At 46.4% G+C, this 277,170-nt stretch overlaps 3 protein-coding genes and 1 pseudogene across 3 annotated transcripts; 3 read left to right on the plus strand and 1 right to left on the minus strand.

Annotated features, from left to right (window-relative positions):
* Window positions 1–1,054: 1,054 nt before the first annotated feature.
* spel1 (DNA mismatch repair protein spel1) lies at window positions 1,055–123,476 on the minus strand. Its single transcript, XM_084598698.1, has 26 exons — window positions 123,261–123,476; window positions 118,469–118,518; window positions 117,185–117,220; window positions 109,688–109,775; window positions 105,291–105,430; window positions 91,118–91,231; window positions 80,000–80,086; window positions 75,618–75,738; window positions 69,166–69,252; window positions 68,593–68,651; window positions 68,245–68,365; window positions 61,209–61,328; window positions 59,635–59,771; window positions 56,046–56,165; window positions 44,824–44,938; window positions 40,727–40,782; window positions 39,425–39,514; window positions 26,903–27,074; window positions 25,632–25,760; window positions 22,439–22,534; window positions 19,385–19,449; window positions 15,355–15,522; window positions 10,974–11,065; window positions 10,355–10,509; window positions 9,080–9,147; window positions 1,055–1,306 (listed from the first exon to the last, which is right to left on the minus strand). The coding sequence occupies exons 1-26, from the start codon at window positions 123,292–123,294 to the stop codon at window positions 1,235–1,237; spliced, it is 2,592 nt and encodes an 863-aa protein (XP_084454824.1). The 5' UTR covers window positions 123,295–123,476; the 3' UTR covers window positions 1,055–1,234.
* On the plus strand, window positions 95,679–100,755 carry LOC146209269 (uncharacterized; annotated as a pseudogene).
* Window positions 123,477–123,588: 112 nt separating the features above from the next.
* On the plus strand, window positions 123,589–141,941 carry mRpS31 (mitochondrial ribosomal protein S31). The gene is made up of 8 exons (XM_084598710.1): window positions 123,589–123,743; window positions 123,882–124,113; window positions 128,820–128,917; window positions 130,308–130,484; window positions 134,640–134,843; window positions 137,965–138,038; window positions 140,656–140,802; window positions 141,276–141,941. The coding sequence occupies exons 1-8, from the start codon at window positions 123,601–123,603 to the stop codon at window positions 141,563–141,565; spliced, it is 1,365 nt and encodes a 454-aa protein (XP_084454836.1). The 5' UTR covers window positions 123,589–123,600; the 3' UTR covers window positions 141,566–141,941.
* A 26,764-nt stretch (window positions 141,942–168,705) lies between these two features.
* On the plus strand, window positions 168,706–181,959 carry LOC146209271 (palmitoyltransferase ZDHHC2-like). The gene is made up of 4 exons (XM_084587379.1): window positions 168,706–168,915; window positions 170,395–170,621; window positions 177,248–177,608; window positions 181,413–181,959. Exons 1-4 carry the CDS (start codon window positions 168,709–168,711, stop codon window positions 181,917–181,919), a joined length of 1,302 nt encoding a protein of 433 aa, XP_084443505.1. The 5' UTR covers window positions 168,706–168,708; the 3' UTR covers window positions 181,920–181,959.
* The last annotated feature ends 95,211 nt before the right edge of the window (window positions 181,960–277,170 follow it).

Genomic DNA, 277,170 nt, shown 5'->3' on the forward strand with positions numbered 1-277,170 from the left:
GCTACAAGGACTCCGTAAAGTAGGCTTCTCCTGCCTGCTGCCTAGCCTGGTGGTAAAGCCACTTAAACGAACACTGTGTTATTTTTCTGTTTTCAAATTAAAAAAAATCTTTGCCTCAAGATTCTAGGTAGTGGTGGCGATATCATATCGTGGGATTCGTCGTTGCGGCCAGGCGCACTTTACTACAACTGATTTTTACCAAAAACGTCTTTACTATAAAGGGGGGAAAATGTACTGTTGTCTATGGAAGATGAACTGGGACTTCAGTTTAACTTTACTATATCAGTTTTTACTATATCGGAGTTTACTATAACGAGGTTGTATTGTACCCCTACACACTGGGCAACTGGCCACCAAGTAGCTTGGACTTATCCATGCTCAAGAAAATTGATATTGAGTGATGGTTAATGACAGCAGAACAGAAATTTGGGGTATCCCGAAAATGCAGCGTAACAGCCAAAAAGCTCCTTACCAGAGCGCAAAGTGGGACAACCAGATGGGCGAGAAGCATTATTATCAAATAAAGCTGAAGAGCCTCAGGAGATGAAGCCCTTACATTTATCCAGATGGCCTGGGTGATCAGGTCAAGCTAGGCATTGAGAATAGAGGCATTGGCAAGATGTGTGCCACCAAAGGCGACAAATTTCTGCAGTAAGAGACCGTCGATGCAGTACAAACAATATGGTGTCAGCAAAGAGTTCACATCCCCAAGCTCAGCTTTGGATTTCCGAGCTCATTTCTACGATTGCTACTGTTAAAACAGTATTTCAAACGAAAAACAGGAATTAAAAAATTACGTCTTTATCTTTAAAAGCGAATGGTCACTCTCAAAGTTGAAATTCATTTTCAGAGTCAAACAATGTCGAGAACGCACATTGACTTCAGCCCTTCTTTTAGTTCACCTACCTGTTGATTTGGAACATCATGACGCCCTCATCAGCTTCAATTTAATGAAAATAAATAACCTGGATGAAAAAACTGCAACCATTTATTCCTTAAGCTGATACCTCGATCAAACCCTTTGCAAGGCCGGCTGATATTACAACCGAAAAATATATTTTCTTCCAAAGCTTATGCAGACACATTTGGTACACGGAGTACCATGCAATTTTGCCTTCCTCATACAATATGCCTTAGCAGTACAGTTAACAACTTGTACACATGAATGACAGAACTGTTTTATTTTTACACTCACATAACGACCAACACTGAAGAGAAAAAACTAAAAAAGAAATCAGTGCTCCATAGGAACAGAGTCATTTTCTGTTCGATAGTCCTCATACTGTGCCAGGACTTTCCTTCCCTCCTGCATCAAATACATGAAACAATTCTTCAAAGGCAATTCAATAACACAGCAACAATTACAAATCATAAAGTAAATGTAATTGACAATATAGTACAGTAATTGATGAAGCTGCTATTTCAGTAATTCACATGTACCATGCTCCTGCATGTTTTTTTTGCTTTGTTTTTTTAGAACCAAAAACAAAGTTTTCGACAAGCAGTTTATATTCAAAATCAATATACAGTAGAACTCCGTTGTTACGTTCCTCACTGCTGCGTTTTCCCGGCTGTTAAATCGCTTTCATCCGGTCCCGGCATTGCTCTCGTAGGATCCAATGTATTGGGATCCTCGTTGTTATGTTGTAGCTGTGAAAACGTACCCGCATGATACGTCGCAACTGGTCACCGCGAACCCGCCTGAGGCAACGTGCGCCAACCACCATTTTGACTTTTGAAGTCTTGGCTAGGCTTGGCTATGGAACTAACTTCAAGAAGCCGCACGCGAGTTGGAGAGGCCGCCACTAGATGGCCATCTGCCTCGTGAACGTCGGCTAGGTGGCGTGCACCGCCACTGCCCGATTCAAAGGGTTCAGCTTCATCCATCCATCCATACGTCGAACCAGTCCACGACAAAGCCGGTCGTGAACCAGTCGAACTAACCCTTGTCCTTTGTATCCGACGTTCGTGATCTGACGTTCTTCGATGGCGTCGCGCAAGGGGAAGGCCCTCCAGGAAAAGCCGGACGCACTCAACGCTGTCGACAGGCAGCCAGCGCGGAAAAGAATTGATATTGCCAAAGACCTTGGCACCATCGACGCTTAACAGCATCGTCTCAAAGTGTGCCGAGATTGAAGGCAATGCAGCGCTTTTCGGTTCGAAAGCTAAACAGGCTCGTGGGGCCAAGTATGAAAATTTCGACGAGGCTCTTCTGACCTGGTTCAAGCAAGCTCGCGCTGCCGGCATCAACTTTGATGGCAGCGTTTTGCGCGAGAAGGCAGTGGACATCGCCGACAGACTGGGCATCACGGACTTTGCGGCGCCGAATGGCTGGATCGACCACTTTCAGAAGAGGCACGGCATCGCATACAAGACAGTAAGCGGTGAATCAGCAAATGTGAACTTGGCAACAGTCGACGATTGGAAGGCCACACTATCTGCTATACTAATTGAGGGCTATGCGCCTCGTGACATCTAGAACGCCGATGAAACAGGCCTTTTTTTTTTTTCGGGTGCAGCTGTCGAAGTGCCTAAGCCTGAAAGGAGAAGCGTATCACGGAGGCAAAAACAGCAAAGAGCGATTGACGGTGCTCCTTTGCTGCAACATGGATGGTTCCGATAAGTTAAAGCCATGGGTAATTGACAAATGGAACCCGCTATTAGGGCAATTGGGAACCTGCGGTGCTTGAAGAACACTTGCCTGCTGCCATGTCACTACAGAAGTAAGAGTCGTGCGTGGATGACGTGTTCGTTGTTCGAAGAATTTTTTCGCTACTTTGATAACAAGATGGGATCCCAGTGCAGGAGTGTTCTCCTTTTTCTAGACAATTGTGCTGCCCACCCAAGAGACCCGCAGTTTCTTCGGAACGTCAAGCTTGTGTTCTTCCCACCGAACACAACAAGCCATCTGCAGCCGCTGGATGCCGGCGTCATAAAGAACCTGAAGCATTCCTACCGGAAGTGTGTTGTGAAGCGCTATCTTGCACGTATTGATCGTGGACAGCAGCCTACGACCATTTCGGTGCTTGACGCTATGCACTATGTCGCTTCAGCGTGGGCTGCAGTGGCCGCATCAACTGCACAGCAGTGCTTCGCGCAGTGTGACTTTCACACGGACGGCAAACGGGAATTTCCTGGCACAGACGCCGGGGAGTCGGAAACAGCCTATTGCGATCAAGAGCTCACTGAGGCGATGGATGCGCCGGGTGCCACGGGACTCACATATGATGACTACGTCGCAGTGGATGCTGCCGTCGTGACATCAGAGTGCCAGAGTATCGGTGATATTGTTGCGAGCTCGGTCGCGAGTGAAGCCGCAGATTGTGATGACGAGCTCGAGCCACATGATTCCGAGGATTTGTCAGATCCGAGCTTTAGAGAAGCGGTCGTGGCTCTGGACCTCCTCCGTAGGTATGCCTCAAAGGACGCAGACAGCAGTGCGGCTTTCCAGGCTAAGCGACTGGTGTTTTCTAGTGAGCGAAAGAAACGGCAGTCCACTATTCTTGATTTTTTAAAGTCCTAATGTCATTTTGCGGAAATAAATTGTTTGAAGTGAAAGCTGCACCGTTCTCATTCCTTTTCGGAGCCTTCCTCACTGTTGTGTTTTTCCGGCTGTTACGCTTTTTTTTCTCGGACCGGTGAAAAACGTATGAACGGGGTTCTACTGTACAATTAAAATTTGGCATCTTGCTGATCCTAAAACCTTTCTTCATTTTATGACTTACAAGTTATTGAGGGTTGAGACTGCCAGCTATAGTCCAATAAAAGCAAGATCAGTACCCCATGATCACATTAATGAAATCAGAATGAGGGCAAAAGCCAGTTCTAATCAGTTCAAATGACTCTAGCCTCATGCCAGGCAAGGCTGCGTAATTTTGGCAAGCTTCCTTCGTTAAAATCCGCCTTTTGCGCGAGTTTTCTGCGCATGCGCGAAGCCCCAGCGGCGACTGATGAAAACACACTGAGCGGCGTCGACGGCGCTTCACGTCGCCGCACTCATAGCCAACGCACGGGGGCTGGAATCACAGCCTCGGTAAAACGATGCCAACCACCTGTGCCGCTTACGGCTGCCACTCTCGAGGCGGGATGCAAGACGCGTTTTGTTAGCTTTCCTTCGGCGACCTGCAACGGCGTCAAGCTTGGATTAGGGCAACCAAGACGTGAATGGGCGACCTTGGCAGCCGACTGCATGCTCTCGACTGTGCGAAAAACACTTCGTTACAGGTATGTATGCATCTAAAGGAAATGTGCATGATGAAAAGTATCTACCGGAGTTTGCACCAAGCCTGTAACCCACCAGTGATAGCCGCAATGAGCATTTGTTCGGGGCGTCTGATGGCGATGTATTTTGTCGTTTGTTTTATTTATGTGCGAAGGGGCCGGGTAGCGCAGATATCACAGGTGGCTGTGTGCGCTAGACCGTAATATTTAGCATGTTTTATCGCAACTGCCGCCTGACTAAAAAGAAGAAAAAAAGGGTGTTTGTTGTGATGCACCGCCGTTAGCGAGCAGAGTGGTTGAGCTGGTCATGAGGCTCGCGAACGGCAGTGCATTAAAACGCCGTATTTTTTCTTCTTGTTAGTAAGGTGGCAGTCACGATAAAACATGCTAAATATTACGGCCTAGCACACACAGCCGCCTGTGATATCTAAGCTACCTAGCCCTTTCGCATATAAAGATAAGAAGGGACAAAATACATCGCCTTCAGGCCCCGGTGCAACTGAAGCAATCACGCACCGAAGAAATCCTCATTGCAGCTATCACTGGTGCGCTACAGCCTGGGTGAAAACTCCAGTAGGTACTTTTCATCATGCCTATTTCGCTTAGATGCATACATACCTGTAGTATCTGTGTTTTTGCCGCTCGGAGCATATGACGCACTTGACACTTGCACGACGCACAGTATTTTTTTTTTAATTAAAGGCTCTCCTTCGTGCACGCCAAAGCATCCGGACTTTGTTCCTTTAATGTACGCAATCAGATGCACTTCGTTAGGGAGCTTGATAATCGTCGTCTTCGTCCGTTTGCAACGGCAAGGAAACCGTCCGGCATAATAAATGAGTCTCCTGGAGGGTTCGTGCTCGTTCACTTGCAGAGTGGATCGCTCTGGACGTAGAACAGGGTTGGTTCCTGACCGAGATGCGCATCCGATATGTAGGAGATTCACATGTGTCACCAAGTTGTTGATTCCGCAGAAATCGCGGCGGAGGCAGAAATGAACGTTGGAGATCCTTTCACAACAGAATGACCATTCTCTGCGCACCGAGAACCTTTTCACCACTGCGACCACATCCGTTCTGACTCCTGAGGCCAGAAACCGGCTACAGCTTTGAATCATCCATTGCCAGAAAAATGCAGCGCGTCTCCTGCAGGTGTGCATTCCGGCCGGGACAATGCCCTTTTCACGGGGTGTGTATATGTGACTCTCTGCCGATCTTCGTGGATGAAATCCTATAGCTGCACGGTTGTAGATGACGCGAGGAGGAAGCGACGCCCATTGCACCATGCCGGCGCCGCGGTGACCGCATTGTGCTCGGTAACTCAAGACACCCCGCGCATATGCGCCGCTCAAAGTCACAGGAGACGATTCCACCAAGCTCTGCAGCATCAACAAACCCCTGGCTGCTTTGCCCTTTGAGATCCCCCTCTCTCTCTCTCTCTCTGCCCCCACGATCTCCTGTCTGCCGAAAACCTGCACGCTGAGAGCGTCTCATTCTGTCACGTCGAACACGGCCCGCGCTACACGCTCTCACAATATGAAGATAGTTTATCCGTACGTGCGTTATGAGTGGATTGTGAAAACGCTCTACCTTCCCCCATACTGCGTGAAGATGATATGCTGCATTCACTGTCACTACTTTCCGCTCCGAGGCCAAAAAAGGGGGGAAGCTTTCGCTTTCTACCAGCGTTGGCGTGGCCATTTCGTATGGTGCGCTTTCGCGTCGTCTGCTACAGTGCCGCTCAATGTGTTTCCCGCCCGCTCCCGCATGACGGCGCCACATCCTCGCGCAAAAGGCGGATTCTCCAGCTCGAATGCATCGTGTACAATGTGCAGAATTTCGGATGTTCCAAATACTCTTACAGTCACCACAAACGATACGAACATGCGAAATGTGATCGCAGCCTTCAGCTCTAAGCGCTACACATACGTCATTAACTGCGTGATCATTTGTCGCGCTGTACACATAAGGACCAGTTTCCGTCAGTGCATGAACCACGAATTGCCGACATCGCGATCACCAGTCCGCCTGTGCACCTCGAATCTTCGAATTTGCGATCGCTAGTCACACTGCACACACAGTGAGCAGCTTGCGGCGGGGTATGTTGCAATTGACTGATGATTTGTATGTGCTGCGAGATGTTTGCAGTGGCTCGAAATACAGTCGAACCCGGATATATCGAATTCGAAGGAGATCGTGAAATAGTTTGATATATCGATAATTCGATATACAGAAATCGGCATGAGAAGCCACTTGCGATCGTGAAAGATGATACGGTATTTGTCGCGTAGTCAACCCACTTGCATAATGAACCCACTCCCCATTTTCGCCCCCGAGAATTTGAAAAAAAAAACAACAAAAACAAAAACAAAAAAACAAAAAAAGGTGGCGCGTCCTCCGTTTCGACCGTCGCATCCACAGTTCATTTATTGGCAGCGGGCCAGATGCTGCGCAGCGATAACGCCACGACGTGTTTATCGTTTAACTACACTTTTCGTAGATCCTGTGGTGGCAGGGAGCGAACTTAGCAGAGTGCCCGTGTGATGGCTTGATTGCACAAGCCATGGTTCGATTTATCGTGCCGCGCTTGGGGTGGTGCGGGCGTAGACCACTGCTACAAAATCATTGCCAAGCATGACAGCTGCAAATGCCGTTCGGAGCGAACAATGCTAAAAGCCGATGGCATGACCGCAGCCAACCGCGTGCTTTCGTTGATTCATAGATGCAAGAATAAACGACCCTCGGCAAAAAAAAAAAAAAAAAAAAAAAAAGAAAAAAAGAAAACTGCCGCTTCTTAATCTCCGCAGCCGCCATAGCATACGTTCAGCCCGACGGCAAAAATAAACGACTCTTGCGAAAAAAAAAAAAAAAAAGAAAGAAAGAAAAAAATCTGCCATTTTTTTAGCGTCCGTGGTCGCCGTAGCTTACGCATGTTCAGCACGATGACACGAGACGCTCATCGCACGCCAGCCACCGCACGCAGAGCGTTCACAACAGACACTGAAGAAGCGTCTGCCACGTGCTGAGCTGGCTTGTCCGTGCATGCGTAGTGCATGCTGCTGCGAACGAGACCGGGAAAGAGAGAGGAAGGGGAGAGATAAAGCTCAGTAGAAGAGTGGGCACACCCTTGCGCTTCGCTCTATTGCGTTTTTCCCCTCTCCTGAACACCAGGGCTGCATTGGTTCCCTCTCGTTCCTTCACACACGACTTGCAAACGTCACATGCTAGCGCAGCAGAGATCACGGCAGATACGCGCGCCATTGGGGGAAGAGCGCGGCGCTGCCCTAGACCAGCCGTCGACGAGCTGTATCCTCTCATTCCCTCCGCGCGTAGCTTGAAAACGTCACGCGGCAAACGGCCGAAGTGATGCGATCGTCTTTATGGGAGGCGCACCGTCTCGAACGACCGGTGAAATTGAGTTCTATATACGACGCAGCTTTCCTATACTGTTAGTACATGGGATTTTCAAGGGGATATTCCGCGAGTTCAATATAACCAAAATTCGAAATATCCGGGTTCGACTGTAAATTTCCTCAGCAGTATACAGTGAAACTTCATTTGAAGAAACTTCAAGAGGCCTTAGGAAAAAGTTTGTTAAAGTGAAAGTTCACTGAACCGAGATGAGTGCGTGGAAACTGGTTTCCATTAGCTGCAAGACATATCAGGTGTTAAAATTATATCGCAATCCATTTATTTGTCACTGGGCTCATTTGCAAGCGAAGAATACAGTAACCTTTTGCAGCACTTTTGAACGGAGGACTGCAGTGGTCTTGAACTCAGTCGCTGTGTGCAAGTTCTCGTGAATCTTGTCTGGCATAATGGTCTGCTGGGCAGCAAAGGCCTTCAAGTTTCTCCACGCAGATCATTGCTTCAGCCGATCATGGTTAACCAGCATGAATATGCTGGTTAACTCTTCTTGGAGCTAAAAGGTCTAGTGGGGCTTGCAGCTATGGCTGAGAAGCCAATTAAGTGTGCAAAGCCAGGTTTGTATTCAGCTAGCTAAGAGCTTCTTTAGATAGCCAATTCAGTTCAAAGCTAAATGGTGGCCACTTCTTGTCACTTGGTAACGAAGCGTGGTTGTCAGTGTAAAAATGTAAGAATATGCAAGAAAAAGTGCGGGTTGAGCCTGTTAAAGTGCTCAGTATAGCAGGGGAGGTCATGGTCCATGGTCCATGACCCCTTTGCATGGCGTTCAATGGAGTTTCGGTGGAGGATTTAAGAAAGTTCTTACAGCTGAATACTTCGTGTAAATGACTTTCGTTCAAGTGGTATTCTGCTGTACACATCTGTGTGGATGCTTTCCCCATGCTTTTCTGCATACTGATTTTTGTTCGTTTTAATTTTTTTTGCAACCCCGTAAGGTTCATACCACTGAGATTGTACAGTATTTGATTCAGCAATGGGGACCTGTACTAAGGGCACCAGCAATATGCCCTCATTGCATAAATAAAGTTTCTTCTCTTCCTTTTTGCATTTGATCTCTGACCCATGCTGCAAAATAGATTCTGCCAACCTCTAAATAGTGCTCTGTGGCTAAGGACTCCCCACATAAACAGGCTTAAAGCTAAGGAACTAGATATATGTTTGAAATGGCACAGCACGAGAGTAGCAGAGTGCTGAAAGGCTACAAAATTTAACAGTTACACTGAGTGGTTGCTTGAACAAACCAACTGGCCCATTAGGTCCACAACAAGCTATTTTCAAAGCTTCAAACTTATTTTAAATAAACATGCACAAGAACAGACATTCAAATACCCCCAGAGCATCAAAAGCTCTCCAAATTGATACATAAGAAACATCACTGAGAAATCAATTAATGACTGCAATCCAGCACCATGATGCTCGACAGGCACACGTACCTTAATAACGTAATCTGGAAAACGTGCCAGCTGGGCAACTTCCAAGCCAAAGCTCTGACTGCAGACACCTGTAAGGCAGAGTGGCCACACAGCCATGGCTTTTACCACAATCAAGCCTTACCACTTGTAAGGCTCAGTTACCAGCAAACTGACATTACAGTAACTGGTCTTAAATACCTCAGATTTGAAGAGGTTGCCCTATAGTTTGAGACAATACACTACATATGCACTAATTATGGTTTAATTCAATGTACATCTTACAGCTTCTATATATTTTAGCCGACGGTTTTTAAGCTGCAGATCGTGAGATGAACAAAAAATATCGGCACGGCTAAGAGATATAAAATTTTGGATCCTAACGATGCCTTCTGACACTGCCAATGCAATCCAATACAGGAAAAGCTCAATATTTAGACTCCCGTTAATTCAGACAAATAGATAAATTGAATAGCCTGAATGCCCATGTAAGTCTGCAGTGTCAGATGTTCCCCAATTCGGACACTACATATCTCACACCTGTTAATTCAGATGAGATCCTAAAGGCAGTCCACCTCCAAACATCACTGGTGCAACAAGATAATGTTGAAACAGACCTACTGAAAAAGCAAGGAGTTGCTTGCGCACTTCTGACATGTGCGCAACCACAGGCATGACACATTGAATCCACATCTGAGAACAGCCTGACTGCTTAGTTTATTTAGTTTTACTTATTTAAACTTGGTGACAGCCCACAGTGATGGCCGCTTGACCAGCCAGCTCCAGCCAACCAACTTAACATAGCTGAATAACTGTACTGTAATTTGGCTGGCATATCATTGGTGATTTCTCTTTGAAAACTTGAAGAAAAAATATATATATCTGCCACTCGATTCAAAGTTGTGCTTTCTGCGCCGAAAAAAACTGAGTGGTTCTAGTTTAGAAGCGAATGTGGGTGCAGCATGACTACCGCGATCTGCGCCAAAAAGTGGTATCAATGTATGCAGTTTAATTGTGAAATTGGCCGTTGATAGTTGCACCTGCATTTCTCTTTGTGGTCTTGTCTAGGTTATAAAGGCTCTGTTCTCAGTAAGAGCAGGCTCTCTATGGGTAAAACCGAGTATCCTATTAATACAGGCCCACTTAAACGTAAAAATTGCTGCCTTCCTCATTGAAAACATTTTTGTGTAACAATCACATGGTAGGCTAGCTTGATCTATGGTGATGCCACAGCTTTTAAAATGTCAGAAATTGCTTTTAACATAGTATTGCTGCTAAAATGAAAAAAAAGAGGGCTACCTGGCTTAATCTTGTAGAGGAGCGTAAAGCTGTCCTCGCGTACATCAGCCGTGACGTGGACATTGCGAACGCAAGGCACCTCGGTAGCCAGTTCGGTCAACTCGTGGAAGTGAGTGGCAAACAGGCAGAAGGCATCCACCTCCTTCACCAAACGCCTGCACAAACAACTCGCGCTTCAGCAGCTGACACTGACACAGACCAGGTATTTACTGCTGCAACATACAAAACAGGGCATGCAAGGGACAGGTCAGGAAATGGCGTAGCGTTTTACTTTACTCTTTAGGACATCCAGGCTCAAACGAAGATGCAGAGCTAAGCCCATTTGAAACAGCCCCAGTCATGCGAGCCCGTTTAGTAGGAACTGCTTAGTATGAGTACTTTACGCCAAGGGGTTTTAACTTGACCATCATGATGCACATCGGGGCAATGCATCAATTGCTGACCATTAGCAACAAACAGGAATACGAGTCTCAGTTACAATGGAGGATGTGCAATCAAGAAAGCTAGTGCTCATATTTCTCTCTTGCAGATAGAGCCAGCATGCGTGTGGATAAGTAAGCAAAACAACACTGGATGAGATGAAACAAAGAAGTGTGAAGATGATATGCCCTTAACTCACTCGGAGATAGCCCAGGCCAGCCCAAAGCCATCGTAGGTGGAGGTGCCACGGCCAAGCTCATCAATCACCACGAGGCTGTCGGCTGTTGCATTCTGCACAACACAAAAAATGTTCACTCTGCAAATGTGAAATAATCATCTCCTGCAGCATAACTGTAAGTTTACACAATTTGCCCCTCTTTTAAGAAACAACACAGCAGCAGATGTTTCTGAATACAAGCTTCTGCAATCCAGACTAGCAAAAGGAGGGCGGGAGAGACACAGAGAGAGGAGGGACGTTAAATAACTCAACCGTCGAAAAATTAATTTGCCAGCCCTTATGTTATGTTATTTCTACTTGGCCGTGATATATTAATGGTTTCTTTCCCATTTTGCATTTGTGTGCTATGCGATATCTGTGAATGTCAGTGCATGCTAAAGATCCTCAGGTGGCCGAAACAATTTCGTGGCTCTCCACTACGACACCTCTATTTTCAACCTATTTCTTATTTCTTCTTTTACTGCCACTGTCCTCCCTTCCATTCCTGCCTGGTTTAGGTGTCTACAGAGAAGTGTGGCATATGCCGTATTTACTCGAATGTAACGCAACCGTGATTGCAATGCCAGGGGTGACTTTGCATACAGTCGAACCCGGTTATATCGAACCCGGATATATCGAATTTTGGTTATATCGAACTCACGGAATATCCCCTTGAAAACCCCATGTAAAAGTATAAGTAAGCAGTGTCATATATCGAACTCAATTTCACCATCGAAATCCGCACCACGCACTGGACAGCGTACCTTCCCCAAAGACGATTGCATCACCCTTGGCCGTTTGCCGCGTGATGTTTTCAAGCCACGCGCGGTGGGAATGGGGGCAGTTCGGCGACAGCTGGTCTGGGCAGCGCCGCGCCCGTTCCCCCCAAAGGCGCGCGCACATCTGCAGTTATCCTTTCCCGCGCGCCAGCACACGACGTTTGCAAGACATGTGCGTGGGTGTGCCCATTCTTTTGCCGAGCTATCTCTTTCCTTCAGCACGATCTAATGCATGCATCAACTAGCTCAGTCTGTTTTCAGACAGACGACGGACGCTTTCTCCAGCGTGTGCTGCGGAAATTCTGTGCGCGGCGGCTGCGTAGCGTAAGATATGGCCGGCTGCGGACGTTAAAAAGCAGCAGGTTTTTCTTTTTTTCTTTTATTTGAGGGGGGAGTGTCGTTTATAGGGAACCAAAGCTGGAGTTTGCTCCGCGACGCCAGCGCTCAGTTTCCAGCGGAGCGGAGAGGAACTACAAAACCTACGCGCATTCGCGCCCGCACTGCGCGCGGCTGTCTGCAGAGTGTGCGCAGCCTGCTCGCTCGGGAGCGCGTGCTACGTTCAGCCGCGCGTGCAAGCGGAGCGGGAGAAGGAGAGTGAGGACAAGGAGGGTTGGTGGCGCACCTTCGCACGCAAAGCCGGTGCTCTTTGCCAGTGGGATTTCTTAATTTTGCTTTTTTCTGTGCCCCGGCTGACATAGAGGCTGGCTGGAGGCATGTTTTTTTATCGGTGCTTTCGAAAGTAAGAAATTATGATTAATTGATCGCCGGACATTGTTTTCAATGAGCGCTTGTTGGCAAGCTCAGACATAAAAAATATGAACGCGAATTCGCTACTTGAAGGCGGGAGGCAAACGACAGGTATCTTGAAGGACTTGAGGCGGCACCTCTTGATGCCTTTATCCATGTTCACAGAATGAAGGGTCCAGCCTTCTGGTTGAGAATAACCGATAGGCTTGTACACAGCGACGAGTGCTCCTTCCTTTCCCTTTGTGACTGGTCACTTGAAAGGGGCCTATTCAGCTCTTTGGGGACAAACGTTTTAGGCAGTGCTGCCGGCGCCGTAGGGCATGTTTTCGGCGTGTTTAGGATGCATTCCTTACAAAGGCACAAAGCATGCCGCCTTACCCTTTGGTTCCTGCCGACACCGGCCAGGGAAAGTTCGCTGCTGCAGCGCTGCCGTTCGAAATCAATGACCTATCTACCTTTAACGATGAGGGGTTCCTAACGACTTGGGTCATTCCCCAGAAGCCGAGGCATGCCATTTTTTGCGGCAGTTTCCTTTCCACGAGACGAACAGCGAGGAAATGTCTGACGACTCTCCATGCAGACGGGGACATCTCTCCACGGAAACCTTTGCCTTCTTAATTCCACAGCTACGCTGTGCAATCCCTAGTTCACTTATCTCCTCTAGCGAATGCGCAGTTTTGAGCTCCCGAAGCAGGATCGCGTATGAGGATAGGACGATTAACGTATGTGTTTTCCCTTTATAAGCGCCTAGTGATGGTATCTGTTTCTTGAGGCCGACTTGGTTCTGCGATGGCTGCTGCGGCACCGCCAGTTACAAACAGAGGTGCGAGATACGAGCGGTACGAGATACCTAAAAAAAAAAACCGACAACCATCGTTCCAACACGAAAGAGAGAAGAGAGAAAAACACTTTCACGAGTTTTGCGAAAAAGCGCGCCGTCACTTTTTCATTCCAGTTTTTTTTTTTTCTTGCCCCCTTTGTTGGAGCGCGCCGGCGGCCAGAATGTGGCCGGAGGAGGAGAGAAACAACCGAGCGCGCGCGCGCAGACACGTGCTGGAGAGCAGCGCGGAGCAAACGACAGCATGTTTTTCTATGCGGCGGGGAGCAGACGGCGCGGCCGCACTGCGCGTAGGTTTTGACGGGATCTCCATGGAAGGCGCTGACGCACAGAGCGGCGCAGCGCCCCCTGGCCCAGGTTTTCTCCCCTATTCTTGCACGTATGAATCAACGAAAGCACGGGTCAGCTGCGATCATGACGCCCGCCCCAAGCGCGACATGTTAAATGGAACCAGGCTTGTGCAATCAAGCCATCACGGGCACTCTGCCAAGTTCGCTCCCCGCCACTGCAGGAGGTATCAAAAGATAAACGCGCCGCCCCGTTATCGCTGCGCAGCATCTTGGCACGCTGCCAAGAAATGAACTGTGGATGAGAAGACCGAAACGAAGTGGCGCGCGCCATCGACATGCAGCGAAAACGCTCACGATTTTCTGCTACGGCGGCACAGAAACCTTGTTCCAAGCTGCCTCGATGGCTCCAGCGGCGATAGGGACACAGTTCCAACAAGTTGGAAATTTTTCACTCTGTCGCTGCCGCTCGTGGCTGAGATTGCCCAATCGCTTGCATGTGAGCGAGCTGGCCTTAACACTTTTTTTTTTCTTTTTCCAAATTCTCAAGTGCAAAAGTGATGGGTGGGTTCATTATGCGAGTGGGTTGATTACGCGACAAATACTGTATCGTTTTTTCGCATTTTAAGTGCCGTCACAAGGCGATTTCTGTATATCGAATTAGGGATATATCGAACTATTTCACAATCCCCTTCGAGTTCGATATATCCGGGTTGGACTGTATTGCCCAACGAGAAAAAACAAATCAACAAATGTAATGCGAGCTAAGCACTTGAAAATGTACCTTTATTAGACATTGTGACCCTTGTAGTCCCATTAAAAAACACTCACTCGTCATCGTAGTCGGAGGCCACGTTCTCGGAAACCGAGTCTTCCTTTTCACTCTCGTCCTCCCAGAGGATGTCCTCACAAGCCGTCGCAGTTAGGCTCACATTAAAAAATCGCCTGGTGCTGCATTCCCTATCCACGCATGGCAGATTCGTTAACGTGTAACTATCGGTTGCCGCAGAATTTTCGATTTCTTCTGTTATCAAATAGCTTTTCTCTAAGCGCTTCCATCGAGTGAAATGTGATAACAGAAGTAACACACTAACGAGTAAAGGTGGCAGCAGGATCCTGAGCCAAGCAAAAAGTGCAATGTTCTGACTTTGGATGGATTGGGATTTGGCTTCCTTGGTGGCACCTAACATTTCCAACATAACGTCGTAAAAGCGCAGAAACTGACACCGACTGGTGACAGATTCAATATGGCTGCACTTCAGCGCTGCTTTAGGCCGACCAAATCGCAGTATTCTATTAAAATGTGAGCACAGACTGAGAGCCGAAAATCTTTTAAAAAACACGCGTTACTTTCGAGTAAATACAGTACTGTAACCTTTTTTTTCCCTATAAACTGATTTACATATTAAGGCAACTGCTACAGAGATCCAAGTCCAATTTGACTACTACCAGGCTTCAAGGTCAACCCAGAATAAGCAGTCCATTTCCAACTTTTTACCCCCGTAGCAATACAGCTTACGCTCTAAAGCTTATATCATTAAAACTGTCACAGGGCACAACAAAAATAATAAATGAATGAATGAGCGGGAATAAAACATTCAAAAGAAAATTTTGAGAGAGGCTTGGGCAAAAAGAAAATCAAAAAGCTCGAAGTCCTGAACTCGATCCCTAAAAGAGCAAAAAGTCACAGGCCTTCAAAACCCGCATCTCACCCTGAGGATGTGGGCAGACTCAAGCATCTCAGCCATGAAAGTGGAGACTCCCTTGAGTTGCTGATCGCCGGCACCGATGCGCGTCAGCACTGCATCCATCACGGACACCTCAGCGGTGTCGCATGGCACAAAGCTACCCACCTGTGCCATCAGCACCGCCAGTGCCACCTGCAGAAACATGTGAAGGAGGGTGCCACCACCATGAGTGAGTTTGTGAGGAGAATGGCTGAAAACAAACCTTTCAAAAGGCTACTTTGATAATAATTTGAACAGATTGTATTTATAATTTTTGTATATACGATGACCGATTTTTCGGACACCCAATTTTTCGGACATGCTTGATTATTCGGACTTTTTCCCGGCCCCAGGACATACCTTATAAAGTCAATGTATTACGCTGCTCAAAATTTCAGACACTCTAAGGAGGGCTATTCGATTTTTCGGACATTCCAATAGTCAGTCAGCCGGGCCAACTGCCACACATTTTCAGCAGTGTTACCGCCGTCTTGTTCCTTTACTTTTTCCTTCAATAGCCTCGAAACCGGTGCCGGCCTTGCGTGCCGCTCCTTAGCTAAACTGACGCTGGATCGAGGCTATATTATTTGCCCAGTAGCTTCAGTTTCCGGGACAACGTCGCTGCCGTCGCTGCTCGCCGCCGGAGTGCTTTTTTTTTTTTTTAGCATGATCGCTTTAACTGCCTGTTCCTCTGCGTGTTTGACGTGCATTTCAAGTGCATTGCCGAGCATAGCGAGCAGGCCAAGCCGTGGTCATGCTGATGCGAGAACTATGTTCTATCGCTACTGTGACTCTCATTTAATTGAATCGGCTTCAGTTCCTCAAGAAGCTATTTCCAAATTTTATAAAAAGCTTTTTTTTTTTTTTTCCTGCGTGCAACGCGGCAGCGAGAAGGCACTCAAGGGAGTCTGTATTGTGATCCAGTGGTGGGTGGTTGTGGTGTGCCTCCACAGTGGGAAAACCTACTCTGTCGATTTTCTTGGAGCACTTAGTATGCTCGCCGATGCGTGGAAGTCTGTAGCACCCACAACGCTGCGCAATTGCTTCCGCCACGCGGGATTTGTGCTGAATGACGAGTCGGCTGCCTTGGAAAAGGAGAGCGTAGTCGAGCAGCTGTCAGGCAGTGAGCAGCTCATTCACGACCTTCGCACTGCTGGTGTCGAAATTCCATCAGACATCTCGTTTTCAGAGTTCACAGACGTGGACCACGAGTTGGAACTGTGCGCTGGGCTCACAGATGCAGAAATTATTCGCAAAGTGCTTGTGGAGTCTGAGAGCAACAACGACGATGCCTTACCTGCAGCAGCACAGCCGACGCAAGCTGAGCTGTTGCAAGCGAAATTCAGGCAGACCTGTTAGCACGGAAGCGGAGCATGGTGCAGAAAAGCATTCATGACTGTTTCCGGCTTCAAAGTGAATAATAGGCAGTAAATTGAGCTTTTTTGGTGCACATTTGTTTTTTCAGACTGCCCGATTTTTCGGACACCTTCGTGGTCCGTTGAGAGTCCGAAAAATCCGTCGTCGACTGTATATTACTGTATATAAGTCGCCACCGAATATTACATGTCAATACCCCAGCTAACAGCCTTTATTGAACAGAAATAAAATGGACCCCAAGCATATGTCAATGCATGCAACTCTCCACCGTCATGAAATGGTATCACAGTGGGCGCAGTTCAATGCAAAAAATTCATAACGATGCAGTTGTCAGGCCATTAGCTGGAGGCACATGGAGGTCAAATAAATAACTGTGCTCTGTCCTGCATTCTCTACATAAAGGGACTATGAAATGCCTAAAATGAGGTAAAGCGAAGCCATCAAGAGATAGGTACTCTCTCACTAGTCAATTCATTGCAAGAATTTTTCAGCTAGTTTCATTAACACCGAAGATATTGGCGATTAAAAATGGTGCTCCTTCTCTTCTCTCTCAACTCAACACTACGAGACAGCAGAAAAACATGAAGAAATCAGCTTGGGAACTCCTCCCTGTTCTTGAAAACATCATTGGGTGACGCTCGGTTCCCAGACTTCCGGTTGTCGCGCCAGTTTTCCCGAGCATCGACCATGCATTCATTGGTCTTTGCCTTTATTTCCCTTCCTGTCTACGCTTGCATAGCTTTCAACTTTGTCTCATGTCTTCCTTGGCAGCCGGCTTCTGCAGTTTCTTGACCTCTTGGAATCGTGTGCGATGGCCGCCCAAACGACCTGGATCGTTCGCGAGCTCATGTCTGCAGGTGGGCAAGCTGCTTTCGACTGCCGCGAAAAAGCCCTTCCCTTCATATCCCTCTCCCATTGAGTGCAAATTAGCGTGAACTCCAGCCGAGTATGGCTTTCTATAAGACCCCTTCTCACACACTGCTGGTCAGTCTCCGGTGTCAGCAGTTTTGGCACAGTCTTCTGTGGTTTGACCAATGGTGGTCGGTCTCCTCATGGAGTTGACGTGATAGCAACAACTCTGCATGTATGCTGGCAGACGAGTGTGCGAGTTGCACGCATGCAAAGATGCAGTTGTCATTTTTAGCCAGAACGAGCGCTTTCACGACGGTCGGCGAGAGGCATCTCTTGTGATGCACAACGAACAGAATGTGTACGTATCATCGGTGTGAGCACGGACTGATCATATCAAGAGATCGCTACAAAGTTTGGATATCGGATTACAGGCGAGCATGAATTACTCGTCCACGAATATTAAGAAGTGAGATTAATCAAAAGGAAGTGTAGTGTTTTTTTTTTAAATCCCTTAGCACATTGTTTAGGAAGTGCCAATACGTATTCTGGAAGGGTGTTTTATATCATGTGTATGCATCGTACGAGCCAGAATCGACAGTGTAAAACATCTGCAAAGCAGCCCGGCACATGCAAATCGACAGCGCAGGTTGTCGCCGATTTCCACGACTGCACGTGAGAATTGCGCACAGGAGCACGCGAGCAGCTATGCTAGAGAAGCGAAGTGGCCGATGCCATACAAGCAAGGTCTAGCGACAACCAGGAAGCAGCGCACGGCCAGGATGACGCAGGCCATAGCACTTGCGGATTGCATCTGTGTGGTAACCTGGTGGCATCCGATGCTGCACTTAATCGGTGCCAATTTGACTTTCGCGATGCAGCTGAGGGCAGACGTTTTTTGACGCACATTCCATTTAGTATCAACATGCCGCACGAATGGTCGACACTGCAAAAATGAGACGGGACTACAGTATGCTGTTGCTGCTTCGTCGGTCAGTACTCGAAGGTTGACGACGCCTATTTCATGTGCAGCTCCTGAAATATGATCTGAAGCAGAAGTATACGATCGGTATGATGTTGAATCGGAGCAGCTTGTGTGCTTTTCGCACTCAGGTGCCGACTCGCACTTTCAGTCAGAAGGCACCACCTTCTGCATTAACGTCGCGAACCAAAGTGCCAAGCTCATGGGTTCACACAAGCAGTGCATGCAGCACTTGGGCAGACAACTTCCACAGCTACTGGAAGTGTGTCTGTGACGTAGTGGCCGCCGAGGCTGGAGCCAATCGCAGCCTGTCACTCTCTGTAGTTGTGACGTACGATCTCACGGCAGAATACCAGTACCAAATCTCACAGCAGAATAGTACCAAATCTCACTGCCACACAAGGACCAAGCGGCTCGCAAATTTCAAAAAACACTTTTTTAAAATTAATAATAAATTGCTGCCCTTGTTCCAAGGGGTTGTATACTTTGGGCGAATGATCGAAAGCATTCGTTTTACCCACTCAAAACGCTTATCAGTAGCCTTTTTAGCCATTGCATGGTCCCTTTAACACTTGCACGCAGCTGACTAGCAGCAAACTGAATCACTGAACTACCACCAGCCATGTAGTTTCAAATTACTGTTTTGGTCCCGTAGGTATCGTTTATGCTGTTTTAATGTTCATCAGGGAAAGCAACCATCAGTGTGAACGAGCAAGGAAAATGGAACGCAATTAGAGTTTTCGTGCTGGAATTGCTGAAAAAATAAAAAAAAAGAGCACAGGGTCACTATGAAACAGGAGTACTCACTGATCGGATGTAAGTAGACTTGCCACCCATATTGGGGCCAGTGATGATGTAGCATGAACTAGAACCTAGAAAAAGAAAGAATAACATAGAGGAAGCATAACTGAGGCTTGATTCAGTCGAAGATTACGCTCAGAATACAAACCGATTTTGTTATTTTGTACTCCGCAAGTTTCGAAAAGTTCCAAAAAATTGAACATAACAAAATGAACCATGCTAAACACGCTTGAGCAGGTGGTGCCAATAAATCTTCTTTTGAAACAGGGAGGCTTCCCCGTATTTCTGACAACCAGTAGCAGCAGCTTGTGTTTACCGTACATGTTCGCGCCAAACAACACAGCAATCCTTTCCTTGGCTTGTTTTTTACCGTTTACTACGGTGTCCTTCACTGCAAATGTTTTTGTTGGTAGCATCTTATAAAAAGTGCAGCCTCATAAAGTTTGTAAACGTCACCTGCACCGTATTCGCTAAGCGTCAAAGTGTGCTTTTTCCAATTCTCGACAACACTCTCGTTAGCATTACCACTCTCACCACAGAAGGTCAGAAATGTCAGATTATTGCGTTCTTCAAAACAGGTAAACCATGCGTTACTAGACTTGAATTATTCGTGCCCAAGTTGCAGAACCAGGTCATTGACCTTCTCCTAGAGTAGCGTTCCACTGACTGGAAGGTGGGCAGCGTTTGCTTTCTGCAGCCAGTGAAGCAGACCAGATTCCACATCTCGATATGCAGGAGCCCGCACTCGTGACCGCTTCGAAGAATGTGTCTTGCCGCAGGCCTCTAGCATCTTCGACTTGTTGCTCAGTATTGTGGACAACGTCGAGAGGGGCACGCCGTGCCTTTTAGCCAACTCGGTCTTGGAAAAAGCGTTCATGCTTGCTTCTTGGATCAAGCAGGACTTCTGCTGCAGCGTTAAAGCTTTGTACTTCGGCATTTCGTTCACTGGTCACAAAGCTACACTTCTGCGCAGCCCAAAAGAACAACGGCGCAGTAGCTGACCCCCAACTTCCGCGCACAACACAAAGAAATGGCGCAGGCGAGAGCTGCGCAGAGTGTACTTGCAGTGTTGCGAGGCACGGGGGAAGAGTGGTTGCAGCATGGAACGCGTGCTGCCGCTTACACAGTGCAAAAACAGGGTGAAACATGCCATGGAATAAAGTGGGGATGAGATCAAGTGACAAAAACTGTATGCTCGCTTTTTCTCCTCTACAGGCGCGCGTTTTGAAATGTTCGCCGATTTTTGTGCCTAGAGTGCTCCAGCTCGGACGCGTCGCCTATAGATCATCAATATGCGACTTTGCGTCACGGCTCTGTAGGGTCGTCGTTTTGCAGGGTTTGTGGCGAAACATGGATCGGGCATTGCCGCATAGAACCCCAAATTTTCAAATCAACCGGGCTGGCGCAAGCTACCGGTTCGAATTATGCAATCAGATTTACATTGGAAAATACGGGACCACAGAAAACTTCAAATTATCCAGGATTTCGAATTAACCGAGTTCGAATTACAGTAAAACCTCGTTACGAGAGACACTCAAGGGACCCGAAAAAGTTGTCTCTTGTAAGCAAGGTCTCTTGTAACCAAAAATTCTAAAAGCAATGTGTTGATCAGTTTACTGCACATCAGCATATATATAAATGCATTCACACACATTAACAGGGTATTGTTCAAGAAAGCTTAAAGAAGTTATTCATACTAGTATGTATTTTTGCGAGTGCGGAGTATATTCCTTCCCAAATTCTGAAGGTAAAGCACTTCACTTTGAAAGCCTTTTTGTTGCTCTAAATAGCTTTGAAGCACTCTTACATGCTCGTCGTCCTCAGATGCTGACACTTTTCCTCTGAAAGGTCCTCATTGTCATCCTCTGTGGCACATGTGCAATTTACTTGTGCGAGAATTGCACAATCTGTAAGCTTTTCAGGAGCACACAAGATCCACCATCTGCAGAAACGAATTCCTCAAAAGACTCTAGTACTGCAGCCCTCTCTTGGATGCTCGCCCAAGCTTCATTTTCAAGGAAGCTTTCCACTGTATCCGTATATGGGCCCTCTTACATCATGTCACCATATTTAAAGCTTGCTTGTCTGAAACAGTTTTTCGCAGCTTCACTTCTCAGGCCACTCCAGACACCTGAAACCACCTGAACAGCAAACTTCGCATCAATTACTATTGTACAGTCTTGGCATTCTACCAACCTTGTTTTGTACAGCAACATGACAGAGTGCATAATGCCTTAGTATATTAGTTGAAGGTAGCGTGTGCAGTTTGATGGGAAAAAAATAACTTTGGTGGCTTTGAGCACGAGAATTTTGGTGCTGCTAGAAGCATTGCCCACAAAGAGAAAGACACCAAGAATTTGAGCTTTCATCTTGTGATGAAGTTTTAACAACGATGGCTGGATGTCATTCATGAATTTTGATCTTCATAGGTGACGGTAATGCGATGCCAATGGGGTCGTTTTGACTTTCCAATCATGGGGAAACCCTCCTTCTTAGTTCCTGACATATTGCAACAAAAAAGATGCTGATATGGAACAGAATTTAGCTAAGGGAATCTGAAGTGCATCATGTACTAGTTGGTATGCTTCAGCTGCATTGCATAGGCATACCTTGGTTGTGTCTCTTCTAAATAGTGAAGAATTTACTCTAGGGACCTGAAAAAGTTGTCCTTAGTAACCGAGCGTCTCTTGTAACCATGTCTCTTGTATGCAATGTCGTTAACATGGCAGACATAGGGAAACCAACCGAATCATTTTCGGATGTCTCTTGTAACCGAGTGTCTTTTGTAACAGTGACTCTTGTAATGAGATTTAACTGTACCAAGGTTTTACTGTATGCTTCGACACTAGGACTCTGCTCCATGTATCTTGCCCAGCATGAACGTCAACAGGAACTGACAATGTAGCCTTGTAAACAGTCGGGTCAGCTTTTTGCACAGGTGAACCCCCAACTTCAGTAGACCCATATGCATAAAAAAAAAAAAAAAAAAAAAAAAACTCACTTATAAGCAACAATATACAGTGATGTGCATGGTGCAGACATGGTGCAAACGGCTCTCACCTTTGCGCATTTCAACGTCATTCGGAATGAAGAGAACATCCTCCTGAGCCTCCACCAGGGGATGCCGTAGGGCTGTCATCTGTATCACACCTGAACCTGTACAAAATCACAACACTCAGTCACATCATATCGTTCCATGGTGGCGACAATGCCAAATACCCAACAAGCGAACAGACACAACAAACCGCATTTATATAAAAATAATATTATTTTCAGGTCGATTCCCGAGGCCAGGCTCCCCCACCAATCACGTCCACTCACTGATCAGAGTCCTTTTTGGCCCCGACGTTGTGAGTTTGAATTCAATGGACCGAATAAAAATGCTTCATTACCAAACCCAGACTTTCTAGGCGATAAATCTTTTTTTTTTTCTTTTTGCTGCTAATTAAACATATGCGTTGGCATATGTGCTACTGATTTTGTTTGGCAAAAAAAAATTGCATGGAGTTATTTGTGGAGTCTGTTAATGCTCTCCTGCTCATGGGAAAAGTAGTACCTTCTGTGCGGCACAGCTCATATGTTTTGCATTAACCAGAACATACTGGATACCAAAGCGGGTAGTACAGTCGAGCCTCATTATAACGAAGTGGTAAGTAGCGCGAAAATTCGGTTGTTATATCTGATATTCTTTTTAAACCCAAACTCCAGTAAATAAGTCTGCAAATAAAACAAAACAAAATGCACACTAATATGGAAAATACTCAAGGGATGTTGACTCCGCACACAATTCATGCGAAGGAGCCAATGGACTCGGGGAGTGCAGTGTGCGTGCACGGGTCGGTCACAGTGCCAGAGGCACACTAGGGGCTCACAGCATGATGAGGCAATGGTGATGACATGTCAGTCATATGCCTATCGGCCTTTGTATGGCCGAGCTCACGCGGCAGTGGCGGCGACACTAGAGTGCAGCCATGGCCGTTTATGACCTCCGAGATCACCATGCACTGAAGTGTGATCTTGGAAGCCACGGACCGTTGGCGCTAGTTTTTATCTACCTCACACCCCAGACTCCTGAGATGACACCCCTGCAAGCGGTGATCTCAGAGGCCAAAAGCCGTTGGCGGTAGTTTCCGTTGCCGCTGCTAGATGATGCGGCACACGAATGCGCAGGTGATTTAAACATACTTCTCTGCAACGGGCAATTCGATCGATTGAAAAATTGCATTTCTTGGTGTTTTTTCCGGTTTCTTTACACATTTTTTTGCCGTTTTAATGCACAAAAACTGTTCATTATAACCAACCGAACGTCAAATTTCGAATTTTTCATTCTTTAATACAGAAAGAACTCCTACAGAAATAAAGCATAGACCAACAAAACTTTGATTTTAGTTACTTTTATCTGATAATTCGTTCTATCCATGTTCGTTACAGCGAGGTTCGACTGTATAAAAATTTAGAGGAGGCCATTCGCTTTCTAATGGTATTAGTCTCAATCAACATGTTTGCCTAAAAGGCCACAGAAAATTTTTCCAACATATTTGCAACTATTAAAATCTCGTTCATTCAACCAATGTTAATTCAGGCATCAAGATAATTTGAACTAGGAGCATGGTGATGGCCGACGCGCAAGTAAGTCTGTTGCACTGAGTGCTTGTTAATTCAGACATGGGCAGGCTCCCATCAGTTAATTCAGACGTGAACTAGCGTCGAGGTACGGCTCTAGCCGCGCAGCCAGAGATCACAGATATACTACTGCTAAGAAAGCAAGAACTTGGCATAAATATGCACGCTGTTTTTGAAACTCTACATTCCTTACAATTTTGAAGAACCTGTACACACACAAGACACACGAAATATGTCAACCAGGACCAGAACTGCATGAAACAGTGATGCCAGGGCATCTCGCATGTACTATGGCAGGGAAGATGACGAGAACCGATGAAAAGTTCCCTATTTCTGAAATAAAGCTCAGTCGCACAGTTTTGGTTTCGCTTTAACTTCACGCCATCCCATGAGTGCGACTGGGCTCGCATATCAGCCACTCAAGCCACTTTTGAACTTCTTTTTGAGATGTCCCTGTTCTTTTAATCTTGGTGCGTGTACATGTTTGTGAAGGGGAAACTCTTCTAATGCCTACACATATATTCCTCGTGTGCATCCATATGCTGCTTGCAGTACGCTGTATGCTGAAACTATGCACTGCACATGAAGAATTCCATTGCACTACAAGCTTTCCTGCAATGCTTCAGAGCATAGATTGTGAGGTGAAGCGTCCTCAAAATACGATGTGGCTATTTTGTAAACGGGCACCAACGTTAGGGCAGTGGAGGTCTTAATAATAATAATCCCCCCCCCCTGAACAAAGCAACGCTTTATGAAACTGGGGAAAGCTGTCCTTCTCACTTGTTCCATCTCAAATGGAGACAACCATCATGCAAGCATTCATCAAATAAAGTTACGGTTTCATCTCAAATGGAGACATTTCCTCAAATAAAATTACTGTGCTGCAATGTTCTTCAGAAATTCTGAGCTGAAAAACAGCGCTGCTGTTTGCAAAGTTATCAGGTGACATTTTCCAGTTCAGCAAATTGTGATCAATTGCCAGTTAACCTTGAGTACTTGTTTACATTTCTGACTGTTGTCACATGTTGAAGATAGAGTAGTTGAACTTCTCATCTCATAAGGCAGGATATTTGTTCACATTTCTGACCAGGTCACTGCATGTCGATAGATCGAGTAATTAAACTGCTCGACTCAATAAGGGGGGGCATTTGTTTACATTTCAGAGTGCATCCTCGCATTCTGACAGATCCAGCACCCTTAAAACCAAGGAAAACCTAAACCAACTTTCACAAAGCTGAAAAGTTACAAACCTTTTTTATTTCCTGGTGAACACCTCAAACATACTGTCAGCATGATGGTGAACCAAAACAAACTTTTATAAAACTGAAAAGGCACATAAAACTATCTTAACTCTCAGAGGGCAAAACTCTTTTCTCAATGGACACCCCAGTGCGGGGTGTTCCGTGCCATTCGGTTTAAGCATGGACTATTATAAGCCAGCTTGAACCATGTGGCTGTTGCCAGCAGTACAGATGGCATGCTGCTGGCCTCCTGCTGTATAATGTAGTAAAAATATTATAACTATTGTCGTAAAAAAAAAAAAAAAAAGTTTCTGATGAGAAATGGCAGTTGGGGCGTGAAATGGTCAACACATTCCGGACATTTTTACCTGCCGGAGAGATCCACTTACCCTTTGGTCGCATTGTGGGTCGGACGTAGGGTTTGCCACTGGCCGACACAGCCACCATCGCGAAGCTGACCAGGACGTCTAGGTGTGAGATGACCTCAGACAGCTGCTGCAGGGGTTCCCAATAGCCAGCTGTGTGGCAGGTCAAATGGCTATCAGACAAGAGCATCAGGCTTGAGGACATGCTCATTCCAAAGCCTGCTCGATTCACAGCACCTCATCTGCCACCAGAGGGCCATAGTTGCTCTCTGTACACTGTACACTGCAGCAGTGTGCACAGATGTACAGTTCCCGTCAAAAGTGTAAAGCTCAAGGGGTTAAGGTGTCAAGTGGGGCACCACGGTATATCTGGTAGTCCAAAGTTTGGGGGGATAGAGGGCGCAAGCCCCTTCTGTTATCAAAAGATCATGATTGCTGAGGATCGAAAACAAAGCACGTTGCTGGACTCAGGAACACTCTCCTTGGGCTGTATGCTTTTAAAGGTAAGAGTAAGCTGCTCAAATTACTACAAAATGTGCAATGTGAGCCGTGAATAACTTGCCAGCTGCGATATAAACAGTGGAGCCTCGCTAACTCGAAATGGTAAAAGCAGAGTAGAATTTTTAGATAAACAATGCTTCAATACAAATAAATTTCATATTCAGAAGCATAGAAAATGCATTCCTCCAGATTTTGTGGCTAAAAGGGCGCATTTATGGTCGTGCCACCGCAAACTGCTCAATGAGGGTACTATCACGATTGGTGATATCGATGTCTGCAATGTATGGGCTACATGTCACCAGGCAACAGGTAATCATAGAGTCTAGTGATGTGCAGGTAGTGCTTAGTGATCACGGGTGCTGTCACAGCTTGTGAATTTGTACCATCTGTAATGGCAAGGGAGAGTGTCTGGGACATTTGAAATTCTGCACATTGTACTAGATACATTCTAGCCCGGGGAATTTCATAAATCGGTGCAAACCGTGATTGAATCGAGAGCTACAGTAAAATCACCCCGACTGTAAGATACCTGTGTAAAACCCTTTCTAGTTTCACATGTTCACGCTTGTTTCTGGATCCCCCAGTGCAAAAGCTGTTAAGCTTTCGCATAAACCACCTATACATTTGTGCCATACGAGCGGAGTTATTATAGACAATAGAAGTAAAAAAAGAAAGTCAAACAGAACCGGAAGCAGTAATTAGAAAAGAACATTAGTGAAATCAGATACACAATGTTGACCGCACTGAAGCACCTAATGAAAGGAGAAGCAGGCCATGAAGGCATGTGCACGCACCCGCAATCTCGACGATCATCTTGGCGATGCCTTCTTGGGCACGATCGTAGTCAGCCCGGGCATTCAGGAAGCGCTCATTGGCTGCTGCAAGTTCCCCATTCCGGAAGCGCACGCCATTCTGCTTTGTGTCGATGGTCGTATAGCCTTTACTTGACCGAAGCGCTGGCTCTTCCTGAATTCAGTATCAAAAGTTTGCATGTACGGCACAGGTCAGACTGTCGAATGGGAAGGAGGGCACATAGATTCATCTGCGAAATTGCAGGTGCAAGCTAATTTCGGGTTGCTTGTTCCACACAATGTCAACAAAGTGATAGACTGAAGACTATAACAAGTTGAAGTCAGTAACGCTGCAAATGGCACCAGAAAAAAAGCGGGAATTGATCAGAGGTGCACACAACTTTGAAACAGAAGTACTACAAGAACCTATTGTAGCAGGCAAACTTGAAACCCTCGGCCAACGTGTGCATGCATGAAAGAGCAATGCTATGGGCATGCACATTGTGACCTCCACAGAAAACAGGCTGTGTGCATAGAGCGACACACTGATGTCACATTGCTGCACACTATAAGGCCTATTGGCCTAGCACAGTTCTTGCCCTCTCCTACTCTAGAACCACGGATGCACAGGATACTGAGGCAGTTGTAAAACACTGGCTGTTAAGCTTATAGGCATCACAGCCTATGGCATAGAAAGATGAATGCTAGTGATGTTCAAGTGTTTTTCTTTTTTGGAGCAAAAGCTCTACTTCATGGCCAAAGCTGCAAAAGCTGAGTCAGGTGTGAAGCCTGACCATGAATTGACCTTGTTAGTTTGGCATAGCAACAGCATGTCTTAGAGTTAAACCAAAGCCAACATAGTGACCAGAGTAGCCATCATGGTGGACATGAACCCTTGACCTTCAATATGAAGTCAAGTTGCGAGCACTGGGCAGAAAAGAACCATAATGGTGACGTAAGTATTAGGAAATATGCTACTACAGTCGAACCCGGATATATCGAACCCAGATATTTAGAATTTTGGTTATATCGAACTCACGGAATATCCTGGTCTAGGGCAGCGCCGCGCGCATCTGCGGTGATCGCTGCCGCACTAGCACGTGATGTTTACAAGTTGTGTGTGTGAAGGAAAGGGAGGGAACCAATGCAACCGTGGTGTTCGGGAGAGGGAACGTGATAGAGTGAAGCGCAAGGGTGTGCCCACTCTTCTGCCAAGTTTTATCTCTCCCCTTCCTCTCTCTTTCCCGGTCTTCGTTTGCAGCAGCACACACTACGCATGCACGGACAAGCCAGCTCGGCCCACGGCAGACGCTTCTCCAGTGTGTGCTGTGAACACTTTGTGCGCGGCGGCGATGAGCGTCTCCTGTCATTGTACTGAACGCGCGTAAGCTACGGCGCCGTGGATGCTAAAAAACGGCAGATCTTTATTTTTTTTTCCTTTTGCGAGAGTCGTTTATTCTTGCCGTCGTGCTGAACGTATCCTATGGCGGCTGCGGAGGTTAAGAAGCAGCAATTTTTTTTTTCTTTTGCGACAGTTGTTCTTGTCGGGCTGAACGTGCGGCGCAGGTAAGCTATGGTGGCTGCGGATGTTAAGAAGCGGCAGATTTTTTTTTTTTTTTTTTTTCTGCGAGTGTCCTTCATTCTTTCATCTATGATTTAACGAAAGTAGACGGCCGACTGCGATCATGACACTGGCTTTTTGCATTGTTCGCTCCAAATGGCATTTGCAGCTATCATTCTTGCCAATGATTTTGTAGCAGTGGACTACGCCCGCCCCACCCCAAACGCGGTGTGATAAATCGAACTTAAATCTAACCAGACTTGTGCAATCAAGCCATCACACGGGCACACTGCCAAGTTCGCCCCCTGCGACCGCAAGGTCTACAAAAACTAGTCAAAAGATAAACACATCGTGATGTTATTGCTGCGCAGCATCTTGGCGCGCTGCCAATAAATCAGCTGTGGATGCGACAATGGGTGCGACAGAGGGACGCGCCACCAAACGCTTTTATTTATTTTTTTTTTCAAGTTCTTCGGGGGAAAAATGGGGAATGGGTTCATTATTCGAGTGGGTTGACTACGCGACAAATATAGAAAGTGGCGTTTCAAGCCAATTTCTGTATACCGAATTATAGATATATTGAACTATTTCGCGATCCCCTTCGAGTTCGATATATCCAGGTTCGACTGTATATATACAGCTACGACTTGTCTTGAATAGACAGGCGGGTTTGAGATCAAGAGCGAATTTGGCTCTTTGAATCAAGTGCCCGAAACCAAGTTACGTCTTGCTAGACAATGTGGACTGTTAACAGTGTGCTTCTACCGAACCTTACAGTGTGGATAGACTCATTTAGATCAGCTACAGCTTGAACTCAGTCGTAAGCGTTAGCAAAATCATCGACAGCCACTTCAGGTGGGACCACCGCACCCAGAAAATGGAACAAGTCAAGAAATTCCTCATGCAAACATCCGCATTCGTCCACAGCATCTGTCTACAGCCACTGCAAGGCCTGCCTCACAGAAACAGCTGGTCATTGCACCCTACTGCATGGTGTTCCAGGTGACTGTATGATTGGACCCAGCAGGTGAAGCTTGATATCAATTCCCATGTGAATGCAATTAGGAGCTGCTGAACAATCCCCTCCTGGCAAACTGGGAAGAGAAATGGCTTTAGTTTACAAAATCTATCTATATTTGTGCCCCGCTGTGGTGGTGCAATGGCTAGGGCACACGACTGCTGTGCCGAAGAATGCGGGATCGAATCCTGGCCACAGAGCCCGCTTTTCGGCAAGTGAAAAGCAAGGCACTCATATGCTGTGTGATCTCAGTGCACATTAAAGAACTCCAGCCGGTCGAAATTTCCAGAGCCCTCCGCTACGGTGTCTCCCATAGCATTTTGAGACGTTAAATGCCGTAGACCAAACCAAACCTATCCATATTTGTTGCAAGCAAAAGTGTCTAATGCACATTGTACATCTTCCCATCGTGACATGCACGCCCTCGAAATTTAAGTCTTGCTTGGCAACATTCATCAGAGAAGCGCAGTCTCAACCGCACTGACAATTTCTGCGGGATAAAAAATCCGCGCTTTTTCGGCCGCTCCTCAGAAAGCCAGTGTTGCACTTCCTGGTTGCTGACAGCTTCATTTTCACCTGAAATAACATTTCCCATAATGCTGTGGTTGGCTTTTGAACTTCTGTGGCCACCTAGTGCCACCATTGACGTTTTATTTGCCAAGAATAATGGCGAACCATTCCGCCTTTTCCATTAGCATGGGGCCATCAACGAGCACGTTTTTAGTTCGAACTTGCAGAAACCATGTCCACATGGCTTTCTCAGTTTTTCTCAAAAGATGCAGGGTGTGCACGACATGCTCCAGAGGAACCTTGCTCAGCTGCATTGAATTTGATGTCTTCCTTGCTTTTGAGCAGTGTACTTAAAAAGTGTTCCCTGAAATGCTACGTGTTTCTGCCACCAATGTTCAGCACCTGCTTGCTACTTCAAGGGAAGAAAAAGTAGGGGTGTGCGAATATTCGAAATTTTCAAATATAATTCGAATATTATATTTTTATTATTCATATTCGATTCGAAAATCATCGAATATTCAATATGAGACGAATATTCGCAATCAACTGAATATTCCACTGCGAGCCCTGGTTTCGATTTTGTCTGCAAGACCTATCAACATAGCAACATGGTGGCACCCAGATCCGTGATAGTGCTTGATGCCTAACAGTAGCTTAACGTTGGGCCATGCCGCAACGGACGCATGCGACCTACGACTGCGCATTCGACTCGGTAATTCGTGTCATGGTGGACGAAGATTGTGGCGGACTGCCCGCGAAGCGGGGGAACAATGCGGACACACCGCCGAAACGAAAAGGAAAGAGTTGCATTTGGAAGTACAGTCGAACCCGGATATATCGAACTCGAAGGGGATCGCGAAATAGTTTGATATATCGATAATTCGATATACAGAAATCGGCTTGTGACGGCACTTATGATGCGAAAAAATGATACCGTATTTGTCGTGTAATTAAGCCACTCGCATAATGAACCCACCCTCCACTTTTGCACCCGAGAATTTGAAGAAAAAAAAATAAAAAAATGCGTTAAGGCCAGCTCGCTTACATGCAAGCGACTGAGCGATCTCAGCGACGAGGGGCAGCGACAGAGCGAAAATTTTCAAAACTTGTTGGAACTGCGTCCCTCTCACCGCTCGAGCACCCCGGCAGCTCAAAACAAGGTTTCTGTGTCGCCGCGGCAGCAGAAATCGCGAGCATTTTCGCTTGCATGTCGATGGCGCGCGTCAGTCCGTTTCGGTCGTCTCATCCACAGCTTATTTCTTGGCAGCGTGCCAAGATGCTGCGCAGCGATAACGTCAGGGCGCGTTTATCTTCTGATAGTTCCTGCGGTGGCGGGGAGCGAACTTGGCAGAGTGCCCGTGATGGCTTGATTGCACAAGCCTGGTTCGATTTATAACGCTGCGCTTGGGGCGGGCGTCATGATAGCAGCAGCTGACCATGTGCTTTCGCCGATTCATACATGCTAGGGTAAACGATAAAAAAAAAATAAATAAAATAAACATCCCCACAAAAAAAAAAAAAAAAAAAAAAAACACACACACCCTGCCGCTTAACGTCCGCAGCCGCCATATCTTACGCTACGCCGCGCGTACAGCACGACGATAAGAAAGGATAACTCACAAAAAAAAAAATAATAATAATAATAATAATAAAGATAAAAAAAAAAACAAAGCTGCCGCTTCTTAACATCCGCAGGCGCCATAGCAACGTCTGTCCGCCGCCCCGTCGCCGCACGCAGAGGGTTCGCAACACATGCTGGAGAAAGCGTCCGACGTCTGTCTGAAAACAGGCTGAGCTGGCTTGGTGCATGCGTTGCGCATGCTGAAGGAAAGAGATAGCTCGGCAAAAGAATGGGCACACCCATGCACAAGGCTTGCAAACGTCATGTGTTGGCGCGCGGGAAAGGACAACTGCAGAAGCGCACGCCTTTGGGGAATGGGCGCGGCAAACGTCATGTGTTGGCGCGCGGGAAAGGACAACTGCAGAAGCGCACGCCTTTGGGGAATGGGCGCGGCGCTGCCCAGACCAGCCGTCGCCGAACTGTCCCCTCTCATTCCTTCCGCGCGTGGCTTGAAAACGTTACGCAGCAAACGGCCAAGGGTGATGCGATCGTCTTTGGGGAAGACACACTTTCCAGTGCGTGGTGTGGAGTTCGATATATCGAACGACCGGTGAAATTGAGTTCAATATATGACACGGCGTTCCTATACTTTTACATGTGATTTTCGAGGGGATATTTCGCGAGTTCGATATAACCAAAATTCGATATATCTGGGTTCGATATAACCGGGTTCGACTGTACTTTGTAAAGACAACGCCATCGACGGAGCAGTGCACGACGTGCAGCTTAGTGCTTCAAATTCCTACAGAAACAACAACGCCGCTTGTCAACCATTTGAAGCTGCATCCGACCTTGATGAAAGAGTATCGTAAGATCGCTGCAGGTGCACCAGAAAAAGATCAGCCTACCATGGCCGACTTTGTGCGCCCGATGAAGCCACTTTCAGAAAAGAGTACGCAAGCACCAAATAGTAAGGTGGCTGCTATGGTGGCGCTTGATTTGCAGCCCTACAGCATCGTTGAAGACCGCGAATTTAAAGAGCTTTTGGCAACAGCTGTTCCAAACTATAGCCTGCCATCGCACTCTACGCTTTCGCGCGTGCTTGTTCTGCGCATGTATGACGATACGCGAAAAAAGGTGAAACCGGAACTCCGCAATGCTTTTGAAGGGGGAACTGTAGCTGTTTGCTTTACCAGCGACATGAGGACATCGCGAGTGAACGAAAGCTATATGAGCTTCACTTGCCACCTTCTGTCTCCTAATTTTCAAATAAAGCAATTCACGCTTAACACACTTTACATGGCTGCCAGCCACTATGCTGAAAATATCGCAGCTATGCTGGGCGAGATGTGCAGCGAGTGGGAGATACCTGACAACTGTGAAAAATACATTGTGACCGATAATGAACGGAACATCCGTGCCGCTGTCAGAAGACTCCCATGGACTGAGCGCGATCGTGCTTCGCCCACACCTTGCAGCTCGCCCTTAACGATGCAAGATATCGTATCCGCCATCGATCGCCTGTGCAAGAAAGCTAGACAGATTGTTGGCTATTATAAGCACAGTTCATCGGCACAAAAGCGACTAAAGGAATACCAAAAAAAAACAGGCAAAGATCCTCTCCGTCTGGTGTAAGATGTTGAAACTAGGTGGAATAGCCAATACCTAATGCTGTCTCGTCTCTTGGAAATGAAGGAGGCAGTCACTGTGGACCTTCCACTTCGGACAGCAATATTGATGGGCTCAGTTCACAGCAGTGGAAAGAGGCTTCAAAATATGTAGAAGTGCTAAATCCATTCTTTGAAGCCACCATTATTGCCAGTACGGAAATATATCCGTCACTTTCGGCTCAAATACCCCTCATTTTTGGAATGCTGCACTATCTCGCCAACTTTACTGGCACAACTGGATTTAATACAGCACTGGCATGTTCTGTCAAAACAAGGTTTCCCCTGTATGCAGAGGACAAGGAGGCATGCCTGGCCATGTTTTTAGACCCGCGCTTCAAATCCACCATATTTAGAGCCGAGAAAGAAAAAATGATGTGACTAAAAGATTTAGTGCTTCATGAAATATTCCTATGTGCACCTGTGAAAGGAACAGATCCAGCAGCTAAAAAGCAGAGGCCAGAACTGCACCAACAGCCTTCATCTAATGTCTGGCATGCGTTTGACAATTTGGCAAAGAATGCTGAGGGAACTGAGGCAGTTCCTGCTGCAGAATGGGAGTTTGCTGCTTACTCAGAAGAGCAATGTTAAAGCGAGACAGTGACCCATGCGAGTGGTGGAGGGTTGTTGGTTCTTTCAGGTATCCCAGTCTATCAAAGCTCGGTATGAAGTACCTCACAATACCTGCCACTTCAGTGCCAAGTGAGAGGGCACTTTCTGTGGCCGGAGAAGTTGTTTCAACTAGAAGGGAACGGTTTCTACCTGACCATGTGGAGCAATTGGTTTTCCTTCACGACAATCTTTAATGCTCATCCCTTGTCACCCGTTAATAATTAGGGGGTATTATTAACGATGCGCCCTTAACGGTGCACACTCCCAGACACCCTTTGAGTGAGTGGGGGTAGCTGTTCCGGTCGCAAAGGAGATGCCCTCGACCTGCGTGGCAAGCTCTGCCGGAATTCAACTACCTTGTAGTGACAGAAGGGGGTGGTCGTTTGGTGCCCAGCGGTCGCCGGTTCAAACCAGAGTAAGGATCGGAGTCAGAAGTAAGAAACAAAACACAATTTATGTAGAGCAAGAGACGATACAATGAATACACAAGATCACGTGAAATACAACAGACGAGAGGTTCACAGAATACAAACGCTAAGCATGCAACTACAGAACGATTCAATAACCCAGGCTTTACAACAGAAACACCAAATTGTTCACCGGGCACTGTTGCAGTCCGACGCCTCAGGAGTCACGATGTGGCCGCCATACGAGACGAGCACCGCTCCCTTGAAAGTCCGTGGGCTTGCCAGCAGCGGGTGATCCTCGGGAGTCCAGCCGAAGCACAGGCGAGCACGTCGCAAAACACTGACGAACTGACTGACTGTCTGACTCACAAGCGGCTCGGTCTCTTTAAATAGGGCGCGCCGCGTCTGTCTGTCAGCACGCACCAAAGCTAGCGCGCGCGCACACTTAGCTTCGCTGGTTATAGCGCTCTCTTTTCCTCCCGTTGAGCCGCGCGTCGTCATTGGCCAGGTCCCATAGAAAGTTCTCGAAAGGCCTGGCACATTCCAGGCCTATGAACCACCGTCCTCCCCGGGCAATGGGAAAGAGGGTCACGGCAACGCGTACAAAGCTACGTGCTCTCCCGCGCGGGGAAGGGGGCTTTTCTCTCCATGCCTTCCACGCGACGCCGTGCGGGCCTCGCGCCGTACCGGCTTGATGAAAATGTGCGCCGATTTCGTGACATCCCTACAAGCCCCTTTTGTGCGGCAAGCTAGCCTTTTAATCAGTGCATTGTGCTAGCTGTTTTAGGTAATGTGGTGTGATGTGATGTGATGTGGTTTGTGCAGCCATACCTTTTGTGTTCACTTACTCTTTCAATGAGCTGTGATGTTCTTGGATTCTCAAATAAAAGTTTTGTAGCGGCTAAATGTGCCTGACTAATTATTCGATATTCGAACCTAAGTATTCGTATTTGATTCGTATTCGACAAATTTGATATTCGCACACCCCTAAGAAAACGCAAAGAAAGAGGGTAATGGTGGCATGTGCCATGGCCGCCAGTGCGCCTCTCGCACACTAGCATGCTTTGGTCTTTTGCATTGTCTCCCCCAAAGCAGCTGCAAAGGATGCGCCTAACCTATACCAGCTGTCGCCAAACAAGCTCTCCCATTCTTTTATGCGTGTGGTTGGCAAATATTCTTTCATTCCTTTGCACGCATGGCTTACAAACATCTCGCAGTGTCACACGCCAAATGACTGCAGGAGATGCGAGCCCCTTTGGGGAAAGCACAACTTCCAATGTGCAGTGTGATGTTCAGTACATCAAATGGCCAGCCAAAACTGGTGTTCGATGCACGATGTAACTTTCCTATGCTCCTGCTCAGGATTCTAAAAGGGGCAGTAAGTGTACTTGAAAATAATTGTAAGTATCTGGGTTTGAGATATCTGGGTTCGGCTATACTAACTAAAGAACTCCATATACTTCCAGGGTGGGTTTCTTAGTTGCACCTTGAAATCTACAATGGGCAAGTTTTATTTAAAATGCTATTGCCACTAAAAAATTTCACTGAAAACTCAGCACTTGGTAACTGCAAAGCCCAAAAAATGTGTGGCATTATTTTAATTTAAACAATGCCCCGTTAGGGTGGCGCTGTTGTTGGGGTGCTTGACTACTGTGCCCAAGTATGAGGAATCGAATTCCGGCCTCGGCGGCTGCTTTATGATGTAGGCGGAAAGTACGGCGCGCGTGTGCTATGCGATATCTGCATGTTGAACGAACCTCGCGTACAGTCAAACCTCGATATAACGAACACGCATATAACGAATTATTGAATATATCGAACTCTTCCTAAATATTTTTGTCAAACACATGTATTTTTAACTTCCAATAGCGAACGCAGTTCGGCATAAAACGGATATTACGAACTTCGCGATGCAGGAGGCAGGCTTCGCTGCACTACATGTGTGTTGTGCGGCGCAGCAAACTTTCAGGACTACCTCGCAGGCGCCAACAGCGCCACAGATGCCACGACGGCATTGGGAGTTGACAACCGAAAAAAATCTATGGCCTCCGAGATCAGGCAATCTCGGAGGCCATGAGAAATCGTTTGCATCTCACAATCGCTGACAGCGCCGCTTCAGCAGCGGCGGCAGCAGCGCGATCGAATGTTGCTTTTGCCTTTTTGGTTTTTGAGTTTTCCGCGTTTTTTGGTTTTAGTGTTAGCAACGTCGTGGCGTGGCCATCAAAGCGTTCGGCGGAGGCTGCGTCGGTCGTCGTGTTGAGCGTGGTGCGCCGGTGTTCGTAGTGCTGTGATGGCGGTGAAAATGAGAAAAAGAGCAGCACTGACGTTAAAGACCAAGCTCAAAATAAAATCAGGGCCTTCAAGGTAGTTTACAAGAGGAGACTTGATTGACACTCTTCTCGTGAAGCAGGACTTGATCGACTTGCTGGGAGCGTTAAAGCGGCATGGGACAGCTTGAAAGGCGAAACGATTGCCAACTGCTTTCGGCAAGCCGGTTTTGTTCCAGCAGAGGCCTGTGCATCAAATGACGATGAGGACGATCCGGACGAAGCAGAAGCAGAGCTCCGCGAGCTCGATGAGCTTGGAACGATTTTTCACATTTTGTTGGTGACATTCTCGCAACAATGACTGTAGAGGACTTTGTAGGCGGCGACCACGGCTGTACTGACGGACGCCGAAATCACTGTGGAAGTTTCTGAACATCTCGCAGACGAAGCTCAGGCTGACCCTGTAGACAATGAAAACATTCTGACTTCACAAGAAGCGCTTGCTGCATTGGATTTACTGTGCCGCCACTGCAGTGCTATTGAGAGCAGTGGGTTTGTCCTTGTTAAGTGTTTGCAAACTATGGAACAGGGCGTGATATGGAACGCGATCAACACAAAAAAGCAGGCCGCGATAACGCAGTTCTTTGCACGTAAATAAATGGACGTGACTCAAGTAGGCAGCCTCCAAGTTGCTGTGCCTTCTCTGGTTGAATTTTGCTGCTCTTGCATGTATTTTCGACGAAATTTTATATTACGAATTATGGATAGAGCGAACTATTTTCCGATTCTTTAACTGTTCGTTATAACGAGGTTTCACTGTACTGGTCAGAATTTCCGAAGCCCTCCACTACGGCTCTTTCATAGCTTAAGGCGCTTTGGGACGTCAAACCCTATAAACCAAACCAATTCAAACCATAAAATTAAACACATACAGCAAACCCATGGAGGAAGAAAAAACTGGGAGGGAGCGCCTCGGCGGAAAAGTGGAGCCTAGTCATAAAAAATATAATGAAAAGAATCATGGGAAATTAGCCGTCACGTGATACGGCAAGCGGTAGCCAGTAGCTGGTAGCTGGTTGCGGTTGCGGTTTCGCACGCTTCGCTCTGAAGAAATGCCGTCGCTACGCGACGCCTGCACTAGAAACCTGAGGCGCGCACTGCGAGCAGGCAATGGATAAAACTTTGGACTTTTAGACGGGCTGATCCCGTGGGAGCTGCCGCCGTCGCGCAGTGCACCCGTGTATTTCGCGGAGTATGGACGGGTCCTCTCAGCTGCGCCATATGAAATGCTTGCGGGGCGCGGCGATCAGACGAAGCACGCGAGAACAAGAAGAACGAGAGGACGAAGCGCTGATCAGCGCTTCTGTCGTCCGTTGTGTTCTTGTGCTCTGTCTTTGTGCGCTGAGTCCCGCAAGCTAGCCCAACAAAAAGTACTGCCATATGAAATGCTGCGTGGCGGCCGGGATACAAGAACTACACGGATATACCTCGGGGCTGTCGCTCCAAAGGTGAGTATCCTAGCTGTTATGCGCACTCCTCGAGAAACGAAACGTTTGCTTGTCAGGGCATGTGCATGTATTGTTCGAGACGAAAATCGTTTGATTCATTTAGGAAATGCAGACCTCAAATAAACATTGTTACGCTGAAGCCACTTCCCCAGGCATGCAATGTTATGTCGAATTCATAGTCTCCCTGACGATACCAAATATGAAAAAGCCACCTGTAGTTCCCACTAGTGTGCCTATAAACACGGAGTACAATGCAACAATTGTAAACAAGTAACTTATGTGTTACGACGAGACGCACAACTTTCGGCAGACCACTCAGATATGCTTTCCGCGGGGACATCCAAAGTCACTAAACAATACCATGTACCCTGCTGCTTTTGAGTCTGGCAACTATGTTGGCTAAATTCCCAAGAACCATTGCACGCAAGAGAGAGAAGGGAGCGGCGTCAGAGGAGGTTGCGCGTGCTCCCTCCTAGTTTTTTTTCTTCCTCCTTGAGCAAACCATACTTTATCATCCTGCCATTATCCTTCATTACCGTATACCAAAAATAATGGTGCACTTATTCCACCTGAACCTGGTGGGTGACACGTCATCGCTAGAATACACGCTACCTACCACAGTGGTGTACCATGTGCTCATGGCTTCAGGCAAAGTCTGGCACGAGAGACGACTGGTCTGTGATTGTAACTGGCCTGTCACATATCATTATCTACTAGCTCCTGGCGGAATTTACTATGCAGCCAAAATTACACACACATAAAACAATTCTTTTGGCTGACATTTTTAATAATCAACTGCTAAGTTCAGAGGTGCGGTCCTTACAGGAGTAGATATGGTACATAAAATTCAACTTGAGGGGAGCACTTTTATCAACTAAAAAAAGAAAAAACAAGGCTAAAAGGTGAAATATGGGTGTTGCCATCACTGGCCAATTTTACAAGCTCGGTAGGATGCATCGACATAGTTTTCTTCGCACGTATTACAGATTCTAAACGACACTGTCATCCAGTTCAAAACAGCAACCATCGAGTGGTAGGCACTTTTTTAAATGCTGTTTTCTTTGCAACAAAACCATTTTCTGCTAGTTGACAACCACGAACACACCCAAAAAGAGCTATGTCAGAGAGTCGATGGCTTTACTGAGAAGACAAAAAAAAAAAAAAAAAAAAAACTAAGTGGAGTTGTCCTCGCTAAGCTGCTTCCCACAGGAGGAACTGCTGTGGTGCATGCAAAGAAAAAGAAGACGCCCAACTCTACTGACTGGTCCCACACAATCTATACACTAGCTATTTGGCCCCACACTATCTATACACTATCTATTCTACTGGCAAACCAGGCAGGCAAGTGCCACACAACAAAGCAGGATTGCTGCAGTGTGCGCTGCGTCGCCTGCAACCAACAATCGTATCTGACCTTGCGTGTCACCCGGAAGTAGTAGCCCAATTCCTTGTTGGACTCCAGCTTGACGGTCTTGCCGGCTTCCAGACCAAGGTTTTTGGCAGCCTGCGAGAAATTTGAAGAAGGCAAGGAAAAATTCTTCAGTTTAATGCATTCAACAGAACGACAGAATGTGATATGCACAAAAAAACGGCCGACAAAAGTTGTGACCATTTACTAGTGAGACACCCCCAAGCGGACATACGTGGCTGAAAAATGGTAATTTTCATCAAAAATTTGAGTTTTGTTATTTCGACCATGTGGGTAGCCCTGGTGATCCTTCTTTCACATACAGAAAAAAGTCAGAGCCAGAAATAATCCGAATATTATTAAAAGCTTATTTAAAGCACTCGCGGCGCTTAGGAGAGATGCAGATCCAACACATTTTCAAGCGTGTGATGTGCCAAATCACGGCACTGCCCATGATCACAGTTATGCAAGCCAGTAGGCCTATGCTTTTACTCCCTTAGGCTGGTTTCTTTGAATCACCCTTTCAGGAAGCAAATAAGAAGAAGATATTTTCACTGTAGATATCAAGCTCTTTCACAGGGCCCTTTTATAACTTCCCAGTGTTTTTATCAGCTTCTCATTCTGGGTCAAACATGGCTTTTGTGCACAACGTCTGGGTACTTACGTCAGCCACATCAAGACCAAATTTGGCATGCATAATTTTTGATGTGTGTAGAGTGCAATTATACAGGTTTTATAGAAAGCAGCGATGGTTTCAAGATTCAAAGTGTTTTAAATATTCAAGTGCTGGCCACTGAAAATGATGCAACAGACAAAAAATCGCAACAAAAAAGAAAAAAGCTCTTGGCAGTACTCTGCTGTTCATACCATCATGTTCAAAAGTTGCACAAGCATGCATGTTTTTCACACACACATTGAATTTAGAACCTGAAAGCATAAAGCTCTGAAAACTAAGATGATCTAGAAAGAGATCAAACTCTATAAGTGGAACACTACTCATTGATCACCTAGCTTTATATTAGGCAAAGCAAGTTTTCGAGCAACGTGCCCCCTCAGAACACTGAGTGCTAACACATACAATTGGAGTGAAATCAATTAGGTCACTGGTAGGCCCCTTGGATTCTGCTCGGGAAGGCACAGTCCAGTGCGCCGCTACAGGGCATAAATACAGAATGCAATTAAAATGCAAGCAACAGGGCAAATACACAGTGACCGACACAAGGAGCAATGCCCCAGTCTGCTCAACCTGGTTAGCTTCTCAGCGCAAGATCACAAGCACAAGTGCACTGCTGCAGCCTAGCCACTGACCTGTTTGAGGTAGCCCTCGCATTCGCTCCTTAGTGTCTCCAACTGCTCGTGGAGTGCTGAAAATGATCACATCCAATGTCAGCCACCAGTGAACTGGGTGCCACCCTTTGCCCGACGAACTGGAATTAGTGCAAATTGAAACCTGCCAGTTGAGAAGCGATGAGAAACGAACAAGAAGGCACACGGTCAGCTCGGTGGCAACAAAATTATATCCCGCGATCACAGAGAGACCGCACCTATGTCAATGCGCCACCACAATTTAAAAACACCAGAGACTCTATTTTATGAGACCATCAGGAACCAAGAAAACTTTAGGCACCAATTTCAGGAATTGGGACGCGTAACAATGAGTCATATTCAAACAAAATTTCACCCCTTTACAAAAAGCTACCATCATCCTTACTGGGCAGCTGCTTCTCAAATGTGGTGCTATGCACGCCATATATTATTAGGGGGCCTTCAGTACGCACTACTTTCCTCCCTACCTATTTAACAACAGATGAGCAGGTCAAGACGAGGGGCAAGTGGGATAGGGTGCAAACACTTCCAAACACTGCCTCCCGAAAGCTAGCATCTTTTCAACCACAGAGCAGAGGGTGGCACCTACCAATTCAACGTTAGCATATGGCCTCCTTTGATGGTTATTTTTCTGAAACTGCCATACTGCTACAGAAGGCTTTTGTTACAGGTGTTCAGTATGCATAGCGTAGTCGTCATCATAAAGTGAAGGTCGATTTAAATCTGAACAAAAAAACAAAAAAAAAAAAACAAAAAAAAAAAACTTTTATGCAGTTTTCATTTGAAGATGCAAAAGGAGAATGCAGGAAAGAAACCAAAATTAAACCATGGGGTGGGGACAGTGGAAGAGGCGAGGAAGTTGAAACCGTCTCCTCCTCGGCCTGTCTTGCCTCTGCTTCCTTAGCAAACAGACTTTTGTTTGCATCAAAATTTGGCAATAGGTTCTCTTGGAAACGAAGGGAGGGCTACACTAATCGTAGCTATGGTGCAAGAAACATTCATGTTTGGAACATAAAACGCATGGAAATATGCAGTAACCATCCACCGGCTCATTTTACTGAAGTGCATTTCTCCTAAAGTAGGCCCGTCCTTTTGCACCACCCAAGTGTTTCCTTCCATCAATTCAATGATCACCAGTAGTAGTTACTTCACAACGTGCCATGCCAGATGCATCATCAAAAATGCAGTGTTTGTCTGTGTGCTGTGTGTTTCTCCGTAGTGTGAGCGTGCTTTTTGCCCCGCAGTGATTTTTCAAGAGCATGGCCAAAGACCAAACAGCCCAAAAGCTTGTTTCACAGATGGCTACAGGGGTGGAGCATCAAAGATTTGCTGGCCTGCCTAACAGTTTTGCCACAGAACAGCATGTCTGGAGAATTATCTCTCTGTTCCTACACGTTCACCTTTTCTTTGTTGTTGTTGCTAGAGCCACCATTAGATTTAAGGAAGTTTCTAGTAACTAGGCTTGTTTAGTAAACATGCTGTAATGAAGGAAACTTTCTTTTTTTCCCTTGACTTTCAATGCTGAGTCAGCACCTGTACAAGCAATAAGCCTTATATGATGAACACTAATATACAGTAGGGTAGTGCGAATATTCGAAATTTCGAATACAAGTTGAATATATTTGTTATTTGATTTGAATTTGTGTTCTATTCGAAAAACCGATAGTATTTGAAATTTCGCAATATTCGAAAATTACTGAATACATTGAAAATTTTCGCATTCCCTACAGCTTCTCTGCACTGCGCCCTTCACCGCAATGCCTGACCGCGTGAACTATGCAGTGAAGTATACTCAAAACGTGACAAGAACATTTTGAGCAGATTGAGCAGATTGAAGACTCCCTTCTCGAGAGTGTACACCAAATGAAGCACTTGACGAAACGAGCAAAAAAAGTCATTATTACTCTGGTTTCATCTCAAATGCAGACATCTATCAAACAGGGGTTGATCACATAGAATTGCTGCGATACAAACGGTTTTTCGCAGTTTTTTCGGGGCCATTTGATAATTTGAGTTTCAATTAATTTGGGCATTTCTTCCTAGCCCCTTAAAGGCTGAATCAACAAAAGCTTACTGTATTAAGCAGTAATATGACAGCTACACCCATTTTCATGCAAGTCCTTTCTGTACAATAAACTAGTACATGGAATCCTGTATAAAATTTATGAAAATTACAATATTTGTACAGCCCTAATATATGTAGTGAACCCTCAATAATTCCATTTTGATCAATTCAAAATCCCAAACAATTTGTAATAAGAACTAATTACTCATTGACATCTCCCCAAGTACAGCCACACTTTTTTTAGCAGCCACAGCAAGGCTGTTACAACGCTTTAGATTGATTACTTCTAAACAAAACGATCACTGATCATCAATTTCCCCATTGTGACCACCGCTCCAGCTTCACGCCAGAGTAGGAATTTCATCGCCGAAGACGTGCACACTAGGCGCGACACTCCTTACAAGTGACGTGTATTAAAGCTAAAGCCTTTGATGGCTCATACTGTCAGCATTCGTCTGGTCACACTAAAGCTGTCAATCAAATGACATAATGACGTCATCAAAAAACTAAAAATTCTGTCTCCACCGAGAATTAAACCTCCATCTCTCGGATCCCCCAGCTGAGCACTTTAGCCAACTACGCCACGCCCGAGATTGTGGAAAGCATATCATACTTCTGCTTGTCTAATGTCAGGATGACCGTAGCGATGACAATGAAACTGCAATTGGTGATGACAATGATAACAGTAGTGATGATAATGACGGTGCATGTAGTTGATAATGATGATAAGAACAAATGTGAAGCCCCCTGTACAGCAGCAGCACTCAGGCTTTCGCATTTCTGCACTGTAGATTAAACAGTACTTTCAGAATTTTTATTGGAGTATTATTTGACGCATAATACTGATCAATTCACTCTCGCCCTACCATCTGATCTGCTGACCATCCTGGTTAGCTCAGTCGATAGAGCGACTGCCCCGGAAAGGCTGTGGTGCCGGGTTCGATCCCTGGATCACAACGAATGTTTCTTTAAATACGAAGCTTCTGAGAAAGCTTTCCTTTGTAGCCGTATGGCTGCGCTTGGGTGGATGTCACTGAGTAATTACTCCCTTAATAGAGATCTACTCCACCTTGGGGGATTCCCTTAAATATTCGATCAATCCTAAGTAATTTGAAGAATTTAAGCAATATCTTGTTTTGTAACCTAAATCAGCCTAGTTATTTTGAACATCTGATGTGCTGCATGGGAGTGGCCCAATCTAGACTGAGCCACAAAACAGTGAAGCAACTGCCCCATGAAACCGCAAGGCACTGTCATCGCAGCACCTCCTCTCACCTCAGGCAGCGTTACCAATATATGTCCCATGACCTGACCACAACGACCATTACTCTTGCTTCGTACATGCAACAGGTTGGTGGTGCGCAACACTGACCTGTGCTGCTTCTTCCAGTTGTGTGCAGTGGATAGAGGGCTAGGGATTATATCACTACTAGTTCTACGGTAATCGCACATGAACAGACATAACAGGAATATCCATGATACTAGCAAGTGAACAATGTTCATCCAGCACACGAGACAACACCACTACTGTGTAGTAAACGCTGCTGCCTCTGCCACTTTTGTTTCTATAGTACGACACCATGTGTCTATATGTGCACAAATCCATTGTCTTTTGCTTTGTTTTTTATAGGCCTACTTCTAGTTGGTCAAGCACCAAACTTTACTCTTTAGTCATTTAACCCCTATGCACTTCAAAGCACTTCAGTGGGCATGGCCGCAAGGTGATATTCTCTCAACTGCCCATAAGATTCTCCTTCCATGACCGCTGCCTCCACGAAGTGCAATGCTTTCATTTCACGCCTGCCATCTTTATCTGTCTGCAACACTACATCCACAAGGATCTAGAGTTGGTTCAGAAAGAGATTTCCAGGTCACAATCTGCTCCTGAAAGCCCAAGGATATCAGTCACTGCAAGCAATAGCAGCAAGCATTACAAACCCTTGAAATACGATCTAAGCTGATCCTGACCACTGGGTTAGGCAAACCACTTACAATAGAAGACCCAAACACCCACCTCGCAGATCGTCATCAAACTCTGGCTTGACCAGGAAGTCACCCTGCTCTATGGCCTCAAAGTCCAGCGTGCTCTCCACCATTTCCAGGAATTTTTGGAAGTCCCCTTCCAGTCCCTGGAACAGAAATGTGTGAGAAAGAGTCCTAACGGTAGGTCTTCTTCTCACTATATACGTTAATCAGTGCATAATAATTAGGGGTGTGCAAATATTGAAATTTCTGTATATAGATCAGATATCAAATACAAGAGCCTGCTGATATTTTGGACTCGGAGCACTGATGCATTGGTACTCGTTTTCTTCAAAAAAAAAAAAAAAAAAACTGCCGTTTGCGTTCATGTGAGCCCTTTTTAAGCACAATAGTCTTGTGCAGCGGGCTAAAAGCTATATAAACCCACAGAAAATTCACTTTTTTCGAAAGGTGTTTCAGCTGCCCTTTAAATACTAGAAGGCCATTTTCAGTCTTTTTTAACAAAATCAATCTCCTTGCTCATCTTGCTGGCACTCAAGGCTGAAGCGGCGGCCTTGTGGTAGAGCATTCGTCTTGCATTCGGGAGGTACCAAGTTTGATCCCTGGTGCTGTGTCAAGTACCCACCAGTTTTCAATGAGCACAGGATTTGCCTGGCTTGGTGCTTGGCTTTTCTGGGGTGAGCTTCTTGGGAAAGGGGTCAATGACCAAAAAGTGAAAACGTCCAAAAACAGTAATGCTACATCACATTGGTCTATCATCTATAGATCTTTTGATGACTGGTGCATGTCTCATCTGTTAGTTTCCCTTATGCATTTTTGCCGTGCTATTTGTTTGGGTATAACAAAAGAAAGTATGCATTTTATATCCTTGGCCCAGTCTACTCTGTGTGAAATAGATACTCCGCTATTCATTTATCATTCACTTAGTTTTTGTGCATCTGCCCTACAAATCAGTAGCCAGTTCAAGCTCCAATAATTCACATTTCAGCAATATGCCGGACTACACTTAAGAACCGTCATGCACCTCAGAAAAACAGTCATGACATGTGCAGTTCAAAAGTTCAATTTTTCAGGCTAAATTATGCATGAGCAGTATTTTGCTGTCTTCTTTTTTTTTTTTCTTTTTTTCAACAGAAAGTGATTTCTAAACCCAAAACTGACACAACCGGGCATTGCAATCACAACTAACTGGTTCTTCAGTACCACGAAAGGCGCAATCTTGGATTTAAACCAGGTCATTTGGAAGCACTGGCTTGGATAGGCTTGGCTACAGTAGAATATCATTGATATGTTCTCAGTTCATACGCTTTCCCATTTCCTATGCTCAAAACCACCGTGGGCAGTAAAACATCTCCCATAGCGTTACATTATTTTTCTCCTGTCATTCCTGGATAAAACGATTTTCCGGTTATTATGTTTGAAATTTTGACAATTGTTGTCATGTAATACATTCTGCAATCAACCGGACATGTGCTACCAAGCGCTTGCAACATGAAAAATGAATCAGCAGCGCTCAATCACCACAGTTGCTTTCCTGCGGTGCCTAGGTACAAAAGAGCGAAGCATCAAAAAAAGCGAACCAGCCAACATACGAGAAGCTCATTCCCGCAGAAACATGACTTCATGAGGAAAAGTATGATGGCTTCTTTGCAGTGCCTTTAGAGCTTTTGTGAACCATTTGATAACTACAATTACTACCTTGCATACGAGGGGGTCGGGTCTGGGGGACGCGGAATGAGCAAAAATGAGGCGACTGTAAATCATTGCAATGGCTTCTCCACATATCACTGTTGTAAGGTGGCAAAGAATTCAGACACAACTAAGGAAGCGATCCGGGCTAATAATTGCCTTCTACGAAACAAATTTGTTACTAAATTTCTTCCGCGCTTTGGACAGTGCATATTCGGACTGAATTCTGTGAGAGCTAAAAAAGTAGCACTGGATGTCTATAAATCTACATCTTTATGTAATGAAAGTCTATATTCCAAATGCCTTTGTACCTTATTCAGCAGTTAAATTTTTCAAAATCAGGCATTTCGGATCATACAGTTTCCCAGAGTTAAACCTCGTTACAAGAGACACTCGGTTATAAGAGACATTTGAAAATGGTTTGGTTGGTTTTCCTATGTCTGCCATGTTAACAACATTGCATACAAGAGACATGGTTACAAGAGACACTCGGTTAGTACTAAGGACAACTATTTCAGGTTCGTGGAGTAAATTCTTCACTATTTAAAAGAGACACAACCCAGGTATGCTCATGCAATGCATCTGGAACGTACCAACTCGTACATGATGCACTTCAGATTCCCTTAGCTAAATACTGTTCCATATCAGTGTCCTCTTTGTTGTGTATGTCAGGAACTGAGGAGCGCTTCTCCATGATTGGAAAGTCAATACAGCATCGCATTACTGTTACCTACGAAGCAAATCAAAATGGATGAAAGACATTCAGCATTTTTAACTCCTCACTGTTAAAATTTGATCACAAGATGAAAGCTTAGACTCCTGATGTCTTTCTTTTTGTGAATCATCTGAGTGTGACGAGCATGTAAGAGTGCCTCAAAGGTATTAGAGCAATAGGAAGGCTTGCAAAGTGAAGTGCTTAACCTCCAGAATTTTGGATACACTCTGCACTCACAAAAGTACATACTAGTATGAATAATTTCTTTAAGCTCTCCTGAACAATTTCCTGTTAATGCGTGTGAATGCATTTACAGTAAAACCTCGATATAACGAACACGCATATATTGAATTATTGAATATACCGAACTCTTCTGCAATATTTTTGTCAAACACATGTGTTTTTAATTTCCCATAGCGAACGCAGTTCGGCATAAAACGGATATTACGAACTTCGCGATGCCAAGCACTGCCTCACTTTATTAGCAGGAGACAGGCTTCGTTACACTACAAATGTGTTGTGCGGCGCAGCAAGTGTTCAGGACTACCTCGCAGGCGCTGACAGCGCCACAGATGCCACGACGGCATTGAGAGTTGACAGCCAAAGAAATCCATGGTCTCCGAGATTACCTCCGCACGCGTTTGATTGTGTGGAGGTGATCTCGGAGGCCATGAGAAATCGTTCGCATCTCATAATCGCTGACAGCGCTGCTTCAGCAGCGGCGTGATCGAATGTTGCTTTTGCCTTTTTGGTTTTTACGTCTTTCGCGTTTTAGTGTTAGCAGCGGCGTTACGGCGTGGCCGTGGTAGCGTTCGATGGAGGCTGCGTCGGTCGTCGTGTGGAGTGTGGTGCGCGGGTGTGCGTAGTGCTGTGATGGCGGTGAACGTGAAAAAAAGAGCAGCATTGACGTTAACGACCAAGCTCGAGATAAAATCAGGGCCTTCAAGGCAGTTTACAAGAGGAGACTGATTGACACTCTTCTCGTGAAGCTTCGTATGAAGCAGAACTTGGAAGATCGACTTGCTAGGAGCAGCACAGGACAGCGTCAAAGACGAAACGATTGCCAACTGCTTTTGGCACGCAGGTTTTGTTCCAGCAGAAGCCCGTACATTAAGTGATGATGGGGACGGTCCCGACGAAGCAGAAGCAGAGCTCCGCAAGCTCGATGAGGCCTGGAAAGATTTTTCGCGTTTTGTTGGTGACATGCCCGCAACAATGACTGTAGAAGACTTTGTAGGCGACGACGATATCGCGGCAACCACGGCTGTACTGACGGACGTCAAAATCGCTGTGAAAGTTTCTGAACGTCCTGCACAGACGAAGCTCAGGCTCACCCTGCAAACGAGAACATTCCGACTTCACAAGAAGCGCTTGCTGCACTGGATTTACTGCGCTGCCACTGCAGTGCTACTGAGAGCAGTGGGTTTGCTCTTGTTGAGTGTTTGCAAACTGTGGAACAGGGCGTGATACAGAACGCGATCAACACAAAAAAGCAGGTCGCGATAACGCAGTTCTTTACGCGTAAAGAAAGAAAATGGATGTGACCCAAGTAGGCACCCTCCGAGTTGCTGTGCCTTCTCTGATTGAATTTTGCTGCTCTTGCATGTATTTTCTATGAAATTTTATATTACGAATTATGAATAAAGCAAACTATTTTCCAATTTATTAACTGTTCGTTATAACAAGAATTCACTGTATATGCTGATGCGCAGTAAACTGATCAACACAATGCTTTTAGAATATTTGGTTACAAGAGACACGTTTTTTGGGTCCCTTGAGTGTCTCTTGTAACGAGACTTTACTGTAATATGTTTTCTTCTGCATTTCTTAGAGAACATATCAACAAGCTTTTAAAGTATTTGTTCCTCATTGTTGCCAGGTAATTCATTATTACACTTTCCCTGCCAAGAAGGTGGCCAGCAACAGATGATCGTAGGAAGTCTTCCCCATCAATGTTGGACTCTACGAGAAAAGCATGCAACTGTGTGGAAAGCAGAGCAGAGGTAGTGTGGAGGCTGACATGCAGTCTGAAGCACCCTCTTCCTCCGGTGGCTTCTCCGTCTGTCTTTGCAACTGCTGTATGCAACCGGTATGTGTTCTTGCTTCACATAAAAGTAGGGCATGCACTGCAGCACTTTTGTGGCATGACTCACGTCGCACAATCTAGCATCGATGATGTGAGGCAGTGACGACATGACTTTGGCTCAAGCGCAATGTAGTATTCCTTGCGAGTAAAACACGGGGAACATCAGTTCGTGACTTTTGAAACCGCTTATCAGCAGAAAAGCGATTTTCTTTAACGATGAATTTTCGGACTATTGAAATTATTTAAATCGTTTTGCATATCCTGCCGAGTACTAGAAAAGAAAAAAGGTCAGTAAGTGCACCGATGATCGTGTTCCACAGATACTGTGATGCACTTTGAGGGCTGTCTCAAGAAAACAGGTTCACACTGACAAGTGTGCATTATCACTACCAAGTTGGAAGGCATAAATTAAAAAAGAAAAAAAGAGAAAAAAAAAATCCCAAGAGATCAAACAATGTGATGGAACCAGAAGTGTGCCAATATTCGAAATTTTGACTACGAATCGAATATGTTTGTTATTCAATTCGTATTTGTGTTCGAAAAACTGACCTTTGGATTTTTCAAATTCTCCGCAGCTCCACCGCATTGCACGCTTCACTGCAAAAGCTTGACCACGCGGCCTTAAAGGGCAGAAAAGGCTCTCGTAACAAAATGGCCCCGTCATGTTTTGGGGATGCTGCACTGCAATGCTTGACCACTTTTAATGCGCAGTGAAGCACCCCCAAAACACGACGGGGCCGCTTTGTAAAGGGAGACCATGCCTTTTGTGAGTAGGGCTTTCCCAGAGACCATGCCTTTTGTGAGTAGGGCTTTCCCACAGTGTGCACAAAGTGAAAGCACTACACTAAACCGGGAATAACCGTCATTCTCACTTCCGTTTAATCTCCAATGCAGTCAATCATCTTGCAGGTGTTCACAAAGTTACTGTGATGCAAATGAAAAAACTACGAGACATTTGGCGACTAAAGTGGTGAAAGGCGAAAGTCTGAGTGTCGCATTCTGCTATGCATTTGTTGCGAATGTGGCGGTGAATGATGCTTCGAGTAGAGAGGGTGACTACTGTTTCAAATTTCTCCCTTCCTTTACGGCATGGTACATGGTGTACGAGCAGAATCAGCCTTTTTCACAAAATGTGGCGCCCTCTGGGAGTGGTTGAAAATTCGTCAGCTACTGGTTGAAAATGTCCTTGGGAGACGAAGCCAGATGCGAAATTTTTAATGCTGCCATTACTGCCATTAATTTTTAATGCTGCCATTACTGAATGCCTTCTGAAATGCCATCACCAGCAGCATTGCGTGACCTCTACTTAAATCACTTCGATTTCATTACGGCGTATTTGATGCTGTGGCCAATTACTATTCTAGGTGCCAACAACCAAAATGTGGCAAGAGGTGATGGAAGGTTTCTGGCACAGATGGAATTTCCCAGCAAGGCTGTTTCTTAGGCTAGTTGGTGGATGAACTGAATGCAAGAATGCAGCTGTGTGCATCGAGACTTTGTCGATGAACTAGTCAGAAAAGGAAATCACGTTCCTTGATGGTCACGGCATGATTTTGCAATAAGTGATCTTTCTATTTTTTTTTTTTGAGTGGTTTCTTCTGTATACAGTCGAACCCGGATATATCGAACTCGAAGGGGATCGCGAAATAGTTCGATTAACGATAATTCGATATACAAAAATGGTTTGTGACGGCCCTTATGATGCGAAAAAACGTTACCGTATTTGTTGCGTAATCAACCCACTCGCATAATGAACCCAACCTCCACTTTTGCACCCGAGAATTTGAAAAAAAAAAAAAAAGCGTTAAGGCCAGCTCGCTCACAGGCAAGCGATCTCAGCGACGAGCGGCAGCGACAGAGCGAAAAATTTCAAACTTGTTGGAACTGCGTCCCTCTCGCTGCTCGAGCCACTGCGGCAGCTCAAAACAAGGTTTCTGTGTCGCCGCGGCAGAAATCGCGAGCGTTTTCGCTTGCATGTCGATGGTGCGCGTCACTCCGTTTCGGTCCTCTCATCCACAGCTCATTCCTTGGCAGTGTGCCAAGATGTTGCGCAGAGATAACGTCGGGGCGCGTTTATCTTTCGATAGCTTCTGCGGTGACGGGGAGCGAACTTGGCAGAGTGCCCGTGAAGGCTTGATTGCACAAGCCTGGTTTGATTTATCACGCCTCATGATCGCAGCAGCTGACGTGTGCTTTCGTTGATTCATGCATGCAAGGATAAACGACTCCCGCAAAAAAAAAAAAAAAAAAAAAAAAAAAAGAAAAAAAAAATCTGCTGCTTCTTAACGTCCAACAGCACAAGAATAAGAAAGGATGACTCGCAAAAAAAAAAAAAAAGAGAGAGAGAGAGAGCTGCCGCTTTTTAACGTCCGCAGACGCCATAGCCACGTCAGCCGCCGCGCGCAGAGGGTTCGCAACAAACGCTGCAGAAAACATCCGACGCCTGTCTGAAAACGGGCTGAGCTGGCTTGGCGCATGCGTAGCACGTGCTGAAGGAGAGAGATAGCTCGGCAAAAGGATGGGCACACCCACGCACATGGCTTGCAAACGTCATGTGTTGGCGCGCGAGAAACGATAATTGCAGATGCGCGCCTTTGGGGAATGGGCGCGGCGCTGCCCAGACCAGCCGTCGCCGAACTGTCCCCTCTCATTCCTTCCGCGCGTGGCTTGAAAACATCACGCGGCAAACGGCCCAGGGTGATGCGATCGTCTTTGGGGAAGGCATATTTTCCAGTGCGTGGTGCGGAGTTCGATATGTCGAACGACCGTTGAAATTAAGTTCTATATATGACGCGGCTTTCCTATAGACCTCCTTCATGTTTACAAACAAACAAGACAACCGAGGTGGCGCTGCTCTCGTCAGCGATCCCACGGTAGGCAAAAAGCTCGACCGCGGCACTATGGCCAAGCTTGTCAAGGCCGTGTTATTGTCACTTGAAGGCGCCTTCTTGGCTGACAAAATGACCGTGTGCTAGTATTTCGTAAGCCTCAGCGGTGAGGAAAGAAGCAATACATTGAAAAACTCTACGTACACGGCGAGAAGCGTATGGACCCACACGCCTTACCAATGGAGATTGGGTTCAAGGCGCACAAGAGAAGCGTCGCTGCCCGCCAGGGAAAATGAGCGACGTTGACATCTATTTGGTGTTTTTTCCCATAACATTTAGCGTGTAACGCATCGATAATTACAAAGCTTCGGATGCTTACAACTACTTGATGGTTATTTTTCTCGCTCATAAAAAGCGCGCGCAAATCGCGTACAAAGCAGTCCGCTCGAAGCATCAATGCGTTATCGGATGATTTTCCCACCGAGCGGCAAATGAGCGTTCTTGGTAAGCACGAAGCACCTCACTAGCGTCGAGCGGCTGTATGGCTAAGATGATTTAGGCCAGCATGGCAAAAATAGCCTTGACATCGTACGGATTCGCTTATCATTTCGTTATTCGTTCAAATCACAACGGTACGCGTCTGTTATATCTGCTCCATTCGTGGGCGGCTGTCATCATAGCTTGCATTACAATTACGAGTTGCAGCGGCCCCTGTGGTTCCGTGGGTTCCGGTAAAAAAACGTCCCGGGAGAAATGGTCTCGGAAAAAATAGCCCGGGATAAAACGTCCCCAATCAGATGAAACCAAACATACTTCGAAGTCGAGCTTCCGCCTTGCCTTGTGTTTGGCTTATCAGTGATGAATTGCGCTCATTGTAATCAACTTTTACGGGTTTTATCTTACATCTGTGTTTATGGTTTTCGCTCGAACATTATTTATATTTTTAAACCCTGCCGTTTTATTTTTATTTTTCACGTTCTGTAGTTTTGTTTAATAAAGGCGTAGACTGAGTTTCCTCGTGTATAGCAGCAGTAATGTATGCTACAGTGTTTCTTTATACCCGTCCCCTTAAAATTTGCAAAACATGGTACTGATGCTGTGCGTTCGCAAAAAAAAAAAAAAACATTATGGCGCTGAAATTTGTGCGGTCAAGCACAAGCACGTCTCTCGAATGTTTAATATTAGCCAGGTGAGTAGACCTCTATTAAAAAGCGATATTTCACAGCTTGAAAACTGGAAAATATATGCACTGCATACTACTCGCTGGATGTTATATAGTGGTGGGGTTCTTTTTCTTTTTTATTTTTCGCAATGTTTTTTCGCCAAGCCTTCTCCAGTTCCTGTAAGCGTGTAAAGCACCCAGAGAACCCAGTGACCAAACAATGATTACATCTGGTTGGTTGGTTTGTGGGGTTTACCGTCCCAAAGCAACTCAGGCTATAAGAGGCGCCGTAGTGGAGGACTCCGGAAATTTCGACCACCTGGGGTTCTTTACCGTGCACTGACATCGCACAGCACACATCTGTTCTAAAAAAAGGGCATCCTATAAGATGTTCAATTTTTCGTTCCGGGCAGATTTTCAGTCAGTTTCTTCGGTGACATTTTTTCCTAGGGGCCGCTTCCTGAGGGGAACTTTCTGGACGCTTTTTCCGAGGCCGTATATTCCAGGCACATGTTTTTCGGGGCTGCATTTTCTGGGGACCTCTTTTCTGGGGCCGTTTTTACATTCACCCGTGGTTCCGTAGTTAGGGCGGCCCAGTTCGGTCTCGGCCACTGTGGCCGCGTTAATGTCGGATAAACCCCACAACTCGCATTCACATTCAGCCGCTGTGAATACAAATAAAAGTGCTCAGCATAAATAAAAAAATACAGCTCCATTCAAAATCAGTAGCCGTCAACGTGAAGTGGGAATCTCCATCAGGAAGTAGATTAAAATAATTTGACGTGAACGCGGCGAAGGTAAGCCATGCAACATTTATTTCACAGATCGAGGAGTGCAACACATATCTCCCGCGTAGCAGCTCACTGCGCATACATACACTTACCAAAGTGAAAAAACGGGCTTGAGGAACTGTTTACATAGGTAAAACATCTATGCATGCTCTAACAAAGAAACAGGCCTACGCATTAAAACATATATATGACTGCCTCGTCTACATATGTTACCTGCGCACACGCGCCCGCACTGGCACTGAAACAGTACCAAGGTCCCATCACGCGTCGTAAAAAGGCCAAACTAGAGTTATTCGCGACCTTTGATCCGGTAGACCGCTGTGGCGTAAAGGTGAATAAGCTCCAACTTAGCCGTGACGAAGTGTTTGCCGCAAATTCTATGGGCAGGCGTCGGTATCCAGCCTTGGCGCTTCAGCGCGGCGGCCCACCACTGTTTACGGCGACCATTGTCGGCAAGAAACCTGTGCAGCTTACTAAACTTCCTCTTGAGTGCCTTTCAGCACATGTCATAGCGACACGATGAGTCGGCATGGTGTTCTGCATTTCCCGACCGCAGCAAGCCATCGAACAATCACGGTAGACAAAGCGACTGAAGCGTTGTTTTGCCTACCACGCGAAAGTCACTAATGACGACAGCGCCACCGCATTTTCGTGACGTAGCCGGAGTGAAGGAGGTCTATACTTTTACATGGGATTTCCAAGGGGATATTCCGTGAGTTCGATATAACCGGGTTCGACTGTATGTGTTCTTGACAGCTACCACCATCTGTTGCATACGACTGTATGAATATGAACTGAGCATTGCCCCCGAGATTAGCTCCGGCTGTGCCGATCACAAAGGCCAAGAACTGCGCATGTGCAGCGGGGCTGGTGGCTTGTTTTCAACCAGGCGGAGAGGCGAACATGCGCATAGCGGCCTTGTGAAAAAGGCGGATTGTGACAGATACTGTGCCTTTTCTATCCTGTAAATCAATTTCAAACGTCGCTGATGCTTGCTGTACTACCGCCTCCTAGACATCTGGATCTGTTTCTGTTTGCTGTGTGATGCGGCGTTCGAGGAAGCGGCAAATAGAAGGCGCAGCACGGATGCCTGGATCGGACGCCCGGCGGGTTCAGCTTCGTATATGCATGAATCGCCAAGTGACGTCATGACTTGTCATGACGGTACATCGCGCGCCCCTTGTCGAGCACATCCAGCATATCACTCAATGCATTAAATTTCACCGCTGCTCTATAATTCCTCTACAGGAAAGAAAGGGCGATCTGTCACTTGCGGAATCTCGCTATCATTCTCACTGTAGACAAGGGGAATTATGAAGAGCGTTTCACGAGCCGGGGCGTGACGCAGTGGTAAAGCACTGGGCTGGGGATCCAAGGAATGGAGGTTCGATTCCCCAGTGGGAAACAAGGTTTATTAATTTATATTTTAAGTATCAGAGCCACCGCAAAAGCGTGACACTTTTGCTGACGACAACAATGAGCCATTAAAGGCTTTCGTCTTAAAAAAAAAAAAAAAGTTTTTTTCAGTCCCAGTTCTGGTTTTTACTTTCTGGTTATTTGAAAGCCAAATTAATGGGAGTTTACTGTGTTCAGCAGTCTTATTACAGCCCCACTCCATTGCATGCAGGTTCTTCCTGTACAGAAAACCAGTTTACACAATTCTGCATGACATTTATAATGGATTTTTCAGTAAAGTACTAACTCTAACTTATTTTTATTTGCAAATACATATGAATTCTAAAAAAAACAAGACGGACAATGTTTGCTTTTTATTTTATTTTTCTCTTTTTCATTGATCAGATACTTGACATTCCATTTAATATTTGAAGGCATTTTTTTCCCTTATTGGTATAGAATTCGTATTTGAAAATTTCGATATTCGCACACCCCTAGATGCAACCAATCTAAGCTTTTAGTTGCACAGGGCACCTCCTGCAGATAGCATCAAATAGATGTGTGAGGACGACGAGAAAGATGCCTACCTCGAGAGGAGTTGCAAACAGGGAGCTCAGCAGCGTGGATTGACGTGACTCAGCTACGTTTGTCAGTGCCTCCCGTAACTTAGGCAGTGTTTGCAGGCACTGGTACATCTTGTACAATTCCTGAAAAGAAAGAAAGGAAACTGATGCAGTCGAACCCGGATAATTCGAATTTTGGTTATACAGTTGAACCCGGCAATAACAAAATTGCCGGGGGCAAGTAAACTTTTCGTTTTCGCGAGAATTTCGTTATCACGAAAAACCAGACTGTACAAATAAATAAGTATGAACTTGAGCCTGCGGAAGCACAATTTTATTTGAAAAAGTCTGTAATAGACATTTGCGTTTGTCTCTTCTTGCTTTGCAGCAAGGTCAAAATCCTGCTCTCGCAACTGAGCAGGCTTTCTATTGCAATATCGTCATCGTAAGCACTGATGAACGAACGTATGATGTCGAGAGCATCGAGCACATCCCGCAAACTTGTCGCCTTTTTCTCTAGCTGGTCGTCACCACCTGCGTCGTCGCTCTCCTCAGTTATGCTGCACACATTCTTGATGATGGTGTCATCTGTCAATTCCTCATGGACAATTACGTCTTCATCCACAAAGAGGAAGTCGTCCAACGCCTCCGGCACAGTATTGTCGACGCCGTGCAGCTCCTGCCATGTGCTACCTTTCTTCTGGCAGCTGGGACCCTGGCGATGCGGCCCTTGCGAGCTGCTAAATAGCGAACCCCGCGTGCTGGAACGAGTTTTGAACGAGTTGGTCTTGTTGCTGTCCACGCCGCGGCCACCATTTCCAGGGCCTGAACAAACACATGTAATGGGCGCTTCATCTCGATGTCCAAGAGCAGCCGTTGAAGAAGCCTCCCACGGTATGTACACTTCACACTTCGTATCGCACCTTGTCTAAGGGCTAAATCATGGAGGTACAGTTCGGGGGAAAAAATATCAGCCGGACGTTTGTCGGAGCTGTGTCGTCAACGTGATGTACACTGCAGTTATCTAAGAACAGGCACACAAGCCTTCCTTCCTTTCGCATGTCTCCATCGAAGGCAACCAGCCAACTCCCAAAGATGGCGCGGGTCATCCATGATTTATGGTTGGCTGTGTATTGCACGGGCAGCCTGCAACCCCCCTTAAAGCAACGTGGCTTTTTGCTTCGGCCGAAGACGACTTAGGGACGCTCGCATGCTCAGTGATGCACATGTGCGATTTAGCTCATTTCAGCGTGGCGTGACCAACCTCAAATGACTCACGTGTATCCTTCGCGTGGACAAAATGATTGCGCAAGGTGCTATAGGAGTACAGATGGCAGGGACCCACTGCGCTCACAGCAATACAAGCTGTGTAGCCCCCGCACAACAAGCAATACCAGCATGCCCTTATGTGCGCCGCGGCCGCGCCGCTCGGCTCCCAGAGCCCGTCGAACATTAGTCGACAAAAATAAAAAGAATCCTACCGCTTTCTTCCTAAAGCTCCCTTAAGGCTGACTACGCTCCCCATTGCACTGATGCACTTAAAACGGTTACCACTCAGAGAAGCCGGGCAGGCCACTGTGACCCCCAACCAGCGGTGCGAGAAGTCGCTACTGTGGCGGGTTCGAGCCAGAGAGGACAAACACCGAGTTACGTACTCGAACAGTTTATTGTGCTCAAGTAACGGCAAGGAAAATACACTCAAGAAACAACCGCCCTGTAGCGAGCAAACGGCGCGTACGGGGGTGAAATCAAACCACCTAAGGGGGAAGCACGCACAAGGAGTGAGAGGTAGTCTGCTCACCTGAAGCGGCTTCGTGCTCCCGGCCCGCGTGGTAAGTGCACGGTAAACCGGGAGCAGAGGGTGAAGGCGGCGGCCTCCCTGACGAAAAATGCTGTACCTTGCATGTGCACGCTCACCCGCCGAAAGACACCAAGGAAGTTGCGAGAGACGCGCTCGTCCCTCGGAACAGGAGAGGTCTTCGGGTTATGCCGGCAGGAAAGAGGGAAGCCCACGGCAGCATCGCCACAGGACCCAGGAGGTGGCGGGGAGTGGCCAGCGTGCCCTCTCCTCCGCCAACCTCTCTACCAGCGCGCGTAATCATGCGTGCTAGTTACGCGCGGGCGTTATAATGGAGGAAGGGGACTGTGAATCCCCACAGTCTTCACAGGAAGAGCACGTGTGTTATACCCCTATGACACTATGCCTGTCACTCCCACATGCGGACTTAACAATCTGACATGTTATGATGACATCATGCTTGATGGCAACTGCATTGTGGCCAATCTGTACTACGCCGCCAGCCCCACGGAACAGGGATACATGCTTAATGGTTGCTGATGTAAAAGCCCTCATGAAAAAAAAAAAATAAGCAGTAATGTCTAAGAGCAGAGAGTCACTTTAGAATTTGAAACGCAAGCATTATGCTAAGCAAATAACGAGACAAACGTGTACTTTCGCTTTCCAGGCAAAGGGCAGCCCTCTTCCTCCTTTAGTTATGCTAACACTTCAGTCCTGGCAGTATTCCAACAAAATTTTAAAGTGCCAATGCCCTTGTGCCTCACTGTACACATTGCACTGCTTCCTCCCTTCCACTCCACCCCTCCAAAACAGCAATGCAGTAACAAGCACGGATTCACGGTCATTCAATAAGCCTCTCCACACAAGCACATGAATGGATGCACAGGGTTCATAACCAAAAATAACGGTGGCAATGGCGTACACTAAGTCTTGCCTTTCTTCTGTAAGAAATTAAGCACCAGAAAGAACTAATGTTGCTGGGAAATGATAATGCAACTGGCACTGCATCGATGTCAGTATATCACTGTGCAACCTTGCTTGAGACGCCAGAGTTCCGATATTTTAGCCGTCTCCACCTGGCATCCCCTATGTTGTCTTTTATGCTGACCAAAGCAGGCAGATGCTGAAATCAAGTCTAGTATTATAGTCCGTCACTTAACTGGACTGATTAAGGGGTCTCGAACTGGGCTGGCATGGCACGGACTGTACAGCATTTGGGGTTTGACACCCTAAAGGGACGTGAGCTAGAAGGGACACCATTGTGGCTGGCTCTATGTTAATTTTGTACACCTGGGTACTTTACCATGCATTGACACTGCACAGCATACAGGTGTTTCCTCTTCCATCAAAACACGATCAGCATGACTAGGCTCACACTCGTGCCATCGAGCTCAGCAGTCGAGTGCTCTAACCACTGAACCACAGCAACGGAGCTTGAAATGCGTTGTGTAGAACCCCCAATTTCCGTGGAGTGCTTTTTGGACTCCGCAAGCACCTGAATCCATGTATGCCACAACCCCAACCTTACCGTTTATCGACTTTACATTGAGGCTACACATATGGTAATTACTTGCAGCAAACTGCTTTAGTGTACAGCCAGTCGTTACTACCTGAATTAGGACATTGTATGAGAAGCTGCGTATCTCCATGTAGTTTTTTTTTTTGCCATGAATGTTAGGCAGGATGTGACGGCAGCCAAAACATGCAGGGTTTTTAGCGCATTTTGAAAGCCATTTTTTGTTCCCACTGAGGATAAAAAATTGACATGCTCTGGACCAGTTGGTGGTTATTAAAAGCCGAGGACATGATACAAACCTGCAGGGAGACACGCTGCCGATGTAGTCTGCGTGACAGCCGCAGCAGGTCTGGGAACTGTCGCAGCAGCTGGTCGTGCAAGCCCTGCCGCAGCTCCCAATCATGTACCAGCAGGGACACCAGTTCCAACCGCTCCTCTGAGATGGCAACAATCCAGATCCACAAGGTCATCAGATGCAAGGTTGGCCACAGAGTACAGACACCAGCATTTACTACATATAGCAAGCATGCAGCAAGGCCATAAGTATCAAAAGCGTTCCTGCACCTGCCAGTCAGAAAAGTAGAGCTCTGTTTTGTCACCATTAAGCCTAGCTCATGTTTCAACATCACATTCCAGCTTCCAGCCAGAGATCTCACCCCTCTACTGTCCGACCGGCGTCCTGCTTTAGCTTAAATGTCCCCCTAGAATAACTGCAAATTTGTACAGCATCTGACTCAATCTTTTGAACCTAAATAAATCTGCAATATCTGCAATGAGATGCAATAAAACACAAACGAAATTCCAAAGTCATTTCTCATAACAAAGTTCTGTGATGTAGTATGGAATCTTCTTCCACTGGCATACTGCACTTTCCCTCCATGCACCTTGTGAATGTGCATGATAGACTGAGTTGCTTATGCACCATAATACCCAACACAACACGCACTTCCTCTCCATGCCTTAACTATGGCTATATCAGTTAAGTTGTGTCGTTCAGTCGTGTCCGACTCTTCGTGACCCTAGGAACCATATCACGCCACGCTTTCCGGTCTCTCACTATCTTGCTAACATCACATAACTTCATCTGCAGCGCCTCGAAGATGCCATCTAACCATCGCGTTTGCTGCCTACCCCTTCTCCGGTGACCCTCAATCTTTCCCAACATCAATTCTTTCTCCAGCGACTCCTCTCTTCTCATCAGATGACCAAAGTAGTTTATGGTCGACAATATCGACTGATTTGATCTTCTGGCAGTCCAAGGAACTATGGCTATATAGTATGAGAGAAAAGAAAGCAAACAATGGCCACATGTCGCAGCTTGTTGCTAGCTGACTTATTCCAGGCTAACCTTTCGGAATAAACTAACCTTATCCAAAAGGCAGGATGTGGGCAACAGTTTGCGGGTACCTCGCAGACTTTAGGTAGGCATGAATAGTCAGCCAGTTTCGGCATTCCTTGGCTTCCTAAGCAGTGAGTCTCAACTCACACCTGTCACTTAGGTGCAACCATGATACTATGTCCTAATACCCTTCCAGCTCTCTTCTGTCCTCACCGCCACTCACCACAACCACTTCCTTCCTCTCTTCCCCTGCCCCAGTGCCCAGTAGCGGATAATCATAGCCCCAGCCTTCCCTTCTGTCTTTCTTTGTACACAAGCATTCTCATTCTGCTTAAAAAATGAAAGTACTCACAGATGCCTTGGAGTAAGATTTGTTAAGACTTGTTAAGACTTACCGCAACCTGTTTTATACCATACACTAAGCTATAAATTTCTACCCAAGAATGAACAACACGTTACTCTTTCCACTGTACAAAGGAGTGACCAGAACATCATTAAACGCAGTGCACTCATGAGAGAGAGAGAGTGTCTCACCAATCTGATTGAGGTCGCAGAGTGGCTGCCGCAGCCACTGGCTCAACATCCGCTGGCCACCGACGGTGCGACAGCGGTTCAGCAGACGCAGTAGGCTGGGCTCAGATGCACTCTTGCTGCCTGCGTGCCACATGCCAACAGCGCACTTAGGCCTTGCATTATCGCTTTCAAAAGTGAAATGCACCTTCAGAATTCACTTTATTTCACTTCTTCAGTCTTTTTTCAATCGCTGACACTAAACAAGCATCAACTGTACATATGGTCTTAATTGTTACCTCCAATCTCGAGGCATGCAAATATGTACTACAGTCGAACCCAGATATATCGAACTCGAAGGGGATCGCAAAATAGTTCGATATATCGATAATTCGATATACAGAAATCGGCTTGTGACGGCACTTACGATGCAAAAAAACGATACCGTATTTGTCGCGTAATCAACCCACTCGCATAATGAACCCACCCTCCATTTTTGCTCCCGAGAATTTGAAAAAAAAAAAAATGCGTTAAGGCCAGCTCGCTCACATGCAAGCGACTGAGCGATCTCAGCGACGAGCGGCAGCGACAGAGCGAAAATTTTCAAACTTGTTGGAACTGCGTCCCTTTCGCCGCTCGAGCCAACGCGGCAGCTCAAAACAAGGTTTCTATGTCGCCGCGGCGGCAGAAATCGCGAGCATTTTCGCTTGCATGTCGATGGCGCGCGTCAGTCCGTTTTGGTCGTCGCATCCACAGCTCATTGGCAGCGTGCCAAGATGCTGCGCAGTGATAACGTCAGGGCGCGTTTATCTTTTGATAGCTCCTGCGGTGGCGGGGAGCGAACTTGGCAGAGTGCCCGTGATGGCTTGATTGCACAAGCCTGGTTCGATTTATCGCGCCGCGCTTGGGGCGGGCGTCATGATCGCAGCAGCTGACCGCGTGCTTTCGCTGATTCATACATGCAAGGATAAACGATAAAAAAAAAAAAAAAATACCCTGCCGCTTCTTAACGTTCGCAGCCGCCATATCTTACGCTACGCCACGCGTACAGCACTACGATAAGAAAGGATGACTCTCTCTCAAAAAAAAAAAAAAGAGAGAGAGAGAGAAAAAAAAAACAGAGAGCTGCCGCTTCTTAACATCCGCAGGCGCCATAGCCACGTACGTCAGCCGCCCGCCGCACGCAGAGGGTTCGCAGCACACGCTAGAGAAAGCGTCCGACATCTGTCTGAAAACGGGCTGAGCTGGCTTGGTGCATGCGTTGCGCGTGCTGAAGGAGAGAGATAGCTCGGCAAAAGAATGGGCACACCCACGCACATGGCTTGCAAACGTCATGTGTTGGCGCGCGGGAAACCACAACTGCAGATGCGCGCGCCTTTGCGGAATGGGCGCGGCGCTGCCCAGACCAGTCGTCGCCGAACTGTCCCCTCTCATTCCTTCCGCGCGTGGCTTGAAAACGTCACGCGGCAAACGGCCAAGGGTGATGCGATCGTCTTTGGGGAAGGCACACTTTGCAGTGCATGGTGCGGAGTTCGATATATGATGCGGCTTTCCTATACTTTTACATGGGATTTTCAAGGGGATATTTCGTGAGTTCGATATGACCAAAATTCGATATATCCGGGTTTGATATAACCGGGTTCGACTGTATACTCCTAAACAGCTTTTTGTGGCTCTGCAGCAAAGGCTATGCAGGAAAGGGAATGAGGTATGCCTTTCTCACCATGCAGTGGGAGTTATTAACTTTCAGTTTCAGGGTGCGCAGGGTGAAGGTGGGAGGTTGGAAAGACTATGCAGAGTCATTAGTGCTGGGGTAGGCACAGGGACAAATGCACGTCTTGTTGCATTTCCTGTGTAGCCTTTGCTACAGAGCCACAGAAAATTGTTTGGAAGTACTATTACAACACACATGACAGGGATAAAATATGTTGCAGGTTTGTGAGTACTTTGATGTACAGATTGATGATTTCTAGTTTCGCTTTTATGGACAGTATACTCCTCCAAAGAAGTCAGTTGGCACCAGTTCTTAGGTAAATGAATAATACGACCCTATTTGGCTAGTTTCTTGCAAGATTCAATGTGAAAAAAAAAAAAAAAAAAAGTGTTTGACATGAACTGTTTTGCGTGCTGTTTAGCTAAGATGAACTTTTCCAGCAACCACGAACCACACCAACCATGCGCAACGGCACTTTACAAAGAATTTGTGTGGCTCTGTCGAAGATAGCAATGCTACAAAACAAAGTACATCTCCACAAGACGGCTTCTGCACACCTTCGTGGAAGTATGGGGAAATTGTCTGGAACAACCATGCTTTCTTGCCAGTGCGGGAAAGGCAGGGAATGCTAGCACTTGCCTGTACTACATGCATGGATCTGACGTGGCCAGATTTCCCCATTGCAGGCAATATGTGCAACGTGTGGCCCCTGACATTCTAAAGGGCACACAGGTGCAAAATGAAGCTTCTCTTTCACTTGAGAATGAAAATTTAAATGCCGAATTTTCTATTAAGCAGCGTCACAATACATGTCATTAGAGGGCGACAACAACCACATTGGGGGCATGCAAGCTGCTTCTGGTCTCAATTTTGTGAGTGTGTGGCTAAAGTTACTGGCAGAGCATCTCCAGCTTGCAAAGAAAGGCATCAGTACTCGTCACTTTATCACAGTCTAGTATCATTGGCTGCTACTGCTTGAGGAGTACTTCCCCCTCAAGAAAAAAGCTGCTAGAAAGCTTGCTGAGCCTTAAATTATGACGGGTGCACCCAATCTGGGGGAATAGGAAGTTGGAATCAGAATTTTACACTGCGGCGTGCTGAACCGTTTTAAATTTTGTTTAGAGTGCTTGATCGGGTGTGGTCCTTGCTAGCCATGACCGAACTTTGCAGATGCCATTCCTGATGCTAAGAGACCGCCAAGTACTTCAGGATGACTCCAGAACAATTTGATCAACTGTCACACGAGAGCCGCTCCCTTCTTGAATGAAGTACGCCATTATCCTAGGGCGAACTGCTTAGCTGAATGAGGGTTTGCAGAACGTCTGTTAACCTGATGGCGTTTGCTGATAGAATTACCTACACATTAAATGACTGCATAGTGCCACAAATCCTGCAATAACATAAGCCTTTTAGACTTCCGCTTTTAGGTATGACTTGTAGATTGATATGAAAAGTTTTGCAACCTAGCTCCCTAAGGATAAGCTGTATGGCAATTCCACTTGAAAGCTGCAACTGCTTTACTAACCATGCATGTCTGTTGTTTTGACAATATGTGGCCCTGGCCTTCATCCTTATTGGCATGCACCCAACACAGACCTGGTTAAATGACTTAAGCTGCTGTACAAGTGTGGAGCCAGAGGATTTAGCATTATTAAAAAGAAACAAAACTGCACTGCCATTAGACAAGACACGAGCAGCCTTTGCACTTAGAAGATGTAGTTGAACAGACGGGCTTGTCCTCCATTACTCCACGATTTTCTTTTGTCTAATCTCCAGAGGCATTTTTTTTAATTGATTCCTCAGTGTCGTAATGCAGAGTGTCAGATGACAGCGCTGCCTAAACATGACATGTTTATGTTAAACCCTTATTCACACCTAATAAAGAGCAGCACGGACATCTAGATATGTCATAGCACTGACTGTCAGTTAGCCAGTAATCAATGAAGGGAATGATTCTACAAAGCATCGTAGTTGGGAATCAGCTGTGTGATGCCGATGAGTGATGCCTAATGCCGATGAGTGATGCCTAATGCCGATGAGTATAGACTGGTGGTCATAGACTGGGCTAGACTGGTGTCAACAAACAATATTTCTAATGCTGCCATTACTGAATGCCTTCTGAAATGCCGTCTTGGCACAGTATTTCCCACGCGAACACATCTCGCGGACACAAGCTCACAACAAGCGGCGTGCAAAACGAGGGCTCACGAAATGCAACACGAAACCGTGGTCGATAACACTAAAACGTCGTTCCTCGAAGGAGTCGCCGCAGGAAAGACTGTTTAGTACTTGTTCCAGCACCCTAGCGGCGCCCCGATGGTTGTGCCATCTATCGTTCTGCCGTGAAAGCTTCCAACGATGGTTTTTAACAGCGCCGCTTGGCGGCGCGCAGTTCGAATTATGGGTGGCGGCGCCAATTTTTGAGTGAATTAACGAGCTGTTACGCGCATAGACTTCTATGCACTGCGGACCGGACCACGATGACTATTTCGAATTATCCAAAATTTCGAATTAACGAGTTGTGAATTAACGAGCTTTCACTGTAGCAGCGGTGAAATGTTTTGTGATCGCATTGAGTGCGCAGTGAAATGTGGGCACAGCCTCCACCTCCGCCGCAGCTCCCGCGACGTGTTTACAAGGGAGCAGGAAAAGTGGTGGAGAAGAAATTAGTCGGAGAGAACATGTGTTCGCGCCATTCAAACATGTTCCCACTCGCTCACCACTGCTGCCCCGGGAAGCCGACACCTCAACCCACGTTGTCACTGTGCTCGGCTGTTCCCGCTTCCGACATTCGACGCGCAAGCATGCGCGTGAGAGCCCACAAGCAACTGTGTAGCAGCGATGGACGCACATTGCTCACCTCATGCTTTTTTTCTTTGCTGTGGTAATTTTCGCTTCTTTTAAAGAAGGACGCGGGTCTTTGGGACCGAAAAGTCGCCAAAAAATCGATTTTTCATTGTTGTCATAGTTGGATGCATCTCATCATTTTCCATCATTTTGACAAGTTTGGTGACCCAACACTGCATATTTATCGAAAAATCGAAGATTAAACATGCAATCTCGACAGAACTGCTCGCGAAAAAACATCGCGAAACGCCTATTTTGCGGCGCCTGTCGCGCCGTGAATATGCTTTGCAGCGCTGCGATCTTGGTCTCGTTTGAAAGAGCCGCGCCTCAACTTCCTTTCCCGCCAAAATGAAAGGCCAGTTATGATTCGCAGACGAGAAAAAGATAGAAAACAAGAAGTGAAATGCGGCCATGCTATTGGCTGTGGGCAGTCACGTGGCGAAATCTGCATCTGCAATTGGCCGGTGCCACTTTCTTAGGATGCTTGGTGCTAGCGTGGGCAACGCCATTTTGAAAAAAAAAAAAAAGCACCATGGGGAAACCGTATCAGATATTTCACAGCGTGCACAAATTCGAAAAAAAAAGCGCAAAAAATGCCGCAGAAAGAATGCCAACGACACGGGTTCGTCTCCAGCGATGTCGGCCAGCGACAGCGTTGTGCCAGAACGTCAACCGGTGGACGAAGCGACCTTGGCAAGTGTTCCGGTGTTCGTCGCGGGCGCGAAGCACTTCGAAACGACAGCGGAAAGCGGCGAACAGCTGGATGATAGACTGATAATACAAGAAGCGATTTCAGTGAACGATAGTGCAGTGCTGGAGCGTGAATCGACTGTCGTGACAAATGCTTCGACGCCGAGTACGACGTCTGCCTTCGACACGAACCAGCCCGCGGACTCGGACGAGATCGGTGGCAGCGCGTTAAAGTCGACACAAGGTTTTTGACCAGTGCTGACCAAAAGAAGCTGCAGAAGGACTTTGATGATAAACTCGCGAGCCTAACAGCAATTTTGACGAGCCAGAGGAAGATGGGGACGCTCGCATCAGAATGCACACTTGCCGGCCCGCCAGCGTCTGCAGCTACCTACGCGGTCATCGATTTGGCGGCGATAAACAGGCTGCTTCAAAATACTGTGTGTCGGGCTTGCGGTGGCGATGTTGTCATTGCAAAAAACGGCGCGGAGTACGGGACTGCAGTGAAATTGTGCATGGAGTGCCGCAATTGTGGAGCTATCACCAATGTATGGAGCTCTCGGCGGACAGAAGGTGGTGCAAAGTGCAGGCCATATGAGATAAATATTCTCGCAGCTCGCGCTATGTAGAGCACAGATAATGGCCAGACTGCCCTCAACGACATTTTTTCGGCAATGGGTGTGTCCTACAGGGGTCTACACCACAAGAGCTACCAGGGCCACCTGAAAACGAAGCTGAAGCCAGCAGCAACAATTGCTGCAGAAAAGGTGCTTTCCAGCTGTGCCTTGTCAGTGAAGGGCTTATACCAGGAGCTATGCTTTGACAACCCTGGAAATGTGGCTGTCTGTTTAGATGGCACATGGATGACTAGGGGTCACACATCCCATATTGGTGTGGGCACAGTGATAGAACTCTTTTCTGGGTATGTTCTATGTGGTTCTCTCAAACTTTTGTGCAGGCTGCACACGTGCACCACCAAAGGAAGACCCCGACTATCAAATCTGGCTGTCTAAGCATGACTGTCAGAGGAATACTGACAGAAAAAGTGGGGCAAATGGAAGTTGAGGCTTCCGTTACTCTTTTTGAGCCTTCACTTTCATGCCATGGCCTGCGCTACACAGTGATACTGTGTGATGGCGACAGCCGATCGTTCCGCTCTGTTGAAAATGGTGGTGTTTTGAAAACCGATTTTATCGCATTTCCTGACTGACTTCAGCGTTAATAATGTGAGTGCAGGTGCTCGACAGGTTAAACCTTCAGAAGATGGGTGTTTCTCAAAATCGATTTTTTGACCATTTTCGGCCGTTCTAAGACCCGCGTCTCCCCTTAAGTTTCATATAGTATCCGGTTTCGACTATAGCAGGTATTATGAGTTAGATTTGTTTTAATTTAAATTGTGACAAAAGAATAGATTCAGATGCCCCGCCATGATGGTTCAGTGTTTACAGTGCTCGACTGCTGATCCCATGGTAGCGAGCTTAGGGCTGTCAATAAACACGTGTTTCAATCAATCAATCCCGGCCGTGACAGTCATTTCAACAGAGGCAAAAGGCAAGGCACCCGTGTACTGTGCGATGCCAGTGCAATTAAAGAACCCTGGGAAGTCAAGCTGCACTGCAGCTCTCCGCTGCAGTGTTCCTCATAAGCAAAAGCCACTTTGGGACGTTAAACCCCATCAACCGAACCATTATAGGCAGGTGTACGAGGAGATAACATGTTTTGATACCACAGCTTTGGCAGTAGTGCCAGGACATGGTGCACCCAACTAGAGTAGAAAAGCATTAGGATGCACTAAAAAGCCCAACTCACCATCTCCGTCAGCTGGCAGCACACCCAGCGCCTTGATGGCTGCCGAGTTGAGACGCACAAATTGGCCAAAGTCGAACGTACACAGCCGAAGACATCCAAGGTGCTCAGGGCTAGACGTCAGCTGCAACGAAGTTGATAGCTTATTAGAGAACCCAAAAAGAACATACAGCAAAGACCCTTGGTATGAGACGACATGTGCGACTTCCCATGAGAATAAATTAGTTGCAATAGATACAACGCGCTTTACAAAACCACTGCCATAATGATACAAACACAAGCTGCATGCGCATATTCCCCCCCCCCCCCCCCTTCATAAAAGTACAACCAGAAGAAATAAGGAGTTCTCACATTTAAAAATTTGATGACCGCTGCCAGGGCGTCCATGGCCACTTTCAGGTCCAGCTCAGCTACAAGGCCAGCAAGAAGCAACAGGTCATCATATAAAGCCTTTCCCTTAATAGAATTCATCATAGTTATGCCCCTTAACACAATGAGTAGTGCCATCATGCAATTAAAAAAAAATCAGAATTGAAAGACATTCTCAGCACCACGTTTGTGCACTGTTAATCAGATGTTCTGCAGGTAACTGGTTGTGTGCACTCATCCTGTCAAACCACCCTTGTTGTGACAATGACAAAGACTGTAATGACCCTTCCCTAATTTTTGCTCACTTACACACTGCCCAGTTAACTGTTACATTTCAGCAGATGCACTAACATCACCAACCTAAGTGGCAGCTTGTAAAGGCCACTGCGCAATAGAACTCCAGGACAAGAATTTGCTTACATTTTTCAACCTCTCTCAAGCTACTTCTAACATTCAGCGAACGCTAAGTAGTCGAAGAAATCTAAAGTCGTCTCTCTGTGTGCACACCTATGTGTCATATAGATCTGGTAAGAGCAGTGTGATGACCGCACTCACCCAGCATGGACGCCTGTCCCTGTGGCAGCTGTGATGGCTGCAGCAAGCAGCTCAAGTCCTGGGCTATTTCCTTCGAGTTAAAGTCCCCTGCATAAAAGTGAGTGCAACCTCTTGGACCACACTGGCAATGGTGAACGGCCAAGCAAATAGCAAGACGCATCAGTCACAGTTTGCTTTAATAAAGGGAAGACGCGGGTCGAAAAGTGACGGTTTTCAGTAAAATATGCACTTTTATGTTTTTGACTGCTTTAGTAAGTTTAAACCTCCCTCTTTCATTTATAAAAAAAATCAGAGCCACAAATGATTGGGAAATTATTCCGGTTAAGGTGCATGTGGTGGCTTGAAAAAGGTGCAGATTTGACCCATTTTCAAGCGCACGAGGCATCAAATCGTGAAGTTGTACCATTTTGGAATTGTGTGTGATGCTAGGCCGACACCTTTTTTCCCACAGTGGCAAAGAAATAATATTAAAAACAGCATTTCTAACCACCGAAACCAAGCACTTCCACATCATGTTGTTCAATTGTGGCCACACCATGGGCTCCTAGGTCGCAAAGTGGATGCATTTCGTCTGCTGTTCCTGTAATGTGCACCTCTCGCCGCATGTTCCGCGAGCCACTGCAAATATTTCTGCTTGTTGCTGGAATGGCTGCTGAGGAGAAAGGTGACGTTCAACATCAAGTTTCAGAAGAAGCATAAATTCAAGAGAATTCGCTCCAAAGTAAAGCAGCGTGTGACGGAAATGTCCGCAAAAGCTAAGCCTAACCTTAAGCGGAGGCGACACTAATCATGTGTCTGTGATGGCTGGATGTTCAAACTTCATCAAAAGCTTTGACAGCTTCGTCAGTGCATCTGAAAGGAAGATCGGGATCTTCGAAAACCAAGAAAGGGATGATAAAGAGTCAGCGAATGCTTTTATCGAGATTGGCGCTGCGAACGTCCTTATAGTGAGCGGCGCAGCTCGCCAGGAGTGCAGACAATGCGAACTTTCGATCAACCAATTGCGGCAAAGCGGAGAGGACTCGAGTCATTTTTAGAGTTGCATTGCAAAAACGAAGCATGCCCCAAATCCACTGTTTCATGCACATATTCACTGCAATGTGCAACTCTGGCAGGCGGCATCAATGGTGAAGCACGTACATCTGTCAGCGCTAGAGAAAACTTCCCTGTCAATGTCAAGGTCGTGGTTGCAGCGCGCGCTGCTGGAGCGGGACACAACCAACTCGTACTATTTTGCTCAATTCCTGGCTTACCTAAACCGATGCATCACAAATCATTCAACGCCATCACGAAAAATCGCACCTACGAAGGCAGCGGCCAAGAACATGGAGTTTGCCGCAAGGTGACAGCTCAGGAAGTTGGATATGCCAACTAGCTGTCATATTTGATGGCACTTGGCAGAAAAGGGGACACAAAAGTCACACCACTGTAGGCACAGCCATTCCTCTAGAGACAGGGCTTTGCCTAGACTTTGAAGTTTTGTCTAATTATTGCCAGGGCTGCAGTACCAACACGAAATTTGCATACAAACAGGAGGAGGAAATACGGCAAGCTTTCCATGTGCCAGTTCATAAAAGAAAAGTTGACTGCTCAGCACCACGTCATGAAGACAACTGCAGCTCTGAAGATAAGAAATAGGACACAGCCCTAGAGTATACTCTACACCCCTGAAATTTACAACCTTTCTAAGTGATGGTGATAGCGAGGCCATTACAGCTGTGTCAGCACCAAGTGTGTACAGCGGTGTGCCCATAACAAGAGAGGATTGCACTAGCCATGTGCCCAAGTGGCTTGGGACTGAACTACGAAAACTCAGAGGTCGCAGCTTATAAGATGCAGTCATCCACAAGCTGGAGACATACTTTCAAATAGCCATCACAGGTATTAGAGGAAGTGTGCGTGGCATGTATTGTGCAAATTAGGCAACCTTTTTCCACTCATGTTCAACGGATGCAGCCAAGAGCTATAAATTTTGCCCGGATGAAAATGCCTTGTGGTGTAAATTCAAGAGGGCAGAAGCAATGGGTCAGGCAGCCAGAGCCTGACCTAATGCTCACCCCCATTCTTCTAACAGCCAAGGCAAGGCAATGCTGCCCGGAAACAAGAGGCTCACAGATGAACAGCTGCTCTTTCGCTGTGCGAAGGGGAAAACACAAAACGCAGCCAAATCACTACAAAACAAGGTTTGGCTGTTGTGCCTCGAGACAAGGTTTGCCTCACGCACAATTGCTGAGAAGGCAACATCACTTGCTGTCTTGCGGTTCAATAAGGGACACAATACCTTTGAGAATGTGTTGGAAGAACTGGGTGTCCTTCCCTCAAGAGAACGTGTCCCCCTGGGCAAGAATTGTGATACGTTCAGAATTTCAAGAAAGTCCAGAAAGCAGAGAGCTGAGGCAAGGGCTTGTCACTATCGTCTAGCTAAGAAGGTTTGTTTCGAGGATGCTGCTGACAAAAGCTCCGTGAGACCAACATATGGTGCAGAAAAATTCTGAAGTTGTACACTGCAAGAGGATGCCCTAGCCTGTATTGCCTCCAATTTTCATGAAGATAATCCAACTAGAACAGTAGTAAAAAGCATTTACAACTTTCATTTGCATTTTTTCAACTTATTTTCGGAGAAACATGGTTAATGAACACAACTTTCTGAGCACTTTTAGTACTCGGATCAAGACCAGATTTTGCATGCATAATCTTTAAGATGTGTATAATGCTGCAAATATATAGGTGTTAGTACAATTGCCAAAGTTCACAAGTACGAAATTCTTGAAAAAGACCAGTCAAAAGACAAAGGACAAAGAGGAAGACGAGGCACACACATCGACTGGTCTTCGTCTTCCTCTCTGTCCTTCGTCTTTTGTCTGTTCTTTTTCAAGAACATGTACCAACTGACCCAAATTTCAATTCTGTTACAAATACGAAATATTCAAAATACAGTCGAACCCGGATATATTGAAGCCGGATAAATTGAATTTTGGTTATATCGAAGTCACGAAATATTCCCTTGAAAATCTCATGTAAAAGTATAGGAAAGCTGTGTCATATATCGAACTCAATTTTACCGGACCTTCGATACCGTATTTACTCGCATAATGCTCGCACTCGTGTAATGCTCGCACCCCCAACATTGGGCGTCAAAAATTAGAATCGCACCACCAATATTACCACTGCGAGTCGTCTGCTAGTAGTAACAAGCGCCATCTTTGGAGCGCTACTAAACCTAGCTGGCCTCCTCGTGTGCACGCGCTGCCAGGCGGCGATAGCGTGCTCGGGTAGATCATCATCGGTTATGCTCGTCTTTTTTTTTTTTTTACCTCTATGATGCCCGCAGTCAGGCTAGTCGTCGCCATTTTGCGAGGTGTCCGCGTCTGATCATTTTTCCTTTGTTCCGTTCATGTTACTTGCTTTGTTCCACCATCTACTGTGTTCTTGGTGCCACATTGCGGTAGGGCGGTATGCAAGTTGTACAGCTGCTTTTAAGCTGAAAGCTTTCAAGTACGGGCTACAGCAAAGCAACCGCGCTGCCAGCAAGTACTTCGATGTCAACGAGTTCTGTGTAGTGCGCTACTGGAGACGGCGATTGAAGTGCCGATACGGACTCAGATCAAGTCTCTGATCAAGAGTACAACTGTATTGTCTGCTGTGAGCATTATACCATGGAACTCGGGCAGTGATGATGAGGCTGCGTGTGGTGAAAAAGTGCTTTAGCAATTTGTGCTTTTGGCAACCCTGTATTTTTATAACAAGGGTAAGTTCTGCTTGAAAGTAATGTTTTGATTATATTTACAATAGCTGGCCTAAGAATCCCGGTTCGCACCTATTTAAATTTGCTTTTAGCACTCCAAAGCATTTGCTCGAAAATTTTCCCCGCATAATTATCACGCCTCCAGCTTAGCATCAATTTTCCACGAAAAAAAGTGCGAGCATTATGCAAGTAAATGCGGTATTACAGTAATATCTCGTTACAAGAGACACTTGAAGATGGTTTGGCTGGTTTCCCTATGTTTGCCATGTTAGCAACATTGCATACAAGAGACATGGTTACAAGAGACACTCTGTTATTAAGGGCAACTTTTGCAGGTCCCTAAATTAAATTCTTCACTATTTATAAGAGACACAATTAACCCAGGAAGACTCATGCAATGCAACTAACTCGTACTAAATCATATGTGTGGCAGTTTAGATTCCCTTAACTAAATTCTGTTCCATATTATCAGTGTCCTTTGTTACAATATGTCAGGAACCGAGAAGCAGTGCCTCCTCTTGACTAGTAAGTCAAAATGTCCCTGTTGTTACAGTCACACAGGAATGTGATGCCAGTGGCTAAAACAATGGGGATATTTTGACTTCCCAGTCAAAAGAAGGCACTGCTTCTCAGTTCCTGGCATATTGTAACAAAAAAAGGACACTGACATGGAACATAATTTAGGTTAAGGGAATCTAAACTGTCGCGCATGCGAGTTGGTAAGAATTTTTGGTTGGTAAGATACCTGGATTACAAGAGACATCTTTTTCGAGTCTCTTCAGTGTCTCTTGTAACGAGGTTTACCTGTATCATGCACAGTTTCCCACTTGTTCATACAGTACTAAATAATGCGAAGGCTTCAAGCTATTTTGGAAATAAAAACAAATATGGAAAGAGGAGATTAATCTCTATAAATGGTGCAATTTCCATTTATCTGGAATTAATATTAAAAAAAAAATGGTTTCTGGGAAGTGTCTGCCCTTGAAGAGGGAGCAATGACGCTGAGCCAAAGTGTTGCACATTCGCATCCGCAATCCCTGTGGCAGCACTGCAGCTGGAATGAGTACCATAAATAAGAAAACAAGAACAGAAGTGTGCACAACTACAGAATAAACAGTCAGAAGTAGACTTGCAGGCAGTTCTCAGAGGGGGCAAGTGAAAAGGCGTAGGGGTGCTGGTCAGTGTTGTCTTTTTTTTCTAATACAAAAGGTTTGTTAAAACCTTTTGCATTAAAATAAAAAACAAACAACGAAGTTTTCACTTCAGCAGAATTTTTCATGGTTCCAAAAACCTTGCTGCAGCAGCATTTGACTTTATATTTTTGGTACAAATAAAAAAAAAGGTCTCACAATTTGCGTAATTACAGCACAAGCTTTACCAGTAGTGACCAGTGTAGGCAACATTGGCCAAGGCGAGTTATGCACTGTTTCAAATGCTGCTGATTGGTGATTGACGTTTTTGATGTTTTTTTTTGTTTTTCAGAAGGTACATCACCACTGCAGCATGACAGGTCTGTTTCCTTCACTTCCAACTGCATGTTTCCTTCATTCTTCCAGACCCCTAAAAGTGCGTGCTCGTAGTGCTTAGTTCACAGTCTATGCACCAAACTAAAGTGAAGACACTGCCCTTGTGGAGGCTACATCACTACTGTACCACAATGCAAAAGCAATTTTGCTTCAACATTACAGACAGCACATAAGCAGTAAAGCATTTTATGGAACTGCAAAGAAAGTAATTGCTGTTGCACAGTCTTCATCTCTAAAGTTATAGAATGCTCACTGACACAGTTCTTGCCAATGTTTTGGGGGCCATTTGTTAATTTGATAGTATTTGCACAATTTCAGATCGCTTTTATTCCAGCCCCAAGAGGTCTTCCTGCAGTCATTTCCAGTAGCAAGAGTGCAGGTGAGATCCTTCCGGCCAAGTCTTTCTAATGACAGACGGGTAAAGGGCTAAAGTGTTTATTACAAAGATGACTTAGGCCTTTCCAAGTTTTCAATTTTGTACAGCATTGCTTTTTGCATGCATTCTCTCCCTCTCTCTCACAAATCCAAAACCCCATATTTTGCAAATCCCTCCTTGTTGCAGAATCCATTATTGCAAGGTTGATATTGCTGCGAACCATTAGAAGCTTTATTTGTTGTTCTTTTCAACAGCTGCCAGAAAGCCGCATATCACTATAATTGTAGCGCATGAAACAACCTTGTTCATGCTTGCTGTTGCGACACACTGCTTTATCACTTTCCTTGTAACTCAAGATGCACTGAGTTTTTTCCCGAGTGATCGCAGCGAAGCATAACTGTTTACATATCGTTACAGAAGTTTCCAGACTCCTTTGGCCGGTTATCTAGATGGTTCTTCGTCGACTTTAAATTGAGCACTAACGAATGCAACGGGCATTCATAGTTTGACGACCAACGATAGCGATTGCGGCTTTCGACGCCATCGTGTTGCTTCATTTTTTAGCGAGCACAAATCAGCACAATCAAGAGTTTCTTTCAGTGCAACACTAGTCTTCTTGTTCCTCACCTACGGCCTTGTCACTAACAAGTGACAATATACATCCCAAACTTGATGTGCATCCCTTACAAATTTCACCGGGGGAACCAGCCGGATGGTGGCACCAGCATTGAAAGACAATGAACAGCAACCAGGAACAGGTACAATAAGTGTGCCAAATGGTAAGTGTGCAGATTGGTTGCCCCACCTGGCTTTGCCTCGGTGACCAGTGCGCCCGAGCGCTCCAGGAGGGCCTTCAGCTCGGGACAGCGGCGGGCATCGGTGGCAGACAGTAGGCACTCCTGGGGGCTCAGCTGGGCCAGCACAGCCTATGCATTCCACACACCACAACACCTCACTTGACAGTTGTAACCATGCAGGAACAAGTGACCACCTAATGCCATCACTGACATGAAGTGACAACACACTTCCATTCCAGCAAGGAGAAGACACTGATTTCAGCTTCCTCATTCTCTAAACCTTTAAAATCAGCAAGGTGTTAACCTCCTTTCTTTTCATCATCTAAGGCCATATTCCTAGTAATAAAGCACGCATTTATTTATGCTGTTTGTAATTTCACCCTTCTGCAAAACAGCTGAAGCAATATTTAATGTTACTTAACCCCTACTGCACAGTTACGCTGAATGAAAAAGTATAACTTCCTCTAAGTGTCACCGTACAATTTGTTTCTAGACAAAGAATTAGTACAACAGTTAAGCGTGCATATCTCGATGCAGGAACTTCAAGTACCCCACCATACTCCCGTTAACATTGATATCATGAGTGGTATGAAAGTGATAAGAACATGGCATGCAATGCAAATCAAAACTTGCAACATGTCTCAAATGATTTAACATTGCAAAGTAATTATTTTGCTTAAATAAACGTTTTTTGGCTGTCAGCCAGACGCGCTATCAATTAAAAAACACACTGTGTGCAATCCACTTATAACGATACCAGATATAACGGTACATTGCTTATAGTAGTAACGATGAAATTATTGACATGTGTAAATTTTTCCATTAGCCCAATGTAAAAATAAACCAGATATAAGGGTCGATTATCATCGGTACATCGGATATGATAGCTTTATTGCTGTCCAGATGTTTACCACAAAACTTTGTCTGAATGTTTAATAAATAAACTACTAAGGAGCGAATGACATGAAAACTCGACATATGTGGCGAAAACAGACTGTCGTGGAGACATCCGCGAGCGTGATTACGTGCGGTTAGAAAATTAGCACTATCATCATCGCAGTCGCTGCCTGTTGCCATGCAAAGGGTGCAGTCATATCGTCACCGCCATCGTCAATTGTGCGTCCGTGGAAGATCGCGACGACCGCATTTACGGAGCAATAACTCTCAACATGAAACAGCAGATTAATCAGGATTTCTGGCAGGGTTTCAAAGAAAAAATACGGGCATTTGCAATCTACGATTTTAGCGATCAACAAGGCTGGGGATGTCCTGCAGTACATCCAGTTGCTAATCGCTTTTGTGCATGCAAAATGTACAGCCCCCAGTGTAAGCGCTACTGGAAGCAATGATCACAGCGATTTTTAGGCTTCAGCTGCTGCTCAAGCGACCGTGCATTCCGAAGAATTTAAGTATGCTCAAGTTATTTTATGGCTATTGATGTATTCAGTGCTGAAGTGTTTAGTGCTCTTTACGAAGATTAGTGTTGTTCAACCCAATTTGCTCATCACTGGCAAGCAGGGAAGCCACATGCATGGCAAAATAAGTGGGTGTGGATTTTTTTTCTTCATTTTTCCTTTTTTTTTTTTCTGGCCTAGATATAACGATAATAGCTTATAACGATCAAATTTTCCGGTTTTCGCAATATCATTATAAGTGGACTGCACTGTATATGCTTGGCTTGGAAACAAGCGAGGGCTTATATGTATGTAATGTGGCCAACAATATATATACAGTTAAACCCGGTTATAACGAAATTGTAAAATGTCCGCGATTTTTCGTTACATGCAGTTTTCGCGTTAAGACCCAGAAGGACAATGTAGAACGAAAACCAGATGAAGAATTGATGTAAAGGAAAGTAACTTGAAACAGTTTACAGTAAATCAGAATTATTTGAAGTCATAGAAGGGGATATTTCGCGATCGCGCTGATAGAGTGGCGCGACTGTGACGGCAGCCTCCATCTCCGCCTCCGCAGCTCGCGCGACGCGTCAATGAGGGAGCGGGAAAAGGGGGTGAAGGAGGAGAGCACACGTCAGTGCCTCTCCGCCCCCCCCTCCCTTCCGGCATGCCATGGCGCGCACGCTCGCCCACCACTGTTGCCCAAGGAAACTCTCGCGTCGCCAGTGCGCTCCGCTGCTCCCGCTGCCGATGCGCGGGAGCCCGTGAGCAGCCGCGTGGCAGCAATGGACGTGCACTGCTCACCCCGTGCCTTTTTTCTGCTCTTTCTGGCAGCTTTTAACCATGAACTATTGTAGTGCCATGTTCCAGCGAAAGCAGCGGAGACTGCTGCGTCTGCCGCAGAGATGCGACATCGGCGTTGAAACACGGCGCATTTTATCTGCTGCGGTCACTTGTTGCTATAGCAGGCGTTCCTCTCACATCAGTTCGTGTTTTATCATCCTGAAACTTGCCGGGTTCTGACAAATTTCCCCTAACTCAGCACTAGCTAAGAGACAGTCGACGCCTCGAGTTCGTTATATCAAGGTCAACCGCCGTGACATGTTTGTTACATGGAGTTTTCAAATGAATTCACCTCAATGGGGGCAGTGTTAGGGAATTGAAAAACTTCGTAATATTGAGGAATTCGCTACATGAAGGTTCGTTACATAGAGGTTTAGCTGTATATACCACAAATCAATCATCTCAAATGTCCCGTGTAAAACTGTATGAAGGTCATGCCATGTATGACAAAAGGCACTCGATACATCGAACAGAGTGCAATGCCCCCACCTACAAATGGCACTTCACTTAGCAGTGCTCAGTAATCATTTTTCATAGACGGAGATGAGCTTTGGCACCTCCTGGTAGTGCTAGGCCTATGGACGAGGTGCACCTGGGGGTGACCTTTGACCTCTTGCTCTGAGTTTCCATGCATATCTGTACCATGGTGAAGCCACCCTCTCTGAAGCCTAGCTGCAGTCCTCACGTGGCAAGTTTCACTGCAGAGGGTGCTGCAAAAGCTGATTACACCTTACGTTTAACGAGTGCTTATTTGACTGATAGCTTACTGGCAACAGGAAATAGAAGCCTTATGAGAGGCAGCTGCTAGTACCAAGCGAAAGCTGTTGGAGCACTAAGCCCAATAGTACCTAGCGAACAGTGCAGAGCCAGCATGCCAGTGGGTGACACGTCGATGTAAGTGCCGTACCAACGTGGGCGAAACGTATTCTTGCTTCTAGTCTAGAAGTGAGCTCAGCTATTGTCTTTTTTTTTTTTACAAATAGAATTAACATGCAGGACTATTTTGCGATCCTTTTTGGGTGGGTACATCTAGTTTGGACTGCAGCGTTCACGAAGTGGTTGTTTAGGCATAGCAATGTAGATGCAGTGTCTCAGAGCAGACAGCATAAGATGGACATGGGAGGATGAAATCCACTAGAGATACTCTGAGCGAGCCGCTCAACTCAGATGGACTAATGACTCCTTAGAAGCATACAAATTTTCAAGAATACAAATTGAATATGTTTGTTACTCGATTCATATTTGATTAAAAAAGCTGGTATTACTCAAAAATTTTCAAATGTTTAAAAATTACCAAACACACCATTTTTAAATTCACTGCAGTTTCACCACACTGCACGTCTCATTCAAGTTTGACTGTGTGGTGAGGTAAACTCAAAACGCGGCGAGGCCATTTTGTGAAAAGAGACCACTGCTATCGCATCAAACAGCGAAAAAAGTTGGTTGGTTGGTTTGTGGGGTTTGACGTCCCAAAGCTACTCAGGCTATGAGAGACGCCGTAGTGGAGGACTCCGGAAATTTCGACTACCTGGGGTTCTTTAACGTGCACTGACATTGCACAGCACACGGACGCCTTGCTTTTCGCCTGTACCGAAAAGCGGCCGCCGAGGCCGGGATTCGATCCCGCGTCCCTGGGAACAGTAGCCGAGCGTCGTAACCACTGCGCCACCCCGGCGGAGTACAGCGAAAAAAGTAGCGAAGGCCTTCCTAACTCGGGTTTCATGCCCAATGCAGACAACCATGGTGCAGGTGTTCATCAGATAAAGTTACTATGAAGAAGTTTTTCCAGGCCCATTTGATAATTTAAATTTTCAGTTAGTATGAAATTTTTTCCTAGTTACAATAAATGGCATACAGAATTCCGCATATAATTTATACTAAATTTTTCACTGGGGGGCTACAATTCTGTGCACTTATAATTTAATTTTGTTTGCGAGTAGTGCATTTTGAAATAAACAAGCAAACAATGGTTGCTATATTTTAATGTTTCGTTTTCTTCACTCATCAGACATTAGGTATCTGATTTGATATTCAAAGGCATTTTTTTTCTCATATTCAAATTCGATTCATACTTGAGAATATCAATTTAGCACACCCATAATTCACATGCCAAAAAACAATCCGAAAATTCAGAATTATGAGCTACTTACGGAGAGATTTGAGAAGTGCTCATCGTTGACAAACTCGGCCACTGTCAGCTGCTGCAAAACCGAGTCTCCGTAGGCAATGCCCATGGTCTGTGCCATGTGATGGGAGAGGAGATGAGCGACACGTCAGCAAATGACTGTCCTGTACAAAACTGCATTACATATTGCCACAAATATTTGCATGCTAGCAGTGCTAATAATGCCATGAGTGTACAAAAGCACATAAACATGCATGCAGCAAGATATGGTACAATTTTTCCAGTTCAAGGCTGATCAAATGACCAAGAGGAAATATTCAGGTCAAGCAGGGTCTCTACTTATTCAAAGCAAAAGCGAAAGGAAGAAAAGCAAGTGAAAAAAGCATTCAACCATGCCAGGCGTTGCAGAGCTGCCACTACTTCAGATATGCGAGTTTTTGCGAGCACAGAAAGCAAATATTGGCCAACTCTATGAACCGGAAACAAAAACAAACAAAAAAATTACTTATCCCCAAACTGTGCACTGTGTTTGTGTACGACGCAGTTAAGGAAACGAGAAAATTTTCCCCCTCCGCAAAGCCCCGTCTACTCAAACGATCAAATAGAGCATTTGATGTTTTAACGCCTGCAAAGGAGGTCTGACAGAAGCAGCGCTATCTGGAGCATATATTTTATTCGCTGGCATGTAAAGGCATGTTGAGACAGTCATTTCGTTCTCTCGTAGTGGCTGCACTCATACTTATATGCTTGAGATAAGCCCATTTCACCTTGCCACAACGAACAAGGGTTAGAGCATTCAAGTGCTCCTCCCAAAGGCAGTGTTTCAATCCCGGCCACGGAGGATGTCTTTCGTTGGAAGCCAAACACAAGATGCCTTGTGTGCTGCAAGACACCAGTGCACGTTAAGAACCCCATGAGTCAAAATTTCTGCAGTCTCCCAGGTGAAGATGTGTTACTTGGAATCTAATGATTTCTACTGGTTTGTACTGGAACAACAAAGAAACGTACTGGTTTCTACTGGTTCTTACTGGAACCATTAGGAAGCCTGCTGGTTTTCTACTGGAACCATTAAGCCTACTGGTTTTCTATTGGTATTACTGGTTCCAGCACGATGCCTAACGGTTTTATTCTGGGACCAGCAGCTACTGGTCTCAGTGGCTAGTGGGACCATTAACTAAGGTATTGGTCCCAGCAGACAGCCTAATCGTTTTTTGTTGGCCTTTCTGGTTCCAGTAGAAAACCAGTAGTATCAACACATTATCTACTGGGACCAGTAGTCCCAATGGATAATGTGTTATAACTGGTTATAACCGAGACATGGTTGCACAGTGGTATTTTTGACGAAGAAATTGTGCCTCCGGGCTACATCATATACAGACGTGATCGCGGTTCACGTGGTGGAGGGGTTGCTGTGATTGCCAAGCGTGAAGTGAACGTAACGCTCCTTGATCAAATTGATTAGCATGAAAGCTTGCTTTTGTGCCTGATAACACATGGCTTCACCTTTACCTTTGTGCTGTGTACAGTGAAAGCTCGTTAATTCACAACTCGTTAATTCGAAATTTTGGATAATTCGAAATAGTCATCGTGGTCCGGTCCGCACTGCATAGAAGTCTATGCGCGTAACAGCTCGTTAATTCACTCAAAAATTGGCGCCACCACCCATAATTCGAACTGCGCGCCGCCAAGCGGCGCTGTTAAAAACCATCGTTGGAAGCTTTCACGGCAGAACGATAGATGGCACAACCATCGGGGCGCCGCTAGGGTGCTGGAACAAGTACTAAACAGTCTTTCCTGCCGCGACTCCTTCGAGGAACGACGTTTTAGTGTTATCGACCACGGTTTCGTGTTGCATTTCGTGAGCCCTCGTTTTGCACGCCGCTTGTTGTGAGCTTGTGTCCGCGAGATGTGTTCGCGTGGGAAATACTGTGCCAAGACGGTGAAGGAAAAAGTGGCTATTTTACGCGAGGTGGATGAACGGAAGGCCAGCAAAGTGGAAATCGCGAAAAAGCACGGGATTCCACCAAGCACGTTGTCGACGTACGTCCGAAATAGGAAGGCCATCGAGGATGCCTATGAAGCCGAAGATTTCGCCAGCAACAGAAAAAGGCTTCGGTTAGCCAAGTATCCGGAAATTGAGACCGCTGTGATCACGTGGGTGAAAGAAATGAGAAGCGCTGACATTCCACTGAGCGGCCCAATTATCATGGCGAAGGCGGCCGATTTCGCCCTGCGCTTGAATGTGGAAGATTTTGTCGCCTCCGAAGGATGGTTTCACCGCTTTAGAGACAGACATAATCTTGTCTTCTGGGTGTTGTCTGGAGAAGCCAAAGAAGTGGATGCAGAAACTTGTGCCACGTGGCGAAGCGGTGCTCTGCAGCAGTACTTAGAAAGCTACTCGGCACATGATATATTCAATGCTGATGAGACGGCTTTGTTTTATAAGCTCCAGCCCGACAGAACAGTAACATTTAAAGGGGACAGCTGCGCTGGCGGCAAGCGAAGCAAAGAGCGGATTACTGTTCTGGTCGCCGCTAATATGACCGGGACGGATAAGGTCCCTCTTTTTGTTGTCGGCAAGGCACATAAGCCTAGATGTTTCAAGAACATTAGGACGCTGCCGACGGAATACTCCGCCAACAGCAAGGCGTGGATGACGGGCGAATTGTTTAAAAAATGGCTCTTGAAATTCGATCGGAGGATGGAGCTAGGGAAGCGTCAAGTTCTCCTCATTGTGGATAACTGCTCGGCACACAAAGTCGACGCCGAGCTGAAAGCCACAAGGCTCGTCTTTTTGCCCGCCAACACGACTGCGGCCTTGCAGCCGATGGATCAGGGGGTGATCAGAAACATCAAATGTTTCTATAGGCGCCACATGATCGAGCGCATGACTTTGTGCACTGGAAACCAGAAGACCAGCACCATCACATTGCTCACAGCAATGCACATGTTGGTGCGTGCATGGGAGCAGGTCACGCCGTCCACAATTGCAAACTGCTTCCACCACTGTGGCTTTGCTGCCGGAAGTATGAAAGAAAGTGGCGACGATGGGAGTCCGGAGCCTCTGCCTGCGGCTGTGCGTGCTGTGCTGCAGGACGTCAGTTTTGATGATTACGTTGGAGTAGACAGCGATGCAGCAGTGTGCGGTGCCCTAAGTGATGAGGACATTGTCGCTGAAATTGTTGGGGAGCAGTCTGTCCCAGAAGAGGCAGAAGACGAGGACGACGACGAGGAGCAAGAGCCCGTGCGTCCATCCGCGGCAGAAGTTATGGGAGCGCTGAATGTCGCGCGCCTTTTCTTCAGCTTTGAAGAGGGGGAAGAAGACTCCCTGCGTCGCATTCGCATGCTAGAAGACCGAGTGAGTACGGTAGCCCTCAGAGAGAAGAAGCAGAAGATAACAGACTTTTTTGCTAAATAAATGTTTTTCGTGCCCTCCCGGCATCAAACGCCTTCATTTTTGCTCACTTTCATTAGTTCGAATTTTGGTTAATTCGAACTGGCCTGGCGGCCCCGTGGAATTTGAATTAACGAGCTTTTACTGTATCGCCCACCTGATGCTACGGATGATTTTATGTCTAGTCTTTTCGATCGTTTAATGCATTACTAGAGTCGGAATTTAATGCTTACCGGTGATTTCAACCTCCCTGCCATTGACTGGGACAAACCGTCGTATGGCATATGTGCCTCATGTGATGTTATTTTAGATATTATGTTCTCATTAAACCTTAAGCAAGCTGTTCGTGAATACACCAGAGAGTCATCTGTTCTTGACCTATTCTTTGTTAGCGAAACCTTTTTTGATGGAGTGCTTGACGTTGAAACGGGAATCTCTGATCATCGTCTATTACAGTTTTCTTGTACTTCGCCTACTGCTTCCGGGATGCGTCCAGTTAAATTGATAAAGGACTACGCTCGTGCTGATGATAATGCAGTTATCGACGCCTTACAATCACTGTTGAACAGCTGCGGCGGGAATGACGTTCATAGCTTATGGCTGCATTTCAAGAATGCAGTGCAGTACTGTACTGAACATTTCGTTCCGCTTAGAAAGGTTCGCACCCACCGTCACAATCCTAGGGTAACTCGTGAAATTGTTCAAATCAAGCGCAAAGTGAGGCGATGTAGGAAGAAAAAAACAGCTTCCTTACAGCACTTCCAAGTTTTGAAACAGAAACTTGCCTCAAAATTAAAACTAGCGAGGTCTCATTATTTCAATACGATGCTCCCAGAATTCATCAGAAGTGACCCCCAGAAATTTTGGAATTTTCTAGATCGAACGGTTGAGCAGTTGAGTAAGGTTCGCATTGATAATGACATTGTCACCGACTGCACGAAAATAGCACAAGGTTTTAACCAGTACTTTCAAAGCGTGTTTCTGACGGTGACGGCAACCACAGCTAGAGTTCGAATTGAAGACCAAGGTAACATACCAAATATTTCTGTAAATGGTGTTCTGTTTATGCTGCGTAAACTCGGCGATAAAAAATCTGCGGGCCCTGATGGGCTCTCAAATGTGTTTCTTAAACGTTTTGCGGCGCAATTATCCGAGTTTTTAGCAAAAATCTTTCAAGTTTCTTCACTTTCTGGTGAAGTGCCGGAAGACTGGAGAATGGCCCATGTTGTTCCAATTCATAAGAAAGGCGATAAGCTAAGCATTTCTAATTACCGCCCAATTTCTATCACTTCTTCTCATAGCAAGTTATTAGAACACATGGTCTCTGGTTATCTTAACTCCTTTCTAGCTGAAAATAACATTTTATCCTCCTTGCAACACGGCTTCAGAAGGGTATGTCCACTGTCACGCAGTTGGTAACTACAGTTAATGAATTTCAAGTAGTTCTCGATAAATCTGGGCAGATTGATGTCCTCATTTTAGACTTCTGCAAGGCCTTTGACACAGTTTCCCATAGTAAACTCATTTATAAATTAGTAAGTATCGGCATCCCTAACTACCTTGTTAATTGGACTAATGCTTATCTTACATACAGGAAACAATACGTAGAGGTTAATGGTTTCAAATCAAACGAGCTTCCAGTCACATCAGGTGTACCCCAAGGGAGCGTGTTAGGACCGCTGCTTTTCATAATTTATATTTATGATCTGTCTGTTTCTCTTCCTGATAATGTCTCTTTAAGGCTTTTTGCAGATGACTGCATACTTTTTAAGACCATAAATGAGCCCAACGATCACTACACCTTGCAAAATTCGCTATTAGCTGTTCACCAATGGTGTCTTAAATGGGACATGAAATTAAACCTCGACAAAACAGTCCTATTGCGAATTTCACGTAAAAAGCATATCAGTCATTTCTCTTACAGCCTGCTTAATCATTTAATTGAGGAGACTACACATTATAAATATTTAGGGGTAACCTTAACTCATGATTTAACCTGGTCTTCTCATATTTCCGACATTTGTTCCTCCGCATTTTCCAAGCTGTGCTACTTGAGGCGGAAACTTAATGATGCTCCAAGTAAACTCAAACTTCTTGCATACACATCATTTATTAGGTCTAAATTAGAGTATGCTTCAGTTTTATGGGATCCTTATTTAAAAAAAGACATAGATAAAATAGAGATGGTGCAAAGGAAAGCGGTTAGGTTCATTTACAGTAAATACAAGAGGTCAGACTCACCTACTACACTAATGAAAGCTAACCATATTCCACTACTTGAACTACGCAGAAAAATGTCCCGTTTATTGTTTATGCACAGCCTCTTAAAACACAAATTAAACATACCTAGCCCTGAAATTCTTAAACAATTGTCGCGCAGGACACATCATTCAAGAAGTAACCTGCTCGAACCCATTTTTGCAAGGACTAACTCTTTCAAGCACAGTTATTTTCCACGGACCATTTCCGACTGGAACTGTCTTTCTGAGGCCATTCTCCAGTCTTCCAATTTCATTAAAGCTCTAGAGTTACATTTTTTTGAATGATACAGTGTTGTATTTTGTTGACTTGTTCATTTACTCTAATCCCGTGTTTTTATTTTTATTTGTTGTTTTAATGCCTTGTATATCCACTCCTGCCTGGGCCAAAATATTGGCCTGCAGTATTTTGAAATAAATAAATAATAAAATAACCTACTGATATTGTGCAGAAAACCTTTAAGAGTCGAAACCCAAAGTTCACCTTGGCCATGACTTTGCTGCTTACAGCTGGGAGCTTGTTTTCATTTAGGTTTACACCAGCTTGGTTCTGGTCATCAAAACATTTTTCAAACTAGCTAAGCATTTTTTTCAAGTAGTACCCACAATAAGCTAGCTGCCACTACAACAAATTGGAAGCATCACGGATGCGAGAAACTATCTTTTTTGTCACTGCATAGAGTCCGAAACGTTTCATCTGCTGTCTGCTAGCACGTAGCAGATGACGTGAATAGCGCGCCTTCAGAAGATCAGCTACAACGCTTGAAGCGCAGCGAATGCAAATGCTGTTGTGTGTAAGAAGTTATCAAATAATATCAGTAATTTGGATTACTTTGCGTATTTCTTGCTCTACAATTTGACAAATGCAGGTTTTCAGCACCTATGACGTCGTCATTTTCACAGTTCTCTTTCCCTCCGCTCGAGCCTCTACGCCTCTCCGAGCCAAAAGCAGCCGTTCCGAAGTCTAGAGTGACGGCGGGAATGGCAGTTCGTGGCGGTGGCACGTTTTTGTGAATGCGTGCACGGCTAGTAATTTGCAGTTTTACCATGATTATGAATGCTGTCATCGCTATGATTGGTTTTAGGGCATTACTTCTGAAGAGTCTGCGTAAATTGAACGACTTGACGGTGTTAGCGGTGTGACAACCTTTGGCAAGACTCAAACATGTAAAGTGACTTCTACAAGGCTTATGGCGACGGTGAATGTTGGGTACGCCAAAAGTGTCTCGCTTCTTTTGCGGTCCTCGAGTTGTGTGAGGTGTGGCAAGGCTGAGCCGAAGTCCAGCATATTTGTGAGAAGTAATTTAAGGCACAAAGACGAACAGTGACGAAAGCAGGCACAACGGCTACCAGGGCAGATAGGTGGTGATGAACGCCAGTGATCAAAATCTAGCGAACTATCCAAATGAGGTCGTGTTTATTGTCCCGGAGTTTGAAGTGAGCCATAAGGTATGTTTGGTTTTATATGTAGCCCGTAAAAGCCTATCTTTGTTATCCGATTGTTGCTGCCTCAGATTTTCATCGCATTCTGATGATCACGGTCTGCGCTGCCGTACTGCAATCCTGTGAAGTATTGGTGGTTGTGTTTAAAGCTAAAAAGCAAGCCTGAAAATATGTAAGCAGGCAAAAGCTCGGTGGCTTACTATACAAATGCCATCGGTCCGAGCTACTGCGCTCCACCGAAGTTTAGCACGATGTTCGCTTTGAAAACTGAAGTTTCTTGCCTTTACGAAGGGAGCTTATAGTTCGAGAGGCTACATAGCAGTGGAGCCTTTCAAGGGAAAAGCCCATCATGCTCAGAGAAAGGTTACTTTTGCCAAACATTTTGCAGGAGACAGAGTGTGCATTACTCATATCTAACTTAATGCTACATTTGTTATATTTATCCTAATTATTTCTTCATAACTTAATGGCTTGGTCTGACGCTGTATAGTAAAAGTGATTTTTTGAATACTCTGTTGACATATTTGTATAGCACATTTAATAAGAATCCAGAAATGCTTGCACACTTTTTTCACTGTTGCTGTGCAGCATCAGGGTACCCTGTGGTTATGAGGGAATTTGTGTTTTGTGTTGTATTGTCATCTTAAGCTGCACTTAAACTTTGTGGAAGCTATTACATCTAAAATATTTTTCAGAATAGGTTGTTATGGGAGATTTCAGGAAAAAATTATGGAAGCAGCCGCTCAAGGTAAAGAAGCTTCAAAATGCGCAGTAATGTCTAAAGTGCTTTAGATAAGTGGTGTACTAAAATCTCTTTAGCCACTATGTTTGAAACCAGAAGCATGCCTGGCAGAAACCTGCACGTTTTTCTGATCTGCTCATCACTGCCTGCTTTGACATGCACTGTGTTTTGGACTTGGTCATGGTGCCTGTGATGACATGTGAAACTAGTGTACAAAGCGTCATCACAGACATCTGGTCACCATGCATTCATGGTAGTGGTCTGGTAACCTGCATAATTTTTTGTGGCGTGCACTGTGTAGGAGCAGTATTTTGGTGCCTTTGCATACTACGTTGGCTGTTATCAAAGCTAATGAATGTACTAATCCTTGTGACTTTGCCACAGAGTCATCAAGTTACCTATTTCATCACATGGTTACTGACTACACTGCATTTAGTACTCCCAACACAACCTAAGTACACTGGCTTTCAGTTGTAGTTTATTTTTAGAGGACTTGCTACCATGGATTCTGGCATCCCATACAAGACAAAAGCTTGTGCCATTGAGCAGCCAGATCTGGCTAGCACCATGTATACAGACCTCCTCTTAAGGCCATGCATTCACACTGTTCCAAGGAATGGAGGTCTCAGTGCTGAATGAATGAAATGTAGTGAGAGTGTGTGGGCGCGTGCATGCAACATTTGAGCTGCCTACAACTTTTTCACATGTTCCAGTGAAGCACCCTTCACTAAAAACTTAAAGGCCACATGATTGTATCCCACTTCACATGTTCCAATGTGGATTCCCATCAAATGCATGGCTCTTGAGTAGCTTCTTTTCAAATTGTTCATTTTTAAATTATGGTAGTGTGATGTTGCTAGCATGTTTTCCTGAACAAATCTTTCTGTGCAGCCAACTTCATGGCAACATATGATTTGGAGCTGGAGCACATTTGCAGCAGTATCAGACTCCAAGACAAAAGAGTGACCATGCAGATTGCAAAATTATGTAGACATGGAAAATAATAAAGTATGATTCATGCTTTGAAACCTTTTCCCTCGTCTTCATTTTGGTTGTGCAGCCCAAGGCGGCTGCTGCACCAAGATTTCCATAGGTCAACAGGCGCGCCAGAACCAAAGCACCGAAGCCTGACCTTCTGCAGCCTTTGGAAAAATACAGCCATTGCTCGTTCCATCAGCTACTTTTCCAGTAGCTGAGTGCATTCACTTTCTCCTCTTCGTTAGAGGCAGGTTGAAATTTTCTTGTCTCTGTGCAGGCTAGTTCAATGCTTTTGGCGAAATCGCAGGCGTCTACAAACGACACCGTGATTTTCTTTAGGAGCTCTGCTTGAGTAACCTGGCCCTCAGACCAGCTACAAAACGGCCACTGTCTCGTTTAAATGCTGCATTTGCCTGTTAAAGGTGCTACTTGAGCCCCTTAATCAAGTGATCGTAGTCTCTCTCTTCTGGCCACTCCGGAGCTAGCAAATTTTTGAGCGTCCGATAAGTCTTCTTCCCCATGGCAGTCACAAAAGTCGCTACCTTCAAGTCGTTGCTCACCTTGTTAGCTTGCAGGTAATGTTGAAAGCGTTCGACATAGGACTCGAAATCTTCGTCCTTGTCCTCGTCAAACTGGTCGAACTGGCCTAGCGTAGCCATGCTGCTATCCAGCGTCCAGGTGCTTGCCCTATCCGGCGTTCCGGTGCTTGCACTACCAAACTGTGCTACTTCAATTGCAGGGTGGATTCCATCCTCATCACCACTGTTGTGTCTTCACTAAGTAGCACACGTGACAAGAGAGCACGACATATGCCTGGACTTATTCAGACGCTGTCTGGCACGCGAAGAACAGCCAAGATCAGTGTGGCTGCTTTTATAGCCGCTATCACCTGACCCGTGACGTCACACAAGCATGCTGTGAGAGCCATGACACAACAATGCCGATGGTGCTAATGTGGCTGCCGATGGTGATGCGGGCGATTACGATGCAACTGCAGATTCCACGGTGTCGGTTTCACAAAAACCATTCTTGCAGGCGCAGAAGCAACTTTTTGGGAGATACAGGGCAATGCGTATACAGCTGGAAAGTTCAGTAAAAAATCAGGAGGGTTGGCACAATGCAGAAAATATACAGAGTAAACTCCTGTTATTCAAAGTCATCAGCATAGAGAAGCATTTCACAAGGCTCTTGCGATGCCATAACATGTGGCAAAGATATTGGGGGAGGAAGGAAAACTGGAGGCACCTGCCTCTTCCTATTGCAGCAAACTATTGAAATATTTATTCACTCCTTTTTTTTTTCTACGGACGCCGGTAGGCGGCCTTATTACTCTGATTCTGCCATGCGGATCAATTCTTTGTTTGTTCATGCTCGTTGTCACGAGACGCAACTTTATCAGTTACTTTGTCACGCAAAATGCGCTGAGATGCGTCTCAAAGGTTCCGGGCACTCGCACGTATTTCTGCACTGTTCCAGGTTGTGCTAGTCACTGTTTATGGCTTTATCTAAATGTTTCTTTGCCGACTTTAAATTGAGCATTGACTGATGCGATGAGCATTCTCAGTTCGACAACCAGAGAGAAAATTTGTTGCTACCGCCGCCGCTCAGTTGTTTAGTTCTTTTGCGGGTGCATGTCAGTCCAATAAAGAGTTGATTTCACTGCGATTACGTCTGTCGTTTCTTGTGGCCTACGGCATCGTCCCCACCACGTGACACTATTGTTTCAGGCTATCTGGCTGCCGTTGCTCGGCGGACTGTTGCCAGACAGATACTTTTCTTTTTTTCATGCCTTCAACTTTTGCGTGTTGGCTGAGAATCGTGACCTGTCTATATTTGTGCAAGTACGGTAGTTGAAACCAGCCAGTGTGGCGCGAGTGCCAGCCCATTCATGAAAGCCCAACAAAAAATGCACATCCATCCTTGCACAATGAAGTAGTTCACATGATCAGCTCTACAGTGCACATATACAACATGACAAACATGCTAAATAATGCAGCAAAATTTTCAGACTGCAGCAAGGTGTATTACAAACAAATGAGTGGCACTGCTTCGAGTAATGAGGCGTTCGGCCTTAATTTCATCTGTGTGTCTCCATGCCCACCACCTTTGACAATAATTAAACTTTTTGTTAGATATGGCAAGAAGTACAGTTCACAGGCCACCCAGTGCTGACCCCCCAGGAGGGTGTGGGCAGTCCAAATGTTAACCAGAGAAGCCTACATGATGAGCATGGCTCATGAGACATTTAATTAAGAGTGCCGCTATTTTGTGCAGAGCTGCAGTCAAGCAAAGGCAGCACACCAGAACTGCTGCGCATGACTCACTCACCTGCAGGTTGGAGTGGAGACAGACAGCCAGCACTCCCTTGGACTCCGAGAGGCCCCCACCTGACGACGACCCAAAAAGGACATCCTCCAGAGGTGCCAGGTTGCCAGGGGATGCCTGCAGTTTATATTGCAGTTCACAGTATATTTGAACACCTCCTTATTTTTACAGTCGCTGCACTCGGAAAACAAAGAAGAAAAAGAAGCGAGCAACAAAGTTTGACAGAAAAACAATAACAAAGTAAAACAGAAAAATTAATGCATAAAGTGGGATTAATGTGGAAGCAGAGGGCATTCAGTGAGCAGAGCACAAGGGAGAAGCCGGACGCCAAACATGTCTACTGGATATGGCCAACCCCAAAACAGATTTCTGCAGAGTTCAGGGGACAATTCAGCGATGTCCAGGTAATCTCGTTTGCTTTTAGTCCAGTTTGATTCCAGCACAGAAATTCAGCACTTTTTAGCCAGGAAGCTATATACGGTGGCAAATTTTTTTTTTTGGCACGGGCAATATATTCTTAGAAGTTCATTAGAACCAAACATGTTTGAAGCATTAGGGACCGGTCACAGTAGCATGACACGACACAGACAAAGACCAGACAACCACACTCATGATCGACCAACTTGTCAGCAGACCATGACTGCGGCCGACCAATCTGTCACACAAGGCCGACGATGACGCCAACGCGACCGAAAACCAGATATCTTCCCAGTGTGATGAGTTTTGAGGCTGGGGGCACCAACAAAACCAGTCTGCTGACTATTAGTGGCCGGGTCATCATGAAATCAGCCGCCGATCAAAAACATTTCTCAAAATGTGAAGCCGATTCTATACACTATGTCAATGGTGAATACATCTCAGCATACGGATGTGTTCAGATAAGAACGAAATTTGAGGTCCCATAATCATTTTTTGTTTTCAATTAAATTTTTATATGTGGTGGGCAAATGTCTCGGCACAAAGGAACGAGCCTTAATTTTGCAAGATATGCAGTACATTTCTCGGAAAAAAATCGCATATCACTAGAGGTGGAAAACACAGTTTTTGCCATTTCAAAACGTTGCAAGTTTAGAGCCCGGTTGCATACACACTAAACATTTCTTGTGAGTTATTTTCTTAGTGAATAAATTTAAGCAACTTTTACTAATAAAAGCACTAAAAATAAAGCATTTTGATGCATTATCTGTTTAAAATCGTGAACTTTGATTCAGGAGCAGCACGCAGCACAAAAGTCAATTTTCAGCCCTTTATTCTGGCATGGTGGTCCAGAATGTTTCCGCTGAAACTTTTTGCCTGCAATATGGAGGTTATATTCTCTATTTCAAGCAAAAAGTGCTGTTGTAAGATTGTAAAATTTTTTTCAATGGCGCTTCACAATCTGCTGAGGTTAAAAAACGTCCAAAAACGAGCAAATTTGATTTGAATTTAAAATAAACAAAAAAACATCATCTTCAATTTTTTCTTAATTTGTCAGAATAATCCTATATGTATCGTAACTATAATGCGCTGAAAAAGTGTCCCATTATACAGTTTGAAATTATAAAAATAAATACAAATTTAAGTTATGTTTTCATTCATTGAAATTTCTTAAAATTTGCTATTGGAAAGTGTCTAGTGCGTAAGTGGAAATTCTTGGTGTTTTTAGCCATCATATAAGACAAAAACTCGTATTCGCTTTGAAAACTTGCATTACACTGTGGCATGTTTGACTCGCAGCATACTTTAGCTCGTAATTATAGAGCTCGGACATTTAGGGATATGTATTCAAGACGCGCATTGTTGCTCTCAAGGTATCTTTAACGAGATGCCGCTGCTCATGACTGCAGCCGCTTAGTATAACCCCTGGCGCGATTCCGGCTGTGATAACATCCCTTTTGCCGCCGCCGCCAGGGGAGAGCTCGACCTGATCGATCCCGTCTGTGATAGCACCCTTTTTGCCACTGCCGTGTGGGGAGTTAAGCTCGATCCCATCATTCTCAGTCGCAAACTACCTCTTTTCCAAACGCTTAACACATCTGTTTGAGCTATGGCCTTACATGTAGCCCAATCTATCCGTGAGCGGATGTCATGGGGCTTTGAATTCAGTGAGGTCGCTAGTTCTCTCAGGCTTCTCTGCACGCTGTAGACCTCCCTCCATAAGAGTGCTTGGCACATCAGCTCATACATACTGCATACGGCTTATACAACAACAGTGTTGCCGGTTCATAGCCAGTGGAGTGCAACAGGAAAATGTGCCCTGCGACCTGCGTCTGCAAACAGCTATTATTCGGAAGACACTTCAAAAGAGGTGAGCGTTTTGCACCATGAAAACTATATTGCCGCGAAACCTTCAAAACTGTATTTGTTGTTTTTTTAACAGCCGCCGGCATACAGGCTTATCACTCTGATTCTGGACCGCGTATCAGTTCCGTAATCTTTGTTTGTTAATGCTCGATGTCGCGAGTCACACCTTTATCAGTTTTGTTGTAGCGCAAGATGCACCGAGATCTGTCTCAAAGGTTCAGGCCACTCGGGTGTCTTTCCACAATGTTCCAGCCCGTGCTGGTAGCTGTTTGCGACGTTATCTAGATTGTTCTGTGCAGCCTTTAAATTGAGCGTTGCCGAGTGTGACGAGCATTCTTTGTTCGACGATCGACGAGCACGTTTGTTGCTATCGCCGCCGCCGAGTTGCTTAGTTCTTTTGCAGGCGCAAGTCAGCCCAAATAAAGAGTTTCTTTAGTGCAATCATCGACCCCTTCATTTGTGTCGTCGACCTCGTCACCACTACGTGACATCTGGTGGAGGTGCTGCCTTTGATCCTTCAAGCAAAGACCCAAGCCGTGTTCCTGTCGCCCTGGAAGACCAGCCTACAGGTCACCGAGCCAGCCGCCGACTTCAAGGCCTACAACCCGAACACGGTCTGCTGCCTGACCCCATTCGATCTCGGAAGGCATCGACGCTGACAATGGCCCAGCCTACTACAGCACCGGTTGTTTTCGTCCAACCCCGTGAGCCCCACTGCTTCCACGGACGACTGGGTGAAGATGCTGGAGACTGGATGGACCTTTTCGACCGTGTGGCAGAATTCAACGGCTGGAACGACGCTGCAAAACTCAGGCAGGTCTACTTTGCTCTTCAAAGACATGCCAGAGTTTGGTTCGAAAATCATGAGGCAGCTATGAAGGATTGGGAGATTTTCAAGGAAGCGTTTTTGACTGCCTTTTCAAGCATCGTCCGAAAGGAAAGAGCTCAGGCCCTCCTTCAGTCAAGACTTCAACTTACTGATGAGCCTGTCCTGGCATACGTTGAGGAGATGAAGCGCCTCTTTCGCCGCGCCGAGCCTACCATGACCGAAGGTGAGAGAGTCAAATTTTTAATGCGAGGCGTCAAAGAATCGCTTTTTGCAAGTCTTGTTCGAAATCCACCAAAAACCGTGGCAGAATTTGAAATGGAGGCGTCTACCATCGAGAAGACGTTGGCCACCGGATGCGCCACTACGAGCGACCACTTCAGCCGGACTGCTCAACCCACTACCCCAACGCATCTGCAAGCGGAGAGAACCTTCGGGACCTCATCCGGAAGATCGTGCGAGAGGAGCTCCGCCGAATGCTACCATCATCGCAACAACCCCATGTGGAGACGCTAGCGGACGTCGTCCGTGAAGAAGTTCAGCAGGCGCTGGGCGTTCCTAAAACGACTCCGACGGCTCCAGAGCATGAATCAGCAGCGATGGACTATGCAGCTGCATTATGTTGTCCTGCGCCCCGACGCGACCTCCCAAGCCCTCGTCGCTACCATCCTGCTTCCAAAAGCCGCCCCTTGGTCCCCGCCCGCCAAGCCTACCAACGACCCCCAAGCCCCAGAAAGTGCGACGCCTGGAGGACAGCAAACAACCGACCGCTCTGCTTCCATTGTGGTGAGGCAGGACACATCCTCCGTCACTGCCCGTACAGGCAGATCGGCCTCCGTGGTTTCGCTGTCGACGCCCCACGACCCCGTCCTGGCGAGCGACCGCAGGAAATCAACGACTTCCTGCGCAGCGGAGAGCACTCGTCGCCAAGGCGTCTGTCACGCTCCCCATCACCGTACAATGCCCAATTTGCGTCGCCGGGCCGCGGTTACGTGCAAGGACGGTCTCCTAGCCCCCGTAGGGGAAACTAAAGGCAGCAACCTTTGGAGGTGAGGTTGCTCAACGGCGAAAAGACGAAGATCCTCTGCCGCCGCCGACCACTAACGACGACGCAACCATTTCATCGCCGCTCCATACGACGACATCGACGACAACACGACCAGAGTGCAAGCAGACACCGCCGCCCAGCGAAGTAACAACGGTATGCCCCGGCCATGACCTGAAGAAACGACGGAGCCGAGATCGGACACTAAGACCCACGTGCAATGCGAGGACGCGAACAAGTGACCTTGAAGTTGATATCGACGGTCGCAGAGTCACTGCCCTTGTAGACACCGGAGCTGACTATTCAGTCATCAGTGGACAGTTAGCCTCCCATCTCAGGAAAGTTACAACCACTTGGGATGGCCCGCTGATTCGCACCGCAGGTGGCAACCGGATTACTCCATCGAGACGATGTACTGCAAGAAAAACCGTAAATGAGCGTACTTACCCCACCAGCTTTGTGGTCTTGCAGCCGTGTTCCCGCGACGTGATTTTAGGCATGGACTTCCTAAATGAAAATAGGGCTATCATCGACCTCCGATCCAAGCTCATCAAGCTCTCTGCAGACAAAGCCATACCTGCTACGACGACTTCGACGCAACACGTCGCTCTTAACGTCATCGACGGAGAATTGACCGTGCCGCCTTGATCAAGTGTCATCGTCAGCATAGGTAGCACAAACATCGAAACCGCTGAAGGCATCGTCGAAGGAAATATCCAATTGCTCTTGGAACGAGGTATCGGCATCGCAAGAGGCATCGCGAAATTCCGGAGAGGACAAGCTCAGGTGCTGGTAACAAACTTCACTGAAGAATACCGGCATCTCAACAAGGGCACGACCATCGCTTTTCTCGACGAATTAGCAGCCCTCAAAGACGTATTCGCCCTCCACGACCAACCACTGGAAGACGCACCGGACCAATTCCGTCAGCCCACATTTGACATCACCCCAGTATTGACCCACAGCAGGAAAAACCAGATTCGGAGTCTTCTTCGAAACTACCGGGAGTGCTTCTCGTCATCATCGAAGGTACGACAAACACCACTGGCCAAGCACCGCATTATAACGGACAAACACGACCGACCTCTGCGCCAAAGCCCTTATCGTGTATCGCCGCGAGAACGGCAGGCCATACGCGATCAAGTTCAGGAAATGCTGCGTGATGACGTAATCCAGCCATCGAACAGCCCCTGGGCGGCACCAGTCGTTTTGGTCAAGAAGAAAGACAGCACACTTCGCTTCTGCGTTGATTACCGCTGCTTGAATGGCATAACAAAGAAGGATGTCTACCCGCTTCCCCGCATCGACGACACTCTCGACCGGCTCTGCAATGCAAGGTACTTCTCGTCGATGGACCTGAAGAGCGGATATTGGCAAATTGAGGTCGACGAAAGAGATCGCGAGAAGACCGCATTCATCACACCGGACGGCCTTTATGAGTTCAAGGTGATGCCATTTGGCCTCTGCTCCGCACCAGCCACGTTTCAAAGAGTAATGGACACAGTCCTGGCAGGCTTGAAGTGGCAAATTTGTTTGGTATATTTGGACGACGTTGTTGTCTTCTCGTCAAACTTTGAAGACCACCTCAAATGACTACAGACAGTGCTGGAAGCCATCAAGTCATCGGGACTAAAGCTAAAAGCAGAGAAGTGTCACTTCGCCTACGAAGAACTCTGGTTCCTAGGTCACATCGTTAGCAAGGACGGTATTCGCCCAGACCCGGAGAAAACAGCTGCAATCGCACAATTCCCACCACCTGCGGACAAGAAAGCTGTGCGCCGATTCCTTGGGCTGTGCGCTTATTATCGACGATTTGTCAGAAACTTTTCACGGATCGCCGAACCGTTGACGCAGCTTACAAAGGCTGACGTACCTTTTAAATGGGAAGCGCCGCAAGGAGAAGCCTTGGATGAACTTAAGCGCCGCCTACAATGCCCTTCTGTACTTGGCCACTTTGATGAAAACGCCGAGACCGAAATTCACACCGACGCGAGCATTGTGGGCCTAGGAGCCGTTCTCGTCCAGAAGAGTGCCGGACAGGAGAAAGTAATCGCCTACGCTAGCAGGTCCCTCACAAAAGCCGAAGTCAATTACTCGACGACCGAGAAGGAGTGCCTTGCAATCATCTGAGCCACTTCTAAGTTTCGTCCATACCTATACGGCCGACCATTCAAGGTGGTAAGCGACCATCACGCACTCTGCTGACTGGCTAATTTGAAAGATCCTTCCGGCCGCCTTGCCAGATGGAGCCTACGACTTCAAGAATTTGACATGACTGTAGTCTATAAGTCGGGCCGGAAGCATTCCGACTCAGACTGCTTATACCGCGCTCCCGTCGATGCTCCCCCGAAGGATGATGACGACGACGCCTTTTTGGGACCGGTAAGCGCCAGCAGTTTCGCAGAACAACAGCGATCAGACCCTGAGCTGAAAGCGCTAGCCGATTACTTGGAAGGAAAGACCGCTTCCCCTCCTGGTGTGTTCAGGCGACATTTATCATCCTTCACGTTAAGCAATGGCCTCCTCGTGAAGAAGAACTTCGCACCCAACAAGACTGCGCAGCTTCTCGTAGTGCCTAAAACCCTTCGGCAAAAAATTCTGCAGGCGTTGCACAATGAGCCCTGAGCAGGCCACCTCGGAATTGCGCGCACGTTGCGTCGAATCCAAGAGAAGTATTACTGGCCGAGACTGCCTGCCGAAGTTGCCCACTACGTGAAGACGTGTCGTGAGTGCCAACGACGCGAGACGCCGCCGATCAGACCAGTAGACTACTAAACCCGATTCCGGCCCCAATCCTGCCCTTTCAACAAATTGGGATGGATCTCCTCGGCCCCTTTCCATCTTCGTCTATGGGTAACAAGTGGATCATCGTGGCCACTGACTACCTAACCCGTTATGCCGAAGCAAGAGCACTACCAAATGGTACCGCGGCAGAAGTCGCCAAATTTTTTGTCGAACAAATTCTCTTGCGACACGGCACCCCAGAAGTGCTCATCACGGACAGGGGAACGGCGTTTACGGCAGGGTTGACACAAGCCATCCTGGAATACAGTCACACAAGCCACTGACGAACAACTGCGTACCATCCCCAGACCAATGGCCTTACGGAGCGCCTGAACAAAACGATCGGGGACATGATCGCTATGTACGTCGACGCTGAACACAAGACCTGGGACGCCATCTTGCCGTACGTGATCTTCGCGTATAACACGGCAGTCCAGGAGACGACCAGAGCGACCCCGTTTAAGCTTGTGTACGGCAGGGAGCCCACGACGACGCTCGACGCAATGCTGCCGCACGTAACCAGCGAAGACAACCTTGATGTCGCCGCCTACCTGCAGCGTGCAGAGGAAACCCGACGACTCGCACGGCTACGTGGTAAAGACCAACAGCGCACACACAGCCAACAATACAACTTACGACGACGCGACGCCGAGTACAATCCAGGAGACTAAGTGTGGGTTTGGACACCAATTCGGCGTCGCGGATTAAGTGAAAAGTTGTTGTGTCGATACTTTGGGCCGTACAAAATCATTCGCCGCGTCGGACCACTGGACTATGAAGTCATTCCCGACGGAACGGCAGCATCACAACGGCGACGCGCACGCCCAGAAATTGTACATGTTGTACAACTGAAGCCATATTACGCGCGTTAAAGAATCTGTGGTGTTTAAACTTTGCAGTGTTTATGTTTAAGTTTCTTTGTTTTGGAACATCGAGGCGATGTTTTTTTTTTTTTAAGGTGGGAGTAATGCCGCAAAACCTTGAAAACTGCATTTGTTGTTTTTTTAACAGTCGCCGGCATACAGACTTATAACTCTGATTCTGGACCGCGTATCAGTTCCGTAATCTTTGTTTGTTAATGCTCGATGTCGCGAGTCACACCTTTATCAGTTTTGTTGTAGCGCAAGATGCACCGAGATCTGTCTCGAAGGTTCCGGCCACTCGGGTGTCTTTCCACAATGTTCCAGCCCGTGCTGGTAGCTGTTTGCGACGTTATCTAGATTGTTCTGTGCAGCCTTTAAATTGAGCGTTGCCGAGTATGACGAGCATTCTTTGTTCGACGATTGACGAGGACGTTTGTTGCTATCGCAGCCGCAGAGTTGCTTAGTTCTTTTGCGGGCGCAAGTCAGCCCAAATAAAGATATTCTTTAGTGCAATCATCGACCCCTTCATTTGTGTCGTCGACCTCGTCACCACGTGACAATATCCTTGCGTCCTAAATGAGTAAAGTGCGCTCTGCAGTGGCAAGTGTGTGTTTGTGCGTGTTGCGCGAACTTTCAGTTATGCCTCGTAGGACTGCGGAATGCTTTCGATAATTCCCTCTCTCCGGAAGGTGTGCAGAGTCTGTGCGTATGCCAGGAACCTACTACATCTTGCTTCCTCAGGAACTGTGACCGGTGCCCTCAAGATATAATTTTCACTTCGGAAAAATTTGGCACCAGCGATGAGGACGAGGTACTTATAGCTAACTGGGCTTCTGCCGAACTTGTTAAGAAAACACTGAATGCCTCATCGTTCACGAGAACTATGTTCGATGTGTGCAAGGAAAACCTATACACGAAGAAAAGCGTGGCTGCAAGAAAGGGAAAATTGTTTTGCATTTTGATTTTGCCGAGAACTGGACAGTTGTGCTTTCCAACGCAGAACAAGCACACCATTGGCAAAAAAAGTAGGTTACCGTTTTTACATGCATTGCCATGTCAAGAAAATCTACTTGGAGCTACGCTGCTATTTCCGACGACATGTCTCATGATTCAGCTCATGCATGCTTGGCTCTTGCGAAGATCAAAGCCTGCCTCGAGGACAACGCACCAGTCTACCCCAAAGTAACCTATCTAAGCGATGGAGCTCCTGCTCACTTCAAGAATAAATTTCAGTTTCATGAGCTACAACACAATGAATGCCTAGAGATAAAATGGATGTTTTCAGCTATTGGGCATGGCAAGAATGCTTGCGACGGCGTCGGTGGATTGCGAGAGCGTCAGTGGACATCGAGCTACGCACTACAACTTGAAAAAGCCTGCAAATGAGGCCTTACAAATGGCAAGCAGCTTCGTAGATGCACTTAAAGGAAGGCTTAAGAATGTCTATATTCTAGAGCTTGCACAGAGCGAGCTCGCAGATTTTCGTGAAAAGAAGAAGGCAGAATGGAAAGTAGCAAGGAAAGTGCCTGGAGTCCAGACGCTTCACATGTGGAAGTATATGTAGTCGACTGAAGACTACGCTTTTTACATGACCCCCATTGCAGTTGCAGATTGCAAGAGACTGTGATCTGGTTTGTGGTTCTGCACTGAACAATATGTGACGCAAATACCGTCAATGACTGCTATCCGTTTTTGTCTTACAGGATTTTCCTGAATTAGAATCTACACACAAAGTGGCATCATATCTGTAATTTGCCCCGCCAGTTAAACACTTTTTGAATTTTGAAAATAAAATGTTCCCCTTCAGAAGAAAGAAATTTTCCACTGTGGCAGTGCCCTGCAGAACCACAGAACCCAGAGTTATATCAGGTGTACAGGAACGCCACCATTTAAAAAAAAAAAAAAAAGGGCTTGTAGGAAAACAGACGACTTTTGCGGTAGAATGATCACAAAACGTCAGCTTACTCCTTCAATTTTAAGTTGGGGGCATGGGAGCTCTGTGATTGGGAATTCTTTCAATACAGCTGCTGGGTTCGCTCTAACATTTATTTTTTAGCATAAGAGTGGAAAAGGTAGCTATTGATGTTTATTGCAAGAGGGGGAGATAGACGCTTGCTAGAGGTAGAGGATTGCTTCCTGTTTCGTCGCCGCGCACACAGCCATATGAGTGAGCCGTCCCCGACAGCACTGACGAGATCAGATTTCACTAACCTGTGCCGCTATCGCTTGTATCGTTTGTAGCTATCGCCGTAGTAGCTATCTCAAAAACGGCCACCTTGTATGCGTGAAGGAGACAGGAAACTGGAGCGGTTGTGCATCGGTTAGAGCGTGAAGCAATCAAAAACGCTATATTTGACACTTTTGGCGAGATCCCCCCAGATTCCTGTTATGTATGCAGATTCAAAAAAGATTTTGAAGTGCAGTTATTCTCTATCAATAAATCATCTATTGCATAGTAAAGCGCCGTATACAATGTAGAGCTTACACAGTGGGGGCACGTTTCACCGACATTAAGCAGTTTTTAAGAAATTATGCCAAAAAGCAAATTTGCTCCAATTTTAACACACTGTAATCACAAAAAATAACTCAGGGGGTTAATGAGGATTTTGTAAACCGTGCGAAACGAAATCTGCTTACATTTTCATCGCGCCGAATTTATTTACCTTTTCGCAGTTAAGTTTTCCAAGGGTAACACTATGAAATACCTAGGAATTCAATCATGAGCTTGAGTTTGTATCTATTTCTTAAATATCAAACAAAATAATGCAACACTTTTTCAGTGCGTTATAATTATGAGACATCTGGAATTATTCTGACAAATTTAAAAAAAATCGAAGATGTTTTTTTTTTTCAATTCAAATCAAAGTTGCTTGTTTTTTGACATTGTTGAACATCAGCAGATTTTGAAGCGCCATGTAAAAACATTTTACAGTCTTACAACTGCACTATTTGCTTGAAATGGAGAATATAACCTCCATAATGCAGGCAAAAAGTTTCAACGGAAAAATTTAGAAGCATCATGCCAGAATAAAGGACTGAAAATTGACTTTTGTGCAGCGCACTGCTCCTGAATCATCATCATCATCAGCCTGATTATACCCACTGCAGGGCGAAGGCCTCTCCCATCATAGTTCACGATTTTTTATTAAAACACATATTGCATCAAAACGCTTTCTTTTTAATGTTTTTATTAGTGAAAGTTGCATAAACTTATTCGCTATAAAAGTAATTCGCGAGGAATATTTAGTGTGCATGAAACCGGGCTCCAAACTTTCAACTTTTTGAAATGGCAAAAACTGCGTTTTCCACCTCTAGTGATATACGATTTTTTCCCCGAGAAATCTACAGCATATCTTGCAAAATTAAGGTTCATACCTTTGTGTTGAGACATTTGCCCACCCCATATAAAAATTTAATTGAAAACAAAAAATGGTCATGGGACTTCAAATTTCGTTCTCATCTGAACACACCCATATAAATATGTATAATTGATCCACAATCCCCTACCTACACATGAGCATGAGCCGCCAAAAAATGCAGTACTGCCGAATGCCTGCGAAATGTCAATGACAGCAATTCCCAGTTGGGGCGAGTAAAGGGTAGATTCGCAATGCGTGTCGAAGCTGCAGCCAATGCGAGCTACCTTTCCGCATATTCGAATTGCACAAAAGCGTCCAAAATGAACAATGTAGGTGCTGAAGAAATGAATGACAAAGAAGTGATTATTTTCTTGGAGCCAGTATAGAGCTGCCGATCCTCCTGTACTTCAATCGTAGTGTTTACTTCGAAAGCTACTTCGCTACTTCGAAAGCCGATTTAACGCTAAGTTACGCATCTCACAAGAAATTTTTTGTGCCATAATTCAATGTTTTCGAGAACTGTGTGCGCGAAGAGAGCAAAACTTGCATAAGACTTGAATTCGATCCCGCATAGAGGGCACCAACTTTCATTTTTTTTGCTTTTGTTTAATATCCGCTGCTTCTTATTTGCCACAAATTAGTTTTATTTTTCGAGCACACCTTTCTGACCCAGCAACCAGTCTTGACCCATAATAATAACTGGTAAGGCACTTGTTTTGGTATGGTCGAATTTATGAAACAGAATTAAAAACAAAGCGTCCCTGCCTATGCTACTCAAAAATTGTGAGATTAAACCAAGTGAAATAAAAAACGAAGTAATTCTAAAAAAAAATGCAAGAATTTCGCATGACAGTAAAAATAAAAGGATTAACAAAAGCAACAGCATAATTACAAAAGAAGCAGCATGAGAATGAGAGAACGAGAGGGCCAAGTCGCCAATAGGTTTCGCGTGTCTCGCTATTGTGACATAGGAGTTGGGCGACCATCAGCCGACAGCACTCTTGGCAGTTTAGGAGCCCCGGCGCTGGCTGTCAGCCGTTTGTTTCCGTCGGTGCAGTCTGATATAGACATAGACCTCACGAAGACATAGTGTTGGCCGACCAAATCGGGACTGTATCGTGCTAGTGTGACAGGCCCTTTAGCGACTTCAATGTATGCAAGGTGCTTTATTCACACTGATATCAAATGGCAGCTTCTTCTAGAAGTCTGCACTCTAACTTTTTTTTAAACATTATTTAACCTGCTGAAGTTTCTCAGTGGTAGGCACGCTTGGCTGCAAGCCAGAGAATCCATGTTCAATCCAAGCAGCAGTGACCGCCTTGTGCCATGTCATAACACCACATCGAGGAACGACAAGAAGCCCAAATTAGTCTGAAGCACTCCATTACAGCGTTTCTCACACAAGTTATGTTCTGAATGCAAAGCCTCACGATTTGCAATTTGCTTTCTTTACACTGACATCTAAAAAATGTTCTGCAAGTCTTGTGTTTCACTTGTGGCCAATGTTTAGTTGGTGGCACAGCTTGATCGCATTCAAATAAAAGAGCTCTCCTAATCCTTTCAGAGGTAACTCCAGCGCAAAAAGCCATGTTCATATCATGAAGCCATATATGAGGTAGACGCACGCTCATACCATTTTGCAAAAGACATGCTGAATACCCACATTGCATAAGCGTGCACAAACTAAGAAAAAGGAAAACATAGATGAATATGTGCCACAGACATATGTTTGCATCTTGACAAAAAAGATACCGAAGGTATCAAACCAACTCAACCAAAAACTCCTTTTACCTATAACTTACAATACAACTTATTAAAGTAGCGCTACCCACAATATTTTTGATGCCATTGTCACTCTTTTTCAAAATTTTAAACACAAATGAGATATTCAACTGGCTTTAAATAGACACACCTCCGGTGACTGCTGTAACCGGTCAGATAGGGCTTAGGATAAAAAGCATGTCATATGCATTGCGGGCACCCAGTGGACAAGGAGGAAAGCACAAAGCAGCGAAAAGTACCACTACTTTCCAATTATCCAGGGAGCCTTAGTAACAATAAGGGAAGGTTGGGGAACTATAGAATTGCATACCAGAATACACAGACATTGGTGTTACTAGCTGCGTCAAAGCTATGGCAGCAGAATGCTGGCCTAGATATTTACAAGTACAGTAAGGAATAACAAAACAGGTTGCATCTACCGCTTACAAAGCAGGGGAAACCTATTCAATTTGATATGACACTGATGCCGCAGTTTTGTGAGCCAAAATTACACCTGGCTCACGAGGAAAACTGAGAAAAAGCCTCCAAACCGTTCCAGCTACCTACGTTTTTGTGAGCCAAAATTACACCTGGCTCACGAGGAAAACTGAGAAGAAGCCTCCAAACCGTTCCAGCTACCTACGTTTCTTTACAGCACTCTGACATGTCAGTATGCAAGCATTATTATAACCTGCCTCTAAGGAAATATAAAACTACTGCAGCCAAGAAGCAAGGCTATAAGCTGTAAAAATTTGCACATCAGCACTAACCCACTCAATCATTATGACAAAAAATTACCTTCATTTATTAAAAATTTAATCTATGTAGTCAAATGGGGCACTTTGGTTTCCAAAAAAGCATTGCTAGCAGTGGAATAAAAAATAATAATAAGGGATTACCTTCATAACACTATGCCTCAGTCATAGACGTACCTACAATCTGACTGATGTGTAGGCCCGCTGCGGTGACTCAGTGGGCTTCAGTCCCAGCTAAGAATGACTTACAAAAAATGGAGGTGAAACACAAAAATTCGCGTGTGCTGTGTGATGTCAGCGCCCATCGATATGCCCAGGTGACCTAAACATGGAGCCCTGCCCTATGGCATCCTTCAAAGGCCATGTGTAAGACTCGGCCATTAAACACCAAAATTTAGAATTCATTTTACTGAGGTGTGGCTACTGCGGCCAGATGATGGACTTAAGTCTGGAAACCTGCAAGGCAGTGTCGGCTCCCGGTAGTATAGGATAACACTCGCCTGCGTGACCAATGTCCAGGAGCCGCGTGCTGATGTGCTGCAGTACACTTCGACCCGGTACCGCTTCACGAGCAGCAACTCAGACAGCAGGCTCTCGTAACTGCGCTGGCTCACACATACGGATGCCACCTTTGCATCACCTGCAACATGTACACAGCCCCACCTGTACACACAGTTGTCAGGCATGCCCGCAGAGCATGAAAAATAAACACACAACCAAGCTAAATACATGAAAGAAATTGCAGTATATCTTGGCATCACCCAAGTTTCAAGAGCCAAGCAAGCCAGCCCAACTCTAGCTAGTAAGGAAATTTTCTTTAACAGTTGAAAGCAAACGAGCGGAAGCGGATCTGGCTCAGAATTTAGAACATCCTGTGTGACCTGCTCCATGACAAATTTGAGGTGTATATCACAATAAAGCAAGCCCCTTAGGGCACAACAAGGTAAGAGAAAGAAGTCAGGATACCACAACTGCAGTAAAGCTGCCTATTATGGCAAAGGATGCAACAAGGTCATATTAAAGTCCTCCTTGGCAGGGTGTGCTTGTACAACCAATGCAAGAAAAGCAGCATACAAGCATTTCAAAGGCCTAATCAAAAAGCATGGACATACTCATCCCTATTTGATTTGCTCAGGCCCTCGCTTCACGGTTGCACATGTTTTGCGGCAGGCGTGAAGCAGCATTCGTGCACGTGTCTATCTAGCGTGGTTCTAATAGTGTGCCATCATCGTTGCCATGATCTTGCTAGCACTGATTTTCCATGAACAGCAATGGAGGATCCTCCTTCAGGAAGCGTGACACAACCGGCACAGAAGGGGAAGCGAACGGCAATATGGCTAGAAGTTAAGCGGAACCTTTTACATGAGCACAAGGACGGCGTAGAAGTGTGCAAGTACAGCCTGACACAATCGACAGTATCGACAATCATACGCAACACACTCAAGACTGAGAACAACAGCGATGCCAGTGCTGCCCATGCAATGAACGACGGCCGGAAAAGGGTTCGACACGGGGCCTACAAAAACGCGGGACAGGCACTCTATCAGTGGTTCTTGAATGCCCGTGCAGCGAACCTGCCGATTAGTGGCCCGATTTTAGTGGAGAAAGCGAAGCACTTCGCATACCTCCTGCACAACACTGATTTCCAGCCTGGTAGTGGTTGGATTCAACAGTTCAGAGAAAGAAATGAAATTGTCCACAAGGCAGTCGTGGGCGAGGCAGGATCGCTTGATGTTGACACTAGGCAGCTTGAGGAAACACTGCCCTGCATCCAAGAAGCATACGCAGACTGAGACTTGTACAATGGGGACGAGACTGGATGATTTTTCCAAATGCTACCGTCAAAGACGCACGTTGTCAAAGGTGATCCCTGGAAGGGCGGCAAGCAAAGCAAATTGTGTGTGACCATTTTCATGTGTGCCAACATGGATGGCAGCGACGAGTGCCCTGCCTTCATCATAGGTAAATCCAAAAATCCCCGCTATTTTCGTGGTGCCGCGAGGATCCCAGTTCGCTATAGTCATAATGGAAAAGCATATATGATGCGGAAACTTTTCCGCAAGTGCATAGACGATGCGGAAACTTCTCCGAGAGTGGCTGGTCGAGTTTGATGAGTGGATGTAGCGCGAAGGCAGGAAGGTGGCATTGGTGCTCGACAACTGCACTGCGCATCAAACAGCTCAGAAGCTCTTGCATGCGGAAGTTTTTGTCCTCCCACCTAACACCTCTGCAGGCTTGCAGTCTATGGATGTAGGCGTGATTGCTTGCTTCAAAGCACCGTATCGTCAACGTGTTTTGAGCAGGCTCGCGCTGAACCTCAACATTTCTGTCCAAAAGTGCCGACCGACGGCAGACTTGAAGATCTCACTTTTGATGGCAGTGCAGTTCATTTTTGGAGCATGCGCTTTTAAAAGTAAGCTCCTCCACAATCATGAACTGCTTCAGGAAGATGGGCTTCGCTGGGGATGCCGGCGATGCAGAAGGTTGCGAAGCTCCTGCCTACACAGCGATGACCGAACTTTGGTCCACAGTGAGTGGTAGTGACGGCAACACATCAGGACTTGAAGAATTTTTGCATGCCGACAATACAGTCGCGACAGATGAAGAGCTGACAGACGAGGCTATCGTCGCAGCAGTCACTGGCACGGAGGACGCTGACAGTAGCGACGACGACGATGAACCAGAATCTGTACAGGTTGCGTCTCATCAGGAGGCTCTGAGAATGATCGACTCCCTGTGGGACTTTATTTTCGCTAAGAACCTTCCACTGCACTATGTTCAGGAGTTGGATACCCTGCAGAAAGATGTCAGCCACATTGCCGTGAAACAGACAATGCTTACGAATTATGGGTTTCTTCCCGCTATGAAATAAAAAGTGTAAGCTACCTTGTCATCATTAAATGTGTAGTTTGTGTTTTGTTTATTTTTTCAACCTAACCTGGTTATAACAATTATCAGCTATAAAAAACGTACTTCCATGGCACTTCAATATTGTTATAAGTGGGTTTGACTGTATTCCAGTCAAGTCGTGACTTTCTGTGCACTGTACTAGAATATTGCGAATAGCCGCAATTTTTGTAGCAGTATTTTACTGAGAAATAAATGTTCCTTACAAATAAAGTCATTGCATTCCTATATGCACTCATGCTTTTATGCAGATAGTACAATAAACTTAGGGTGCGCAAATATTTAAAATTTCAAAAAAGAATTGAATACTATGCTTGTTATTAAAAGAACTAATATTGGGAATTTTACAAATATTAGAAATTACCGAACACACTGAAAATTTTCGAATTCACCGCAGTTTCACCACACTGTAAGCTTCCCCACAATGCTTCACTGTGTGGACTGTGAAGTGAAGTATCCCCAAAATGCGATGGCCGTTTTGTGAAGAGGCCCTTCTCAACAGTGTGCACAAAAGAGAAGCACTTGATGAAAACAAAAACTAGTCTGCACCTCTAATTGCAAACAAGCATCATGCAGGAGTGTGATGCAAATGGTTTTTGGCAATCAGGCTCATTAGATAATTCAAGCTTTCAGCTAATTTGGACATTTTTTTCAGGTCCCTTGAAGGCCAAATTGACGAGAGTTTACTTTATTTAGCAGCAATATGATAGCTTTATCCAGTGCCATGCAGGTCCATCCTGTACAAAATGGTATAGTCAAACCTCATTATAACGAACACAGATATAGCGAATTATCGTATAAAACGAACTAAAATCAAAGTTTGGTGGTCTGTAGTTTATTTCTGTGGGAGATCTTTCTATATAAAGAAAGAAAAATTTCAAAATTTGGTGCTAGACCGGTTATACCAACGCAGTTTTTTTTTGCATTAAAATGGCAAAAAATGCATAAAGGAGCCGGAACAAAACCTAAAAAAAAAAAAAAGAAACTTTTGAACTAATCGAATTTCCCGCCGCACAAGTGCGTTTAAATCACCCGCACGTTTGCGCACAGCATCATTTAGCGGCGGCGAAAATAACTACCACCAACGGCTGATGGCCTTTGAGATCACACCCTCGCGTGCGGTGATTTCGGAGGTCATGAACAACCACGGCAGGACTCGTGCGTAACCGCCACCGCTGCTCAAATCCGGCCATGCAACGGCTGACAGGCATGTGACTGGCATGTCATCACTACTGCCTCGTCATAGCGTGAGCCCCTGCTGTGCCTCTGCCACTGCGACCGATCCGTGCGCATGCGCTACGCTCCCAGAGACCGTTGGCTCCCTCACGCAACTTGTGCGCGGAGGCAACATGCCTTCTTAGTATTCATTTTTGCTCTCTAACATGGATCAAAAAGCGAGATTTCATGCTTATACCAAGTTTTTAATTTTAAAATTTGCATTTTTGCACCTTTGCATTGTCCATATTAGTGTGCACTGTTTCATTTTATTAGCAAACTTATTTACAGAAATTTAGGTGCGAACATTTATAACAAATATCGGTTATAACAAATTTTTGCGCCCGGTACTACTTCGTTATAACGAGGTTCAACTGTATAAAAAATCATGTAATAAATTTATACCGGATTTTTCAGCAAAGTATACACTACTGCGCAATTCTAGCTTAATTTTATTTGCAAATACCATGTGAATTCCAAAATAAACAAGATGAACAAAGTTTGCTAGTTCTTATTTTCAATTGCTTTCCTGCTGCTCAGATATTCGATATCTGATGGCATGGCACTTTTTCCCATATTCGTATTCAAAAATTTCAATATTAGCACACCCCTACAATGAACAAAACAACTAACCCTTCAGCTTTGTTAAAGCAGAAAATGACAGATATTGTTTGGGCTGTTTTCACTATTTACCAGTGGCGTGTAACACCACCTGAAAATTTTTTCTGGTTACGTCGCTGCCTTCCAAGCAAGACAAGTCCGCACCACAGCTTACCTGAGCCAAGGTACTTGAGTGCTGACATGCTGCGGTACACCTCCCGGCAGACATACTCTGCGTCTGCTCCATGTACTGTGTAGTAGTCCTAGAACATGGACACATAATAGCGTTTGAAGAGTAAAACAAGTGGTGAACACGAGTTACTTTTTCTCTCAATTCTGTCTGTCTACACCAAGCATAGATTGAAAAGCACATTTAAGGCTTACACCAGCAAAGTACAAGCTGCTTCATTTTTACCCTAACTGAATGCAGTGCATGGTGCCCCCCCCTTCAATCCCTAGTTACAAAAAAAAGTTAGTTGTGGTTTAGCTCTAGGTAACCCTAGTTGACTAGCAAAGGCAACGAAGGAAGCTTCTTTTGCCTGCTACATTATTAACCTATCAAGCCCTATCAGTGTAAAGTGCTACACTATTGGCATACCTGCCAACCTAGCACCATGAAAATTTGGGAGACCGCTGCAGCGGGTTCTTTTTCTTTCTATGTAGTTTATCAATTCAGAAATTACTGGGGCTGCCAACATCAGTAAAGGCCCATTAGTTAATTTTCTGCAGCACAAGCATAGTCCTTACGATTTTGTGAAGCGATGTGTATCTTGGATGTCGGTTTTGCCATCGTTCAAAACGCTCACATGACAGGTGCACGTGGTACAGAATCCATACTTGTCATCTTTTCGCAAACTGTCAGAGCATGGAAACTCAGCTATGTACAATTGCCCAAATACTTGCAAGTACTTCTTCGCTTTCAAAAGCGCCATCGATCGTTCCAACTCGAAGAAACACAAAGAGCAGTTCGGCGTTCCGCATTTCACTCGACAACCTGAAAAAGCCAACTGAAGCCTACCGCAGCTAGCGCACCCACGATCATATAAAGATTGGATTGCTAAATGCGCAAGCCAGCTTAAGGCAAAGCAATCCGGAAAATCCAATATGGCACCACCCGTCAGTACTTCGGGTTCGTGGTGTTGCCGGCGGCCGCTACCTCGATTCAAAGCCTGCCCCCGCGCTGCTTTCCGGTATAATTATAAGTTATAAAATTATAGCTATAGTGTGCAAAAAAAAAAAAATAATGAAAAATTAGCAAAGAAAACACTGGGCTGTGGCAGCCACTTTTCGAGAGATCTAAGGTTGCGCCTGTACAATCAGGAAATGTAATCAAAATTCGCGAGACTCCCGGACAAATCGGGAGAGTTGCCAGGTATGTATTGGGCACACTTAAGCTCATCCTTTAAGAGTATGATGCGAGAGCGTAAGCTACCAGCCCACATATAAAGTCACGTTTCTACCAAGCCATATGGACGTGCCTGCGTGTCGTAGGGTAACGAGAATGCAAACAGTTCTGGCAGGCTGATTCTGATATCACCCTCCCATATGAAATGACCAACCCAAGTTGGCAGCTCTTGCCCGTGGCATAGGGATAACGTGAATTCAAATGTCATGGCAGGCTGATTTTTTTGTGAGGAGACTGTAGCTACACCTCTTCATGGCATAGCTGCGGCCACCCGAGGTCTCGCTTTGGTTGTCGAAGTATTGCTTTCGCAATAAAAACTCGCCACATTGTGCTCCAAAGATGTGGAAAGCCAGTGCTCACTCATTTCAGGGAATGACCACCATTCACGCTGTCATGAGAGGGTACTCTCCCACATCTCCCCTCACACCTGCCATCTTCTTCCTTACCAGGTGGCTCTAGTTAACCCTAGTTGAATTGCGAAAGCAACGGCGGAAGCTTCTTTTGCCTGCTACATTATTCTCCTATCACGCCATATCAGTGTAAGACGCTACATTTTTGGTGACACTTAAGCTCATCCTTTAAAGGTATGACACGAGAGCGTGCCACTGCTGAACAAAGGAAAAAGGTATGAGCAGGTCAATGCACCCAGAGCGAGCTGACATACCTTTATACCATTTTGCTCCCGATTCTGATTAAGAAAAGACCATTCTGCACAGTGCTGCCAAGTTTCAAAGGCGCACCTTAACTCAAAATGAGGGAGATCATCACGAGCACTTAAGAACTTCAATGTCTTGATCTTTCTATTAGCTACGCAACACCTCTACACTGCACAGTAAGCAAATTCACACCCCTACTATGTAAAGCCAAAAATTTTACTGCATCTGATTGAGTAATCTTTTACACAATATGGAAGCCCACAGAGACCAACTACAAGCTGAAAGCTTCTTGAGGGAGCTTACAAAGTTTATTAGGTGCAAGGACGTACCGTGGCGCCACCTCTCGGAAGCATGCGCATGACGAACTAAGTAGGATAATGCGCGTTGAACTGCAGCTATAGGATGCTTTCCTTGGCAGTTTAGTTGCATATTAGTAGTATTACGCACATGCATTTATTTAACATACACCTCGGTCTGGGCCTGTATAAGCTTAATTAGAAGTATTAGTGCCACTCATTTGGCAAGAAAGCACTTCACCGCATCAGTTATAGAAGTTGGCACGTTTTTAACTACATACTGTAGTTAATGCCGCACCGGCTGCGGCATTGCTGTTGCTGTTATGAAAAAAAAAAAACTAAAGCTGCCGAACAACCAGTCAGATGGTCACTGAATCTAGGTAATAAGATTTCTCTGCAGCCCGCTTTTGAAGGCGCGCTGCAGAGAAATCATTTTACCAGGCACACTGCAGAAGAATCATATTACCTGGATCCAGTTACCGGAATAGCGCTGGTGGAAATGGCCCCATTCTACAGCTCCTTTGAACGTAGAGAGCAGACAAGTTGGACTATGAGGAAGACGTGAATAAATTTTTATAGCAAATGTGAACAAGCGCGTTCCATGCAGCGAATTCTTGCGCACTGACTATCGTCCCTGGCACTTTTGGTTCGGGCAGATATTTGTTTTCCCCATGCAAAGTAGTTTTGTTGATACATACCTATGCCCACCACAACATGCATGTAATGCTCTATGTCGCATTTATTTACATACTCTGTCATTTGAAATTACTGCAGTACTGGAAACGCTACCTGAGGCATCTCATCATGCATACCACTGCCAATGGCGGCAGAATCTTCCAGTTCACTTCAGTGAAACTTCCATGTTACCACCTTCATTCAGAAGAAGCTTTCGCAAAATCCTTCCTTGCTCTAAAAGGGTACTTGCTCCGTGAAAAAGCTAACATCTTTTCCATCCTGCCAGCAATAAATATTCGTTACCTTCACAAGTAATAAGCACAAATTAAAATGTGCGCAGAGTTTTTTCTGCCATTCCCCTAACTGTTTGGAGCCAACTCCATGAAGGATGTTTTGCTTGCAGAAATGTCTGCTTCACATATGAGAATGACCGCTCGCTTCTTTGACTATTCAAATCTTTATTAAGGAAAATTCCGTGAGCTTATTTTTCAGGCAGCAAAGAGGGCTTGCGCTGGATTCCATTGCTTATGTCCAGGTACAGAGCTGTAACAGACTGTGGCAACAGCTTAAATTAACTTCAGCAACCTCAGCAACGATGCAAGATCAAAAAGTGCAATGCTGGCACTTTTAAAACATACAAATTCAATCCAGCGTCTGCTCTAACAGCAATGAGAGGAGTGACATTACCCCACTTGCTCAACAGGTCGATGCTAGTGCCTTTCACTCCACTGGTGGCGCTCACGCCCAATACTACATTTTAATAGAGGATGCTCGTTAACACTTTCCTTACTGCACCTAATCAAATTGTTTAATGCGGATAGCGTGAAATGGTCCATTCAGCACAATGTGGGTTGCCTCTTAGCAAGTCAATCCTGAGCCTCTGAGATGGAAGGGTGAAATCAGAATCCAGCCCGCCAGCACCCTTGAATTGCAGGTCATACATACTGCCCCAAGGCCACGTAGCCATGTTCATACGGCTCATGAGGTAGCTCCCAATTGCATGCTAATGAGTATGTGTGTGACAATATAGGTACCAATTAAAATATTGTTACATTAGGCGGTGCATGCACTGATATACACATAAGGAAGGAAGAAAAGCCTTATCTTCCATGTCCACTCTCTGCATTCCCAAGCTGAACTACCCCGTAACACCTTGGTGGAGGTGCTGGGTTCGATCCCAGTACCAATTAAGTGAGCAGCAAAGGGCATATGTATCTGAAGGAGGATCTGCTGGACAGCCAGCAAACAAAAGTCATTAACACTGTCATGTCATAACCTTAAATGTGAAGCATTGCACTTCTTGCAAAAGCTGTCGACTTGGAGCAAATTTGGCAAGCAGGATACACAAGGCAGAGCCCTCGTTTTGCATCAACTCACTGGGCAGTTGGATTTTTTTGTTTATCTGCCATTTTGCCACAGCCACAATTAGCTTTGTAGATGCAACAGCTTTGCTTGATAAGATGATGCCCAATTGTATGATTTGGGCTATGACATAAATGACTGATTCGCACAGTCAGGACTGTTAATAGGTGCGCATTTGTAAGTTTTGTTATCGCTCTCGCTAATGAGAATCACTACTCTTTATGAGCCTCCCTGAAAGTTATGGGCACATTCTGAATGTTGTTCTACAACCAGCAGTGTGGTGAATTGAGCTTTCCCTAAGATGTCCCGGGGACAACCGTGATGCTGAACAGGAATGCAGGGGTTCAACAGCTTTAAATACTCGCTTCTCACACAGTAGCACATAGAGCACATACATTGTAAATTTTTATTCTACTATTTTCGTTTGTGCCGGCCGGCTGTGATGACCCCCTGCACACAGATGGCGGTTGGTGGTGCACAAGCCGGAAGCTGCGATGGCCAGCAGCTTCTCAAAGGAGTGACATGAGTATAGTCACTCTCACTTAGAGACAAATCCCAGCACCCGTGTGAATACCACTTCAGTGAGCAACCCCCATGTAAGCAAAGGCGACAGCGACATGCGCAGCATTTTGTCGTTTCATAAACACTTCTGTAACCTGTTCTCTTTCAATAGTTTTGCGGGTCTGCCTGTTAGCCAGGGCAAAAGAAATATTTTCCCTACAGCAGTGTAGCTACACTGCTGTAGTTACACTGTGTAGTTTCCCTACACTGTAGCTACAGCGAGCAATGACCAAGCCAGTGCGCTTGCAGAGGAAAAGATAGATCATGGATTCATGGGAGAGGTGCACCATCGTGTTGCACCGGTGCAGTCCAGCTTAGTAAACACACCCGTAAGCTGTTTCTTAATCTCGTCCTGAAAGACCAAGACCACGTCATTAGAGAGGAAACTAAATAAACGAGTGAGCATGATTGCCCCAAGTGGTATTGCACCTACTAGCAATCAACCACTCGTACCCTCCCAACTCGCATACAGCCGTGGTTAGGTTAGCTCGCTCGTAGCCAGCTCCAAAAATATATACAGCTCTCAGCTACCAACGAGCAGAATGTTCCCTTTGTTTGAACTTTGCGGCTAGCTCACAGCTAATGCAAAACCTCTATGGCAGTGGTGAAGCAGCAGTAACAATGATCAAGATGATGCGCTTGTTGAGACAAACATAGAACTCTGGGGAGGAGCTATGTAAAAAACCAGAAATGGCTAGCAAGTCTGATTGGCCAATCACACGTGCACTTCTGGCCAAAGAGCGAAATTTTCCATTTCAGCAGATCCAAGCGACAAGGCAAGTAAATGTAACACATGCATTTCTCTTCCCACGACACCTGCCACCATCGCATTCACTCTGCCATATAACCTTTTAGAACAATCTGAGCTAAATTGCGAACTGTAGTTCAGAAAAAAAAAAATATTATCTGATAATAGCAAGCTGTTTCATAAAAGACAACTAAATGTGAAAATGTGCAGGGAACTCCGCATGCAAGTTCTCGACACTAAGAGATTGCACTGCTATTTTAGATACAGTCGAACCCGGATATATCGAACTCGAAGGGGATCGCGAAATAGTTCGATATATCGATAATTCGATATACAGAAATCGGCTTGTGACGGCACTTACGATGCGAAAAACGATACCGTATTTGTCGCATAATCAACACACTCGCATAATGAACCCACCCTCCACTTTTGCACCCGAGAATTTGAAAAAAAAAAAAAATGCGTTAAGGCCAGCTCGCTTACATGCAAGCGACTGAGCGATCTCAGCGGCGAGCAGCAGCGACAGAGCGAAAATTTTCAAACTTGTTGGAACTGCGTCCCTCTCGCCGCTCGAGCCACCGCGGCAGCTCAAAACAAGGTTTCTGTGTCGCTGCGGCGGCAGAAATCGCGAGCATTTTCGCTTGCATGTGGATGGCGTGCGTCAGTCCGTTTCGGTCGTCTCATCTACAGCTCATTGGCAGCGTGTCAAGATGCTGCGCAGCGATAACATCAGGGCGCATTTATCTTTTGATCGCTCCTGCGGTGGCGGGGAGCGAACTTGGCAGAGTGCCCGTGATGGCTTGATTGAACAAGCCTGGTTCGATTTATCACGCCGCGCTTGGGGCGGGCGTCATGACCGCAGCAGCTGACCGCGTGCTTTCGCTGATTCATACATGCAAGGATAAACAATAAAAACAGAAAACAAAATCAACATCCCCGCAAAAAAAAAAAAAAAGAGAAAAAACCCTGCCGCTTCTTAACGTCCGCAGCCGCCATATCTTACGCTAGCCACGCGTACAGCACAACGATAAGAAAGGATGACTCGCAAAAAAAAAAAGAGAGAGAGAGAGAGCTGCCACTTCTTAACATCCGCATACGCCATAGCCACGTCCGCGCCGCGCCGCCGCACGCAGAGGGTTCGCAACACACGCTGGAGAAAGCGTCCGACGTCTGTCTGAAAATGGGCTGAGCTGGCTTGGCTGGCGCATGCGTAGCGCGTGCTGAAGGAGAGAGATAGCTCAGCAAAAGAATGGGCACACCCACACACATTGCTTGCAAATGTCATGTGTTGGCACGCGGGAAACGACAACTGCAGATGCGCGCGCCTTTGGGAAATGGGGGCGGCGCTGCCCAGACCAGCCGTCGCCGAACTGTCCCCTCTCATTCCTTCCACGCGTGGCTTGAAAACGTCATGCGGCAAACGGCCAAGGGTGATGCGATCGTCTTTGGGGAAGGTACACTTTTCAGTGCATGGTGCGGAGTTCGATATATAGAACGACCAGTGAAATTGAGTTCGATATATGACGCGGCTTTCCTATACTTTTACATGGGATTTTCAAGGGGATATTTCGTGAGTTCGATATAACCAAAATTCGATATATCCGGGTTCGATATAACCGGGTTCGACTCTATAGGGTTGTGTTAATTATACTATAGTGGCATGGTATTGAATGAACAACACATGCTTTTTTCATCCAACTCTGAGTACCTGCTAACTTCTGTTCCACAAGAGTAAGGCAGAATAGAACATGAACCAAAGATTTATCTTTGCAGCACCATGAAGCTTGCAAGCCTCAGGGAAAAATGGGAGACCTAAGGTACCTGCTACGTGCGCTGTAAAATTCTATGCTTGAGAAATGTTCTTAAAGGCAACCTTAGCCAATTTACAAAACACTGAACTATGAAAAACAAGCCATATACATTATGTACTAATGCTCTGCGCAATGCTTGGCAACGTAGAGGAACTCACACTTCTGTCAAAGAAGCGGAATGTTGTAGCAGGTTTCTGAAAATAAGAAAAAGGGAGAATATGAACACAAACATTTATACGGTGACATAAGAAAACAGACACATATAGTGACTGACCCCAGTCTCTTTTCTCTTTACACACCATAAGCATTAAGGGCGAATATGATGCCCTGCTCATTGTTTTCAGGAAGCCTATGCCGCATTCACTTAAACAAAAAAGGACCAACTGCAAAGTACACCTCTGTCTCAGAACAAGCTGCACATTTTTTTTGCATGCAGCTGTGTCTAACAGTATTAAACAACAAGTAGGTATTTTACAACACTGGCTTACTTAAAAGGACCATGAAGACAGCTTTGGTGGTCAATCTTTCAATTACTGACCGCTACCAAGTAGCAATAGCTTGCAGGTAGATTTTCATAGAAAAAATATTCACAGCTACCCTTCATAGCTGGCTAGCCCAGGTAAAAAAGTGACTGCCCTAGATTGCCAGTCTTGCTGGTTACAAACACTGGAGCAGGAAGAACTTTTTGTCAACTGCGTAGCTCCGGTGAAAGCTTCTGCAAAAGTTGCATAGTTTTTCCCTCGTAGCTGCATGGCGGCACTTGCGTGAACAATGAACGCTACTGAATAATTGCTTCCTTATTACAAATGTACACCACCTCTGGGGATTCCCCTAAAACACACTGGACTAACACCAGAAGGAAGTGTCAGCCCGAATCTATGCAACAAGTTTACAAAAACCTCTGGAGAAGCCTTAATAGCAATCATGAAAACAAGGAGGCATACGCAAAACTGTAACATGAGAAAGGCATTTGAAAACTGAGCAGTAAGAAAACAGGACGCAGAATGAACACTTAGGAATACCAGTAATGCCAACCCTGCCATTCACATATTATGCAGTGGGTGACCAGCTTTGAATACGGGCTTCGTGCTCTTGGTATTCGCTATGACTGTGCCCCCTCTGCAACAAGCATAGAGCCGAAAAGGTTTGCCTTTCGGCCCTGTTGTGAGCTTGACTATGCAATGCCAGTTTCAAATCTCGAAGGTTACAGGAACCCTCGTTCTCGTCCCTCTGTAATTCTGAGGTACAGGCAGACCCTTTGGAACATTTTAATTTTGGGAAACTTATTTCACATCACTGTGAAATAAGCTTAGCATTGCAAGCTCATGGACTTAGGCTCATGGACTTAGGCTCATGGACTTGGGCAATAAATACATTGAGCGCTTCTTCCAAGATATCATGAACAGCCCTCTAGGTAAAAGATAACGATGTACAACACATACCTCTGGCAAGGATCTCAGAAACCCCAGGAACCCACGGTCCTTTTCCACTTCTACACAAGCAAAAAATACAACATTCAATCATGACACCATATTAGCATGCACAATATTTCAATAAATAGCAGAAAATCATGAAGCGGCTATGTTACCCTATTTGTTTTACAGCAGAAAAGCGAAGCTACATTTGTAACGTGCAATACATATTTTGTGAACTGCTTCAGTAGAAAAGCTGTTTATCTTTCCAAAGGGCGTTTCTCTTTTGTTTATGTGCCTAGTTCATTTTTTATCCGGTGCAAGAGCTTAGAGATGAGTTTGCTATTCTGCTTAACCATAAAGCCATCCACTGTACAATGGACATTGTACGAACATTCTTATTTGGAGTATAAATGCTTTAGGATGCAGTGGACCGCTAGATAAATAAGACGAAGAAACGGGTTTATTACGGAGGCAGTTGGAGGCGACATAATGCATAAAGAAAGTAGATTGTACCGGTGCACAGCGCCTCGTTTTGTGCACTTCTCGCTAGACAAGCTTGTTTGCTCCAGGTTTCAGAAACAAAGCTGTAGGCTACTGCCCTCGTGAATATCGTGCAGATACATGCAATGAAAGGAAGCTCAGCTCTTTGTTAAGAGCGCCATACATATACGCATTATTAAGACCCCTAAGAACCATGATTGGTGTGAGTCTAACCGGCTGAACTGAGATAACCTTGAAGCAAGCACTGGTGCGACGCACTGCTAGCACAGGCACACATTTCCATCCATATCACTGGCACGCATTTGGGTTCTTGGTCTTATGTACTGCACCAGCAAAAGACACAGAAAAACATAAGAAAAGAAGTACATGGGACAGCGCTGGACTAACAACCGAGGTTTACTCGAAGGAACGTGAGGACAAGGAATCAAATGACTTATGCGTATCAAGTGGTCACAAGAGAGCCAGTAAGTGTCAATTCAACACAGTTTTGCGAGGACTCTGGCAATTGCAGGTACGCAAAGCTTCACTTTTGTCGCTTACTACCTGCATGCGCACACTGTTGCTTAACAATCTGGCCTCTTTATTGGTGAGTAATAGTGACAGTGTACTAATGCACTTGTTACTGCCTTGCATCCTAATATGACAGGCCTCCACAAGCTCTCTTTCTTGCCTGCTGTTTCCTTTTCCAATTACTGAAATACTGTCAAAGTCAGGAACACAGTTTTCACATTCTCTGCAGTGGCGAGACAGCTTATTTTGGTCTGACACATTTTTCAGCGAGTTCACGTGCACAGTCATTCATGCATCTGCCAGTTTGACCAGCATACATCCTACCACAAGAGAAGGGAATCTTATATATGACACGAGAGGCGCAACTTAAGAATTTGTTGGTATGCTTGACAGAGCACCCATTGGTACCTTGCTTTCCTTTTTTGCTCTTGGAAATTCTTGAACACAGGCCTGAAAGCTTATAGGGTGCTGAAAAGACCACTTTCACACCATGCCGTTGTGCTACGATTACAGGAAATGCCGTGAAGATAGGGCACCACTTCGACTTTTTCTTCTCCAGCAGCGACTTTACAACTGCTCGCAGCAAGTGATCCAGATAGCCTGCCTCACTTAGACGAACGGCTTGTTGGCGAAAGCTGTCATTCACTGTATGTGGGCTGCTGTTCTGCAGGGCATTGCTCAGGCAAAGGCTGACTGTACCTCTTTTGATCAGTTTTAAGTGACAGGATGTATAGGGCAAAATATTTAATAATAATAATAATTGGTGCACAGAAAGGGAAAGGCGCAGTATCTGTCATAGGCTCTGTGGACACCTGAACCACACAGTAAGGGAAGGGAGGAAGGTGGGAGTGAAAGTGGATAGAGAGAAAGGTGAGCCGTAGTGGAGGGCTACGGAGTAATTTCGACCACCTGGGGATCTTTAACATGCGCTGACATCGCACAGCACACAGACACCACCTCGTTTCGCCTCCATCAAAACGCAGGCAAAAGGGCTTTTTTGTTTTGGGTGAGTAGCTGCAGCCCAGATGGCTTTCGTTAAACATTAGCGTTAAAGGGCCACTGTCCAGGGAAGGCCCTTTTAAGCAAAGGAGCCCAATGTTTCGATCAGGTACCGGAGATAGTCTGTGCAAAATGCTACAGTGACACGCGCACCGCAAAGCATCGAAAATACAATTCAAAGCTCTCTCATGCTCTCCTCCGGGAAGCCAGCTTCCCCGTTTCCTGCGCTGGCCCGATGGGCCACAGCAATGACGTACATACCGCGAACGTTGTCCATTGGTCCGTCTCGCTGAGTGACGGGAGAAGGATGGGTGTCTACCGCTCGCAGCGCGCTTTTCCCTCGCCACGGCCAGACTGAATCCAGCGGCGCGTGCTCCCTCGACCGTTTTTTTTTTTTCGCGCTCGCGGAGAGCCACGCCCCACCTCCCGCCAAACGCGGAGGAGGAAAGGGAATTTGTATTGCGGAGGCTAGACGACCTCGGGCAGGAGAGTGGAAAAACCTTTGCGAGGGAGCGGAAGGAGAGAGGCACAACAGAATCGGGTGATTGCGGTGGCTGTAACTGCGTTATTAGTTACTCTTTTCAAAAACATTTTGCGGCCTTGCGTTCTAGGGGCGAAGTCTCACAGTCACCGGGGAAGAAAATATTTTTGACCGGAGGGTGGACAGTGGGCCTTTAAGTCTAGAAATCGAATCAAATTGTCAGTTGGCCTTTTCTATGTGAAGGTCAGTGCACTGCACAATCATTAAGAACATTCATCACACCACTAATGATTGTTGACAGTACGTTACTAAATGCTAGCTTCAGAATGAATTGAAAATCCTGAACATATCTGAACACTCTAATAACACCCTCGTCAGATACGTTGCAACGAAGAGGATTATCAAACCTGGTCAAGAAGGTTTGGCATAACACAAAACCTACACTAGCACCAATGCAAATGCCTTTCTTTTGCACATACTTTTTTCTTTGAAAGTCCACTATAGTTGAAGACAAATAAAAGGCCAAAAGCTGAATAGGTCTCAAGTCTGTCCCACTCCGCTTGATCGACTGCCTTTTCCAACCTGCCGAGGAGGCAGTCGATCAAGCGGAGCGGGACAGACGATGTTTTCTTCTCTGTCAAGACCCACAAGGTTGACTCTCCGTTCTGGGCTATTGTTAAGAGGAAGATTCTTGGCAGAAGCTGGTGGGCCAATATCTACAGTGCCATTTGAACATACTCAAGGCAGATGGCCCATTTGTCATTCTTAACTCTGCCAGGCTGGTTGAGGAGCTGAAGGAAGGCTTCGCGGGTGCTACCATGGCGTTTTCCGTTGATATAGAGGGCTTATTCTACTCCATTCCCTATGGTGAGCTGCTTTGTACAGTACATGAACTGATTGAAGAGACTGGCGCCATTTTGTTTCAGAACTCGAGTGGACCAAATGTAGATTCTTTTATTCAGCTTTTGGCCTTTTATTTGTCTTCAACTATAGTGGACTTTCAAAGAAAAGTATGTGCAAAAGAAAGGTATTTGCATTCGTGCTAGTGTAGGTTCTGTGTTATGCTAAACCTTCTTGGCCAGGTTTGATAATTCTCTTCGTTGCAACCTATCTGACGAGCGTGTTATTAGTGTTCAGATATGTTCACGATTTTTAATTCATTCTGAAGCTAGCATTTAGTGACATACTGTCAACAATCATTAGTGATGTGTTGAATGTGATTAATGATTGTGCAGTGCACTGACTTTCACGCATAAAATGCCAAGTGACAATTCAATTTCTACACTTAACGCTAATGTTTAAGGAAGGCCATGTGTGCTGGAACTACTCGCCAAGAACAAAAAAAGCCCTTTTGCTGTATGCCTCCTCTCACTCTAAACTAATCAAAAGAGGTAAAGCTAACCTTTGCCTGAGCAATGCCCCGCAGAAGAGCGGCACACATACAGTGAATGACAGCTTTAGCCAACAAGCCGTTCGTCTAAGTGAGGCAGGCTATCCGGATCACTAGCTGCAAGCAGTTGCAGAGTCCCTGCAGCAGAAAATGAAAACCAAGAACAGAAGGGGCTCAAAAGATACCGAGCTGGAGAAAAAAAAATTGGTAGTGCCCTAACTTCACGGCATTTCCCGTAACCCAAAAAAGGTAGCACGAGGGCATGGTGTGAAAGTGGCCTTTTCGGCTCCCTATAAGCTTTCAGGCCTGTCTTCAAGAATTTCCAAAAAAGGAAAGCAAGCTACCAATGGGCGCTCTCTCAAGCATACAAACAAGTTTGTGAATTGTGCTTCTCGTGTCATATATTATTCCTATCTCTTGTAGTAGGGTATATATGGGTCAAACTGGCAGATGCATGGATGACCCTGCATGTGAACTCACTGAAAAATGTGTCAGACCAAAATAAGCTCCCTCGTCACTTCAGAGAATGCGAAAACTGTGTTCCTGACTTTGACAGCATTTCAGTAATCTGAAAAGGAAACAGCAGGCAGGAAAATGAGCTTGTGGAGGCCTTTCACATTAGGATGCACGACATTGAAAAGTGCATTAGTGCTTTACTCACCAATAAAGGGGTTAGATTTTTAAGCAAAAGTGTGCGCATGTAGGTAGTAAGCGACATAAGTGAAGTTTTGCATGCCTCTGATTGTCAGCGCACTCGCAATACTGTGCTCTTGTAGGCGTTTGATATGCATACGTCATTTGATTCCTTGGCCGACTGCCTCTTCGAGTAAACCTTAGTTGCTGGTCCACCGCCGTCCCGTGTACTTCTTATGTTTCTGTACCCAAATGGTCACTATGCTAACCGGGTCGCATGCGAGAGCGTATCGCTGCCGACTTACCCGCGATGTCAACATTCGGCAACAGCTCTGCCATTACGACGACGCTTTCTGGAAAGCTTGAACTGTTAGTACTATAGTCAGTGCAAAGATGCAGCACTCGGCACTTTATTCAGGATTACACGCGCATATGACAGGTACGACAATAAACACAACAGACACAACACGTGCGATTAACGCGCGCGCGCGCCAATGCGCCAATTCTCAGTGTGCCCAGACCCCCAGACCACCGTGGCCCAGACCCAGAGCGCCGCTTGGAAGACGATTGTTTCGCGTCTTTTGTCCATTTGTTCCGTGTCTATTTAAATCCCTAAAAAATCTAGTCATAAAAGTGATTTAAATTATGCCAGGCATATTGAAAAGTTTTAATAAAGTGCTAATTAGTGCAACTGCAAATTTTCTAGCGTCACCGCAAACGGCGAACGGCTCTGCAGTAGCAATGATGGCGGCGTCCATGTGTTATTCGTGCATTGGTTTCGGCCAGAGGTGCGGATCGTTCCTTGGACATCGTTATTTCGCCTGATTTCGCCTTGATTTTGCTGATGCAGCACAGAAAATAATAGCAGTGCATTTCTTGTGGTCTCACTGTTTCTACATGGGCGTTGCGCGCATAACTTGTTGCAGAGCCATGCTTGCTGGTGTGCGGTGCGCCCAGCGACTTCGTGGTGCGAGGCCATGCCCATGGAGACTGCACTTTGCAAGACCGTTCTGTTCATCGACTGGCCAGAACTCCGACGAGCGGGGCGACGGGAGCGAACAGCCGGCCAAGAGCGAACAGCCGGCCAAGAGCGAACAGGCAGCTGATCAGAAGAAAGCAGCGCTGGACAAATTGTCGGCCCTGCTCTCCGATATGAAGGTTAGAAATATGAGTAGCGACTTCGGCTAACTTGTTGGCATGTATTCAACTTGAAAAATGATGAAAGAACGGGGCACATGATGAAAGGAGTTACAGAGCCCACTGCCGACTACTGAACAGCAGTCCCGAATAACAGCACTTGAATCTTATCGGCGAAGTGTCGCAGGTATCATGTAGCTTCTTCGTGTCTTTGCTCTTTCATCGTTTACTAAGTGAAGTTCAGAGGTACGCTAAATTGAGAAAGGTATGCTTCTTGATGCTGTGTCTCGTCAGTGTGCTGTTTCTTCAGAAGAGTCACATGACAGCAGACTCGTGTTTGACCTTAGGACCGTGTTATTGATCTGCTAATTCTTCTATGAACATTTCACAACTTCATAAACCAACCCTTGTGTAAGTACATTACGGAACGTCCATACTTCTAGAACAGCATTGCCAACATTCCCTTCTTACAAGCCGTAAACACACCAAAAGTTTATTCTCAGCCCACAGGTGGAAGTGCTGCTCCATTTGCTTCATTCTGCTCCGGCCTTCTCCAAAATGCAATATTGCTCCTAAGCTCCCTTGATGTTTTGCCATCAATGAATTGCGATCAAATTTAGCAGCACACGGGCTTTTGGCACACATTGGACCATTGTATTGCATGCAACAAATTTGTTCCTATGCAATTCAGTTTAGCAATTATGAGAATTGCAGCAGGGAGATTGCATATGTACTCACCATAAGGGCCGCTGTATTAACATTTTATGAACTAAAAAAGCATAGAGTATAATAAATGCTTGTTCGCAAATAAATTTAGAACGAGCCGCAAGCAACTGTAGGGAATTCAATGCGAAAATGTGTGCTCTTGACATAGCACCTTCTCCCAGCCTTTCGAATCACCAGTGGTGAGAGAAGCGAGAGCAGCTGACATCGCAAACTGTTATGAGCCGTTAGGAATCTTGTCTGATGATAAAGAAGTACACGACTTTTTCTAATGGTTATGGTTCTCCTGTAAAAAGAAGCAGGTACTTCATCATTGAGCCAAAGCATACTTGCAGCATTATTGGGGTGACGTTATGAAGGTGCCAGTCACAGAAATGTTTTCAAGAGTGTTAAAAAGCCATACAGGGCCTATTGCCAGTATATTGAAATAAGGAAGCCGCAGCATTGCACAAACAAAAAAATGAGGCATCACTGGCAGAAGGCTGAGAAGTGAAGAACCTGAAGGAGGAAAAGGCTAGCCTTCAGTGCTGCCTCCTCCCTGAAGGCACTACTGACCAGTGCTCAGAAATTGATAACAGAGGATCAGAAAAGATATGTGCAAGATAGAGAGCAGAAGTGTGCTGCTCATTGATGTGAACTCCAAACTAGTAGCAGTGCTCGAGCTCACTGTATGCTCCCCATTTGAATGTGTCAAAGCAAATTAGTCTAAAGTTTTTAGTGAAACTTAATCTTCAGATATGAAGTTTAGAAGCAAGCACTCCATTTGCTGCTGCTATGTTCCAAATTGTTTCTCTGGTCAGTTGTGTTATTATAAGGACCCATACATGTTTTGGCTCTTTTTTATGTCTTGTCAGAGATGCACGCATACTCGGAAAAGCATTCAGTGTTCGCTCATAAAAAGATCGGGGAAAAAAAACGGGGACAAAAGAACAGAAAACGACAGGACGTCCTGTCGTTTTATGTTCTTTTGTCCCCGTTTTTTTTTGTGCTGGTCTTTTTATGAGCTAGTATGAACCAACTGGCCCGAAGAGCTATTTTGATCATTGAATTTTGAATGAATCAAATCATTTTTCTTTGTATGTCAGGAAGAGAAATTTGCAATTATGATATGTGTTTTGCCGTATAAATGTGCTCCAAAACATGATTCGAATACTTCAAAACTCATTTTATAGTTTCCAAATTGCTTTATTACTGCTCCCTGAGCTACTTCAAAATGCTCAAGCCTGCTACCACCCCTGTCAGCCACATCCAAAGAAAACAAAGTTGCCATCTTGTTTGTAATTTCAAAGCACCGTCTTTTGAAATGATTCTAATAGTAATATGAGCACTTCTTAAGGAGCAGCCTTTGCTGATGGATAATACAGGCAAACCCTGCTTCACTTCTTTTTTTTTCCCTCTGCGGCACTGTGTGTACCAGCTGCATCTCCAGGGGCAACAGGCAGACAGTGTTCAACAGGCCTCGTGTGCTGCAGTTTAAGACATGCATGTGGCACCATCTGGAGCACCCAGTGGGGAAGTGCAGTTGTCTAGATCTAACGCCGCTGAAACTGTTGACATTGCACTCCAATCACATCGTGGCTTTCTGTGGGAGCAAATGCAAACTTCATTTGCAGCTGTGTTTCAAGCTGTCATAAGAGGTACAGGAATACTGCCAGGATGTCATTACTGGATGCCACCACCAATTCCCGTTCCGGCGTTTCCACCAATCAAATGACTCGTGGTCGGGAAGATAGCAACACCTCTAAACAACGTAAACTCGGGCTACGGACCCATGCTAGCATTTTGTGTATAAGGTTCAAATACTCCTTTTAGATCATCGGCATTTTTCGAAAGCTTTTGACAGAATCAACCACCTTGCTCGTATTGAAAAACTCTCCATTTGTGGTATTAGGGGCACAGCACTGAAGTTAACATCTATTTGAGTGATTGTCAACAATATGTTTCAGTCAGAGATTACAATTCAACATTCACAGAAATGTATCATGGTGTCCCGCAAGGAAGCATTCTAGGCCCTTTATTATTCAATATATGCATAAACAATATAGTAAAAGTAGGCCCTGAAGTAGACTTTGTTATTTACGCAGATAACACTAGTCTTTTTCGTTCAGGCACTGATGTTAACAGTTTAGTCCAGAGGGCCAATGAACTGCTGGAGAAACTTTATTCCTGGTCTCGTAGAAATGCACTACCAGTTAACATGAAGAAGACTAAGGCTGTGTTTTTTAGAGCAAAAAACGTCCAGGTCTCTGATTGTACGAGTTTACTCTTAGGTGGTAATCGGATTGAAATAGTCAGTGCAATGAAGACATTGGGAGTTATTTTGAATGAGCATATGCGTTGGGGTGACTGTACAAATTTACTACGCATTAAATTAGCTCGAGCTGTAGGTATAATCAGGAGATGCCAATGGATGCTTCCTGCCAAAGTAAAGCTTATCCTTTATAATGCTCTGTTTGAATCGCATACCAGATATTGCCACCTGGTGTGGGGTAACACTTCATATACTAAAATCCAGAAACATTTTACTTTACAAAAACAAGCCCTCAGAGCTATAGCTAATCTAGATAATATCCTACCCAAACATTATTTTTCAGGTACAGGATTATGCTAATAACCAGTCTACACGAATTTCGGGTTTTACATATTTATAAATCACAGCTTCACGACCAAGCCAATCATTTAATAAATATGACACACCTACACGTTAACCCAGTGCCTCATATAATAACAAGACACCATGAATATTGGTATGTGCCACGTCCAAGAACTAATTACGGACTTCAGTCTCTAAGTGTTGCCATCTCTACTGAATAAATTTGCGTTTACAAATGATTCCATTCGCTCCGTAACCGCCAATTACATCCGAAATCTGTTCCTTTATTGTGTTGTTTTGCGTGTTTGTGCAGTGCATTTTGTGAAAAGCTTTGTTGTTTATTCACTATCAGATGTTGATTTTTTTTTTTTTTTTTTTTTTTTTTTTTTTTTACAATTCATCGAATTTCAGTTGTTCGTTTATGAATGGCCCTAGAGTCTGTATATTGTAAGGAGCCAAGAGTGCTGACTTACATTTGTTGCGCGATGTCTGCTTTTCTTTTTTTTTTCTTTCTTTCTTTCTTTTCACCCAATCGCTAGCTGAAACGATATAGGGGTTGAGAGCTTCGTGAAGCCGCATTTGAGGCTTTCTTTCCTTTCTCCTCAGTCATGTATTTGACTGAAAAATAAACATTACCTTACCTTATCTGTTTTCACATAGGATGAAAGCAATGCAAAACAACAGGTAAAGAAAGAACATTGCATGCACCTGACTGTCCTGATTTGTTGCTCTGCATCAGTACACCTATGTTCACATCCCATAACATTGTTACGGACTTGAAGAAGTCTCAAGCAGAGCAAGGAGAAGGGAAGAAAATGGGGAGGAAAAAGGTTTGCACGCCCCAAAGTGGCAAACTGTTTGTGTGCCGAGGTTTAAAAGTGCCCCTTGTCAAAAGTGAGCAAAGGATTTTTTTTTTTTTTTTTTTTTTTGTCTTGTGTTTGGTTTATTTTGCAACACTCGTACACTTGGGGTATACATGTGTGCTGCACAAAAGCAGCTGAAGTTTCATTCTAAGACGCTAAGTCTGTCAGGAAGCAGACGTTTCACAACTTTCTGCCCTGCTTCACACAAGATGTACACAACTGCATCTCGCACGCACCGCATGCGAGATGGCACCACTTGTTCTAAGAGTACTAAAGAAACACTGTTGGGCCAGTTTGCAAGTGCAGTCTTCTCATAGAGTTTTCTGAGGTGAAATTTATGAAGAAGCAAACACATGCACATATGTGTGCCTTGTGTGCATCCAATTACCTGCAGAACAGGTACAGGCAAGTGATGGCAGCAATATATATATATATAGCACCTTTATGTGTAGATATAGCAGCATCAAGTGCCAGTCTCTGACTCATTCGACCAACTGAGAATTTCAGGTGATCCAAAACAATGCGACAGGGCATATTTGTTCTCGCAGATTGAGTCCATCGCAAGCACAGACCCTAACAGCATATCCTTCAAACTGGCCAAGCCTGGTCTGCCAAAGAAGCCAGCTTTGAAAGAAGAGTCAGAAAAGTGAGATTTTTTTTTTCCCCTATTGCCCAGCAATTGGTTCTTCTATTGTGTAAATAAACTGTGCTTCTGCAATGCCAAGTAATAGCAATCAACTTTGAAAACAAATCACCATGATAAGTCTCTTTGTTCTGAAATCATTTTACTTTTGCAAGTTTGAAGACATCCGATTTAGTTGATATAAAGGCAAGCCCGGCCTTTCTGCTGGACTTGCGGTATAAGCCAGCTTGTGCATGTAACATACATGGTATGTTCTCTTTTGTCACTGCCAAAAATATACATACTTGCTTGGAATCAGTTCTCCTTCTGGTATTTGTTCACTCCATTGTGAGTGCCACAATTAATTGCTGATTCACTATTAATTTCACTAGGAGTGCCACTCGTAAAAGAGTGACGAACAAAGGGACGTGTATACAATTTATTTCATTGCTGTGTGTGTACTATATTCACAGGTAGAGGAGCAGTCATCATTGTGGCACCATGCCTCTCCTAGTTAAAAGTGTATTTGAATGGAACTCTCACAAGTTGAAGCAGAGTTGATGTGCGGCTGTTTTGCTAGCTGGAGTTGTGACTTCCAGTTGTGAAATAAATGCGGATGCCACCACTTTCTTTTCATATAGTACCATATCAACTGGCTTAAGCCACTCCAAACGGTCTGCCGGGTTGCTACTGTTTTGAGGAACAAATTTTTTTTTTGCTGGTGATCACATTCTTCTGTTCAATAACCTGCTCACCCACATGCTGCCCTACTTGTTCAGTCTGCAATTTTCACCACTTAATCATTCATATATTCCCTTGCTTGAGTATAATTATGGCACCTCAACTCTGTAATGCTGCTAGTGGCTCGCTAATAGCAATTTAAAAAAAAACCTTGTTGGCAGAATGTGACTGCAATATTAAATGTATGTATAAGTTCATGAAAGAATTGGCTAAAAGCCGGAGTTCTTAAGTAGACTAGCACACATTGAAAAACAGTAATGTTCAGGCTTTACTCACATTTTTACTGGAGACGAGTGTTTATGGGAATGACATACGTCACTGTGTGACATTCTGTATCAAACTTGCATAGTGCGTGTGATGTGCATCGAGTGAACTGAAAAACACCTTGGCACAGCTGCCGAGTCAAAGAGGCTGTGCATGCATGAAACCAGAGCAGCTGCAAGCTAAATTCATGAAACCACACAACCTGAAAACCATTATTTTTTGCCTAGTGTCACATTTGAAACACTCGAATGAATGTACTTTGCAGGCGCATGCATGGCACACATGCTTACCAGTACTCTTGTGCAAAGTACCGGTTTTTAGGGCACGGGAAAAGTGGGGCAGTGTGACTTTGGTACAGCATGGTTAAGTTGGTTATAACCACCTCTGTTATCTCGCGGCTGCGTTGCAGGGCCCGTGGCCTGGGCAAGGCAGTTGTGGAGGCCGCAAGGAGCGTGGCAGCCAGCCTAGGCGGTGACACGGAGCGGACCGAATCGGAGCTACTGGCACAGCTTAGAACGCATGCAGAGGAGAGGCAGGGCAGCCAGCACGTTGACACAGAAGACAAGAATAGTTCAGCAACTCTGAGGTAGGATCTCGCTGGTGTGTGCTGCCTCATCTTGTCAACATTCAAAACTGTCAGATATGTTGCAGGTACCCACCATTTTATCTATGCACTTAATAAGGGGAAGTGGCTCAAGCAGATTGGTGCTGCTGAGCATAGAAATGTTGCTTGGTGGAAGCTTATCCTATATACACATGCATGCCCCTTGCAACGGGCACTTCAGTTTCAGTGCAGGACTTATGCATACATGCACTATATTTCACAAAGGTAGCCATGATATTCCTGGGAGCTTATGAGATCTCTCTACATGGAATATATATTACAGTAGTGCATAGATTGCATGGTGTGTCTTCATCTCGGGCTTACTGGGCTGGTATGCTGGTGTAAAGCACCACTGCTTCTAGAAACATGCGAACAAGGTCTGCATCTACCATTTACTGTCATTGAAGTGGGAGGGGGGGGGGGGGGGGGGTGGCCCCTCAAGGCATGCTTACTGCTGGACATAAGTAAATGTTCCCAAGCCTTCACATCACCTTAATTTAAGCAGCTGTGGAGTGAAAAGTGGACAGCCTGTTGTTGCTTGGCTTTTCAGTCTTTGTCTTTGCAGAAGGCAAAACAGTGAGATTATTGTGGTCATTGTCTACCAGCCATTATGCATTGCTGATTGCTGTGCATATAGTATCTTCTCAGCAGATGCTTTGTAATTGCAGTAAGCTCGGAATATCAAATACACATTGATTTAATAGTCCTGTAACTTGATTGCCGAATAGAAATAATTGTCGTGTAATGTGCCTCTTGTTTGACTTTTCCCACTTAATTGCATGATCTAATAACCATAGCCTTATAAGCCATTCATTACATACAATCTATATTTAACCTTACTGTTGACTCTGTTGTTTTCCTTATTGCACATTTGCATTGTGTCAGCATCAGCATTAAGTGCATGAAACACTTTTCCTCGCATTGACAGCCGTGTGATGGCTACTGCCACCCCATTCTGCCTCATGCAGCGTGCTTCCAGCTCTCACAAAATGCTTCAAAATGCGTGGGCATGCCAAGTGAATTGCTAAGCTTGCCATTGCCTCCATGCTACGTGTGTTGTCTGACAGGCTTCTGTGATTGCACTAAAGATAGTTCAAAATGGCTGCTGCCCTATTTTTTGTTGAAGAGATGTGCCTCTTAAGGTATTTTCTTCCCCTCATCTTAATGCTTTTTTTTGGGCCATAGGCCTCAGCCCTGTTGTTGAAACACTTAATGATTTCATACCCCACTATGAGTAGCCTGCTTATTCCTATTCATTTTAAGTAGAATGCTATAAAAGCTCATTGATATTTTCTTGATTCATACGATTTCCCGGTTTCGCACTTTCAATATCACGGTCAGTAAAAATGTAATGTTAATGCGATAGTGTTAGAGTCTTTGTTCTCCAGAAAATGCGGTGCAGTGTCACGACCACGCTTCATGTAAGTGGTAGTGACCGGGCACTCATTGGTTAGCGAGTTAAGTGGCGAGTTGTGAAGCTTTTGAACCATGGGGTGCTTACGTACAAGTTGGCTGATTCTCGGGGCCACTGCATGAAATCAATAACTCTACAACAGTCAGTTGCCACAGCAGCTTTTCTGCAGGACACTGATGCAGTAGGGTGAAACATGAAAAAAATAAAAGAGAAGGAAGAGAGTTTGGCTACTTTCGCCATTGCCGTCTGTGGACCAGGTATATATTGCGAAGCCCGTCAATGCCATATTTTCTGGTATATAAGACATACCCTCATATTTAGAGGCTTTCAACAAAAATATTTGTATGCAAGGTGCAGCCTTGTATAAGACACCTCAATTTACCCAGATTAGGGCAATAGCAATTGACTGTGCATGCTTGCCAACCATCGCAAATTGATCTGTGCCTGGAAGAAACTCATTTCATGCAAATGATAGGGAAAAAACAGGCAACTCTCTCATGCCTGAAAATACTCTCGCACAGTGAGAGCAGCAACACATTATTATTGCTCAAATCCTGAAAATATTTCATCAATGAATGTGCTATCAAAAAAAAGTGTGCCGATTTCTCGCAGCAGCGCTGAGGCATCTTCTTCTCGCTCATAATCATTGTGCTGATGGTTGCTGCACTCGGCCGTTTTGATGCATGCGGCAGAGCACGCGCAGAAAGTGGTGAACACATATGCCGTAGCCACTTAACAGTGTTTAAGTCACAACTGGGAAAGTGAGTTGGTTTGCCTTGACTTATCTTGCCAATGTGAGAAGGGCGCGGAGTGCAGATGCCTCTATCGTTTGGCATTTCATATTACTAATTCTAGGTGCCTGTGAGATGATCGAAGGTATTGTATTTGCAGAAGTTGCTACCACTACCGTTTCATGATAAAATTCACTTTTGAATGTTGCACACACAAAAAAATGCACCTAAGATACACCGTTGTGTAGGACAAATTGCGTGAAAAAAGAAACACTTCTTGTACACTATAAAATATGGTATGCATTCAAATGCGGATTTATTGCTTTTAGCATTAGTAAAAGAGCTGCTGAAACATTTGGCCAAAAAATAATAATCAATGTTTTTAATTAAATGAAATTCTCAATAAATGCATTTGCACCTCGTTCAATGTTTACCATTTTCAAAGTCATGTGGTTTGGATTGTGCTTTTTGCAGGACAACGCAATCTGTTCACATTTTGCTTTCCATATGTATATATCAGCAAGGTTTTATTGTAATTTTGGAGTAACAAGTACCCTAAAACCCGCATATATAGTATGAGGTGTAATTTTGAGACAGCAAAAAGGGGAAAAAAGGTTTTCATCCTCATATAATACAAGTGTGGAAAGGAGTAAAGACATTTATTTGCTCTACATTTCGTGATTGCCCCACAAGGCATACGCACTCTGCGCTTTCGCGTCCAACGCCACCCTGCACCAGGCATCGCGAATAGTGCCACACACCTTCTTGTGCTGGTGCTGGTTCACTCCCCCTCTCTCGCACCGACACGCTAAATCGGAGAATTTCAAGCACCATGAGAAGAGCAGCTCATATTCACCCCGGCAACGACAGAAGCCACGTGGTCTTGAGTCTGTTCTAAAACCAGTAGGCCGCTTCCAGCTTGGACGCGGGGTGGCATTGTTGTCCGGTGTATTGTTTGCCAAGAGTCCTTTGCTAAAGTCATCTTTCTCATACCTCTAAATACGTTCAGTATTTTGCATTTCTCGAAGCCACAATGGACGCGCTCCTTAAGAATGCTGGTAAAGCGTACGTGATCATAGCTGGAGAGGCCCGTGCAGCGGGCCCAGTGATCCTTTTTCCACCTTTACACAGTACGAGCTGCGATCGACCTCCTTCTAATTGCAGATGTGTATGGGCACCGTGGTCACAAGGATCACGGTATTGGAAAACTTGTTTTTCCAGCTTCCATAATCACAGAGTCAACGTGGTGAAACCAGAACCATTTGAAACAGTCATCCAATGGCTCCGCTAGATTGCGCCTCCTCCAGCTGGAAGCCTGATACTGATAGCACTAAGAATAAGGAGGCTGGAACTGTGAATTTAGATTGAAATTTTTTCAGATCCGCCTATGAGGCAGAAATCTGATATGATAAAATTGGGAAAAAAACCTCATATTTACATGGGTTTCTATGGTAGTTTGCACTGGAATTGGTAGGTGGCCTGGGAATGCACTAGAGTGGCCACTTGGGCTTTCTGTGGCATTGTGCTTGTGGTATGCCTGTTGCTGCTGTTGTAATGGCGGTAAGGACAGCCAGGATCGTTATCCTCCATTGTTTTCTGGATACATTATGCTTATGGCAGAGCGTTTGGATTGAACTGATGCCTGTCTTTTCATTATTGTTTGCCCTTGTCAGCCAATATTTACTATATTGTAGTATTTGGGTTAACCTACCGATAAATTTTGCATATATGTGGGGTTTTACGGTAATTTCAAAGGGTTTGCAACAGTTGGAAAGTGCCCAGATGCTTTCGAAAATTGTCATGCATAGAACTAATACATTTCAGATATTTTTGATGGACTACAGGTCTTTTCTTTCAGTCACAATAATTATGCTCGACGAAATATTGTGGTAGCACACAGCTGCTTGACTATAATCGTACTTTTGACGCTTCTCAATACTGCTGCTTCAACATTGAAAGGTCTTCTGGCTCATTCGTGTGCATTTTGTGCAGTGACCTGTTTGTTGGCATGAAGATCGAGCGCAAGAAGGCCAAGCAGGGAAGGCGAGATGGTGCCTACTCGCGCGGGCATCGCGACCACGACCTTGGCCTGACCCGGAGTGAGTTCCTGCCAGGCACCATTGACGCACTGTCCCAGCAGGTCAGCATGGACACAAAGGCTGCTTCTCGAAGGCAGGCAGTGGCCGGTCAGCAGCGGTGAGTTAACCGTGCCGTCAAGTGTAACGGGCTGATCCAGATGTAAAACCTCGTTACGTCGTTAATTTGGAAGTTCAGATAATTCAGATTGTCATTGGACTCCTACCAAATGCTCCATGTAAATCAGTGGCATCAGATGTTCAGTTATTCAGACTTCAGATGTAATAGCCTGTGGCAAAAAAATGTACATTTATATTTGTTTGTTACCAGTGTGAAAAAACTAACTTTTTGTACACATTTGTCTTTGTGGTTACGAATTTTCGGGGTAATTTTTTGCAAGAGCATGAGCTAATGAGATATTCAGGTGCCTTAGCGAAGTTTTTGAGCTCTTGACTTTGACTTCATCGTGCCAGGAAGTCTGGAAAGTGGTTGATGTGCTGCTTATTTTTAGCCACAGGGAAGGAAGTACAGAGAGTGCCTTCACTCTGAATAAAATCTGGAAGAGAATTTCCTCCGTATTCCAGTGAGGGATTGCGTGAGATGCTAGGAAAAGAGCAAGTGGCATTGCTGGCCTGCAGATCATGATGGAATTGAGGGCATTCATGGCTTCTGCTAGACAGCACTAACATGCTTCCTTGCAAGCTAAAAAAAAAAAAAAATGTGCAATCTGAAACTGTGAAACACCAACCAACTGAAATCATGGTCTCAGTAAAGAAATGGAAGAGTTGAAAAAAGAAAAAGACAGCGAGGAGATTTTGCCAAATTAAATACTTCAGCAAACGCACTGAAAAAGCAGATGCTAACAGTGACTTGATTTTACAGTCAAACAGCAATAAAGACAGCTAAACAATAGACGAAATGTATCAGCATCAGTGCTTGGCTTGAAAAAGGCATTTTGTGAAAGGGAAAACCGAAAACTAAATGAACTTCCGTGTTTTCATTAAAAGAATTTGAGCAACAAAAGGTACACTTGTGAAGTGTAGAAAGCAATGCTTTGATGAAGTGTTTCATTTCTTGGTCCTTGAAAGAAAAAAAAGTTTCTCAGAGCTTGAAAGTCCTTGAAAATCCTTGAATTTCATGTCCGAAAACTGGCATGAAACCTGCAGTCAGCACTTCATGACACTGTGATGCCATCAACCTCTCGACCAGTCAGGAAGCTTCCTGACACCGGCGGGTTCTCTAATGCTATTACATTAACACTGCGTTTGTATTGCGAGAAATGGCATCTGGGTCTACAATGCAGTGTTTTTTTGTTTTTTTTTTATGATTACCATTAGCTGAGTGACGTTGATTAAGTCTCACTATGACCACAGTGGTAGAGATTGGCGGCCATAGCAGGCTTCTAAACAATTTTCCATGATGGATGAGTCAAAATGTGACGGTAGGTTGGAACATAGCCAGCTTCTGACTCTCCCATTCCGAGTATCACCTGGATGCTGCAATATTGGGGATGAAAGTCTCTGGGCTGCACGTCCGGCGATTTTGGATGAGTAGCTTGGTGTTAACGAATTATCACCTTATTTTTCTAGCACACATTAAAGAACTAAAGTCCACTTTCACATCAAGAAGCATGGTCCGAGTCAACTGGCTGATATGGAAAGTTATGCGCCTTGGTTGCATTTGCGTGGACCCTGATAGTACCATATGTAGTTGTAAAGATATGTGTCAGATCATCTCCGTTTATTTCATCGGTAGTGTATTGAATCGCTTCCAGCAGCTTGTCATTACAATTTAATGTTGAAGCTGATATGTTGAAATTAACGTAGTATACTGCTAAGGCATTGAAAAGTTAATTTCAATTCACCTTGCCTGATTGCCCTGGTTGGTCATCGCAGGAGATGTTTGTTTATTTTTATTCTACCAGTATATTTTCATACTAGGAGCTCAAAGGCTTTTCTTCTGAACCAGGTTGTGGGGTAATCGTACCATTCTTGGTGGTCTTTGGAATGGAAGGGCTAGAAGTTCCTCTTCAAGAAATTACGAACTTACGAACAAGCCATGCAGACCAGAAAGAAACAGCTTGGGCTGTTAACTTCTGACTAAATCTGTATATATTTGTGTGCTGCTACCTGCATTTTTTGGAACATTTGCATATAATATATATACAATGTTCTGCAACTTTATCAGAACCATTTAGAAAAATTATTTCGCTTCAACTGGAAGCATGTTTATGGTGAAACCATGCAGCACGCTGCCGCATTGTTGATCCTTTTGTTGTCTAAGTCTTACAGTGGTGCTTCCCTGGTTTGGCCCCACATGTTGGCAAACCATAATCGTCTGTGACGAGACTGAAGGAACAAAATTCGCAAGTGCTAAAATCCGGTGGAGGGCAGGAGTGGCGCCATCTAGCATGTTTACAAAAACATGCCATGCTTGCCTGGATGCTTTAGAACCGCAGCACTTTCCTCCAGTGACGCCAGATTGCACCACAGCTGCGTTTGGCCAAACACTCAGCAGTTGTTGTTGTTGTTGTTGTTTTCTTCTTAATCTCTTAGTAGATGGTTCTGCTTTTTCATCATGCGTGGCCAAGCCAAGTAAGCATCATGGTCAAACTTAACATAACAAAATGGTCAACACCCTGCAAGCCTTATGCACTGTTTGAGCCCAAATGAGCCTCTGTTTGAGGCGGGAGAATTTTTGAAAACGGTTCTAATAAAATTGCAGAACACTGTATATAGTCTGGTTCTGCAAAGCCACCACTGCACAAGGTTAGAGGAAAGCAGCTGCTCAGTTGTACAAAACCGGCCAAAATAATACGGAGCACGCCTCACCGATAAAAGCGTTTGTCATACATAGCGTATCAAATACACTGAAGTGTATTGTTCATATATTTGCACATAACGTTGGTGCGCTCTCGCATGGACCTAAGTAACCACCATACCTTTTCAATGGAACATTTGAGAAAATCTAAAATACAGCATGCTCGCTCCGCATTATTTTGGCCGCACCTGTACATGACTGTTCACAAGTAGGCACAGGTTGGTGAGCAGACTTTTTTTGATGGGGGTTCCCTGGCATACCCACCTCCAGTAGTTTCACCTGAGGCCGCCACGTAGCAGGTGCCATTAACTATGCTGATAATGTGCGTGGGAAGGCTTTTGCAGAATTTGCAAAATTTTGCCAATTTAAGTGGCTGGTTTCATGGTAGCTTTTTTTCTTTGTTTGTGCTTATGGCAAGCAGCGTTGAAGAGAAGTTGGACTTTGACACGGACAGGCGGCTGGGCATCTTTTCCAAGGACATCGAAGAAAACACAGGTATGCCCGGCATCTGGCTGTTATACAGTAAAACTCCGGTGAAAAAATTTGTGTCATCAAAACACAAAAAAAATAAGTACTCAGAAGCATGGGAAGTTCAATCGCATAGATCTGCACGGTCGTGCAGTCACAGCTCGCCACTCGCAGCGCACACAGTGCATCAGGCGATCGTGATGTCAGCAATGTGCGAGCCGCGAGCCTCCGCGGACTTCTCGTGGCGCGTACAGCACGACACGAGATGGCGACGTGCCAGCCATGCGGCGCCACACACTACTCGCGATGCGTACAGCGCGATTAGCGGTCGCGAAGTCTACGGTGTGCAGCTCGTGTGCGCCAGCCACGTGCGACACCAACTACTACTCACGGCCGCGCACCGCTGCAACCTTTTTTGCGGCATGGATAACAATCGCGATGCCGGCGATGTGCGGTCTGCCTGCCTCCGCACACTTTTTTTTTTTAACATACTTCTCGCGGCTCGTACAGCATGACAGGAGATGGTGACATGCTGGCCGCGCAACGCCGCGTATTCTGAACATCCGAAATTTTGCACATTGCACTCAATGCACTTCATCCAGGAAACTTCGTGAATTCACATCATCCTGAAAAATTCGGATCAACCAGATTCGTATCACCGAGATTTTACTGCAGTTGTTTGACTGAACACTCGCCATCTCAGCTGGAGGAGCTTCTTTAAAAAATATTTTCAGAAATATTTAGGGATAAGAGAGTTTACTCAGACAATTTGACTGAAAGAGCAGCGGTGTCAAATTTCAAACCAACATCTTTCTGCTTGATATAGATGTGGTGTTGATTCATGGTACACAGTTAACCACATTGGAGTAAAATCCGAGACCTGGAGATCGGTTCATCATTATTGAACTTTGTTAAACTCTGCTAAAAACACTTGTATATTTTCCTAGCAGTGGAGAACAAAGAAATTAATTAATGTTATTTCTTCTTTTCTTGGTACACTAAAGCAGCGCTGTGCTCTCTGTTTTGGCTATCTTAATTTTTTTTATAGTAGGTGTTCTCGTCTTTTAAAGAAGCATACCTTCAGTGGCATCTACTAAGGCAAAAGTCAGGCTAATTTAACTGTCCTCCATGGCAGCTTTTTATGGCGATGGAGCTGAAGCTACAGAGTCAAGACACACTGTTTCTCTCTATACAGCGGCATCCTTTACAGCCTGAGTCAAGTGGATTTGGGGCAATAACCTGCCTTCCTAAGAAGGTAGTTTGTCTATACACTCTTTAAGGGCTGCACTTCTTTTTACATTCCGATTAGTTGCAGCCTTTACATGGTACCGGGTAGGAAAATAAGTTTTTCTCACTACTGTGCAGCCCCAATTAGTGACCTCTTTTTATGTGGCAACACGCATGCTTATAATGAATTAGCACAGTTCCGAGGAATTCCTCAAATACATCAAGCAATGAATGACTGGCGCATGTTAACCATTGGGTGAAGTAAAACAGATTTGTAACAGTTGTTTGAATCGCTGAAAACGTCACGTTATCAAGACTGGTAAGATCCGGTGCTTGTGACAGTTTACTGTTTGAAGAGTGCTTCGTACCCTCAACCCACGGCCATCGGTATGGAGTGGCCTTTGCCTGGGCTGCCTTTCCACGCGCATCGCTGTTGAACATCTCGGGGAAATCAGTTATAGGCTCATTTATAATATGGTGTTTTTTTCCTCATGGCAGACTAGCGGTGAGGATAAATATCTTATAATTAACTGTGACTGGATTCAAAGGAGCTTCGCTGCGGCATCGACACAAACTACGTTAGGCTTAGCGACACCAGGCACTTCTCAGTTGTCATCTGTTAGCTCCCATCGGAACATACCATGCAGCAAAAATTTGCACACTTGGAGCAGTTTTCTTGGTTGACATTTTCTTTTGCAATTACAGGCTGTCAAATTGAGGATGCAACTCTTATATGAGTATACAGGGTGTCTCACATAACGTTAACCAAAGGTTGCAAAAAAAAAGTTGTGTGCAGCAGCTGGATGCAGTTGATGACATCCTATTTCCTGCCATATGGCGCTGTTTAGAGTATATTTAGTGCACCTAACACTAGAGACCTAAATGAAACACCTAAATGAAAAGTTAACAGATGCTGGACAATTGGCCAGCTGATAGCACTTGGAATGTCCGCTACTGCCGCTACTGCCTTGTTTATGATCAGATGACAAGGACAGTTTTTCCCTGGAAATTTTAAGCTACTCACTGTTCCCTGAAGCATTCTGTGTTTGTGGTTGTGTGCACATATAAATATTGCAAGATTGTAGTAAAAGTGCATTGCTCCCCTGCTCACATCTTATTGCCTATAGCGTCATGATATGTTTGATGCATTATAGCTCTGCTTGCAGTCCAGTGCCCTCGTTGCCCTTCGTGCAACTATTTCCTTATTGCATCATGGAATCATTGCAAGGCGTTTTATTTTTCCCTTTGTTGGTCCAAAAGTTTGGTTGGACATCATCAGCAGTACAGTGAGTGGGACAGCAACCATCAGGGAAAAATGCTGGGAAGGATTGGGATAAATGTTTGCACGGCGTAGCAAGAATGTAGGCTGCCTACTACACTCCCAACCACTCACCCCCTGTCACTTGGATGTGCGCAGATGTGCCACAGCTGAATACGTGGGAAGCACTGCAGAGGAGGGAGCTAGATCTGCTGGTGACACCGCCACCCAAGAACGCCTATGAGGAGATGATCCTTTGGACAGAGCAGGGGAAGCTCTGGAAGTTTCCCATCAACAATGAGGCAGGTCAGTGACACTGACTTATACCTGCCCTTTGAAAATTCGAAATGGCGAGGAAAAAATATTTTACAGTGAACCCATTCCTTTTCATCCAACATAGGTTTTAGGTGAGACTGCCTTTGTTGACTTGTCCTGTAAAGGAAGCAGATATTTTCATAAAATTTTACATTTAATAAATTATAGCCCAGTAATTACAAAAAAAGTGATTTGTGCATAGCAAATGATAGCCATAGCTTCATATGTGCCACAAGACTAAACAAAACCAAAATGTGGCTTTCTCACATGCCTCATATGTTATGCACACAGCACGCTCTACTCTTTGCTGCATGTTTTGCTTTCTCATGTTAACCCAACCGCTTATGTAAAACCAGGGGGTCTTTAAGGAAATAAAAATAAATTAAATGAAATTTTAGTTGCGTGATCTTTCACCTGTGGGAAATGAAAGACATTGAGACACCTTCGTGCCAACTCTTCTGCAGGCTTGGATGAAGAGGCGCAAGTGAGCTTCGTGGAGCATGTGTTCCTTGAGGACCTGATCACAGACTTCCCAGAGCGGGGTCCCATTCGCCACTTCATGGAGCTGGTCCTGGTGGGCTTGTCCAAGAACCCACACATCTCAGTACAGCGCAAGCATGACCACATTGACTGGTTCCGCCAATACTTCCGTGCCAAGGCCGACTTGCTGCGGGCATCAGGAGCACTACCTGAAGACAAGGAGTACTTCTACCTGGGTCAGGACGAAGAACGCAGCAGTATTGAGGCCAGCTGAAGGGTACTCTAGTTGGACATGTGATCACCCTTCATGCAGATGCCAGTGGATTCACGTAAATGACCTGTGTGGGTGCGGCAAAGACTGAAGTCAGTCACTTTTAGGTGAAATTGCTGTGCGGTTTTCTGCTGATAGGCTTGTGCATAGCTCCAGCATTTGTCTTCCTGCAAGGTCGGTTGCATTGAATGTACTTAAGTTACCCATCATGCCACTCGCTTGTAGAATTAAAAGTGGTAGTAGGAAAGTGCATTTCTTCATGAAGACTCAGGACTACGGGAAATGGCATCTGAAACACACGCCTACAAACATTTGTAATATGAATTGACAAGAAAAATAAGGCAATCCTGAATAAACATTGACATGCCATCAAATGCAATCTCTGTCATTCAGAATTTTGCTGCCACTGGTCAAGCCACAGACATGGTGTTCTCTATCCTAGTAAACCTTACCAAACACAAAGCCATAGAAGGCAAGAAAAAGTTCTAGAAGATGATTTTTGGTCAAATAATAGTGTTAATACATTTCAATCTTGTCTGTGGTAGGTATGTGAGCTTCTTCAGACTTATCGAAAGGTCTGTATTTACCTCTTCTTTTAGTTTAACTCTTTCAGGCCCATCAAAAGGCAGATGATTGTGAGAGGCTTCGGAAAAATTTATTTTATAAACATAGTAGATTAGCATTATACATAGCATGAAAAACACCTTCTAGTGCAAATTTTTGGGGAAACAAATCTTAAAAAGTTTAAAAAGAATATATATAAAATAAGAAACTAATAAGTAATTTGGAATAGTATACATAATGTAACAGAATGCCTCCTTTTTCCTTTAAAAAATATGGCTTGCATTTGTTTAACTTTCTCTTTTTGGTATTCGTTCTTTCAGAAGCATGGAATGGGTAACTGGTTACAATGGAGGGTATTGAAGAAAGTCTAATAAATAAAATATTTACATGATTCTGCTATAGCATACACTGAAATGCAGCTGTTTAAACCAATGGTTCTCGGTCATGAATGCGTCGGGGACTCTTTGTGGACCATTGGAAGCGATGGGTACCCCTCCTGGCAGTGATGGGATTTAAATTAACATCTGGAACGAAACAGGTGCCTTTTTATTAATTCCAAGCAAAAAAAAAAAAGTGTCATGTCTCTTCAAGGCAGCTTGTCAATATGTGGTGTGACAACATTCATTTTGTTTCAATATTCACTTTTTAAGTATGCATGCCGGGAAAAAAGCTTGTTTGCATGCCTACGTCGTAGAAAACTGCAACAAAAGCTTTACAGCCATCTCATGGAGCAGGGAGAACATGTATGCTGTCCCAACCAGAATATCCCAAGCTTACTGTAGTAAGCTTTGCCTTCATCACTGTGTTTTCTTGGAGCTTCATCAACTGTTTTCCAGCTTCAATATGTCTATGTGCAAAGCAAGCTACGACAGCTTCAAAAGGGTCCACAAGCCTTATGTCCAGAGCAGATCCTGAGTGGTACTTGATTTGGCATTTTAAGCGTTATTGACACAAGGAAGCCTTTAAGGAGGGGGGTGTGGGGCTGCAGAACCCTTCCTACACTCCTGCATTCACACTGGGGGTGGAGTACAAAATTGTTGTCACTGTTACCAGACGACAGAGGTTTGATGCGTCCCAATTAGGGTACGTCTGTCCTTTCAGCCTCACTGCAGCCAGGTTCAATTGCTTTATTGGCAATTGGATAACGTCACCAGGCCGGAGAAGAGATGAGGATGCTACAGATGGGTTTATGAGGAAAGTGTATATAAAATACAGTTGCCGACCAATATTTTGGTTGTCCACAATCTCGAATCCATGTGTCATATCGTCATAGCCTCGACAGCAGCCACCGCTTGCTGCACTGTCCTGCCAGCTGGTCTTGGCTAGCCCTACCGTGCTGCCGTCGTGCACAGTCGTCAGTCGCCGCGATCGCCATTCGCGTGTTGTGTGTTGTGCCATTAACATCGCCGCATCAACTACCAGACACTAACGCCGGGCGTTATCCGGACACTCAAGCACCTCTATCGGTCATGCGTGCAGTCGCATGGTGTTATGCATGGACAGCGGCAAAACCTACAGTTTCGACTTGTTGTCTGCACTCAGCATGCTTTCCGATGCATGGAAGGCAGTGACCGAGGAGACACTGCGGAATTACTTATGCCACGCTGGTTTCACGATCGGAGATGAAGTGCCGTAGTCATGCGATGATAGTGCCGGTAAATCCCATTAGCCGTCTTCATCTGCTGACCTCATCGAGCACTTGCGCGCTACAGGAGCCATTCCCATGGAAGTGACGCAGAAGCAGTTTGCTAACGCTGACAGTGAGCTATGCACTGAACTCGCCTACAATGAAATTGTTCGCCAGGTGCTTAAAAGTGATGACTCAGGCTCCGACAGTGAGGAGCCAGAGGCTGTGCTGCCAACAAGCAGTGAACTAACCTGAGCTCTGATGGTGCTTTCTGCTGTGTACAGCAAGAGGCTACAGCACAGCCAGAAAGAATGTTTTTCACTTCAATTACCGTACAAAAATGTTTTAATCAGCTTTAAAATGCTGCACATAAATTTCAAATGCCTTTTATGCGCACTGATGTTCCTTAATTCTTCTATATCTGATCGTAATTGTTACCATTTGTGAATTACATTATATTTTACTGTGTAGCACCGATAGAAACCGAATGACATTAAATTTGCTAGTGCGACAGAGGTATTTCTTGGACGCCAACGTAACGCCCCGCAGAGGCATATTGACCACTTTTTCAAGCCGCTCGCTAAATAAAGTGACTTTTTTTGTGTGAATTCGTTTTTTCGGACTGCCTGATTTTCCTGACGCTATCTCTGCCCCTTGAGGGTCTGAAAAATCGGTCGGCGACTGTATATACATTATTGTTACTTTCAAATGAAGATGTAAACGTAGTGACAAGGTAAGTGCCACATTTACAAGAGGAACCGAGTATAGCACCCACATCTCCGCTCTTTTCAAAGCTTCCCTTATCAATAGTTGCCCAAATGGTGACTGCAGTAGAAATTGGCACGTAGTATTATTTGTCTGGCTCAGTAATACCAATGCTGGGCAAGGGACACAACGAAAAAAGTCGCCGGGCTCAGCTTGAAAAACCCCTTGTGGCCATTTGTCACATGCAACTGTAGCTGAACATTAAGGGACTGTACAAGAACTTTCTGTAGAAAAGGAAATTTATCTGAACAGAAAAATTGCTGAACAATTGAAAGAAAATAGATATCCGAGAATTGCTAACTGAACAAGAAAAGCCGAGTGTGACATAAAATGTCAAAGGTAACAAAAATCGTATCAAAGAGATAATATGCCAGCTAGCTACATTACTTTTTTGCTATGGACATGTCATTTGTAGTAAGAATGTTCATTGTTTCAGAAGTTACAGCACAATCATTTGGTACAATAAGGGGTTTGGCATAAGAGAAAGGACGAGAAGTGATCTCCCACTGCATATGATGTTGTGTATCTAATTAAATGGAATGTTTTAAGCATGCCATCACTGTTACTTAGGCAATTTTATGTGTGTATAAAAGCCTGAGAGTGAATAATGTTGTTAACTTGATGTTTAATTTATCACAGTATATATCAGCTTGTATGCACTATGATACGTCAGGAGCTTACATAGTGCATTTTTATGCAATAAATATTTTGACTTTAGTCTGTTTGGATGTAGCTCAATTGCGAAAGCACTGCATAATAATTGTAGAGAAGTAAGCATTAGATTAGACCTTTCACTCTCAATTGAAGACTATGCCTGCGCTAGTATGCCAGTTGTTTTGTTTATTTTAGTACAAGTATTTCTATTTGTTGATCTGACAAATAATGAGGTATGCGTCGGCCATCTGCGTCACAGTAACCTAGCTCTTGTCATCTTCAAGCTTGTGTTATTGTAATCTGCGCAGCCGGCGTCCGAAAGCCATCGATACTTTCCCACCGGGGAAAAAAATAAATGTTGCTTCATCGTTCGTAATAATCTTCGCCGTTGTAACCACCACCACCAGCCACTGACCACAAGCTAATCAAGCGCTTCCTCGTAGAGCGAGCCCCGCGATTTGTTAGGAGAGGGAAGAGAAGGCCCCTAAACGAGCTTTTGTTCCAGCCATGAAAAGACTCCTTACCCCCTTGGGGCCAACGCGTGCCGGGCGGCCGAAGGCGTCTTGTTTTGATGGCATGTTATGGGGGTTACCCTCGCAAGCGTACGCCACTGGGAGGCTAGATGCTACAGCCGCCTTCGAGCCTCGGCATGCATTCCTGACAGACAGAGCTGTGACCTCTACTCTCGGTATGAGAAATCGCTACTGCGGCGGGTTCGGGCCTAAGGGGACAAACGCGAGTTGCGCAATCAAACAAGCTTTAATTTTCCCGAGCAGTTGTACACGGCAAATCAACAGCACACAAATACAACCGCCGTGGAGCGAACGTCCTGCTCGCGTACGGAGGTGAAATAAAAACCACGAATTGGGAAGCGCACGGCCTCGGCGGCTGCGTTTCGATGGAGGCGAAACGAAGTGGCGTCCATGTGCTGTGCGATGTCAGCGCACGTTAAAGATCCCCAGGTGGTCGAAATTACTCCGTAGCCCTCCACTACGGCCCCCCTTTCTCTCTATCCACTTTCACTCCCACCTTCATCCCTTCCCTTATGGCGCGGTTCAGGTGTCCACAGAGCAAGTGTGACAGATACTACGCCTTTCCCTTCCCATGAACCAACCAACCAACCAACCACGCAAGGAGGTGAGAGGACGAGTCTGTATCACCTGACGCGGCTTCGCGCTCACAGCCAGTTGGGGTAGGTGCGTACGGTGACTATTAAACCGCCGTAGCGAGCGAACGTCCCGCTCGCGTACGGGGGTGAAATAAAAACCACGAATGGGGAAGCACACGCAAGGAGGTGAGAGGACGAGTATGTATCACCTTAAAACCCCTCAATGAGCTCACCTGACGCGGCTTCGCGCTCACAGCCAGCTCAGTGTGGGTACGTACGATGACTGGGCGATTCTCGGTGACGGCGGTGGTCTCCTGGGCGGCAATCATAAACCGCGCGCCTGCGCGCTCACCGCCGAAATGCCCCGAGCGAGTTGCGACAGACGCGTTCCTCGACTCGGGCAGGGGAAAGGAGGTTTCTCCAGTAGGCCGGGAGGAAAGAAGGAAACCCGAACGGTGTGGCCGCGGGAGCCTGGAAGTACAGTTCACTGTACTGGGAGGTTGTGATGGGTGGCCAGTGTGCCCTCTCCTTACAGTCCTCCCAAACAGCGCGCGTAATCACGCGTGGTAATTACGCGCGCTCGTTATATAGATCGAGTCAGGGTATTGTGAATCCCCACAATGTACACAATACCCCGCTCGAGAGGGGGGAGTTGGTAATTGGTAAGGAAATCAAGCTTTCGATCTGTTTATTTTCACGAATCTGGGATATGTTTCTGCAGCTATCCGCAGATTTTGATCGAAGTGTCCGTGACCGAAAGATCACGATTCAAGCTATTCCTGTATTTCGGTTTGCGACCATGAACAAACCCTTCAAGCAGAAAACAAAGGAACAAAAGTGTGCAAACACACCCTGCTGTTGGACTCTGAAAACACGTGACGAAAATGGAGACTTTTGATTAGCTACCGGCATTGACTGCTTGCGGAATTAGCGCTGTCTGAGACGGTCAACAGGCCTTTTCAACTGAGGAAAGAAAGCATACTCGTAGATGAGGTCAAGGAAGAAGGAGAGCTGAGGAGAGATATCCTGCCCGCGCAGCGCCCTGCGAGGAAAATGTGGCAGAAATCGCGTGTCTTCTTAGTTGGGCGCCAAGTTAGCAATGGGTTGCTGTTAGTGAACCGAGCGCAGCATCAGCGTACATAACGGCAGCACACTTTTGCAAACTTCTAATTGCAAAAAAAAAAAAAAAAAAGCTGATTTAGTATCAGATTTATGAGGTTTACGTATTGTGCACGAACTTGCTCGCGGCACCGGCTCTGGAAATGGCCACTGTTCACAAGTGGCCTTCGCGCTGTTCCTTCACCAGGATTCAATACTGCATGTACTGCAGGGTGATCCTGTGCATTTAGTGCGGATATGTGTGCGTGTGTGTGTGCGTGTGTGCGTGCGTGTGTGTGTGTGTGTGCGCGCGCGCGCGCGTGCATGCCAGATGCGTGATTTGCCCTCCCGTTCAGTTTATTTGCTAAAGTTGTTTCTGCTTGTTGCTACCTTACATGTACTTGCAATGATCCTGGCCGGGGCGGCCGCTTTTTGAAGGAGGCGAAAATTTTCCGGAGCCCTCCACTACGGTGTCTTCTCATAGCCCGAGTCGCTTTGGGGACATTATTATTATTATATTATTTATTAAACCCCGCAAACCATAAGCACGTACCTGCAACGCTTCAGCGTTTATATCTTGTGCTGGTTAGGCTTTATTTTCAGTGATTTAGCTTTTATTTTTAAGTGTTACCTCTTACTGGTTTGGTTTGTGGGGTTTAATGTCGCAAAGCGACTCAGTCTACGAGAGATGCCGTAGTTGAGGACTCCGGACTCAGCGTGGAGGTATGAATGAGCTGGATCTTTGAAGATCCGACCCTTACAAATACTAGGTGGGGTCTCTAGTACGGGACCCCAGTGGCGTCGGCCGCTGCCCGGGCGCGCTCGACCAAGGCCTTTTGATCCTGCAGGTCATAGCAGCCGAGCAGGGACGCCTCTCAGTCCTCCCGAGTGGGGCTTGGGTGAGGAGGAATAGCTGGGCTGGATGGACAAGCCCACACCATTTGGTAGATGTCCTAAGACTTCTGGCGAAATGAGGCGTCCGTGTGCTGTGCGATGTCAGCGCACATTAAAGATCCACAGGCAGTCGAAATTATTCCGGAGCCCTCCACTACGGCATCCCTTTCTTTTTATCCACTTTTCCTCCTACCGTTCTCCCTTCCCTTGCGGCACGGTTTAGGTGTCCACGGAAACAAGTGTGACAGATACTGCGCCTTTCCCTTCCTGTGAACTAATTATTATTATTATTATTATTATTATTATTATTATTATTATTATTATTATTATTATTATTATTATTATTATTATTATTATTATTAACTTCGATACGGGAAAGGCTGAGGAGATGTTGCATTCTTTGGAGGGAATCGAAGGAGGAGGGGGCTTAAATATTGCACTGAGCGGAGAGTTGCTCTAAAGCACATATACATGGAACAGATCAAAAGGACCATATGCGCCAGGCAGCGTCGCAGAATGGCGGCGGAAGTATGAGTCACAAAAGAGAGAACCGTGTAGCATCACTGTGTCCAACAAAAAAAATATCGATACTTGCATAAGGAAAGCAGCATATCGTATTACAACATCGTGTCGTATTGTGCAAATTGGAGAGAAGGGTGCCGTCCAACTCGAAAGGGGTCTTGGAATCTAGAGATGATCGCTTAGCTCGCATTAAGCAAAATTTCAGCAGGAAAGCAGTCTTGGTTGGTTGGTTCATAGGAAGGGAAAGGCGCAGTATCTGTCACACTTGCTCTGTGGACACCTGAACCGCGCCGTAAGGAAAGGGATGAAGGTGGGAGTGAAAGTGGATAGAGAGAAAGGGGGGCCGTAGTGGAGGGCTACGGAGTAATTTCGACCACCTGGGGATCTTTAACGTGCGCTGACATCGCACAGCACACGGACGCCACTTCGTTTCGCCTCCATCGAAACGCAGCTGCCGAGGCCGGGATTCGATCCCGGGAACTCCGGCACAGTAGTCGGGCGTCTTACCACTGCACCACCCCGGCGGGGCAAGGAAAGCAGTCTCATGCGGATGTTTTGTGTAGGGCGGCCGCGAAAACATTCTCTACCCTTAGCGGCTTCATGTTTCGTGGCACCCATTTTACTACTGTCCAAGCAGGCAGAGAAACACATATACTGGGACTTCAATGTCAACGTGAAAAGGGATTTCCCAAAAGTTACGTTAACATGTTTATTGAAACAGCAGAAATGGATGACAGGAATAAATGCGCAATAAGCCTCCTCCGCGCCTTTACATCAGTGGCGAATGATAATTGAGAAATCGAGGGATTAAAATTGAAAAGTGTTCTATAACAAAATGCAGTAGAAGAACGAAAGCGTAGCGGGTTGGAGCGGAGGTGGTGAAGGGTGGCAGTTCCTGGCCCTATGGGACTGGGACGGTAGGTCAACGCCGCTTGCGGCGGGGGCTAGCCAGCCACCAAAGTTTTATCTGTTGTAAGCCGTCATTGCACCCGCCACCGCTTAGGTGGTGAACGACGGCTGCTGTTGGGGCGCGCGTCTTTCTCTCCCTCTTCTGTTTCTTTCTTCTCTATTTCCCCCTCTAGTGCGAACGAGGAATGGAGGCGAGCCCCGCCGGGGTGGTGCAGTGGTAAGAGGCCCGACTACTGTGCCGGAGTACCCGGGTTCGAACTCGACCTCGGCGGCTGCGTTTCGATGGAGGCGAAACGAAGAGGCGTCGTGTGCTGTGCGATGTCAGCGCACGTTAAAGATCCCCAGGTGGTCGAAATCACTCCGTAGCCCTCCACTACGGCTCCTCTTTCTCTCTTTCCACTTTCACTCCCATCTTCCTCCCTTCCCTTACGGCGCGGTTGCGGTGTCCACAGAAATCAAGTGAGACAGTTACCGCGCCTTTCCCTTCCTATAAATAAATCAGGAATGGAGGCGAAACGAAGAGGCGTCCGTGCGCTGTGCGATGCCAGTTGTTGTTGTTGTGACTGTAGGAAAAAAGAAAAGAAAATGCACGGGCCCGCTACTGGTTCTGTAGCTGAGCCACCTCCGCTGCCTCGTGCAGACAGAAGAGAAAATAGAGAAGAAATAAAAGGAAGAGGGAGAGAAAGACGCGCGCCGCAACAGCCGCCGCCCACCACCGAAACGGCGGCGGGTGCAACGACGGCCCAAAACAGATAACAATTCTGTGGCAGGCTAGCCCCCGCCTCAAACGGCGGTGACCTACATGTCCCAGCCCCATCAGGGGAGTATTGCGATGTCAGCGCACGTTAAGATCCGCAGGTGGTCAAAATTACTCCGTAGTCCTCCACTACGGCTCCTATTTCTCTCCACTTTCACTCCCATCTTCCTCTCTTCCCTTACGGCGCGGTTGAGGTGTCCACAGAAAACCAGTGAGACAGTTACCGCACCTTTCCCTTGTAACAATCAGACAGCGGAAGTGGCTCAGCTACAGAGCCAGTAGCAGGTGCACTTTCTTTTCCTTTTTCCTACAGCCACAACAACAACAACAAAGCTTAGCATTATCATTGTGGAAAACAGTGCGTCTGACCAGTCAGCAGCCCAATGAAAAAGGCAACAGTCCTGGCCCTGCAGCGTTGTAGGTAGTCTAAATCCGAGCAGGAGGTTGTTTAGAACGCTGAGAGAACGTCATCGCATTGGCATCAAAAACCAACTACACGGTTGTAAACATGGAGCTTTTAGTAGATTAGTTTTAATACGTGATGCGGGAACAATGGTGCAAAAATACGGAACGCAAAGTTCGCACTGTCTTTGACATTTGCAGAGTAGCGTACGTGTTATGAACGACGAAATTAGTGCCCAAAGGCAATAATCGCGTTAGAAAGAACCTCCGGCACAAATAAATTCACCGCACAGTTGCTTACCGCTTCTGTAAAATCGGGAGTGGATGTAAGCTTGAGGTTAGGTTACTGCAGGCACTGTCCTGTAATTAAACTGCACTACACTCATTGTTCGAACAGCTGTCATGAGGACGTTATTTGTTACGTTCGACTGCCATTTCACCGAGCCGCATTACGGAGTATCGTAATCGACGGTCTGAGTTTGTTTTCTCAACCTTCGCCGTGTTTGGTGTTTTCGGAATTCAAGCGGGCATGCTTTATATCTTACTACGTGTTCCAGCCTTCTTGCCTGGACAACAGCTGTTTCAGAATTTTGCTTGCTCCCCACCCTCGCCGGAGGTTGTACCTCGGAATTGAAGCCCTCTTTCATATTTTACAGTTAAATCTGCCGCGAACTATTTTGCGTCCGCTTATTTTCACAGGTGAGTAATTGGATGAGGTTTCCTTTTATTTTTACATTAACTTTACTCAAAATAAGAGCTCATATCTACTGGACATGGAATATCTCAAGTCCCTTTGCGTTAAACCTCGCACTCTCCGTTTGCATATGCGAAACTGCAGTTTCCCCCCTAAAGATACCGCCTGTGCATTCTCCTGTCAAATAAGATATGAGAGATTCCTGCTCACCTAAACACGCTACGGAGGAGGATCACGGCTCTGCCCAAGTAGCACCGAACATTAGAATAATGTTATAAATTTGTTATCTAAGTTGCCTGAATGTTGCCTAACATTCTGTGACATAAAAATAACATTAGCAAAACAATCAAAAGAAACATTTTACTAATAGCGATTTTTGAATGTTACGATAATGTTATTCAATGTACATATTATTGTGAATTGTAATATTGTAATTATTGTAATATTATTGTAAATAATATATTGTAAATATTATTTTAATTTTAACAACAAATGTTGTTCTAATATCGTCTCCTAAATGTTAAAGTAACATTTGGATCATAACTATAAAACAGGATGTATATTTCAGACACTCTGTCCCAACACTTTGCCCTTTTTCTTCCAGTAACCATGTTTTTTCCAATAACACTTCTTTGCAACTAGAGCTTTGAGAAGATGCCCACTGTAGAGTGCAAGCATAGCACTAATATTTTGAAAGAAAGTATTGCTTATTATCCATTCGCCACTATCACTTATGAAACACCCATCGGCAGTGGATATTTGTAAGCTTGAGGTTAGTCTAGGAATGGTGCTGTATCATGGAGTTGCGCTTGTATTGTGGTCTTTGTAAAGTGTGGAAGCGGTGTACCATCACGAGCAGTGGGCTTAGATGCTCGTGTAAGGTTGCTCTGCTTTTTTACGAATGTTACATTTATGTTCCATAAATATTAGATGTATGTTGTTTAAATGTTTATGGAAACATTATACTAATATTTATATGCAACATTGCTAAGACGTTAGAAAAAAAAGGGCATTAACAGATCAAAATAACGTTCGACTGAAACAGAAATTTAACATTGCTCTAATGTTTCGGTGCTACCTGGGTGGGCGCCGCGTGATACGGTAGCCGAGCGCCCAGCAATGAGGTTTTGCTTGGTGTGCCCAGCGCCACTACCGCTTAATAGTGATTATGCGAACGGGCAGGAGGAAAGCATGGCTGAGCGACACGTTGGTATGTCCGGCTTATCTTTTTGGCTTACGAATGCTTTGCGGCGAGACATATATGCGATAGGAAGCCGGCTTAACACAGTGAGGTTATTCCAGCACCGTGTGAATAAGCGGAGATACACCGACGCGTTTCTCCCTTGGCACCGGGGGAATTCTCGCTCACGGCCGCCAACAATTAACTTTGTTTCTCTCAGGCCAAATGATGCAATTTGTGAACTCGCCATGGCTGCTCAGACATTGAACAGAAAGGGAAACTTTGGACGATCAAGATTCCGAGCATAAAGCCGGAAGGTCGTAATTTGAGTTTGACTTAGAACCCATCTTATCTGAACTGTCAGATCCTGTAAGTGAAGATTCGTACCTATTACCATTAAGTGTATAAAAAAAGTGAGCTCTTAATTATATTTTGCATATTTCAAACAGATTCTAAGTTTCCTAAAGTGTGAATATGCAGTTTCTCATGCCTTGTATCAACTTTGTGGCACTCCCAAACATGAGCATTAGTGCATACAATCTTGGTTTAAACTCTAAATATCACTAAAGCAAGTTCTTTTCTACTCTACTAAATCCTTAAAAAAAAAAGAAAAAAAAAACATGATGGGCTAAAATTTCCTTTGACAACCACGATGACCTCCACGCTCCAGAAAAATATTTTCAATTTCGACCACTTTTGTACACTTGGTGAGGGAACAGCTCATGTTTAGAGAAGAAAGATGGGGCGTGTTCAGCATATTTGTGTCATATTTAATACCCGCATAATTATTTTACGTAATAAGACCAAGCAACAAACACAGTGATTGTTCAGCATCCACTTAGGCGCAGCCAGCCGGCGACATGAAAAATTCTGTTCATCTATTGAGGAGTCATTCGATCAATATCTACATATCGGCGCAGAAACTAGGAAGAGGCTTTGATTATTTGTGAGTTACAAACGCAGATGTTCCGCTTAAGTTACGAGGCCCTCACTACTGGCGCATGATAATGGCGTCCGGGCGTGATGTCCTGGACAGCTTGGCGCCAGTGTGCTGCGCTAGATGGATTTGCGGAAAATTGTAATATCATCGAACGACGTATTCGATTCGAGAGCGTGTGAGGAGTGACGCTGTGGAGTGAATTTGTTATCTTCATACGTTTGTGAAGTTTACTATTAATATTGTTAAGGTTTATTTACTAAGTGGTTCTGCCCCTTAGCCTGATGTGCTAACCAAGATATAGTGAGCTTCCTCTTCTTTCACTTCGATTCCGGAGAGCCTCTTTTTGCACTTCCTTGTTCTCTTCTGTTCGTATGCCTGACATTTACCCCTTCGCAGACGAAGCCCCTGGGCTGTCAGTCAGAGTCCCGAGCGAGAGTAGCAGCTCTTCATTCTTGCGACGTTTTCCGAGAGGGGCGACCTTGGGAACATTGGCGAGACACGACGTAGTTCAACTCATTGATGCGTTTGAGCACAATAAATGGGCCTGTGTAGTGCGACAACAGCTTCTGGGACAAACCACGTTTGCGGGGAGGTGTCCAGAGCCACACTAAGTCGTCGGGAAGGTAGGAGACATCCTGATGCCGACGATCGTAGCGCTGCTGAGAGCGGTCCTGCGAGGCCAGAGTGCGTAATCGGGCGACCCGACGAGCCTCTTCAGCGCGGCAGAGGGTGCTCGAAACAGACGGCTCGGTGTCGAGAGAGAACGGCAAAATGATGTCAAGAGAACGTCGAGGCGGACGGGCGTAGAGGAGGAAAAATGGACTGTAGGAAGTTGTCTCATGCTTCGAGGTGTTATAGGCGTAAGTAATGAAAGGAAGCACGTCATCCCAGTTCTTGTGCCGCGAGTCAACATACATTGCAAGCATGTTCGCCAGTGTCCGGTTTGTACGCTAGACGAAGCCATTTGTCTGGGGATGGTACGGCGTAGAGTGACGCAACTGGCAAGTACAATAGCGCAGAAGCTGCTCCACAACATCTGCCGTAAACTGGCAGCCTCGGTCACTGATAATTACACGAGGAGGCCCATGACGGAGGACGACAGCGTGGAGAAGAAAGAACGAGACGTCAGCGGCGGTGGCGGAAGGGATGGCGGCAGTTTCACAATAACGCGTGAGATGATCAACGCACACGATGACCTAGCGATTGCCTTTGGACGAGCGGAGAAACGGGCCTATGAGGTCAACACCCACTTGCTCATATGGTGTGGTCGGTGGTGTTACCGGATGTAAGTGGCCCGGCGGAGAAGTTGTGGGGAGCTTGAACCGCTGGCAGTGCACGCAGGAGTTCACGTAACGCTGAGTCGTTCGACGCATATTTGGCCAGTAGAAACGTTCCTTAATGCGCGTTGGAGTCCTGGCAAACCCCAAGTGCCCAGCTGTAACGTCATCGTGCATAGATTGTAGAACAGAGGAGTAGAGGCTAGCCGGAACGACTAGCAGAAAGCGTGCACCGCCAGATGAGTAATTTTTTCGATACAGCAAACCATCGCGAATGCAGAAAGGGTTCGCAGATGCCGGATCACGAGCTTTTTCAAAAAGTGATACCAAGTCTTGATCTTTTCGTTGTTCTCGCTGGAAAGTGGCAAGATCCGGAAATTGTACGGAAACGGCGGCAAGATAGTCGTCAAAGTTGTCATCGCAGAGGGTAGTTGCGAGAGGTAGCCGCGAGAGGCAGTCAGCGTCAGCGTGTTGGCGGCCACTTTTGTGCGACACTGTAAAGTTGAACTCCTGAAGGCGTAATGCCCAGCGGGCCAACCGACCGCAGGGGTCGCGTAGATTCACCAACCAGCAAAGTGAATGATGATCGGTGATGACTGTAAAGGAACGTCCATAAAGGTACGAGCGAAACCGCTGTACGCCAAAAACGACGGCAAGGCACTCTTGCTCCGTCACGGTATAGTTGCGTTCAGACTTGCTAAGGGTGCGACTTGCATAAGCGACAGCGTGCTGGTTTCCGTCATGCCGTTGTAAGAGCACAGCACCCACGCCGATGCCACTTGCGTCAGTGTGGAGTTCAGTGGGAGCTGTCGGGCTGAAATGACGCAGCATGGGCCGCGAGGTAAGAAGAAACTTGAGCTGGCGAAACGCAGAATCACATTCAGGAGTCCATTTGAAAGGAATATCTTTCTGCAAGAGGCATGTGAGGGGGTAGGCTACGTCAGCAAACTTTGGGATGAAGCGTCGAAAGTAAGAGCAAAGTCCCAGGAAGCTCCTGAGTTCTTTCACAGACTTGGGCTCTTTGACGCAGCTGACAGCTTCAATATCTTCTGTGGGTCAGGCCTAACACCGTCTTTGTCAACCAAATGCCCAAGCACAACGATCTGGCGTTCACCGAAGCGGCACTTTTTAGAGTTCAGCACGAGACCCGCTTTCTCCATGCAGTTAAGGACCACAGCTAAACGGCTGTTATGCTCGGCGAAGGTCCTCCCGAAAATCACTACGTCATCTAGGTAACACGTGCAAATTTGCCACTTCAGTCCACGCAAAAGAGTGTCCATAAATCTTTCAAAGGTAGCCGGAGCGTTGCATAGGCCGAAAGGTATCACATTAAATTCATATAACCCATCGGGAGTCACAAATGCCGTCTTCTCCTTGTCTTTCGGATGCATCGGTATCTGCCAGTATCCGGACCGTAAATCAACAGATGAAAGGTAGGAAGCTGAATGGAGGCAGTCAATGGCATCATCAACACGCGGGAGCGGGTAAACATCCTTCTTGGTGACAGTGTTGAGGCGGCGATAGTCGACACAAAATCGCCAGGTGCCATCTTTCTTTTTCACGAGAATCACAGGGGCGGCCCATGGGCTAGATGATTCCTGAATGATTCCTCTTTGCATCATATCACGGACCTGTTCGTCATCTTACGTTCTGAAGGGGAAACACGGTATGGTGTCTGTCTAATCGGGTGTGCAGATCCAGTGTCGATCATGTGATGGGCGCGGGAAGGCGGAATCGGTGGTGGCTGATCTCGAGCAAAGTCGAACACGTCCGCATGTTTCATAAGAACCTCCATCAATATTCGGCGCTCGTTGGTGGGCAGCGATTCATTTATCATAGACTGAAACTGGGAATCAGCGTGATCAAGATGTCTAGTTGAACGAGCAACGCCGTCACTGAACGCGGCGATGTGCATAGAAAGGCGTTCTTCAAAGTCGGCGAGTTTCAAACCACGCGGCAATACGGCAGGTTCATTGGTATGGTTGACAGTCCAAAGCGTGGCACGGCCCTCGTTCACTCGAACAACGCTGCGGGGCACCAACACACTCTTTTTGGCACCGGAAAGGGAAGCGGGTTCCACCAGAGCGTCGAAGGCATTGGGAACCGCACCCGAAGACACAACTGGGACGAAGATGGCGGACATCGCCGGAACGACGGTATCCTCGAAGACGGAAAACACTTGGACTGCCCGCGGCGATTCTTCTATGAGGGCCGATCGAAGGCTGGGGCTTATTGGTATCTCGCCACCGTTGAAGTCGAGAGTTACGCCACACTGCTGTAAAAAGTCAACTCCTAGAATAACGTCGTGCGTAGAGCGAGGGAGCACCGTAAATTCAGTTATAAACTCGTGTCCAGCCATCGCTACATTTACATAACAAATACCAAGCGGAAGCAACGATTCTCCCCCTACACCTCGAAATATGACAGTTCTATCCCAGCCAAACATAATTTTGCGGCCGAGACGGTTCTTAAAATCTAAGCTCATCACCGAAACTGTAGCACCCGTATCCACTAAGGCCATAACACAAACACCATCCACTAACACTTCCAAGCGGTTCTTCAGCACAACGACCGGTAGAGGAATTGGCAATATCGATGACCTGGCGACCGCACCTCCATCGGCCGCACACGCTAGTTTCCCGGTGGCGGAGAAGAACGGCGGGGAGAAGGCGATTGTCGGGAGCGGCGGGCAGGAGGAGTCAGGTTGCGATCAGAAACTGGTGAGTCGTTGCGTGGTGGTACGCAGCGGTAGGAGCCCGAAGGAGGGGGATAGGTCGGGTCACGGACTTCTGGACTCACGGTAGAACGGCGATTCCACCATTGGCGCTGGTAGCGTAGTAGCGGGTTCCGGCGGCGGCAGAATCTGGATATGTGGCCAAGCATACCACAGCGGTAACAGACGGGTGGTTCACGAGCACGGTCCAAATAATAGTCCTCGGTAACAGGATCGAAGCGATCAGCAAAGTCCAGCCGCTGGGGTTGTTGCGGAGGAGGTGGCGCCCTGTAGTGGGTACGAACTGGGGGAGCAGGGCCATATGAGTCATTTCGGTGGTCACGGACGGGAGGAGGAGCGGCAGAACGCCAAGAAGAGCGCTGGATGGGAGCTGCCTGCAGGGAGCAGCTATCACAGGGGATTGCACTGCGGTTCACATCTTGATGGCTGGAGAGCTCATCACGGACAATTTGGCGAATCATGTCGGCCAAATGCGGAGGCTCATGTGAATGCTCGTGAGAATCCACGCTTGCAACAGTGGTCACGTTAGGCAGACGGCCGAATTTCGGGGTTATGCGACGCAGCTTTAAAGTTTCGAACGTACGACAGTGCTTGATCACGGCCGTGGGAGAATCCAAGTTTTCTTTTGTAATTAAAAAATTACATACGTCCACCGCGATGCCCTTTAAGAGGTGGCCAACTCTGTCTTCATCAGACATGCTCGGATTCACCGCTTTGCAGAGTTTTAGGACCTCTTCTATGTACATTGTGCATGTTTCACCAGGCCCTTGGGCTCGCTGGAATAAAGTCTGCTCAGCGCATTTCCGTTTTGCCGTGGTATCCCCGAAACAATTTCGAATCTCCTCTTCAAAACGCTCCCAGCTCATTAAGGACGCTTCATGGTTCTCAAACCATGTCAGGGCTGTGGAGTCCAAGAAAAAAACAACATTTGCCAGCATTACAGTGGCATCCCAGCGATTGTACTTGCTCACCCGCTGGTAATTGGTGAGCCAGTCGTCCACGTCTTCGCCAACCTTGCCAGAAAAGGTCCGCGGCTCACGGTAATGCTGCCATGCGGGTGCCGCTGGACCTGGCTGCCGTGCATCGCCGTCTTGAATCATTGTGGGTGTAAAAGGGGGGAGCCCAGCGAGTCGTCGGCCCGAACGAGGTAGAGAGGAATCCGTGGTGATCTTTCAGCACCTTCCACCACACTGTTAAGATTTATTTACAAAGTGGTTCTGCCCCTTAGCCTGATGTGCTAACCAAGATATAGTGAGCTTCCTCTTCTTTCACTTGTTGTTGTTGTTGTTGTTCTTGACCAAATAACTTATGGCACATACCCACAGAGGGGGATCGGCCAAGAATTGGGTAGCAAAGATTTTTTTTTCTTCTTTTTTTTTAATATACTTGCATAAAAAAAATGATTTGAGGGGTAGAGCAAAGGAAACAAAACGGGAAATAAGTGAAATATAAAATGAAAAGTGGTAACACTCACGGGAGATTGACACTACAATTTTAGAACAAGTGATGTTTAAATATTTAGCAAGGCAAACGATTTGAGTCCAGTAAAAAATTTTGCATGGCGGTAAACACACTTCACTTTCACTTCTATTCCGGAGAGCCTCTTTTTGCACTTCCTTGTTCTCTTCTGTTCGCATGCTTGCCAATATCATAAAATGTCAGTGATGATAATCTACTTCAGTTATTCGGGCTTATAGCCACTTGTGGCGCAGAAATAATTAGACGGGGCTGCAAATCGAAACACGCCGTGTTTATAGAATTTATCGACCTCTAAGCAGTAGAATTAGGGCTGCCTGGCCACGATATGGCCGATGCCAGGCTGACACGCGCTTTAATGAGCACCGTCTGTAAGAAGATTACTAAAATCATCTTCATAACAACGCATGCCGTTACGAAAATAAGGACATAATCATGCCATCTGTATGAGACTGGAAAGATTTCTCGGCTACTTCCCGTTCCGTTCCGTAAGGGAAGTGAGGAAGGTGGGAGTGAAAGTGAATCATTAACATGCGCTGACATCGCATCCATCGAAACGCAGCCGCCGCGGTCGGGATCGAACCCGGGAACTCCGGCACTGTAGTCGGATGTCTTACCACTGCACCACCGTCGAGGGGGGTCGCGTCATTGGTCTGTGCCATGTTTGAGCATAAAGCTATTCGCATTTCGCCTTCGAGGATCGATCGCCGTCAATAACTGCTTGTATTCTGCCATTGGTTCATTGTGGCCGCTCTCGATGAAATGACGCGATCTAAGTTTACATTGCAGTTATTTATGCGCCCACAATATCACACCGCCGAAAGCATAAAAATGGCATTTGGAAAACAAACGTTACCACCGCAGTTCGATGCACAAAATTCGATTTCTTTTCCCCCACACTCAAAGTATCCAGAGTTCTATTTCAGAATAGGCTCCCGTGTAAAAATCAATTACAATGGCGGTTAGTACGCACGGCCCAAGCCCCATTTAGTCCTTTAATTGCCAGCAAATGAGGGCCCAACGTGCCCAGACGACAAGAATAAAGCGTTCGATTAGTGGGGTTTAACGTCCCAAAGCGACTCCGCCTATAAGAGACGCCGTAGTGGATGACTCCGGAAATTTCACCACCTGGAGTTCTTTAACGTGCACTGACATCGCACATAACACGGGCGCTTTGCTTTTCCCCTCCATCGAAAGCGGCCGCCGCGGCCGGGATTCGATCCCGCATCCTTGGGCGCACTGGGTGAGCGCCCCAACCGCTGCATCGTCAAGGAAAGAGAGAGAGAAGGATGAAACAAGGCAGAGACGTTTCTGTATATCTCAACAAAGAAAATCTCTTGTGGCCACCGACATGCCATCATTCAAATGGAGACTTCTTGATAGTTAGGGATTGTGTAACCTTCCAAGTTCCAACCACCTTTACCCTCACGGGTCGATAGACCCTTTACAGCGCGAGCGCATGGGCGCTGCTATATTTGATCATGTGACCCTTCCGCCATCGCTGGCCTTCGGGCCTTCTGGTTTGACGGCTTTCGGCGCGCTAGTACTCGGCTGCACGGTGCGGCACGGTGTGTGTATAGGTGCTAAAAAATGTTTAGTTTAACCACGTATTTAATTTATTGCATCCTCCTAACTATCTGCATTGGCTAGAACATTTCGACCAACCGTCAGCCGTCACTCATTTTTTTTTTAAATTTTTTTTTTACCAATTCCCTCTCTTGCGCTCTCAGTGGAAAACATTTTCTGTAAAACTGAACAGATTACAAACTGATTGTCCCCTCAAACTTTTTTTCTTATTCTCTTGCGCAGAGGGCGAACGCATGTTCAGACCGTGCTGGCTGAGACGCATTATTAATGTTCACCATTTAACACTGTGCACAATATTTACTGCTCAATATGTACGCGCGTGTAATCCCCGACAATTGATAAGATATAATTTTACCTCCTGTAAACGTCCTGGCTTCAAAAGACTATTACGCTGCTTGATGGCCGCATCAGGCGCTCAGCGGCAATCACCTGCGCTCGGGCGAAAGTGACTGGAAACTGCATCGGAATTCATAAGCAAGTGGGGATATAAAAACTCCTATTATGGTAAATTTTATTATTGGTCCGTGCATTAGTTTCATAAAAACAGCAGTTATTACAATTGCAGCAGTGCTTGTCTAATTAAAGTTTGGTTTGGTTTGAGGGGTTTAACATCCCAAAGCGACTGAAGCTATGAGTGGAGGATGCGGAAATTCCCACCCCCTGAGGTTCTTTAACGTGTACTGTTATCGCATAGCACACGGGCGCCTGGGTTTTCGGCTCCATCGAAAAGCAGCCGCCGAGGCCGGGATTCGATACCGCATATATATACCGCATATACTGACTTTCCTTCTCTGCACAATCAATTCTTATAAATGCATATACATTAATAGCCACGTCAAGGTACTCCTTAACGCCATGCGAAAATAACGCGGCATCAATGGCGCAATATACAACTACTCAGAAAACGACAGGGTCGTTCTCACATTCCCATGGCTACTGCCGGTACTAAAATGAGCTGGTGCGTGAGGTATAGCCTTTCTTCACAATGCACAAGCGCTTTATATTTCCAGAACGGAACATGAACTCGTGATACACCCCCGAGAAAAACGGCGGCCTAGCTAGGCCATGATGTGCACCTTATGTAGAAAGCATCGTCTGTTCTTCCGCCAATAAACAACAGGTTCATAAGCTCTACTTCCTTGCAGAATACTTCGACAATACAGATGACACTTGCATCCAAGCAGCGGTGTTTAAAAGTCAGCCGGAATTCTTACACAAGATGCACAGCAGCAGTCCGCAGTGCGCGCCGATGCGTTCCGAAGGCTAGCAATGACGGCCGTACTAGTGGCGCCATCTGTTGGGGAGAGTGGAACTACTCTTTGTAAACGGTCTATAGGACAAACAATTTTCTTTACCGCTTTATTGAGGACGCACCTCTTGAGCCTTGCACATGGCGCAGTTTAGCACAGATGTCCGCGTATTAGGTGCATTTTATTTTGATTGCCAGGACGAATACTGTGGCGCTTAAGAAATATGGTTGAATTGTGTTTGCAGACGAATCACAGCGGTGACACTGCTCCTCCTTCATTGTTTATTGCAGTTTCGCAAATATCTTTTAAATCGATGGAACGCTAGTAAAGCAGTATAAGACAAGGGACTAAAAAATATTTATTCCCACGCTTTATAGCCGAACACCCCAAATGTTTTTATCGACATGCTCAGTTGTCCCATTTATAATAGGATTCGCCCACTCAGTACAAAATCCAGTGAAATATAGTTTCGCCATTAGTATTGAACTCGTGGAGAATATTGTTACCATTGCATTTCACGCCGCATTGCACATCGCTTCAATCGGCTCGCCAACACTGCCCCTAGCTCCACGTGCGAGGATCTGCCGACCCTAAGGCAACCTTCCAACACTGAAAATGTGACCCGCATCGTGCGTCGTGAACTGGAAGCGCTCGCTCCTGCTGCATCCAACCCGCCCTCATCGGACAGCAACCTAGCGACGATATCCCTCGTTCAAGCCGTTGTTCTTCAAGAGGTTGCCAACTTGGGCGTCCCCTATAGCCACACCGTGGAACACCACAGTTCGAGCCCCGTCCCTCCCATGGTCGCCACCGCTACGCCCCGCAACACCTACACGCCACGCTACCGATACCGCAATCCTGATGAGTGGCGCACCCCTGATGACAGGCCGATCTGTTTTACGTGCTCACGTATTGGCCACATCTCTCGCCACTGCCGCAGCCGCTGGACATCACCACCTCGACGTTTTCCTTACGTTGACCGCTACTCCGATTACGGTCACCGCCGTTTCACGCCTCGTTATGAGCAGCCCTGCACCGATACCACTCCGCCTCCTCCTGTGTCCAGTCGCTCTCCTTCCCCGCCAGCCCGCCGTTCCCGTTCACCTCTTCCTAGCCGCAGTTCCTCGCCGTCCTCTGCCGGCCGCTTCACGGGAAACTAGCCAATGCAGCTCCCGGAGGTGACGCTGCATTGGTACCCCGACCTGGGAATCCTCTATTGCCCATTTCTTCGCCCTTTAACCTCCTCTCCCTGTTCGTGGATGGTGTTCCTGTCTCTGCCCTCATTGACACTGGTGCCCAAGTCTCGATCATGAGCTCATCGTTTTGCCGCCGCCTCAAGAAAGTACAGACCCCCGCCGCATCGCCCACCGTTCGTGTTATGGCAGTACTGCTGCCGTCACTGGGCTCTGCACTGCCCGAGTCACCCTTGCCGGTCATCACACCCCTGTTTTGTTGGCCGTCCTCAACCAGTGCCCTCACAATGTGATCCTCGGCCTTGACTTTTTAACCGCCCACTCTGCCCTTATCGACTGCTCCAGCGGCCTTCTTCGTTTGGACCTACCTGTCTGCTCAGAACAACCTCCATCTACACCCCGCCTTCGCTCCACCGAGTTCGCTCGCCTGCCCCCTGACTCTGCTGTTTGCCTACCTCTGTCACCTTTCCCGCCTGTGCCTGACGGTGACTATGTTGCTTGCCCTATCACCGAGGTCTTTCTTGACCGCAACGTCGTTCTTCCTCATCTCATCGTACACGTTACACAGAACAGCACCTACCTTCCTATCCTGAACTTCAGTCTGTCACCCCAAGTTCTCCCCGAAGGAATATCCCTTGTTACCTTGTCCACTCTCACAGACTGCACCATTTGGGCACTCACTCCTGGCCCACATTCAAGCGTCCTTCCATTACCCGTACTCCCCACCACAATTACCGACCCTATTTCCGCAATGATTGCCTCTGACCTCAGCCCCGAACACGATCAGAACCTGCACAACCTTTTGTTATCCTTCTCCGACATTTTTGACTTTGCTGCCGGTTCTCCGGACCAAACATCAGTTGTGACTCACCGCATTGACACCGGCGATGCAAAACCTGTACATCGGAGGCCTTATCGTGTGTCCCTTTCTGAGCGCCAATTCATCCAGCAGGAGGTCGACAAGATGTTGGGCAACGATATCATCGGACCTTCGAACAGCCCCTGGGCATCTCCTGTCGTGCCCGTTAGAAAGAAAGACAACAGTTGGCGCTTTTGCGTCGACTATCGACATCTGAACAAGATTACAAGGAAAGACGTTTACCCGCTGCCGCGAATAGACGGTGCCTTGGACTGTTTACATGCAGCCCGCTACTTTTCCTCCATCGACCTTCGTAGTGGCTACTGACAGATCTCTGTCGACGAACAAGACCGCGAGAAGACAGCTTTTGTCACACCCGACGGTCTTTACCAATTTAAGGTTATGCCTTTTGGACTTTGCAACGCCCCTGCTACGTTTGAACGAATGATGGACTCCTTACTCCGCGGCTTCAATTGGACGACTTGTCTATGTTACTTGGATGACGTGATTGTCTTCTCGCCCTCGTTCGAAAGCCATCTTCGTCGCCTTTCTTCCATCTTGGCACTTTTCCGCCGTGCCGGACTTCAGCTGAACTCAAAGAAGTGCAGTTTTGGTCGCCGCGAACCTAAAGTGCTTGGCCATTTGGTGAATGCCACCGGCGTGCAACCCGATCCCGACAAAGTTCGCGCTGTCAGTGCTTTTCCATCTCCCCGTTCACCCCGTGATGTCCGCAGCTTTATAGGACTCTGCTCTTATTTTCGCCGGTTCGTCCCAAACTTTGCCGCTGTTGCTCGTCCTCTCACCAATCTGCTGAAGAAAGGCGTTCCTTTCTCATGGGGACCAGAGCAGCCTAACGCATTCTCCACCCTCATCGCTGTTCTCACCAATCCTCCTGTGTTGGCCCATTTCAACCCGTCTGCCCCGACGGAACTTCGCACCGACGCCAGTGGCCACGGGATTGGTGCCATTCTTGCACAGCGACAACGCGGCCAACACTGTGTGATTGCCTACGCCAGTCGACTCCTGTCATCAGCGGAACAGAACTATTCTATTACGGAACGGGAGTGCCTGGCTCTCGTTTGGGCCATTGGAAAATTCAGACCCTACTTGTTTGGCCGACCCTTCACTGTAACTACCGATCACCACGCCTTATGTTGGCTCTCTTCCCTCAAGGATCCTGCTGGCCACCTCGGCCACTGGGCACTGCGCTTGCAGGAGTACCTTTTCCGTTGTATACAAATCCGGTCGGCTCCACCAGGATTCAGACTGTCTGTCCCGTTATCCCGTCGATCCTCTTTCCTCTACTGACCATGAGTCGGACCCCTGTGTCTTCTCTATATCGGACTTTTCCCACGTAGCCGACGAACAGCGCTTGGACCCAACCCTCAGTTCTCTTATCGACCGCCTCCGCACACACAGCCGTGACTCTTCCCTCGCCCTGTTCGTCCTTCATGGGAATACGCTATACCGCCGCAACATGCGACCTGATGGCGCTGAGCACTTGCTGGTCGTTCCCCAACACCTACGCTCTGCCGTTCTCGAACAAATGCACGACGCCCCTACAGCTGGTCATCTTGGCATCTCACGCACATACGACCGCGAGCGCCGGCGTTTCTTCTGGTCTGGACTCTACCGCTCTGTCCAACGCTATGTAGTCGCTTTCGACCTCTGTCAACGCCGGAAGAAATGCCCTGTGCTACCACCTGGACACCTGCAGCCGATTGCTATCCCGACTGAGCCATTTTCTCGTGTTGGCCTTGACCTCCTAGGGCCCTTACCCGAGTCCTTGTCAGGAAACAAATGGATCGCTGTGGCCACCGATTATGGCATGCGGTAAGTGATCACTCGCGCCATTCCAACCAGCTGCGCCACAGACGTTGCTGACTTCCTTTTGCACGACGTCATACTTCACCATGGTGCTCTCCGTCAACTACTTACCGACCGTGGCCGCTGTTTCGTTTCCCGAGTTGTTGAGGAAATACTTCGTTCTCTCTCCGTTCGGCACAAGTTCACCACTGCTTATCACCCCCAGACGAACGGCCTTACGGAGCGTATTAACCGCACACTCACCGACTTGCTCGCAATGTACGTATCCGACAGTCATCGCGACTGGGATATTAGTCTGCCATTTGTCACCTTTGCGTATAACTCTTCGCGTCATGACACTGCTGGGTACACAGGTCCTTACCGTGTACTACGCCCAGTGACCGACGCGACCTATGAGATTGCACCGCTCCACCAAAAGTCACCGACTGCTACACCCACTTCCGAAATCGTACATGCCGCCCGCCTCAAGCTACACTGCTCCCCCTCCACACCGCACGCCTAATACGCACCGGGACGTTGCTTTTTGCCGAGGGGGGTAGTGTTACCTGGAAACACGGGACCAAAGACGACGACCGAGGAACGCGGGCGCGACGAAGCGTTGAGAAAGAGGACGACGCTGACAGAGCGAATACTGCACGGCTACTGAAGTCTTAGCGTAGAGTTCAGCCCATCGCATTGCCGTTACATTAAGTACATCCCCCTAACAATATTTTATGCGGCAGAGAAGAGTTAGAACATTTTGATACTATAACAGCTGTGTCAGCTGCAGTTAGACTTTAACCCCAATTTTATATCGTTGAAGAATCTCCCCCAGACAGACGTAAACGCTGATTATCCACAGGCGTCGAGAGAGAGAGAGAGAGATACAGAAACAACTTTTAATTCCAAAGAGTAATAATTAAGACATGTCGGCCTGGCGTGGCCCCCAGGTGAGGGCGACGCTATGGGCCCACGAAACAAGTGCCAGCTTCGTCTTCTTGTCTGAGCGCGTAGAAGTTGGTCCCAGCTCTCCTCGGCGGGAGCTGACAGTAAAGTACGAGGGGTTGGTCTTCCCCTACATCCTCAAAAGGTGTGTGCCAATGTGGCCGTTATTGCACAGCAGACATGACAGTAATTGAATTACAGTAATGAATTTACTGCAATTTAATTACTTTCTGCGGTAAATGTAATGAATTACTTTTTCAGGTTGGTAATTTAGTAATGTAATGAATTACTTTTGGTAGTAATTTCGCAGCAAAAGTAATTAATCCCTTTCGAAATTACTTTTACTAACGTGCGCCACTACTCCTTCAATAGACAACAAAGTAGTGCCTTGAAAGCACGAACGACGTGCGGCAAGCCGAAGCCGGCGTAACAGATCGGCAAAAGGAGACAGAATTGAGTGGAACAGTGCGTCTGAGACCTCGTGTGTAGCAGGGACACTTAGTGCGGCTATCTCACGACAACCATTCTCCAAGCAGCAGGATACAAGATATCAAGGGAATGCCGAAGAGACAGATGGTGCAGAAGGCTGCAGTTGAAAACTAGCTTGGAGCGCGGCGCAGTGGCACTCCCTGTTGCGTCGGCTAGGGTACAGTGGTACCTTGTTACACTCGTCACCACAGGGCGAGAGAGGGTTGGGGTGGCGGGAGATAGGTGGAAGGGCCCATGGCGTGAGCCGCTGTGGCTTGCGAATTACTGAGCAGTGCGTACAAGGTGCCGACGTCGATTCTTGGGAGTGCGGAAGCAATAAATAAGCTAGTTTCTTCGGGCCCTTGAATTGGCGGAGACAGGCCATCAAGACGCTGGGTTTGCCGGTCATTTCACGACCGTTCGATCCTATTCCTGCTTTATTCCCCCCCCCCCCCCCCCTTTTTTTTGCGGTTGTCTTGTTCTAGTAATAGCAAGTGCTGTAGGAAAGAGGGAAGGAATAGGTCTCTAAGACGGAATTTGGCGGGAAGATGAAAGAATGTGTGTGCTTCGCGTCTGGAGAACAAGTTGTTTTGTTCATTAGTTTTACTTAGTTTTTGCATGGATGGTAACTAGAAAGTAATTCAAAAGTAATCGAATTACTCAGTATAAGTAATTGTAATGTAATTTCATTACTTTTTGGGAGCAATGATGAGTAATGTAATTTACATTACTTTTTTGCAATATCCAGCAAAGCAATTATAATGTTATTTATTTCCTTTTAAAAAGTAATTTTGCCGTGTATGCTGCACAGTCGCAATTGGGGCAAATGGGGTCGTAGTCCCCGTCCGTAATCAGTGCCAATATCGAATAGCTGAGAATAGAATTTGTTCCTAGCATGGTGGCCTGCGCGAGAGAGAGGCGCAGCTCTCTTAAGAAAAGTGCGCGTGCATAAATGAGCATACACGAGTGTAGATACAGGCATGCAGCCATGAATTCTGTCGCCGGAATTTAAAGTTAAATTCAAAGTTCTAACATAAAATAATAGTCGAGAGCCAAAGCCGTGATTTAGTGCCCCTTTAGTGTTTTAGGCGCGGCCACGGGCTTTCAAAATTAGGGTCGCATGAGACTACATAGCTAATGGTTAAGTACATGTACGTATAGTAAAAAAAAGACCATATAAATACCGAACAGAAACCGTAAGATGAAACATTACAAATATCAGTAAGAGAATTCTGTTGTTGGTGCGCAACGATTTTGTGTTGAGATATTGTACGGAAGAAATGGCTACCTGAATGCAAGGAAATATTTTCTCGTGATCCTTTTACTACTTCTTTCTCGGATTCACCGGCAAGGAGGCAGACAAACACAGTTCTCTGCGCCGGGCGCGTGGACGGCCGCCGCCTGTCAAAGAAGAAGAAGAGAAAGTTAACAGTCTCGATGGCGGCGATCACCGGCTTCCTGCTTCGCCGTGGTTCGGCGACCGACTGGCTTCCCGTCATAGCAGCCCTCGCCACGCTTGCCTGGGCCTACTATGCCTACGTGCACGTCTTCTGCCCAGCCCTGGTCAAGGATGACGCTGAGAGGTTCTCAGTGGTGTCTATCTTCTTGCTGCTCCTGCTGCTGGCACTGTGGTCCTTCGCGCGGGTAAGTATTGCGTGAGAGGTGACGAAAGCGAGCAGAAAGGCTTGTATGCGCCAAGATTGTGCGAAGGTTCAGAACATGTACCAAGGAGAATGAGTACGGCGAGGATAAAGTTCTTTTAATTTTGTTACTGTATGACCTAGTAAGAACTATTTTTTCTTGACGTGTGAGAGAAATGCTAGTTGAGTAGATCCATCATTATGTAAAATTATGAATTGTAGGTAAATATAAGAAATGTCAGGTTCATGCTTCCTGTTCGATATCAGAATTCAGCTTTACGGATGGTCCAACACTTAATTGCTAAATACATGACACTGCGTGTCGTAACCAAATCACCGACATCTTTTCGCTGAGGAATTGCACCTGCCTGCGGGCAGCTGACACTCCAAGAGCTAGCACCATCTCCACCATATTGCTTCCAAGCCATGGCCACAAGTGATGCCGTGGTTTTGCAAGAAAAAGATGTAGTATAACGGCGAAGAGCACCACGTTTTCGGGCAAAACTTTACTACATAAGGGCTCGATAGAAGTCATTAAGAATAGACTGAAATCCATTAGATGAATGACCCTCGAAACACGGTGAGCAAAGCGGACAGGTCACCGTATGCGATTCCTGCTTCACTAACACGCCGTAAGTATTCAAAATTTTCAAAGTTGCTCGGAAAGTTTGCCTTCCCATCACGCCGTATCAGAAAACAGAGAATCAGTTATGTGTATTTCCAGTACTTTCCTATCTTTTCTCAAGGGCCTATCAAGCCGCTCTTCTTACTTCAATCTTTTGCCTGTTTCGCGTTTTCCAAGTCTCTTCTCGTACAGCTTTCACTCTACAGCCCACATGGTATACAACCTTATCCATTGGGGCCTAGAACCCGCCCTCGAAATAGAATTATAAAGAAAGTGCTTCAGCACAGCGTCGAATGCGTTGTATCCTGTGCAAATCCACGACAATGTATGCCTCTGTAAAAACCACAGCCGAAGCTGGAGACCTTCACAGATATGAAGAAATGGGAGCTTTAGTAAAAAAGTTCATTATGGACTAGGTCATAATCGAGTTATTACGCACTGAGAGTGTATTACAAGAGTACCTATTCAAAGAGTATTCCTATTTTGGGGACTATTCTTGGGTTTTGTTTACATGATCATGTTCTTTGATGCTTTTCTTCGAAATAGAATAAAGGCCTTTTTCGCGATAATCGTTCCCTCAAAGCTATAATAAAGAATGCACCAAAATGTAACATTTGTTCCTAGCTGACCACTCTGCTCGGATTTGCCGCTCAATGCTCCTTGCCTTGCATAACAGACATAAATGCATCCAGATAGCAAAAGTCGAAGGGAGGAAAACTATACAAATCAAACAATGGAATAAAGAAATAAGTGCTGCGGAGCGTAACACACAGTTCATCTGTTGAGAAGTGTCAGCTGGAGATGTTACAGCATCAAAGGGTTATCAAATGTGTGGTCTTGCACTGGGTTGCATTGCAGGCAATCACTGCGGCTACCCCGCCCGTGCCGAATGGTTACTACGTTAGCTCAAGGATTCGCACTTTGATCAAGGACAGCAAGACACACGATGAGCGCAGAGAGTTGCTGGAGACGCTGGACGTCACGGAATACATCCTTACTCGGGACAAAGACGGAAGTTTTCGCTACTGCGACAAGTGCGGTCTACTGAAGCCGGACCGCTGCCACCACTGCTCCTCGTGCAAACGGTGCGCCTTTCCCCACTGAAACGCGCTTAAGGAATAGAATTGTAAATGTGCCCGACATAAAGTAGAGCTATGTAGTACCGCCGAGCGCCCAAATGGTTTCGCCCACGTCTAGGGAAATAAGAAAGGCACTGTCGAGGTTCTCCCCCAGCGTTGAGACACATTCGAGCTTAAAATTATTGACATACTTCAAGGGTCAAGAGCTTCGGAAATATTATAGAGATGTTCAGAAGTGACAGTGTCTTGTGATCATACTTAATTATTTTATTACGGAGCGTTCCTTAGCGGCATGAGTCATGCACACTCCACAGTCAGGAACACTACCGTAAGACCAGCGCACACACCAGCATACTATCTCTACCTTTAGCGTCGCTTTATTTCGGCACACAACCCAAACTGTCTTCGTCTTGTCTTGACTTCTCGACTACAGAGAGTAGCAATAGCTTGAAGAAAAAAGAAAACATGCGTCAGGTTTAGTCGGAAAGAAAACGCGCATGTAGAATGCACAATTACAATTGCCTTAACACATTGGTGACCCTGTTTATCAAGTCAAATCAAATCAATTTAATTGCTACACAGACATTTCCAGATGAAGGGGAGCTGCAAGAAAAAAAAATGGCTGAGGCTTAGCTTGGTTAAGCCTGGTCAGATGCGAAGCATATTGATTGCTAAACTCGGCTTTCCATGGTTACACATGGCTAAACTTTTCTTTCATTGGTTACACGTGCTTTTACACGCTTTAAACTTGGAATGCACAATGTTTTCCAATCGCATAAAACAAGGTAATAGCATGACTCGTTCATCTCTAATCTAACTGTGTTACCGACACGCACAACGAACATGTTGTCCCCCAGGCCAACAATACTCGATTGCCACTACGCGAATATGTACGCAAAGCAAAAGCTCTTAGAACACCGACGTGCTAAAAGAGTCAACAATTTTGATTTCTTCGGCAACAACACGGTCGTATGGGAAAGCCTCCCCGTAAACTACCCGTGTCCAGCCGGCTTGACGTGCACCAGCGGTCGTTACGTCTTCACCAAGCATGGCTGTGAGGTCACCTCATGTATACCCTTCGAGCCATATCACCGCCATGGTGGTCCTTCAATTAGACCGCCAAAGCCGATAAAGCGGTCCCTACAGAAACTGTACAAAACCGAATCGCGCAATTTGTTTTGTTACCTAGACAAAGAAACGATAGGTAGTGCGTACGAGCGCGTACGTGCACTTGGTGTGACGTCACCATACCACGTGGTCCGCACGGCGTGCAACCGTAGCCGACGGCGCGAGCCGGTCCCCCGTCTCTCCTCTGTCGTGACGTCAGCGTATCACGTGATGTGACGTCACCATACCACGTGGTCCTCACGGCGTGCAACCGCAGCCGACGGCGCGAGCTGGACCCCGCGTCTCTCCTCTGTCGTGACGGCAGCGTATCATGTGGTGTGACGTGCATTCCACATTTTTTGCATGGCGTATAACCGTTACGAAGGGCTGTGGTTTACCTTTAGCAATATGCTTCGCATAAAACCTGTCCGTTGGCAGCTTGACTGGCTCGCAGCACCCAGTTTGGCACAGCGGCAGCATCCATTACCAGAACACAAAAATCTAAAAAGAGTGATAACCCATGTACCGTACATAATTACAGTACAATACGGCTAGTCATCATTGAAAAATTCAGGCGAGAGCATTAATATTTTAATTATAGTGCAAGCAAAGCAAAAGAGAAAAAAAAAGGAAATAAACGCAGACACACACGCTCACACAGGAAAACATTCAAGTTTCACAAACGAAGTTAAAGAAAATTGTGTGTATTCATGGTTATGTTAGAGATCCTAAAAAAACGCAAAACATGACAATAACAGCAAGGTACGAAATAATTACAGCAATTATATTGAGATTCAGATGAAGCAAAGTTAGTGACTCCTGCTTCATCATTACACTTGAATAACACATTTAAAAAGGGTACTTGACGTGACAGTCTCGTGAGTTTTCGCTCAAGTTTCTAGGTAACCAGGATAAAAGTGGAGGTCCAGGTGAAATAAGTGAACTGCTTTTAACCTTGTTGAAATCTTATTTCACTGTGATCTAGGTACCAGTCTGATGTAATAATATATAGCTGATAACCGCAAAGCGAAAATCAATATTTTCTCACCCAACTCATCGTGAAGACGCGTACAGGCTAGAACAATTGGAAAGTTGTCGCACTCGTAATGGTCTAAAAACTTTTCCTGGAATAACAATCGCTTCATCTTACACAAATATACCAGTGCAATAAAGGATCTTCCGGCTAGCTCAGCTCTTGCCTTCATTCCTCCATGCTTGCGAATGGGAGACTCGACGGAGAAGGGCACGAAGAAAATGTCGCCTCAAATAAAAAACAAAAAAATAGAAAAAACTTTAAAGACCGTGTTGATGACGCTGAGTACAGATCACGTTGAGACAATGTAACAATTTATTGTATCCTTGACATTGACCCTGCAAAAACGAACGCATAATCTGAGGAAGCTGTATTCCACCTTTTTGCCGATACGTTAGATATATAACGGTCGATCCTAACGATATTGAGCTATCACATCGCCTCGGCTATCGAACACCTGACAAAACTAGACCAATAATCGTCGAATTTCACTTCTACAAAACGAAGATCAACATTCCCTGTACTGTAAAAAATATTTTAAGACACCGAATACAGTGCAGGAGAACGTTTCTGGTCTCATTGTTATGAAGGCCCGGAAGAACCTTATCGCATTCGCAAAAGCAAATCTACGTCTTACAAAGTAACAAATCTCTGCTTATCGACAGTACATGGTACTTTTGTGACGAGTCCCGAGAAAGTGTCAAAGATATACAGCAGCCAGGTAGCAAAAAAGTCCCACAGCATCACTCCAGGCTCGCGCCTCGATAGATATCTCAGCCTTGTCGTGCCAGGCCAACGCCTGCCAGGCCGGCTAAAGCCCTCGGGCATTAAGGCCGGGTTGTGTGGCTCCGCCGTTTCGCGGGATGGACGCTGCTCTATTCCCCCTGCGTTTGCGGTTTCGGGAGGAACGCGACCTCGGCAGGCGGCAGAGAATGAACCAGCGTTCTGCTCCAGCATGCGCAGGCCTGGATGCGCGGCCGACCATCCGACGCTTGTTGCCATCGGCTTCGAGATAGGTCCCGGGACCTGTGGCCCCATTCCTGCGACCTTGGGACCTGCAGCTGCATCTTGACCACCTGCTGCCTGACAGTGATTTGTGACTGTGTTGGCGGGACGGGACGAGAGGAAGATGCGCGAGTGTTTTTCGGACGAATGTGTTGTGAAGCGACTGAGAGATTGCTCGAGAAGCTCTCAACGGAGGCAGGCTGCCGTCCTGCTCTCCAAGTTCTTTGTTCCTAATGTAAATAGCTGTATAAAGCTCTTTTCATTTGTTCTTCTCAACTCCGTCTCGTATCGTCCGCTTCATTGCTGGTCCCAACCCGACACCACGCTACCCGTGATTCACGATAGCCTATTGTTTCTTTTTCTGTGGTGGTGACGAACATCCGCAGTTTTGTTTCTGGGTAGAAAGAAACCTCCAGTCACGTTCGCCCATCAAATAGCCGCATATTCGTAACAACAGAAACATGGCTAACTAGCGAAATTAACAACAGTAAGGTTCCGACAAACCGAGCTTTAAGCTTTCGTAAGGGCACTGATGAGCCCCGTGGCTGATGAGTACTTATTGCCTTTTCCGATTACCATTTTCAACCGCATTTCCTCTAATCTGGAAATAATGCTAGTGTTCTGCCATTGTACTGCTCAGCCGGTACATCTTGGTGTTCACTACAGGCTCTCGCAGAATAGTTCATATTCTTCAGGGAACCTTAGCATTCCTTAGCATATTCTTCAGGGAACCTTAACCATAGCATTCCTGACATTTTGAAGGTTTTTATAGATTGCAGCTCAGGCCTGAAGTTCACCGTTGAGCAGCCTAAAGATTTGGCACTACGGTTTCTCGACTTATCCCTGTCCGTATGCCGGGATCACGTTTGTTGGGCTTACAGCCCCCGATCTGCCAAAGCACTTCTTAGTTTTTCCTCTGGACATTCAAAAATTATTAAGAATGGTATCGCGACGTCCTGTCTCAAAGCAGCAATCACAAAATCCTGTATTCATTCCATACAAAAGAGCGTCTTTGCACAGGTCAACAGGTTGATGGAATCTGGCTATCCCATGCATGTTATTAAGATGACTTGTGGAAAACTGGTGCATTGGATTAAGGCAGGCCATAAGTCAAATCTTGTTACACGGGAGCGTCGAAAGGTTGGGGTCGTGCCGTATGTCCATAGGATGGCACACGGACTAAAGAAGGTAGGAAGCCGCTATGGTGTTTCCGTGGTTTTTTCTGGACCGACAAAATTGAACAGTTTGTGCTCTCATATTCGAAATCGACAGGAAACTGGCGGTGACAAGAAAAAGAGTCGTGGGTGCTCCGTTAAACACCGCTCGCCGTTTGTACCCTGTGGGATCGGCGTGGTGTATAAGCTGCCTTTGTCTTGCGGAGGCGTTTACATAGGACAAACGGGGCGGTGTCTCAACGTTAGGCTAGGGGAACACCACAACTCCTTAAAAGAACAGTCTGGTAATCTTCCGGAGCATTGCCGTGCTTGTAGCATTAAAGAGAACCATAAGGGGAATCAGAAGTGCACGCCGCTTTTTTCTATGGCCACCGTTCTTTTTTGACATCGTGACAAGCTGGTTCGTGAAATTATGGAGGCTTACTATATCAAAAAATGTGAAAATTTGTGTGTCAGCGAACCGTCGGTTAACTTGGTAGATTGCGAATTTGATTTCTTAGATTCTACTTTACATTAACTTTACTTATCTATACTTAGCTGTACCTTCCCCCCCCCCCCCCCCCCCCTAGCATTGAGTGGCACGTGTTACTGTGTATCACTGTCTATGTTATGACCTAGCTTCCCATTTAGGAGGCTGCTTCTCTCTCTCTCTCCTCTTCCCGTTTGTTTTTTCTGTTATTTTTTTCATGTGACCTGTATTTATTGCGTGCTTCAGCAATAAACCCTGCAGTTGCGAGTTAGCGCTTGTCCGTGTCTTACTTCCTTCCGTCCTTCGTGTACTTTCGCGCTATTTTCCATCATGAACCTTAATAACTTGCTGCGCGAAGTTACAGCTATAGAAATGGAAACTCGCATATAATTCTCTTTGGCGGTTTTAACTTCGTGGTTATTAACTGGAGTAAACACAGTTACATCTTGGACAACATGTGACAACTGTTACAACGTGTTGGAACCCAAGAACTTCATAAGTGTGTCTGAATTTTGGCTTTACAATTTGAATCGGCACCAAGAACAACACAAACGAGCGCTAATATCTTCGCCCTCCTACTTGTCAGCCAACCCGAAAGTGTTACATGATCTACAAATCTTCCTGAAATAAGCGATCACGAATACTTCATATCGATATAGCCTTAACTTCGCTTCAAAGTCAAATTTTCAAAAATACCACCCGTTTGCGCGATAAGGGTGACTATGCTTCGATTGACCATGAATAACGCCTTCTTTCTATCTATCCTAGTTAACCTCAAAAGCCGGACTATCGGAGCAAATTGGACTTTAATCAGTTCATCTCCAAATTCACTTCGTTAGAAAATCGCAGAAACCATGTACTGCTAAATCCCTTAAACGGATGAAAAATTGCAAGAAGCGTCCTTTTCGCACAGCCAGATCACGAACCATCCAGACGGCCTGTGATAAGTATTACGAAGGCGGAGAGGCATACAATACATCCGCTCCGAACGCCAAGCGAACATGTTTTAGCATGGACTTGACCAAAATACTTCACACGAATCATCGCAAAGTCTGTGCCGTCATCAACCCAATAGATAAAAGCGATGTCACTATTGCATATGAGGGGGGTACGTACATAGTCACGCACAATGTGCCGCCATGTTCAATATTGCATTTCACTCAGTGGTAACTATTGAATCCGATGCGCCATTTCATTTGGTAAACACCTTTTTTACGTAACCTGTTGAATTTAACATATCTTGAATTTTATTGCTGATCGACAAACTGAAACATTAATCCTCAGCTGGTTTTGTTACCATAAACGCCAAATTTAAGAATACTAAATCCATTAGGCCACATTATGTGGGCCTAATGGGTTTAGTATTCTTAAATTCTTAAAGTATCTATGCTTGCTATTCCAGCAATCACAATCTAGAGGCAAACTCCCTTGTGAATTGAAAAATGGGAACGTCTTTAAATCCGGTAAAATCAGTTCTCTATTAAATTGTAGCTTCATTTTTTCAACAAGCGTGATTTCAAGATTATGAAACACGTCACATTCTCCTCAACATTGCCTTTTTGGATTCAAAAAAGTTTTAAAATCCTGCACAGCACGGGTTTCAGCAAGGCTTTCTTCGCGATACACAACTAACGCTCTTCATATGCATGCAGCGTTCGTACGAGTCTTAAGTCTCTTAGTTAATCAGTTGGTCGGCATTTCTGTTTGGCTTTGTAAGAAGTTCTCTCATAGACATTCAAGTTTTACGCATGCTTCAAGAACGCTGAATACTCTTTCTGACTTTAATGACTATTAGAATAATTCAAAATTTTTTGGCTGACCTGAAATGACTATTTATGTGCAGGTGCATCCTCAAAATGGACCACCACTGCCCTTGGCTGAACAACTGTGTGTGCTTCAGCAGCTACAAGTTCTTCCTGCTCACGCTGCTCTACGTGGCGCTGCTGGCAGCATTCACCTTCGCCACCACCGCGTCGTACGCGTGGAATGCGACTAAAACGATGGAGCTGACCGCCGGCAGCCTTGCGCACATCGGCTTCCTGGCAGTGCTTGGTGGCGCCCTCAGCCTGCTTGTGGGCGGCTTCTTCAGCGTCCACATGAGACTCGTCTACAACAACGAGACCACGCTCGAGGGAATGCGCGCCAACGCATTCGTCGAGCCTGGGGACTCATTCGACATCGGCCCTCTAAATAATTTTACGCAGGTGACGTTCGATAAATCAAACCAACTATTGCAGGAGTATTTTGGTGGCTGTAACTGATATATTACACCGGCGCAAACTGTTCCCCGGCCCCGTACACTTTATTTTCGCCTGAATAGCGGAAATCATTAATGGGTTCCGTCCACATACTCCCGGACAAGGTTTTGTAGCTATGCAGCCAAAGCTACAGAGCCAAAACGCACCAGCTCACTGCGCAGCAGAATACAGTCCCTTGATAAATTACGCGGATCGTGTTCTAGAATATCATATCCTTACAGAAATGCCTATGTTGTTATTGCACCAAGATTATACTTATAGGTCAATAAAACTTTAGTGTAGGGCATTTTAAATTCATTACACGACACCATGCAAACTAGGCTATGCAAATTAAAGTCACTAGAGTTCCAGTGACTTTAATGCAAATGGCACGGCTGCGCCTTCTGTCGGGAATCTCCTGAAGCGTACGTCGGCTGTTGCTGCTGCGTTTACCCGTCAGTTTCTGTGTGCTTTCGCAATGCGCTTGTTTCGGCAACCTACGTAGCGCGCGATATCATTAACCACGAATATATGTTCACTTAGACCATAAGTAGAGTAAAGAAAGACATTTCTGCGTCGTTGGAAGTTCGGAAGCTATTATTTCAAGCAAAGGCGGAACTGAAACCGAAACCGTATATCTGAGGCCAGATATGCCGGAACTACATGGTGTAGTAAGATGTGTTGTCGGCCTAGTTGGTGCAGTACTTCAGACATCTGCGCTACTATAAGATGTCTGAAGTACATGGTGTAGTGGTAACGGTAACACCATGACGAAAGCTCCGCCCCCGTAGCCATGGCTCCATAGCCAGAAAACTTGTCCGCGAGTGTACCTCCGTTTGGTTAACACCCTAAGCTTCTAGAGGTTAGCCCAATAAGCCCAACTATAATCGGAGTGCGCTAAGCGAGAACGCGTATTACCATAGGAGCAAGGTGAACGATACGTGCGTGTTGTGACAAACGAGGAATATGAGCTGCAGAGCACGCGGCAGCTTGTGTGACGTCTCAGCTTGGCGTGACAGAAAGTAGCATCATGCAGTTGCAACTTCACAGCAGCTGAGTTTTCGTCCGTTTGCGTATAGCAGCAGTACAAGATGCTACACACACTCGCACAAACACGCGAGCACACGCACACACACACAGACACGCGTACACACACAGACACGCCCATGGCGCAGTTTTTGGTGGCCTTTTTAGCAGAAGTTGACCCAAGTAATGGTCTAAAATAAAATTTTAATCTAGCTTCTCTATAGCTTTTTCTTTGTATATTAAATTATACTTGTGTGATCTATTTGTGCAAGAAGTAGCACCTCCACCTTGTTCAGGAGCATGAAGGCCACTGTCACTGTGGGCACATAATTTTGTCGTGCCTGCTGCCAAACAGGGATCTGATCTAATTCAGTTGCTGAGGAGAGGAGGATGAGCTACCAGCGAAGTCGAGGTTGAGCATGGTTTCCTGAAAGGGCTCTTCCTTATCATACGGAGGAGCGACCAGAAGAAAATTTTGTTTGCAGATGCTGGGAGGGGAGAGAAATGGGGAAGGGAGGGGACTGTTCTATAGGATGTGTGCATGCCTGAACTTAATGTGGAACAGGTCAGGATGTAGTGTCGTTGCATGGTGGTTGTAATGTTTTTGTGTGCCATGTAGTGCGATGCAAAAAAGAGAGTGCAGATCTAACATCGTCACACATGAGGTCTGAGTATGAACCAAAATGGTGTAAGCGACTGCAAGGGGAGTCTGCCTTCTCCCTACCTACCTCTTCAATCACATATTTGCGCACCTTGCACAGCACAAGACGAAGTGTAGCAGGTGTTGATAATAAATGGGTCAAGGAGCTAAGCTTAGCGCTTCTATTTCGTAGGCGAGAAAACACTGACATGCCGCTAACTGTCATCAGCATCGTCATAAGTCTATGCCACTGCAGGACAAAAGCTTCTCCAGTATTCCTCCATTTAATTCGATCTCGGTGTAGGTGCATCCACCTGACTCTGCGAACTTCTTAACCTCATCCGCCCACCTAACTTTCTGCCGTCCCTGGCTACGCTTCTTTTCCCTTGGAATCCTGTTTGTTGCCCTTAGCGATTATCCTCCATTCGCCGTACATGCCCTGCCCATACACATTTCTTTTTGATTTCGACGGGAACTAGAGTATTATTGACTGGAGGTTGTTCTTTTGCCCACTCTGCGCGCTTCGCATCTATTAATGTTATTTATTTATTTTATTTATTTAAAATACCCTCAGGGCCATACAGCATTACAGAGGGGAGGGGTTATACAATGTAATAAAAAGAAAAAACATAACAATATGAGCGTAGGTTTACAAAATGTTGCTGGTTATACATTGTTAGCTGAGGCATCTTGAAATAAACGGTGGTCATTGATTAGTGCCAGTGATGCGGGAAGGTGATTCCACTCGTCGGATGTACGGGGTAAAAAGGAATGAAAGTAGTGGGCGTGATCCATTCGGGCCGAAACGTGCTGTGGGGGTGAAATAAGTTCTTCGCGCAGGTGAGAATGGTGAAAAACCATCGTCCATTACATAGCTATATACGTAGTTATCAATTTAGAGCGTCCCCCCTAGTTCCCCGTCAGCCGCCCTCCGCACCCCCACCGCTTAAATATTGAACCAGCTGTATACGTTCCTCTTGAGCGATATCGGTAAGCTGCTAGTCATGATCTACGACTATTCCAACCTAACGCACATCTCCCAAACCTTATTCCTTTCGTGGTTGAATCTGCAGTTGCCACCTGTCCTAGTTGGCAGTCACCTACCACGCCCAGTGCTTTGCTACCTAATTTAACTTTCTGATCCTTTGCGAGGCTGTTGAATATTGCCTTAATATTAGTTTTATTTCTACCTTTATGGTTTTTTTATCTAGATCCTTCCCTGAGAGCCAGACAATGTCATCAGCTAAACGCAGCGGTATTCTCCATCAACCTCTATCTGGTCTCCTTCATGGTCTCTCAATACTTCCTCTAAGTGAACGGTGAACAGTACTCCGGAGATCGTCTCTCCTTGCCTAACGCCATTTTTATGGAAATCATATTACTTTTTCTATGGAGGACTATATATGGTTGCCACAGCCACGGGTTGTGGGAGACTCTTTAGTGGAGTGCTAATGCCTTGTGTGATTTTTTAGGAGGTATATAGAGGTACGGATAAATAGAGTACGCTATTTTGCTTCAGCTGTATTTTTCGTTTTCCCTAGCGTAAATAATGAAACTTGATTTGTCTTTAAGAAACCGCACTAGCGTTGCCTACCAGCCTGCGCATGCAACAGTTGCCAGTTTCAATTAGGCAACGTCTGAAAAGCGTTACGCGTGAAAGGCGATGCTGTACTTCGCTAACTTTTGTCTGCACTTGTATGTTGCATAGCTCCTGTGGAGTGCTGTAAATGTTGCCTGCATATAAACGCAGCCGCCTCGCTAGGATTCGATCTCATGACGTATGGCTCACCAGCCATGCTGCTTACCACAATGGGCCAGCTCAGCAGGTACCGTGTGTTGTAAAAGTGTTAGAAATATCTTTTTGGCTCTCGGATGGGAAAGGCCGCATTTAAGCTTGCACACCGAGTATTTCTCTTTTTTACTTAAAACAGATGCACTCTCCTTATCGTTCACTTAATAATGACAACTAATGCTTATTGGGAAAGTAAAGCCGATGTAACGATGTTATTCGACGAGAACTCTTGTAACCAGCAGTGAGGTAATCATGCAGTGCAAAATGAGAGGATGAAACGAGAGTATTCGGAATTTCTCGTGCCCTTTTGAAGGTTTTCGGCACCAGTTTCTACCTCTGGCCGTTCCCCGTGTTCACAAGCCTCGGCGACGGCGTGCACTTTCCAACGCGACTTCATCCGGAACCAGAGTCCGTCGCCGAGCCAGAGCTTAGACAACGCGATCACCAGCTGTCATCTGTTCTTTCTGTAAAAGATTTACCTGACCTCCTGGCTTCCGGAGAGACTGCCATCGCAGATCTTTCACGTGTGTGGACTGGTCCCTCACAGCTTTCATCATCTGACGGCATGAACATCTCGAGAGCCTCTCTACCTCTAGCAGTCGATGCTTCTGCTGTTCAGCGAGCAAATGCAGCAAGCACGCTGTCACTACCCATCTACAAACCTCGACCATTTCTACGACTGGCGGCTATGGGCAAACAGGGGCCTCTTGGGAATTTCTCCGCAGAAACGGCGCCTGCGCAAACGAGGGCGAAGACGACTTGGTATTTGGGGAGCTCTAGCCCCACTTGCACTGAAGGCAGAGTCTACGACCAACAATAAAAGACTAGGGTGCACTTATGGACAATAAACATCGTGTTGCTGGGCCTGCATGACAGTGTGATGACTAAGAAAGGACGTTGTTTAGAACGTGGGCATTTTTCACAAACAGTTTCCGATAACAGTGTAGCACCGCATTTACCTTCTGTTGGAGATTGCAGCGCAGATACGTTTATAAATATCTATGACAGATCGTTTATGCATGCAACCTGTTTATTTTTTCTCTCTCTCTCAAACGCACACACACGCGTGCGCAGCCACGTGCACGCAAGTGGTCATAGGCACACAAGCACTTGTCATTGTTTTCTTTCGCTTTTTATGAGAATTTGCCTAAGTGTCGATATAGACTATTATTGATTCCCTGCCTCTTCATGAGTAAGTCCGCCCCTGTCCGGCAAAATAAGCTCATAATATACTGAGGAAACTGTATTTAATTTTTTAAACTCAATTCGAACCTATGACTAGTTGCAGCTGATACTAAATGAGTTTACTTTAAAATAATAAACAGTATTTTAGGTATTATTTAGGTCAAGTATTTAATGAAATTAAACCCCGATGATGAACCCTCTACTTTGTTTCCACTCTTCTATGCATTTTTAGAAGCACTACTTTCAGTTACAGCGATATTGCTGTTGGTAAAATGCAATAGCCTATTCATACAGAGAAATTAATTTTCGGTGCCCCTTAAATATTCGCATAGAGTGTTGTGCCCTATACACTGTTTCCGGGGAAAAAAAAAAGGACGTTTTATATCGTGTGTTAATGGTGTGGAACTGCGCGAGAGGACGCACGACGAATTCGTGATACTCGTGCAGTTTACCCCCATGGTCAAAAAGACACTGCAAGTATGGCTACTTCTCACAGGCTGACATACGTGTGTTAGGGCGGAAAGAAAGCCTTTAATGCGCCTTAGCTACCTTTTCTGAGCCCTGCAGCATTTGATGCTGGTGATGAGTGTTCAAGCGGCCGAAATGTTTTTTTTTTTTTTTTTTTTATCAGCGGGAAAACGAATTGCGGCCCACTGCAATGAAATGGCACGACGTGTGGGAACATAACAAACTGGGTGTACGGCTGTAGATGCTCAGGCTGCTTGTGGAGGGCGGTCTATTGTTGATACTATTGCTGTTATTGAGGAAACTGAACTTGCTGGTGAGCCAGCGGGTCCGGCCATCGCGCTGTTGCTATATCCGAGCGCTGGGCTGATCTGAGCTTTTCAATCGCGTGAGCTGTGGCGCAGATATATCGATGCATCGCCGCCACTATCCAGTAAAGCATTTATCCGAAGGCTTTAGGTTCCGCATAAACTTTGTCGCTGAAAGCAGGAAAATGTCCTCTGCCCGCGCCTTGTTCCCGCTCACTGACGAAGCGCTGCAGAGGACCAAAAGCAAATAGGTCTCCAGGCATAACCCTGCAGAGAAAGTGAATTCATTTTGCTTGATTGGAAATATCTTAATTTAAAATAAGGATAACACATCGCCATATAAGATTTGCACTCAATTAAACGATTAGCGACAAATTTATAGGCAGCATCTTTTCTCACATGCTACTGAATAAACCTTTGTTAGATGATTTGTTCACAGTAGCCTTTTGATGTGCCTTGCTTCCATGTCGAATTCCTTTTGTTCTGTTTTTACCCATGGGCTCTTCCACTGCCTCAAGCCTAAAATTAATGCATTTGCAAGTTAAGAAGTTGCGACCTATGCCTGAGTTCTTATTTATTTTGTGTTATATATTTTTGGTTTTGTTGCAGCTTTTGTAAAGCCCGCGACCAGCACAACGAATCAATGAGTTCTGGTTGAGCACGTTGCGACGGCAGCAGAGCTCGAGACTGGAATCATTTGTTTCTGGCTGATCTCTCCACTGCCATATATACCCAGAGGTAGGGGAAGATACGTATTTAGAAATGGGGGCTGTAGCCTGCCGAAAAGGCCTAAGCGCTATGCAGGACCCCGGCGGTAGTGCAGTGCAGTGAGTGAAGAGTAGAGAGGTGTGGCGTAACAGCCACCCATAAGAGCGCATATTGGGTTTCTGCGATTTGTTCTTCCAGACCAAACTGTTTGGAAATCCACGTCACTTCAGCTGCTCAAATTGCCAAGAACATATAGAATCCTACCACACGCAATCCAAGCAAGCGCGCATGGCTTTTACGAGCCGGGCTGGATGGTTATTAGGCTATGCTTTTGCCTGACAGGCGCTGGATCAAGCCCTCCAGAGCCACACATTCGTGTCTGCGAGTTCATGGCGATGTGCAGGAAGGCGTGTTAGGAAGAAATAGATCGAGTGGCGCCCTGGAGATGCTGGATGTTTGCTTTGCTTGTGATGGTATCTCACGCGATTTTGTTTTGTAGTCGCTTTGTCAGGTTATGCGAGTGATTCCAGAGGGGTTCTGTTATTGGATGCGGGTGCAACGGAAGCCAAGGACTGTCCGTGGGTGGCACAGGGCGTTTCCATTCTAATAGCAGTGGGAGTTCTGTACAGCTAGAAGCAATACGAAAGGGAACGCAGGAGCTCGTGGCCTCGACTCTTTCAAATGCGCTCTCACAGACAGGTGATAAGAATCAGTGGTAAAGACGTATCCAAAGTAAGCTTGGTCGGCTGCTCTTCCCGAGCATACCCTTGGTGCCACCCATTTTCGTCTGGCGTTGGTGGGAGCGCTTTGCAAAGCGCGGAGGCCACGCACTCCCGTGTTTCCTTTCATATTTCGTCTAGCTAGACGTAGTAACAGGCGTACGATGCGACGTTGCGGGTATTTGAGAGTAATCGAATCTGGGCACTTACAGTACCCGAAATTGAAGTTAACCGACTCTGGAAACAGTCTTTTTCTTGTTTTTAATGAGTAAATCTAATGAAAATAAAGCAACGAATATCAGATTCAAGCCTTTCGTTGAAATGACATGGGTTGCTAAATTTGTTACTGCGATGGTACTTTCAAGTGTACCCATACTTTCCGTGTCATTCTGTTGGCTTCTAACGTGGACAGCAGCCTAAGAAAATGCCTGGAGAAATCACGTCATTGGCGCTTTTGCCTGCCTGCTTCAGTTATCGCTTGTTGTGTAGAGCACTCTAGAATTCTTGCGCAAGAAAACTGTGAGCTCTTTCGCCTTGGTAGTGCATTGCTAGCAAGATAATAAATATTGTAAGCACTGTGAGTGAACTTCATTTTCAACTGAGCGTAATCATCATGGGTCATTGGGTCATGGGAAGAAGACGAAGTGTTGAAGAGCTGTGGCTAGTCGGTAGCTGCTGCTTCGGCTTATCTGAAATAAAAAGATGAATTTACTGGTGCGTCCTTCTGCTTCACAAGCGGTGGAGGTGAGTCGGTGAGTTCTGATCCCAGCGTCCTCAACGCGGCACCCCCTGGAGCTCCGTTCCGGTCGTGCGCCATGGCACACCAACCGCCATGGCGTACTCACATCCGCCTGCTCTGAATACCACTCCGGCACCTGTCGCTCCCGATGTGCATCCGACGGCTGCCCATGCCTCCTCTGCACAGCTGACGTCCCATGGTGCACTTGCTTCTCACCATTTGACCCATTCAACTTGGTCAATTACCTAACGTCAGCGCGACTCTCCTGTTTTCGCCGGTCTCCGCGGTGACGACGTCGAAGACTGGGTACAACAGTACGATCGGGTCAGCGCTTTCAACAGCTGGGATGCTTCTATGAAGCTACTCAACGTCTCGTTTTAAATAAGTGACGTGGCTTGGACGTGGTTCCTCAACCATGAGGACGCCATTCCTGACTGGCTTCAGTTCACGACACAGATTCGCCAGATCTTTGGAACCGTTGGTGCTGGTCCAGCCTCTTTCCAAAAGAAGCTGGAGACCCGTGTGCAGCTTCCAGGAGAGACATACACACCTTACACTGAGGTCGTACTCTCCCTTTGCCGGCGAGTCAACAATGTCATGGTCGAAAATGAACGTATTGGCCATATTTTAAAAGAAATTGGCTATTTTGCCTACGTAGCTCTAGCTGCCCATAATCCCGTCACGGTAGCAGACATTCGTGCCACTTGCCAGAGACTTGACTGCGCCGGCTCAACAACACCTGGGTTCCGAGCCAAACTCTCGAAGCTGATTTGCGCACCATGATCTGCTCTATTATACGGGAAGAGCTCCACAATGATATTTCGTCGGTGCTTGCCCTGAGTAACGTGGAATTATCAAGGATGAGCTTGCTTCATTCACTCGTCCCACGGCTACAGAACCACCAGCCCTTCCCTACGTTCCGACGTATGCTGAAGTCACTTCGACACCTCCTCCTTGTCCTCCTGCCCATCACGCACCTGTGCCACCCAGCCTCGCCGCCCTGTTCCCGCGACAACCGGTGTATGGTAATTGGCGGCCTTTCCCACCTCGTCCAGTATGTTTTTACTGCGGCATCCGTGGCCATGTTATACGCGTCTGTCGCCGACGACTGCGAGATGAGCGTGCGAGCTACGGGTACGTTCGACGTGACGACGCATACCAGCTTCTTCCTCGCAGTATTACACCGACAATGACCTCCGTCGCTCTTCCTCTCGGTCGACTTCCCCTGACCGGTCTATGACAGCACAACCATCGCGTCGTCGCTCCCCATCACCCTTTCGCCGTACTTCGTCGCCCCTTCGCATTCCATTTTCAGCTTCTGCCTCCACACTTAAAACTAACCTGTGAAGTTTCCGGAGTTAAAACTGCACCTCCTGCCGTGGCTCCAATTCCTCTGCTCCCATCCAACATGTTGACTGTATTCGTTGAAGGAAATGTACTGGAAACTTTAATTGATACCGGCATTGTTATTTCCATTATGAAGCTTGACTTGTATTTAAAACTCCGAAAAGTGCGCACTACTTACACCGGTCCTTCTTTACGTACTGCAAATGGAGATAATATTAACCCCTGTGGAGCGTGTACAGCCCGAGTCACCATTGACGGCATCTTGCACTTCATTGAGTTTATTGTCCTATCCTCCTGTGTCCATCAACTCATCTTCGGCTGGGATTTCCTCCAAAACGCCTCAGCAGTCATTAAGTGTTCCCCTCCTTCTCCTGGGGTCACTGAATGCAACATAGTTGCCGATAGGGAACCACCTTCCCCCCGCTTAGTTATGGTTGCCGATCACGTCCTCTATCCAGGCAACGAAGATATTCTTTCTGTGTCTTCTGACACCGTCACCGATGGCAACGACCTGATTACACCCAGCCCTCGTCTCCAGTCAAGACGTATTATCATCATCGTGTCATTTCTTCGCTTCTCCAGCGGTTCTTCTCTTCTCGCCGCCTTCAACGCCACATCAGAGCCCATATTCCTCTGCGCCGCGGCTCTACGCCCAGCCTGTCACTCTTCTGCCCATTTCCACCTCCGATCACTCTGATTCATTCCCTGCCTCGCTCAGTGCAGTACTTCGCAACACGATCAGCACCGACCTGACAGCAGACCAGACAGACGCATGCTCGCTGTATTGAACAAGCACGCATGCTCGTTCGACGTCAATTCCGGCGCATTGGGTTAAACCGCTGCAGCAACGCATCGCATTCACACCGACGGATCAGGCATAGTTAGACGCCGGCCTTATCATGTATTTTAAACCGAGCGCAAAGTTATTCAAGAAAATGTTGATGCTTGCACGCAAAATCATACGACCATCGTCCAGTTCCTGGTCACCGATGCTGAAATAAAGACCCCGAGTTTCGTGGAAGATGGCAGAAACGTGAGAAAATCGCGGCTGATACATTTCCAGGTCTCTGTCGGGAGGGACAAGGCTGTCGTACATGGCTGCGTCGGTATCCGATACGCGATGCAGGATTTAACTGTTGGCGACATCACTACTCTTGCTAATACATGTGCCTGCAGCAAAACAATGACAGAAATCTCTAAACTGGCCGACGAACAGCTTGCGGTACTGAGCAAGATTTGCTACCCCGCGCAAGTCTATCATTCCTAGGTCCAGTTAGTAGCCCTGGAGCACCTCCAGTGTAGTTCATCCATGAAATTCTTAGGACTTTGCATAGTTTGCGCGTGTAATTTCGGTATGTCCCTCTTTCACTACAAATTTTGCAGACAACTTAAAATGTATTTGAGAAGGAGAAAGCAACTTGAGGAATCGGGGATTTTGAAAATATCATCCTCTTGAAGCGGATAATGGCCAAGGAATGAAGTGCAAGTACTAGCTTGATTTGATCAAAATTATTTAATCTTGAAACGAAGACCTCTTTTGCCGTCCCAATGATGGATAAATGCTCCATCAGCAGATGTCCAGAGAACATCATCAGGATGCAGGATATTCGAACATTTCGTTTAATCAAGTGATCCTAACGCGGCCCATACGAGATTCATCTGTCCGTCCTTGATATGCGCATGGGTTGGAACTTTGAACCCGAGCCGCGAGCCCGGCCCGGGCCCTATGCAAAACCCGAGCCCAGCCTGGTAGTGGCGCCCTACCTGTCAATTGCGCTTGAAGCGACAGTACAGAAAGGAATAATTTCAGGATGGTTAGATTATTTATGACTTTCAAATGTTATTTCGTCAAGTTTTAGGTGATAAATGTGTTGAATATATTAGACGCAGACTACATACACAGAATTAAATATTCTAAGTTATTAAGCCAAAGCATCAAGTTGTCCATTGACGGATTGAGGGATGAATACAGCAGGGTTGAAATTTCTGTCGCTGCTCTAACGTGTAGCATGAATGCCTAATACGTTCTTAGCAAGAAGAGAAAGGCTGGGCACACTGATTGTTTACTTCTCCAAGAGCTTACTGGCTAAGGCTCTAAGCAAGAGGTTAATTTTGTGGCCAAGTGCTCGACGAGCTCGGCTTGCTCTATATTTATTAGCAAAGTTTCAATTATCGCGTAGCTCTGACAGCTAGATTAGGAATAGAAACAGGGCACAAAACTCAGTGCCAAACAGACATGTGGTTGCAACTTTTTTTTGAACAGCTGTGATTCCTCGAAAAACCGAGGGCACTGTTTATGTATAGCTGCTGTCAATCAGTCTGTCGTCAAGAAACGCATTTACGAGGCCTTTGATGTCAATATATGGAGGCCCACAGGATGTGTTAAGTAGCAATCATTGCATTATTATCTTTAACGCGATTTTCCATTTCCCAGCTTCGAAAAAAATGCCAAGCTTCAAAAATTCAGATTGTTGCTGTGTATAAACCCACGAAGAACATATTTAAAACAGAAACGTGCACTTTAGTTGGATGGTCGCAAAAGTTGGAGTCTCTTGTTGGCAGCATCGACCGACGCCCGTTAGCAGTCATCGGCAGGTGGCTTGCTGTGGGCTGACAGAGCCTTCGCCCAGGGCCTCCAGAAAGGCCATGGCTTCAATCGGTCAGAGGCCAGGTATTCCTTGAGTTCCGGATGAGAAGTCACACGCTCATAGTACACGATGAGGGTAGGGTTACCCTTGCGAAGGTGCTAGGGCCAAGGGTCTTAATCATCTGGAAAATAAGAAGTTGGCATGAATAAATGCATTACGTTAAGTGCATCATTACACAAAGATCTAAAAACTGTAAAGGCGAACTATGCGACCTGCCCGTTTTGGCCGGCTCCGTTTTTTCAGACTACGGCGTTTATTTACAGTTAGCTTATATATTCTACTATCAGAGGTAAAACCTATATTTTCTGGCGTCCCTCAAGGCAGCGTGTTAGGCCCACTTCTTTCCAATATATTCCTTAATGACATTGTTAACATTGACAAAAATGCCAAATTCATCATATACGCTGACGACACGAGTATTTTTTTTTTGCTGGGAAAAACATTCAGGATCTAATTATGCGCGTGAAATAAAAGAAGACAAAAGCCTTAATATTTCGCCCGAAAAACAAGCCGGTTTCTACTCACAGTTATATTCTATATAAGTCTCGACCTATAAAAATAGTTAATCATTTTAAATGCCATGGAGTTATATTTCCTACACGTTGTCAAACAACTGGCTAGAGTAGTGGGCATGATTGGTTGCAGACGGCACATTCTTCCGACGTCACCCAAACTAACTCTTTATAACGCACTTTTTTATTCTCACGTAAAGTATTGTCATCTTGTATGGGGAACTGCAACACATTCTTGTCTTCACAAAATACACATGTTGCAGAAAAGGGTCCTTCGCTACGCCTTCAATGTTAGCTATGGGTCACCCAGCAAAGGTCTCTTTCTTGCAGCCGGTGTGGTCCAAATCTATGAATTATATCGATACCGGTTCAGCATTTCTTACAAAACAGAAATAAAAAATGGTACAAACCATATTCGACGATTGGCAAACTTGCAAGAGAAAACCACAAATTACTCTTTCAGACAACCCGAACAATGGATGGTGCCAACAGCACGCCTAAACTCCGGGCAAGAACGTTTGCAATTCACACTCCCTTCCCTTCTGAACGCTTATACATCTGCACATTTTGACTTATTCACTTGTACTCATAAGGTATTGCGTAAGATGTATATAGAAGGTAGCTCCGAACAATTTTCATCCTCAGTTGTGCCAAAATAAGTCTTTGCTTCTGTATCTTATATTTTATGTATGAGAGTGTGATATGTAATAACAATCTTTTTATCCCTGTGTTTACTCAGTACGCTTGAAGTGCTTTTGCGATGTATAGAATTACATTTTTGTTTTTGTGTTTCGTTTATACGACACCAGAAGTTGAGTCGTTGTTTGTCTTCTGCTGTTGCCTGTAAAATGGGGGCTGCGGCTTTGGCAAGCTGTATTTTTACAGCTTTTTCTGCAGGTCCTCTGTCCATATATCTTTGAGGCAGGAATAAAATTTACTTATTTATTTATTTAGAAAGGGCGGCAAAAACATACTTGTCTTATTTGATTGTCCTTTTGTTCGATAGGAAATGTTAATTTCCACCGTCCGATCATTAGAGTTCAAACTTGAAAGAGAAATAATAGTGAACGAATGAAGACAGCACGAGCGAGATGACTCAGACAAACGCTAACCTTTAACGGACGATTTACTGCATGATATGTACACTTAGAAAAATTAAAAAACAAAATAACTGGCAACATCATCAGAAACACTCGGCTCATGCCGGCATCAGTGCGCTCCAAAGCTTCAAGTTCCCTATGTGACAAAATAATGAACGGCGCACTGACACATGCAGACACAAAGAAAACGATTTACTTTCAAATTCAAGCAACCAGATTAAAAAGCGCCATCAGCTGTGTAAATGAAACGGCTGGACGATTCGCTCCACATGACCCCTCAACGGCCTCGAAAATGCTCGCGTTCAGCATTCAATGAGAGCCTTCCTTGCATTTACTGGGGCAACGCCCTCCCTTAGAGGAGAGCGAAAAACTAATGCGCGGACTTTTTTTTCTCGTTCGAACAAAAGAGGGGGTTCAAAAAAAACGCCTTGAAACCAGAGCTGTGTAGGCGTAATGACTGCTTGTTTACCCTGCCTATTCTAATAGCTTGATTTGTTGACTCTAAATGCTCCGCGTGCTGAGTAATGCGGGCGCTTTTGATGGGGTCATTCCATTCAGTAAGTTGCAAAGAGACTGTGCTAAGTTTTAAAAGCACTTTTTTGGATTAGTCAATATTTCAAACACAGAACGATCCCTGCAAGCATCACACACAAAGTGGCGTTGTCCTTGTCTAGCGTAAATTCTGCTCAGTAGCGAAGGTATTGTCGCCATTTCCGAGTGACACGGTGCGGTAGGTTTAAACGATGTACTTATGCGAAAAGAGGACGCATACTCGTCTTGTTTTAGTTTGTACAGATATTATTACTTCTTTTTAGCGTGCAACACTAACTGGCGTCCATCTGGATCATTAGTGCACGCGAATATTCACTCAATGCCTGGCCTTTTTGAAGGAAATGTAGACTTCACCGATTACGTGCAACCAGCACAAAAGCGCACCCAGGTTTCTGGAAGGCGCAGCCAGATCGACCTGGGTAGAGTTCTGCGGAGTATAGCTCAACCAGCTAAGTGAGCGGATTTGCTAATATTTTTACTGACCAGAAAGTCTGACAAGAGCTTTTTAGGACTTAGGTGATAGAAAATTAGGTGGGCGGATGAGGTTAAGAAGTTCACAGGGGTCAAGTGGATACAGCTCGCACAGGACCGGGTTAATTGGAGGAATATGGGAGAGGTCTTTGCCCTGCAGTGAGTATAGTCAGGCTGAGGATGATGATGATGATGATGATCGTTTCTGGCAACGTAGAAAACTTATTTTTCCTCCTTCTATTTTGGGTCAAGATATGTTTATTATTACTAAATATATAAAGTATAAATATGTTCTGACATTACAAATATTAAAAAATGAAAATTATGTTATATATACAAATGGTTATTAAATATATGAATGCTTTTTCATGAGACTTGATTGCTCAAAATTTGCGAATTAATTTTTTTATTCGCAAGGAATCCACATAATCTCATAAATCGAGAGCTGAAGAAAATCACACAAATAGTACTTTCATATTAGGACAAAAAAAGGAGAGGAAAACGTCCCACATATTCAGCACATTATTAGGTCGAAATGTAAAATTAATCTTTATAGAACTCATAATTCGCAAGTAATGCATATTATTCACTCTGCGTGAATTGCGATTAGAGAGATTGACTGCTGATATGCAGTTTCAACTGTAATAGTGTGTTCAGTGATTATATTCACAGCAATATTTCACGATATTCCGAAACTGTACTCCGATCTGTCCCCCAAAAGCGAGGCACCCGTGTACTTTATGGTGTCAGTAGTGCAGGTAAAAGAGCCCGATGTGTTCAATATTTCCGGAGGCTGCTCTACAATATCCTCCATGGTCTGGGCCGCTTTGTGACAATGCAGAGAGAACAAGACCAAACTAATACATATTTTACTTCGATCCCGCCTTTGGAGAGAAACGTTCATTTTCTCTTGTATAATACGCTTCAAACCCACCTATACATTATTATTATAGACGAACGAGGTATTTACGCATGCCGACCTGAAATTGCTTGCATATACTGATGGGCCACTTCGATATCCCTTAGGGTGGTCGGGACCTCGTGGTTCTCAGCGGCTTTTAACATAAACCCCACTCCACCAGCTTCTTTTCTGCAGCCGAGTTCTATCCGTACACCGCTATGTTCCATCGCTCTATATCGATGAGTTGCCAAACGAAGAATGCTTAGAGCTCAATGTAAGTGTAGAATATATGGGGAAAGTCAGCTATTGGCGCCCCGCAGAGGGTGCATACAGGGGAGAAAAGGCCGGGATATACACACGGGTTGGGAGAAGTGGAGATAGAAAGGTAAGAGGTGAAATGTGTCGTGCTACAGCAAATTTGGAGCTTCACCTAGAGTCAAAACTGCCTTCTCCTCTTCCGTGTTATCTCGCGTAAGATACATCATAATGGCGACACGATAGGGGGCACGCGTATCGATGTACGCTGGACACGAGGCGCAGCGCGTGCACGGAGCCTTTCAAAGAAGAAGAACAGCGCCGCCTGACGCGTCGCGTTTCACGCTCTGGTCCTGCGATGAAGGGCCGCTCAAAAGCCACAGGGCCTTCCCTCGGGACCCAACCCCGCCACTCGTTTCAGGTAAGCCCTGGAAGCCTTAAAAGGCTGCTATGAATCGCATATGAGGGAAGAGGAATAACGTTTCTATGGCGACCTTCTCTTGTGACTAGGCCTATCTAACGAGGTTTTTGTTCTCACTTACACGGACACAAGACTAAAGGTTTCACATCCCAGGAACTTCAGCCCGGAAGGTTGAGTTTCTGGTGTATAGGTCTCATTCTCTACCTTTACTCTTCAGTGCCCTACTCGTAAGTCGTATGCTGCTTGACAGATAACTTTACCGCTGCGTCATTGAGACCAGTCACGCAGTCCGGCGTAGGTTTCGTAGTGCGGTTTACGCCTTTAGTGTCATGCCTGGCCAATGCACATATCCATAAAAAATATACGGAATCGGTTTTGTCTTTCTGTAGCAACCAGTATCAGTTGCTCTTTTCGGTGCTTACCATTTCAAGGCTGAGTTGACCCCAAACCTCGTCAGGCATTGGTACAACGTAACATAAGTGCGCGCTTTCATTCCCCTCCTTTCCTTTCCCCTGCTGTTCCCTTTCCTTTCTTCGCTATAATGGCGTCCGTGTGCTGTGCGATGTCAGCGCACGTTAAAAATCCCCAGGTGGTCTAAATTACTCCGTAGCCTTCCACTACGGCTCCTCTTTCTCTTTTTCCATTTTCACTCCCACCTCCTCCCTTTCCTAACGGCGGGGTTGAAGTGTCCACAGCAAACAAGTGAGACAGTTACCGCGCCTTTCCCTTCCTATAAATCAATCAATCAGACAGCGGAGGTAGCTCGGCTACAGTGAAATAGAGAACTAGAATATTCTAGTTCACTCTAGCTCGGCTGTGGAGCCAGTGGCGAGCCCTAGCATTTTCTTTTGCTTCTTCCTACAGCCACAGCAACAACAGTATGAGCCAGAGGAGGTGAGGAAGGGTGGCTGTTCCTGGCCCTACATGGCTGGGTTGTTGTTATTGTGGCTGTAAGAAGGAAAGGAAAATTTGGAGGACGCTTAAGCTTCGCCTTCAACAGTGGAACGCGATAGCGTTATTGCACCTCGTCGAGAAAACTTACTAAACGCAAGGGTATTGGGGCATCCTCGCACCGGTACCCGCGCGGCCCTAAGGGGAGGTGGTGGTTAAAACATTTATAAATAACAATTAAATGATTACAGAGGTGTTTGGGTTAGAGACGTATCGGTCTCCCCCTCACAATACTAGGTGGAGCCCCTATTCCGGGGCCCCATTGGCCAGCAACGCCGCCCGCGTCCGTTGAACCAAGGCCTTTTGAGCCTTGAGTTCTTGACAGCCGAGCAGGGCCGCCTCCCAGTCCTCTCTAGTTGGATTGGGGTTGGGGGGAATGGATGGGTTTGACTGGCACGCCCAGACCATGTGAAAGGTGTCGGCCACCTTCCCACAGTACTGGCACGCACCATCAAAGGACGGGTTGAAATGTTTAAGCACCGCCGGGCACAGTACTGTATTGGTAAAAATTTTGATGAGGAGGCGCTCGTCAGCGCGATCCAGTCCCTTACAAGGGGCCGGGTAGCGCCTGTGCTCCTCCTTGTAGTAATCGGTGATGTCTTTGAATGTAAGGGCCAGATTGTCTGATTGGGAGTAGGCTTCCAAGGACAAGGAGATAGCCAGCGGGTGAGCGAAGATAGTGATCTAAAGAAAGGAAAGACGCTTGATTCTACAACCTGTGAGGGTGCACGGCGAAACGTCAGGGGCGAGTGGCGCGTCACGTGTCGGGGCAGCGCCGCACATTGCGAGGAGGGGTTCTTCTGTGTTTGCCGCAAGATGGCTCTGCATGTGCGCAGAGCGCAGAAGAAATGTAGCGGAAACGTACTTCGCTACTCGTGTAAGTGCGACTTCTGTAAGTAACATGCTCATAATTACCGATATACACTACAGTATAACGTTCTACGGCATGTTTCTAAGGCAACACCACATTCACTAGAAGCGCTTTTGTACCGCTTTCGAGCATCGAACTCGTGGCTGAGTGGTAGCGTCTCCGTCTCACACTCCGGAGACCCTGGTTGATTCCCACCCAGCCCATCTTGGAACTTGCTTTTTATTTATGAAGTGCATGTTTATTTATGAAGTGCATGCCGGGATTTATCGCTCACTGGACGCCGACGACACCGGCTTTTCTGGGACACGAGCTCCTTAACGCTACCGCGTTAAAATGCACGGGCCTGCTACTGGCTCTGTAGCTGAGCCACCTCCGTTGCCTCGTGCGGGCAGAGGAGAAAATAGAGAAAAAAGAAAAAAAAGAGTGAAAGAAAGACGCGCGCCGTCGCAACAGCCGTCGTCCACCACCGAAGCAGTGGCGGGTGCAATGACGGCCTACAACCGATAAAAATTGGTGGCAGGCTAGCCCTCGTCACAAACGGTGGTGACCTACCTGTCCCAGCCCCATCAGGGAAGCAGGTGGCTCGTGCATTTTCGTTTCCTTCTTTCTACAGCCAAAAACAAAGAAGGTCACCGTGTGCTTCAGATGACCTTCATATAGCTTCGTGATCAAGTTGGAACTTAAGCCACAGCCACTCTTGGTAGCTGTGCTCTTAGCAAGCGTCAAGGTCAAACGTCAACTGCTTTCGCTTTGCTCTTAAGCTATTCTCTCACACCGTGGTAGATCCGTGGGGGTAGCAGTCATATAATACGGAACACTGTCATTATATGTGGAAACGCCGAATGGCTGTTCGCCATGCAGTTCTCGGTGTCAGACAAAATAATGAGCGTTTTGGGGATCCTATCTTGCAGGTAATTGATGCTTTGAAGTCACTATTGCGTATCTGATTTCATCAGTGTATTTGAAAAAGTGATTTTTTGAAAGGTCTACAATTAAGAGTCTTACATGTACACCGGCGTATTTTGGAAAATCGACCAGCCCGAGTTGGTTGGGAAATGAGGGTAATAAAGACAAAGGCGTAGTAGCGCAGTGGTCAGCGTGCTCGACTATAAAACACATTACTCGGACTCGATCACGGTTCAATGCCAGCTGCGGAAGCCGCATTTCTATGGAGGAAAAATGTGAATTCACTCTTATGCTTGGCGATGACATGGCTTTTGCTATTCTGGTGAAGTTTAACTTTGCTTAAACCGATTCATAATCATCATCTTCATCGGCCTGACTATATCCACTGCAGGGCCTCTCTCATATTTCTCCAACTTCTGATTCTGTGCTAGCTGCATCCACTTGACCCCTGCGAACTTCTTAACATTATCCACCCACCTAACTTTCTGCCGCCCCCTGCTATGCTTTCCTTCCCTTGGAATTCAGTTTGTTACCCTAAGCGACCATCGGTTATCCTCTCTTTATACTACATGTCCTGCCCATGCCCATTTCGTCTTGATTTCCGCTAGAGTGTCAGTAACTTGAGTTATTTCTCTGACCCACTGTGCACGCTTCCTATCTCTTAATGTTACCCTACCATTTTTCGTTCCATAGCCCTCTGGGTTGTCCTCAACTTAAGTAGAACTCTCTTGGTTAGCCTCTACGTTTCAGCCCCAAAGGTGAGTGCAGATAAGATGAAACTGTTGTATACTTTCCTCTTGAGCGATACCGGTAAGCTGCTAGTCATAATCTGCGAGTGCTTGCCAAATGCGCTCCATCCCAATCTTATTCTTCTTGTTATTTCCTTTTCATGGTCCGGATCTGCGGTTAATACCTGTCCTAATTAGACATATTCGCCTACTACTTCCAGTACTTCGCTAGCTAATGTAAACTGCTGTTCCTTCCCGAGGCTGTTGAACATTACCTTAGTCTTCTGCATATTGATTAGACCGATTAAGACATGCGAAAGCACTGTTCGACATGCTTCTTCTTGACGGTCAGTATTGCATTGAGAGACTGGCACAGAGTTCAGAGTATGATATGGTTTGTTGTTCGTGTTAGGTTGCATCTCTGCTACTTAGACCGGCTGCCATTTTTACTTGAGCACTCCTGCAGGGAACCTCTTACCCTACTCATTCTTTCCATTTATACCACTCTGCGCTCAAGGCCAGATTTAGGCAATTCTGCATCGTGCGTGTTCTCAAAAAACAATTTCCATGACTTTTTCGGGCACCTAATAAAAAATGGGCCATTATTGCCGACCTTTCCTTTCTGCAATTCATGGCTGCTCAAGTGGTAAGGAGACTCGACTGCTGATTATGAGTAGGCGGGGTTGATATCGGCCACGGCGTCCGTGTTTCGATACACATGCCGGATGCAAGTTAATTTTGTATTGTGCGATGTCAATAGGCTTTAAAGAAGATGACGTCGAAATTTCTAGAGCGGCGTCACTAACCAAGTCATTCTTTCCTTTCCTAAAAATCAGCGGCTTCCCATAACGTGGTTGAGGAGCCACCGAACCGTTGGCGTTTGGCACATTCAGTTTCCATAACCGTCATATTTATATGGACAGCGTCGAAGACACTGCTCTTCAGGCGTCTGTATTACGGCGGAAAATTGGGAGCACCCACCTGGCACGTGCAGGGGACAGCAAGTCACTGACTAGTCGGTGCGATGTGTGACATCGTGAGATCACGTGACACTGCCGATTTGGCGGGAGCTGGCCATTCTGATAACTTCTTTGCGATGGAAATCGAACTCGGTAGTCTTGAATCCCAGTTAGATGTGTTAGCCCTATGAGGCATGAAAGCGCGTTTGTATGACTTGGCTAAAGCGGGACTTTATATTTGTGTCTGCTGGTCTTTCAAATTTTATGGCAGCGCCCGTACGTGCGAAACGAAGCAAAAAGTAAAGTGATTACGAAACCAGCAAAGGACATGTGCGTGAACAAGGATATGCAAGGGAAGTCGTATATGGGAGCCATTTACGCGCAGTCGTGTCATGTGCTTAAATACGGAGCACATATGTCACATATTGTTTCTTTTCTTTTCTTTTGTTTACGAGGCAGCTGTGAAAAAAGGCTTCGGGCACTTTATAGCATTTTACGTCTTCATTGATTTATATTTTTTCATTAATTTATTTATTAATGCCTCAAGGGCCCCATTTAAGGTTGTTGTTATTGTGGCTGTAGGAAGAAGGAAAAGAAAATGCACGGGCCTGCAACTGGCTTCGTAGCTGAGCCACCTCCGCTGCCTGGTGCGGACAGAAGAGAAAATAGAGAAGAAAGGAAAAAGAAGAGGGAGAGAAAGACGCGCGCCGCAACAACAGCCGTCGTCCACCACCAAAGCGGTGGCGGGTGAAATGACGGCCTACAACAGATAAAAATTCGGTTGCAGGCTAGCCCCTGCCGCAAGCGGCAGTGATCTACCTGTCCCAGCCCCATAAGGGGGAGGGTATTTCATGAGGGAGTGGTTGTCGAGTACATGAATCATTCCATGGATCATCTGAAAGTTGATGGGTTGGAATGAAGCACGACGGTGTTTTGCAATCGGTTCCAGTTCAGTGTAAAAAGATGACAGAGGACAGATGCGCAGATGTTTTAAAATAAATGTTAGTTGCCCTGGAGTACTCATTACATTTGGACTTGGTGCCGCCGTGGTCGGGGCGCAGCTATGGAATATCGTGAGATACCTTTTATGAACCTAGTCATCAAACACGCTGTGACAGCTGCACCTCCGTATCGACATGTAAAGTGGGCGAAGCTTAGTCCCTAATGAGGCCGGCGCACGGGCAGCGAAGCGTCAAGCTTTCATGTACGAAAGGGTCTCGGTGTAGGTGAATTGTGCCCGTTCAGTTCCAGGAGGCCTACAACGTTTTTTTTTCTCTCTCAGGCTAACCACTCCGAACATCTGAACGGAATATCGGAGGTGAAATAATATTCTAAGGTATTATTGAAGGCGAAAGCCATATGGTGGTTCACGAGAAGGAAAGTTGTCGCTCGAAAGTATCCGCGGAATGTGTTGCCGGAAGTAGGGATCCCAAACCATCACGTAACGTCGTACGAGGTGTATGTTATCTCATCAGTTGTGCACGATCATTAGATGTCTAATGCAGTAATTAGCGCAATACTAAGTCATATGATATTATAGCAAGTTATCAAATCATGACTTTTCATGTGATGTCATAGTATCCAAATTCAAAAATAAATGCGGAAACGTTCTATGTAGCGTAATGTGAGTTGTAATTACATACTATCACTTAATGTCGTGAATAATTTATGATGAGAAAGGTTGCGTGGTTTAGGATGACAAAGAAGTTACGTGTGACTGAGAATGACTTGCAGAAGCCACCTGAGAGATGTGTCCAGTGACTGAGAATGATATAAAAAGTAGTGACGTCATAGCAGGGCACGACACAAAGAAAAGTTACGTGATTAAGGATTGTTTGAAACAAAATAATGACGTCGCATCGCAGGCACGTCTGAATGCCACGCGGTCTAGGACTATCATCAGCAAAAAGTGGCAGTGTTTTTGTATTTCAAGACTGCAATTTTTTTGCCGCATGACGAGGGAATTGCTTGTGCTTAGTGAATGCCCATTCCTTCGCTTTTCGAAATTTTTGTTGTAAAGTATGTATACGAAGTGCGACAGAAAACGCCTTCCAGCAAATGAATGAAGAGAATTCCGATGTCAATGACAAATAAGAGCGTATTATTATTATTGTGCCCTGATCTCTCGCAGGCAATGCAAATGACGAGTATGGAGGATGAAGCTCTTCCTCCCCGTCTCAGCCCTCCTGCCCGGATGCTTGTTGGCGCTCTTGGTGCCGTCGTGGTGGCCGTAGTCATTACATCCTTCATCAAGATTGCTTTAGGAGCCCCAGGCAGAGCCAACGAAGCCCAGCGAATGCTGATCACCTGTCGCAGTCCCGACTGTACTTCGTACGACAGTTTCCTGCGGGACACACTCAACACAAGCATCGATCCGTGCGACAACTTCAAGGAATTTGTCACTTCGCGCTGGCTTCCGGACACAACGATTGCGAAGGATACCCTGTGGAAGATCAAGTGGGATGTGAAATACTTATGGATGAGAATGCTGGCCGACGAGATTCGGCACCGACATTTCGCTGTGCCTATGATGGGCTTGGTAGCCACCTCATATACGGCGTGTGAAACCCACGCTGCTGGTAACAGTAGCGGGACCCGCTGGCTCCTCAAGAAACTGCTGCGAGACCTTGGGGCTCCTTGGCCTGAAAGTCCAACTCTAACTGCGGACGCGCTAGATATTGTGATCAAACTTTGCGTCCAGTGGCAAGTACCTCTGTGGTTTGACATCAAGATGCTCCCGGAAACGACTGCAGGAAATCAAAAGATTATCTACATCGGGCCTAGCTGGTACGCGGAATTTTGGAGCGCGCACTATTATAAACTAGACCGCGAAGGCAAGGCTAGCGATTATGTAGACCAATACCTGAAGTATTTCAAGTTTCCTGTCGAGCCAGGGGAAGTGGCGCCGACTGTGAATTACCACATGATATTTAACATCACCAGGAATTTCACTTTGAAGCTGGCCAAGCTGTGCGGCTCACATTCAGAAATTTTCACGCTCGACGTAGTCGCACATTTGCTTAATGTGAGTACAATGGAGTTGCTCTCTGTTTTAAATAAGTACTTGCGACCACAGGGAGGTTTCTCACCAAGCGACGTTGCTATTATAAAAATGAAAGGCATAATAACTGTCACGCGCGCCATGTTGAAATACCCTTCTAGTTTGATACAGAATCATCTAGGCTGGTGGATGCTACAGATCTATGCACCGCTAGCAGATGATGACTTTTACGTTCACAAGTACGGAAGCAAAACCATCAGTGACCATTTGCGGCCGTTGTTTTGTGAGGAGGAGGTAGAAAATTCTTTCAAACTTCTTATCCTCGCCAACCACGTTGCCATAAATTTTGCGCCGAACGTTCGTCAAGACATTGATCACATCCTCAGGAACGTACGAGAAGCGGCCGCTACCGCTTACGAAGGGTCGAGGTTGCCTCGCGAAGCAACCAAACGGATAGCTCGAAAGCTTCGAAAGATGAAAATGAACTTATGGCCCAGGGCCGAGTACCTGTCCGGAGATAATCTGACACGTCTCTACAGCAGCCGCCCAATAAGACATCGGACCAGCCTGGAACACTGGATCTCCGAGCGGATGGCCAACAGTGAGCTCATTGGCAGCGACGCCTACTTTGAGTCCACGAGGTTGCCTCATTCATTCGGCAACGAGCCACTCGCTTACGACAGCATCCTCAATAGTGTCACCATGTCGATGCTCGTTGCGCACAAGCCGTTCTATTACACGGACGCTTTTGCGGCCGTCAATTACGGAGGATTAGGAGCGATATTCATGAGAGAAGTCTTGCGAGGCATGACCAGTAGTCCTGGAATAGACGAAATTCATCCCACGAGTTTTCGTGCCAACCAAACCCTCTTGCAAACGGACGAAAACTTTAATTGTTCTGACGAGAGAACAATCGATCGTCAGAGCCTCCTGTTCGCACTTCAAGCATATCAATGGAGCAAAACCCGCGTGGTGCCGAATGTCTGGGACTATCCTCCCGAGGCGTTCTTCTTCATTAGCTATTGCCATGCTCAAAGCCGGCTGGAGGTTGAATTTGACTGCAACAGTATGCTACAGGGGCTGCAAAGTTTTTCGGATGCATTCCGCTGTTCGCCTGGCTCGCGTATGAACCCTACGCCAAATGACACTCACACTTTTGGTAGGCATCAACAGGCTGCCTTAACTCAAAATAACTATCTACTGTGAGAATAATGCATGTGCATTACATTACGAAGGAGGTTTTAACTAGAAGTTTTCACTATTTTATAATTTGCGGAAATATGAATTTTGAACGCAAGATTTTATTGCAGCGTGAGGTACTGAAACAGTGTGGTGAATAAAAGCAATGTTTGAAATGCGAAATATTTTCAATTTCCTTTGTATCAACAGCCTTCAAAGAATGCATGTACTACACAAACCATTGCCTGTAACTGCTAGCTTTTATTTGGTCTCTGCCACGCTTATCTGTTGGAGAACGTACGCTTTGTTGCAATGTTGTCATACTTTCATACTTTCAACTACATACTTTCAGCGTTATCTTCGACAATCTGAGAACTACATTGTAGTTTTTCCTTTAGGGCGCGTTTGTATAGTATCCGTTTTGTTTCAAGCATCTTCCACTTGTGTGCCATAACCTTGACATATTTTAATAGGATATTGCTTCAAAAGAGTGGTCCCCTGTCTGCTCGCTGGTGCGCGCAGAAATTATCCTCATATCAATAAGATCAATAACGAGGCAATCAATACCTACTAATTGTCATTCATAATGTTACGGGCGAAAAAGAAGAAGCGGGCAATGGCGTGGGCAGGCGCGCTCGCGCTAGGTCCGTTATCATTCATTAAACGTCATCTACCATCGCCATCGGTCATGTTCTATCTCCTGTCTTCGTCGGCTTGCCGCTCCGTAACATTTGGTTGGAGGCGCGGGGTACATCATCATCACTCGTCATCCTGGCCCGGAGCTTCGGCGCCCTGTGTCATCTTGCGCCGTTGGCAGCAGGTTCCTGGGACGACGCATCACCTGGCTGTTCCCCAGCCTGCCGGACCCGACGCCACATTGCCGTTCTCCACCCCCACCCAGTCCGCCGCCATGACCAAAAGAGAAACACAAGTAGCCCAACTTTAGGACCCCATCGACCCGAGACGCCACGAACACGAGCAAGGACACATCCAAGACGCAGCGCATGAAGGGCCTGACCGAAGGATCCGACCGACCCGAGACGCCGACCAGATGAGCCCACCGACCCGATACAACACTACAGATGAAGACATTGCCCTCGCCTGTGCCGTTTGATGCGTGCCTAGGACCCAGCCATCAAAACCTGGCGACCGGTTCAACGAAAGCTTCCTGGGCCAGGGTTCATTGATCATCATGGCGGAAGCCGTTATATTCTTTCTCTTCTTTCTTCACCGGTCCGCACAAGATCACCGTCATGTCATAAATCTGATCAACTTTGACTTCTTCTTCGTCCGCCGATCGAGACGATCGCTCGGTGGCCCCGGGTAGTGTTACGGGCGAAGAAGAAGCGGGCAATGCCGTGGGCAGGCGCGCTCGCGCTAGGTCCACCATCATTCATTAAACGCCATCTACCATCGCCATTGGTCATGTTCTATCTCCTATCTTCATCGGCTTGCCGCACCGTAACAATATATACTGATTTGAGTGTTGTTAACTCAATGATAACTTGAAATTTAGATGGGTCACCCCATAATTTGGCCCACCGACCTCTGAAAAATTGACTTCATCCAAATTTGACAAAAAAGTAGTGTCCAACCTAAGTTTATTAAGACTAGCACGTACCAGAGTCCTTCAATGCCGTTTTATGATCATTAAATTTCTCCGCCTCTCTATAGGAGAGCTTGGCACGCTGTCCTAGGCGTCTGCGCAGCAGAGCTAGCGTCGCGCGAGGAGTTTTCTCGGACCTGCCGAAACAAAATTTCGCTTATCGCTCGCAAGTGCACGCGTGATGGACACGCCAGATTATTGCTGGTAGTTTCCAGTCTATGACATAGCTCCTCTCCTGATTTCTCTCTTCGCGTGAAGAAGCGCGTCGTCTTGACCATTGCCGCTGCTGTCGCTAGGCTGCTATAGGGACATTGCATTAGCTGCAAGGTAGTCGCAGTATTGAAATAAAAGGAACATTTCAATCGACAGTAATTGCGGTCTCAAGGCTTGGAGAGGGCTGCGAGCACTTTACGGCTGTATGCGACTCGAAGCTGCGCGGTTGCTCGATTCCAACCGTCGCTGAGTTCCCGCTTTCGGTACGAAATCTCTCCAGGTGCATAAGCTCACGAGCATAGCTTGCTAAGGGGCGTACTAACTAAACCGGAATATTCTGGAGCTGTATGTAGTGCATTCTCACGCGAATTCATGATCTGTTTTCGCCTCCGCAACAGCGCGCACTTGTTCATTTACGCTGTGAGTAGCTATAGAGCCTTAGAGTGCTGAAAATATTTCGTTTGCCCTACCTAACATATTCTATGGTGAGGCAGACAAAAGTGAAGAAAAATAAAGTAGACAGACCTGTGAGCCTTTAAAAGAACAAAGATGAGGTTATGCTGATGTTTACGAATTCGCGGATTGACGCAGACATCGCAGCCGCTATGCACATTGCTCTTAGTTCGGTTACATGGGCATCAACAGACGCGAAGCGAGTGATGGCAGCCTTTGCAGCGCTGCCTCGTCCCATAGCTTGTTTTTCGGGCCTATGGAGCACGCCATTCCCTTGGAATGGCCGCAGGACCGAGAAATTGCTTCCTTACTGTTCCATATTGCTGTAGCTGCTTTTGCCGCCTTTACTTCTGTATTTATAAATACTGCGGTCTTAAATACATAGCAGGTGTGTTTACACATTGATACAATAACAATGAAAATAAGACAAGAAGAGAGGTATATGGAGACAAGGCATTACCAAAACCGAAATTCCAGCATCACAGTAAGTCATTATTACATTAGAATAACAAACATTTACTACGCACGACGTACAAAGGATTTTATTGGAGCATGAAACCAGTTCAAATCACTTAGCAGATGAGTAGTCAGATATTCACCGATTATGCAAGCTGCGCTTCAAATAGGTATAAAGAATTGTGAGTCACTGCATGATCAGGAAGGCTATTCTATTCGGTGATAGTTCTAGGAAAACTGAAATATTTGTAACAGTTTGTTCTTGTTAGCAACTGTTTTATACAATGTGTCACATGCGTTGTAGAATAACCACAAAATTAACTAATTACTTGTGTTGTGTCAATATCGTAATGTCCATTAATCAACAGGAAAAAGAATTTCAAGCGACGGATACGATTCCTATAACTGACGGTAAGCCACTGTTTCTAAGTAGGTTAGTAATGGAGGTGCAGCCATAAGGGTTATAGATCAATCTCAATGTTTCTTTTTTTGCACTCCTTCTAATATTTAAATATTGGTCTTAGTGTAGGGTCCCAAATTATTACAGCGTATTCTGAGGTTGGTCTAACAAAAGTGTTATAGGCATGAAAACGTAATTCAGGTGTAGCCAGCCATAGTGCGCGACCTAAGAAGAATAGTTTGCAAAGAGCATTTGCTTGACACAGTATCAATATGTTCCTTCGATGAAAAATTATCGGAGCTCCAAAGGTCTGAGATATTTAAAACATGTACCTCAGACAGCTCGTTTTGGCCGTTCCATATTGCTAGAGTAAGGAGTTCTTCTTGAGCGTTATTCTCATAAAGACTGTCTTTTCAAAGTTTATCGCCATTTGCTATTTTTACACCAACGTATAACTTTCTGAAAATCATTATTTAGCCTGATTTGACCTTCAGTTGGTTTAATTTTTTCATAGAGGACAAAATCATCAGCATATAATTTAACATGAACAGAAAGGTCGCAGACAATGTCATTAATAAATATGATAATAAAAAACGGGCCAAGAACAGATTCTGGTGGATCCCCAGACTCAATTGGAATGCTCTCCGAAAAAGCAACGTTTAAGCTAACAAACTGTCGCCTGTTTGACAAATAAGCCTTGATACAGGCTATTAGGCTTTTTTGTTTATTATTGAACTAAATTTATGAATGAACTTGTTGCGTGTACATATCTCAAGCGACGTAGTACTTTTGATGCGTTTTCAACTCCTGCTTTAAATGTAAGATTTTTGCGAGATTGGTGTCCCATAAATCGTTAAAATCAATGTTACAGATAAGCACCATTCTTTGCTTTACCGAACTCTCGGTGGATGTTAACTAGTCATTAAAAAAACAGATTACTGCCACATCAAAAAGCGAATATTCTGCCTATACCTTCTCACTTTTCTTTGCATTTATGCCTCTCTCTCTCTTTAGCCCTCGGCAGCCAGAGTATTTCTTTAAGAAAGGCCTTCGCTCAACAGACATGTTTTAACTGTTATAAGCGTGCAGTAAACAGAAACGTTCTAGCCACGCTGAAGAAACGGGAGCTGCTCGGGAAAAGTACGAAAAACGTGAGAATGCAGGGTAAAAAAGTATTCCTACTTCATCCACAAATTTAAGGTAGATAAAGGCCTTTTATTCTCAAATGAAACAAAAAACACAAATATCAAGACAGCGAAACAACACTCCCAGCACCCTGAGACTGCGACGCTTTTCCCACAAATGTGACAAACAACAGCGTATCAACCTAAATGCTCGTGCGTAATCAACAAAACACAGCATCTTGATATTGTCATACCAGAGCACAAGCACGGTCCTCACATTGCCACCGCAATTGAGAAGTGGCTGCGAAGTGAAATAGGAAATAGAAGAAGAAGAAGGAGCGCCTGAGCTGATACGTGTCCGCTTAGAGCTCTGTGTTTTTATCTTGTTTCGCCTATTTACTGTCGTTTTGTGTGGGTAGGACAGTGCCCTCCGTAAAAACGAATGACGAAGACGCCCCTGTGGAGCGATTTCCGCCTCGGTGGGCCCTTTCTCAAGTAAGAAAGTCCAACCGGATCCCTCAGGCGCAAGCTAGGCTTAGCTTTTGACGTCATGGGCTTAAAAGAAGTTTGAAGGGTTTCAATTAAGGTTAAACCTAGTTAGGCTTGAGAAACCATGGCGTAATTCTGTTCAGCTGTTGGTCGGTATTTGTATATGATTTAAATACGTTGACGCAAACTGAACGAGGCACGCAAAAAAAAGACATAGGACACGTGCCTTCTTTTTTGCTCTAAGTTTAGATACGGTTACGCAACAAGGAATGAGTACATTAGGCAACGCGTTACTATATTTGGGGCTCGCGTGGCGCACCCCACCGCTGATGCCAGTTGTTACATGCGGCTGGCGGCCCCATCGGTAGCGTTGGCTTGGCGGCTCCGTGGCTCGGCGGACGGCATCAACAGTCCCAGCAAACCAACGTTTAATACAACATCATGAAGGAACGGGCAGAGAAGCTGACCCGGAGAGAATACTGACACTCTCACACCGCTGGTGTCTAGCGTCGTCTCTACGACGCCTCCCAAGTAGTCTTTGTCGCAGCGGAGTCTGCCGCTGCTTTTTATAGGCTTGTCAGTTCAGAGCGAAAGGGAGAGCCCGCAAGTCCGAACAAGACGATATGAATTAATCGCCGGTGGCGCGACCGAATCTTCTCCACCTCCTGCAGACGGGCGAGGGCGACGCACTCTCCCTCGAACGCCGGGCTTGGCCAGCGTTTGCACACACACGCACGCACACACACTCAGCGCATGGCACGAACACGCCGAGGCACACCCCCGGGAGGAAGCGTTGGGAGGGGGGGGGGGCGACCGGACGGCGCCGGAATGGCCGAAACGCTCGCAGCTTTCCCTGTTGCTACGCGGTGGCCGTGTCAGCAGTCACACTTGGCGGTGGCGAAACGTAACAGCGTTCACATTTATGGCGTCTTTTCTCCCTTTCCAACTTAGCCCGCCGGACATGGCGCACTTCTCCCGAGACAGTTTTGACTTGGAGTGTGTAAAATAAATTGCCTTGCCCAGCCGATACAGTACAAGGGCCCGACTCAATCGCCATCCTGGCGTGGTCTGGCGCAGAGTAGCAATTGCGCGGGGGTCTTAAGCAGGTAACCATGGCGCGCAGCAAGTTGCCAGTCGCATCGCTGCCGCTGCGACATGAGCAAGACAATCCTTTTGCGCTGCTAATACGATAATGAACCCTGTCCAGAGACGTGAATAGGGGACTTTTATCAGAGCCTGTCGATACACCCTGATGTCGCGTGCGCGGCCTCCTCTCTGCCTCCCTTTGTGCAGCCTCTTTTAGACCCGCGACGCACACCTCAGTTGGCGCTTGACGACGGGTGAGCTGTTGGTGTTTGGTGTGGCAAGGTTACACTCAAGGCCAAGCCGCGCACATCCTGAAGACCCGGTTAGACATCGTGAAAAAATGAATTCGCACTAAAAAGAGAACTTAAAACTTTCTTCAAAAACTGTAAACAAAAACAATAGGTTGGTAAATTCTGGGTGCAAGAGAAGATAGCTCGAACTACAGTGATTTCATCAGATTGAAGAGGTGGTTATGTTGCTTTATTGTGCTGACTCTTCCAACCTCGGAAAACTGCATCTGTGCTTTGTTGCATAAGCCATGGCTATAGGTACAGATTTAAGAGCCCGTTTTGTTTGTTATTTTCGATAGCTTGACCCTGAAATACTGCACATTACCTAAGATGAGCAGAAACAAATTACAAGTCGAAGAATAATAAGTAGTTTCCAAAAACTTCATTTATTTATAAGCTGTAGGGCCAGTACTTCCTCAGTACTTTCGTACTACGGGTGCAACAACACCAACTCTCGTCATTCCAGCTGGAGGCACGCCTTGCTAAGAAGTCATGCATCCTCTTTATAAGGACAGGTTGATTGTAAGAGCGATTAATAGTAAGCTTAATTATTACAGAGGCTGTCAAAGTATGTGTCATTTTTGTGATAAAAAACAAATTGAAGAATCAGATGTACTTACTTTCTATTTGCTGACAAGGCAGCACTCATCGCTTCTCCAAGACACTATTGCATACTTGGCTTGGGCTCAGGAAAAATATTTAAAGATGATATTTGATCGCACCGGAAGGTTACACAAATCCCTGTCAGATTGCTTATTAATACCTTACTATATCCCAGGTAGCACATAATGTGGCGCCACAGTAGGTTCGATGTAGGCAAGTGGGGCTAAGGCAGCCGTCATAAAACCTGCATCGGTCCCCGATGGGGCAAAAGTAGGTAAGCCCCATTTGGGCTTGCCCTTGTTCTTTCTGTATGGGTTCCATAGCGGCGTTGCTCGGACTAATGCAGAGCACTTTCCTGTATCCAGACCACAAGGGTCCCAATTGTCGGATATTTGAAGGCAATCCAACCTAAATGTGGGATCTTTATGGGAAAGCCCTCATAGATCCGAAATGAGGCCGCCCTCATTAAATCTCTGTGGGACCTACATCGACAGTAGCTGGGCCAAAAAACAAACAAACATGTCCACATGCTGCCCCAATCGACCCCTTGTAGGTTCCTTGAGGACAGGTGGAATATGAATAAGCGCTCCTTCGTGAAGCCCAAGTCAGGCAGCCTTAGCTGAACCGCTTTAGGTCCCACATCGGCCGTAATGGGACCGAAAGGCGGGCGTGCCCGCATCGTACCAAAATCGGTCAGGGGAATTTCATGGCACGTACAACAGCAAGTGGGCTCTAGATTCAAAAACAACGCCCAGCCTAACTGGGCATGCCCACACGAAACTGCTTTATGTCCCACATCGGCCATAACAGGGTCGGAAAGCAGGCGGGCTCGCATGATAGCAAAATCTGGTCTTGTGGGGAATTTGAAGGCATGTGCTACAGCAAGTGGGCTTTAGGTACAAAAACAACACCCAACCAAGTTTGGGGTTGCCCACACAAAACCGCTGTAGGTCCCACATTCGCCGTAATGGGGCTAGAAAGCATGCGTGCAATTGTGCAATCATTCTTTCCATCCTTTATTTGTTTTAGATGTTGCCCTAAATTACTATTATAGATGATTTGTATAACAGTTGTTGCCATGTTTAGTCGGTTAGAAATATTACATGGGTTTAGTTCTCGCGCTCACGCAAACTGCGCTAAAAATACTAAAACATACAGATTGCTAACTGTTGCTCCTTATGTGGTTGCCGTGGACAGCCCGCAACCCTTAGCACACTTATTATTCAGAACACATCTCTTTAGCCTGAACAAGATGTACATGAAGTCATTTAGGCTAGAATAATGTTATGAATTACTGTAAAATTTGATATTGTGGCTGTTAAGAAAGGAGAGACTGTATAAAATAATTACTTAAGTATGTGCGTAAATATTGATTGGGAGTACTTTGACTAGGGCTTCCCACCAATTATCTGCGTCGGACCCCTATGAGAATAATGTGGGCAAGCCCAAGTGCGGCTTGTGCTATAGAACCGCATCAGTCTTTATGTCATTATCTAATGGGCTAACCGAAATAAAAAAAAAAATAAATGTTCATCCGGACCGGCTGCTCGAATCTGTAAAAAGTAGGACCATCGGGGGTATTTGGCGGGATGTGCCCCGCAAGGGCTGCCTGCATCGGCCTATCGGGGCTTTGTCGACAGCCTCATTCAGGTCTACTTCGGACCCTCTTGCAGAACCAAATTGACCCCACTGGGTCTGTTCTGCGTTGCCTATATCGAACCCACCGGGGCCTCCCCTTCATAGCCCACTTCGTGCTACCAGGGATTCGACACCTCCCCGAAATTCCCATCAGCAACGAACAGCATTGATGTTCTATTGCATTTACGAGGAAATGTATCAGCCGCTACCCAATTACTTTTCATGGAGTCGTAATACCGTGCACCTCCAGGCACAGATTCTTGGTAGTAATCATTAACCCCCGACTATCTTCGTCGAAAGATATTAATATGGTGAAGAAAAGGCTAATAAATTTTTGTCATGTACTTCGTTTCATAGCAGGCATCAAATGACTCCAACTGGACGCTGCTTAATACGGCGTTACGAGACTCTGTTTGTCGGCTACATCCGGTACAGTCTCACAGTACTCCGTAATATGAGCATTTTCTGCTAGCGGACTTTAGAGAGCGTGCAAGCGCAGGCACTCAAAATATGCCTTGGATTGCCCAGATGCACCTCTAACAAAGGCGCAATTGAAGAGGCACATGCTCGCCCAATATCCATATACTTTTTACACGATCCACAGCGTGTATATTTACGAGCACCTAAAAAACACCGTTTTCACCCACTGAGCAAGATTCTGGATGAGCGGCCGGACTTTATAAGTTTCCTCCGTTGCCATCAGTCGCAAGTACCAACAGGATATGCCCTTCCATATCGTCGCACGCAACCACCATGGGTGATGGATAATCATTAGTGCACCTTCGTGTTCCCGGGATAATAAAGAAATCAATGGGGCCACTTAGTAGCCTCAAACAATTTACTCTGGCGCACATCTGGTCAGAATATCCTAATTATATTCACGTATACACCGACGGATCTGTGTAAGCACAGACATTTGCTGCAGCTGTGGTTATACTAGCTCAGAAAATGACTCTACATTTCCTTCGGGACATACTTCTACATCAACCGCTGCTGAATTTGTAGCCATTCGGGAATCTATTCACTACATATGTGGGGAACTACCTCAAAAATCGTGTATATTCACGGACTCAAAGACTGCATTGCAAATTTTTGAAAACTTCGTACGCCACACGGCCTACCAGTCCCTGGTACTTAACATTATGGAGCTAATCACATCTGCCCAACTGCAAGCCCACACGATAACGTTTCAATGGATCCCTGCCCACTACGGACTCCATGGGAATGAACAAGCCGATGTTGAAGCGAAAATCGCACTCAGAAATGGCCTCCAACCAGCGGTGCCTTTTTCAAGAGCGGATATGACGTGCCTTCTTACGAACTGTATAAAGAATATTACGGCAGTTTACTGGTCCGAGCCAGACGCCCTGCACATTCGTCTAGAAAAGCTCGGTGGAACATTGAAATTTTATGCTCCGCGTGATATTCCGCATAATCATGCATGCTTAGTTAATAAACTTTGTTTAAACGTGGCTTTCATTGGAGGTACTTATATTTAATTGGACATGTGGACACCCTGGAATGTTAAACTTCTGGCATCCCCGAGACTGTGGACCATATATTATTGGTGTGCCAAGTGTATGCGCGTGAAAGAAATGTGCTAGCCGCTTTCTTGAAGCGTTTGGACAAGTGGCCTCGGTCGGAGGATCTCTTGCTGGGCGCTTGGCAGGACAAGGGGAAGGGTGTCCAGGCAGAGCGGGTTCCTTGGCGTTTTTTTTTTTTTCTGTGCCACCGTACTTGATTTGCCTTGTGAAGCAAGCTGTCGTGCCTGTATATACATTTCATATGCCTTCTCTCACATCGTCACCCATCATGGTCTTCTGCCCTTCCCCTTGCCCAGTGTAGATTTGCAGGTCAGACTTCAATTATTCCGGCCAACCTCTCTGCCTTTCCTTTCAATAAATCCATCTATCTATTTGATGTTCTATCGTTTGAATATTCCCTCAGTGTTTGTGGAGGACTAACTTTAATTTCAAGTTTCAGCTTTAATTAGAGGCTATCATTTTTGCAGCACATATAAGTCACCTTACATTTAGTCACCTTACAAGTCATCAAGAAATAGAATTTAATACGATGTTCTGGTTCCCTTGATATTTAAGTTCTTCCGACTGTTGGCTGTCGACTCTAGTATAACTTCATGTAAGAATGTTTACTTCTGGGTATTTAGGTTTTCCAGCTTTGTTTCGAAAGTGGTTCGTCACCTCCAGTCATCTCGTTTTCTGTTCTCAACTTCGATATTTTCGCGTAGATATGTTTTCGTGCTTCGACCTTTACCTTATAAACCGAAATTTCTTTCGGCCAAAGGAGTATGTTTTACGCAGCACAGAAAGCTATCTACTCATTCTTGAAATGGCGCGTTTAAGATGTCTTCAGCGAAGCTTTAACCAAGAGCTACTTTGGAGCAGCGTTTGACTGGAGATCCAAGGGTCCGATTCCCGTATCACCCTCCCATCTAACGGTAGCTTCCCCATTTGGCAGCTTTTCAAAGAAACGTGGTCTCCAAAGTATAAAAGGTTAAAAACTCAAGTGTTATAAACTGCTTACTTTGAGTCTGATGTTGAGGGAGGGCCGATGGAGTGATAACTATCTTGTGGTATTTTGTGTGTCCTGGTCTTCGCGTGACCCGCAAGGTACACCTTAGAAGCCACGCTTACCGCCCTACCATACCCCCAGACACAAGAGTATGGACACATGGGCCACACCACCGAGATCTGTTGGCATTCGTTGGGGCCACATGTTTGTATTTAGACCTCATGCTAAAGGGCGTACTTGCACAAAATAAAAGTATATTCTTTCACATAATGCGGTATCTCACGTCTGTATTAAATTGGTTCACAAAAATAAGGGATCAGTGGTAATAAGAATAGCAAACGGCAAGCACGGGAACAAAGATCCGCGAGAGAGACAGTACCTTACGTACCCACGTACCCACTAAATGTAATTTATCACAGTGTAACACGGTGGCCGAGAATTTTGTCGAATGCATGACTAAAGATCGAGTTACCCTGCGATACTACTGGTGCCTAGTGCGGGAGGTCCATTAAGACTTCATCTTAATATCGCTTTCAGACACGAATTCTATAGCTTCAGTGGAAAGAATAGGGTCATTGCAAGGTAAGCTTTTTGAACGAGGAATGACGGGAATTCCTCCCCATTTAATGAACGCACTCATTTGTATAACGACCTCGTGATGAATAAAATGCAGAAAACGTTTTAAATACTTTTTCGATAATTTCTTACAGAAATGCGCAAATTTTTGTTCATTAATAAAAAGGGCACGTAGCGAGCTGCTTAAGTCTCGGCAGCGTACGCATGTTCACTGAAAAGAGGTTTTTATAGACCGTGTTCAATTGTATTTTATGATTCGTCCAGTATCTGAATAAAAAGGCTTTTGAATTTCGGCGTTTACAACCTTGGATCCACCTATTAACATAGTGAATTTTGTGTTAGTAAGAGGTTGAGACACGTCTCGTCACAGGCGAAGGATTACCAAGAAGCGGAATTTTCCGAAGTTCCGTCGTTGGTTTTGAATACAGCGAGTTTGGGTGCCACAAATACGTGAATTGTGCAAGCACTTAAAATTTGCCGCGGCACCCAGAATTCCATCTGCATGCAATAATGATAGGCTTTCCTCAAACCTTGAAAGTTTAGGAGTGAATTATGGCCCGGATATGAGCGCATCTTTCTCTCTTCGGTAGCCTGCAAAATGACTCTACAACGTGCTGAGAGAACAAATATACATAGAAATCTTAAAGACGCCATTTCGAGCATGAGTAGATAACTTTCTGCACTGCGCTGCTTAACGTATTCGTTTTGCCGAAATGAATTTCGTTTTTATCAGAAACAAATCGAAGACCGTAACATAATATTCACGAAAGCATCGAAGTTCAGAATAGAAAACTAGATGACTGCAGGTGACGAACCACTTTCGAAACAAAGCACGAAAAACTAAAAATCCACAAGAAGACATTCTTACATGAAATTATTTTATAGTCGACTGCCCACAGCCAGGACAACTCAAATACCCAGGTTTAAATATTAAATTCGCTTTCTTGTACACCACGTTTAGATGTAAGATGACTGCGATATGTATTGTATAATAATGATAGCCTTCCTAAATAAAGCAGGAACTTGATATAAGTGTATGTCCTGCCACAGTCTCGACAGCTCAAATACCAAGGGCACCAGAACTAGCTGCATATTAAATTCGTTTTCTTGTACACCACATGAAATGTATTGAAATGTATTATACAATAATGATAGCCTTCCTAAATAAAGCAGGGACTTGATATTAGTGTTAGTCCTGCCACAGCCTCGACAGCTCAAATAATAAGGGCACCAAAACTAGCTGCATAATAAATTCGTTTTCTTGGACACCACATGTAAATGTAAGGTGACTACGATGTACTGTACAATAAACGTACGTTGTATGCAGCCGGCGATTGTGTGTAGCCACAGGCCGATTTGAAACGGCCGCGTTAGAATACGCTGCCATCGGGTGGCTCCAGTGAGATGGGAGGGTGACGCTTTGGCAATACTAAATATTATACGCGCTCCGAGAAAATACTAGTTGAATGGTATTTTCCGGAGCCCTGATATTGTTACGGGTATCATTGCGTAGTTCCGTAATGCCTTTAAAGTCAGAACTTAAGTATACCCCTTTTTTGTCGAGGGGGTGTGGTGGCTTAAGGGGCGAAGTTAGCATTTGAAGCGCATAAGACTTCAACATTTCATCTCACTGTGGCGTGTATATTGGGCCAAATTCGCTTCTGCACGGTATCATTGTTCTGAATTCAGTGCATCTTTTTGCCCCGCCAGTGTGGTGCAGTGGTAAGACGCCCGACCACTGTGCCGTAGCTCCCGGGTTTGATCCCGACCGCAGCAGCTGCATTTCGATGGAGGCGAAACGAAATGACTTCCGTGTGCTGTGCGATTACCATAGTGCGATGTTAGCGCATGTTAAAGATCCCTAGGTGGTCGTAATTACTCTGTAGCTTTCCACTACCGGCTACACTTTCTACTTTCACTAACACCTTTCTCCTTTCTCTTACGGCGCGGTTCAGGTGTCCACAGCCCAAGTATGACAGATACTGGACGTTTACCTTCTTATGAACCAATTATTATATTCTCTTTTCGAAATGAGTTATGCCTTTGAAAAGGAAATATTCTTTTTGAGTTCGTATCGTCAAGTAGTCGTGACAATGCCGGAGGATACCGATGTCGTACCTAACTCTTTATTGGGCTGACTTTCACATGCATATGAATTAAGCACTTGGCTGCAGTGATAACAGAAAGGGCATGATCGTCGATCGAAGAAATATGAATGGCTGTTTCAATCATCAGTGCTCAATTTAATGCCGCTGCCGAAGCACCTAGATGGGCCAGTTAAGGGATACTGCCAAAGCCAGAATAATACGGAAGCATGTCATTATACCAGACTATCTCCGAGCTTCTAAAATTACAACTAGACCTATTCCGAGCATCAGTATACAAATAGCACAAAATCGCTCTGTGTGCCACAGTAAAAGTGACAAGGCTGCAAGTCTTCGGCTGTTAAAAAGCAACAAAGATTTGAATGGTTCGCGGCTATACAGGGCAAGGAAGAGATGGATGGCTATTTTCATAGGGTTACTTCTAAGTAGGAAGAAGAGGTGGAACCGCATGAACGAAGGGTAAAAATGACCTGAAGTCACTGCTGGTAAGGAAAGAATGGCAATAAAAATTCACCTTTGCCCTGACTACTTCGTATAGCTTTTAATTACCATATTGTATGTTACACCTGAGGTGGTTTCTAAAGGCAGAAAAATCTAAAAGCCAAGTTTATCTGTTCGATGCGGTAAACCAGCCTTTGCTGTATAATGGCATAAAAACCATAGCCTAACTTTTGTCTCCTTTTCGATGGTTGGCTGCTAATTGATAAATAAAGTATTGAATTTAGCCTTATTTGAAGTGAAATAATCGCGCCTTTTATGATCTGACCACAGTGTTGTATGGAACGGAAGCTGAAGAAGAAGAAGACGCATATCAGACATGGCTGCGAGGTCTAAACCCAAGCTTGGCTTTAACAGCGGTTTGAAAGTGTTTTCCTCCGAAGACAGCCCCAGTCAGGGAAGTCCGAGTTTCATGACTGACAGTAGACCATCCCCGGCCTATTTTGAGTCACCTGGCCGGTATGAAGAAAGAGGAACCTCTGTCGGCCTGACTGGAACAACGGGTGCACCTACTGGGCAGTCTTCGCAACCGCGCTTTGTGGTGAGAGCGACAACATATTTGTTAGCAAGATACCAAAGTATTTATAATTATTGTCTCCATGCAGTGATGTCGACCCTAGCCTGTACGTAAAACAAAGTGGCGTTTCTTAGAGATAAAAGCGAGATAGGACGGTCTTATCACTTTTGAGCTTCATATCCCACGTTCGACACCATTCACAAATGTTATCTAGAATGGAACTGATCGTTTCTTCAAGTAATCTTCTGAAAGAATGGATAGTCATCCACAAAAAACCTGATTTGCGCATTATGATGAACTACAGTTAAAACAATAATGGTAAGCATATGATCAGAAGTCCCTTGTAAAACAATGACAGTATATTAGGGTAGCACTCTTGGTAAAAATGCCAAATGCAGATGCGAATTTGCAACTTCTTTGCTCAGGTCTTGGTTCTTCTACGAAATCAAAGCTAGGTTTAAGGAAACTCAATTTAACGAAGATATTGTATGATTCCCTCTCAAATGCCCATAGGATACAATGCTTAGACTTGTTCGAAATGGCGAAATACATTCCGTGATATGTCCCAATTTAATGAACATTTTTCGAAAAATAAAGGTGGAAAGGGGCTATTTTTGGCCTATTTTGTAGATAGCACCCCCAAAACTTGATTCCTAGCCCACGGTAACAGCGCGGGCAACCTTCATCTCTCTCTCTCTTTTTTTTTTTTTTACATTGCGCGGCTCAAAACAAGAGTTGCAGTCTTCAGTTGAATTCACCAAATGGTGGCACCGGTAAAAATTTCTCGTGTCGCTTTATAAGGGGCGGTGTCGCTGCTTGGTGCTTTTTGTTCTGGCGTGCTTCGTGTGGTTCGTTCGCAATTGTGCTTCTGCGGATATTTCCCCGTGGCTTCGAAGGTATGCTTCTCTTAAGCTCAGGCTATTTGCTTGTTAGGCCTACAGTGCTGTACGTAGCACTTCTGATCTACTAGAAATTGGTGCGGTCATTGCTCGCCAAGCGCGCACCGGCAAAGATCCCCAACTAGATTACTATAGGAAATAAAGCTTTAGTCCTCTCGGGCTCTTCGTGATGACTAACGATTTTCGTATGTTGTGCGCTAACGGCGCCGGTTATGTTTGCGGGCAGCATTTCATTTTGGGAGCCTAAATATGCTTCGCAGGTATGATGCCGAGGTTGTTTTTTGGGTGCCGCCGCACCTTATAATCGAATGTACCAAATTATAGGTCCGAGAACTGCCTCATTCCATTGAACGGAATAGTTCACGGTTCACATCAACTTCGTTAAATTGAGTTTCAAATGTATTTGGATTAGGTCATGAGTAAACATTGTGTTAAGAATACGGTTAAAATAACTGCTGTTGTGGGAATGGAATTCAAAGCGCGCCTAATTACGCGTTTCAAATTAAGGTCATACATAAACAGCAGTTTGGTTTTCTGGAATTGATATTGATACAGGTGTTCTTCAAGCTTAACTAGCTATTCAGGTGCAGCATCAGGAGGACTGTAAATTCTGCAGTGCCAATTTCTGGTCCCAGCACAAGACTTTCATGTATAAACATTCGAGAGCAAAGAAGGTTTCTAAGAGAACCGCCTATATCTAGTATTTAATGAGGACTGCCATACCACCTCCTCTGGAAGTTAACAAAAACTTGGTAGCAATGGGAGAAAATATCCTCGTCGTTTCGCAGGCACATCTCAGTTATGTCTGCAATGTGTGGATCATGCCTTGGTATGGAAATATCAAGATGCTCTGTTTTGTTGATTACGCACGAGCTTTTAGGTTCATTATATGCAGCTCCTCGTCACATTCTTGGCATAAGCGTCCAAGTCTCGGGCAGCTGGGAGCTTTGATTCACTGTCTTGACACGTGCTTTTATTGCTTTCTTTCCAGAAGTAAAGCCCTTTATCTACCTTCAGTTCGTCGTGAATATTTTTTTACCCTACAGTCTCACGTTTTTTGCACATTCCCAGAAGCTTGCGTTTCTTCAGCGTGGCTAGAACGTTTCCCTTTACTGCACGCTTATAACAACAGTTAGAACATGTCTGTTGAGCGAAGGCCTTTCTTAAAGCAATCCTCTGGCTTTCGAGTTCTAAAGAGAGAGAGACATAAATGCAAAGAAAAGTGAGAAGGTATGGACAGAATATTCGCACTATTATGTGGCAGTTCTGTTTATTAATGACTAGTTAACATCCACCGAGAGTTCGGTAAAGCAAAGAATGGTGCTTATCTCTAACATTGAATTTAAACATTTATGGGACAACAATCTCACAAACACCTTTCATTTAAAGCAGGAGTTGAGAAAAGCATCTAAAGTACTACGTCGCTAGAGGCACGTACAGAGTGTCCTGCTCTTAGCTTGAAGTAGCGACCGCGCTCAAATCAAGATTGGACGCGACTCTAAGTAGAAATCTCTAGCCCATTCGGTAACCTGGATTCGAGCTGCTGATGCACTACTGTTGGTAAATGTTTTTGTACCTCATTTCCCTAGCTGTAATGCTGAACCTAACGCTAATAAATAAAGTGGTTCTGGAACCACGTTTTCTTTTTATAGCTCGGAAACTGTCAGTGACTGTTCTACCTATGGACGTTGCATAAATATTCCCATAACTCTGGTGCATGGCAGCAACATTAAAGTCACAAATACTAACTATACCGCTTGTATTATTTACTTTTGATTAACTAGACAATTACGAAGCGCTGTGTCGGTGGAGCTGCGGAGTTTCTCATTTTTCTTCGAAACTCAGTCTGAACCACCGGCTCGACATCACTCGTCTGCTGAATTCGTTTTAAGGTAATTGTGTTTTGATCGGGGCAGGCAGCAGATATTACCTTCTTGATAACTTTACTATTCTTATACTGGAATTTCCGATCTTCTCTGAATAGCCAAACGAACTAGTAAATAGTGTGGCGGCAGCTATTTTACAAATATTAGAGAGGTGGCTGGCTTAGACTGAATATTAGGAGAGGTAGACGCGCACATCTAAACTTAAACGACCTCTGTTCACTTTTGCCTTTCTCACACCATGTGGCTGCGCTGGAACAAGTTGTGCTACAGAGCTAGCTAGGAACCTTGCTTCTTTAGCTCCGTCTACCGGTATTCATAGCACCCTAATAGCAGAGAAAAGTTTTCCTAGTTTGTTGCCGTTTATGAACTGCCACTTCTGTCTTCCGAAGATTGCAGCAAGAGGCCGCAACTTCTGACGTTTGAGCAGACTGAATTTTCTTAAATGTGGGCAGTAGGGTAGACCGCGGTGAAAGCATTTCTTTAATTCAGGTTTTAGCTTCCAAAGGACAAACTATGCTGACGCAAAAGATGTTTATCGTCCTTGCAACGTGGTCAGTCCTGCAACATTCTATGTTGCTTTACCTAGCACGAAGTAATATGCTCCAAGAGACATTTTCCTGTGATGTTTTCAAGTTGTTTGCTTACGCGCGTCTAGGAAGCGACGGCTGAAGGTTCCCTTTCCGTTTCTCGCAAGACCAAGGAGCGAAGAGAACTGGCCACTGTGACACTCCTCGCCTTAGGCCTGGTGGTACTTTTCGCAGTGGTCGCCTTCCTCCTGCCGACGGCTGGACACGGACAAGTTGCAAGTGGCTGGTGCGAATCCAATGACTGCCGCCAGCACGCCCTCCTGCTGACACACGGCCTGAACCGAAGCATCGATCCATGCAAAGACTTCGAAGCGTACGTGTGTTCCAAGTGGAAGGCAGACAACCGGCTTCCCTTTATTTCCGGGACTGCGTATGAGGATCTGAGCATAGCTTGGACGGACGGGTTGGAAGGGCTGCTAGAGAAAGGTACCACACGGGATCCTGCGGTGAGGAAGCCCCTGGCTTTGTTCAGGGCCTGCATCGGTAACCGTTCATCGAGCCCGACAGACCGAGTTCAGTTCATGGAGTTCCTGAAGCGTCTTCAGCTGTCCTGGCCCGAGAGACCGAAGGGCGACATTTCAATGCACAGCGTGCTTGTTGGCCTCGCAGTGCAGTGGGATATGTCTCTTTGGCTTCGTGTCCGAACAGTGCCGCATCCATCCGCTACCGGAGGCAGACGCATTGTGTTGCTTCCTGGCCGCAGTAGCGACATACGGCTCTTCGCAGCGAACCATGTATACATCATGAAGAGCGGGAGCTACTCAAGGTATTCACTAAGAAGCTAATCATTGTGCTGTTAGCACAAGGCCGAGGAACGTATTTCTCCTAGGTATGAGTTTTTTCAGTTGTCAGCTAATTAACAAGGTAAACACCGTACGTAGTGGATGTTCTATTAGAAGGCCCAACGTTTTTAAAGACTGGTAACTGAATTTCGACTTAATTCTCAAAGTGGATCCATTTTGGGTGCTGCCGGGACATCGGCTATGAGATATAATGCTTCAATTAGCTCTCTAACTAAATACGATATTTAAATTTTAATCTCAATATAAGGCGTCTGCTTTATTTGGAGACTAGAGATTATCCTCCAAATAAGGAGCCAAGAAAAAAAATTAGCCATGGCTTAGCTCAGCTAGTTCAGGTATACGCAGCGAAAGCATGTGCCTTATGCTGGGCTGCCTATTCCTCTCCAGTCCAATTTAATCCCATCCAATCCAGCATAATCCAATCAAGTCTAATCTAGTCCAATCAAATTCAATCAAGTCTTATCAAATTCAGTCCAATCAAGTATAGTTCATTCCAGTCTAATATAATCCCATCCAATCCTGTCCAGTTCAATGAAAACCTGTCTAATCCAAACCAGTCCAATTGAGTCCAATCCAATTCAGTCCAATCTAATCTAGTCCAATCCAATCCTGCCTAATGCAGAGTACACGCTCGCCTGAAATGCACCACTGTCTACCCTATCATCACTACTATCATCCTCACGCAGGAGAAGGAGGATTAAAACGCGCTTTTCGCGATAACCTTTTGTTTTGCTTTGTTGTTGTGCATTCAGAGTGTATGCTGTGTGCTTAAAAAATTGGTAATAAAGGATAAAAGAAAAACCGGCGTAGCGCAATTGGTAAAAGCATTGGGCTGAGGATCCGAGTTGTGGAAGTTCGATTCCCGGTGGAGACGATTTTTTTTTATTCAGGTGAACGACCCAGCATAAAATTAGCAGCGGCTTAGCTCGCCTATATGCCATCACAATTTTGATTGTAAGTCCAGGTTAGTCTGGTTGTCTAGCTATGTAGTTCAACTAAAGACGAGACATCGCATCCTCTTTCCTTCTTGATAACCAGATGGTGCGGCGAACTCGCGGCGTCCTTCAGCGGCGGTGGTTGCTAGGCAACGGCTCCGTGCCTTGTCGGAGCACCGCAAAAGCGAAACCTCGAGTACGTGGCGAGTGTAGCTTTCACTACAAAAGTGGCTGAGGTTTAACCCTGCTTAAAGTTGGTGAAGTGAAAGCGTCAATTTCCTATTTTGCTTTCGTTAGGCTTAGGTTTAGTGAGGGCCAGACATGGTTTTATAGCGATTAAATTGCCGAGACTACCGAGTTGAGGCGCCGTAATCTATGAGAGGGAAGACGTGATGTATCCGCCGTCACAGGTCAAGTGGTAGTACATCATAGGTGGCATCATAATTCAGCCATATAAACACAGTACGACCTCTGGCTCTTGAAGGTCAAGTGGCCTGAAAATGGCCTTGGCTGATAAATAGCATATTGAATCTCCCGCTGTAGCATTTGCATTCAAATGTTATACCGATTGCTACAAAACTCACAGATGTGTCACATAGCACCAGTGAGCGCGTCCGGTGTAGATGCATGATGCGGCCTCAAAGATCTGCCAATGTGAGCAATGCGACCCGGATGGCGATTTCAATGACTACGCACATTCTTACCGGCGCGCCGGATATCAGCGAGGCTGCGGTCAAAGCGAAATTGACAACTAGCCACCACGCGCCAATTTTGCTCTCAATGGATGCCAGCAGAAAGACGAAATCTCTGAATGCAGCGATCTACGTCAGGCGCTGCGCTACTGTGTGAAACTGCCTATTAAAGGGACATTTGTGGGCCTTGCCGCTTACGCTACACATTAAAAAAAACGAAATTGCCCGGTTATACTATTTGGAGGACTATCTTCAATTCTGCGAGTACAACAAACACCCTAAATATAAAAAAGTTAAGTTATTTATTTGGTTAGCAAACTAATTGAAGCTTTCTGCGTCACACATGATGTCGGCTGCAGCCCCCAATATAACCACGTAGAGGCGGCTGCCTTTCATTTTAATTTTCCATCTTAAAAAAAGAAAAACGGTACACCGTATGTTACACCGAACATATAAAATTATTTAAAAACAATAATTTGTAATAGAAAAAAATATTTGCAGGAGCACACTCGCAGGCACAACGGACGCAATGTGTTGCAGCAATCTGATAACTTTCAGTCTAATTAACAAAACCTAATAAATAAACCTTTAAATATCTCACTTTTTCGTTAGTCCAACTAGGGTGTTTGAAGCCGTCCACAGGACAATGCCATATCAGCTTTTGCAACAAAGAACTCATTTTCTAAACCCCGCACAGGGCAAAAAAATCTGTTCTTTTTTTTTTAATGGTGAAAGCGTTTCTAGGCTCATGGAAGGGAATCCCATGCGCAAGAGTTGTGCGGGGGATCTGTGCACTGATGTGTCACTTGCTGATAACGCATGTATGAGGAAGGAAATTAGACATGAAACCGATTGATGGTGATTGGTAGCGAATAAAATGTATATGATAGATATCGATGCAGTAATCAATAATAACAATGACTAATAAAATGTTCATAAAATGACTGAAAATGGCTACGGAACGACTAATCTATCAAGCGATGCCTTGTAATTATCTCAACACACCGGAAATTTGTAAAGATGCTTAGCTATGAGTGGTAATGATTAAAATGACTGGGCATGAATCACGATGACTAAAATATAAAAAATACGTGAAACGACGATTTTTAATGGTCGCAACTAACTTAAAATGAATAAACATGCTTAGCTATCAGTGCTAATGACTACAATGATTTACATGAATCAGCATGATTCAGCACGACTAAGAAATGACCAATATGTCAAACGACTTGTAATAGCTGCAACTGTCCGGAAATGAGTAAATGTGCTTAGGCATGGGTAGCAATGTGCAGGCACGATTCTGTGCCCAAGGCGCTTGATTGAACCCCGGCCGCGGCGGCTGCTTTTCGATGGAGGCAAAAAGCTAGGCGCCCGTGTTCTGTGCGATTTGAGTGCATATTAAAGAACTCCAGGTGGTAGAAACTTCCGGAGTCCTCCGCTACGGCTTATCTCATACATAGCCTTGAACCAATGCCTTCTAGACATCAGGCCTGCACGTCACGTGACATGACGTCAGCCCCGTCATATCGCTGGCCGGCCGCCGCCGCCGCCCACCTTCGATGTTTCTACTCAGGAAGACTGCTGCATGGTGTGTGGAAAGCTTTCGGGTCGATTGATGAAATCTTGCAAGAAATAATTATGTTATTAGATACTGCTGCTGGTTGTAAGCGCTGCTTAGTAAGGAAACATGCTTTGATTCCGGTAAACTGCTGCCCATATATGTGGTGGCGTGAATTTATTCGCATATAGACAAGCACAATACAAATCAACACTGCATAAATTACAAAAACAGTGATAACTTCTCTTTAAAGTCGATGCTTTCAATTTGCGCTTTTTCGTGTCGGTATTTGCAACATCACTTCCGTTTTCGAGGACGGCTTGCTTGATGCTTTAAAGGAGGTTTACAGTTAGGTCTGTAAAGCCATCTGATGAAATTTTGTCATGTGGAATCTGCCGTAATTTATTTGTTATGTCAAGAAGAACATTGGTATCACTGACCTCGTCAGGCAGAACCGAATCTCCTGCAGTGTTCACTGAGTTGTCGTGAAACGGACGGTGTGATACGAAGATACGCGAAAACAATTCCAGAGGGCTGTAGTACTGGCGCTTTTTCATTTACAATATTCAGGAACAAGTTATAGTCTGGGTAAACAATAACAGTGCATTGAACTGGAACACAGTTAACTTTTATTTGCTCCATCATTTCATGTACTTTATGAAAAATTACACTTTGTTCCTCTTTTATATCACGCTTTTATACCACAAGCAAGACATTCCTCAAGGCGCATTTTCTAATTTCTCCACAGAACAAGTGGGATAGATACGGCGTCTTTCCTTTCCTGTGAACCAATTATTATCCCCGAAGAGCCACAACATTACAGCAGGGTAGAATTACAATTAGAAACCTAGTATTAGAACGCGAATTGTGGATTTCTGACGATGTTTTAGTTCTTTATGAGAGATAGTTCAATGCCTTGCACATTTACTGAGGTGCCTCAGCTAAAGAGCCTGTAGCAGGCCCGTGCACTTTCTTCTCCTTTCTACAGCCGCAACAACATTTCGCGTTTCTGCAATTTGAGACGAGGAAAGCTGATTGAGGGTGTCATGCATGTATGCGAGGGACGTAATCTTGTTTTAATCGATTCACAAGAAAGGAAAGACGCTGTATCTCTCACATTTGTCTCTTCAGACACCTGAACTTGAAATGATTCGGCATCTTTCAACCTGGAAACGCTTAGAAATACCAAAGCTGCCAAATTTGATGTCCTGATTCTGGTCAGAATAATGAAGTTGCCATTGTTTGTGTGTTGCGCTGGTAAATGTTTCCTCAGTGTCGAAATCACAGAACATTATATGGCCGCTTCTGCGCCCGTTTTAAGGAGAAAGCCTTTAATGGCTCATCGTTTTCATCAACAAAAGTGTCACGCCTTCGCTACTGAATCGATACTTAAAGAATAAAAATTAATAAACCTCGTCTCCACAGAGGAACCGAACCTCCATTCCTTGGATCCCCAGCTCAGTGCTTCAACACTGCGCCACGCCCCGGATTTTTTTTTCTTTATTGCCAAATTTATTATCAGATTTTACACATAAAGAGCAACATGGGTTAAAACCACGCAATTTGAGCTGCGTGATCTATTACAAACCAGGAATTTGCAGCAACACTTTCTTTCTCGGAAGCCACTGAGGCACTGCGTCTTGCGCCACGCCCCGGATCTGAAAACGCTCTTCATAATTCCCCTTTCCTGCAGTTTGAACGATAGCGAGAATCCCCGAATGACAGATACTGCGCCTTTTCTTTCCAGTAGGGGAATTATAGAACGCCGGTGAACTTTAATGCGTTCAATGAAATGCTAGCTTGTTTGACAAGGGGCGAGCGATATACCGTCACGACAGGTGATGCCTTCAAATTCATCTGGAATATCGGAAAAGGCAGGGTCTCGCAAGAAGCCGCCCGAATTCTACCAGCCGCAGCTAAAATTGAGCATTAGTGGAGATCCTTCCTATTGGAGGGGGTAGGACAAAACATCTTACCATAAAAATAACATGAAACACTGGAGATCCACTACAAGCCGCACGAAGTGGCTCAGAACCAGACCGCTTGGGTGCTACGCGTTTGACAAAGACTGTACATTGGGGACACCCAACGCTCCCCCCTACCGGAGTACGGTGGGGTGCCCAGTGATGCTCTAGACGTTTCCATTACGGAGGCGGAGGTACGGGCAGAGATTGTGCGGCTCAAATCTAAATCCGCCCGTGCCCTGACGGGGTTACGAATAAAATGCTTAGAAATCTAGATGATGACACGATTAGATGCCTAACAGAGTATATTCGAGGTGTTTGGGACAGAGGGCCTTCCAGCGCAGTGGAAGGCTGCAAATATAATACTGGTAGCGAAGCCGGGCAAGCCGCCGCTGCTAGAGAATCTTAGACCAATTTCCCTTATGTCGTGCGTAGGGAAATTGTCGGAACTCGTCGCCCAGTGAGGTTAACGGGCGTCATGGAAGAGAATGATCTGTTGCCACACGAGATGGTTGGGTTTCGACCACACATATGCACGCTGGACGTGATGCTTCAACTACAACATGACATAGTGGACTCGCGCACTAAAGACGCGGAGGTAATCTTAGGGCTTGACCTCACGAAGGCGTTTGATAACATCAAACATGTCGCGATCCTCAAGGGGCTCAGCGTGCTTGGGGTATAGGAGGAAAACACACGTACATCAATGACTTTCCGCCAGGCAGTATTGCTCGCATAAATGTTCAAAATTCGAAATCGCCTATGAGAGATCTGGGAAGCAGGGGCACGCCGCAGGGGCTCGGTGCTATCCCCTTGCCTCTGTAACTTGGCAATGAGAAAGCTCCCATGCAAACTCGCTGAGTTGGACGGGCTGAAATTCAGTATCTATGTGGATGACATTACCGTTTGGGTGAACCAGGAGAGCGATGCGGAAGTCGAGAACCTATTGCTGTGTGCTACTGATATCATTGTCGAGTATGCAGCTGACAGGAGGCTCGCATGCTCGCCACAAAAATTGGAACTCTTTGTGTATAATCCAAAACACCTCTCATACAAAACATCGACGGACATAAAGATTGAAGTGTCTGGTAAAGAAGTACTGAAGGTGGAACATACTAACTTATTTGGATTGATCGTACAGGCCAATGGGTGCAATGGAGAGGTTATAAAGAAGCTCAAGCACCACGCGATACAAACTCGGGGCCTTATTAAACGCATAGCAGTCAGCGGTAGAGGACTTAGAGAAACCTGATGAAACTAGTACAAGCGTATGATTAGCAGAATTAACTATGCGACGCCTTACTTGGATACCAAAGTGGTGGAGAGAAACAGGATAGATGCCCTCACACGCAAATTCATAAAGAGAGCACTAGGCCTACCTATGTGCACCTCAACGGAGCGACTGCTCGCTTTGGGAGTACATACGTGGGAATAATACGTGGAGGGAGTTAGTAGAGGCGGTTAAAGTATCAGAGATCTAGCGCGACGAATACGGGTAGGGTAATTCATGCGAAAGTAGGAATAAACTCGGAGAAAGCATTGAGAAAGAAAGTGAACATACAGAGGGAGATAAGGAACGCCTTGGTAGTCCACCCACTTCATAAAAATATGCATTCGGAATTTAATAAAGAACGAAAGGAGAATTGAGCTGAGGCCTTAAATATAAGGTTTGAAAACATAGATGACAGTGAGGTAGTCTACGTTTATGCGGCCGGAGGCATATCGGAGCGGCGGTGGCTTCGGTCGTAAACGGCCAAGGATTGCCAGGTTCCGCTGCGGCTATGCGGGGACGCAATACAGAGGCTGCGGAGGAAGTGGCGGTCGCTTTAGCTCGCGCAAGAACAAAAGCTAAATTCATCATAAGCGACAGTAAGACTGCCATTCAAAATTTTTGGAAAAGGCAGGATGTCGCAGGAGGCGCTAAAGGTCCTTGGCCAACAACTACTGAACAGGAAAATGCAGATAATCTAGACACCCGCGCACGCTGCTTCCCTGGCAACGAGGCGGTCCATGAGCTAGCTTAAGCAGTCTACTTCCGGATGCCATGGGACCCCCCGACGACTGGGGTAACGAGGAGCGGTTGCTAAGTTATGGGGAAATAATCAACCATTAACGATTGGTACGTAGGCCGGTACCCCCGCCAGACCCAAAATTGAATAACAAAGAAGCTGCAGCATGGAGGCGCTTGCAAACAATACGTTCATGAATCCGGTCTTGGCATACCACGTGTACCCGAGACGAGAGACCATGATAAATGTAGTGACTGTGGGGCGAGAGGGACCCTCGACCACATGATATGGGAGTGCCCGCACCCTCCCGGGGGTGGGGGGGGGGGGGACAAAATGTAGTTAGTAGAAAGAACTGGGAGACCCTGCTGCAAAGCTCGGACCCTGAGCTCCAGAGGAACATCGTCCACCTGGCGGAGAAGGCTGCCATTGGCCAAGGCCTGCCAGCCAGCCTGCCTTTAACGTGGCGGCTCCCATCTCCCCTGCCTACGTGCCTGCCTGGTGGGAGGGGGGGGGGGGGTGATCGGCTTCTTTTGGAGGAAAATAATTTTTTTTTTCAATCCAATCCTCGAACGCCGCACCACACTAGAAACAGATCCAGATGTCTAGGAGGCGTTAGTACAGCAGTCATCAGCGGAATTTGACATTGATTTGCAGGATAGAGAAGGCGCAGTATCTGTCACAATACTCCACGCTTACATGTATCACGCCATAAAGGAAGGGATGAAGGTGGGAGGGAAATAAGAGAGGGAGACAGAGGTGCCGTCGTGGAGGGCTTCGATCCACCGCGCTATAAAGGCTTTCGCCTCCTCGCAATTTCGTGGTCGAAAGTGCCCTCCAGAATGTTTCACATTAGGAAGTCTTACGATCTAGTTTGTTGGACTTTATTTGCTGCATTCAGAAAAAGAGCAAAGGTTTTCGTTCTAAAGAAAGGTCTTCAGATGACGTGACGTGATGTTTCATAAAATTCAAACCCTTGTTTGCTCACCACTGCATCTTAATGCACAAATATACAAGCATAGCCTTCAGTGGCAAAAGCACTGCTGTATTTAAGCTGTATAGCACAGATTTATTATTTTGAAGAAAAAATGACATGCGAAAGCCGATAAGAACTTTCTGAAATGTTAATTTTAGCGCAGCTATTTCAGTGTTTAAAATATACTTGTATGCACGTGTCGGCAGTTAAAGATAGCCCTCCTATTTATGGCCGATACAAAAATAATTTTTCACAAGTAAAGAAAGGAGAGCCACGAGCGCTGCGCCGCCCTCTCGTGACTCTTCTTTTTCTGCTTGTGATAAATTAAGAAGATTCGAATTATCTCGACCTGGCCATTCTGATAGAATTGCCATAGCTGCCAGATTTCATGTTCTGATTCTTGTCTGAATAAGGACACTGTCATTGTTTGTCCGTTGCGCTTCTAAAATGTTTCCTCAGTGGCGAAACCACGACCACTATATGGCCGCATCTGTACATGTTTCGAGAGCACCGACTTGCCCGGCTACGGAAAGAGCAATTCACTCATCATGGGATGCATACACATTTAGGTTGTGATATTTTAACGGAACACTATTCTCAAAGGTATTATTTTGGGGTTTGTAAACCGCCCAAAATAAAGGCAAACCCCCCATAAAGGCCAATAACGAACGTTTGGACACACATGTTTCCTTTTACAAATCTCATCAGGGCAAAAGCTTTAGTTTCGCCCTTTTCTGAGAGACATTGCAATAAGCATTAGGATTATATTTACATTGGGATGTCTTACGATATAGTTTGTTGGACTTGATTTGCTGCATTTGGAAAAAGCAGAAATGTGTTCCTTCGAAACAAAGATCTGCAGGTGACACGTTTCATAAAATTTAAACATCTTTTGCTCACGACTGCAGTTTAAGGCACAAATATCTAAGCTCAGCCTCCACTAGCAAAAATACTGTTATATTGCAGCTGTGTAGCCAAGATTTTGTAATTTGAAAAATGCAAATAAATTCGAAAGCCTCGAAGAATATTTAGGAATGTTAATTTTAGCGCGGCTATTTAAGCGTTAATTTGATGTATTCAGGCAAAGTGTTTAGGATATGCTTTTGTGCAGTTACAAATCGCCCTTTTATTTATCTGGCGATCGAAAATAATTCCTGATAAGAAGAGATAAAATAGTCACGAGAGTGCCGCGCAGAGCTCGTGGTTCTCCTTTCTTTAAACGTGAGAAACTCTATTTGGCTCGTAGCTCTCTGGTGACCCGTGACGATTACACCGCCCACGGTATCAATGGCGGCGCGGTTCTACTGCCCATCTGGGATTTAACTCTAAAACAAATCGGTTCATACATCTTGGAGAGCAGTACATTAGGTATCTTGTCTGCGCCTAACGTTACTCTTCGTTTTCGCCAACACTTGTTTGATTTGCAGAATGACTATTCCGCGCAGGTACTGGAGTTTGATGTACTCATTCCTTCTTGGTCACCAACCGGGCCCACAGTTCCAGGAAACTATGAAAAGAAGTGCTGAAGTGCAAGGCGACTCTGTATTCATGCTTCTTCAGGTGGCCATGTTTAAAATACGCTCAGAAGTGCTGCTTTTTCGACCTTCACAACCGGACGAGCACTTGTCCGGCCATCAGTTTTCGAAATGGTTTGCAGCGTTTCAGGAACAGCTGGACCAGCGAGCATTGCTCGAAGGGGATATCCTCGTTGCAAACAGCTGGCTGATGCATATGGTCGACAAGTATTTAGCTAAACACGGTGACGCAGATGCCGTGGTTCATCTGTCTTGGCAGTTTATTCAGATGTACGCTCTAATGCTGGACAAATCGCTTCTTGAAGACGTCTTCGGCGACAGAGCGCGCGCACAGTCACGCCTAAGCATTCTCTGTACACAGGAGGTGGAGGCCGTGTACAGCCCTATCATTGCGGCAATATTTGTGCGGGAGCATCTGAGCCCCGTGGGTTTGGAGCAGGCAAAATCTATTCTTCGAACACTGGAGCAGAAAGTTATGCACAGTGTGCACGCAGTCACCTGGCTCGACTCGGACGCTAGGCAGCTGTTCATCCAGGAGCTGGAATCGATTAGTGTGCGTCTGTGGCCACCCAGCCTGTTTGACAGAGCAATTGAGGTCGAAGACCTTTACGAGCCTTGCCCGGAAAACGATGCGAGCTTTGTCAACTTTTGGATCAAATCAAGGCTGTGTGCGCGCGCGAGTTTTACGGGGATACATCAACACCAAGCCGAAAGCTTAATTTCCGGCTGGACACCACAGCTAATTCACTATGAGTCCTCAGTAAACACCCTTGACGTCGCCATGGCGGCTCTGATAAGTCCACTTTTCTACAATCATGGAACGCTGGGCATGATATATGGTGGTTTGGGTTTCCTGTTGGCAGTGGGACTGATGGGAGTGCTGCGAGACCCGCCGCAGTATGTACATCCAAATGGAAGCATATCCATGACGGGATCATGGATATCGGAAGAGTCCATGAAAGCCCTGAAGCAGAAGAGTCAGTGCTCTGAACGCGGCCAGTTATCATTGTCCTACCCTGGCATCGAGGTCGGTGCATTGCAGGTTACTTACTCGGCATTTACTGATCACCTGAGGAGGCGCTTTCAGACAAACCTAACCAGCGAGCTGACTGACGAGAAGGTCTTCTTCATGACCCTCTGCCGGAGCATTTGCGCTGAAAAGCATCTGGGAAGGCCGTCGTGGTCAACAGGGGGCTGCAATGAACTTTTGGCAAGTCTGCGAGGATTTTCTGCCGTATTTGGCTGCACTGAACAGTCGCATGTATTAGCAAAACATAAATGCGCCTTTTTTTGATAGACATTGCGATACATTATGACGTGGGTGAGGGGTTATTCAGAAATATGCACTTCTGTATCTATGCCCAACTTTTGTTACTTATGTAAGAATTATTTCTTGTAGGTGTACAAGAACTGCAAATATCATGTTATTGAAGTTGCCACCAAAGTTCACCGCTTTGAGCGCTTGCAAGATTTACATACTTTGGCATTAAATCGCTGACTGGCAGTGTTACAATACCAGATACTTATTTTGATATGAAGTAAAGGTATGCAAAAAAAAAAACCTGTGTCCCTCTACTTGCTCAATAGAAATGACAAGGATTCGAGTAGAAAGACACAGAATGTGCTTATTCATATTAAAAGAAGGTCCCCAAGTAGCATAAAGTGGGCTATGACGTGGGGGCCCGTGATGGGCCCGTGGGGGCAGCCCATGCGGGATTTGCAACACGTACCCAGAGGGGCCCCGCGTGGGCCGCCGAAATTTGCCGCGATTGGTCCCAATCTGTACCCGTATGCGCAGCCCAAATATAGGCTGCCCGCATTCGGCCCTGATATCTGAATATGGGCAGCATACTAGAATCCCTAATGGGTCCTATTTTTGTGCAGGCAGGGCTGCTCCATTGATCAAGGTTTTAATTTTTAAGTCGATTAATCCCACCAATACCTGAATTGTACCTGCGCGGGCTTTGTGGAGGTCAGTTTGTTTCGACTGGCCCAGGTGTTGCCCTCATGGGTTGAATATGGCATTTTTGGGGCTGCCCAAGTTCCATTACTCAAGTGTGAAACATTGAGCACTACTTTTTTACCTTGTAGTCGCCACTATGTAACATAACAGAAATCTATTCCACACATTGCAATAATGTGGGCTGACCCACATCACCCCCAAAATTTTGGTGTGAATATTTATTTCGGTGGCGTGTGTAGAATAATAATGGCGCAGGAAAACTATGGAGGTAGTTCAGTACATACTCGTAACACGGAACAGTTACGGCTCTATATTTTTTGCCATTACTGCATAATTGACGTAGTTTCTGGATTGAAAATAGATAGGTAGTCTTTATTCATGGCAGATGTATGCTTAGGGCAGTTATGTGAAATTTTCAGAAAAGGCAATTAGCGGCCTATATAACACGAATTACATAAATAAAATGGTGCCTTAAAGATAGGGTGGAGACGTTTCCGAGCGGTAAACCCGCCTACGGCCAATTTGGGGCCCACTGCGGCCTTTCATGGGCAGCCTCAATTGGGTTGATCTTACTTTTACCGCATGAAATACGAACATATGTTGCATTTTCCCGCAAGTACCACAAGAAATAACCGTGTGAGCAGCGTGGGTGCATGCCCGCTTTTAAGCCCGGCCGAAAACCATGCGGGACCTATTCGGCTTTTGAGTGGGTGGCCCCAATCGGGTTTGCCCGTCTTCTATTTGCTTTATGCGCACATTTGCATCGAATCTGCCCTAAAGTGCCCAGCAAGAGACCGATGCGGGTAGAAGCGGGAAGGAGCGCTTTCCTGTCCCGCTACAGGCCATGCGGAAAATATCTAGTTTTTTTCTGCGGAAAATATCTAGAATTTTCTGCATGAAGCCCACATTTCCGTCTGACCTTCCCTCGAGTACCCATCAAGGGTCCCATGTTGGCAATGTGCGGGCATACCCGTATTTAGCCCCGCCGCAGCCCATGCGAGACCTATTGGGATTTTGATGGGCAGCTCCAATTAGATTAGCCCAGGCGTTTTCTACAAAAAGCCCGAATTTTATTTGCATCAACCCTAAAATTCCCCAAGCGGGACCCTTCAGGGCCAGATGGGGGAATAAGTACTGTAGGGCTCGTGGCGCGCCGCGCTTTCGAAGGCCGCGCCACTTCCCAATGCTCCCTGCGCGCGTGCCTGTTTCCCTCTCCCCGCTCGCGCGGGGATAACCGGTCCCGCGCGAGGGGGCTATAAAAGAAGGCACGCGCCGCCGCCTCGCCCTCTTCTTGGTCCCTGGCGCTTCCTGGTCCCTGGCTCGTCGCTCCCGCTTCCCTCCCGGCTCTCCACGGAAACGACCCGCAGCCACCCGGACGACAAGATCCCTGTGAGATTAAATATGTTTGTTGTACGGCCCACTGTGTGTTTGTCGTGCGCATCCCCCGGGCAGAGGAATCGCCCACAGTACTTAGCCCTTTCCACGCCTATATGATTCCCAGATGGAAAACGCAGGGGACAGCCCAAATTGGGCTTGCCCCCATGATCCCTAAAGGGGCCCTCATGGGTGTTATTTCGGTTGCCCAAGCACAACTTGCCCGTACGGGCCCCAGGCGGGCCACGTAATGCGTGCTACTTGGGTCTTCTATGAGTACGTAAGGATACTGCAGTAGTGTGCATTATTATAGAGTCCTGCAGATCGAGCTTCAATATTTGACAGAGGTTGCACGCGACGACGGTTTTGATGCTGCGCAGTGGTCACACGTCGAAGACAAGTGCTCTTCGAGAGGAATTTGCGAAATATTCCTGTTCATTTGGTCAAAACATCGGCTTTCTTCGACTGAAACTTGCTATTAGCGTTAGATATTTGCGTTCGAAGAAGAATAGAATGATATATCAATCGGGGGTATTAATAACTGTTGCTGTAACTCTTCTTTTCTGCCATAATAAACCATATCCTCATCTCACGGTGGCATTATCTGTGAGTGCACACGAAATTGGAAGATTGGTTTCCGACCAGATTCTCTATTTGTCATAAACACGGCAGTTTAATTCAAAAAAGACATACACGAGACACTGTCAACAAATTCACATTTTATGCCTTATGGCACTTGTTGCAGTGCCGTTATATCAGTGTCGCGGTCACAGTGACATAACATCTAGGTTCTCGAAGTATCCCTCAGCGGCGCAGCTCCTGAGGTAGAGCGCCATCGCTGATAAGAAGTATAAAGTGGGGCGCTGACCTCTCAGCCGTGGCTGGCTTTCGTACGCCGCGAGCTTTGTTTTGCTCTGGCGCTGGGCGGCGTAGCGCTCGCACTGCGGCTTAATGATCGGCGGCCGATGTCAATGCGCAAGCACTGATCTGTGGTCCCACAGCTCAGCAGAATCGTCTGACGTCATCTGACGTTTGCGTGTCGGAACAAATGGCTTGCGAGGTAGTATTCTCCGTCCAACTGACATCTCGCTGGCAACACGCAAGCAGCGCGGCAGGTACTTTATACTCCTTGTAACCAGGTTGAAATAAGATTAGGCCTCCGCCATATTCTTGCGAAACGATTTTAATTCAAGGGGAAATTAATAATCGCATTTACTCTCTAGACCAGACGAGCGACTACGAGAAGTTTCCTTCCTTTCTGAGTGAAAAACACCGTGTAAAACATAACCTCCCTTTAAGCAACTTTGTGATTGCATTTTTATATTTATTGTGTTCAAAGTATTAAAAGTAGCATGAGAACTTTCAAATGAAGCAGCACGCGCATTGACCGTTCTTAATTATAGCATGCGACGTATATACTGTCTACTTTATTACATTGCGAAACTACTAAAGCAAATTATGTTGACTAGAGGTATGACTGTACAGAGCGAAAGAAAGGAAACGTCCGGTGGGCTGAAAAGCCTGGCAGTGTTTTCGACGTGTGTGCTTCGTGGACAACAAGAGACTTAGCTGGATCTCTGGTTCGTGCGGGAGACGAAATTTAAGCTCAGTGATATAAATTCTTCTGTTAGTCTAGTTTATTTCGCTTTCTTTTCTGTGTCTATATTTCATGTCTGATAGCGTTGTACTCATCACACCTGCGGCGCAAATGGCGCGTTACTTGTGATAGGTGTAGAGCTACACGTGTTTTTGTATCACGCGTGGGACATGTTTTTCTAGTTGACTAATTGCGGAGATCTGTTTCAGATTCCCAGGAAGGCCATTTGTCCAAACAAAATGTCTTTCGAAACACTTTCTTGATTGTTAAAAAAATTAAAAAGACAATTTCGTAATTACGGGTTGCGGACGTAACTGCATTACCACGCAGTGAGCGTAGCAAATCGACCAAAAGCACACAATCGTGAGGAACCATGGCCAGGACAGACCTCCCTTCCTCTGCCACTAGGGTCCAGTACTAGAGACTCCACCTAGTGTTTGTGAGGGGAAGGGCACTAAGCCTGACCCCAGAGCAGCCACCACATGTAACTCTCTATCTTTAATAAACGTTTTCACCACCACCACCCTGGTCAAGAGTCGGCGTCGGGACGCGAAGCAGCATGCCCTGGGCTCGCTGGGAGGCGATGCAAAAGCTAAACGACAAGTAACCAAGTTAAACCTGTACGTCTCGCTACGTATATCCTGGCATAGCGGAGCTTAGCCGCTGCATTTTTTTATGAATTATTGAATTGAATGTAAAACTCAGCATTAAAAAAATTAGAAGGTCTCTTAGATATATCTGCATAGGAGAATAGCGAAAGCCTACCCTTCCACTCCTATCATATGCCTCTCATCGTTTGCCTGTTATCGGCGTTCGTTTCAGTGCTACATATAATTGCGGCTAGTGTGAACGGACATTACACTGGCAGAGTCGCATACGCTCTACCTTAATTACACCTTATTATCAAGGAGATCGATCGAGTAAACGCTTTACTCCGCAGTTGGCGTTCATAACACCGGATGGCCGCTTCGAATTCAAGGTAATGCCATTTGGCTTCTGCTCCGCATCAGCCACGTTTCAACGAGTAATGGACACTGTCCTGGCTGGCTTAAAGTGACAGATTTGTTTAGTACACTTGGACCACTTTGTTGTGTTCTCGTCAAACTTTGAAGACTATCTAGAAGGCTTCGAACAGTTCTTGGCGCAGTCAGGTCCCCAGGTTTAACGTTGAAAGCAGCGAAGTGTCATTTCACCAACGAACAAATGTTGTTTCTGGGTCATATCGTCAGCAAGTAGGGAGTTCGCCCCGGCCCACAGAAAGTAGTTGCGATAACACACTTTCCACATCCCGGTGACAAGAAAGCTGTGAGCGGGTTCCTCGGACTGTGCGCGTAATACCTACCATTCGTCAAGACCTTTTCACACCTCGCCGAACAATTGAGGCAGCTTACAAAGGCGGACGTATCATTTCAATGAAAAGCACCGAAAACGGAAGCCTTCGAGGAACTTAAGCGCCGCCTGTGCTAAGCCACTTTGATGAGAACGCCGAGACCGAGATACATACCGATGCGAGCAGTCTGGGCCTTGACGCCGTTCTTATTCAAAAGAATGCCAGACATAACAAAGAAGAGAAAAGGAGGACGGAAGGCAGGGATGTTAACCAAAAAGAATGAATTCCGGTTGGCTACCCTGCACTGGGGAAGGGGACAGGAGCAAGTAATCGCCTACGCTAGCAGGTCCCTTTCGAAATCCGAAGCAATTTACTCGATGACCGAGGAGTGCTTCGCGATCATCTGGGCCACTTCAAATTTCCGTCCGTACTTATACGGCCGAACATTCAAGGTGGTAAGTGATCACCAAGCGCTCTGCTGGCTGGCAAATTTGAAAGGCCCCTACGACCGCCTTGCCCGATGGAGCCTACGTCTTCAAAAATTCGACATCACAGTCGTCTACAAATCAGGCCGCAAGCATTCCGATGCAGACTACTTGTCACGAGCCCCCGTTGGTGCACCGGCGAAAGAAGACGACGAAGACGCCTTTTTGGGACCCGTAAGAGAAAGAGAGACTATACTTTTATTGGTTAACAGAACTGCGTGGGTGATTTCCTTAGTCCAGGATACCATTAACTTGGGCTGCCTCCCGGACCCTGGTGAGCAGGCTGCGCTGCTCAGAGAAACCCGCGTGGGCCAGATTTGTTTCCCACTCCGCTTGGCTGAGTGCTGGAGCAGTTTCGCAGAACAACAGCGATCAGACCCTGAGCTGAGAGCTCTAGCAGATTACTTAGAAGGAGAGACCTCTTCCTCTCCTGCTGTATTCAGATGGCATTTATCATCGTTCGCGTTAAGCAATGGCCTCTTCAGTAAGAAAAACTTCGCACCCAAAAGCCTCCGGCTAGAAATTATGCAGGCGTTGCAGAATTAGCCCAAAGCAAGCCATCTGGGGTTTGCGCGCACGTTGCGTCAAATCCAGGAGAAGTACTACTGTACGCGACTGCCTGCCGAAGTTGCCCTCTACGTGGAGACGTTTCGTAAGTGCCAACGACGCAAGACGCCACCGAGCAGACCAACAGGACTACTAAACCCGATTCCGCCCCTAACCCTGCCCTCTCAGCAAATTGGGATGGATCTCCTCTGCCCCTTTCCATCTACATCTATGGGTAACCAGTGGGTCATCGTGGTTACTGATTTCCTTACCCGTTACGCCGAAGCAAAAGCACTACCCAATTGTACCACGGCAGAAGTCGCTAAATTTTTTGTCGAATAAATTATACTGTCGACACATCGCCCCAGAAGTGCTCATCATGGACAGGAGAACGGCTTTTACGACAGAGTTGACACAAGCCATCCTGGAATACAGTCATACAAGCCACCGAAGAATAATTGCCTACCATCCCCAGACCAATGGACTTACGGAGCGCCTGAACAAAACAATCGCGGATATGATCGCCATGTATGTCGGCGCATAACACAAGACTTGGGGCGCCATCTTGCCGTACTTGATCTTGGCGTATAGCACGGCAGTCCAAGAGACGACCAGAGCGACCCCGTTGAAGCTTATGTACGGCAGGAATCCCACGACGACGCTCGACGCAATGCAGCCGCTGGTAACCAACGAGGACAGCTTTGATGTCATCGCCTACCTGCAGCGTGCACAGGAAGCTCGACAGCTCGGACGGCGGCGTATTAAAGACCACCAGCGCACCGACACCCAACGAAACAACTTACGACGACACCACGCAGAGTACAATTCAGGAGACCAAGTGTGGTTTTCGACTCCAATTCGCCGCCGTGGACTAAGTAAAAAAGTACTGCGTCGATACTTTGGGCCATACAAAATTCTTCGCCGCGTCGGGCAACTTGACTATGAGAACATTCCCTACAGTACGACAGCATCAGATCGGCGACGCGCGCACCCAGAAATCGTTCATGTTCGTCTGAAGCCTTACTACACCCGTCAAAAAAAAAACCGTAGTGTTTAAAATCTGTAACGTTTATGTTTAAACTGTTTCGTTTATTTTGGAACATGGAGGCAATGTTTTTTAAGGGGGAATTAATGCCGCGAAATCTTCAAAAATATATTTGTTATTTTTTAGCAGCCGCCGGCTTGCGGCCTTATCATTGTGAATCTGGCAGGCCTATCAATTCTGTATTCTTTGTTTGTTATTGCGCCATGTCGAGAGACGCACCTTTGTCAGTTCCTTTGTCGCGCATGATGCGCCGAGATCTGTCTCGAAGATTCCGGCCACTCGCGTTTGTCTCTACCGTAATCCAGGTTGTGCGAGTAATCGTTTGCGACATTATCTAGATGCTTCTAAGCCGCCGCCTTAAAACTGAGCTTTGACGTGTGCGACATTCATTCTTTGTTCGACGACCGCCGAGCACGATTGTTGCTATCGCCGCCGCAGAATCGCTTAGTTCTTTTGTGGGCACAAGACAGCCCAATAAAGAGTTTCTTTGGTGCCCTCACAGAGTCTTCATTTGTGTCATCGATCTTGTCACAACCACGTGACAATATGCTGCATTGGGGTCTTCTCCATGTGGTCTCTGTAATGCTTTCGCCCTGACTGTTCTGCGGTTCCCGTCCCGTTCCGGGTTCATGTTTTTAGGTAAGGCGGCCACTAAAATTTTGAAGCGATTTGTAGGAGTTAATGTGGTACCTCCTGATGGGAGTCCTATTGGAGATATGTGCAGAGAAGAGAACAGTGCGGGATCTAGTTGTTTACGCAAAAGGCTGTCAGCGTAACTTCAAGGATATCTTCATACGTATTAAGGGCCCCAAGCTTGAGTACGCGGATGTCGAGGTGCTGGGAGGAAGATGCAGTGCTGTTTTTTTTGTGCGTGTAACTGTAGAGTAAAGCGTTTACTCGACCGCGCTCCTTGCTAATGCGGTGTAATTAAGGAAGAGCGTATGTGACTTTACTAGTGTACCGTCCGTTCACACTAGCCGGAATTATATGTAGCACTGAAACGAACGGTGATGCGAGGCAAACGATGAGAGGCAAATGATAGGAGAGGAAGGGTAGGCTTTCGCTATTCTCCTATGCAGTTATATCTAAGATACCTTGTAATTTTTTAACGCGGTAGCGTTAAGGAGCTCGTGTCGCAGAAAAGCCGGTGTCGTCGGCGTCGTTGGCCGTGAGCGATAAATCCCGGCATGCACTTCATAAATAAAAAGCAACTTCCATGTGCGGCGCTGCCCCGACACGTGGCGCGCCACTCGCCCCTGACGTTTCGCCGTGCACCCTCAGAGGTTGTAAAATCAAGCGTCTTTCTTTCTTTAGATCACTATCTTCGCTCACCCGCTTCTTCCCTTCGGGTCGCGCGGGTACCGGTGCGAGGATGCCCCAATACCCTTGCGTTTAATAAGTTTTCTCGCTCTCTCCCCTTCCAACATCCAACGTGCGTCACTCGAACAGTGGTGTTCAGGCGACACGGCTCCTCTTTCCGCTCACAGCGCGATTGCTAGGTGCAGCGTCTGATGCCGGACGCCTCTGACGTGATCGCTGCGCCGTAGCGCTTCTGCTGGGAAAGCGTCCCCTGCGATGTAATAACGCTATCGCGTTCCACTCTTGAAGGCGAAGCTTAAGCGTCCTCCAAATTTTTTTTTTTTGTTGATGTCAATATTGAAATAAATAGGTTACAAAAATGTAGGCAGTGGCTTAGCTCAGCTATACCAGGATATACGTACCGAGAGATGACGGTTTAACTTGGTTGCAACTTGTCGTTCATCTTTTGCATCGCCTTCCAGCGAGCCCAGGGCATGCCGCTCCGCGTTCCGACGCCGACTCTTGGCCAGGCGCTCCTCTCTCTGCTCCGACGTCTCCGCCCCTCGCTTGGCCTTGCGCCGTTCATTCTTCCTGTTCTCGGCGGCCAGCCGCCAGGCCGCGTTCTCGGGGTCGGACGAGTTGGGGTTCTCTAGTCTCCAGCGCTGCTCCGCAGTGGCTCGACTGTCCTCCAATGCAAGCGTCTAACCCAGTGTTGCAACATTGGCCAGCTGGATTTTCCCAAATTTTCAACACAAAATTTCATTTTTTTCCCAATGAATATATATTCGTGATATGACAATTTTAGATTGAAGCGTCCAATAAAAATTTTCGAACTAGTACCACAATAAAACAAAATTTAAATCACAGGCATAATGTTCATCTTTCCAAATCTATCGGTGCAGACTGGTACTAGCCGTAGTGTTTCCAAATATACGCTATTTAAAAAGTCTATTGCTCTTGTTCAGTATATCTATGATGATAGCGGCTTGCTCTTGGCCTGCGATAACCCCTCCTCCTCAGTGACACCACACCTTTCCTCCAACTTACCCCCTTCTCTCCTCCTTACGCCTGGACTGAAGCTTCATTGTGTCCACTGCACGAGGACAAAAATTCGACTCATTTCCTTTCTGCCCTGGCCTTGTTTGAAGAGCCACATAACGTTGGGAATATATCTGAATGTTTTTCGGGAAGCAGGTGTATACTTGAAACACTATCACGCACTTGACTCAGAAAATAAAGCTGTCTGGTTTGGATGTTCCTAAAGGAGAACCGGGAATGCTACACTCGGGGCGCCTATGCAGTGGGCCATGCGCGCAATTCGTTGCCCTTGCAACCAAGGATAGGAGGAAAGTGAAGAAGATGGGCTGAAATTCTCCTCCCTAAAAAGGTCAGCTCGGAGTATTGATTTTCGTTACGTCTTTTACCAAGAAAACGTACGGAACAGCAGTTTCCAGTGACAGCTAAATGTTTGAAAATAAATTTTCAAACATTTTATTTTCAAACATGGGTTGAAAATAAATTTTCCTTTTTCCCTAAGAAGGGAAAAAGGAAAATTTATTTTCGTTTTTATTTCCAATTTTCCTTATTTTACAATTAAAGCTAATAAGCTTAAATTCTCTGCAAAATGGGAAATTTCCCACGATTCGGCAATACTGGCTATAGCCCGCGGCTGTATCACGTTTCATCTATATGGCGAGCAGCCTCCTTGCGCATGCGCAGTAGAGCGCGCCGTGCATGCGCACAGCTGGCTAGGCGGCACGCATATTGATGCCACTCGGCTCCTCACGCATGCGCACAGGTTGCGAAGCGAAGCGGTCTGAGCGGCGGCGAGGTGGGCGCCAGATGCTCGCTGTGACGTCTCTCGGCTACTCGCGCATGCGCAGAACTGCACCTGTTGGAGGTACGCAAAACGGCGAGCTGTGACCAATGTAGCTCTTGGTACAAAAATAAGGCGCACAGGCGTATGACAGAGCCGGAGTGGGCACTCCGTCCGACTGACACGATAGCACGAACAGAGCCCCTCGTCTCAGGAGGGGTAGCAGTGCTCTATGTTATCGCCTTCCGGTCTCGTCGCGGCAGTTGTCCGGGTAAGACCTGCAGAAGGGAAAATGTTTGGGCGTGTTGGTTCATCATCAACCCAGCGAAGCGCTTAAAATCACAAAGGACGAGGAGGGGACAGGACAATAGCGCACTTTCAACAAATGTTTATTGCGATTGCGGAGTATATATATATATACTTCAGAATCACAAAAAGAAAGAAGGAAAAACATCTACACGTGCCGCCTAAGCTAAGAAATCCAGCTCAGTTTTTGATAGAGCCACCGATGGTTTGCTGACTCATTCATCCCCTGATCGTGCTATTTGCGATGCTTCCACAATCTCCCTAGTTAGGCTGGTACGGTGGCGATACAAAGCAATAGTTTTGTCGAACAAAGGCTGGCAAGGTGTCTCGCTGTCACACTTTTTGCAATTCGCAGCTAACTGTCCGTCTATGGCAATATTGTCGACCTTTTTAGAGTGCTCTTGCAGCCGAACGTTCAGACATCTTCCAGTTTGGCCGATGTAGTGTCTACCACACGAAAGCGGGATCTTGTACACAACATCCTTCTGGCAAGATACCAAGGGATCCCTATGTTTGATATTGCATGCTGGTTTTTGCGTACGTGTGGGACAACTTAACCTACAAAGGCTCATCAGCTTCTTTGGTGCCGAAAACAAAACTTTTACTCCGGATCGCTGCCCAACTTTCTTCAGATTGTGCGAGAAACCATGTACGTACGGAATGACAGCTACCTTCTCTTTATCATGTCTTACTTCTCTATTTTCTGCTGTCTGCTCGTTACTCAGGCTCGCCTCTGATTTCCGTTTGCGATTCAGGGTTGTCCCACAAGTTGTCCCACACGTACGCAAAAACCAGCATGCAATATCAAACATAGGGATCCCTTGGTATCATGCCAGAAGGATGTTGTGTACAAGATCCCGCTTTCGTGTGGTAGACACTACATCGGCCAAACTGGAAGATGTCTGAACGCTCGGCTGCAAGAGCACTCTAAAAAGGTCGACAATATTGCCATAGACGGACAGTTAGCTGCGCATTGCAAAAAGTGTGACAGCGAGACACCTTGCCAGCCTTTGTTCGACAAAACTATTGCTTTGTATCGCCACCGTACCAGCCTAACTAGGGGGATTGTGGAAGCATCGCAGATAGCACGATCAGGGGATGATTGCGTCAGCAAACCGTCGGTGGCTCTATCAAAAACTGAGCTGGATTTCTTACTTTAGGCGGCACGTGTAGACGTTTTTCCTTCTTTCTTTTTGTGATTCTGAAGTGTATATATATATATATATATATATATATATATATATATATATATATATATATATATATATATATATATATATATATATATATATATATATATATATATATGTATATATATATATGCTCCGCAACCGCAATAAACATTTGTTGAAAGTGCGCTATTGTCCTGTCCCCTCCTCGTCGCTAGTGATTTTGAGCGCTTCGCTGTGTTGATAGGACCTACACCCTGGAGAAAAAAAAAACACTCCGTTCAACAGGTAGGAGGAGGAGGAGGGGGCCTTGCCTTACCGTCGTATGAATGATATTTTATGGCTTATGCGTTGCTTCGGCACACAGCACTTTCGGGCGCCAAATTCTCTTCCGACCTGACAATGTCGAGAAGAGTAAATAAATTGCATCTAAGTGCGTGTAAAACAGTTCTCTCAAAAATACACTGCATTACACTACCCCACAGGAGTTTCCCTTACCGCTCTTAAGGGGACTTAATCGTTGCCTACAATGTCTTCTCTTTATTCTCGGACGTACTCTATATTTGTTTCCAATGGCAGTATAATTACTTGACAGTGTGCAACAGATTTCAGGTCCAAGGTTTTCCACACATTGGACGAGAACGCAGTTTTCCTTGTTATGAGCATAAGAGTGCTTTTCTGTACTCCACATTTGCGTCATAACTATATCGCGTTGCACAATTTACCGGCGCGCTCTGGAGTGCTACTCCCAGCTAAACCGCGGAATCTTCGCAGCTCAAAATTCGTCCGGAAGTGGCATTTTGTTGTTAATATTTTAAATACCAAATTGATTTGACGCATTTGTCTGATTAAATCAGGAGTCGGATATGTTCGCATCGTATGCGGATTCGGCGAAGGAAAAGAAGCCACCGCGCTAACACTAGAGGCGGTACCTTGTTCTGTTTCCCCCAACTCTGTCACAGAAGAAGCTGAGGCGCTGGAAGGTTGTTGCACAAGATGTGGGGGCGCCACCGCTTTTAGCGTTGGTGCAGTGGCTTCTTTTGCTGCGCCGCCGCCACCTACGATGGGGACATCAGGCTTTTTCTGATTGAATCAGGGAAACACTGCAAGCAAATACTGTCATTTGTGTGCGAAATTTTAGCTGCGAGTATTCCGCGGTTTACCTGGGGAAATCATTATACAGCGCACCTGTAATTGTGCAACGCGCTGTATAAGCGATCTCCCAGAAAGCTGGAAAATGTACACCCATCATCGATTTCACAAATAAGTTTAACGTCTTCTTTATTCAGCATTGCATAAGATATAATTTATCAGCCATTACGAAACAACTACATGTCCTTTCACTCTAAGCGCGAAAATCTTAGACTTTTCTGTGAGTGAAAGGTCACAACCACTCTCGGCTGAATACGTTTAGTATCCCTAAGGCGTCTTGGAGTAGAGCCGTTAACTTTCCAAACTCCGTATTTTTTTTTATTCTGACACGTATTGAGATATATTCGTAGGGAAGGCGTTTGGACACAACGACCATAAGATATATGTTTCCGAGTAGACGACTGTGCGTCCATGCTGACTTTCGGTAAACACGGTTGGCTTCTGCTTCTCTAAGCTTCTTAAGGTACTTATCTTCTGCATCAGTCCTTAGACTTTTACCCCTCTCAGACACACCGCCAGTACTTGCGAATATATTGCTCTGTAGCGAACCAAAGTTAAACTTCGGGTGCGCGGTTGCCCGGCCGCATTCTTCGCCTGGTAGTGAGCTATGCATCGCAATGGCCTCGCCAGAGCAGAGCTCTGGATGCTGCGCCTGCAAGCGTAGCCAACTATTTGCGTGAGGCGTCTTTTTGGCTTCGGTAGAAACGGTCTTACAGAAGAAAAACTGAGGTACGAAGTAATGTTATGTCGTGGCCTCCCGCAATAGCACACGAAACACAAAACGGTGAGGCTGACCTGCGAAACTAATATAACGATTACTCCTTCAGCTCCCAAAAGCTGGTTTTTCAAACGACGGGTCCTGTTCAGAGACATCACGCTTGCACTAGGAACAAAAAATAAAAATTACCAGTGTTCACCTCTGTTGAACCAAATATTGAGCGAACGCATTAACTGCGAGTGACCGAGCGTTCTTCTCTTTTTCTTCTTCCTCAGCCCACATATAAAGCCCCGCTTTAACCAAGCTGTATGAACGTGCCTTAGTGGCCTATAGGGGTAACGTGAATGCCAGGGTCCTAGCAGGTTGATTCTAACATAACCGTCCCATGTGAAACGAGAGACCCAAGTTAGGCGCTGGAGTTGGTAGCCTAGCTCTCACCCTAGTGTCGATTGATGATTGATTAAAGCTTCATCTTCCACCGATTTAGGAGGCCCCCTACTACGCTCATCTGGCCCGCAGACCTGAGGAACGGGGGCTGGAACTTCCGGGACTAAGGACTGGCGAATATACATTGGTTATTCGCGGAATCAGCCTCCAGGCACACGGCTTTTTGCTGGTCAGCGGAGACTTCGCTTCGCAGCAAGGTTACCCAGACTTCTCTAGTTTTAACTGTGTCCCTAGCGCCCGGAGACTTAGGGCATTCCCAAAGTATATGGTCGAGGGCCCCCCTCGTTTCGCAGGCTTTACAATTATTTTTTCTCTCATATATCTGGGTGTGAAACAACCAGACAGGGTTTGGGAAATTTTCGGGTTGTAATCGCCGCCAGGCTATGGCCTCTTTATTATTTAAGCTAAGATCCGGTGGCGGCATCAACCTCTTCCTAATCTATAATTTTCGATGATTTCTTTATAGTTTTGGAAACGTTCGTCCCTCGCCTGGCAATCGGGCTAAATCATGGGCCTCCTCGTTGCCAGGAACGGATGTGTGTGCTGGGACAAAAATTAGGGTAATTTGGCGATCAATTTTAGCTACAGCTGTTAGAATTCGGGCGACTTCTTGCGAGACCCTGCCTTTTATGATATTCCAGATAGCAGTTTTACTGTCGATAAAGATCAATCTAGCCTTCGTGCCGACGCAAGCGAGCGCTATTGCGACCTCTTCAGCCGTGTCTATGTTTCCGTTTCGGATGGTGGCGGAGACGACTGGTGCGCCCTTACCATCGACTACAGCGGCTACTGCCGCCCCTGATCGGCCGCCTACAACGTCTACGTAGGCAGCTTCTTTTACTCTGAATTCTTTTGCTCTTTTAACCAGTGCTTCTGCTCTCTTCTCTGTTTCTCCTTGTGGTATTCTGGGCGCACGTTGCGAGGGAGAGGACGGACAATGATGTTCTCGCGATATTGTGGCGGTAGGCCACCTTGTCGGCTGTGCCCCTATCTGTTTATCGATCCACCCATTCTAAGATGGTTCTAACCGTGCTCGGCCTACGTAATCTCTCCTGTTGGGCGATTCTCACCGCTTCAGCATGTTCCGTCCAGCTATTATGATGATAGAATCAGGCGTTCCGTAGAGGAGGAGATGTGTAGACCCAGCGCCCTCTTGACGCAACGCCTGATTGCGCCTGTCTTACCTTTTTCATTGGTCCTGATGTTGCGGAATGGTGTGGCATAACATATTCGACTTATTATGTGCGCCTGCATCAGTCTCAAGAGGCTTCTATCTTTGAGGCCTCTGCCCTTGAATGCAATCCTTCTAAATATCCCCGTTACTTGCGTCGTGTAGGTAGTGTTTTTATGGTTCCGTCGTTATACCCGCCCTCTTGAATAAAAGTTCCAAGGATTCTGATTTGCTGGACTTTTGGTACGATTTTGCCGTCGACCTCAATTTCTACGTTAAAGTCGCCCTTGCACCTCATTGATTTGGGGTTAAGTATGAAAAGTTCGGATTTCTGCGCCCCGCCGGGGTGGTGCAGTGGTAAGACGCCCGACTACTGTGCCGGAGCTCCCGGGTTCGAACCCGACCACGGCGGCTGCGTTTCGATGGAGGCGAAACGAAGTGGCGTCCGTGTGCTGTGCGATATCAGCGCACGTTAAAGATCCCCGGGCAGTCGAAATTACTCCGTAGCCCTCCACAACGGCTCCCCTTCCTCTGTTTCAACTTTCGCTCCCACCTTCCTTCCTTCCCTTACGGCACGGTTCAGGTGTCCACAAAGCAGGTGTGACAGATACTGCACCTTTCCCTTCCTGTGAACCAATTATTAGTACTATTATTTTTGCGGAGAGCACGCAAGACCACTTCGGCCGCGTAGGACACAATGGTGCCCGCCGCCGCCTGTAGGCGTTCCTCTATGCTGCCGTCGCTGCCATTGTTCATTCAGAGATTAACGTCGTCCGCGTAAATGCTGAGCTTTACATCTTTTATGACTAAGAGCGGCGGAGAGACCTGATCATCACCACGTTAAAGAAGAAGAAGGAGAGCACCGAGCCTTGCGGCGTTCTTTACTTCGCAGGTGGACAGTGGGAGATTCTAGATCCTGAAATTTTAGTTTCAACGTCCTGTTTGTCAGGAAATCATTTACGTAATTATATGTCCTCTCGCCGAGTCCTAATTCCTGCTGTCCCGCGAGAATTGTCTGATGTTTTACGTTGTCAAATGCATTTGTTAGATCTTGTGCTAGAATTATCTTCACGTCTCTGGATTTGTAGTCAATTATGTCACGTTGTAATCGGAGCATCACGTCCTGCGTGCACAGGCCCGGTCTGAACCCGACCATCTAGTGCGGCCAGAGGTCGTTTTTTTCCATGAAATTAGTTAGCCTTGTTTGGATTACGCGTTCCGTAAGCTTTCCAATGCATAAGGTTAGAGAAATAGATCTGAGGTTTTCCAATTTAGGTGGCTTGCCAGGTATTAGAATTAGCACAATGTTTGCAGTTTTCCACTGCTGGGGAAGACGACCGCTACTCCATACTTGCATGTAGTTGGTGAGTGCCGCTATGGAGGCATCGTCTAGGTTTCGTAGCATTTTATTTGTTATTCCATCGGGGCCGGGAGCTGGTCGCGTGTTTAAGCTCAGGATATCGGCTCTAACTTCCGCTTCTGAGATGGGCGCGTCGAGAGCCTTGTTCAGAGGGTCCGCGTATTGCGTAAGAGGGAGGGATGTTGTATCGCCGATTATGCATCTACAAGTTTAGTTATTAGTTCCGTGTCAGTCTCCTCGAACGCGTGTCTTTCCTTTGCTATTGTTTGTTTGATTGTGTTTTCGAACTGTCGTGATCAATAAGATATCGTAGCAGGCTCCACGTCTTTGAAAGGCTCATGTTGCCCTCCATTTCATCGCACCTGTTACACCAGTTTTGCTCGCTAAATTTAATTGCATAATCCTCAAATTCCTTATTGTGCCTGGCTATTTTCCGCCTTAGGTTTCGGTTCCATCTCTGACATCGGAGGTGTTTTTCGTTCTAGGGTGTGACGTCAAAGCGTCACGTGGGTAAGACGTGGCTACCGCCGCGTTACGCTGAAGGCTCGAAACATATAGTAGTATTGCTTTTGCAATAAAAAAGAAATCCTTCCTACTCCGTAAACTCGGGATATGTCACCATTTGATCAGAATATTTTGGATATTGTAAGAGTACAATAGTTTAATACCCTATCCGGACAAGTGCCGCGACAAGACAGGAAGGTGGTCAAGATCAGAGCGCTGCTACCCCTCCTGGGACGAGGATTTTAGTTCACTGCAATCACGCCAGTCGGGCGTGGCGCCCACGCCTATTACACAGTGCAGGAGTTACACTCCTGCTCTGTGTCATACGCGTGGGCGGATTTTTTTATAACCTATAAATTTGAATCTCGAAATTGGCAATAAAAAAGGCCTGCTTAGTGCTCTTAGGATCGATTGGTGCTCTTAGGAGATTGCAAGTTCTGGCCATTTCTAGGGTTCTCTTAAGCAAGCCGCTGAGTTGTTCCCAATTTTGTTTTGCGAGTTGCTTCGCGTATTCAGGTTTTGCCGTATCCTCTGCTATCTTGAGTTTTAGTTTGATGTGTTTTTGCTTCCGGCATTTTTTTTTTAACTGCGAATGGCTTCCCATAAGTTGGAGAAGGTGCCCGTCTACTTCGGGCGTTGTTCGCTTCCGCTTTTTGCGCATTTTTTGGCTTCCCTCAGCATGCCGCTCCATTTCTTCAGGTTAGTTGAGTAGTCGTCGATCCAGTCGGCAATGGAGCCTTTGACTGAAGTTGTTCCAATTTCGCTAATTAGTTTTTAATGTGTTTCTCTATAGAACGCCTTAGAAAGGTCTAATGCAATTAAGGTAATTTCGTTTTGGTTATCAATGCTTAGGGAGAAATCTAGTGTTAATTTGAGTAATTGGGTGATGGTGGACTATACTCTCCGGAACCCATGTTGGACAGGTGAAAGTGTGCGTTCTTGGTCAAGGTAACTAGTGATATGTTTTAGTAGAATGTGTTGTAATAATTTACCTCCCGTGCATGTTAACGAGAACGATGTGTTATTAGAAACATCTTTTCTGCCTGTTTTGTGTACAAGAATTACTTTCGAAATTTTTCATTCAATAGGAAGGCAACAGGTAGATAAGGATTTAAGAAACATTAAATGTCAGTACGCCACGCCGCGGTGATGCAGTGGTACGACGCCTGACTACTGTTCTGTAGTACCCGGGTTCGATCCCGACCGCCGGCAGCTACATTTCGATGGAGGCGAAACAAAGTGTCATCGGTGTGCTGTGCGATGTCATTTGTTGTTGGTGTGGCTGCAGGAAGAAAATGCACAGGCCTGCTACTGGCTCTGTAGCTGAGCCACCTCCGCTGCCTCGTGCGGGCAGAAGAGAAAGTGGACAAGAAAGAAAAAAGGAGAAGGAGAGAACGACGCGCGCTGCTACAACAGCCGCCGCCACCACCGATGCGGTGGCGGGTGCAATGACGGCTTACAACAGATAAAAATAAGTGGCAGGCTAGCCACCGCCTACCTGTCCCAGCCCCATCAGGGTTAGGATCAGCCACCCTTCACCACTTCCGCAACGTCAGTGCACGTTAAATGTCCCTAGGTGGTCGAAATTACTCCGGAGCACTCCACTATGACACTCTTTTCTCTCTTTCCGCTTTCACTCCCAGCTTTACCCCTCCCTTACGGCGCCGCTTTCGGCGCTATTTGCCCCGCCGGGGTGGTGCAGTGGTAAGACGCCGACTACTGTGCCGGAGTACCCGGGTTCGAACCCGACCGCGGCGGCTGCGTTTCGATGGAGGCGAAACGAAGAGGCGTCCGTGTGCTGTGCGATGTCAGCGCACGTTTAAGATCCCCAGGTGGTCGAAATTACTCCGTAGCCCTCCACTACGACTCCTCTTTCTCTCTTTGCACCTTCACTCCCATCTTTTTCCCTTCCATTACGGCGCGGTTGCGGCGTCCACAGAAAACAAGTGAGACAGTTACCGCGCCTTTCCCTTCCTATAAATAACTAACTTCGGCGCTAATTGTATGGCCTACATATGTCACGTCCAGTGCTCTTCAACTGAGCTGCATCGACCGTTACAATCCCCAGGGGGTCGTTTCCCCTTTCACTCCCACCTTTTTCCTTTCCCTTACGCCGCGGTTGAGGTGTCCACAGAAAACAAGTGAGACAGTTACTGCGCCTTTCCCTTCCTATAAATAAATCAATTAGCTATGGCCTACATATATCATTGCATTGCCATGTAGGCGGGTTTGGCGTGGCCATGACCTTGTCGGCACTGTAAAACAGAGACTATTTGGTATATCGGAAAAAAATGGTACCACCAGGTGGATTCTCAAGGAAAGGCGTGCAAGTGAGCAAATTGTTGAAGTGGGATAATTAGGAAAATAATTAGACCCAATAAACTAATCAGACCTCAAAATAGACGAGAGGGGTAATATTCGCGTCCAAAGAGGGTCACGTGGTACTCGACGTCTGGTGACGTAGACCTAGTTTTCGCAGGCGGGAAATTTGAAATGCTTGAACTTGAACGAGAGGGAAAGCGCGTGATTTGATTACACAGATGGGTGTGAGTGTATACAGAAAGGTTTTCAATCGACTGCAGTCTGAAATTCAAATTCCGAGAGCACTGAAGAATCTGCAGTGCAGGAACGCGACAGCCTGAGCGTTGCTGGTGCACAAGGTACATCGCGCGCCCATTGTCGAACACAACCAGCGTTCCGTTAAACGCATCAAACCTTGCCGGCGATTTATAAGTGGCTGACTACCCCCTTTCTCTCTTTCCACTTTCACTCCCACCTTCCTCTCTTCCCTTAAAAGGCGATTCAGGTGTACACAGAGCAAGAGTGACCGATACTGCGCCTTTCCCTTCCAGTGAACAAATTTAATTAATTTACTTACAGGAGAAGAAAGGCGCAGTATGTATCTGTAACCCACCGAATCCAGCTGACGCATCTCGCGGACAACACAGCAACGCTCAAGCTTACGCATGTCTCCATCGCACATGGCACTGGCACCTTCTACAGTGATCTCGGAAATTTTTTTAAGGCGAAAGCTTTTAATGGCGCATGCTGTCGTGGATAAAATGTGTCCCGTTTTTGCGGCGTTCTGATTGGCCGAGGCGGGATGGGTCCCTGCCATCTGTTTGAAATTTGAAGTTTATTGTATTTCAAAGGTTAACAAAACATGAATACAGAAGGAGGTCCCAAAGTCAAGGACTGCGGAACGGGACCTCCTATGATAATTATTGAAAAGAAATACATATTGAGCAGTTGCAGAAATTATACAATATTTCGCATCAGTGGGTTAGGGCGAATGAAACATAAATTAGTACAGGCACTATTGATGTAATAACAAAGAATAAACACCTAATCACATAAATAAAACATAGGAAACAATTCATAAAAAGATATAAAGGATAACACTGGAACAGATTACCTTGAAAATTACGATAGGTGTGATAACAAAAACTGACGAAGAGCGGATTTAAAGGCAAAAATAGTTAATGATTGGTTGATAGTTGTAGGTAATGAATTCCAAAGAGTGTTAGCAGAGAGTCGGACTGATTGTTTCCCATAATTAGTGTTTGGTTTAGGCAGCAAGAAGTTGTTGTTGTTGGCGAAACGTGTGTCCGTACGACGCGGAATTTGATCATTGGTGGTTAGTGAGAATGGAAGTAGCTAACAGATTTGTACATTAGGATACATAAACTGTAGTCGATTATTTTTTTCACAGAAAGAATATTGTGTGATTGGAGCAAACGAAGGGCATTTTCTGAGCGGTGACTACAAGTAATAATGCGTATAGCTTGATTTTGGATAATTTGCAGGGAAGATAAGTGCGAAGGGTTCCCCAAGATGAAATGCAGTACTGAATGTGAGTGTGGATGAACGAGTAATATAGAGAAATGAGCGTGGGAATATCAAAATACGGCCGAACTTTAATTAGCACTCTAATGCCATAAGCCATTTTACGCGAAATAGATGTGATGTGAGTCCGAAATTTTAGATGTTTATCAAGTTCCACACTTAAAAGTGACACATGATCAGAAGCAAAGATAGAGTAAGAGCCGATGTTAACAGACGGGGTTTCGCAGATAATTTTATGAGATGAGCTCAAAACTATAAAACTAGATTTGGATGCATTAATGGATAGCATATTATCCCGGCACCAGCTTAATACATTGTCTGCATCAGCATTCAGTTTTTCAACCACCATGTTTATGTGTGAACCCGAGGTTAAGATGGTGGTGTCATCTGCATAAAGAAAACAGAATTATTAAGGCGCACAGGGAGGTCATTAATGTACAATAAAGATAAGAGAGGACCAAGAAGTGAACCTTGCGGAACTCCAATGTTTGTGGTCTTGTATTTTGAATATGACTCTGATATGAATACCGCTTGTTTTCTTTCGAATAAATAGCTTTTGATTAGAGTAAGGGCAGGCCCAGTTATTCTGATAGCGTCAAGCTTATTGAATAAAATAGTATGGTTAAGGGAATCAAATGCTTTGGAGAGATCGATGAATAATGCACCAGCGATGTTACCCGCATCAATGACGGATTTAATTTGATCAGTGAGAGCGATCACAGCTAATTCAGTAGAGAATCCTAATCTAAAACCAAATTGTTTAGGCGAGAGAATGTCAAATTTAGATAAATAGCTATTTAGTCGGACAACAATGGCTTTTTCGATGATTTTACTGAAAAATGACAGAATAGCTATAGGGCGGTAATTGGAAATGTTATGCTTATCTCCATTTTTGAAGATAGGAATGACTTAGTCTTTTTCAACGCAGTAGGAAAAATTCCGGATTTGAACACCAGGTTAATAATGTGAGCGAGGACATCGCAAATGAGATGAGCAATCATCTTTACGTGAGAAGAATGTATATTATCCAGACTTGGACTGGTGTCCTTCAGATTGTGTATTATCTTGCAGATCTCGTCAGGTGACACAGGAAAAAGGAAAATGCTATGGGGAGATCGTTGTAATGTATTATTTGTAGCAATGTTAGAATTACCTGATGGTAAATCAAATGAGTCACTAAACGCTTCAGCAATGTCTACCGGGTTGCTAAATGTTTTCTCGCCTGAAGAAATTGCAGATATGGGAACTTTTGTGGTGGTTCTGTTTAGGAATGCTTTAATAATTTTCCACTTCTTGTTAGCGTCATTTCCGGCTAGATTTAACTCTCTTTCATAGTATTTTTTCTTACCTGTTGTGAGGAGCATGCTTAATATATTAGAATAATTCTTATAGCGTGCTAGAAGTCTCATGTTGAATGGTTGTTTTTTGCTCTTTTTATAGAGGTTATCTTTTTTCCTTAAACTGTTTAATAGGCTGGAAGACATCCAGGGATTAATCGGAGCTGAATATTTTTTATTGCGCGTAGATACAGTGGAGCATTGATTAACAGCGTTAGAGATAATAAGAAAGAACTGGTTAAATGTATTATCAGCGTCTTCAATGGCCTTGATTACTGACCAGTCAACACTGGCAATCCGTTCAAGGAATAATGCAGCACTCAGTGTTTTTTTAATGCGGAGTGTATGCCAAGCCTGGTTAACATAGTTATCCAGCTGAATAAAAATAGGGCAGTGATCCGTTAAATCAGCCTCTATGACACCTGCGTCGGGGCGGTTATTAGGTTGGATAAGGCGTGATCTATAAGTGAGCTTGAACCACTCGCCGAAACGCGTGTCGGAATGGTAATAAGATTTTCAAAACCATGAATGTTTAAAACATCCAAGTAATCTTTATGTGAAGGGCAGTTGGGGTCTAATGTGTTAATGTTGATGTCACCCATTATAATTACATTTTTGCGTTCCATAGATAACGCGCTTAAGACTGAGTGTAAAGCTGAACAGAAATCTTTGACAGGAGACGAGGGTGATCGGTATACGCAAGCAATGATTAAATTTTTTTATCTCGTGAAAAGAAAGATTCATCCGGTTCAATCCATACAGATTCACAGTTTATCCCTGCAAAAGCTAGATCAAGTCGGCGACGATAATGATAGCTAGAGGAAATAAAGATTGCTGTGCCACCATGAGCGCTGTCGTTACGATGGCAGTATTCTGCGCTGTAAGAAGGTAACGAGTATAGTTCTTTATCTGTTTCGGACAGCCAAGTCTCGCTGACGCAGATAACAGAGAACTGGTGTTGAGTAGCTGATAATAAGTTAGCAATGTCGTCCGAATGTTTTCTTAGACTTCGTGCATTAAAATGAATTAAAGATCTACAAGAAGGGGAAAGATAAGATTTTAGGTTTGAAGGCGTGAAGTACGAGGCCATCCTAATGAACGAGATGGGCAGAAAAAAAAGTACACAATCTTAGGTGAAGATCGACAGATCGGACTCGGATTTAATACGGAAGACATGGCTGTTCTCTAACTTACGCGCCAAAATTTGACAGTTTTTCGTCCAGAGATACAGCCATCCCTTTTCTTTCTTGAGTGCGCGTGTCTTAGTGAGAAGTTTTTTGTTTTTCATGGTCAGGGGGTCATTTACGTGCCACAATTGAACGCGCGTGCCAAGGAACGCCACGCGACAGAAGCGATGGTATGCCATCCAAACCACGTGGTACAAACTCACATGTGCCGGTGAAAGTGTGATAGATACTGCGATTTTACTTTCCTGTAAACCAATGATAATTATATGTAGTACTGCAACGAACGCCGATAGAAGAAGACTCATCTTGTCTAGCGTTCCTGCCATCTGCAATCCCACAGTTGAACGCGCGCCAAGGAACGCCACGCGACAGGAGCGATGGTGTACTATCCAAACGCACACTGGTCGGAGAAAGTGTGATAGATACTGTGCCTCTCCTTTCCTGTAAACCAATCATATATATGTAGCACTGCAACGAGCTCGACTACTGTTCCCAAGGACGCGGGATCGAATCCCGGCCTCGGCGGCCGCTTTTCGATGGAGGCGAAAAGCAAGGCGCCCGTGTGCTGTGCGATGTCAGTGCACGTTAAAGAACCCCAGGTGGTCGAAATTTCCGGAGTCCTCCACTACGGCGTCTCTCATAGCCTGAGTTGCTTTGGGACGTTAAACCCCACAAACCAACCAACCAACCAATATCGACAAGAGGCTAACGATGGGAGACAAATTATAGGATAGGAAGGGTAGGCATTCGCCATTCTCCTCTTAAGAGACTTATTGGAGACCCTCTATTATATCCTCACTGCTAGCCCCGTCATTACGGCAACCTCTTTTTATCTTTCCACTTTCATTTGCACCTTCATACCTTCTCTTATGGTCCTTTTTAGGTATTCATTAAGTTTTACCGATACTGTGCCTTTCCATTCCCATAAACCAATTTACAATTTGTTCAAGATCTTTGTTAGAAGGCATGTGAATGGAGGAGCTTATGTCGTCTTTTTGAATCGATGTCACCAATTAGCATTGAGCTTGGCTTACAGAGATAGGCGATATGCAGTAAGGAATCACAAGATGCAAGCCGTAGGGCTGTATGAAAAATATGTGCGCCAGAAGTCTCCTATGAAAGCAGCAAGAACTGCCGCCACATGTAGATCCTCCTGTGGTAATTATTGCAGATTCACGAATGAGGTAATGGTGTGGATAGTGGCAATCAGGGGAATGTGGCATTTGAACGCCAGTAATGCTCGTGTTACGTGATAAGGAAGGCGACGAAAGGACGGGTACGTTACCTAAAAGAGTGAGCTGGCCAGCTGGCCCTGTGATTTGATTCCTGTGCGTCCAGGGCGCCATTCCTGCCTCGCGTCTCTTAGAGGACACTTGCGCGTCCGGCGCTCGCCGGCACGTTCTCGCAATGCCAGGAGCCAAGCGGCTGAAGCCTTTTAGGTTTTTCGGTCATGTGCCGCAAGGCGCCAAGCGGCTGAAGCCTTTTACGTTTTTCGGTCGTGTGCCGCAAGGCACTACAACGCTATAACTGACGAAGATCCTAGTGAAACGTTTTTCAAAAACGGAACTTGGTGGCGTCAAGATTTCACAGGTGGAAATTTCGAGATTTTCCTGGAAGACTCGGGCTGCTGTTGAGAGATTCCTGAAGGATCCCGTCGTAGATTTTAAGGGAACTGTGGTGACCTTTTAGTATCGGGGCACGCGCGCGAAGCTGGTGCGCGTCTTTGGCTACTCATCGGAACACCATGACATCGAGTTTGCAAGTGCACTGCAGCCCTATGAAAAAATTGTCGGCGTTGCTCGCGAGACCGTTCCCGGTTTCCCGTTCGTCACCACGGGGATCCGACGGATCAAGATTGAGTTGAAATCTGAGATTCCGAACTTCCTGGATGTGATTGATACAACCATCTAGTGCGAGTATGAACGAGTCGATAGGGTATGTCGCAAGTGCGAATACGAAGGCCACATGGTGGTGGTGGTGGAAAACATTTATATAGGATACAAATACAGGAGGTTATGTATGAGCTGACCCTGAAGGGGCCAACCCTCACAAACACTAGGTGGAGGTCCCTAGTTCGGGACCCCAGTGGCGTCTGCCGCCGCTCGGGCTCGCCTGACTAAGGCCCGTTGGGTCCTCAGGTCGGAGCAGCCGAGGAGGGTCGCCTCCCAGTCCTCCCGGGTTGGGTTGGGGTGAGGGGGGTTAGCCGGATTTGAGGGGCAGGCCCACACCATGTGGTAGATGTCCGAAGACACCACCCCACAGTGCGGGTAGCTGCCAGAGAAAGCAGGGTCGAAGTGTTTTAGAGCTGCCGGGCACAGCAGTGTGTTGGTATAGAGGCGGAGTAAGAGCCGCTTATCCGCCTTTGAAAGGCCTTTACATGGGCGGGGGTAAAGACTGTGGCTAGATTGGTAGTAATTTACGATATCTTTGAATGTATAAGTCGGATTAGGATCAGCGTCCTGGTCGGAGGGGGAGGAGGAGGAAACTTCCCGGAGAGATAGCGCGCGGGCGGCGGCGTCGGCAGCCTCGTTTCCAGCCAGCCCCTGATGAGCAGGAGCCCAAATAATATATCGGGTAGCGGGGTCCTCAATGTAGGAGCTATGTTGAAGTATTCGGTAGGCTAGATAAGGGGTCCAGCCCTGTTCGACGTTCCGACAGGCCCCTCGCGAGTCGGAAATTATATATTTGGAGTCAGAGTGGGAAGCAGCCAATGCTATGGCGACCTCCTCCGCATGAGTTATGCTGCGGGAACTGAAGCTAAGACCGTTGACTGTTTTCGCCTCGTGGACGACTGCGGCCGTGTACCAGCCCCGATGGTGCGGGCCAGAGGCGTCCACATAAAGGACGCCGGGCGCGAGTTGCAACATGCCACAGTGCGAGCGTTGCGGCGCGTATGGGCATGAAATGTGTCATGCCGTGTGCCCTAAGTGTGATGAGGACCACACTCTAAAGGTATGTAAGAAGAGGACATTTGCGTCTGTGTTAGGGAATGAAGACTTGAATGAACAGCCAGCCGATTATTGGGAGCAGCCCGCACCAGCACCCGCGCTGGCAACCCCTTAGACCCCGAAAGAAACTGAGACGCAGGCTGACGCGTCTACAAACGCCATCACCGAGGACGATAGCAAGGAGGCGACGGCTGCGGCCGCGCCATCTGAAGAATTAGAGGACAAGAAAGCAGAAGTTGTCTATGAAGACCACGAGGTACCCCCAACGTGCGCTGCCCGGAATGCGGTTACGGACATTGCCGCACCCTCTACAGCGCCCGAAAGAACCCCGAAAAGAAAACTGAAACCGGTCACTGCCAGGTGCCCTCAGTGGCCGCCACGGTAGAGGAACAAGAGTGTGCAGCCGGCGTCGCTGCCGCAACAAAAGACCGATCAGTTGAAACTGAAGAAGATGAAGAGAGGGACGTAGATACGACCACAGCGCGCCCCAAACGCAAGCACAGTCCCAGAAAGAAGAAAGCCAAAAAATCAGCGTCATCAACATCATTGGAATCTTCCGCCGACGCGCCGTTGACGAAGCGTGCGTTTCTGAAAAACTCTCCACCTATAAGCGAGAGCAGCTTTGACGCTGAAACAGAAATTCCGAGCCAACCTCCCTGCCACATTTGCAACACAACGAATTCTGATTGCTACTCGGACATCTCGGACAACATCTACGACGGCGATTCCACAGCGGAGTCACCTTCCGCTTCTCCCACTGCCCGTGACACCGCTCCCTCCTCATGAGGTGGTCGCGCATTCTTTCCCTTCCTTCCTTTAGCTACATCCTGGCCTTTGCCTTCGTTCTCGCAACGCTAAAGATTCGTGGCTTTACTAAAGCTGCGAAACAAGCTGAAACAATAGACACAGCTCGCGCCAAAAAGATCGACATCCTCGCACTTCAAGAAACTTACATTCACCGGCAAGAACAAATTGAAAATTTTGACCTCCGTTTCAGCACAAAATACTATTGGAGTTTCGGAAGGAAGGTTTCAGGGGGAGTTGCGCTTATCTACCTAAGAGACGCCGGCCTGTCAGTCCTACGCCATGATCGGGACAATGCAGGACGCTTTATTCTTTTTTATTCTTTTTTCAATGATTACCCCGCTTAGCCCGAGGGCGTTACAGCAGGGGGGTTACAAAGTGAAAAAAAAAAAAACACATCTTCACTAAAGCAGATTCCATTCACTGATGGATCGAACAAAAAAGAAACTGGCATATATGTTAGTTCTGGCACTGTATTCCAACATTTTAAAACAATGATCTGTGCGAGCAGACATAATGTGGCCTATGTAAGTATATTTCCTTTCGAATGTCTGCTTTGTTGTGGTAAATTTGGTACAACAGTTTAAGTCGTAATTTCCTTCTTCGATAGGAGAGGGTTTCCCATCCTAATTCATTTTTCATGACGGTGCAGCTATCAGTTCTCGAGTACCGACACAGGACAAACCTTGCTGCTCTATTTTGGATGTTTTCAATTTTATTGCTCAGTGTCTCGATTGACCCTAACAATGGCATGCGCTTCATTAATGTATATGCCCCATGCCGTTTTGGACAGCCAGAATTTTTTGAGGGGCTAGAATAGAGATTTATTGGCCCAGCCAAAATAGTGCTATTGGGCGATTTTAACTGCGTCCTCTTCAAGGAAGACCGCCGCTCTCTTAGGGGCACACCGCGGCGGCTTAGACGAGACCACAATGGCGCACACGCCTTACGTGATCTGGTGGAAGAGTTAGACTTAACCGATGCTTGGCACGCACTCCAACCTGGTCGCGCCGGCATGACCTGGTCTGGCCGTGGTCTCGAAAGCCGTATTGACCGCGTCTATGTCTCTGCTAGCGTTGCTGGTTCCCTGCACTGTGTGTGGGTATTACCCAATGGCCTAAGTGATCACAGGCTGCTTATCACGCGCTTTGTGCGGCTGATATTACTCCACGAAAAAAGGGTTGCTGGAAATTAAACAGGCGACTTCTGGATGACGAGCGTGTCCAGCAGGAAGTCGTCAAAGTTATAAAACGTTACGCCTCCCCTAACATGGATGCAGAAAGCTGGGATAATATGAAAACCTCCATCAAGATTTGCCTCCAAGAGTGGCGGAAGAAGATGGCGCGGGAAGAGAGAGAAGAAATCCGAATAGTCTCTGATGCCATCATCGCGCTATCGGCCCCATTTTCTCAGGGACCAAGCATCCCCGCGGCGTTGGCCACCCTGCGTAAGGAGCTCCATCGTCTTCTAAATCGGCGCTGGGACAGACTTCGCGCAACAGCACGCGCTGAACGATGGGAAACCGAGGCATGGTGTTCGCGTCATCTGCTACGCCGTCGCCTTGCCAGAAAGAACGAAACTCTCTCTGCAGTCGAAGATCCACTCACCGGCCATATTGTTACGAACCCTGAGCAGGCATTGAGTTTAGCACGCGATTTGTACATCGAACTTTATGCTGCTGCACCCTGCACTCCCACATCGTTCCAGCTACAGGCAGCAACTGACGCACTAACCTGGACGACACATGGCTGTCGTCTGAAGAGCTACACACAGCCCTAAAACAGATGAAGCCAAACAGAAGCCCGGGTATGGATGGACTTCCGCCAGCCTTTTACAATAAGTTTTGGCGGTCGCTAAACACCGCTTTCCCCAACTTAGAGGGGAACTAACTCCAAGTATGAACGAAGGCCTCATCACACTCCTGTGCAAGGACACCTCCAGGAGCAGCGACAGTAAAGCTTGGATGCCAATAACCCTTCTAAATACGGAATACAAGGCAATTGCCAAATGTCTCTCCTTACGCCTGACGCCTGCTCTATCGTCAATAGTCAGCCCGCACCAGGCTTACTGTGTCCCAGGCCGCTCGATAGAACTCCATGACATGGCTCTGAGAGACCTTTTTTGACATGGATGGAATCGCGCAGCCTTAATGGCTTTCTTTGCTCCCTGGACCAAGAGAAGGAATTTGACCGCATGAGTCACGAGTATCTGTTTAGGACACTTTAGCTCGCGCGCATTCCCGTACGACACATAAATATGTACAAGGCGCTTTATTCCGCACCACAAGCAGCAGTCATTGTACGGGGGCGCATCTCATTGACATTCCCCGGGGAGAGGGGTGTCCGACAAGGTTTCCCCCTCTCCCCGTTGCTCTATGTCATAGCGATTGAACCCCTCCTGCAAAAGATTGTTAGAGATGGCGGCATCCGCAAGACACTATTTCCAGCGGGCCCTCCCTGCACTCCAGTGTTCGCCTACGCGGATGACGTTTCTGTGGGGGTGCTAGACAACATTAGTGCAGAGACTACTTGAACTACTGCCAAGTACTGAAGTATTTAGCACTATTTGAAGTACTGCCAAGCGAGTGGGGCTCGCCTCAATCACAAGAAATCCACTGTTATGGCCTTAAACACGACCCCCTCCCCTACCGCTATCCAAACAATCTCTGTTACTCGCGAGACACGTATCCTCGGATATGTCTTCGATTCCGCTGGACCAGCGCCTAGAAATTGGAATAAAGCTGAAGAGCAACTAAGCATCAAAACCCACAATCTTGGTGCTCTAAAATGTCCCCTGACTGCGCAGGCCACCATCATCAAGACACTGCTGATTTCTACCCTCAGCTTTGTGGCCAGCATTCTTGACATCCCCCCAGACAAGAAAAAACAGCTACAGAAACATATATACCGGCCCCGCCGGGGTGGTACAGTGGTAAGACGTCCCACTACTGTCCAGAATACCCGGGTTCAAACGCGACCTCGGCGGCGGCCGTTTCGATGGAGGCGAAACGAGGAGGCGTCCGTGTGCTGTGCGATGTCAGCGCACGTTAAAGATCCCCAGGTGGTCGAAATCGCTCCGTAGCCCTCCACTACGACTCCTCTTTCCACCTTAACTCCCACCTTCCTCCCTTCCCTTACGGGGCGGTTCAGGTGTCCACAGACACAAGTGTGACAGATACTGCGCCTTTTCCTTCCTGTGAACCAATTTATTTATTTATATTTAACATATATACCGCTTTTTGTGGCAGGAATCTGGGCAGGCAGGCAATAGCTCGCTTTACCTTATTGGGGGGCTAAAAAAAAATGAACCAATTTTTAGCCCCCAATAAGGTAAAGCGAGCTATTGTCTGCCTGCCCAGATTCAAAATTGGCCTGGGGCTGCCCGATCTGGATATTCTCGCAAGGGCTCTGCTCATCAAATCTACATTCAGAGCCGTCGAATGCGACATGCCGCTAACAAAAACGATGGCTTCGTGCTATCTGTCGACACGGTTGCGAACATTCACCGATAAGGCCCTACACCACAACACCCCGCATGCAGGGTTACCCCTACCATTTTACCGAACCGCAGCCACGGACTTAAGAGTATACCTGAAATAAAACTCGTCTGAAATTGACCCACGAACCATGCACCTGAAAGATATTATCAATACGATCAACCCGCCCGCCTATCAAGCTACGTGCTGTGTGCCGAAAGACCCAGTTCGCAGTACATAACCGCCCACTTCCTCGATGCACGCCGAGCCTCCCTGATATGGAGGTTCGCAAGAGGCATCTTACCAATCAGAAGGCGTGCCTTCGTCCCTGCGACGTCGGGAATTATTGACCTGTGTCCCTTCTGCTTGGCTCGAGAGACAGCGGAGCACATCGTTCTTGACTGCCTAATAATTCCCGCAGCACTCCTAGAGCGTCTGATATGTTCGGCCTCCCCGGGATCCCATACCCCACCGTGCGCTACTTCAACCCGATTCCAAAGGAAGGGCGCAAGCAGTTTGTCTTGACACTGGCAGAGGTGTGGTTGGCCCGCTGCTGGTGTGGATCAGGTGTGGTTGGCCCGCTGCAAAGCGGCCTACTCGAACAAGACTCCGAGCCTACATACATACAAAATACATAATTACCGACTCGCGAGGAGCCTGTCGGAACATCAGACAAGGCTGGACTCCCTTACTAGCCTATAAAATTTACTTAAACTGCATACGGGATACGGACCCCGCACACCGCTACCTTATATGGGCCCCTGCTCATCAGGGTTTGGCAGGAAACGAGGCAGCAGACGCCCGCGCGCTCTCTCACCGGGCTGTTTTCTCCTCCCTACCCGATCAGGAACCCGATTTTAATCCGGCCTACACCTTCAAAGATATCACGACGTACTATCAAAATTGTCATCGCCTTTATCCCAGCCCATGCAAAGGTCTCAAAAAGGCGGATGAGCGGCTTCTTCTCCGCCTTTTCACCAATACATTGCTGTGCCCGGCAGCCCTAAAACATTTTGACCCCTCCTTTAGTGGCAGCTGCACACACTGTGGAGCGGTGTCTTCTGTCATCTATCACATGGTGTGGGCCTGCCCCTCCAACCCGGCTATTCCCCCCATCCCCAACCCAACCCGGGAGAACTGGGAGGCGGTCCTGCTCGGCTGCCACGACTTACAGGCCCAACAAGCCTTAGTCGGACGCGCCCGAGCGGCGGCAACCGCCACTGGGGTCCCCAACTAGGGACCTCCACCTAGTGCTTGTAAGGATCGGTCCCTTATGGGCCGATCCAAACATACCTCCTGGCCCTTGTGTAAATAAATGTTCTTACCACCACCACTTAGGGAGAAAGAAGTTTTTTGAAGAATGGAGACACCCCATGGTGATCTTGAAAGAAGAAAACGGAAAACTAAACGTGGGATATTAGAAGACTTGCTCGCGTCAGGCTTTGACCCACCGAGGTGGTGCGGGCGTGGTGCATATGCACTGCGACCCCGCCCCGGTGGGAACAAGCCGGATTGCATGAGACCATTGGCTGGGAAAAGCCCGCTCCCCGAAACAAAAAAACCCCCAAACCTTATGGTGCGGGAGGCCTTGCCTGGGGTAGCCGTATGATGATGGTCGCAGGTTGAGGTCTGCACCCTCACAGGAGGATCGCACCTAGTGCATCCTTCCATCTGACAAGGCAAGCTGTGCGCTGAGATTTGGCTACTTCGCGGACACTCTCCCAGTTTGTGTTCCATTTGTCGATGTGGTCCGTGTGCTGGGCGTCTTTTTCCAAGCCAGCGGCGTATCATCGTGGACTTGGCAGGATGTGGTAGCGCGTGCCACAAGTACGATGCCGGAGGCCGCCAACTTTGCACTTTCCGTACAGATAAAAGTCGGGGTAAGTAAAGACTAAGGCGTACGCCTAGGCGCTCTACGTTTCGCGTGTTGCGGTAATTCCGCGTCGAATGGCAGGTCGTCTCGCCTCCCTGGCTGGGGGGTTTGTCTGGGATGGCGTGACATCTCTTGTCGCGCGCCGTTTTCTTCACCTACCGCAAGAAAGGGGAGGCATCGGGCTGTCATGCGTCGACACGGTGGGCCGAGTGCTCGCGTCGAAACTGGTCGCCACGCTGCTCGATGATCCGCTGTACCCGGTGCGCTCCCTGTTACAGTACTGGCTCAGCACAGCTCGCCGGGCCTTTACTGCAGACCGGCACCTGCGCCCACAGGCCGAAAGGCCTCCTAGGTTCTGTCAAACGGTAGCAGGCGTTAAGACAGCGGTCGACAGTGACCTGCCTGACCTCAATATTTTTGAGGTGCCCGCAATGCAAGTCAGCGAGATGGTTGCCTCCTCGCGTCTAAACCGCGACGACCAGCTCCGCACCGCCGTCAACAAGTGGCGTCGTGGGCGGTGAGCCGTGTGCCTTCCGAGGTCCGCGATTTCGAGTGGCGCCAGCGATGGAGCGTGTTACCCACGGCTACATGTGGCATGTCGTGCCGAATGACCAATGCCCAAACTGCGGCCACACGGAAAGCATGAGGCACGCGTTCTTTGAATGACCAGTCGCGCTGGTCATGTGGCGCTTAGTGAGATCCGTGCACGGTGGCCCTGACGCCAGGCCACCACGCGGATGTTTTGCGTGGGTAGTAGTCGCCTATATATATATTGTGCTGTGGAAGAGGCCTTGCCTTGCTGAAGTCCGTAGACAACCAGCCAGGGCCATGTACCCAGCGCTTCAGCGACTGCGTCTTTGTGAGGTTCTTTTCTTTAAATCTTCTGGCCACCTTGTTCTGTGGGTTATTCAACAATCTAAATAGATGACCAGACCGACCAATTTAACGACGAATAATGTTGTGTACACACATGGACGGGACGAGAGTAGGACGAGCAAGTAGGACGAAGACTAAACACAAAATTGTCTACAGTCACCAGTTCGTTGGGTAGGCAGGAAAGTCGGTGTAGATGCTCCGGTTGGTCAAGCGTTGTAGGGTACCTGACGTAGGGCCTCGGCACGCTTAGCGAAAGACTAGGCCACCGGACGGGGCCCAGTGGAGGCACGAGGCCTCGGGTTGCCGTTCCACGGCCGATGAGGCAAGTCTCCCCGACGTGCCTGGGTCCAGCACGGCGCCGAACGCCCGTGCCTGTGACGAACTGCCTTTAAAGCAGCGGCGATGAGCTGAAGCTGTGGTGCTCCCGGGTCCGATCGCCTGGGACAGCAGGAGGAACAGGACAGGATGCGGCCGGTAGGCCCAGGTCTGGATCCCCGGGTCAGGCCTGGCAGAAGACGCACCGCTCCAAGCTCCGTGCACAACCGATCGGCTCCGCTGCTCGCCTGTTGTTGTTGTCCAAATAACGTATGGCACATACCCACAGAGGGGGATCGGTCAAGAATTGGGTAGCAAAGAATTTATTTTTTTTAAATATACCTGCATAAAAAAATGATTTGAGGGGTAGAGGAAAGGAAACAAAACGGGAAATAAGTGAAATATAAAATGAAAAGTGATAACACTCACGAGAGATTGACACTATAATTGTAGAACAAGTGATGTTTAAATATTTAGCAAGGCAAACGATTTGAGTCCAGTAAAAAAATTTGCATGGCTTGTTCTGCCCTGTTCGTGCCTCGCGCTCCTCGAGCCAACCTCCACGTTTTTCTCTTCTTCGTCTTTTATCAAACTCTCCCCACTCACACACATGTTCTCCACAGTCTTCTATTGTGGAGGTATCTCTCTGATCAATTAGACAGAGATGGAGAGGCGCGGTTTCTGCAGCGCTGGTACACCTGCTTCTTTGCCGTTCGGGGCGACAGGCTTGTTATGCCAGCTTTGCCATACTAACCCCCCCCCCCCTCCCCTTTTGTTACGTACCTCGAATCATGAGGAAGATTTAATCATCTGTCATTAAGTTTCTCATTGTAATTCCTTTTGAGCTTGCGTTCTGTAGGTATTGAACACGGAATAACTATTAATAGGTGAATATGTGATTGTTGCTAGTATCGCACCTTTCGTTGTCCTTCCATGTATCTACTACAGTGCGCGTGTGTGTATATACAAGTACCTATGTGTGTGGAAGACAATAAATTCCCTCTACTCTTTACCAAGTGAGCCAAATGTGAAACAGCCAGTGCAGGATTCGCCTGCGATTTGCAATTGATATGTGGAAATTTATGTAACCATGTAGTCTGTATATAGGTTTCTTTCTAAGAAATTCTTTAGCGCCGCTGCCCACCGATTTTAATTATGTTTTTTTTTTCGTACCTAGAAAGGAAGGCGTTAATCTCGATGAACCCCCCGCCGGGGTGGTGCAGTGGTAAAATGCCCGACTACTGTGCTGGAGTACCCGGGTTCGATCCCGACCTCGGCGGCTGCGTTTAGATGAAGGCGAAACGAAGAGGCGTCCGTACGCTGTGCAATGTCAACGCAGAATTCACGTGACAGCTGGGAACGCGTGCGAACGTACTTCACATGAGATCCACATTTTTCAGCGCCTGGCTTTCACATTTTGACTCAGATATTCACCCATTTGTGTGAGCAATCCCGTATAGGTGTAAGGATTCACCTGACACCTTATTTGCCTTCATCTGACGACCGCCGCTTGACTAGGTCCTCATCTTTGATCCGCCACGAAGCAACCGAGCTAAGCCTAAAGTTCGGCGTGCTACCGCTTCCTCCGCAGCGCAGAGCTGCGTCTCACGCCGCCCCTGCTGCCGCTAAGCCATCGCGGCAGCTGCTGTAGCCTCGAAGATGTCGACATGGAGAACCAAGTCGACGGCACGCCCAACACTCCAGAAGAATTTGACGACGACCCCCGCTTGACCCGAATTGTTAAGGCCCAGCGTTCGGCCTACCCTACAGGAGACGCTACTCCAACAAAGCGACCCCCTCAAGGCCACCATGACACCCCCGCCATCACTGAAGACTACCAGATTACGCCACCACGTCCCGCTACCTCCTCTTCCACAAGAAGACTATACAAGATCGTGTTTCGCCCCGGCGGTGGCCTCGACCTCCGCACCACTACCAATGGGGCCCTCCTGACCTCACCTTGTGCCACCGCCGAAGTTAACTATGCCTCCGCCTGTGCCAAGGATCGCGTATGTATAACAACTAATTCACTGTCAGTTCACCCTCCGACCAAAGCACCCGGTTATATGTGCCAACCACTGAGTTGCATCTCGCAACCAATTCGTACCCCCTGCGCGCTTATGTTGCCGCTCCTGACAACGGTTTCCATGGCGCAATCTACAACGCCGTGGACAAAGAGAGCCAAGAGGAGATCATGGCAGACCTTCAAGCCATGAAACCCAGCAAAACCTATGCCATTGCTGATGCAAGACAGATCCGCGCTCCATCCTGATCACCTTCGTCGGCACGAAGGAACAACCCGCACCGTGGTATTCAACTGCGGCCTTTTTATATGCCACCCTTTCCGCCGCAAGGCCGAAGCCTGCACCAATTGTTGGAGATACGGCCATCGCTCCGACGTATGCACCCAGCCTAGATCCGGACGCTGTCCTCGCTGCGGAGCCGTGCACGAGATTCGGGAGCCGGGGGCTGCACACCTAAATGCATCTTGTGCCAAGGAACACGTCACGGGATTCCACCCGTGTGGACTTCGCTACGCGCGGACCGGTCCCTCTCCAACTATCTCCAGCCTCAAGACAACATCATCCACCCCACCGCAGTCAAAACCCTCCACCGAAGACTCCCGCCCATTTGGACCCCGTCAGCGGTTCAACTAACAGACCCGCCAAGAACGCCGCCCCGGTCGCCGCTCTGTCTCTTTTCCGTCACTGCCGGGCCAAGCCACCCTATCGAAGTCTTCCCAGGTGAGCCGTCTTTTGCAGCCTTGCACCTTCCAGCCCGAAAAAGAAGAGCTCAAAGCTCAAGTCGCTGCCCTAAACAGGGGGATTGCGCTGCTCAAACAACAGCTGCAGGCGTTGTTAGGGCACCCCCAACTCCCCACCCCTTCACCACAATGCCCCCCAAACCTGTCACTCAAACGCCCCCGCCGCCTCTTGCCGCCCCCATGCCCATCTTCTCGAATGCTTCCTCCCGCGCCCCCTCCCCGTCCCGCAGCCCGCCACAAAAGAGCCGATCCACCAAAGAGCCCACATTCACCCCGAAGGTGGAGGCCGTCATCGGCCACACAGCCTCGTTTCTTGATGCTCATGAGCAACGCCTCACGGCCGCAATTTCTGCCCTGCGTACCGACGCGCAGAAATGGATGGAACAAATTAGCCAACACGTAGCCAGAATTGAGTCCCGCCAAAGTGCCCACGAAGCCAAACTTGCCCAAACTACCCTAATGGTGTCATCCCTTCTCCCATCCTCCTCATCTCCTAATCCTCCTGCACCAGCAGGGGCACCCAGGCCTCATGATGGCCAGACACCCCCTTCTGGCAGCTGGAACTGCCGTGGTTTCCGTGGAGAGCGGAACGCGCTGCAGCTCCACCACCAGAAAATCCCTCCCCTCCGAGCTCCCCGCTTTAATCGCCCTCCAAGAAACTTTCTCCCCAGTTAAACTGTGCGACTTCACTGCTTTCTACCCTTCTTCCTCCCCCCCCCCCCCCCCGAACATTGCCACTTTGGTTCACCGCACCTACACGGCGATAGAGCATCCTATCGACGTTCCAGAGTGCATGCACCTTTTTCTAGAACTCCTCCCCCGGCACCGACAGGGCACCAGTCTCTTTGTTATTAATGTCTACAGCCCTCCCCGCACACCTTCAGCTCCTCTCTTCCTCCTTCTACGCAAAGCCCTTTCTCGCGCACATCGAAATGTGCTCCTCATTCTTCGGAATTTCAATGCACATCACGTCAACTGGGGTTACCCCAGGAACTCTAGGAAAGGTCTGGAGCTGCGGACATTCGTCCAGAACGAACAATTATCCGTCCTTAATTATTTTTCTGACCAAACCCGCATCGGCTCCAGCGTCCAACGCAACACTAATCCGGACGTTTCCACCCGCAAAAACGTCTCGGACGGAGCGTGTACGAACACCAGGGTCTTTCTCGGCAGCGACCACTATATCCTGTCCATCTCTTTCTCTCTTCCTACCCTATCCTCCTGTCAGCGTCTGAGCCAGGTAGTTGACTGGGATCGGTTCCGCCACTCACGGCAACATGCCCCCACCTCCATCTCAGACCTTTCTCAATGGACTGCCAACTTGCCCAAAGATGTTTAATCCGCCACCTCTACCGTCCCTACCCCTCCTCACCCCTCCACGGCTGACAGCCGCCTCTTTCACCTGTGGGGGGTGCATCATTCCCTGCACCGCAGCTGGTTTTCACAAAAACACAACCGCTCGCTAAGCCTCCGCCTTGCCCGCCTGGCTATGGAAATTGAGGAGCACTGCTCATATTTCACCAGGCAGCAGTGGGGCCAGACCTGCGACCGCATGGCCGGTAACCTCAGGCTGAGGAATTCGTGGACGCTCCTGCGTGTCCTCCTTGACCAGTCACATACCAAGGCCACGCAACGCAAAGATGTGACGCGCCTCCTACAATCCTCACCACTATCCGATTCAGATTTTCTTCTTGCACTCCGGGGTGCACGTGAATTTCACGCGGTGTCCGGACGCGTCTCACATGCGCTCCGCAAAGTTTAAAGTCCCAAGCCCAAAATTTCGACTGGACCGCCGAAATTTTCGTGCGAGAAGGAAGAGGAACCGAAGCGGAACACAAGGACACCAAATTCTAGCCGGTGGGTCCACCATTTTTGGATTTATCGGACTTTTGGTTCTCCCACGGGGCCGCCGAGAGCTAAGCCTAGATTAGGCTTAACGAGCACCGGGGACTGCGGGCGGCCCAGCCGCGGCGGCAAGGGCGCCGGAGGCCCGAAAAGACCTTCCCCGGGCACGCGAACACCCTGAACCGAAGAAAATGATGGAGGGACCACCCAGGGGCCTGGCAGAGGCGCAGGAAATGGACTACCACGAGGCGGCCGAGACCGAAGGCGCAGGCCTAACGGGGTTAGGCCTAACCGACGGTGTGGTCGGCAGCGAAGCCCCGAGAAGCAGCCCCTCACTCAACCCAAGTCTATCGGAGGAGGAAGACAACCAAAACTGGAAGCTCGCAATATCGAGGAGGCAAGCGAGGCGCCAGCGAGAGAAGAAAAGACAGAATAGTGACGGCACCGATAGCGGCGGACCGGCCGGCACGGTGTTAGGCCTAGCGGGATCGAGGAGCCCGGCGAGCGGCGAGGCCGGCATGGAAACCACCAACGGCGAGAAACGCAGAGAAGAGGTGAGGAAACGACTTCCTCCTCTACCCAAATATGATTTGAAGATTATTTTGAGACCTAAAGGCCTCATCGTTAGAAACCTACAGACCCACCAAGTGGCTCGGGCGGTAGTCGCGGCGACCGGTTCGCGGTGCAAAGGGGAAAGGCCTAATTATCAGACTACGCAACGGCTCCAATATAATCATCGCGAGCACCGACAACGAAGAGGCGGCCCAGCAAGTGAGGCGCATATCCAATCTCATTTTCGGCGGGAAATCCTACGAGGTTAACGCACACGTGGCGGCGCCGGAAGACACAATACGAGGGGTGATCCACGGCATCGAGCCCGGAACAACGCCCGAAGAGCTGAAAGCCAATTTAAGGGTACGTACCCAGGGAGTCAAGATTCACAGCGCTCGCATGCTAGGCAAGACAAGCACGGCGGTAATCACCTTCGACGGCCACATTAAACCCAGACAAGTCTTATACTACGGAGGGGAGATGTGGTGCCACCCATACTTTCCCACCCGCCAGTTCTGCCACATATGCTGCAAGCAATGCCATAGATCTGACGTCTGCCCGACCCCGGACAGTAAGGCCTGCAAGCAATGCGGAGAGCAGAACCCAACCCAAGAACACCGATGCACCCCGAAATGCCTGATTTGCGGCGCAGACCACCAAACAGGCACCAAAAAATGCAAGCAAAGACTGAAGCCAGCGGCGGAGCTGAGAGGGCGACCCGCATTCAGAAGCCAGCAACAGCAGCAACAGCAGTCGCTAGGACGGGGAAGAAGTAGGAGCGGCAGAAGAAACCGACGACCAAGATGGTTTGGGGAGGAAGAGGCCACCCAACCACGGAACAATTCGAGAAGCCCGAGCCGGGAGAGAAGCACGAGCCGGGACGGACGGCGAGACGAGTCCTACCCGCCACTGGAGAAGCTCGGGGGCCCCGGGCCGAAACAACAGCAGAAGAAGAGTAGCGGAGTCAAGGTAAGCTGGGAAGCGGGTCCTCCTAAATCGTTTAATCCGCACTCAAACACATACACGGATATAAATACACCCTTAAGCAGGGAGAAAAAGCTAGAAGAAGAAAATAAGGCTCTGAGGGAGGAGCTAAAGAAAAGTCGAGAGGAAACTAAACAGATTAAACGGAAACTAGACGAACTCATCAAAGAACCACAATGGCAGCAACAGGGCAGAAACGAGGCAAGCAATATTAGACCAGCCTCTCCCCCTCCTCCACAACCGGTCGAGGAGAAGCAGAAGCAAACGGAGGACCAAAAATGGGACGAAATGAAAAGCTTTATGATGACAGTACAGAAACAAATGCAGGAATTCCAGCAGAGACTAGCTATGCAAGACCAGAGCTTCCGCAGCTACGTCAAGAATCAAAACAACAGACCTATCCACGAGGCTAGAGACAGACTATTTAGCGAAAGACGCTCTGGCGCAACAGAAAACCAAGGGGCAAACAACAATGCAAGTCCATCATGGCAAGGCAACAGCAACTAAATATTTGGCAGTGGAACTGCAGGGGGTACAGAAAAAAACAGGGCCTCCTGCAGCAGTACATAAACTCCAGGGGGAAACAGCCAGACATAATCCTGCTCCAAGAAACCAACAGCACGCCCACATTAAAGGGATACACTTGCCAGGAAGGCGGGAAAAGAGCCGCAACCCTCATCAGCAGCAAAATAGCCACCATAGCACACAAAGAGATAGAGGGAACGAATATAGAACACGTAATCACCGAAATAATTTCAAAGAAGAAAATTGGGGCAAAAAGCACATTCATAGTAAACCTATACAGCCCCCCGAGACAAAAGGACGGCGATTTTGGAAGGTTGTTTACCGAAGTAAACAAATTAGCCAAAACAAACGCCCTTGTGATAGCGGGAGACTTTAATGCCAAAAGTCCAAACTGGGGATACCCAACGTCTGACCGAAAAGGCCAAAGCATGTGGGACACTGCGGCAGGCCAGGGCTTCGAACTAGTAACGGACGAAGACCAACCCACAAGAACGGGCAACAGCGTAAGTGCAGACACAAGTCCAGACCTTACTTTCGTAAAGGGTACAAATCAAACAGAGTGGGAAAACACCCTAGAGAATCTAGGAAGCGACCACTACATAGTCCAGCTCACAATGACGGCAGAGTCCACCAGACGGAAGCTTGGGAAAGCCCGCCTCACAGACTGGGACGCATTCAGACAAGGGAGCAGGGACCTAACAGGACAGATTACGAGCATCCAAGAATGGTGCCAGCAGCTCAAACAAATACAGGAAACGTATACGAAGGAAGTAGACAGAACCGAGCGAGCACCAGAAGTGGACAAGCGCCTGCTTAGGCTATGGGAGGCAAGGCGCAGTCTCACCAAGCGATGGCGGAAACAAAAGCTTAACAGAAAGCTAAAGAAAAAGATTGCAGAAATCACAGCCAAGGCAGAAGAATACGCCACACAACTAGCAAGGCAAAAGTGGCAGGAATTCAGCAACTCGCTAAACGGCACACTGAGCACGGCTAAGACATGGCGTATCCTGAAAGCCATGATGGATCCGGGAAAAACGAGGACCGAAAACAACAAGACAATACAAAGACTAATCCACCAGTACGAAGGAACCGAGGACCAAATGATTGAGGACCTAAAGGTCAAATGTTACGGGAAAGAAAGCCCAGAAGAATACAAAGGAAGTTATCAGGGCAAAGAGAATCCTGAGATGGACAGGCCGATCACGCTGGCAGAAGTGCACGAGGCGATGGGGGCCCTCACTAAAAACACGGCAGCCGGGGGAGATAAGATACGAAACTCCCTCATACGCAACCTCAGCGAGTGGGCAGTAAACCAGCTGACAAACTACCTCAACCAACTCTGGGCCGAGGGCACAATCCCGGCCGCATGGAAACATGCAGAGGTGGCAATGATTCCCAAACCGGGCAAAAAATTGCAAATCGAGAATCTGCGGCCAATCTCCCTTACCTCATGCTTGGGAAAGCTGTATGAAAGAATAATTACGAAAAGAATCTAGCGGTGGATGGAACGAGAGCAAATCTATCCACACAGCATGTTTGGGTTCAGGTCTAAGCTATCTACGCAGGACGTTCTCCTACAACTCAAGGAGGACATCCTAACCAACATCCCAAAAACAGGGGAAAACGTGGTCATGGCCCTAGACATCAAAGGGGCCTTTGACAACGTCAGCCACCCGGCCATAATGGAGGGACTCCAAAATATAAACTGCGGGGAAAGAACTCACAACTATGTAAGAGCCTTTCTAACAGGCAGAACAGCCACCATAGGGCTGGGGGAGGTGAGAAGTCAGCCTTTCAGCACCCCCCACAAGGGAACCCCACAGGGGTCGGTGATCTCGCCCGTGCTCTTTAACCTAGTCATGATTGGCTTGGCCAAAAGACTGGAAGAAATCGAAGACATACAGCATGCCATGTATGCGGACGACATCACGGTATGGACCAACCGGGGCACGCTAGAAGAGAAGCAGGAAAGGCTACAGAGAGCCGCAACATGCGTAGAAGAATACGTAAGGGCAAGAGGCCTAGCGTGTTCAACAGACAAGTCGGAGCTACTCAGGGTGGCGAAGAAACCTACGAAGGCGAACCTGGAAATCAAGCTCGAAGGCCAAAACATACCGAAAAAAAAAACGTCATAAGGATATTAGGAATGTGGCTGCAGAGTAGCGGAAAGTGCAGCCACACGATCAGCCTACTGCAAAAATCAACCGAACAAGTCAGAAGAATGATTAAAAGAGTCTCCAATAGAAGGCATGGCATGAAGGAAGACGACACCCTTAAACTAGTCAGAAGCCTGGTAGTCAGCAGGGCGACATACTCCCTTCCCTACCACCCGGCAATCAAGAAAGAAAAAGAACAGGCCGAAGCTCTGATAAGGAAAGCCTACAAAATGGCCCTAAACCTACCAAGAAACACCCCAAACAACAAGCTACTAGAACTGGGAGTTCACAACACCTTTGAGGAGCTGGCGACGGCCCAACTGGAAGCACAGCTAGAAAGGCTAGAACTCACGGAAACAGGCAGAAGGCTACTGAGAAGACTAGGCTACCAGGCGGAAAACACGCCAGACCCAAACGAAAACATTCCAGACGAAATCCGGCGAACCCTTAGAATTCGCCCGATACCACGAAATATGGATCCCAACCTACACGCGACCAGAAGACAGGCAAGAGCAGAATACGTGGAGAACCACCTAGCTAAAAAGGCATATACAGTATATACAGACGCAGGGCTATACCCGAGAGACAGATAGAGCACCAACACGAGGATAGCAGCAGCGGTGGTTGACTGCTCAGGCAACACGACCAGCTGCGCATCCGCGAGAGGAAGATCGGTAGTAGACGGAGAGGAGATCGCTGTGGCACTCGCAGCGGCTGAGGGCTATCGAAGAAACGAATCACAGGTTATAATAACAGACTCCAAGACAGCCTGCAGAAGGTTCCAACAAGGAAGGATCTGCAGGGAGGCCCTACGCATTCTCCTCGGCGCAGGAGCCTCGGGCTATAAAGCAACACAAGTAGTTTTCTGGGCACCGGCGCACACCAACATAGAGGGCAACATGAGGGCAGACAGCCTGGTTCGCGAAATCACGCACCGAGCCTTGCTGACAGAAGACCTCGTGGACCCCGTGATGGTGGACCCGACGTACGCAGATATTTTAAATCACTACAGAGGCAGCAGGTTAAAATACCCTCCGCCCCACAAGCGACTCACACAAGAAGAAGCGACTAGCTGGAGAAGACTGCAGGCTGGCACCTTCCACAACTTATACATTCTAAACAAAATGTTTCCCACACAGTACAGAGATAGCTGCCCCTGGTGCGGAGACAGTCCGACCCTATACCACGTCACATGGGAATGTAAACACAACTACACTTTCCACAAACAAACTAACCCGAGTGCGGAGCAATGGGAGGGCCTGCTAACCAGCTGCGAGCTCACCGCCCAAAGGGCATTGGTGCAGCACGCATGCGAGGTAGCCAGGACCAGTGGAGCCCTGGAATGAGGGAACCACCCGTGCTAAGGAGTCTCCAACGGTGGCGAAGAAGCGGCTGCAGGAAGACTCTCCGAGACTAACCAAAAGACCTCAATAAAGTTTTTTCACTCACTCACTCTTGCACTCCGAGATCGCTATCTCTGTACTTCCCCTCCGTCCCCCTCGCTTCCTACATCGGCACCCTAATTCTGCGCTTGACGCAGATATCACTTTGGGGGAGGTTTGTGCGGCGCTACATAAGCTCCGCACCACTTCCGCACCAGGAGCAGACCACATTTCTAAGAAGGCCCTCAGTAACCAGGACACATCATCCCTAGAGGCCATTACTGACCTCTTTAACAAACATTGGCACGAAGGCACTCTCTTTCTGAGTGGACCCACGCTAAAGTAACCTCCATCCCCAAGCCCAGCAAACCCACAGACATTCAAAATCTCCGTCCTGTTTCCCTACCTCTTGTCTCAGTTAGCTTTTGAGCACGTCGTTCTAGACCGCTTGCAGAGCTTCCTCGAGGACAACCATCTTTCCTCCGATTCAATGTTCGGCTTTCGCCCATCCCTCTCTACCCAGGATGTTATGCTCCAGCTCTCCGAAGAGGTCCTTCACTCTCTTCACGCCAAGCGCACTCGCGCGATCATGGCACTGGACTTGACGAAAGCATTTGACAATGTCTTCCATACCGCCATCCTAGACGCTCTTTCTATCCTTAACGTGGGTTTCCAGACCCATGGTTACATCAAGGCTTTTCTTGCCCATCGCATGGCTGAGATCTCATTCGGCCCCCCGGCCCTCTCTCCCATTTTCCCTCTTAGCAATCGAGGTACCCCCCAGGGTTCTGTTCTCTCTCCCCACTCCTCTTCAACATCACCCTTTTCCCTAAGGAACGTGCTCTAGCTACCATTCCTAACCTCTCCCATGCTCTCTACGCGGATGATATCACCCTCTGGGTGACCACCGGCAATCATGGAGAGATGGAAGCCGCTCACCAGGCGGGCGCGGACATGGTCGCCGATTATGCTCGCACGATCGGGCTAGCCTGTTCCCCGTCCAAGTCGGAGCTCCTGCTCCTCCTGGCTCGAGGCATAGTTCCAACCTCATCTACTAACCTTAACGTCACTATCGACGGACATCCCATCCCTTCTGTCTCTTGCATCCGTATTCTCGGTCACTTTCTCCAGTCCAATGGCAAACACACTACTGTCCTTTCCCGCCTTACTACCACCGTCCAGCAGACGGTACGGCTGATCCGGCGGGTCGCTAACCGACACTACGTCATGCGCGAGCACGACCTCTGTCGTCTTGTGCAGGCCTTTGTGCTAAGCCGCCTTGTCTACTCCTCCCCTATCTCTTTCCGTCTCGTGCCGAAGAAGACAAGGTCAACTGTCTCATCCGCCATATCTATAAATCGGCTCTCGGGCTTCCCACTTCCACCCCCACTACTCGTCTGCTGGCAATGGAAGTCCACGATACTCTTTCAGAACTTGTGGAGGCCCATTGCGTGGCACAACTTGATCGTTTATCTCGCACAACCCCTGGCAGAGCCCTTCTTCCCTTCGCTTGACGCCTGTCTCCCCTGTGTGTGTCACCCATCCCTTGCCTGGCTCCCTATTCTCC

The sequence above is a fragment of the Amblyomma maculatum genome, chromosome 1 (genome assembly GCF_055883805.1).
Source record: "Amblyomma maculatum isolate TAMU_Amacu chromosome 1, ASM5588380v1, whole genome shotgun sequence".
NCBI classification, from domain to species: Eukaryota; Metazoa; Arthropoda; class Arachnida; order Ixodida; family Ixodidae; genus Amblyomma; species Amblyomma maculatum.

Excerpts from the sequence above, each read along its gene's own strand:
- LOC146209271 (XM_084587379.1), top strand. The coding sequence starts at position 168,709 with ATGGCGGCGATCACCGGCTTCCTGCTTCGCCGTGGTTCGGCGACCGAC. Across the intron at positions 168,916-170,394 it reads CACTGTGGTCCTTCGCGCGG|GCAATCACTGCGGCTACCCC; the intron begins GTAAGTATTGCG and ends GTTGCATTGCAG. Across the intron at positions 170,622-177,247 it reads CACTGCTCCTCGTGCAAACG|GTGCATCCTCAAAATGGACC; the intron begins GTGCGCCTTTCC and ends ATTTATGTGCAG.
- mRpS31 (XM_084598710.1), top strand. The coding sequence starts at position 123,601 with ATGCCAGGCATATTGAAAAGTTTTAATAAAGTGCTAATTAGTGCAACT. Across the intron at positions 124,114-128,819 it reads CCCTGCTCTCCGATATGAAG|ATTGAGTCCATCGCAAGCAC; the intron begins GTTAGAAATATG and ends TTGTTCTCGCAG. Across the intron at positions 128,918-130,307 it reads TTGAAAGAAGAGTCAGAAAA|GGCCCGTGGCCTGGGCAAGG; the intron begins GTGAGATTTTTT and ends GCTGCGTTGCAG.
- spel1 (XM_084598698.1), bottom strand. The coding sequence starts at position 123,294 with ATGGCAGAGCTGTTGCCGAATGTTGACATCGCGG. Across the intron at positions 61,329-68,244 it reads GCTGCCAGCTGACGGAGATG|GCAGCAAGAGTGCATCTGAG; the intron begins GTGAGTTGGGCT and ends TGTGGCACGCAG. Across the intron at positions 56,166-59,634 it reads GGCAGCGTGTCTCCCTGCAG|GAATTGTACAAGATGTACCA; the intron begins GTTTGTATCATG and ends CTTTCTTTTCAG.